General features: G+C 40.1%; 6 protein-coding genes and 2 long non-coding RNA genes across 12 annotated transcripts in view; 5 read left to right on the plus strand and 3 right to left on the minus strand.

Moving 5' to 3' along the window:
• Nucleotides 1–15,020: 15,020 nt before the first annotated feature.
• On the minus strand, nucleotides 15,021–131,278 carry LAMA3 (laminin subunit alpha 3; the record flags this gene model as incomplete). Its single annotated transcript, XM_082043886.1, has 78 exons — nucleotides 15,021–15,861; nucleotides 16,059–16,178; nucleotides 16,525–16,618; nucleotides 18,382–18,509; nucleotides 18,658–18,817; nucleotides 19,616–19,756; nucleotides 20,059–20,248; nucleotides 20,659–20,819; nucleotides 21,130–21,274; nucleotides 22,879–23,010; nucleotides 23,873–24,003; nucleotides 24,773–24,913; nucleotides 26,090–26,210; nucleotides 26,563–26,687; nucleotides 27,655–27,774; nucleotides 28,027–28,177; nucleotides 28,681–28,814; nucleotides 29,298–29,460; nucleotides 29,559–29,710; nucleotides 30,872–31,054; nucleotides 32,127–32,269; nucleotides 33,757–33,936; nucleotides 34,016–34,132; nucleotides 34,523–34,622; nucleotides 35,199–35,340; nucleotides 36,717–36,871; nucleotides 37,045–37,161; nucleotides 38,557–38,753; nucleotides 39,906–40,073; nucleotides 40,628–40,739; nucleotides 40,840–40,950; nucleotides 41,479–41,630; nucleotides 42,022–42,072; nucleotides 45,140–45,246; nucleotides 46,634–46,714; nucleotides 48,587–48,696; nucleotides 52,389–52,502; nucleotides 56,292–56,522; nucleotides 57,470–57,553; nucleotides 58,624–58,725; nucleotides 61,612–61,776; nucleotides 63,160–63,300; nucleotides 64,077–64,221; nucleotides 66,737–66,941; nucleotides 68,210–68,421; nucleotides 68,947–69,062; nucleotides 69,444–69,583; nucleotides 69,671–69,797; nucleotides 70,355–70,520; nucleotides 72,648–72,745; nucleotides 74,963–75,071; nucleotides 77,287–77,447; nucleotides 78,861–79,014; nucleotides 79,137–79,237; nucleotides 80,575–80,717; nucleotides 82,302–82,440; nucleotides 85,301–85,457; nucleotides 85,894–85,993; nucleotides 87,697–87,802; nucleotides 88,190–88,242; nucleotides 89,431–89,530; nucleotides 90,436–90,482; nucleotides 91,003–91,140; nucleotides 92,379–92,513; nucleotides 95,063–95,197; nucleotides 95,957–96,094; nucleotides 96,225–96,266; nucleotides 97,566–97,628; nucleotides 99,389–99,520; nucleotides 100,534–100,624; nucleotides 102,802–102,920; nucleotides 106,773–106,888; nucleotides 108,331–108,428; nucleotides 111,394–111,564; nucleotides 113,106–113,224; nucleotides 113,850–113,967; nucleotides 124,888–125,040; nucleotides 131,021–131,278. 78 exons carry the CDS (start codon nucleotides 131,276–131,278, stop codon nucleotides 15,716–15,718), a joined length of 10,323 nt encoding a protein of 3,440 aa, XP_081900012.1. The 3' UTR covers nucleotides 15,021–15,715.
• Nucleotides 19,350–27,423, plus strand: LOC309435541. Of its 2 annotated transcripts, XR_014183180.1 has the most exons (5): nucleotides 19,350–19,439; nucleotides 20,121–20,260; nucleotides 23,452–23,689; nucleotides 24,324–24,576; nucleotides 27,196–27,423. It is a non-coding gene; the product is annotated as an uncharacterized lncRNA (long non-coding RNA). The 2 variants fall into 2 exon arrangements; XR_014183181.1 differs by lacking the exons at nucleotides 19,350–19,439; nucleotides 20,121–20,260 and adding an exon at nucleotides 21,153–21,291.
• A 12,372-nt stretch (nucleotides 131,279–143,650) lies between the features above and the next one.
• ANKRD29 (ankyrin repeat domain 29) lies at nucleotides 143,651–172,400 on the plus strand (the record flags this gene model as incomplete). Of its 2 annotated transcripts, XM_082045274.1 has the most annotated exons (10): nucleotides 143,651–143,671; nucleotides 148,949–149,059; nucleotides 151,052–151,150; nucleotides 153,373–153,471; nucleotides 160,351–160,449; nucleotides 163,396–163,494; nucleotides 168,933–169,031; nucleotides 169,499–169,594; nucleotides 170,662–170,760; nucleotides 172,310–172,400. In XM_082045274.1, the coding sequence occupies 10 exons, from the start codon at nucleotides 143,651–143,653 to the stop codon at nucleotides 172,391–172,393; spliced, it is 906 nt and encodes a 301-aa protein (XP_081901400.1). The 2 variants fall into 2 exon arrangements, with proteins under 2 accessions (XP_081901400.1, XP_081901401.1); XM_082045275.1 differs by lacking the exon at nucleotides 170,662–170,760 and having other exon boundaries at nucleotides 172,310–172,393.
• Nucleotides 172,401–184,128: 11,728 nt separating this feature from the next.
• On the plus strand, nucleotides 184,129–212,084 carry NPC1 (NPC intracellular cholesterol transporter 1). The gene is made up of 25 exons (XM_082044490.1): nucleotides 184,129–184,366; nucleotides 191,498–191,620; nucleotides 192,863–192,969; nucleotides 193,553–193,728; nucleotides 194,841–195,008; nucleotides 195,645–195,894; nucleotides 197,728–197,804; nucleotides 198,460–198,830; nucleotides 199,226–199,452; nucleotides 200,018–200,118; nucleotides 201,078–201,180; nucleotides 202,122–202,311; nucleotides 202,724–202,906; nucleotides 203,584–203,698; nucleotides 204,122–204,249; nucleotides 204,335–204,475; nucleotides 205,049–205,138; nucleotides 205,250–205,440; nucleotides 206,206–206,321; nucleotides 206,887–207,016; nucleotides 207,411–207,611; nucleotides 208,486–208,717; nucleotides 209,783–209,896; nucleotides 210,685–210,847; nucleotides 211,454–212,084. Exons 1-25 carry the CDS (start codon nucleotides 184,289–184,291, stop codon nucleotides 211,534–211,536), a joined length of 3,858 nt encoding a protein of 1,285 aa, XP_081900616.1. The 5' UTR covers nucleotides 184,129–184,288; the 3' UTR covers nucleotides 211,537–212,084.
• RMC1 (regulator of MON1-CCZ1) lies at nucleotides 212,039–228,176 on the minus strand. The gene is made up of 20 exons (XM_082044491.1): nucleotides 227,865–228,176; nucleotides 225,102–225,178; nucleotides 223,576–223,660; nucleotides 223,137–223,193; nucleotides 222,011–222,097; nucleotides 220,641–220,781; nucleotides 219,134–219,237; nucleotides 218,592–218,681; nucleotides 218,375–218,480; nucleotides 217,402–217,513; nucleotides 216,264–216,308; nucleotides 215,787–215,840; nucleotides 215,183–215,311; nucleotides 214,746–214,852; nucleotides 213,942–214,061; nucleotides 213,714–213,791; nucleotides 213,442–213,546; nucleotides 213,287–213,355; nucleotides 212,923–213,148; nucleotides 212,039–212,177 (listed from the first exon to the last, which is right to left on the minus strand). Exons 1-20 carry the CDS (start codon nucleotides 228,036–228,038, stop codon nucleotides 212,098–212,100), a joined length of 2,046 nt encoding a protein of 681 aa, XP_081900617.1. The 5' UTR covers nucleotides 228,039–228,176; the 3' UTR covers nucleotides 212,039–212,097.
• A 130-nt stretch (nucleotides 228,177–228,306) lies between these two features.
• On the plus strand, nucleotides 228,307–231,449 carry LOC309435772. The gene is made up of 3 exons (XR_014183233.1): nucleotides 228,307–228,700; nucleotides 229,665–229,680; nucleotides 231,352–231,449. It is a non-coding gene; the product is annotated as an uncharacterized lncRNA (long non-coding RNA).
• Nucleotides 230,557–242,371, minus strand: RIOK3 (RIO kinase 3). Its single transcript, XM_082044492.1, is given in 14 exon segments — nucleotides 230,557–232,159; nucleotides 233,630–233,737; nucleotides 234,110–234,199; nucleotides 234,286–234,366; nucleotides 235,343–235,502; nucleotides 235,990–236,175; nucleotides 237,233–237,360; nucleotides 238,247–238,390; nucleotides 239,095–239,204; nucleotides 239,743–239,847; nucleotides 239,974–240,119; nucleotides 240,950–241,071; nucleotides 242,101–242,169; nucleotides 242,172–242,371. Coding segments are annotated over 14 exon segments (1,677 nt in total). The 5' UTR covers nucleotides 242,298–242,371; the 3' UTR covers nucleotides 230,557–232,057.
• A 3,293-nt stretch (nucleotides 242,372–245,664) lies between these two features.
• The window catches only part of TMEM241 (transmembrane protein 241), a 57,448-nt gene continuing 14,754 nt past the window's right edge, over nucleotides 245,665–288,358 (plus strand). For 2 of the 3 annotated variants that reach the window (XM_082044493.1, XM_082044494.1), the window contains exons 1-13: nucleotides 245,665–245,814; nucleotides 247,897–247,943; nucleotides 250,458–250,535; nucleotides 255,068–255,149; nucleotides 258,264–258,341; nucleotides 259,733–259,758; nucleotides 261,148–261,199; nucleotides 262,206–262,254; nucleotides 264,272–264,317; nucleotides 265,309–265,344; nucleotides 272,929–272,963; nucleotides 274,181–274,250; nucleotides 276,650–276,743. In XM_082044493.1, the coding sequence (XP_081900619.1) occupies nucleotides 245,743–245,814; nucleotides 247,897–247,943; nucleotides 250,458–250,535; nucleotides 255,068–255,149; nucleotides 258,264–258,341; nucleotides 259,733–259,758; nucleotides 261,148–261,199; nucleotides 262,206–262,254; nucleotides 264,272–264,317; nucleotides 265,309–265,344; nucleotides 272,929–272,963; nucleotides 274,181–274,250; nucleotides 276,650–276,743 (765 nt within the window). In that variant the 5' untranslated portion in view covers nucleotides 245,665–245,742. The remainder of the gene's footprint in view (nucleotides 245,815–247,896; nucleotides 247,944–250,457; nucleotides 250,536–255,067; nucleotides 255,150–258,263; nucleotides 258,342–259,732; nucleotides 259,759–261,147; nucleotides 261,200–262,205; nucleotides 262,255–264,271; nucleotides 264,318–265,308; nucleotides 265,345–272,928; nucleotides 272,964–274,180; nucleotides 274,251–276,649; nucleotides 276,744–288,358) is intronic. The other variant, XM_082044495.1, reaches the window with a different exon arrangement.

The following is a 288,358-nucleotide window of genomic DNA, read 5'->3' on the forward strand; positions in this document are numbered from 1 at the left end:
ATTCACCAGTTTTAGCACAGTCCTTTCTGGGGAGTCAGAATAAATTCATCTTTATCTAAATGTCATTAAAATCTTTTCAGTATGGAGAATCTGCAAAATAATTTTCCCTCTTCTTGCTCCAGTGACCAGTGAAAACAATTGTTTGCATCTTTGTTACAGAAGCAGGGGGAGCAAACAGGTGAGCTTGAGAGTTTTGTGTATGCAGAGTGAAGTAGGATGTCTTAGCCAAATTGGAAAACATAAACATTATTTGTCCCATACAATACCCCTGTTTCTACATTATGGAATCTTGATTGGGGCCTTATTGGTCTTTCACTTAATCTTTCACTTTTTAGAACAAATAAGAGCTTACTCACTTTGACCTTTCACAAGCAGGCCATAAATTTTAATACCATAATAATTTTTGCTGATCTGCTTTGGAGTTTTCCTGCATTTTTCAATGGTGCATGAAGTAATTTGACAGACCAGATGCATTTGTGAAGGATTTTTCTCTATATATTCTTTTATACGCATGTACATGTATCTCACTATAGGTATAGCATTCACCAACGAATTATTTGCCCAGTTACTGAAGATATGCCTTTGTACTTTCAAGCCTATGATAAAAAATGAGTAGTCAGCAAGGCCATAGATAACCTTTGGCAAACATATCAGCCTTAATGAGCATTCTTTGTGTTAGTGCTCCCCCTCAATCCTTGTAATGTAAAATAATCAAAAATCCTTGTAAAACATATTTTGAAATGTTTGGACTGTAATAAACATAATATCTTTCTAAAGCTTATTTTCCTTTCACTAGTTTAGCAGTAAATATTTTCTCACAGGTGTCAAGCAGCTTGATGCATAATGCGATTTGAAATGAGATTATTTAAAGATTACTTGTCAGCAACATTTGTACTTTTGTAATTCCATTTGGGACTTCTGGCATTATAATGTGTTTTATATTTAGTATCTTAACATTTTTCACTAGCTTATTCCTCAGTTCTTCACTACAGAAATAGAATGGCCTCTATTGGGCTAGAGAGGTTTTATTTTGGCCATGTTAGACATCATGTTTGTTTTTCAGATTTGAAATCTGTGCCTCTTGCCCCTCTTCTTTTTCCTAGCTGAGAGCAGGGAATATTTTGCTAAAAATTCTAGGGGCCAAAAACTCAGTAGACTGCACTGAGAACATTTTTTTTGTGACACAAGTTTATGTAGACAGAGTGTCCCGGTAATCATCTAGAGGAGACTGAGCAAGGCTGCATGACCCAGCATTATACTCATCTCTTTGAAAGATATTCATAACTGCAATGACCAGTAGTTGAGGTAAACAGAAAGGAAGGCATGAAGGAAAGAGCTGGTGGGCTTATGGTTGGGTACTGAAGGCAGCCAAGAGCTCAGCTTGAGAGGCAGAGGGAGGTTATGAGGCAGCCTTGGCCGAGCTGTGAATCTCCTTCCCCTGGTATTAGTAAAACTGCCAACGCTAGATTCTCGTGCAGATGTCCTTTTTTTTCTCTTTTCACATTTTCTTGTTGCCATAGGCTTGGAGACGGGAGTACCACTTCAAGGCCTAAGCAAGCATCGCCAACTGATAGTCGTATGTCACTCAAATATGAGGCAGCCTTGCCTTAGCTGTGTCTTTCAGCCAGCCACTTAAATTCTCCATGCATTGGTTCTCATACCTAGGGATGCGAGTGTAATGCATTAATGTTGATGGCTATGCTGTGTTAAGGCATTCGGTAGTCTACAACTGCCGCAAACTAAAGCATCATGACTTTCTGTAACTGGAATAGACCACAAAGGATATGTTCATTTGAGCAGCTCTGTCAGCAGTGGATATGCCTACAAAGATGGTGAGCTGCTTCCCTTGCATATGTGCTGTTTTAGCTACTGATATCTTTGTCCCTCATGATTTCAGTCCCTTATGTTTTGGGAGTTTAATCATATCTTCTGGAACATAGTGCTCTGTTCTTTACAAAACTCTTCTCCGAGGCTTGCACACATAGATGGGGCAACTGGCTTTTAAAAGAAGCGGTATGGCTTGCGGCATATATCATAAGACAGAAAAAAGCCTAAAAAAACATATTGAGAGACAGATGCTACCCCAGATATCAAAGTTTTTATTTCTGGATACTAGCTTTTAATCTGTGAAATCTGTACTTTGGTCTGAACACTTTTGCTGCTCACTCAAGAAAATAACTAGAGGTACCATTTAAAGAACCATTTAATTTTCGAGAAAAGTGATAATGTCTATTTGTATAAACCTAAAGTAAAGGATAATCTTCTATTAAGGGTGTGTTCAGGCAGTATGTATATTTATTTACACTCAGGTTACAGCATTATCTAGAGGCAACAGCTAAACAGAGCTGTGTGCTTAAATAATCCTCACTCTTTTCTTCTTTGCCTTAATTTGGTTTTCTACAATCATAGACATTAGCTTATGTGAAGGGACTGACAGTTTATATGAATGATTTTTCACGTTTTGATGTATAAAACTATAAAGCAGACATTCAAAATACACATTCGTAATTTGGTGATATTATTTTCTGTATCTGACATTTAAATTAAAAGAGAATTTAAGAGAGTGGAAGATGATGCTTGACCAGCTAGATTTTGAATTGACAGTTCCAGAATGAAATTAAGCAAATCCAGGAATGTACGTGTTATCTCCTGGTACTTAATGAAATAAGCAGCATCTTATTGACTGAGATTGCTGTTCTCTAAAATAAGAAGTGACTTCTCTTTTGCTTACCATTAGGTTTCCCCATTCTTCCACTTCTGGAAATTTAGGCACTTTCTTTGGAATATGTACTCTGTTTGAATTGGTTTATAAAATGTTCCTATTTGGGCACCTGTTAATCAAGATATGTGAACTGGGAAACACTCTTAAGAATTAAAGATTCCTCCAAATAGTGACTACCAGAATCAGTTCCCACTATGGGAAGTAGCAGCGTTTGCTCTGCAAGTGAAACGCTGCTTTGTAGATAAAGGGAGATGGCAAAGTCAGGATTCTCTGTGCATATAATGGTAACCACAGGAGTGACTTACAAATCTTAATATGCAACAAGATTTTTACTAAAGTAATAACAGAATAACAATTTTAATAACCCTCCTCTTTTTTTTTAAAGTGTATTTCGATTCTGAAAGCACTCCTGCCCATAAACAGCACAGTGCATTTTAAAACCACGTATTGGGTGACTTATTCTTTACTGACTCACTATTTATTGTTCTACCAAGAGCATTTTGTGAGGCTGAGAGCTACGTACCAGGCAAGCATCTTAAATTGAGTTGTGTAATTTTAGCCCTTATGAGTTATGCACAGCAATAACCAGGATAATACAGTGAGAAAAGCTATGCTTTTACTGCAGGCCATTTTTCAGAGTTTCTCTTCCAGACATAGCACAAAGAGAAATCATCTTTTATTTTCTCAGTGCACTTTCCCATTTTTCATTCCATTAACATTTTTCTCAAATGCTTTTTTCTACTGCAGTTCATGCAGCAAGCGTTCCTCTCTTTTTCCTTCCATTCCTTTCATTTTAATAGCTCTTGCACTTACCTATTTTTAGAGGGGTTGTAAGTACACAAGCACACATAAATACACATTCTATCTCACATCTCTTTATTTGGTATGCCTTTCACTTGGGATGCAGCCTACGTTCTCTTCTTAGGTTCTCAAGCTTTAGATCATACAAAGCACAGAAAAAATAGTTCACACATGTTAGTTTCCTTGGTGTAAGGTAGAAACTAAGAAGAGATATATGAGCCCACCAATATGTCCAGGTCATCACAAAAGCAGTGAGTTCAATAAAGATGTCTTCCAGTGGTAGCACCAAGACTGAAAGAAGGTGAAGAAATGCTGGCAAATCCAGTGTCATAGAGCCAAGCACTGTCTTAACATCATGATGAGTCACAGCATCATAATAATGTAGATGCCAGGAGCTAACCATGCTACTTTTGGGTAACTCAATACTGAAAAGGATGAGTGACAAAATCATTTATAGTGACAAAATTTCACTGTTTGGAAGCAGGAGATAATTCCTTCTGGCTTGTTCCTTTTTTTCACTGAGGCCTGCTGACAGCACTTGCACAATACTATTTCTATAGCTAGGTTGTAAGGCAGTCTAATTATTCCTTAAGACTAAAGTGTAATCAAGCCCTGCATCCATCTTCAGGGAATTCATTCAGTGGGTTTCCTGCTAGGAGCTGGGTTGGCTGCCGCCAAGTCCTCTTATTGTATATGTTTAAGATGGTGTGTGGGTGCGTTTTTGTTTGGGGATAACTAATCCCCCTCTGTTGACTATAGGAGAGCCTAGAGTAGATAGCCAGTTTTTGTACATCTGAAATTGTGAGATGAGTAAGCATACAACTCTGCAACTGCTGTGAGTCTTACTGAGCTGGGTAGGTGTTATACAGCAAGTACCAACGCTACTGGCCAGTTTCATATGCACACATCTGCCTAGCCATTCTGTTTGCTTGAAATCAAGTAGGTCCACATATTTTTGAACTCTTTGTGGATACCAAATGAAAAATAATGAGTGCACCTACTCCAACAGTAAAAGTCTTAACATTTTTGTCTGGATTTGGTGGTGGAATGTGCTTCTATAAGCACAGCTATGCCTGAAATGCAGATGCATGTGACAGTGTTCCAGTGCTTGTTGGTGCCAGCCAGACTTGTTTCATGCGCTGATGTTACAGGACATTCACAAAAAACCTGCATTAGTATCCCACACTGAAATGCGGGAGACTTCATTTTACCTATATGAAGAGCAAACTTTTATTTCCAAACAGATCTCTGGGCCATAATAAGTTTCTGAAAGCTGCAGCTATATTTTCAAATGACTACTCCTTTTAATAAGGAGTCAAATGGAAAAGACGAGAGACAATGGGTACAAGTTACTCCTGGGGGAGATTCCAATTGGACACAAGAGGGAAATTTTCCACAGTGAGAACAATCAGCCATTGGAATAATCTCCCCAGGGAAGTGGTGGATTCCCCAGTGTTGGACACTTTTAAGCTTCAGCTGGACAGGGTGCTGGGCCATCTTGTCTAGATTGTGCTTTTGCCAAGAAAAGTTGGATCAAATGATCCTTGTGGTCCCTTCCAACCTGGTACTCTATCATTGTATGACACTTAGTGCAAATGCTTTCTCCAATTTGTGTTAATTTGTTGTAGCCAGGAATGCCTACATACTATTGATACACACAAGCAAATCCAATGGAAATGTTGCAAATTATGGCCAAGAACATTACTACTCTGAGTGTACCCGCTAGATGATCTCCTGAGGTCCCTTCCAACCCTAACCATTCTGTGATTCAAACACGCACAGGAATTACACAGCTATAAGACTCTTACCTCAGCAAAAGCTTTGATCAAGCAGCTCAGTTACACAATGAGCAAATGCAAAGTACTACATGGAATAATCACTGTTGTCCAGATTGTGAAGCCATTCCATTGAGTCTAATCCCTGCTCGAGGCATGACGGTTCCTTTGGTCACGCTCTAGCCATTTTTTCTCCAACTTGCAGCTGCCCTTGCTGAATAATAGAATCATAGAATTGTTTGGGTTGGAAGGGACCTTCAAAGATCATCTAGTCCAACCCCTGCAATGAACAGGGACATCTTCAACTAGATCAGGTTGCTCAGAGTCCCCTGCAGCCTGGCCTTGAATGTTTCCAGGGATGGGGCATCTACCACCTCTCTGGGCAACCTGTGCCAGTGTTTCACCACCCTCATTGTATAAAAATTCTTCCACATGTTTAGTCTGAACCTCCATTCTTCTAGTTTAAAACTATTGCCCCTTGTCCTGTCATAACAGGCCTTGCTAAAATGTCTGTTCCTTTTAAGTACTGAAAGGCCACAATAAGATCTCCCTGGAGCCTTCTCTTCTCCAGGCTGAACAACCCCAGCTCTCTCAGCCTGTCCTCACAGGAGAGGTGTTCCAGCCCTCTGATCATTTTTGTGGCCTCCTCTGGCCCCTCTCCAATAAGTCCATGTCTTTCCTGTACTGAGGGCTCCAGAACTGGATGCAGGACTTCAGGTGGGGTCTCACCAGAGCAGAGTAGAGGAGCAGAATCGCCTCCCTTGACCTGCTGGCCACACTTCTTCTGATGCAGCCCAAGATAGGATTGACCTTCTGGGCTGCAAGTGCACATTGCTGGCTCATGTCCAATCTTTTATCCACCAGTATCCCCAAGTCCTTCTCTGCAGGGCTGCTCTCAATCCCTTCATCCCCCAGCCTGTATTGGTACCCAGGGTTGCCCTGATCCAGGTGCAGGGCCTTGTACTTGGCCTTGTTCAACCTCATAAGGTTCACATGGTCCCACTTCTCAAGCTTGTTCAGGTCTCACTGGATGGCATCCCATCCCTCAGGTGTGTCAGCTGCACCACTCAGCTTGATGTCGTCTGCAAACTTGCTGAGAGTGCACTCAATCCCATTGTCTATGTCATTGATGAGGATCTTAAGCAGTACTGGCCCCAGAATGGGCCCCTGAGGGACACCACTGGTTACCGATGTCCATGCAGACATTGTGCCATTGACTGCTGCTCTCTGGATGTGACCATCCAGCCAGTTACTCATCTACTGAACAGTCCACCCATCAAATCCATACCTCTCCAATGTTGTGGGAGACCATGTCAAAGGCTTTATAGAAGTCCAGACAGACAACATCCATAGTCCTTCCTTTGTCCATTGATGTCGTTACTCCATCATAGAAGGCCACTATGTTGGTCAGGCAGGACTTGCCCTTGGTGAAGCCACGCTGGCTGTCTCAAATCACGTCCCTAGCCTGCCCTATTACTACGCTCTGTTTTAGCATCCAGACAAATTAAAAGATACGATGCCAGAGGTTGAAATTTAGGAGCATGCAATGCAGTCTTTGGTTCTGACCAAACTAGAAATTTGTTGTGCTTTGTAAATGATTCTAAACCATGTCTTTTGGTTGTGGCTCTGAGTAAATTTCTGTGTTACTTGTCTAGTAAATTTCTGTTTTACCTGACTCTGTTATAGGAGAAAGAAGGACACCTATCCTAGGCAAAAAAATGCTACCTATGGCTTCACTGCCAGGGGACTCTCTACAACTGAAAAGACAGGTGTAGGATATATGTATTTATTTGACATGATAAGATTTTATAACATGCCCTTCATAGGCCTCGGGTGGAAACTGTAGGGCAAACATAAATTTCTTTATAGCTGCAGGGAGTAGATAAGCCAGTATTTGCCTTGGGCAATTGCAAAGAGGCAAGGGTCAGCCATAGAAAATACCAGCAGTCAGGAACGATTCTCAGAGCTCAGTTTCCTTAGATGTGAGAGGAGGAACCAGGAATGAAACCTCCTTATAGCCCCAGCTAAGCTGGGATGCAGCAGTGTTTGGATTTGGGTCACTTGCATCACGTCTTATGCAGAAAGCAGTTACTACTAGAAATAGATATATCAGAGGCAGTTCATCCTAGTCAATGTTATATTGAAGGGTTCAAGCTCAGCTGCACAACTGTCTTCACAAACAAAGAGGAGGCCAGCGCTCTGCACATCTCAGAGATGCAGGCATTAGGGGTCCCTCTGAGGGGAACAGAAGACTGGGCAGGCAGGGGTGTGGAAAGCTGTCTTATGAGTAATTGCTGTTTGCAGCTGCAGATAGACACGTCCTTAATTATCTGCTATATGCATGCAAATTTGGTTTGCTTTCACTAGAGTCCAGATGTTCCCTTCCATTATACTATAGTAAGTACAAAGAACAAAAGAAAAAGGGTTAGAGAGTAAAATAAAAGGGGTCAGGAGTGGCAGCTTTGTGCTGTTTTCCTTCCTGTTGGATGCAAAGCCTGGCCTACCGGTTTTCTGAACTCCCCAATGCAGAGATCTGTGAGGAGCCCTGTACTGCTGAGGCCCCAGAGGAAGTCAGGACAATGGAGGAGTTTGCCTCGGTTGATGAAGACTGGGTTAGGGAGCAATTAGGCAATCTGGACATCCATAAATCCATGGGTCCGGATGTGATGCAGCTGCGGGTGCTGAGGGAACTGGCTGAGGTCATTGCTGGACCGCTCTCCATCATCTTTGCCAAGTCTTGGGAAATGGGAGAGGTGCCTGGGGACTGAAGGAAAGCAAATGTTACTTCAGTCTTCAAAAAGGGCAAGAAGGAGGACCCGGTCAGCCTCACCTCCATCCCTGGGAAACTGATGGAATGACTTATCCTTGGTGCCATTTCAAGGCATAACAAGAATAAGAGGGTCATTAGGGGCATTCAACATGGCTTCACCAAGGGGAAGTCATGTTTGACCAACCTCCTCGCCTTTTATGAGAACATAATGAGGTGAATAGATGATGGCAGAGCAGTGGATGTGGTCTACCTTGACTTCAGTAAAGCATTTGACGCAGTCTCCCACAGCATCATTACAGCTAGACTGAGGGACTGCGGTCTGGACGATCGAGTAGTGAGGTGGACTGTGAACTGTCTGAAGGAAAGAAGCCAGAGAGTCCTGGTCAATGGGGCAGAGTCTAGTTGGAGGCCTGTCTCTAGTGGAGTGCCTCAGGGGTCAGTACTGGGGCCAGTATTATTCAATATATTCATCAATGGTTTGGATGAGGGAATAGAGTGTACTATCAGCAAGTTTGCTGATGACACCAAATTGGGAGGAGTGGCTGACACGCCAGAAGGCTGTGCTGCCATCCAGAGACCTGGACAGGCTGGAGAGTTGGGCAGGGAAAAATTTAATGAAATATAACAAGGGCAAGTGTAGAGTCTTGCATCTGGGCAGGAACAACCCCAGGTTCCAGTATAAAATGGGGAATGACCTATTAGAGAGCAGCATAGGGGAAAGGGACCTGGGGGTCCTGGTGGACAGCAGGATGACCATGAGCCAGCACTGTGCCCTTGTGGCCAGGAAGGCCAATGGCATCCTGGGGTGTATTACAAGGGGGGTATTTAGTAGGTCGAGAGAGGTTCTCCTCCCCCTCTACTCTGCCCTGGTGAGACCACATCTGGAATATTGTGTCCAGTTCTGGGCCCCTCAGTTCAAGAAGGACAGGGAACTGCTGGAGAGAGTCCAGTGCAGGGCAACAAAGAGCGTCCAGTGGAGCATCTCCCTTATGAGGAAAGGCTGAGGGAGCTGGGGCTCTTTAGCTTGGAGAAGAGGAGACTGAGGGGTCACCTCAATAATGTTTACAGATATATAAAGGGTGAGTGTCATGAGGATGGAGCCAGGCTCTTCTCGGCGACAACCAACAGTAGTCTTTCTTTCTATCTGTCCTCTAGGCTTACATCTGTTCCTTAGGTAACTTATTATACTGATTTAAAAATACAGTATTTTTTCACAGAACATTAACTGAAACATTCTTTAACTCTTTGTAGCAAAGTGCTTTTCATAAGATCGATACATTGTGTTCCCAACATCTAAAAACAAGAGGCTACATAAACAAGACTAGATCCTTTTCTCCTGTCAGCCCAAATCTGGGAACAATACAGCTATGTTGATTTGTACTGATCATGCACCTGGCCTTTGTTCCATGGCATTCAGTGTCTTTTTGGAAGATTTAACCTATTCATTCCTTTTTAATTAAATAACAATGATGATCATTAGTGGTTTTGTGGTGTCTGTTTTGAATTAAATTTGTTCTGAGTATATACGTCATGTTGATTCGTTTTATCTTTTGTGATAAATGCAATATATTAAATGATCACATGCCCTCTTAAGTGGCTCAGCAGAGGGAACATTTCCTTCCTTTAACATGGCAACATCAAGTTATAAAAATCTGACTGAATACACCTTATCAGTTCAAAATTTGGTCCTACTCTTGTGTATGCAGGGATAATGAAATTCCCAGAAGGGTTTTCTTTTCTTTAAGCCTGGTAAAGGCCTAGTGGGCTGACTGCAGGTGCTTCTGATTTTGAGCAGCATGGGAAGGGCTGAGCCCAGGCGGGCTTTTTGGGCATCAAGGCCAAGGGATCACAGTTGGCAGTTTGAAACCAGCCCTCTGCGCTGACGCTCCCCAGCCAGAACGGTTTATCAATACAGTCTACTCACTTCCACCCCTATGGCTGATGCAAATACCCTTTATGTTTGTGGAAAGTTTCTGTTTATGTATCTTTGCATAAAAAAAGAGTCATATTAGGTTTCCTGGTGACTGTGTCTCACACTGTATTACATCGCAGATTTTATCTGCTATAACAATTCTCTATAAACCTTGGCAATATCTTAGAATACATTTTTTATACTCTGTACGTAAGATTTTCTGCATGTTTTAATGAGGTGTGTGAGCCAAAGTCCTCTGAAGTGATTAGACCTTTCAACTCAGCCACTGAACTTTGGGTCATGTCTGTGTTTCCTTGAAGAGTTGCCAAGAGCACCTTTAGCTTCTTTACTACTTAGGTTACTGTCCCCAGGGGTGTGTCATTACCTTTGACTCAGCTGAGTACAGTGAAGGGAGAGTTAGAACTTCATTACTGATTTGGCACACCTTGTTCTTAGGTAAATTTGATTAGCTGAAATCCTTGCCTTAGCCAAAGGAACTGGTATCCAGGTGCATTTCTGACTCTGTAGCATCCAGACAGTAATTCTGATCAGAAACTAATCAGAAGTATCTAGAATTAAGATTTAAGGCAGTTGCTGTTACCTAACAATATAAATCCTCTATTAAGTAGTATCTCATGCTGATAGATCCTGGCTCATTATGTTATTAACACACTTAATTAAAACTGTGTCTGCAAGAGCTGGACACAGAGCCATTTATTTCTGCATCCTTTAAAATGATTTTCTTCATTATGACTTCAGGCTTCAAAAAACAGATCTGAACCATTCTTTCTGGATTGAAATTCTGACAGCATTCTTTCATATTAACTTAAAAATTACTGACATTCCTATGAATGTAATTATTCATTCTTACCAGTGCACAGTCCTCCTGTGACAGGAATCTTAGGCATAGGCTCCTGCACAATAGAGAAATCTGCTGCTGTTCCCAGTTTAAATATAACTGAACAGAGACAAAAGATCTTGATGCCAACTATTTGTCTTTTATTGTGTGTAAAAGTGCAGCAGTGCTCAATCTCTATCAACGAGCAGGTGACATCTTAACAAAGAAACCGCATCTCATGGAACACGTCACATATGCTTCACATTTGGAACGACCTGTAGGATACTTTGCACCTCAGCCAATTACTGTGTAAGACAGCAGTATGTTTAAAAAAATCTTACATATTTTGAATGCTGTGAGCTGCAAACCAGGAGACACAGTATGATATGAACAACAGGTCATAGTTTGGTTTCGTTGCTATAGAGGAGCTCCAAAATTAACAGAGAGAACATAAAGACTCAGGCTATTTTGCTTGCAATTCTTTATGCTCAGAGGATGCTTCATTGCAGCTCTGGCAATGACCAGCCTCTTGCAGTTTTGAGATGTCTGGGCCAGCAGCACAAAGGAGGTTTATGCTTATGCCTTGCAGTCTTAATGCCTTCAGTGAAGCTGTAACATTCTGTTATGGCACTATCCCCTTGAACGTAAAGTAGTTGCTTTTGCCAGGAACATCCATTTAATGTATTTTTAGAAAATACAGACAGATTTACAGGAGACTGGACCTTTGTGCCCTAAATTTCCTTACATCATTAGAGAAAGATGCAGAAGATTTTGAGTTTGGGGTTTTGTTTGCTTGTGTGTGTGTGTGTCTTTTTTTGGTTTTGTTTTGTTATTTTTTTAAATGAGGAAACCACAAATTCAATGGTAAGAGGCAAAAAGCATGGCAAGAGTGCATTACAAAGCCATAATGCATTCATAGCATTTTCAGTAAGACCGCATTTTCCAGGCTATTTTATGAGGGGCAGAAAAGAAGCAGAGGGGAGAAAAAAACCCCTAATTCAGAGGACTCCAAAAGGGGCAAAGCTACTAGCAGGAGGGAGAGCTAAAAATGAAATGGCTCACAGGTGACTCCAAAGAAATGGTTACAAAACTGGAGAAAGTTAACTCACCCAATTCATTTCGCTGCTGACAGAGTGAAAGGTCAGTGGCTCCGTATTTTACATGAAAGCTCCACAGTAACAAAAGCACAGACCTTTGAGCTCAGATATGGGAAGACTGTTAAAAAGTTTTACTTGGAAGCTTCTGTTACTGGAAGCATAAGTTACAGTATCATTTATAAGCAGTGAAAATTAAAAAAGTTTTCTTTGAATATATATGCTTTTGTCTACAGTGAATGTGTATTTCCTTCTAGAGTGCCCTTTGATCCATTTCGTTTTATTTGCCTGCAGTTCTCACTGTCAGGCTTCCAAACTGTCAGGTCCCATTAATCTGGCTGTGGTTTGTAGTTATGATAAATGGGAACTCACAGACCTTAGCGTAGTCCACCTCAGATAACATGATCCTATTAAATCTAATCCAAATTAACTAGAGAAAAACCCTTTGCCCTTGTAACTTATATGGACAAGAGAGAGATTTGGCGCTGGCAATAACAACGTGGTTTATTCTAGAGAGAAATTCTCTTCTTATGCAATTGATTTGTGATTCAGGGGAGCCATTACAGCAATCTAAATACACTGTTAAAGAGTGTGGGTTTTAAGCCATGTACTCTCAGTGTATTGAACACCGTATTTGATCCATTTTCATTAAACTTTTCAAAACTTTCCTCAGAAGCTGGAATTTCAAGAGGTACAAACCATATAGCAAAATCTTGCCAGCAGACATTAACATGTGCATTTGTTTGGTTATCCTTTTTAATTTTAAGGTGAATGCAAGCTACAGTACCTTTGTACCCTTGAACATGCAAGGAGTAATAATGCAAGCTTAGAAAGGATGACTGGAGTTGAGAGTTTTTACCATTGAAAATATTAGTATTACTTAAAGGCTTGAATAGCAAATAGTAAAGATGACTAGAGAATTAAAAATTACAGAGAAAGCCTCTCCCGGAGAGCTATTTACTTTTGTTCTAACATGGAAATTGGTAGATACGGGGGAATCACCTGAAATGCTGTAGCCAAAGGATGTAAATAATCTATGGAAGTTACTGTCAAATGGCAACACTTGGATGATGAAAGCCTTGGAAATACTACTTATAACAGGAAAAAAAAAAATGACATGGTGTTTATCCAAGGCTCACATTGCTATTTATTCTCATAACATTTCATCTTACTACAAGATTGGGTCACTTCTGGTCTGCTATAAAACATATTGGGGGAACACCTGCTACCTGAAAAGAAGGAATCTTTACAACTAAAATTATGTCTGTAATTCATGACTTGAAAGGCTTGAAAATTCAGGCTCTTCTTTTCCAGAAGATGTTTCCCACATGAAAAAAAATCAGAATATTCTAAGCACAAAACAGATAATGCATGAAATACAGTTCAGTGTCCATGTGGATTTCTTCAATAATAAGAGTTCTTTATCAGACTAATCTAAATAGAACAACTTTCCTCATGTAAAGATTATCCACTGGTTCTTCAGGATGGAAAAGCGGTTTACTGTTTTTCAGCCTGATATAGATTTATCTATGTTAAAGTACAAAGCCTGAAACTCTAGTTGGCTTTTATCGATTGTGCCAGCAATGCGTGACAGCCTGACTCTGTGGAAACAATACAACTGAAGAATGGGTGGGAGGGGAAAACAACCACCAAGAACCTTAAAAACAAAGAGACTTTTCTATTTCTTTCTTTTTTTTTCTTATATTTATTTTTTTAAAGGAATTAGGATTTTATTTGAATTAATACTTACTAATCATTATAACTTATATTTACTCAAGTCTTCATACATTTTTCATTTCTTCTTGTCAGCATTAAAACTACTTCTGATAAAATAAAATCAGATGGAAGGGAATTGGCTCCAGGTTGTGATGCAAAAAACCTTTGCCGTGTTTGCTTTTACTGAGGAAGGGGGAAGGAAGAAGGAAAAGGCTTTTCTTTGTGGCCAGGGAAAGTCTGCTTCAGAGCACAATTGAGTGGGCATTAGATATGAAATGTTACTAGAGAATTACTTGATAAAGTTTAACTGTTCTTCCTTTCTCCTTATGGAAATTTTCAGTGCCAGCTAAGGCTGGTAAATCAATCGAGTATTTCCACAGTTTGGGTGGAAATCTACTACGCAAGCAGGTTTTACATGCAGAAAGGATTCAGTTGTTGCTGTCCAAACAGATGATTTCCAAAGGCCACCATCTCCAGGCTGGTGGCTGTTTCTGTCCCACATGACAGGCGGTTGTACAGGAGAAGCTGTTTCTGCAGAGCATCTCCAGAGGGAGGGCTCCACCATTCCCATCCTCTGCTCCTGCAGAGGCCTCAACCTCAGCACGCTTTCACCTCATCCCATTCCCTCCATAACCAGCTCTACACCTAAGAAACCTCTACACAGACATAGATTTACCTCTAACAGAATTGCCATAAAAGAAAAAGCAACACAAGATTTGGTGTGAAGGACTTCCTGATGCTTTTGCCACCCTACAAAGCTGCAGAAATTTGATAAGGGATTAAGGACCAAAGGCATTTGAGCTATTGGTCTGGTGTCTTCTGCTATTAATCCAGTTGACACCTCCATGTGAGGACACTGAGGACATGCTGCTGCACCTTCAGCAGGAAGACAGTAGAAGGCAGGAGGAAAATGCTGAGTTAGGTGAGAAGGAGGGTTTGTTTGCATCACTGCCTAAAAACAGCCTTAGAAAATGTTTTAATTTTGCAAAACAGGGTTGGCATCAGGGAAGTGAAAAAAAAAAACCAATAACTATAAAATGCTGCTTCTGAATAATAATGGAAGAAGAAACCATATCAAGTCTATTCAGTCCAGCCCTGTATTCGGAAGAATAAAGCAAACTGTGCCCTCCACCATGGGTCACAATCATGTACAAAGTGAACATTTAAATGTCAAAGAAAAGAGTTTTGCTGGTTTAGTCCTGTAATTCATGCCACATAACTGTAACAGGTGCAACTGCAGTTCCTAATATAACTTGACTTCATTTAATCAGAAAAAAAAAAAAAGCCTATGGAGGAGACTTTCTGGCTCTGAAGATTATATGGAAAATTACACTTTGAGGTTTTTATATAACCACATTCTAATAAGCAGAGATTATGGACTCCTGCTCATTCAGGCAGATCAGCTTATTAAAACTACATAAATATTTGTATAAGGCAAGCAGGATTAACCAGCCTGTAAAAAGCACATAAAAGAAACATCATGTTCAAATAACCAAACAAGAAAATGGATGGTTTACAGAACATACTGCATTTATTTGGCCTCAGAATTCCTAGCATTGTAACAAACTCCCAAAATTTCACTCCTTAAAGTGCTTCAAACTCCATTTATATTATTATTACTTTTAACATTAATGTACATTTCTGTATAAACATCAATCCAAAGAGATCTCTATTTTTATAGAATTCTTTATATTAGTGGATCAAATTTGCTCTCAAGATCACCAGCATTAAGGCAGATTTCCAGAATTAAGACCCTGGAGTTACTCAAGTCTATGCTGTTGTTGATGAGAGCAGAACTTGGCCCAGTCAGGTATATACTTTTCTATTTTCTGCATATATTTCAAAAGGCACAACGGATTACCTTGGAAATCAATAACATTTAAAAGGGAGTTTATCAAAACAAATACTTTCAATTCGCTTTGGCACAGTCCACATCCAGAGGATGCATTTGCTCACCAGCTGTTCTGAATAACAAGCATGATGACAGTGACGTGGTGATCAGCAAAAGGGGAACCCATATTGTGTGACTTCAGCCAGTACTTCAGCAGCCCCAGCCTGATGTGTGTACAGGTACCATAACAGCAAAGTTACTTTGCTGGGCACCCATGCAAACTCACACCACCATGAACCTCTGAAATTCTCCTGGTGGAGACATGTTTGTCATTGATGTTAATATTCCGAAGACAGCCAAAAAATGGGTCTTTAACTGGAAGCCACGCTGTGTCCAAATTTGCTAAAACAAAACAAAACAACACAAACAAGATAGAAAGATCAAATTAATATAATGAGAGTGATTTTAAAGAACATTAAGTACTGCAAGGCTTTAAAAAGAGGGGGAATGACATTGAAATACATGCATGAACGGGATTTTGGTTTTGAAAGTAAAAAAGCTACATAGATACATGAAAAAATAAGCAGCAATAATATTACCTGGAATTTTGCCAAAGTAGAGTGGCTGATGTATACGTCTAGGAGGAAGGGGTGGAAGTCCGGTCGTATAGTTATGCTGTGGACCCACCTCTAGCTGCAGCATGTTCTCCTTCTGAGAGACTGCAAAGAAGCAGGTAAATGAATAGTCTTTCTCAACCCTGTTAAAGAATCAACTAGGTATGGCATTACTTTTAAATAGCATCTGTCTTGAAATTTAACTCAAAGAAATATTAGATTTTATTTGAATTCAAAGTCAGATTGACACATCTCATCTAAGTACTCTGGTTCTAAATACAGCCCCAAGCCCCCCTCTTACGTAAAGGCTTGAATTAACACAAGACACTTTGTTCTAAAGAGTATTCTCAGAATAAACAGAAGTGAAATTATTAATAAAAACCTAGAGCTGCAGCATTCTGTGCTCACCATCCTTTGGAAGTTTCAGAAGAACTGTTAAGATACAACATACCTGCGATAGTATGCCACTGTCCGTTAGACAGAGGTCGCTTAGGTGTGACTGATGTCTGGAATTCTCCAGCACCGCTATTTCCAGCAGCAATGACCTGTACCAAAGTTATCTTTTAAGTTACTGTGGCAAAGAAAAGCGCAACAGAAAAAATACAGTACTTTAAGTAATTTACTGAACTTGTGATGGCTGCATTTCACCTAATAGTTTCACAAGTTGCAGTCACTGTATACATATTATCCTCTCGAAGAGGAAAGTAAATTTCCTCAGTAGAATCCCAGGAGAGGATATTTGACAAATTTTACAACCCTAAGTACATAGGTTTGTCTCTCCCTCTCCATCTTACCAAATTGTGTTAATTCTTTCGACATAAGCTCTCTGAGACAAAGTCTTTCCTACTAGGCCTTCTTTTCCTTTCTCAAAGCAGTCTTCTACATGCTCGGCATCTCCTGAGAGAATCTCTGCAGCACACTTCTCTGGCCTTTCACACAACTTTGGACTACTCATAATTCACTCATGTACCTTGCAACCTGGCTATTTATGGTGACATTTTGAACAAGCACCTGCTTGTGCTTTCTCACATCTTGCTTCTCATTCCTTGCAAGTGCATCGTTTTATTTTCAACGCTTTCCTTTCAAACTTTTTTTCTGGTGTGATAGTTACAACAAACTTGGTAAAGGTCAGGTAACTGATATGCTGAGGCCACCTCCTATCAGGCTGATGGATGGTGTCCCATTGACCTTTCATTCCTTCCTGTTGCATCCTGTCCATGCTGACAGCCAGCGTGAATCTAAGTTACTGCTGAAAAAGTGGTCAGTCTTGCCCTTAAGGAGTCCTCAGCTGTTGATGCCCCTGCTAGTTGTGCTAATTGTGCTAGCTGTATCTTGAACCAGATCAGTGATCTGGGGGAAACTAGCTGATGACAAAAAGATAAATAATAAAAAGAAGTTCCCTAATCTATGAAGAGAAGAGCAAAGCTGAGCTTTCTGAAGTTAGGTAGACTCATGCTGGTTTAAACTGTGCCATGAGACAGCAGGTTGTGTGGAGCACTGACATCTTTCTAGTTGATGTCCCTCCAGCAGCAACCACAATAGTTTTGTAGTCCAAGACTCACATTCTGAAGCTGTGACATTATGAAAAAGCAACACTGACAATAGTCACCACCATGACACAACTAGAGGAGAATATGCTAACATGAAGAAAGACCGCTTGTGTTGTATAATCGACATGGTTATAGAGCTGCATCAGTACAGCTGTATAATGACTGAAGAAGGAGTAGGAATATGCTTCAGAGTTCTATAGAATCATAGAAGCATTTTGATTGGAAGAGACCCTCAGGATCATCGAGTCCAACCATAACCTAACTCTAGCACTAAACCATGTCTCTAAGAACCTCGTCTAAATGCCTTTTAAACACCTCCAGGGGTGGTGACTCCACCACTTCCCTGGGCAGCCTGTTCCAATGCCTGACAACGCTTTATAGGCAGAATTTTTTCCTAATATCCAATCTAAACCTCCCTTGGGGTAACTTGAGGCCACTTCTCATCCTATCACTTGCTGTAGCCCCGCCGTGGATTTTTGCAAAGGCCCAGAAGCCTGAGAAAACTAAGACTGTGCTCTATTGCTGACCACTCTGAAGAAAGCACATGCAAGTTAGTGTGCACACAATGGAAGCTGCTAACGTAGGCAGAGAGACAGGTTAAATACACGATTTTCCATGTGATGGTTTTAAATAACTCTGAGGAAATTGTTCAATGTTGTACCTATAGACAAATGTAATATGTAAGTCCAGAGTTCAAGGTCAGAATTCCCCTGCTAAATGAGGGCAATGCAGCTGAAATGGAAACAGTGTGTTCTTACCTTTCCTCTTTTCATGTAAATAGTCAAGTAGTTGTCTTGCTTGCTTCCAGCATGGAGAAGTATACCTCTTGAGCTCCTTGGTCGAATAGTAAATACAATCCTAAAATCCAAGCCCAGCAGCAAATTACCTGTGGAGAACAAAACAGTGGGTAGAGGAGTAATCACAGGAGGAGATAATTGGAAAACCACATAAAAAATAAATGAAAAAATCCTTACGCATGCACACACACACATTTAAGACATAATTCCATATACTATAATCTCTACACATCTTACCAATGGTGATATATCCTCCTTCATTAAAGAAATAAATCCCCCTCTCTGCAGGAACATCCAGACATGGAAGTACACCATTTTTTTGCTGAGGTGCATTCAAGACTTGTCCATTCATCTTAAAATTCCTCAGGCAACCCTTGAAACTGTTCATTGGTATATTCTGGAAGCACATTTCAAAACATTAATACTAAAGCACGATGGCATTTTTTTAGTAAGAATACCCATTAGTTTTTATGTATTGTTGGACTGCAGAAAAACAAGTGGCACTCAAGGCACCTAAAACCCATCTCTGATGCAGTGAAAATGTATTTCAAAGTTTAGAAAAAGAACTTAAAATATGAAAGTAACAGTTGATTTTGAGTTAATATAACTCCTGCTTGCAAAGTGATACTTCCCAATGATGTGTCAAAAAGACAACACGAGTTGTGAAATGCCAAGTACACCCTTCTTAAGAGGCTGTTTATTTAAATCTGATTTTATAAAAGGCCCAGCATCATTAATTGTCCAGTTTTTAAATTAATTGGAACCAACATATTTCCAATTAAAATCCAGTTCTACATTCATAATTCTTTAATGAGAAGGATTCATTTGCTTCTCTACAGATTATTGCTTATGCCACTGAGGCAAATATTCTGTGGGAAGAGGATGTGCCTGGAATTACAAATGTGACTTTGTTATTTTCTATTTTTTAAAGAACAGAAATGAAAACTGTACACAGCTGTCATCAGTGTCTCAGCAACACACATGGAAAATATTGATCCAGCTGAGATGTCTATTAACAGGTGAAGGGAAAAGGTCTGTAATGAACAATGGGAAACAGCAGTCACAGATGGTTCTCAGTCAGTGCTTGGAAATACCCCCCAAATCTTTTCAACATGGAAATCCTACGTATTAACACTTTCACATGTAATTAGTGCAGCATGAGGACTGTGTGTGGGTGGATGTGTCTATTATTTACCTGTCTTTTCAGTGACGGCAGCCCTCCCACGTAGACTGGCGACTTAATGCTGATGGCAGAATTTGTTGCTAATCTCCCATGCTGGGCCCTTAGACCATCAACAACAAGGCGGACGTTCTTCCCATCTGTGCCAAAGACCACCTTTGCAGGGCGCAAACATAACAGAATGAGAAACCCCCAAAGCCAGTGAAAACCTCTGGAGATACTTTTCTTTAACTTAAACACCATGTTGTTGAAATATTTAAACTCAAAAGAACATGCTGGGACCAGCAGTTTCTGTAACCTGTCTCGTAAGACAGACCTGCCCACCACATGAAATTTGGGGCATAGCAATTAACTTCAGATTACCAAAATAAAATTTCTAATAGCTTAAAAATTCGATAGGCTTTGCCTGCTGAATGCTAGTTGTGGTTTCACCACAGTTCCTGTGCCATACTACTTACAGTGTGCCATTGCCCATCGTTATATTTAGTACTGGTTTTGATTTTGATTTGTTTTCCTCCAGAACCAAGTGAAAAGACAAAACGTCCTTTTGAAATGTGGAGAGCCATGTAAGAGTCTTCAGACCTTTCCTCCATGAAAACTATTAATCCTCTTGATGATCGAGTCCGCACATCTGCAGAAAAATGTAACCTGTAGGGGAAAGTAAGCATTTGAAATATGGGTCTGTTTTATTAGTTGTTGTAGTCTTTATGTTCTCCAGAAAAATGCCACTGAAACTCCATTTGTGAAAATGCAGAATAGCTTTTGGGTGGAATCACAGTGGTTTGCATTGCCTGTATTTCTGAATGTGAATGAAAGTTGACATACTCAGGCTTAGGATTTGGCATCAATATGCACTGTAATTTCTACCACATCCAAGTCAGTCTACTCAGTCTGGGTAAATGTTAGCAAAGAAAAAAAAATGCCCAAACCTTTAGACCCACTCTTCTGTTATGCCCCAAGATATAAGCAAGAAGAAAATCCTGGCTCTTGGCACGCAAAGATTCAAGCAGCTTTGACAACTCAAGTATTACAAGGAGAACAGAGAACATTTGTGTTACCTATCTGTAGATGCTGGTGGAGAAAACATGTAGGATAAGAAACTGTTGGGGGTGTTTCCAAGGAGATAAGCTTCACTGCTGACATTTAACTGAGTTGGTAAATCGTGGTTTTGCTGTTTTGGCAAATGAGCGGCTTTCAGATAATCAAGGTAGTTTTCATTCTTTACCTGTAAGACAGAATTGAAACATTTACTGTGCATGAACATGAAAAAAAAACCCAAAACATTTCAATCTACACATTTAGGTGTTCCCACCTGAGACGATCAACAGCCTTCTCTAAATGACAGAAAAGCTGTTGTCTTTCTGGACAGGTATGGGTTTAGAATGGAACTTCAACACAAAAAGAACCTGCTTTGGGTGTGAGAAGGAAGGAAAATAACAACATTTGAATCTCAGTTCTACAAACTATGGCGGTGCAGGCAAAGCTTTAGCATCAATATGGAGAGAAGATGACAGTAAAAATAAGCATACCTTGAGCATCTTAAACATGAGAGGATTCTTAAATTCCTTCAGCAACATCGGTTTGAGGTTCTCGTATTTGTGGCAAGCTCCAAGGGATACGCCAGTCTTTGCAGTATAATTAATGAGATTTTGAACCTCAGGGAGCTGACCTGTCCTGGAGTGATTAAAGCAGTAAGTGCTGTGACATGACATTCCTTTTCTTAAACCTAAACAACAACATAGTGTAAAACTGTGTTCTGTACAAAATAGATTTCCCAGTGACCTGATGTTAAACTACCAATTCTTATTTTTCGATGAGAAATGTAGGTTTAGTGCTGTAAAAAGTATTCCTATTTGTCCTGCTTCTGCCCATTTCTTTTTGGCTGTGGAAATAACTGATGTTTTGTTCTCATTTTTTCTAAACAAAGTATTTTTTGCTAAAAATTATCTGTTGAAAAACCCCCACAAACAAATATTGCCATTGAAAAAGGGGGAAAAAATGACAGCAGCCTTTATAGAATAAGATTGCTGGATCGGACTACAAAACTTTGTTGGTTGATTGTGCATAACCAGTGGCAGATCAAGAAAAAATGGCAACATCAGATTCTGCTAACTCTGTAATTCACTCTCTCCTTAAATAAGATGTTATGAGATTTGTCAAGGGGCAAAGCTTTGGTATTACAGGCAAATTATCAGAAAGACTGTCAAAACCAATTTCTTGTGTGTATAAAGAATAATATTAAGTAATACTGTCATTTTGTAAATTGTACCCAGCATCTCTAATCAGTACATTACAGAACACTTTGCAACTAGAAAAAGCAGTGAATCTCCTTGCCCATGTTTTTCTTATGAGGAGAGTGGTAGAGTTGAGAGCAGAACCTGAACTTCTTCTGTTCCAGTCCAGTTCTCCATTCACTCGATCAGACTAGCTACTATATTAATTCTCCATCTACTTTGGTACTAAAAGCGATTTTCAAATTTGTCTTCCAATTGGGAGGTTAATATACAAATTATTTCATTGTCTTGCAGTGCTTTAAATGAAGATATAATTCGAGCAAACTGATCAACTGAAATGTGTCCTTGCCCATGGCAGGGGGTTGGACTAGATGATCTTTAAAGGTCCCTTCCAACTCAAACCATTCTGCGATTCTATGATAAATCAAAATATACTATTTTTTTTTTTTTGTAAATTCTACACATGTATAAATGTTCACCAAAGCTTAGCTAAAAGAAAGCCTCACCAGGAAATTACTTGTGACTCAAGAAATGCTTTAAAGAATATATTTATGCCTAATTTATCTCCCAAATTTCACCTGTAAGGTGTCTCTAATAACTGGATAAACATGTGAAAAAAGACAACATAAATCAGGCATCCGATTTCTGTACATACGCTCTCATTTGTTCGTGTATCTGGTTTGGTTCTGTCAGTAAGCTTTGCTCCCTGTGCAGCTATAATGATATAATCCAGCATATCTTTTTGGATGCCTTGTTGGGAAACTTCCAATTTGCTATGTTGAGTTCATTCTTTGATTTAAAGACTACTAAACAAGTATGATTCAGACTAAAATTCCATTACATCTGAACAGCAGATTTAATTACAACTTGATACCATGTATAATCTGCCTGAATAAAAGAATATTTGGGAGCAGCGAAGTTATGCACTCATGAAGGCTTCCCACATGTAGAAGAAAAGCAATTTAGCAAAAAGTTATTTTAGTGTGATTAAAGGAGGACAACAGAACAAAATGCATGAAACAGAACTCTTTCTAGGCCAAATACCTTTTTATAAAGATGTTTGAGATGCAACCTTCAAAATTATCTCCACCAAATTTTATAGGTTCAACTAATGCCCGTGCTCTTGGAGAGTCAACTGATTTTAATGCAGATTCATCATCAACCAGCAGATGTACTCTGAAACAGAGTGAATAAAAATAAACATGTAATCTAAAAAATTGTTATGAGCTTAAATGAAACATATATATAAAAAGAACCATTTGACAGATGTGTTTGCTTGTTACATTGTAATTATGCTAGAGCTTAATGAGCTACTGGGATTTTTTTCAGTACGTGCTCACTGACTGCTATGAAACTGCTCTGCTTTTTGGTAGTAGATGTTGAGCAAGAGTTGAAGCTGGTACTTCAGTCCTACAGTGAGATCCTGCTCCAACTGAAATTGACGATAAAGCTCACAACTATGGGACAGGATTTCATCCTTTGTGTCAAAATGGTGCAGTTGACATGTTAGCAACTGCTAGTAGAGATAATATTAAGTTATAATTACCTGCAGTTATAGCCAGTCATTCAGAACTTGCCCCTTTAACTAACACTTATGTCGCTTTATGTGTTCCACAGAAATCAGTTTGATTTAGGAGCTTTTCAGTAAACTGTCTCGTCTGGTATGTACATAACAGATCATTACGGAAAAAACAGCCACAATATTAGCTTCTTTCCTGGGCCTTTCACCACCGATGTTACAGTGCCATGTGTAAATGTTATGGGAAGAGTTCCAGAGCTCCAGCCTGACAAACAGCCAAAACTCACACAGTCTTATAAAAGACGCGCACAGTGATGTACAGCTGAAACATCACAGGTACTGACATGCACATTCATAGATCAAAAATCTCCTTTTGCTTCATTATTTCATTATCCTGTAAATTTTAGCCATTTTTACACAGCCATTTCTAGCTGTCTACCCAAAGAACAAGTCACACAAAATTTTAATCTTCTTTTTCCAACCACAACATTAAAGAACCAGATGAAGAACTGGACTCACCTGTTGTCTGTTTTTATTACTGTCACATAATGCAGTGACCCATCTTCGTAGTTCTTTTTCAGTTCAATTTCCATCTCTCCCATCTTTGCTGTTACAATGCCAGGTCTCAGAAAGATGGTAAGAATATTAGGCTGTAAAAGAATCCCACAAAATGATCAGTTGAATGCAAGCACCTTTAGTTCTCCTTGATACTGCCACTAATAACAGTTCTCAGTGATCTCTCATGGGAAAGAAATTTTCTTACACTTAAACTACATTTCTTAGCCACCTAGTACCAGATATTACGTCCAGTTCTGCACAATTAGCATAGTTCCTGTTTTAAAATACCTCCGCACTCTGAATACCAAGCAGTTCTTTAAAATACTAATTTAAAGTATTTTTACAAAAAGCAAAGGATTCCACTCTCCACCTCTCAAATGCCTGATGTGCATTCCCTTCTTAACTCTTTCAGCCAGCAAGAATGGGGTTCTGCTTGAACCTTCCTGCTTTCTGAGGGAACGTAGCCAAAATCCTGCATATTTGATCATATATGTATGGGCAGAATGCCAGTTTTTCCTCAGAAAATTTCCAGCCAACTGTTTTGGGCAACAGTTATCTTACTGGGATGGTGGTGTTACGGTGCATGATCTACTCTGCAGAAGGCTTAAGTTCAAATCTCAGTTACTCATTGAACTACTTGTTGGTTGCGTGAAGAAATTGCCAGGGTGAGTTTCTCTGGCCTATAACATGAAAGATGCCCTGATCAAAAGATTATTATAATAGCCATTTCTTGCCTTAAAATACAGGAATCTACATGAGACTTATGACAGAAATTGACGCCAAACTGACACGGTCACAAACAGACATGATTGAGCCAGAAATAAAACCAATCACAAATTTTAAGTTGAACCCGTTTCATACCCAAAGATTGTAATTTAAGAGTGTTCCGGTTGATGCTGTGGTCTGAAAGCCAAAGCCAACTTGGAAATCTCTGGGAAATGGGAAACCTGCTGCATTCAGGCTCAGCGTTCCCTTCTTGGAGAAAGCCGCAGATCTGATGAGCTGAAAGGGAGATAATAATGCTTTCAGTAATTTTGCTTTTAATCAGAAGAAGTGGCAACATGGGACAACAAACTGCCCTACTCAACGTAATTGCAACCGACTCCAGTCAAATCCAACCACAAGGCAAACTGCAAGTACAATTATTTCAGTACAGAACAGACCGAATGAATTTGTTTCACCAGCATTAACTATGATCTGAGAGATTCTAAAGGGAGGTGAGACTTGCTGAGTATAACAAGCTGTTTGTCTCTAGCTACTCTTTGCATTGACACGATGGCTTTGAAAGCTTTCACATTTGGGGACAAAAAAGTGAGCAGCTGGAGGAATAGCTTGCAAGTACAGACCTGTGCAGATGAGCTACATAACTGAAGCTGTGTGAGTCACAGGACAGAATATATCTGGGCCTCTTTGAACAAAACACAATTTAATACATGAGAAGTTACACAGATACAGAGAGTGAAGTCAGATCCTCTGCATAGGGAAGTGGCCTGTGAAGAAATTGCTCTGTAGAAGGTTTAGATGCCACAAAAGGAAAGCAATTGAGCGCAAACTTTCATAGTAAAAAGGGCAAACGGGGTCATACACTATGTAAGTAGCAGTAAGTAGAAGCAGAAGTGCAATTTTCCTCTCTCCATGCAGCATTGGTTAAGCCAACACTGAAACATCCCATTGTCCCATTTTAAAAATAACATGGCAAAACTCAAGGGTGCACAGGTAATAATTATAAAACAATCAGATGAGTGGAGCAATAGCCTTACAATGAGAGACTGCGGTGGAAGCAGAGTCAGCTTAGCTCTTTCAAGAAAAAAGGTTTAGAAGTCATTTAATTAGCACCTTGGTGGGAAGAAAGATCCTGACTGGTATTAAGTAACAAAGTATTCTGGCCTAATCAATAACAACTGAAAGCCAACAAGTTTACATGGTAAATATGAATTCTTAACTATACACAGTACTATTTTAATTAAGAGGGTGGACTATGTGCTGGAGCAAGCTATCACATTAGGGGTGGAGTCTCCATTCTTCCATATCTTTATACCAAGCCCAGGTTCCTTTATTACCATTACACATTAACCAAATATAATTTTTGACCTAAGTAAAACATAATGGTCCAGGATTTATAGACGAGCCACACTCTGTGAACTCTAGCAGAAGTTTTTAAGGAACTTTTTTAGTTACCTTCCAATCATCTGAACATTTCTTGCTGACACCAACAGTCTCGTCAAAAATAACAGATGCAGTGTTAGGGTTTTTCACATTCTTCATGCAGCCCCGGAACGGAGGTGTGGATATATCAAAGCTGATTTCAGGGAGTGGAAGAAAAAAGAGCTCAGTAGCCTGATATTTCAAAGCACACACCAGTACAGCAGCCTGTAAATGCTGACAATATAAGAAACAGAAAAACAGAACACGAGCAATCTTTCTTGCACACACATACTTCATGCTGATCAAACCCAGCCTTCAGGATACACTCCAACAAAGAACCCACCATTAATCAAAAATCACAAGTCATGGTCATGTATTATACACTGGATATTTTCACATCACATAAGATACCTGATACAGAATATGAAAGAAATTTCCTAAGAAAATAGTTTAGATGGGGTTTCCAGAAAAAGCCTGTGTGTTACAGTCATTTTATAGTTACTCACCGTTCCCGTAGAGAAGATGGAATTCCACCTAGATAGTACTTAGTGAAAGGGAAGACATTTATGTTGGCTTTAATATCAGGACTGACGTGAACAGTATTCCTACTTCGGGCTAGCACCAAATGAATCTGAAATAGGTGAATAACAAGGATTACTTCACTTAGGAGAAACAAAAATAATGTGGCAGATTAAAAGTACTTCCACAGAGCAGGGCACATTTTGTTTACCGCCTCTTGTTTACTAGTGACTTAAATCCAGAAAAACTGCAGAGGTTCAAAGGTACTTCACAAAATTTGGGCATTTTGCCAAAGAAAATGCCTAAGGGAAATGCTTTACCAGCCAAATGCAAGGTGAGGTTTTATTTTCCTCAGGAAGACTGCCCCCAAAATACACCTCACCTAAGAGTCAGATATTCCCTTCTGTTTGCACTTAAAGATTCAGGGCTGCTGCCTGATCCAAAGCCTGGGTCAGTCAGCTGGGTGGAGGTAACTTGACCCAGTACACAACATAAAGATTCCTTCCAGAAGACCCTGCAACCTATCCTACTTAGCTGGAGATGTAGTAACGGTAAAAGAGAATTAATCAACATTGTCCATCAAATAGTTTAACACCGTCTTTACAATTTCACTCTTGTAGTTCTACAAAAGAGCCAGATTGAAACTAAGTAGACAAGCAACAACAAAAAGTCTGCAAAAGAGGAATCTCTGTAAAGATCAGCCTCGCCTGAAGACAAACTCCTAGGTGGTGAAAACACTAATCCAAGTATCAAATTAATGTTAATAATCACGATGTACACAGCTCTCTTTAAATAAAGTAATAACTCTGACAAAGTGTGGTTTGTTTTTTTTTTGTTTGTTTTCTTTTTTTTTTTTTTTTTCCTTTGGTGGTTTTTCTGTTAAAACTGAATTTACTCGCAGGAAAGCATGACAGTAGAAAGATCCATTTTCACATGCCCAAACTAATCCCCAGCAGCTTGATCTCCTCCCCACAAAAGGAAAACTTCACAACTAAACTTTACAAGAGTATGTTTAGTTTCAGCTATTATTAATATGTAATTTACAAATAATGATCACTTTATTATTCAAAATCACATACTTGTTTAAATGTTCCATCATTTACAGTTGCATTGGTTTCTATTTCTTTTGGAGGATCAGAGCCAACTTTGTATCTAAAAACTGTATGACCATCTTTAATGAGCACACTGATGAACTGATCCTGCAATTAAAAAAAAAAATTAAAAATAAATAAAAGCCCACCAATACAAGCTTCCAAAATTTCATATGTATTTCACTGTCATGTGAATAATTTGAATGAAGCTATCTAGTTGCTTCCATAAAGCTTTTGGGGGATAAGATAACACAAAACAGGCTAAACCAGTTACTATTAAATCTAACATGTTCTTGAGTAAGCAAAGTTTAAGAAAATGTTCTTGGACCACAAAACAGAGAGAAACATTTCACAAATTACCTCATTTGCTGCAAAAAACACAATGCCTTCATCTGCTGTAGTCTCAATTGTCTGCTCATAGCGTACTCGGCTGTGGATATTTGGTTCTTTCAGTGTGACGCTGGCATAACCGGTGCCTTCAAAATAGCTTTGATCAGTCTCTTCTTTATACCTGTAATAATTAATTGTCACAGATCTGAATATATGAGAGCAAAAACTGTTACCACATGGACTTACTGTCATAATTTTAAAAAAGCTTAAGTTAAAGCATTGGGTACAGGGCCACTGATAGAGCCATATTCTGATCTAACCCAAGCAAAGAGAAAATCTTCCACTGGCTTCTATTGGAATTGCATATGGTCTTAAGAGAGGAAATCATTAGTGACTGACTTTTTTGCAGTTAATGTAGTATTTACTTTATAAAGGAGCTGAATACAGCAGCCTATGAATTGTGTCTGGGCATTACAACATTTAAAGTGTTGGCCAATGGACTGAGATAGCCATAGATGTGAATAGTGCCAACACTGAAGATTTTCTCTAAGAAATGTAGAAATGACTAAAAGGTAGAAAAAAAATCAGCAATTCATCCACAGTGGTTATGGTTCTGGATGTGAAAAGACACAAATTCATCATGATAAAATCACAGAAAGCGAAACACGTCTGTTTACATCATACCTTCTGCAGGGTTGCACTTCAGTGGTATTGAGATTAAATGTCCTCTTGAAGTTGTAAAGGCTGATAATGTGCTCATTTAGGTTGTCTAATTCAATGCAGCCTTCATAATGAGGATAGTCTAGCTTACGTGGAGGCTGCAAGATAGTGTCATCAAAAACATCCGTCAACATCAGCTGACAAATTTTACATCTATGTGTAAGTACTAAGACTTACTGCAAATATTAATAAGACACAGAATATGACATCCTTAATATAATAAGATTATTATATCTTTATATATAGTAGTCAAACCATCTGATACCGCCCTAGGAGTACTGCAGCACAATTTAAAACCAAGTCATATGGATGGATTGGGAATAGTACTTGGCAGGGCTGGACAGATTTCTTGCTGTCCTCAGCAGATGAACTACTATCACGCTCCCTTCTTTGTGTTTTAGCATGCTCAAGCCAGGCAGCTTCTATAGGAAGCAGCATCACCTTGCATCCCGTCCATTCCTACTGACACGGATAAACTTTTACACAGCCTTTGAAAGACTGCTAGTGGCAATCTGTACTTATAAGAACAAAAGAATGATTAACACAGAAATCTATTTTAAAGACTAAGCAACTCCTTGTACCCTAAAATCTGGTGGGTATCCTCCAACATAAAAGACAACAGTGCTGGGATCAAGATTTAGAAGAATGTCATTGCTTCCGCTGCTGGCAGTCAAAGGCCTTTCATATTCTGGGGAAGTTGATGTTGCTTCTTTGATGTAATTCAGCTTTGCATACTGGTAAATCCTAAAACCAGAACAGACAGGCAAAATATCACATCACACTAACAAAAGTTGTTCTCAACAGGTTTTGGAAAAGACTGTTGTGCACTGTGGATCTTGTACCTTTCAAACTTAACTTGATCCATAACGGCTTCCTCAGTTTCGCTTTGAGTCACAAGTGGCTGCACATCTATTTCTACATCACCATCTCCCAGGTTATAGACACAAGTGAGGTGACCATCTTTCACAGCCATACCAATATAGTCTTTGGAAGCCTAAAAATAGCAAAGCAAATAATCATTCATAAATTATTAATGCTAATGAAGGTAAAATACAGCAGCACTTCCTCAGAGACATGAGTGTACTGTGCATAAGTCATAAGAAATCCACCCACCTAATGAAGAGAATTGTTATTAAGTTTATCAGTTTTGGGAAGAAACAATTGTAATCTTATATATGTTGCACTGATTCAGTGAATATAGTTACAAATTAATTGAAGAGTCATGTGTGTCTCTTTATTTTTATAACAATAACAGCTAAAATAGTTGTAACATTTGTAACACCTCCCATTTAACGCCATGAAAACGTGGCACTTTTACTAAAAATTAGACTCAGCATCTGTGAAATAAAAAAGATGTTTGGAATAACACTGAGTCAAGGACAATGGTTCCTACTGAGGTAACTGGAAGCAGTCATTTTCCCAAACAATTCAAATTTTATTTCTCCAACATACCATATTTCACAGGAAATGATTAAAATGCTGTCAACAGATATCCTGGCCAGATATTCAGGGGATAAAAAGGTGAAATCCAGCGTAGAGCAACTACTTTCAAACAGCTCTTTGTGTATGCACAAGACTCACTACAGATACATCTGCTGTTAGATAACAAGACTTAAAAGTATATAGTTAGTAACCAAATGCAGGAATTTTTTAGATGTTTGATGGTGTTTGAGCGAGCCTGTATACACAGCAGGTCTGTAATGTTCTGTCTATTCAGAAGACAAAAACATTAAGAGCTGAGAGACTGGATTTTAAAACTGAAGTGATCACCTCTTTTCAACCAACAGAGAAACTCACAGCGACTTATATTGTGAAAGGGGTCAAAGCTCTGCGGCAGGAGTTGAGCCGTGTTTGTGCCAATTGCTGTAGAACCTGGCACTTCTGACAAGACTGTATGATGGTATCCATGACTGATAAGTAAATTCCAAAGGAGTAAACCAGCAAAGGACAAAGCAGCCAGTCACCCAACAAGTTACTTTGTTGGTGGTGAAATGAACTATTCTTCACAAAACACTTCTTCCACCACATAATGACAGTTATATAGAAATGGGCCAACAGTAGCTGTAAACTTCAGTCAGAATAAATGATCTCCCTTCCATTTCTCAAAACATGTTGCCTGTTCTAAAAATCAGATTAAATATCAAAATATACCTACATCTTTATTACCCAGGTACAGTACAAATTTATCTGATGTCCTCTGGAGGGTGTCTAATCTTGTCTGGAGGGGAGGTCTTTGGAGAAAGAAAGAGAGGGAAGTATAGCCTTTCAGATCTTCAAGGTTGCTTGGAGGTCGAACCTCTACACCAGAGCTGCCATTGAACCTCATAGGAATAGCAACCTGTTAAGAAAAACAAAATTCAGTATGTTACAATTATCTATTGCTACTACTTCTACTTATTTCACTGTTGTGTTTAATTGCAAATTAACGTATTGCATATTCTAGTCATGTTACAGCCTTCAATTACTACAGATTTGGACTCTGATCCCAGCAAGCAATATTATTAGGAAACAGACTGGATAATACAGTATTCTGTATTATCAATACTTATCACTAACACAGCACTTTTTTACTCCAGACATCAATTAATCAACTCTTAACCATGCCTCTGTCAAGTAATTGTTACCTTGAATACAGGGACAGGGAAGGACATGCCCTGCAGCTCTAAAGAGCAAGCCTATGAATTATTTAGATGTCTACATACATACCTTGATACCTTGATGCTTCCCTTAGCTGGACTTGACTGTGTGTTGGAAATTATAATGCACCTCTGATATTAATGAAGACACATCCTACTACAGTTATTTACATCATGGTCACAAATTCCTCTTATTCATAGTAACTAGAGGTTATTTGAGGATGAGCTCAGCGATGCGTATCAGGGACCTGAGACCATGTTATCCCTTTAGCAACTATAGCAATTGCTTAAATGGAGAAGGATCATCCAAACAAGAAGATGCCAGTAGCTGACTCCTAGTGTGGTGGGGCAGCTGGAGGCATGAGAGCACAGGACTACACAACTTTTTTGGCGATGCCAGCATTCAACTGCCCATGCATGGGTGCAGAGCCTCTAAGCTGCAGGGCTGACTACCCCTGCTGCCAAAGCCACCACAACGTACCTTGGAAGACAAGAGGCTATTGGACAAATAAGGATTGCGGAGAGGCCCTGGAAAAAAAAGCCTGCAGGAGAAAGATGGAGCAGGATGCTACTGTGTCCACTCATTTTTATGTACAAATTATTATGCTTCCCATCATCACAGTTTAAGTGTTGTGTGGTGCTGTTGATTTAAATTTGTGTCTGGTCTTTCACATAAATTTTAACAAAATGATTCAGAAAGAGAAAGAGGAACAAAAGTACTGCTGTGTGTTGAAACCACTGAGGCCAAGCATGGTTGCAATGTTCAGGACAGACCTTATTTGCAGCATCTCTTGCCTGCTGAATCAGCTCTCTTATGCGATTTAAGTTCTCTGAGATATTGCTTATTGGCATCAGCTGTTGGTTGATACTCTCAATCTTGCTGAACAGATCTGGAAGTTTGTTTGTCAATTTTTTTACTGCAATGAAATTAAAAAGAAAAACCAACATTGATAATGAAAAGAGGAAGAAAACAGATGCAAAAATATGATATCACTACATGATTATCAGAAAAGCCGTTAGCAGGGTGATGACAGAACTGTTTTCATCACTCCTACAATATTAGGAAGCCCTCATTGAAACTAGCAGCTTATACTGAGGTTATTGCACTCCTGAAATTTGTGGCCAAAGGTATTTGCAGAAGATATTATGATAATTTCAACTTTCATTAGATCAGGAAATGATTTTTCATCCCCTGGGATTGAAAAAAAAAAAAAAGCCTGGAAGCATTAGCAGACTGAAACTGTATGATGCAGAAGCCAAATAAAAAGAAATCCAGACCTATTATTTTTCTAAATATGACTTCTAAACTGGTTTTGTGACTGCAGGGATGTCTTATGACTCTACAATAACATGCAGGGCTAGGTCTTGAATTTATGTTATTTAAAATGTTTTCTCTCTCTTGACTATATCTGAGAAAGTTGCTGAAAAGAGGAAAAAAGATGTTGTTTGTTATTGTCCCTTATTTTATATTTCACCTGGTCTGCATGCAATCCTTTTCAATTAATTTCAGCTAACAGATGCCTTAACCTAAGCTAATTCTCTAGGTCCCTTCTCTAGTCAGTGCAGCAGAAAAATCACAGAATCACAGGGTGGCTGGGGTTGGAAGGGACCTCTGGAGGTCATCTTGTCCAACCCCAGTGCTCAAGCAGGGACAACTAGAATCAGTTGCCCAGAACTGTGTCCAGATGGCTTTTGAGTTATCTCCAAGGATAGAGACTCCACAGCTTCTCTGGGCAACCTGTGCCTGTGCTTGATCACCCTCACATTTTTCTTAAGTTCAGAGGGAATCTCCTGTGTTTCAGTCTTTCCTGCAAGGTCATGTTGCTGGCTCGTGTTCAATTTGGTGCCTACCAGTACCCTCAGGTCCTTTTCTGCAAAGCTGCTTTCCAGCTGGGTCGCCCCCAGCAAATACTGTTGCATGGGGTTTTTTTCTCCCCAGCTACAGGACTTCTTGAAATTAATGAAGTTCCTGTCAGTTCATTTCTGGAGCCTCTTGCTCCCTCTGGATGGCAGCATGACCTTCTGATGTATCAGCCACTCCTCCCAGTTTTGTGTCATCAGCAGACTTGCTGAGGGTACACTCTGCCCCATCACCCAAATCCTGAATGAAGATGTCAAACAAGATCAGACAGAGTATTGACCCCTGGGGCACCCTGCTAGTCACTGGCCTCCAAGTCTTCAGAGACCAGTCATGGTATCGGCTTTTAATACATACCACAAGATGGCCTGGATCACCTTCTGCTGTAGCTGTCCCTTTTCACTCACAGTATAGGAAGTTCAGAACACTAGCTTAGGTGCCTAACTTTTTGGTGGCTAAGATTTCTGCTGCAAAACTGACCACATTCACCTAACAGCGAGTTGGCTGGTCTCAGATAGCACCTGCAACAGCAAATACAACATCTACCTGAATTGTTTGCCTCCATCAATGCTTTACTGAAGCCAGCACTCTGTGTGTTTCCATAGGTGCTCTTCATTTTCTCCACATCTTCTTGAATTGGCAGCAGCTCATCCAATACATTAGTTGTGACATCCTCGGCACTTTTTACCATGTTCTTTGCACTGGTGATGATGCTGTCAATATCATCTGAAACACATAAAAATGCACGTGCAGATTCTCATAGTAACAGATTAAAAAGGCAAACTGGAAGTGATCAGTAACAGACCTCTGTTTATCCCATTGAGATTATTTTGAAGAGTGACAAGATCAATTTGCAGTGCATTCTTCTTTCCATCAGTGACATCAATTCTTTGCTTTATGTCTTCAAGGGTTGGACCAAGAGCTGCAAAACAGTGAATGCCCTGTATGAATTTTAAAAAGAAATACCAGCTCTCTGTTGGACAGGTGGTGCGGAAACACCAGCCTGCACTCTTACACAGCTTCTATTGCCACTGAGCATTGAATGAGCATTTGCACTGCAAAACAAGCACAAGGCTAAGGATTTGCTGGTCAGCAGTACTGCAAAGGTGTATAGCATAGCAGAGGTATGAAATGCACTTTCTCATCTTTTTGCCATTCGAAATAACCATAACAAGATAACCCATTGTAATGGAACTAGCTTCTTCTGGTTAAATGTGTGCTGCAGAGCTCTGCTGAGCTGTGAAAATTCATGGTTCAATGAAAGCTTGTCATGCTGTGCCTACATTTCTACTATCATTTTCATTTTCAGTACCTTGCAAAGTCTTTTCAGTCTCTTGTGCTTGATTCAAGAGTGTACTGCTGTCAGTTTTTAACTTTGTAGCTTTTCTCGATAGATCTTCTCTCTTCACAGTCTGGTAACAGAAGCATGGTAATGTAAGACTGCTGTAATAACTACTAAAATTTTAAAAGTAAAAGAGCCCATTCCAGTTTAAAAAACCAACTATACAAGGGCAGAGATTTAATGTGAAAACCAGAACCTTAAATAACAATTATCAAGATTAATTTAAGCATAATACACCCTTAGTCTTTAGGAAACCTCTGACAGATTTTGGAGCATTCAGAAGAAATTACTAGCACATGGCTGTTAGATATTACTCCTCTGCTGAAGAACTTGTGGGTGTTACTCCTGCAAAGTAAAAGACAATACCTGTAATCGCATTCAGAGATTACCAGTTTTGCCTTATACACATCTCTTTATTTTGCACAGAAAGGAACAGTTAGTATTCATGTGGACAGCCTCATCAGAAAGGCAGTAACTAGTCTGCTTAGTGCTGAACTCATGAGCCCACAGAAGATCAGTTCATATAATTGCTTCAGCCAAGTAAGGCACACCAAGACACACGAGTTTTTTTGGTGACTCTCCGGTAGTTAACAAAAAATCTAGTTGTAACGAGTTTACCATCATTTGGCCACTTATGGGTACTTACCGATAGAGCTGAGTCAGCTGCATTCCCAGCTCTGCTGGCTGCTTCCTCTGCTGCTTTGATGGCATTAATAATATTGTCATAGGCAGTAGAAGCTTCCACAGCACAGCCTACCAGCTCATCCTTCCTGGCGCTGTTCTTTATTCTGTGGGAAACAGGGTGGAAAATGCAACCTTCTGCAAAAACTGTGGCCTATGGGAAGTATCCTGAATCCAGTATTTTCAGTATTTTCCAATCAATGACAATACATAAAATGTTTTCCAGTTAGATCTGTAATTTCTTTCTGCAAAAATATCAAACTTAGAGGCAGACCAATATGAAAAGACTCTTCAGATTATGGGATAAGTTCAGGTGCTCTGAAAAGCACAACTGTGGGCCTCCAAAGCAGCCTTTAAATGATACAGGTTGTGAGAATTCACCAAGGCACAAGGTCAATAAGGCATCTCCATCAGAGTCTCCCAAATACACTGCAGTTCAGAGAACTGCAGCTTCCAGATAATCTCTGGCTGCTCCAGCATCCTACAGCAGCAGATGGGGCACAAGATGGAGCAACTACACCACCCTTGGGCTTTTCCCCAAGAACCAGTGCAGTAGCTCTGGAATGAGAAACAAAAGACAAAATCTCTTATATCCACTTTCCATGAGCTGTGCAACTGTCCAACATTAGCTGCCTTGTATTTGTGAGAACATTGTCCTTTTAATTGAAATGATCATGCTGAAAACTAATAAAAAGTTAATGTTTTTTAAAAATTATTTAAACTAAGAATTTTCCACCTGAATTAGGCATCTGGGAATTTAACTTTTTGAGAGTTTCTAGTTGGTATAATGACAAAATGCAAACAATTTGCACAGGAAAAAAAAAAAAAAAAAGGCATTTCACTTTTTACATTTTGTTCAGATGTACAATAGAAAGCCTCCAAACTTCACTCATAATTCCAAGGTAAAGTACAAGTAATGGAGAGATAAACACTTGATCCACATCAAGTTTCTCATATTTTTGCCTTTCTAGAAGATTCCTTGATGTGTGAGAAAACTATAGGAAATCTTTTCCTCACTAATGCTAAACAGGCAGGTCTGAAGACTCTGCCAAGACAACATTGCTTCCAATTATTTGCCCCAATTCATTGACATCATAAAGGTATTCCTCAGTGCGAGTACAGGAAATAACACTACAAAAAAGATATTCTAAATATGTTCCTATTCTGTACACACGGATTTTCTCTTGCTAGTAAGAAGTTAATGATGTGTTAATGCAGCACAATAAAGCCATATTATGGGAGTCCCTACTTCTGGGAAAAAAAAAAAAAAAAAAAAAAAAATCAGGAAAAATGAAGAAAGACCTGGTTTGTGGGGAAAAAAAGAAAACAAAACATCTGCACATCAGAAAGAAGCAGAAAAAGACAAACCAAATTTCTTTTCAAGTTTGCAAATGGTCATTAAAGCAAGTGAAGTTGCAGACAGAACATTGCAACTATGGAAGTTATGTTCAAAAAATTCTCATTTACAGGAATAGCAACATACTCTTCCAGTTGTTTTGCCAAGTCTTGCAAAGATTTGGCATGTTCCTCAGCCCTCACCACCAGCGGTTCTTTGCTTGCTGATAAGGAGCTATTTGCCAGCTTTTCATTCATATCCTTCCTTGCTCCATCCAGCTGAGCAGCCAAGCTTTCATATTCCTGTGGGTTTATAAAGATAAAATTTTATTTGTATTCACACGTTTGATTTTGTCCTCATCTCCTTCAGTGTTACATAGACAAGCCTCATGTCCTAACCACTGAGTTATGCTGCCTATTACAGTGACAGCGAAGTATTGGGGGTTTTAACCTTAACTTAAGAAGGTTAACTGTACCTCTTTGCTCTTCTGCAATAATCCAAGTACACTGTTAGCTTGCGTCAGGGAAGTTCGGGCAGAGCTCAGAATATCCAAGATACTTCTCTGTTGCACATTTGTCTCCTCAATCCTTTTCTGAGGAAAAGTGAAAGGTTGAGTAACACATGATTGGGTTAAAAATGAAAGAGAGGGAAAACTGTATCTGCCTAAACTAGTTTGCAGTAGGATTTACTAAAGGTACCATTGCTGTGCTAATCAGACACCTATAGTGTTCAGGGTCTAATGCTATCCTGCTGGTTAGAGGAATGAGAAAACTCAGGAGTCAGTTGGGCAGCAGGCTATGGTAGTTCAGTTTTTAGTCCTCAAAGTAAAAGTAGTATGGGTCAGCTGAGATGAGCTGTCAGGACAGGCTACCTAAGTGTCTGGCTTCTCAAACCTGGAAACTTCAAACCTGGAAGCTAAAGCAGCCCCCAAGTGACTACCCTGATATTTTCTGTTCTCTCAAAGACAGAAATAAAGTGATTTCACTATCCCTTCACCTGGGGATCTTACCAGAAAGGGGGTGTGAAACCTCCTCACCTTATTCTCTTGAAAGCTCTGAGGGGAAAGAAGCTCCTTGGTCTAAAGCAGCCCTGTGAAAACCCACAGTGTAGCTCTAGGGTAATGGCACACCACAAACACAGCCAGGCAAGTGGTGTTGCAGGGAAGGACACATTAGCTCACTTCAGCTGGGTTGCTATCACAGTAATGTGTCAAATCTCTCTGTACCAGGGAAGTGTATCAGGAGATTTATGACTTCTACAGATGCATCCATCTTTTAACGCAATTGTGCATACTTAGGTGGCACATGTACAGTCCATGCACATAGAAGTACAATTGAATATTGAAAGAGACAGTTGAATGCAGAAATTCTTTTGTTCAAGCAGTGTTAGCAAACTGGATGGACATAAGTGTGCAAAACCAGTGATACATTTCAGCAAAATCACAATTACTTCAAAAGAATGGGTCCTGCAACACACTCATTTCTTGTACAATTTACCGGCTCTAAAAATCAAGCACTGCTCAGGAATGACAGCTGTTTCTTGTCACCTTTCTGATGAGACCTCAGAAGCAGTTCTATAGAATATTAATCCCAAATAATTCAAAAGTACTGCACACGTTATTTCTCCCATCTTCATGCCTGTTAAAGCCAAATACTTTAAGGAACTTACTACAAAAAGTACAAAAGCATCAGGATTTTGATATAGAATAGGAAACAAAAAGGCAGCTGAAGAGAAGGGCCAGGCAGAGGCTCCTTCCGTGCTCTCATCAGAGCTATGTCTTGGTCATGCTGTCCTGGTCACATAAACAGGTCACAAGTGGGAGCCGACTACATTTATACCTGTCCACACATACATCAAATGACGGAAAAAGGCCCTGGAGAAAGTCTAAAGAATTAGTGCTACTTGGCTTTGCAAGGCCAAAAGCAGCAATCAAAACCACTTTTTATCTCCTGAGGTTTAACTTTCTTCTCCTGAACCCCAACATTACCTTGATGTCTTCCAACAGAACTCCATTATCTCTGTTTAAGTTTTCAGCCTGCTTGATTTGTCCCGTCGCCTCATTCAGAGCTTCACGAAGGTCAGTGATTTTGGATTCATATTCATTCAATGAATCCCTCACAATTTTAATAAGCCCATGATTTTCTTGGTGGTACCTTTGTAGTTCATTCTTAATACGTGCCAGTACTGCAGTATGAGGACCAGAAAGAAAAGTTTTGTTCACAGAAGAAGGGAACCAGAACAAACTTCCTTCAAAAGGGCTTGACATTTAGGATTAGAAAGCTGGGGTTGTGTGAAATACTGAGCATCCTTTGCAGCACTCATTTCAGTGTCACTATAGCAGAGATGCTATTCAGCATCTCACTGGATCAGACCTGCACAAGTTTGCTGCTGCGAACACAGGGCACAGATAAACATTTATTTGGCTACTCCTAAATTAAGTAAGGATGAAGATGATCTGCAAATAATTAATTGTTTTCTTTTTTTTTTTTTTTTATATGGAACTAACACAATTTCGTCAACAATTTCATCTACAAAGCAGATGTCTACATCTGTACTAGTCAAAGCTTCCTCTGTAATCAATGGAGAGATATAAACACATTTAATCTCTAAGAAGGCAGAAAAACAGAAGAGGTGAAATGAATCACACTCTTCAGAGTGCCCGTTTCACTGCCTGCAAGAAGAGTTACAGAAGTATTACTCAGAGGTAGGTATCAAAGTCTAAAGTTGGGGAAATTACTTTTATTCCTGAGGTCATTCACATTTCTCAACTATGCCCCTCATTAGGATATAAGCATGTGACTCTGCTGTCCTTGCAGTATCTAATGTCTGGAATCAGGTTTCTGAATGTCCCAATAAAAGACATGCAGAGAAACATAAAAGGGAGTATAATTAGTGCAACTAGGTCTTCTGAACTTCCTTAATCTTGTATGATCTGGTCCTTGGGACTACTCCAGCAGCTTCTTAAAATCTGTTGTTAAATTACATGTATAATGCCTCTAAAATTGCTGCATCTGCCATAGTCTATATAATACACAGAAGTGCTGCATAGGTATATATTATTATAGGCTATGTCTTTATTTTACTGAGATACATCCAGTTAAAAAAGGACCTACTGGGTTGCTTCCACAGCTCAACTCGGTGTCTTCCTTAACAAACTAAAAACGCTTTTAAAATCCCTCCGGAGCTACAACTTTCTTGTTGACTAATGACTGCTACAGATCCCAGGGACACATTGCAAAATGCCCCTCCCTGCACTCCCTCCCAAACAATCAATAATGCTTCAGACTTAAGATTGATTTTTCTAGAGATCAAGAAGCTGAGAGAACAAGCCCTTACACAGCTGAGCTTCTGTTCGCTCCTTCTCCGCCTCTGCTTGAAGTTGGCCAAAGTTGCGGTTTCGCATCTCCCTCACCATGCGTTCAGCTTCGGCCAGTTCTTTAGCAGCATCTCCCAAGGGCAAGTTGTTACCTTCTGCATTTGTACCAGCTATTTGTTCCAAAAGCACTGAAAAAAAGTGTTGTTAAAATCAAAGAGAGGATGCATTTAAGCCTATGCAAAAGACACAAATAAGTCTCTTTTCTGAAAAAGGCATGCCTATTCCTGAATTCCTTAATGAAGCAGATCTATTTTGCATTAACTGTATTAAGTTGAAAAGTGTCCCATGTCACACAACCAGAGCTAATAAGATGGCATCAGGCTTGAAATATGTCCCAAATGACCAAGTTCACAGCAACAATTTTAAGCTTCTAACTTAAAAGAGCCTATGCTAGAAGCCCAGACTGAGGTCAGATTAAAGTCAGCATAGTCAGTTTGTTGCTCTAAATGTCCCTGTGGGAAAGCTTCTCTGTCCCTATTCACTACATAGGGAAGGTAGGCCTCTAAATTACCATTATATATTAGATTTCTAATAGGAAGAGTGAATTTCACAGCTACGTCTAGATTCTGATTTATGAAGTTGCTTTCTAAGAAAACCTCTCATGTTTAGTTAAGAATATTGTAAATAAACTGAAAAGATTCCATAGAACAAAACATGCTATGGAGTTAGAAATTATTTTTACCTTGAATATTGTTAACAACTATTTGTATTCGTGAAACCAAATCCTTTCCTTTCTGATGAGTTTGGCCAAAATTATTAAATAACATCTCAGCTGCTTTGTAGTTTATTTCAGCCTAGCAAAGGAAAAAAGTGATTAGATTAAAAATATCTGGATACAGCATGCTAAAATAAGAGTCAATAGATGTGTATTTTGAAATTGATTTGGCAAGTCACCTTTTCCTGGAGAGCATTTATATCACGGTTTAGTTTAATGAATTCTGTCTCCAACTCATCTGCCTTTGAACCCTGATTATGAACAACAGAACGGTAATTGTTCAATAAGACCTGAAAAGAAGAAAAACTTCAATAAGTCACCCATAACCAGGAGACAAAAAGCAAAAGTTGACTGGATTATATCTTTACCCAAGCTAAATAAAAGCAGCATTACTGACATGAAGGCTGACCAATTGCTGCCCAAAACCTGGGCTTTTTTATCTAAGTGTAGAGAAACTGCTATTCCAACTGAAGAAAATTTTTTAGGATGAACTTTGGCAATTGGAATGTTGGGGCTTTTCAGTAATGCAGGGACATGAAGTGCTGGAAACAGACAGAGCTATAGGGAAACCTCAGAGATATATCTTTCAAGGTGAGCAGTCCTCAGAAAAATCAGAGATACTGATTTTCTTTCAGAGCATGACATGGAAACAACAGCTTTCTTTTAACAGGTGAAGCCCAGTGCTGCCAGCATCTGGTATTTAAAATCAAAAGTTGATGTGTGTTTCCTTGCAAGCTGACGAAAAGATGGCATAAGTTCCTAGGTTCAGCTCTTATCTGCTTAATCTGAAATCCAGTTTTCTGTTTATGTGCGTCTACCTTTAAGTCCTTGATGCGTGTTTCCAGATGTCTCATCTGCTCCAGTGTGTGGGTACTCGCATGGACATTTTGCAGCTGAGACTTGATCAGCAGAAGTTCATCACCTATTGTCCTCAAATCCTTCAGTAGCGTGATTACACAACTATCACAAGCTGTAGGGAGCATGAGCAAAGGAAAACAATACATATTATTGACATTTGGTGCAGAGAACATTTCACTGGGTACGTTAATAAATTAGATGTAATGGACACACACTTCAATGCCTGTCACTTGGTGCCACCTGAAGAACTAAGGCAACAACAAAGCCCACAGTAGTAAGGAGAAGTGACCCAACCCAGAAATAAGGGGGAGGCCCCATCTACATCTGGCTAGTTGACCCCTTTTATCATTTTTTCCAAGTGTTTGATTAAATGTTTGCTTTTAAAGGATTCATTACAGGACATCTCCAGTCCTCCTTAAACTCTGCCACCCTTAAAAAAATCATCAGTATACGTCTGAAGCCAGTAGACAGCAATCTAAGTGCAGTTCCATTTTATTACTTACGGTCACAATCTTCATTTGGATCCACATCTTTTGGTTCATTATTGAAACACTCTGAAATCACAAGACTGTCATCAGTAACCAAAGTTTTCTTATGGAAACACTACTATTGCATTTTTGCCCTCACTTTTTATGGTTGGCAGCCATTAAAGCATGGTGCTGCCCTTTCCCAAATCCATACCCACTCTGAACAAGCCCAGATGCCCAGAAGGCTTGGGCATGCCAAAACATTCAGCTCCCACTTATGCCTTGCTGAGTTCAACATCTTTTTCGTCCCTCAAACGAAACTGACTGTAGCTAGTTGGGTAGCAGCAGGAGGTTCTCTCACATCAAGTGTGCTGAATGTATTGCCAGAATTTGCCTAGAATAACACCACCAGGATTGTAGCCAAGGCTGTATTGTTAAAGCACTTTAACCAGGACATAGGTTGAAACCCCTTTATCTTCTTGAGCATCCATGTTCAAACCAAAAAATTCTGATTCCCCAAAGAATGTCTTACCCACAAGGAACTGAGAAATGTTTATAGACTTCCTTCATACCTGTCTCATCTTGCAAGACTGAGGGATTAATCAAGCTTGAGAGAAATCCAGAGTGTACACATGGAAGGAGGCACTGTACATAACCCAAGGCACAGCGGGTGGGCCACAGATACAGGTGGTACGCAACAGACATTGCCCTCAGACTTTCTAACAAGCTGGCACAAGTGACTGCCTGTTCAGTGTCTGTTTTGGCTCGTTTGTCTTACAAGCCCCATTACGAGAAGCTTAATGCTCTCCAGGTGCACATGAGATTGTAACATCCTGGGATTCTAACTTCTAGGAGGCAGGAAAGGAACTGGCTCCTAGAAATGAAATGCCGTCATATAGAATAGGAATCTCCCCATCTTGATGCCCAAGTTCCTTTTACAGGCTTGGTCCTACTGCCAAACTCTCATCTCCTTTTGAAAATGAAAAGGACTGTGGCATGTCTTTTCCTCTGAAGGAAAAGGATGCACTCAGGGTAGAGGCTGCTGCTATCAAAAGCCAACAAGAGTTTCCAACTGTGAGAGGTTACAGTGATGAAATTGGACCTGAACTTTAACAGCAGCATGAAACAGCCTGGAACAAACTGCCTCGATGTGCTGTTTCCTTTGGCACTTGCACATTAAATCATCAGGAAGCAAAATGGGATTGGTAGTGAGTGCTGCTGCCAAAAGGAGGCAAGTGACAAAGAACATATTTGTGAGACAATGAAGGAAATTATGCCGAAATTAACTACTTGTGCAGTTGTGCTGTTGTGGAATTCAGCTAACACCAGACACATTTCAGCTGTCGCTGTGAAGTACCAATTAAATAAAACTATTATTACAGCCTGTGCACAAACAACATCAGCCAAGAAATGGTGAAATGAGAAAGTCTGGCCAAGTGCCGAACATCATGCAGAGGAAACCTGCTAGAACATGCTGTGCTGATGATCACAGAGGATTTTATTCTTGATGTGGAGAAAGAGATGGCTGCTCAGAATATATAGTTGGAGACAAACTGAAAACTGGCTTGTTGAATTTTGCCCTACAGATTAGTTTGTCCTAGTAAACACTTGCTTCAAAAAGAAAGGCATGACAAAACATCAAACACTGCTTGGAACTGTTCCACACAAGGTATAAATATAATAAAGATGTATTACTTCACTGATGAAATATGAAATGAAAAAGTAATAGCTATTGAAAAATTGCACCAGGTGTCAACAGCAGTTCACATCACTTGCTGGTTTTCTAATTTCTGTGACCAAGCTGATCCTTGTGATCATTTGAATGCAAGTACAAACAGCAGTGCAGAAGGAAGAGTATGGAAAAGGAAGAGTATGGAAATATTAGGAGTTTTTAGCTTGACACTTCACTAGCATGTGAGGAAGAAAAGCTGCATACAGGGAAAGTAAAGTGTAATTTTATTGAGGAATGAAAATATGGGAGAATCAAGGTCCTTTTCAAGAGTAGTGGCCTATGTGTTTCTGAATATAAATTAGTATCTCAGGGACTGAGGTGAATCAAGGTAAAGACAGTCTGAGGAGTGTAGGATCAGGCCTTTTACTTAAGAATTATAATAAATAAACCAAATACATGCTAGTGGTATAAAATTCTTCTAAGGGCTTACTAGTAGTGGAGTACACATGTGACTGATACTGAGAGAGTCACAGATGTCTCAGATTGCACGATGGGGTATAGCAGGACTTATAGAACAGCCTCCTGAATCAGGTCCTAACTTCCACCATAGACACAGTTAGCTTGGGTACCTAAGATGGCAGTGCCTGATACAGACTCTGAAGATGTGAAGGGTCTGGAGCACAAGTCTGATGAGGAGCAGCTGAGGGAGCTGGGGCTGTTTAGCCTGGAGAAAAGGAGGCTGAGGGGAGACCTTATCGCTGTCTACAACTACCTGAAAGAAGGTTGTAGCATGGAGGGGGTTGGTCTCTTCTCCCAAGTAGCAAGTGATAGGACAAGAGGAAATGACCTTAAGTTGTGCCAGGAAAGGTTCAGATTGGATATTAGGAAAAAATTCTTCCCATAAAGGGTTGTCAGGCATTGGAACAGGCTGCCCAGGGCAGTGGTAGAGTCACCATCCCTGGAGGTGTTTAAAAGGCATTTAGATGAGGTTCTTAGGGACATGGTTTAGTGCTAGAGTTAGGTTATGGTTGGACTCAATGATCCTGAGGGTCTATTCCAGCCAAAATGATTCTGTGATTCTATGATAAGGTGTCCCAAATACATTTTAAAAAGGCACACTGAGACTGCTCAGTTTCATAAGTATATAACACAGACTGGCAAGATATGACTTAACCATGGCAGAAGAGGAACCATAATGCATCTGAAAACATGCCCATGAAATAGAAAAACAAAATAAAATTGTTAGTATTTATGAAAGGAAATACATGATAAAATGGCATACAAGGATGAATTCAATGACTCAGGACAGCCCTTGTTTTACTGTGGTGTTATGTTTTAAGAAAACTTACATTTTTGTTAAAAATTATCTACATTTCTTATAAGCCCAGATTTTTCCTTCAGTTCAACTTATCTAAATTCCTTCCTTCTCTGCTTCCTAGAGAGAAAACAACGCTCCCTTCCGTGCTCTAGACTCCTACGTACCTCCAGTCAGGTGGTCACAGCTAGCCAGCTGTCCATTATTATTACAATTACATTTCTGACAGTAGCCTCCATATTTTTGTGGATTTCCAAAATATCCTGGAGCACAGCTAGATAAAGAGATATAAATAACTTTTATTAAATATTTGATGCTAATTTCCCTTGACAAAAAACACCAGTTATTCTCCTGAACAAACTTTCAAGAACTTTTGATTCCATGTCTTGACTTAGACAAAAAGGGTTTCTTTTTGATTTACAGTATCCTCTGCATTATACTAAAAATATCTTTCCAAGTACTGCAGATTTTTTTTTTTTTCTAAAAATAAAAGAACTCCCACAACGCTCATGTAGGAATAATTCACTTAATCTAAAAAAATACAATGCACACAGATACATACATACATAGAGAATTTGACAAGGCCTAACCCAGCAAACCACACCATCCCACCAGAAAACGCATATTAAGGAGAATCATAGTGCAAGCACATGTGAGACATGTCAAACAGCAATGGCACTGAATGACACTGTCAGCTTTCTGCTGGGTGACACCTCCTCTTGCCATCTGCCAGCAAAGCAGTCTGTGGAAGTGATTTCTAAACATTTTATAGGCTAAATATATTGCCCCAGCTGGCTGGCTAATGTTCCTAGAAGTCACTCTGTCGTAAGATCTGTAGGGGAGGTAATGTGTGATGGTCATGGTGAGCATCATGGGCCATGGTGAGCAGCTGAGGCATAGGTAGATTGGGAAGGGAAAATCTGGCTATGATCTGCAGCTTAGATGCCAAAGGTAACAGTCTTGAAGCACAAGACAATGTGCTACTGGAGCTACTGTCTTCAGGTGAGACATCACAACTTATTGGCCTCAAGTTTCCAAACCAGGTAACACCACTCCATTGTGCTTGAATTTCCACTGGATTTGAAACTCAGTGAAATTGCTTCCTCTGCTTGCCCAAAACTGCCATGCTGTTCCTCTTGTGCTTTGCCAAACTGCTGCAATGTTCCAGCAAATGAGGTGGCTTCAGTGCTGTGTTTGTATGCTCCAGAATGATTTGGGATGAAGGGCATTGTGTTAAACGTTATGTGGCAGCTTTTGGATAACTAAGAACACTGAAGCACCATCAGGCACATTGGAGGAAATGGGAAAAGGTTTTTAACTCAAAAAGGAATGAAGGAAGTGGAGTCATTATTACCAGAACAAGTGCAGGATGAGGCAGGGCACAAGGCACTTAGGCAAAGAGGCTCACTCTTTTCTTTTTTGATTAAACTGTGTAGTCACTAAATAGCCTGTGGAGATTTGTTTACATTTCTTCAGGGAGTGTTTAGTTTTCATCTAGAATTACACTATAGCACCACTCTAGCAGCTATTCCTATAAATAAATAGTCCTTAAGCATGTGCATAGTACGCATATGTGTATGTCCATATATTACCCAACACAGACACAACCTCCTTTTATGGTGTCTCTCAAAAACCTTGATCTTGAGAAATAAGTCACTTACCGTTCACAACGAACTCCAGTATAGCCTTCTTTGCAGAGACACTGAATTTCTTCACCATTTGCCACACAGCCAGTTGCAAATCTTTGAGAAGCAGCAAAAATATTATTGTAAGCAAAGAGGTTTTACACTCTAGAGGCTAAATTAAGTTAAATTACTTTAAATTAAAAAAGGTTTTATACCACCAAATTACTTCTCAGCTAATTTAATTGCCTCTACCTAAATTGCTGTGGCTAATTATTTGAAGCTTCATATTTTTTGTATAAATTCTTCCCATAGACTAAAAAATAGTCATTTCCTGACCCTCTGGACTAAGAATAATAGTTCACTACCCAAGGAATGCCTAAAATAAACCTTAACAGTGATGCCGTAAAATAAAACAAGTCTGGGTAGCTATTTTATCTTACTAGGCAAGAATCAACAGCTTGTTTTCTTCCTGTTTAGATAGTTTTTTTTTTATTTTTTTATGGGTGGAAACATTAGAGGATATTTTTATGTAGCTAATATTGTGGGGATTTTTGGTTTGTTTTTAACCAAGGCAGAAGAGAGTTTTAGAATGCTTGTTATTTCCATTTCTTAGTCTATGAACATTTGCATAAAACAAGTCTGTGTATCAAAGACAGATTTCTGCACTACGAATCACATATAATTTGACTAGGTGGAAAATTGTCAACTCCAATAATGCCAGGTGGGATGCATTTCTTATGTCAGGAATGGTATTTACCACCCTAATGTGCAGCTATGAAACTGCACAGGTTTATGGTCTCCCTAGGTATTTCATCACTCTTAAAGCAAAAGATGACTGCAAATATGTTTGGTCAGCCTCAGGCAAACACCTGCAGAAGAGGCCAATGCTGTCAAAAACAGATCTATCAGAGTTCTCTGATAAATGAAAAACGTGCCTATTGTCTGATAGTGTAAATCTCTTACTTAAGGCTACTCAGTGTTTGCTAATGCACCTGGCAAATGCGATGTGGTGCCTTTAGTAATTTATAGGTTAGGGATTTAAAAAATCTGTATATGGTTTTATATAACATGTTTCGCCTTTCAGAACTGCCCTATGATGACAATGTGGCTAAACATACAGTGCATTTGAAATGCAATTTACTGCCCAATTTTAAAAGCCTGGCAACCTACCTTATTACATCCAATGAAATGGACTTTTTTCTAGCTCAGTAGGTTTGCTCTTCAAACAGAGCATCCACCTGAAGACTAACCATACTCTTTCAGAAATCTAGATAGGTGCTTAACAACTTCAGTGTTTTTATATTATTTTTGCATCCTATTAAATTTTCTGAATTCACATAAAAGGCTTGTTTAATTGACTCACATCTTGCATTTCACTAAACAAGAGAGATTCTGGCTATGCCCAGTAAGGGAAAAGACTTTCACCCCATATTTCTCTCTATGAAGGAGTAACTGGTGGTTTTGTACATAAGCTGCCTGGGGGTCCCCCAGGTGATGAGCAACATGTCTTTGTGGTTCAGGAACTGAGTGAGAATTGAAATACTCAGCTTAATAAAAAAGGCGATGCCATGAGGCAGAGCACCAAGTTACTGCTGGCCTAACATGCCTCAAATGGATCTTCCACTTAAATTTGAGAAAAAACTTCTTCTCAGTAAGGGTGACAGAACACTGGAACAGGCTGCCCAGGGAGGTTGTGGAGTCTCCTTCTCTGGAGACATTCAAAACCCGCCTGGACATGTTCCTGTGCGACCTCACCTAGGCGTTCCTGCTCCAGCAGGGGGATTGGACTAGATGATCTTTTGAGGTCCCTTCCAATCCCAAACATACTGTGATACTGTGATCTGATACCCCACTATGCTGGGTGATATGAAAATACGGAAAAAGATTATCCTGCAGTAGTAGCTGGGTTGTGGGTTGGTTTGTTGTTTTGTTTTGTTCTTCTTCTTCCTGTCCTTTTTACTCTTAACTACTCATGACCTTTTACTGTACCTGTTTGTATAAGGGCAAGGACACACTCGACAGGAACCTTGAGTGGCATCTCCAAAATAACCATCTTTACAGCGCTCACATTTGTCCCCAGCAGTATTATACTGACAGTTCTTTAAAAGGAAACAAGCAAGACAGTTAACAGCTTTTTACCACTCAACATGGCTTTTTAAAAAATTATAGCCAATCTACTCCGAGGATGTGTCTTTTCCTTCCACATAACTAAGCATTTCTTGCCAAACTGCCTTCATGACCAGAACAGATTGATTCCAATGATTCTCTAAACTGTAGAAAGCACAATTTGCTCACTATTGTAGAAAAGTAACAGATAAATAAGCAGCATTAAATATATATTTTAAGGAATCAAATTAGATACGTAGTTTGTTAAGCACCAGTCCATTAATGCACTCTCTATGTCATGATATTTCAATTAAAAATTACTATGTTTAAATGGAACTTCTAATTAGTGTTAAGATTCAAAATTTAAAGGCAGATGTCATTGAGAAGCATGCAATTAATTGAGCTCTTTAAAAAATCCCGTGAAATTAATAAAAAAAGTCTTTATCTTAGTAGCTTCAGATCAGAATTGAATTTCATGTACTTTCTCCAGTGTATATGTAATTTTAATTATCTGGGGTAACTGGAATAAATAATGAAAAGCAAAGGCTGGGAAAACAATTGAATCTGATATAATTGAGGCACTTTTTCAATGATAAAATTGTTGGGAATTATATCTTACTTTAGAAACAGTCCTATTCCTGGTGCTGTGCAATTGTCACAAACATTTATGCATTACAGGAAGAGGATGAACAAGTCGCTTTTGCATTACTCAAAGCAACACTAATTTAAAATAAAAGTCGTTCAAATATATTTTTGATCAGCCATAAAAACTCCATGTGACTAACACTCAAGAGACATTCATACTCCCATGTTCTACAGCTGTTTCCTTCAGTGTGCAACATAGTGATCCAGTGTCCCACAGAGTTGGGGGTATACTAATAAAGTGAAAGGTGGAAAGAGAAAGTGGGAAGTTGTCTGTAAACAATCACTGAGCAGATTGCACTCCCATTTCATGGACTTTAGTGGCTTAAGGCTATGGCTGAAGGCCCTACTACCACAGTTTGCAGCAGAGGAGCATTTTTCCCTGCAAATGAGATAGTTGTGTCTCACACATCTCCTCTCACACTCCATTCTCCAGATTTCTTCACACCCAGATTCCCTCAACCACATCAACAGCCCTTCCCTCAGCCGCTGCAGGTAGTAACCCCTAATTTGGTTTTGTTTTGGTTAAAGAATTAAATTTGTGGCTCACTTGTGAAAGGTTCTGGGAAAGAACAGGAAAAGCTCCAGTTCATGTGTGGGCCATTTAGCTAGGGAAAGCTAAAGAAATATGAAGACACTATGTGTGTAAAAAGAACCATTTTAAATGCAGCCTCTACAAAAGCTGGTGCATGTATTCCTGAAAAATCTTCATGGAAAATTCAGAAGGTTTCTGAAAAATTAATGTAAATTTTTATAATCCTGAAAAATAAATTAAACTGCAAAAAGACTAAAAGAGAGGTCTTTAAAAATAACTGCTTTGGTGTCATCTTGGAGGAACCTTTCCCAAAGTTTATCTCCTGACTTTTATTTTACTCGCTTCTCTATAGAAATTGTGGAAATTCCATATATTGCCAAAGAAAGTTTAAGATATGTCACATATAAGCCACTCTTAATGTGGCATGTTATTCCTCTTGCTACGTGGTGCCTAAGGACTGAAGAACATAACCCTGTGCTCCCAAGGCATGGTGGAATGAAGCCAGAGCAGCAACTCCCTCATGGGTCTTCCTTCAAGCTTCACAGGGCCAGAGACACCCCTGGAGTCACAGCATCTCCAGACCTCCAAGAACTGACAGCTTTGAAAGGAAAACTCTCAAGTGGCTCCATATGCACCTGGACAGCACAAGGAAGCCAGAACAGAGCATGTCAGGGCCACAACAGAAATACCTATGTACACGGGGATTACGTGACATGAAACAACTTGTCATGGGATGAGCAAGTCTTAGCGTCATGCTGCTGCTGAGAGAAACTGCCTTTCAGAAGGAAAGGCAGGGACCATGAGGACACAAAGCCTGACTTGTGGCAGAGGGCAAGCTTTCCTCTGCAGAGGAGAAGCAGTTCTTCTGTCTTCTTCATCTCCTCCTGTACCTTGTTCTCCTCCACTTTCAGCAGCGCAGCACTGCTCCCCTGTCCTTCCATCAGCACCCAGTGGGACAGGTGTTGCCTGGGCTGGCAAGGATTGCACTGCTGCCACGGAGAAAAGTGTCAGCCTGGGTTCAGCCTCAGAAAGCCTTCTCTGGAGGCTGTCACTGGAGAGACACTGACATGTGAAGGTACTGGGGTCCAGTGTTCCAGGTGAGGAGCAGGAAGAAGGAGGCCGCGTGAGCAAGATTTGCACCTCGGATATGAAACTTAACAGCTCCACATTGGGAAGCCTCCTTGTCCTCTCTGCACCAATACAGGTCTTTGTTCCATGGCTCCTCTACACAAACTTTCTTCTTGGCTCATGATGGAAATACAGGCCCTCTGGGCTTTCATTTTTCACCGCATTATCCTGGATGACTTCACTTGCCCTAAATTTTGTCCCAGGGCCAAGTGTTGATTTAGCTCTATCTATCTGAAAGTTAATCTATCTGAAAGTGAGAAGGAGAGGCTAAGGAGAATCCTAAATCACATACTTCATGAAGTAAAAGAAAAAATTGCGTTTGTTTTTGGTTTTGGTTTTTTTCCCTTTATAATTTTAATCTGAAGTAAAACGTCCTCAACTTTATAGCTCTGCAGCAGCACTTTCCTGTCATGGCCTGCCCTGCCTCTCCAAAGCAGCAGCCTGTAAGTCATCCCCCCAGAACGTGCAGAATTGGTTTATAAGTTTCCATTAAAGCAAGAGGGTTGGTGGAGACAAAGTCAGGGGAATGACATAACGCACAGGAATGCACCGCAGGCAGAACGGATGCAGCACGAACAAGGAAGAAATAACAGAGAAGACAGACCATGAAAGATGTTGGCATGGTTCTTGTTTACACAGTAAGTGAAAAATTAGTGAAGTTTTTTTAAGTGGGAACTTTTCAGAACAAACTGTTCAAAGAGGCCTAATGGATATAAGTCAGAGAAGCACAGTCGGCCAAATGTCACACTTGCGTTGTTATAAGGGCTGATCCACTCCCGGGAGGTGGCTTGGGGTTTAATATGGTATGCCAGGGAGCAAATCTGCCTCACTATACCTTCTGTAACAGCTGAAATTTCCTAATTAATCTACCATTTATCCCCTTTATCTCATCTTATTTACTCCAATATTTTTAAATTAATCTAGCTGTAAATTAAGATTAGTGGAGATTTACTGATGCTGATTGAAGAAGAGATACTGCAAAGGCTATGCTATGTGTTGGCAAACCCTAGTATATATGTATAAAACTAAGTACTGCATATGCCATGGTAAGACCTATATTCATTGTAAATAACTGCAAACACATATGTACTGTTTTCATGCCTTTTTTTGTACCATGAGCTAACAAAAATTATAGGGGAAAGAAGAAGACAAAAACAAGGACACAAATTATTCTAATTATCCACAGTTACATTAAATTTACATGTAAGTGTATGAAACTTATGTTTATTAACAGTAAAAGATACAGAGAATGAGGCATGTAAGGATCAGTTTAAGTTGCTAGGAGTTTAACAATACTGTATAGTCTATGCTGCAATAAGATAAATGTGGGTTTTTTTTCACTTAAAAAAAAATATTTCTTGAATGTTAGTATTTACTTACAATACATTTTCCAGTACCATCTTGACACCTATTTGAATTTCCATTGCAGCTGCAGGGGACACAGCGTCCAGTGAATAATCCTTTATTCTCACGATAAAATCCAAGGGCACATTCCTAGACAATAAGCAGGGAGAAGAAAAATAGTGAGTGTTGGCGGAAATAAAGTTTTACAGGTTATGGGAAGGGTATTTTGAAATTGTTTGCCATTTTGAAGCGGTAGTGAAGGTATACATTTCCTTGCAAGCTCTTCTAAGCCCTTACTGTTGAAGCCTGTATTGTTGTTTAAATCATAAGTATTTTAACGCAGTGAATAGCAATGAATGGAGCTGAAAAAGTTTCATCTGAACCCTGGGCTCTATACGTTGTGGTAGTGGGGATTTCATCATTTTGACTCTAACCTCTGTGCAAAATACATTTCCTGTGGCTATGTACAAAGGTGTGGAATATGATTTTTAAACCACAGAAAAAGATTTGGATATAGATTCACACTACAGTGTTCTCAAAGAAGAACACATGGAAATCTCACATATTAGCTAGTGGTTAAGTAAAACCTTGATATTAATTTAATTACACTGTGTTCTTTGGAAATACTTCTAATGAGATCTCTTTTACATGAATTCATCATGACTTCCACAACAACTCTACCTGGAGCTATACAAAGCTATGGTTAGACAGAGGTAGGTGATCTTACGAAACACACAGAGCGGTCTAATTCTAAGTACAAGCTTGTCCAAGAGATCTGGGAAGCATGAGAAGAATGTTCAGCTCTTGAGAGCACAGGAGCAGGAGCACAGCCTGTCATATCAAAGTCAGGTTTAAATAGAGAGCTGAACCAGAGGAATGTTATGAATGAAGCAAGAGACATGAAGTTGTCAGCGTAAACCAGGAAGGTAGTAACTAATATGTTAAAACCATGTTCTTCTTTGGCTTGGGCAGGGAAAGTGCAGGGGTAGGGAAAGTACAAGCAATTCTTGCTGGGCAGGCAGACTTTCCATGTACAGACCAATTAAAAAAATTCATGCCCACCTTCCCTGCTCAATACCCTCCTCCTGGCACACCAACCACACCAAAAATGGCTGGACATAAATCTGTCCTTTCTACTCCTAGTTCCTTTTGACTAGTAACTATGCTGGTGTGGTGCAAGGAAGATCAGCAGCTGTATGAAAGGGGGGAGAAGGCTGTGCTCCCCACGAAACCAACACTTTCCAGGTTCCTGCCTCCAGCAACGTACTTCTGCACTGCACCTATAACTCACCTCTACCTCACCGTTAGGGGTGGCCCCAATGACATTCAGAAAAAAAGTGACAGATGAGCTTTAAAGCCATAAATCTTTTCTCATAGTAATTGCACCACCAAGACCGATGAGACTAATATGAAGAGCAAAAGGTTTGCAGGACGGTGTCTCGAAACATGTTCCAGCGATGTGAGGTGTAAGTATTTATGCAGGGACAGGATTAATGAATGAATTTATCCAAAAAAAAAAAAAAAAAAAAAAAATCACCTCTCCCAAAGCAGATCCCAAAAGGAATATTGAGTTATTGCTGTTTAAACAACAGTTGCTAGCAGCACCTTTGCCTTCTTTACATGTGGGATAAATTAAATTAAAAAAAAAAAAAACAGAAAACTAGTATCATCAAGAGTTTTTAATACTGAATTCAGTGTGAGCAAGGACTGAATTTCGATTAGGCACTTGGAACCCTTTAGATACATTTTTCAAATGGTGAATAAGTTCCCTGAACAACAGGGAGCCAATATCCACAGCTTCTGAAGGAAACAGGGCCTGAAATACATTAAACAGCATGACTAAGTAAAATATAGGCTCTACTGCATGCAAATTTTATTTGCTGAAAGTCTCTTTTGGAGAGCAAAATGAGTCACTTATTTTAAAAATACATCCAAATGCATTTGGAAAAAGTCTGTGCAGCTTTTTGTTTTTCTATTTATGCTGTCTTTAAAACAACACATTTGGAGTACGTGGGCACTTTGTTTTTGAAGCAGCGTTCGTGATACTGACAAATTATTCCAGATGAAGATAAAGCTCTAGGCACTTTAAAATGCTTTGGAGTTCAGGCTGACTGTTTTCAAGTAAACAGCAATTTAAAAGCAACTTCTAGCACACACTTTTGTTAGCAAATTACTTTGAGATATAAGATTAGCCTGCTTATTACTTTTATATTAAGTAATGTATAAGTTGTTATCAAATTACTTCATTTAAAAACAAAGAAAAAAAGGACATACAAGAGGAAGGGAAAATGAACAAATTACCTGTCTCAGGTAAAAATCCCTTTGAACTTGTTGCTGCTGACTCCCCTCCTGCAGGTGAGGATACCATAGCCTCTGTTGCATATCTTGTGCTAAACAACGCCCCAGGGCTACTAACGTGACAGCCAGCCATCCTACATTCCTTGGCCTCCACGCTTGGGCCATCGCTTTCCTTTAGCTCCGCTGCAAACATACGCTGCTCTCCTGTTGGCGCTCGCTCGTTCTCTTATACTCACCCTTCTTCTCCAGCTTCTGACTCAGATTAATGAGGCGCTGCGCTGCGATGGGCCCCACCTTTAAACTTTATCCATGAGTCAAGTTGTACAGCACACATTACCGTTCCTGAGGTTAACAAGTAACCCCGCAGTTCCTGTAGCTCAATATATACCTAAGTCGGGGTGTGGCAGGCATCACCTCCACCCCACCTAAGGCAGTCAGACAGAGCCTGGTGATTAGAGCAGTAAATCACTGCCTGAGTAATGCTGCATAAACATACGGGGCTTATGAACTACCCAGGTGAGTGTCTTGATCACTTCCTTTCGTTATGTATTTCTACCAGGTTATACAAAAAAAACCCCAACAATTTAGTTTATTGAGGCAGTCTGTTGAAAGCAATGGAATGGCAGGAGGAATTTCAGTCAATGCTCATCAATTTGTTTGTGGCACAGAACATCAAATGTATGAAAAAACCCCACATTTCTAGAAATACTTCCAAAATGGTATCTGACAGAGGATGAAGAGCTGCCCTAAGCAGCGCATACACACATGAGGCATAAGCCAGCCATAAAAGTTGTTTTGGTCAGTCTCTCTGCAGCTGCTCCAGTCTAGAAATTAGTCTTTCATTCTCATTTCAAAAATGTTTGCAAGGTTAGTACAGCAATTGCTGCTTTATAGTAAGCCTCAACCATTTTCTGAGAGAATAATTCCTCATATTTTGTGCACTTTGTACACTGCTTATCTCTCCTGTATTTTATTCTGCTGCTTTGGGTGATTACACGTGGGAACAGTCAAGCTCTAAACTAAGCAAAGTGACAACCAAAAGAATTACAGCTATAGGACCAGCATCAGGGACGAGATATACAACTGTAGCTAGGATTTCACCATTCTTCAGGTAATAGTGTTACTTTATAATGTTTACATTATCTTTCATAAAAATATCTCCAAATATTTTTTTTGCAAATATGTTAACTTCAGCTTTCAAACATTTTCCTATAAACTAAGAAAGTATCCAGAATTGTCTATGTCCAGGTTACTTCCCTTAGACCCTGCTAAAATAAGGAACACCAGGAATCTTCACTGTGTAGAGTCTCACAGACTGTGATCAAGTCAATTTGACCTTCTCTGCATTAAAGTAAGTACCAACCAAGATTATTCAGCCCGTCACAGGGCGTCACAGGAGAATCCCTCGTTATAGTGCCGTACACATACAAAATGACATTCACAGCTCCACAAAAGCAATCACGAGTTGAATAACCCTACAGTGCTTCTTAGACAGTGAAAGTATTTGAGCCATTGAAAGTGGCTTACAAGAAGCATGTTTAATTACTTTAATAACCAGCCCGTTCTTCTAACTAAACCAGTGTGAACAGCTGTAGGCAAGACAGAAGATAATGGTACAGGATGGAGACAAATGCTTCCTACCTGACATGAGTCACCAGCATACTCCGGAGGGCAGGAACATCTCTCTACGCTGTAGGCAACACTGCCGCTTCCCATGCTGGTGGCTTCTTCCAGCCCAACCTCACCAAGGGTTAATCGCTGAGTCTCCGTGAAGTAAAGGCCTCTGATGTGTAAACCATCTAGTCGAGACAGGATTATCATCAGTTCTTCTCTGGATACAAGGTTATTGCTGCTGGCATGCCTGAAGTTTCCCTGCACATTAAGGGCACAAAATGAGCACAACCCAGCTGCTTCTTTTTTAAGAGGATCTGCAAAGAAGACAGGATGACAGGAAAAAGGGAGAAAAAAGAAGCGTGGAACAGACTCCTATAGTGCCAAGTGGTGTGGGGTGAAACAGAGGTCAGGAAAATAAATATAATGAATGTGAACACAGCAATAATTATCATTAAAAGGGGTGTAACCTATACCTTGCAAGCTATGTACAGCTTTGAGGTATCAAAAAGTGAAGAAGCATATAGGTTCTTCTTCAGTCATCCAAATTTCTTTGAGGTATCACCCACCAAACCACAAAACAGTGCAGGAAAATGCTTTTATTTTTAAGAGTAAGTGAAGTCCTACAAATCTAACCTTTGAGGTCTGCCTTCACATGCTTTCTTGCTACTAATAGACACAGCATTACTGAAAATGAAATCTGGCATGAAGAAACATTTTAATTTTTGCCTACACATGAGACGGAAATAACCTGGTTTGAATTTCTGAGCACAGATTTAAGGTAGGAATGATCCCTGCTCAATTCAGCTACCTAAATGCTGGACACCCATTCAAGACTAGGTACCTAGATACCAAGAAAAACAGATAACAGTTAATTCCATCCCTATTAAGTACATGTCTGGGGCTGCAATGAATCATCTTCCATTGATGACTGATTCCAGTATTACTCCACTGGCCCTGGAGGGAGTGCTACGGGCTAGATTGGACAAGATGCCTGACTTAAAGGTGCTAAAATTAAGTGGCATGAACAAGAACCCAGGTTCAATGTGGCACTAAAGAGAGAAAATAAAGTTTTTATTTAAGATCTGCAGCATTAAATTTTATATTCATTAACATTATCAGGTATTTGGCATTTCTGCACATAGTACCTGCATGTTTTATGTGTCACTGGGAAGAAAAGCGAAGGTTATTCTATTTTTGTTTCTTACCTCAACCAGCTGCACATGGCCATAATATTGACGGTCAGGCAGTGGGTTGTTGGGATCCATGTAAACAACTTTCATTTGCTGGCCCTGTGTGAGAATGAGGATATAACACTGATGTTTCACTACTCTTTACAGTAAAGTGTTCAGATGCAATAAAAATTGGTAAAGCACATTAATGCTGTTATTTGGGGATGAAAACTTAAGTAATACTAGGAAAACTGTATATCATTTCATCAGTGAAGTTGTGTAGCAAACACTGTGTTTGAGTCAGCAGAGTTTTCTCTGCTTTTGCCTAGTAATAACCTTGCTTTCCAATAAAAAGAGAATTAAATTACTGCTTACCAGTTTTCAGAGGAACTAGTTATTACTTTTGAGTAAAAACACTTCTGTATTTTCAGTCTCCTTTGCTGCCACACTGTCTCAGAAAAGGAGCTGCTTCCTGATATCATCTTTAGAGCTTATCTTGGAAATTTGTGGCTGGCAAGAGGAGGGGAATAAGACTAATAAGGGACTGAGGAACAGGGACTCTGACTTGACATCCTGGTGCACTTTGGATACTACTGTAGTACTTTATCGGACAGGTTTCCCAGTGAGAATCCTAGAATATTGAGTTAGTATTTCTGATGGTCTGAAGAAACAAAGTCACTCCCTTAGGAATTTCAACAAACAGTAAAAGATTTCCTTTTTGGCCTTAAAGTGGTTAAATTAAAAAAACTGTTAACCTAAAACAAATTTTTACTTCAGTCCTTTGAAGTCTTCTAATTATACTTCATTTTATGCTGAAGAAAATTCTCACAAAAAGCAAGATTAATTACATAAGGAATCCAACACACTTTGCAGAGCCGAGGCCATACTTGTTGACAACTGTGCAAGGCATTAATTATTTTTTTTCCACAGATGCATTCTACAGAAAAAAAAAAATCTGTTTTATCTTTTCATTTGCTCTCAAGTTAGTTATGCTTAATAATATGTTTCTTCGGCAAGAGAGATAGATGTGTTGATGGCTTTGAATAAAATGTAGTAAAAGCACGTTAACAGAAATGCAGCAAGTAATAAAAGTTAAGCACACTATAGGAGCAAAATCTGCCACAGTTGTCATTTAACAGAAAAAAATTCTGGTATTGCTATTGCTTAAAATAAAACGTTTCAAAACTTACTGTTAGTTGTATATCAGGTCTCTTATCCAGAAGAACCATGCCCTCACTAGGTAAGCCAAAAGATTTCACTTGGTAACTTAGGAAGCCACCATATGAAGAAAGCTGTAACAAAATGCACAAAACCAGAGGTATTTTACTGTGCTATTGCTTGATATTAATATAACTTTGTATTCAAGTTTACCCCATTTTCCAGTACTGCAGATAATATATTTACTCTTTGTTCTTTAGTCCAAAAATAAAAATCTGTGTTCCTTGGAAGAAAATTCTTTAAATTTTGTTTACTTAGTGTATATGGCATCACTTTTTGAGCAGTACCTGTCCTCTGGAAGGTTACCTGCATTGGGTTTTTTTTTTTCCTACCTGGGATTGCACCATCTGTGGTCATGGAGAAATCACATGTTCACGTGAACATTGGTCTTCCCCAGACTCTACAGAACAGATTTGGCTCATCAAGGAGCTGATATCAGACTGACAGTGAAAGTGGTAATGCACCCCGTGAACAGCCATGGATAAAAAGCAAAAGTCAGACTAAGCTGGGTTTTACAGACCAGCATTTTTCAACCTTACTACAAGCGTGAATCTAATCAGGAAACTTTTGCTCCACCTCATGGAGGACAGGAGTTCTACTGATATTAGCACTATTGTAAACAGAACATTGCTGTAGGTTCAGCTGAAACTACACTTCTTTTGGCTCCACCACGGGTGGCCTCAGACCCAAACAAATACATATGCTGCTGCCCGAAACAAAGACCTAGGTGAGTATGTCTGAACCATCTGACCAACAGCTTCCCGGGCTTGTGTCTGAGTAATTCAGTTCAAAACATATTGAGAGGAAAAGAATCTCCAGGCACTGCCCGGACAGGGTTTGCTCCAAGAAGAGCCTAGGAAGAAAGTTTGTGGGTACTAAGTGAAATCAGGTGTTTTGCCAAATAGATACTATTTTGTTTTGCGCCTTTTGCTCTTATGGCTTATGCTTGGTTTTGATGTGGGAGGAAGAACAGCTTTGCCAGGTTTTGGTGCTCTGCAGGTAAGCACCAGCCTTCACTCTACCCCTTCCCATATACTTTGATGAATTACAAACATAACACAGACATCTTGGTACTAAATTTGTTCCTTGGATCACAGGACAATAATTAATGATATTATCTTTAGCCAACTCCGTTTTCAAAAGCATCATTTGGAACATTGGCCATATTTTGCCAACATAATCAAAACAACCTCATATAAATATGTTTTTTCAAAAATATAAGAGAATTCAAGTTAGAGCTAATTTCCTGTTTAACACACATTTTAGGACTGCACCATATGACCGGCTGTTATGTTACTGCTTGCTTAATTGTTTTTTTATAATGGAAAAATATTGATGTTGTAAACTACCCTCTGTATTCTATATGCACAGTGTTTATTTTCTAACCTTAAGAGCGGTCTATTAAATAGAATGTTAAAATACACAAGAGCAGAAAATAAGGATTATGTGATCTGAATTTCTCAATGACTGTTAGTTTCTGCACTGCTGTAGGTTTTATATTTTATTCCCTTTTAACTTTGCAAAGAAAAAATAGAGAGAGGACAGGAAATATACTCTGCTAAATATTAATGTTTCAGGGTAACTAGTTAAAAGGTTTAAGATAAGAGGAAACAGTATTTATATCCTCATCATACTGAAAATGTCTGGGGTGATCTTGTTCACATTTTCCAAAACCAGATATCACTGAAAGTAGACCAAAAGCTGACATTTTCAGAATGCAATAACGTGAAAGACTGGTACATTTATGAGCTTGTAAAGCTAGAATCAAGGTAGCATTTTGGGGGATACTTTCACTACTAGAGTACAGCCAGTGTCAAAATACACACTTACACACAGTGTACGGTAAAAGCTGGGCCAAAAGTAGAACTATTTTATTTACTGTGTTGTCATGGTAAATAAAAGCAAGTCATGGCATGCCTAGTTAGATACTGTGACATTCAACACAGAACTCTCAGCACTGTTCTTAATAGCTGTGCTTAAAAAGGGTAATTGCCTGCCTTATATGTTGTGGGAACAACAAATGTCCTTTTTGGCTTAACATTGTAGCAAATAAAGGGTGCTTTATCAAGAAATTTATTTGAAAAATGAGTTGCAGACATTGAAAGTAGAACCTCTATAACATTGACAAAAAGCACCCTCACTAAATGTGCTGTTTAACTGAAATTTACCTCTGAGCATAGGAGAGCAGGGCGAAAAATACTGCTCTAGTCCTTAAAATGGGGACTACGAAGAACTTCAAAATTGTGCTATTTTTAATGCCCTAGTGTCTATCCATTTTTTTTCACTTGTGCAATGGTAGGATTACATCTGAAAAGCCTGTGTGTCCTACAACTGGTCAGCAGCTACCAACACAGGCAGAAGACCTGGGGCTCTGGGCCTGAAAGCCACCACTAGCAAAGTCCCCCTGGTCCCTGTGATCCTCAGGCTGAAGCGCTGAGAGATGTTAGTGGTGGGCAAGGGACTGCTCCCATGCATGAGTAGAAAGAGCAGCAAGCACTTCAAAGAATACAAAGGTTAGAAAACCAAGTGTTCCCAAGCAACATATTGAAAACAAAAGTTTGGGTTTTTTTTTGCATGCCACTGAGCATGTAATCACCTTTTATTCTTTTGGAAATGTGCCCAGGAGGCACTCTAGGGAGTCTTAGGGATATTTGGGCACATTGGCAAGATCTATGTGTTCTGGGTTTCAGAAAAGCAGCTGAAGGTATCAGCTCCCTGAACCATAGCTCCTGACCATGGCATGCACCAAGATGATTAATTCTGTATTATTGGTTTATAATTTTAATACTGTATTCAGAAGTCAAATGTTGTGATTCCTAGCATGACAACTAAGAGAGAGAAGAATGTCATGAGGGAAGAGGGAGAAAAGTATCTAAGAAAACCAACAAGACTCTTTATCAAATACGCTAGCAAAAAAATTAATACATGTTATTAAAACAGATGACTTAGGTGTCTTTTACCTTCTCTCCCAGGTAAGATGTTGGTGCCTTCCAGTACAAACTGTGCACTGAAGCAGGCAATTCTTGAACATCAGCCACTACACTATTACTGACCGGATTGAAAGTGACTGGAATGTCAATATTTTCATCCACTGCCTCCAAGCGCCAGTTCCTCATGTCCACAAACTGATGAAAATACATAAAGGAAATAAAAGCTTGCCTCACCCTTTATTAAACTTTATCAGCATCAAGTAATGAAGAGAAATTATATAGCCTCTACAATTCCCTTAGCATGAAATTCAATGACTTCAGAGCCAGCCTCAAGTCTCTGCACAGTGGATATTGCAAGGACCTCAAAAGAGAGTGTAAGTGGGATGGATGTGCCAAATTTACTTGGGATGCAGGCATTTGGCTTGTCACCTGCAACCTCAACTCCATCTTCAGTCACATGAAGTCATAATCCTTCTGAAGATGAGTAACAATTGTGTACACAAACCCAAGGATATAATCTGAAGGTCCATTCCAAAATCAAACCAAGGACATAACCTAAAAGTCAGAGTGAGGACCTGTTGTGGTAGGTTAACTGCAGGGGAGGGGACATGGCAAGTTATTTTTGAGAGGCGGGCAATGTAGCCTAACATTCTGGCTCTTTAATGCACATTTTGTGTTCATGGGTGTCGTTTCATGAAAGACCATACATCCTGTTATTTATCATTATGCTGGGAGTAAGAAAGCATAATGTGTATGTTCCAGAACAGTTCTGTGGTGGGTTGACCTTGGCTGGCCAGAGCAATAAAACAAAAAGGTAGACATGTTTCCAAAAACAGTCTTTGTGAGGACAATTAATCACTAGAGGAAATTTTCATAAAGCAAATGGAAGTTTGCTACTGACTTCAAAAGGGCCAGTTTTTCATCCTTTGCTTGGTAAACAGTGAAGTGGCACAATCCGGATTGCATCTAGTCTACATCCAAGCCTAAACTAAACTACTCATCCATTATTCCAGGGCTCTGCTTCTCTCTTTTCTTTCTCTTGTATTTTTTCAGGCAGTTGTTGCTTTTTTTTTTTTTTTCCAGTCTTCAGCCATCTTACCATTTATTTACGCTACTAAAATGTCTTCCTTTTTTGATGTCATGTCTTTTTAGTAGGGAGGGAAGAGATACAATTTTTACAATCTCTGTAAAATCTGTCACAAATCTCTTAGGTTTCAAAATGCAGCTGTGATATAGACATGTAAAATGACATGTGCTTATCAAAGCATGTTGAAGGACACCACTGACTTTAATGACGAACAAGTGTCTGAAGACACAGCAATAGATGGCCAGCTCCACTTCAGTCCAGCTAGTGATTTGTAAACAAACACGTGAAAACGGCCATTTCTGCTGAAAGGCACTTTCCCACTACAACTGCATTTTAACAAGGCTGCACTACATCTGCACTATTGCTTTCAGAATATTCTTCCTCCCCAGAAACTTGTAAAATATATTTTCAATTTTGGAAGAAATATGACATGTCCTTAATGGAATAAATGCAGGTTCATGAGAGCAAAGAAAAAAAACTATTGAATACACCTTGGTTCTACGAAGATTTGTGCTGCGACAGTCGCTGGTTACCCCAAAACAAAAGCAAGAAGTGCATCCCTTGGGATTAGAAGGGTCCAGATAAAAGGATCCTGGTCGGCAAATATCACATTTGGCACCTTCAACGTTCTCCTGTTAAAGCATAATTGAAAGAAATCTCAGAGTTTGCCTTTTAGTTTTGGTGAGGCCCCCAAAACTTCCTGCACATAAAACAAATCTTCTGAAAGAATAATTATTTAAAGGTATGGAAACATGAATTAAAATGTGTGATTGTCTGGATATACTATATTCCACATGCAAGTGAAACTGGCTTCTTGGAGACTTAGTTATGAGCTGTCTATCCAGTTTATAAAGTGAATCACTGAGTAATAAATATTAGTCAGAGACAGCTGGTAACTTCCCTGCCAAAACCCTCCTGCTGGCTTTTCCAACCCTACAATATAAAAGGTCACTTGTGAAAGTTCACATTTATCACATTTAATTATGCAGAACAGAACAAAAGCAGATTTCCTGGATATAATGGTGTGGTGAAATGTCAACTGACATAATATGGCTAAAAAAAGCATGGGACCTGGTTAACATCCAAGAGTCAAGATACAGATGCATAAAGTGGATGTGTGCAGGGTACAGACTGCTTCAGTGAATCAATGGACATCCACTCTGCAGCACTGCAACACCCTGCAAAGCCTAAGAGCGCCTGTAAAATTGACGGATATTGAACTAATTAAAAATGGTGTTTAACTGATACCATGATAATCTGTGCACATAGTGCAAGGTGTGATGGTTTTGTATTTAATTCTTACTGAAAACTACATGATAAACTCACTTTGTTTACCCCATTAAATACAAAATAGTCACTGATGCGTAAACGATGCTTGTGAATGCAGAAGTAATTTGATTTATCTGACCTTGCAGAGACAAATTCCTGTCTGGGGATCGCAAACATCTGGTTCTGTTCCATCTCTGTTGCAGTTACATGGCACACAGTTTGGGAAACCATAAGTACCAGGAGAGCACTGATCACACCGCCGTCCTTTTATTCCTGGTTTGCATCTTTATCAACAAAAACACACAGAGGAGGGAGTTAGGAGGGGAGGCAGGAATGCAGCAAGGAAGGGAAGATGAAAGCAAAAGGCAGGTGGATCTTTGAAGTGCTTGCATGGCTACGACACAACTTCATCACTTTTTCAGCAGCACGTTAGTATTGTTCTCTGATTCCAATGGTGAGACTTTTTATATGGTTGTGGAACTGATTAGGAATGGATTTGATTTCAAAGCTTATAAATGCTCACAATGGAATTAGACTTCTACAGCTATTCAGTGCTTGCAGGGCAGAACTACTCTCTCTGTACACCAAGGTGTGAAATATGGGTGTTGTACACAGGGAAGCGGAGCTGGAAGATGATTTATAGCTGGAGGATGTGACTGGGCATTTCTCAAGGAGTTCACCTGCTAACATAGAGGTGGAGAATCCCTGGCATATGAATAATTATGGGGACTTCAACCTACCACAAGGCTTTGGTTAGTTTATAACTGTTCACAAAGGATAAAAATCCACTTTGCTCGCAGTGGAGGCTGGTTGTCTCGGGTTTACTTAGAGGAAGTACAGAAGATACCAAAAAACAACACCAAACTATGAACAAGGGTAAGAGACAACATTGTTCAGTAGCAGCAGCTACTTCATCCTACCTTTACAACAAACTTGCACAGTCTGGTAAAACTAGTGAAAATGTAGGTCTGATGATCCCTCTTCCTCCTGTCTGAGCTGGCAAACTGTCTGTACCAGCCCAAAGAAGGTTTCAGGAGAGTAAGAATCCGTTGAAAAATAATGTCTGCCACCACCACCATCCACGTCTTTACATTGCAGTTGTGGTGAGATAGTTTTAAAAAGTCCAGCAAGTCAGTGGAGTGTCCTTTGGCTCTCAGCACCAAATTTAGATGTGCACTAACACTACAAATTTAATTGAAAGAAACAAAGTATGCAGACAAGGTAGACTGCACCTTATGGCATTATATGAAAGCAATTACTCAATTCACCAAACAACAGGCAAAGCTTTTCAGATTCTCTCTGAATGCATTACCACCACATACAGATAAGTGGAGCTGGATGGGGACTTTTAACTTCATGTAATCCACAGATGGAAAAGTATTAATCAGAACGTAGTAGTTAGCTATACACTTCAGCAATCAGCCCAAAAGGTAAATGTCAAATTTTGCTTCAGATCTTTTTGCCATAAACTGTCATTTCTTTGATATTTCTAATTAGGCTGCACATGAAAAATATCACCATTATAATCAGGCAATATAGCTTTTCACTGAAATGGAAAAATGTGACTATTTCTGTAAAAAAATATCCTCCATTTTAGTCAAGTTGAAATGTGCTAAGGCCTTTCTTTGAAGTATTAAATTTTATTTGACTGAAGTAAATTTTTGCATAGCATTCTTTTCATTTTTATTTTGAACAGTACAGGAAAAATGAAAGCAGAGACTAATCAGACTGAGAGTGCATTAGGAGATACAGAATATGCTACACTTTCTAAATAGGAAGAGAGATTCCTGTTTTGCCCTAGGGGTAAGAAAATTATTGACTTTGTACCAAAAGGACAGACTTAAGAAAAAATTTAAATTCAGGAAATAAAAAGAGCATTCTATGAAAATTAGTGTCCTCTATCATATTACAGGATTTACAGGATTCATGGCAGAGCAGGAAGGATGATATTTCTCTTTGTTAGAACCCTACAAAAACATAGCCAAATCAATCAAACTAAACTAACCAAGGCCTTACACAACCTATTGGCAAGTACAGGTATTTGTGCTTGCTATTTAAGGACTTGATTTTCCCAAGGAAATAATAGAAATGTTCAACTATACTAATAATGACAGCATCTGAATACGGGAACATTCCCTATGGTAGCTGTATGCTATACTTATTTTAGAGGATGTAAATACGAGACTAAAACTAAACAAACAAAAAAATTTCATCTCAGCATGCTAACCTACAGAAGAATAAGGATATATCATATAGGAGGCATAATTATAAGGGGAGTTATCACCTACAGCTCCAACAGAACCATATTTTCCATACACACAGCACCTATCATGAAAATATTTCAAAATTCGTTGAAAACATTCAAGCATTATGGTACTTAAAAACATAATTGGACTTAAACCTAGGCAGACTGTGGAAGGTCAAATGTGAAGTTTTAAGAATTGGGGAGATAAGGTACACCATTACAAATGATGCACATGTCCAGAAGTCAGCAGCTCTGATGTGAGGTCTGCTGCTGGACACAGATTTGGTGACTTACCAGAACTGACATGGTACGTCACTGGTGAACAGAATGCAGGCCCAGGAATCTCAAATCCCACTATTGTTTACCTGCACAAACCAAGTTTTCACTAAACATTGCAAGTATCCCTGAAACAGCTGAGTTCTCACTATCTCCACGCACTGCTTAAATCCCTATTCATCATTATTGGAGTTTCCCTCATCCCCTCCAAATAACTGAAAAGAACGGTGAAGCAAAACACTCATACATTGTTTATAATGCACATAACCCAAACTTACTTGCACTGCCCATTGTTTTTTTCACATTCTGGGCTTGCCACATTAACGACTCCTCTTTTTGAACAGTTGCAGCTCTCGCAGCCAGCAAGAGGGTGATAGCCGAAGTAATGTTTCTCACACACTTCACATTTTGGTTTCACAGTTTGCGGAGGGCAAATGCATTTACCAGTCACGTCGTCACAAAGACGCTGCCCACAGTTGCATACTAGGTCAAAGAAAAAGTTGTACAATCAATCACATCTCAACCAACAATCACAGAAACATAGAATCATAAAATAGTTTGTGTTGGAAGGGACCTTTAAAGCTCATCTAGTCCAATCCCCTGCAATAAGCAGGGACATCTTCAACTAGATCAGGTTGCTCAGAGCCCCATCCAGCCTGGCCTTGAATGTCTCCAGGGATGGGGCATCTACCACCTCTCTGGGCAACCTGTGCCAGGATTTAACCACCCTCATTGTAAAGAATTTTTTCCTCATGCCTGGCCTGAATCTCCCCTCCCTTACTTTAAAACATCACCTCTTGTCCTGTCATAGCAGGTCTCACTGAAAAGTCTGTCCCCATCTTTCTTACAGGCTCCTTTTAGTAATGAAAGGCCGCAATAAGGTCTTCCCAGAGCCTTCTCTTCTCCAGGCTGAACAACCCCAACTCTCACAGCCTTTCCCCAGAGCAGAGGTGTTCCAGCCCCCAGATCATTTTTGTGGCCTCCTCTGGACTTGCATTTGAAGCAAATGCATACAACCCTTATGTATAAAGCACATGATTCTTTTCTCTCACTAGTTTTAAGCTCAGGGTCACAGAAACCAACATGTGACTCTAATGGTGGTTTCAAAGAGTAGCTTTAGTCCCCAGCTCTTTTCCACAGATTGGTTGCTTAACTTCACCACAAGCACTATTATAATTTCCCCAAACTGCCAAGGATTCAATGACAAATACTTTTGGTGTGAAGAGCACAATTTTTACAAATTAACAGTAATAAACCTAGAGTATAATATCTAGTAAAGCTGCTGAAGACTCTTGGTGTAATCTATAAATCTGGTGATGTTTTTTAGAATAACATCAGAAAAAGAGGAATTAAAGATTCTATGTCTCTGATTATCTACAGAAAATCTTGAAGGTATAAACCCAGATACAACAGTAATAACTTAGACAGGATTTAGCGGTCAGTGCAGAAAAATCCATTTGACTGAAAGAGTGACAATATGAATTTTAACCAGTAAAACTGTACCTGCTACACCTGATTGGACAACATATGTGAAGGCGCAGTTCATCATGAACTAGATGTGCTTAAAGGGAATGGGGTTACTTCTGCATTAAACTGAAAGCTATGCTAAGTGACATATAAGGTGGCTCAACCAGCCTCTCATATGATCAAACCCTATGGAGAAAGGTGAGGCTGCAGTACCTATGCAGTGAAATTGCAGAATTAAATAAAAGGTCGGGTCAGGCGCTGAATAAGTCCGAGTATGTACTTACACTTGCAGAACGGGAATCCATAGTAGCCAGTTTGGCATCGGCTGCACTGACGACCGATGACATTAGGCCTGCAAATACACTGTCCTCCCAGAGGGCTGCAGGTAGGGCTCGTGGCACCTGCACTGTGACAATTACATGGCAGAGCTCCGTTGTTGTAGAAAGCCACCAGTGACCTCGCAGAGTCCTTACAGAAGGCAGACGATCCTTCTGGGCTATTTAAATTGAAATATAAATCATATAAGTACTGGCACTTGGGAATTGTTCTGAGCGTGCTTTGCAGTGGTTCAGTAAATTAGGGCCCTGGATTTGTTCTTTGACATAAGGATAGCATCACTATACATGCAAGGATATACTTTAACTAAATTAGGGGTGAATGGCTTTGAACATGCAGGTAGGAGATTTTTTTTTTCAAAGAAAGTGCATATATTAGTCATATCAGTTCAGGCATGCCAAGCAAAATACTACATACCAAAGATGGAAATACCAAAGACAGAAAGATGACATAGATTTTCTTCTTTTGTACTGTGAGCAATAAAGCTCTACCTTTATATTTCATTTACAATAGAAAGTCATGGAAAAATGACTCATGGAAATTTAATGGGCCAGCGTAAGCCATGAAAAGCATTTTAATGTAGCACAATGATGCGGATTTTATATATATGTCTTAAATACAGAGTGAAAATAATATTATTTCCCAGCTTGCTGTCAAATGCTGTTTTTTAGAAAGCGATGCTTACTCAATATAAAAACTGTTTCCTCCACATTGGTTGATAAAATCAAATGACTTGTCCACTGTCTTTTTGTCAAGAATTTTGTAACTGTAGGTGTCTGCTGGAACAACTAAGACATTTTCCTTAAAACAACAAAAAAGCTAAATTGTACATTTCAGAGAAAAGCAAAAGACATAGGCTAAGGCATTTATATATTTAAAAGTTGCTTCATTATGCATTTTGGATTTTCTCAAAACCCGTGACATCTTAAGTTAAAAAAAAAAAGGAAAATATACTAATCTTGCCCCCAGAGCTGTGATGCTACAAGCAATGTACAATAAAAGCAGTGTATGATACCTTAAAAATTTAAAATAAAACAGAAGCAGTGCCCAAAATTCTAAAAATTTGGAACACAACATTAAAAACCAACTTCTTTCTTTTTGGTTTTCATCTTTGCATCTACCTCTAAATGAATGGTGAAACTGAGAATAATATTTCCAAGTACATTTATGTACTAAACATACCAGAACCAGCGTTCGTCCATCTGGTATCATCACTGTAACAGAGACCTCAGGTTCAGAAATGTCAAGCTCAATTCGGTTTTCTGCAATCACCTGATCCCGACAGCCAGAGGTGTGTGGGCAGAATGAAGCATTGAAGGAACCTAGAAGAAAAAACATGGTGCCAAAAAATGTTCCATGTACAAAAATGCTGAGAAAGGAAATGGGTTAGATCAAATTCAAATGCTTACCTGACCACAGACGTCCCCCACCCACATGCACTTGCACGGGGAATACTGGGTGTGTTGGCTGATAAAAATGTACCACAAATACGTATCTGCCTAAGTGGGGCACTCTGCCACACAAGGTAATCTGGTTCTGCAGAAACAAGAACAGCTCTGATGATAACATATTTGTTTCACCTACCTGCAACGAATTTAGCAATATCTCTAAAGAATCATCGAATCATAGAATAGTTTGGGTTGGAAGGGAGCTTCAAAGGTCATCTAGTCCAACCCCTGCAATGAGCAGGGACATCTTCAACTAGATCAGGTTACTCAGAACCCCGTCCAGCCTGGCCTGGAATGTCTCCAGAGATGGGGCATCTACCACCTCTCTGGGCAGCCTGTTCTAGTATTATTGTAAAATATGGCAAAATATGTAGAATATGTCATTACCACTGCATGCTCCTATCTGTGTGCGTGCCAAGCATATCTAATGCTCTTTTGTAGTCCGTGAGACTACTCTGGAGTTCAGAAACAAGCTGGCAATTTTGTTTCTCTTTTTGTATATTTTCTTGGTGGCTTACTCAGTCTGCAACATTTTGATTGTACCACATCATTAAGTTTCAATACTCTTGAAGTATCTCTTCTATTTAACTTCACTAAGAACATGCTTTATAACTTAGGAAACAATATTTTCAAAATACAAGATACCTGTAATGGTGTCAAGGTAACTCCATTAACTGAGTCAGGAGATGAAGTGACACTTGGTGGATCATACAGTATGTTTCTCTGTACTTCAGGAATTTTCCCATCATTGAATGGATCCAAAACCAAAGCTGCTGGGGGAGTTTCGTACACTGAGGGAATGCACGTTGCACTAAAACCAGAATGATGTAATTACTCTTGGGGCCAGGAGAACTTTTTAAGCATTGTAAAAGGAAGAGCTCACAAAAGTAAATATATTAGACGGCAGTACGTTTAATAATGCAATAGTAACCCCTGTTACTCTTTGGATTCTATGTAAATGATCAGGAAGTAAGTGAAAACAAGAGGTATAGATTTAATTCCCAAATGAGAAAATGTACATTAACTGATTTTACTCCCCTGAACAGTGTCAATGGAAAGAGTTTGCTAGGGAAGAGAAGCCTAAAAGAACCAAGAGTGTATTGAATTCTCAGTTCTACAAATATTTATGTAGGTGTATCCTTTAAACATGCAAGTTTTCCCACTGAGGTCAACTGGGCTACTTAAGTACTTAGAAGTTAAGTATACACTCAAATATTTGTAGATATGGAGCCAAAATAAACAACAGTGCTCCTTGAAAGCATCCTTATTCATTCACTGCTGTGTTTAACTATTCCTTCCTTGGTATATTTAATTCTGAAGGACTTGATGGAGAGAAGTATTTTCCAAGAATGCAGGAAAAAATGGTTTTGGGGGTTTCCTGCTAGTATTTGTTCACTTCTCGTAAGTATACAACAGACAATGATTAATCTTCGCTCAAGACAGGCCCAAAACTGCAATGGCAAGTGTGTTTCAGGGCCAGGACTGAGACAGATTTGCCAGGCCTTTGTGGGAAATCACATGCGGTATCCACTTACAATACTGTTAAACTGAGCCAAGACTCTGCATTTTGCAACTTGGTGAACACTAAACACTTTCAGAAAAGCAAAAATGCTGCCAGATAATGGTCTCAATGACAGAACAGAGACATACAATAAAAAAACAAAACCACAAAACCAAAGTAAAAAGTACAAATTTCTACATTAGCTTTATTTTAAATCTTGTTTTTCACCCAGCCTCTTTCACCCATTTTACTCAGAATGTAAACATGCAGGAATGCAAAATACCTTTTGTACGAGGACAAGTATCTTCAGTTTTAAAAAGCTACTCTCAGTTGTTGCACTCTGAGCAGGATGATTAAAGCTGCAATTCAATGCTATGCATGCTTGGAAGCCAAGTATAGTCACATGTTTTTATCCAATTTACTATCCAGATTTTTCTGCTCACTATTTCAATTCAACCATTGTATTAGAAGCTACGGTCTGGAAAACTGTTAAACCTAGTCACCAACACTTTCTGCCTCTGAAGTCCTGCAAATGACATTTACTTTGAGGCCCCTCCCATTGCCAGATCAGTAGGAAGAAAGCCTTAGGAGTAGCATCACGAGGGACATCCTGGGGAGTGCAGCAGGAATTGAAATGTGGGACTCCCTGGTTTGAAAACTGCAGCCCAAAGAATAAAACATAAGGAGAAAAGAGCTTCAATAGGACACAATGAGTGATCTGCAGAACCCCAAACTGACCACGTGGGAAGTGAAAGTTCAGGTTTGGATCTTCACAGCAAGAGAAGAGCCGTCAACCTGGGTCAACCAAGTGGCATACGAGTGCTCTAATTACTGGTCCCATACAAGTATAACGGAGAGCAGGATCATGTGGCATTGCTGTGTGGGGTGAATGCTGGGGGCAGACCTACCATACAGGCCCCATGATGAGATGGACGAGGGAATGGCTTGTTTGTGAAGTGAAGGTTTACATCTTGAGTAATTTGCTACTTCCAAGTTAAACTGGTAGATTTGTGCAGGAAAGGGCAGTCCCATCCCCTACCTAACAGCAAATTAAAGCCATTTTGGAACAGCTGAAGCAGTAACATGCAGAATGAAACTCCAGATGGAGCAGTAAGGATTTCAGGCCACAGAACTCGTAATGTTCCTCCAGCTTGGACACCTGTCACACCAGAGAGCATGTGAGAGATGTGTGTTTTCTAATGCATTAGCACTCTGTGGTTCAGACAGGCCTGGAATACGCTAGTATTAACAAAATCCTGGCTATCTAGGTTAACACTAACACTTTAGCTTTTTTAACAAATACCACTTTGCAAAAGCAGTCTACAAATCACCTGTAAACCACTGAGCAAAGCTTCATTCAAAAGAATAAAAATGCCATTTAGTCTGCCTTTCAAGGTCTTTTTCAGAAAATACAAGGAATAAAAACAAGCAAGTTACCTTCCACCATAGGTACTCTTGTAAGCAGCTATGCACTGTACTTTAGGATCCACATATTCTGGAGAAAATTCTTTGGCTGAAATAATACAAACCTTGTGCTGAAAAATAGCACAAGGCACAATTAACAATTAGTATCATAAATAACGGGGAGGGGGATGAGGGGGAAGGATGGAGCCTAATTTTACGATAGGGAAACCTGAGCCCAAAGCATTGTTCTGTCATGGACTTCCCACAAGATTTTTGCATCCTATTCACTGCCTGCACCTCAATACCTCAGTGCTGACTAGCATTTTTCTGTCCTTCTCAGGAGAAGGCTGGCTGTTGGGAAGTTAAATAAATCAAAACATAAGGGCACGTGTGGCAACGGGAATGACAGAAGACCAGCGTTGGGTGGTTAGAAGCTAGACAAGGAGCAAACAAAGGGAAAAAGACTTCATCTGTGGTGTTAGACCCTGGGTGAATTCCTAGACCTTCTGAAAAGCAGGCACAAACACTTGCACAAAGTCTGTAGGAGTGAATTTCAGTGACAGCAGGATTTCTCCCAATAGATTCAGAACTCATTTTAAAAGCCGCCAATGAGACTTTTTTGTTGTTTTGTTTTGTTTTAAGTAGAAGCAGACATGAGCACATGAAGCTGTGGTAGTCCTGAGGTAGCCATGGTGGTAAGGACGTAAGGGAAAGCTTGTGGGTAGGCACAACAGTTTGCACTAATAAAACACATCACTTGCACTTACAAAACACAGAAGTGTAGATTAGAATACTTGTGCATGAACTACTTGAAAAGGAGACAGAAGTACCTGATAGGCAGTAAGATGACTAGCACTATGTATTAACATAATTAAAAATTGCACAGGGAGAATTCTTTAATGCACAAAGTGCTTCAGTTTAGAAGCAGGCCCTAAGGGAGCTCAGCTTGTGTTTTAGCAGTAGCAAGCAGGGACTAGAAACCCTTCACAAGCTAGGAGGCAGAATGTTAAAAGTCCCTTTCCTGAACAGCAAATGTTGTGCCTGTCCAGCATGTAATGACCCCCAGGGCTCCAGCCCATGGCAGCAGAGCAAGGGTAGACTCTGAAGCTCTGAACTGCACTTTATGAGCAGCTAAAGTTAGTGCGAAACACAATCTGGGTTTAGGCAACTCCTATGCATCAGCATGAGGTGAAGCCTATCAATTTGCAAGAGCCCTTCTTGAAAGCCGATCTCAGGAACACCATCTCCTCTTTATTTAGACCTGATTTCTGAATCCCAGCATTGGCGGTGGTTCCCCTTTGCCTCTCTGAGCTAAATGACAGGGGGTCACACGAGGGTCTTTAACTCCAAAACTGCTGCCATTGACTCCATAGTTAGTGCTCATAGACCAGGGGCTCTTCTTTTTTTCCCCTTTCTTCCTATCATTTGCTAAGTGCAGACTTTACATTTAACACAGGAAAATATTTCCTGTATTTCAGGAGAATATTGAAATTTCTCTTGCAACAAGTTCTCCAGTGAATGAAAACTAGAATTTAGAAATAAAGAGAATCTTAGCACACGAGACTCTACATGTGGAGATAGAGACCAATAATATCCAGATCTTTTCAATATGGGTTTTGTTAGCACAGCAATTGCTGCAGGGAGCTAACAGACAATTTAAACGGCATTTGTTCACACCCAACACTCCCTCAAGAAATGATGAAAACATGTATCAGTTGTTAAACCTAACAGTTCCATGAAACTACTATGTGTTTATAGCTGGGTTTCAACTTCAGATTTTAAGCAACTGTGTAATTCGCCTTTTCTCTCTAAAATAGAAAACGGAAATGAAAGACAATTCAGTGTCCAAAACAATGTATTCGTGGTGTGGCCAAAAGAGGGCAGTGAAGGCTTTTCACTCGAGGCATTTAAAAGATAGTACTAATGAATGCATTTATTACCTGAAATGAATGCATCTATTACCTGAGATTTTTTAAGAGACTGAGGAAACTCCAATGTGGGTTTTGAGGATTTACAAAAAGTGAAAGGCAGATTAAAAAAATATGATGAAATATAAAAGCTACTAGAACATTTTTCATTTAAAATTCACATGTATGTGGGAGAGAGGAACTGAAATAAAGCACGAGAGAGGTGGGAAAACTCTTATCAGAAAGGCAAATTTCTGTTTATCTTTGATCAAGTTTGACTCAATATTCTCTGAGTATATATAAAGAAACATCTTCAAGCATCTAATACACATCCTTTCACACACTACTACTAAGCGTGTGAACATAAGGAGAAAAGTATCTCTCCTTACTCAGGGAACAAGGGAAAGAGAAGGGAAAAGGGAAAAGAAAACAAAAACTCACCAGAAGAAAATTAATTGATGATGCTTTAAGATGTATCTTTGTATCTGCTAGCAGGTCATAGGCTGCAATTCGGTTTCTACCATCAACTACAACACTGCGACAAAGGAAACTGAGAAAGAAAGCAGGGTTAAAAATGAGCCTGCTGGCATTGCTGTGTTGGTTATCCTATCACCTAGCTCAGCTGCCCAGCTTTTGGTCAGCCTCATCCCTGATACCTGGCCGTCCCACTGGATCACAGGTAACCTTTGGCCACTGGTGAACATACTGTATCCTCACTAGGAAGACAAAGGATGGACCACGTACAAAATACTGCTTGTCCTTTGTGGGTTGACTTACCCTGAAACCAAACCTCCAGACTTCATCTCAAATCACCATTTAAGCTACTGCTTTAAGTAGGATGTGGACAGATGCACATACATGCTATCTGCAGAGGTTTCCAAGCTGTGTAACATGGCGTGCAACTAATATTCTGCTCTTGATCTGTGTTCCTCAAGGTGCCAGTGCGTACCAGCTGCTGCTTTCCAGTTCTGCCACACACCACTGATGGAGTGGGTCAGCAGCTCTCTCCCACACAATGGCAGCTGGGCATGTCTCAATTTTAGGAAGCTATGTGTACACTGAGGTGCTCCTCAATACAAGTGAAAAAATGTAGGTCCGCCTCTTAGCGACTGCTTCTGAAGGGCTGCGCATCTTCCGTAAAGACAAATACGTACTAAGAGGAAGAGTCCTGCTAAAGGCTTCAAAATGCATTGTTCAAGGAGCATGATCCCTGCAGCTTGGCAAAAGTAGAATCAGTTCCTTTTTGCTACAGAGAAGTCATATAAGGCTTTAATTTCTTTTCTTTCTTCTGCACTTTCTTCTGCTCGCGTAGGCCAGCCAGCATGGCCTGGGTGAGAAGGTGTAACCACCATACGACTGCTTATTTCTCCACTAGGAACCAGGGAATATGAAAGTTTCACTCTTGGTTAGAGCACAGTTCAGAAATAAGGTCAGCTCAAGACTAAGGACATTTATGGCCGGAGAAATGTAGGTCCCTTACTCGTGATTCTCTGGAAGCTTGCAATGTTTTATTCTCTTACAGTGCTTCATTGGGAGTTACAAAGCTCATAGAGGTGTAAGATGGCCTGGCATAATATATTCCTAATACTACACGTTACTCTCATCTGCATGCACCTCACTATGTCCTTTCTTGATTTATTTTGTAACAGAAGAGGCTTGCAGCTTCCTGCTTAGGAAAGATGACACAGCAATCTACTTGCAATGTGACGATTAGCTTCATGCAGAATGGTTGCAGAATTTACTGCATTGCTACATTAAAATAGCAAGGGCTTTCTTTGTCTTTTCATGACCAAGTTCTTAGTGTATCACATGAACAAACAAGAATGTTCAAAATCAGCCCATATATTGTGTTTAGAAAAAATAAGCAATAAAATGGAAGCTTTATAGCAAGTGGTTTGGGGCTCGAAGTATTACGTAACAGGATAAAAAAAGAGCTTTCCCCTTCAACAACCTGACAAGGTCACTGCTGCGTATAGCTCTGTTCTGTATCACAAACATGCTGATGAAAATGATTTTTCTTACTGGCCAATTTCATCCCAAATACCCCTAAGCCTCCAATCTGCCAAACACTTGACTCACAGGAAAAAGGGATGCACGTCAGCAGTCCCCTGGCACTGGGCAGGCTCTCCCAGGGGCTTAAACATCTGCAGGATCACAATCCTAATTTGAGTCAAGTGTTAAAGGCAATCTTGCTCAGGACAGACAAAATCTCCTGTGCAGAAACATCATCAGTAACCTCAGTAGTCAACAAGGATAAAGAAGCATTCAGCTGAAGACCTTGCCTACAGCCTAACAGCGAGAGGACAGCTACACTCAGAATTTCAGAGACGTTTAAACTTCTGCTTCAGCAGATCCTGTTAGAAACAGTGGGAATACTCTTGTAAAACTGTCAGCTACATTTTTTATAGCTAAAGCCCTTGAACATGCTTTTAACTAAATAAAAACAGTGCAGGCATCTGCAGTGAACAGTGATGCTCTTTCACTGGACCCTTAGATTGGTAGTTTATAAGGACTTACGAATGTACCTAAGAAAAGTAACCCTTCGTATAGGAAAACAGCTCACTGAAACAGTCACAATATTTAATGAGCTGATTGCACAGAGAGAATAAAAAATCTGTACAATACCCACAGAGTCACATACTCGATTTTAAATAGCCTTTAAATTTGAACAATCTACATGGTAAAATGGATTCCAATATCTAAAAAGTATAATTATATTCTGAATGCTTATTTAATCTTTTAGTGATTACATCAGAAATTCTTACCTGTATTTACAACTGTATATTCTCACTCTGCCTTCAGTGACAGGTCCAGGGCTATGCATTATTACCTCAGCGGTGTATAACTGATCCTCTTCATTGGCGTATTCAAAAACAAGAACATAGCGTCCAACTTGAGGAACATTTATTGTCATCTGTAAATCGACCTAGGTCAAGATCATTGATAAAAGTAAAAGATTCTTTAGATTTTTCACTCCCTTTGTTGTAGGAAGCTCCCTTTTCCTGCCTTGCAAGATGACTGCTCAGTATCAGTTCAGGGCCAGTCCTGCACTGTCTCAGCAAAAGACATTCAGCAGAATGGAAGCAATGCTTATGTGTATCACTTTGGCCACTAACAAGAGTCAACCAAGTTCACAAAAGAGCTGACATTAAAACAGTTCTAGGAAGGCTGTAAAATAAGCCTGCAAAACGAGTATATTATTTCTCTTCTCCCCAGTAGAAAGTACCAATGATGAAACTTAAATGATACTGAAAAATTTTCACCCTCATCTCTAAGCTATCTTTAATAACAAATGAAAATTGACCTTATTTTTCCACTGAGAAAAACATTTCCAGGAACACAATTCCTACTAGAGCAGTGCTGTATATTGATTCCCTACAAAGAACAAAAGCATTTTCTCGAGCAAGCAGCTAATGCCACTTTCTGAAGCATCAACCTTTTCTTTCAGTTTACCCGCACAAATTGTTTAAAACAATATTTGAATCAAAATACTTCAAAGTATTAATAATTGCATGGAAAGTACTATGGTTACAGGGGGGTTTGCCACAGTTGGCTGTATAATTATATTCAAATTTGAACTGTTTTTTCCTCAATATTGCCTTAGGCTATGAACACTTAAACATGTAAATAATTCTGTCAACAGCCCTCTTGACTTCACTGCAGTTATTCGTACCAGTGAAGTTTTGCACATGCATCAGTGATGAAGCACCAGGGTCTGTGCCGTGTAAGTATTCTTTTTGCACTGAGTATTTTTAAAAGCAATATCAGAGGACAGTAATAGAGGACATAATCATTTTACATGCCATTATCATTTACTTGACAAAACACCTTATTTTTACCAAACACACTTTTGGTGTATTTTTTCATTTCATAAAACATGTTTCTCTTTAAATGGACCTACAGCAGTGGCATAATTGTTTCTGCTTGTTTTTTAGTAAAGCAAGTATTTTTACATAAGTATAGCTATTTAAGAAACAAAAAAAATAATTCAGAGTGACACTGTGTGCAGCATTTCCGCTGACAAACCATTATGCCATTTCTCCTGCAATTAAACAGTATGCTGAACAAACCAGTATCCCTAAAGCAGAGGGATTTTTATTTAATAAGATACTTTCATCAGAGGGAAATGTCCACTCTGGACACCAGTTATAAATCTGCCTACACTGATTCATCTACACAGTCCTGTATTAAATGTGGAACTTGGCACAGAGTCTGTTTTAGGGATGCGTTACAGATCTGCAAATCCTGGGTTTGAGCAGTAAATCTGCAACCGTTTTAGTCTAGTAGGTTTATAACCAACAGTGGAGATAGGACTGCAATTAATAGGTAGGAATCTGACCTCTGTTCCGCTGATATGGGACATCACTGGTTGATCAGGAGATGGCTGTTGCACAGGTATTCTTCTGTATTCTCCCCCATGTCTGAAATATGTTGCCTCTGAACCAAGGACACAAGAAAATTTGTCCAGTGGCAAATGCTGATAGAGCAAGCAGCTGACAAAAAAAAAAAAAAATCAAAACAAAACACAACACAAGATTATTATTGTTTCCAAGTGCAGCAGGATTATAATAAAATAATCTAAGACAATGGCTAATTCTGCAGCGTATATACTAACTGCTCTGTTGAAGCATGTCCCGAATAGGTGCAAGGGTCTGTAACTTGTATCTGCAAGATGGACGCTTCGTAGTAATCACTAGGTAACAGCACCATATAATCCTAAGAACAAAGAATACAACAAATGCAAGACCATGCAGAGCATTACAAAAGGAACATTTCTAGACTTTCACAATGTAGCAATGAATAAAACCAGTCACATAAATAATTTTTACAGAGGATATCTGCAAGACGTGGATTTTGTTGTTGTATGGGCCAATAACAGCAGGATGTGTCCCCCTAACTCTACTTATACCTTCATAGAGATGGGATGAAGGCAGCTGCTCTGTGAGCAGGAAAACTCCAAAGCCACATTCCCATCATGTGTTTCAAAAGATGGTGCTCACACCAGAGCTTCCCCACAGCTTGGTTACACACAGCCAGCTGGGTGCAGTTTTCACCCATGGGTGCAATCCCCACACATCTCAACTCTGTGTGACTCCACCAGGGAGACTCAGGTGTCCCAGGTGACCTTATAAAAATATTCCATGTAATCTATTAAGCTGTGCTCCAAAAGCTGGTGTATTTTTGCTCTGTCTTGCCTACTTAAATTAACGTATTAGAGCTTATTTATAAAAACTGTTATTGTGAGAACACACTGGGTTAAGATAATCAATAAAATCATTTTCAAAGGTATTAGTAAAAAATCCCAGGCACAATAAGTACTGTCACAGCAAGAAATATGTTTGCAAGCTCTTTTGTAACATTTCATGTGGATTCCATAAATTTAACAGAGCCCTAGGCTTAAATACTAAAAGACACTGGCTACTTATTAACTCTATACAGCATACATATGAATTTGAGTATGCTGTCTGTGCCATCATACACATTCAAGGTTTTTCATAAATGATCACCTCAAAAAAATTGTCTTTTTATAGCAATTTCTCAGAGTTGCTGTCAGAAAACTTCTCACATTTTCAGTGAGTAAAACGAGAATAATGATGGGAGGATAAAAACATCTAGAAAATGACCTGCTAATCATGCAGCCAATCTTATAATACTTTTCTGAAGAACCTTTGTCAAGAAACTGAAGCCTTGGTCATTTGTGGCTAAGACAAGCTTTGGATACGATATCTGATATGTAAGAATTACCAATTTCTGTGAGCATTTATGTTCAAAAAATTGTGCTGTATGTTAATACTACTTTATGCTTTGAAGGTACAGATTCTGGACAGACTGAAAGTCTATAAGAACAAGAAAAATTAGAGCAGGGTAAAGTCAGAGTACCAAAAAAAAAAAAATAGAAGCAGAACTGTACATTTTTATAATGATATTCTGCTGCTGTACTCTTTGCTAGTGCTGAATTTTAATTGCTTGCAGACTACTTCGCAGCAAATATCTCCAGAGCAATACCATCATGATAACCTTCAAGCACTTATTTTCCTCAATTGTTTTCTTACCAAGAGCACTTCCTCTGCCATTATACTGACAGTCCATGTGCCTGGAACCAGTGAGAAAGGTTCTGTGGAGCTTTTTCCTGGGATTGTAACAAAAGCTGGCTCCTTGCTGGGTGGGAAGACAATCTCTTTGCTCTGAGCAGCCCCTGCCAGCAAAAAAGTCAAGTAAAAAAATAAGAGACTGTGTAAAATGTCTCTACTTGCTCAGTGAGCCGGACTAATGGTTTCATCCATTAAACTGTCTAACGGGAGCTGATCAATGCTTCTCTTGTCAATATGTAATAACAGTGCATTTGACCATGCACAATAGGCTACAGAGCTACACAGCGGTTGTTGTCTTCTTCTTATTATTAATAGTTTCAAGCAAATTGGTTCAGAAAAGCAGAGCTTATCCTCTGTAATGGCCAGTTTTGCAGTATTCTGAAATGTTCACTTCTTCACTTTCCCCTTCCATTATTTTCCATTCAACCTGTCTATGCACTGACTCATGACACAAGGCCTGTTCTCACGTGACTTTTAGCCAAATATTTCAGATACTGGAGGTTCTCAGTACCATCTAAAATGTTTAGTTACAGATAGTAACTGAAGGTAACTTCTGGGCAGAGATGATGTACTACAGAAATACAGCTGCAGGATGCTTTATCGAAGAGAAGTAATGAGGATCAATTGTTATGAACATTAAAGGTTTCCTCTTTGAAGCCCCTGGACGCAGACAAAAGCGGGTTCCCTGCCTCCCAGGCAATATAAGCCAGACCTGACCACAAACTGCTGCCACTCTGCTGAGTTGTATCTGCTAAGTCTTTGGTTTCATCTCTTCTGAATTACTGAAAGGATCTATGACTAAACTCCATCAGTTCCCACCAGTATGCAGAGGTTCGGCATAATGAGAGATAATTCTGAGTATAGGCTTGGGATGCCCCTACCAGTAAAAGGATATGGACTTATCTTTTATCAGGGCCCAAAAGACATTGTTTGCTCTTGAGGTCTGTAGTCAGAGCTAACTTGGTGGATCAGATTAATGATTAAATATTATTCATGTAATGAAGGCAGAAGCCACCTTTAAACTGAAACATTAAAGGCAACTAAACCAAGATAAGTGATGCTATCCCTTATTTCAATGCTTCATAAAATACACAGTTCAGAGCTGCCAAGTCCAGAACTGAAAGTACTGTTTGGCAAACATTTGAAAAAACAGATCCTGATTACTGCTGTAAGCAGGTGGTTCATGCAAACACAGCCACATCAGTTACACAGCAAAATATATTAGGAAAAGCACAAAAGCACTGACACTGTTAAAAGAGATGCATTTTAAGTGGCATCATTGCAAATTTGAATCAGGTGCACTTGGAAAAGGCATTTCTGATGTAACATTCATCTGATCTGTTGTGCTGTTGAGTTGCACCTACCTGTTTCAGGCCGAGATTGACAAGCAGATATGCGGCCAGATAATGTTTCACCTCCAGGGTTAATATACCTCAGGATAATGCGAAATAAGTAGAGGTTTGATTTTTCCACATTCAAAGTTATCCTCACTTCGTTCTGAAAAATTGAAGTTAATAAACAAAAACAGCCGTAAAGTGCTGAATAGAGGAACACTTAGAAGCCATGCAAGCACCATACTAAAGTCCTACAAGAAAAATGCACATGCAGACAAGTATATACTGGAATAGCAATGCTGGTGTATGACAGAGGAAGACAGGCAAGCCTAGTGAGAAAATTAATTCACTTACAAGTATAATTAGTGCCAAAATGTTTTCCCTCAGCAACTGAGATCTTCCCTTTAGAGCTTTTTGAACCCAGGCTGACATAGCGGAGGACTAGGTGGAAGAGCTTAGGGGAAGCCACAGTGACAGGCACAACCACCTCTGGCTGGGAAAAATAAAAAGAAAGGGGAAAAAGGAGGAAAGGAAAGTATATTATTTGTTACTAGCACCCAGAGAAAGAAAAAACCATTTGACAAAGACAAACTCCATTACAGAAAAGAAAGGCTCAGGCAACTTACAAAAGAATATAGAACAAAATTGCTGTGAAATAAAATAACTTGCTGGATAACATCTTATTCAGAAAGACACAGAATGACTGAACTAACATGTATGTTGATATCACATCTTGAACCATGAACAGTATTTCACTGTTATTCTCCCCTCCTGTGCCATAAATAAGACACATGGTATCAAGGGCTGCCCATATTCCCGGCTTCCTGAAGAACGGGACAGAACCGTTGATCCATATCTGAGGTCACACATAACGTTCCACAGCATGCAGACATCTCAGACCGTCACTGAAACTTCTGCTCCTCTACCAAATCTCACAATTTAATCTTAGAGATGTGATGCCGTGGCTCTCATTGCCCTCAGCTGAGCTGACACCTCTGGAGCCACACAGTTCTCATCAGCCCTGGACAGACAGCAAGCCTGTCAGGGGCTGTATTCGCACAGCCCCCAAAATTTAGTTTGCAGAGCAACAGAATCTGCAGATACATGTTCAAAGGTTGGTGGTGGATTGGGAAAAACTAGGATTGGTGCAACCTCAATGGTTTGGCTTCCTTCTTTCCATCCTAAATCTCTCCTCACAATCCATCTCCCAGTTTACCCATCACAATCCACTCACTGTCCCTTTCCAAGATGCTTGTGGTATGGTGAGATCCCCACCATTGTGGTCCATTGTGCTTTCCCCAAAGCACACAGGATTTATCAGGTCCACACATTTGAGAATAGAGCACAAAGTCTCATTTTCTCTTCCTTCTAAAAGCTATCATAAATTCAAGGTTGACAGCTCCCATATGGTATTCTGAACGTATATGCCTCAATTCTGTCATCATCAATCTGGAGATCTCCACTTTCTCAATAGAAATGCAAAGCAGAAAGCAAAAATAGACATACAACAGATGGTAGGGCTGACAGATCTACAGAGACTAGATAGCCAAAATACAGGTGATTGCAGAAGCATGGTGGACCAGAAGAGAAAACACAGACAAGGAGGAGAAGGTTTTATGAGTGTTGTTTTAAATGGAGAAGGATGACTATTGAAGGATACTACATGGATAAAACAGGCACTGAGTTAACACTTGAAAAATAGATACAAACAAAAAATAAAAGGCAAAAGAAATAAAGAAACATGCTTCAGGAGATTCAAAACGGTTTCTAAGCTTTAATCTAGAAGACACGTTGAAGAGAAAAAAAGATATGAGGAATAAGAGAGGAAGAGATGGTGGTCCCCGGCTTCAAGTAAAGGCAGGGAGTGGGGAGAAGTTATTCTTTGAGCTCTGTCACAAACTTGGGCAACTTTGGCCAGCACTTTAAAATGTGAGCTCAGCTGTCAGCTCTTCAATCTATAATGAGAAACCCAGCATGACAGGACACAGGTCACCAGCTCCACTGAGGTCACACACAGCTTATTCATTTCACTTCAAAAATTTTGAATTGTATTGAAATAGTTTCTTTTCACAAAAAGTTGCCTTTTGTGTGGTAGATATGGTAACATTATTTGTCTTCTACAAAATAAATGTGAGGAGGATTATTTCAGGGTCCTGAAGGACACAGAAACACTATATCAAATTTAGGAAAGTTTCCTGAAATTAAGAACGTGAGACTATCTCACTTATGCAAGGACCTAGCCAAGCAGGGCCTGGAGCTGGCAATTACTTACATGAGTGAAAAAACTTCATCCAGGTAAGAAAACAATGCACAATTTTAGCAAGATTAGAGACTGAGCCCTTTCACTACCTCTTTACAAAATGCCACTGGATATGAAATACAAAAAGCATCTGAGTTAGAAAGCAGAAGAAATCACAGCTTCTGGAGAGGTGCCTTCATTGGTAAACATAGAGTAATTCTGAATATCCAAGAAATGTGAACTCTGGGATTTTTAAAAGAGAGAGAGAAAAAAAAAAAAAAAAAGAACAAAGATGAAGGAATGAAAAATGAAGAACTGAAGGGAAATCACTATACTTGTGCAATGGTTATGTGCTTATATCTCAGTCTATAGTAATTCGTTAGTCCTTGGACAACTTACAGAGGTTGAACACAACGATACCAGAGTACTACTTTAATGAAGAATGAGCAAATCCCATTTATTGTTTAAATCTACCGTTGGTTAGTTTATTTGTAGACTCTCATGAGACTAAAATAAATGATGCCAATATGCTTCTGTTCACAGCTTCTTTTACTGAATAATACATTTTCCTGTTTGCTGTAATGTGAAGGTATAATTCCTAATAAAAGTTGGTACTTTTCTCTTCTTTGTCCAATGTAAGTTGCAAGTGTAAGACAACTTCAGTGGTAGCACTGTGATGGTACCTGAAGATCTTATGGACACACACTACCATGGAATTGTGTAATTCAAGTAACTTAGCCAAGCATCAATCTTCTGCTGATTCCACTGTCCTTGTCATGACAAGAATTTCTGCAGTTAGCACTCTAGACTTTAAAGCTATGAGTTCTTTTCTTTACATCTATTGCAAAATGCATGTTCCTCACAAAAAACCCTCCAAGAACATTTCTGAAGAACATATATTTGCACAAGCAATGACCAACTTGCAGTAATACCAACGCTCACCAATCCAAACAGTGATACAGTACCAAAGGGCTAGGATTAGTGATATCTTGTCTTGTTGTGTTTTTTTTTTCTGATCTTTCCATGACCTTGCACACACACAGCAGTACTATAGAGATATACATACCACATCCTATGTTTTCACCCCAAAGCCTTGAGTGAAATACCAGCTTACTTGTATAGAGGACATCCGGGCATATCCTCTCCAACTGAAGCCAGGAAATTCCCGAGGATCATAGCCAAACCGAATTTCCCTTCCTTTGGCAGAAGTACCATCTTCAATCTCAAACTTCATGTGGTGCAGATCAGGGAAAAAATAGTTTTTTTCAGGCCTTTCAAGGAGAAAGACACCAACAAAGAATTACCAGGCACTGTATGATCTACACCTAAGAGCATAAAGCAGTGGGAGGGAGGTGACCTACTGATGACTGAGGAGTCCTGGTAGCAGCTAATAAATTCAAGACAGCTGATATGATGTAGTGAGAACTCCCTTTCCAGAAGCTTTTACAGCTTACATATGTTTTCCTATATGACTCTTGATTGATACATAGATACTTATGCAATACCAATGCAAAACAGGTACTGGTTATTTAAAGAAACACATCTTAAAAAATCTTATTAAAATAACAGAAGAAAGCTGCCCAACAAAATTAATATCAATAACTAATACAATTTACCAGCTCTTTTATCAACAAACCCAGAATCTCACGTGAAAGGGACCTGCGGGCAGTTTCAAGAGAACTATGCTGAAGCCTGATCTAGACTCACTCGTGGCAGGCTGTCCCCACCACGTGCGGTCTGCACTGGCAACCACCCTGGGGGTCGGCGCACATCGGGCTGAGGGATCCTCCGATGTCACACCGGCAGCCTGACAAAGAGCAGAAGCCAAATATCCCATCAGAAAAGAAGTGATGAAAGTTATCAGAAAACACACTTCGCTTCTATTAGTTAAACACAATTATCGACTCATTTCCTCCATCCAGAGCCCTTCAGACTCCCTCCAGACCCTTTCAAACACATGTTATCACGTGTGCATAAGCTGCAATTATTTCTGGCTTCCCATGTTTGTGGTTGTTTCCTTTATTTCTCCTTGGAATGTGACAAAAGACACTTAAAAAAAAAAATCACAAGTAACAAGCCATGCCACATTACTGGACTACAGTTTTGCTGAACAGCCATTCAATTGTTTTGCTAAGAAGTCAGAATTTCTACAGCAATATCAAGATAAATAAGATAAACAAGATAAACAAAACCACAAAACCCAACTTACAAAAAAATGTAAGATATTAATTTTTTGGAGCCTGGCACCCCAATGTTTATCTTACAAACATTGCACACATCAAGAATATATATGTTTATATAATAGCATATGCATAATTTTAACCGATACTGGGCATCAATATTAAATTACTTTCTACAGGAGACAGGACTTGTGACACAAACTAAAGGACACATCTAGAAATGAACTAATGAACAGGTACGTCTAGGCTAAAAATTTCAAGATGAATTGAAAGGTCAAAAGTTCCTAAACATGTATTTACACAGTAATGTAAAAACCCTGTTTTCTAAGACATGTTAAGCACCTGTAGTCTCACTGAAATCAATGACAATTACAGTATTTGACACCTTTGCGAAACCAGATCCCTTTCAATAGCTCCTTGGTTTGCACATTAGGCATAAAAGCTGTGCTTAATACAGTAGCCATTATTTTTAACTTTGCATATATTAAATGGTTGTTAGAAGTACTCCAGTGTTTTGAAAATAAATCTCTTGCATTGACCCAGGACAGGTGTAAAGTACACTGAGGTCAGTGAAAGTGCTTTCAATAATTTTAACAAACCTAAACCTACACTGGGGGGACAAGGAGGGAATGGAGGTGTTGAAGTAGCCCTGCACCACTCAAAACACATGACAGGGCAAGAATTCTTCAGAAGGATCACTCCTCCACATTACAGCTACATCTGGCTCTGCTTCAAAATACATTGAGCACTGGGCTAAAGCAATACATTAATATGCCTGCAAAGACAACAACAAAAAAATCAAGCTTGTATTTATTGTAGCAATTTAAGCTTTTATTGTGGCAGCAAACCTTAGAAAACTGCTAAGTGGAACAGAGAGCTACCACTCTTAGAGATAACACTTGCAGGAAAATCAACCATCCCTGGCCTCAGAATTTGAGAGAAGGAGTGAGGAGGAAGGATTCTGAGTTAACTTATTTGATAGGATAACAGCTTTAGTAGTGCCTCATTCAATCTCACTGTGGGTTTTGACAGAGAAGCCTCAGACATGTGGTGGTAAATGAGGGATGGGTGAAGGTGAGGAGAAGGACCATGAAAGAGGCACAAAATGACTGGGAACCACAGTGGGAACATCTGCCTTGTTGCTGCTCCCTTTGGAGACCAAAGGAGGATTTACGCAGGTTACAGGCAATTACAAGCCATAGTGCAAAATGCTGTGCACATGAGTGATTCGACAAATACATCCACATTTTAATAATACACCCTAGAGAATTCTAAAGACTTTTCTGCTAAGTGAAAATGTGCTACTAGAGGTGTCCTTTATTCATTTTACCTTGGCAGCCAAAATAATTCTTGTTTTCAAGAGCATAATAACCAGCTTCACAAGTGTCACAGGAATCTCCACAAACATTAGATTTGCAGTAACAATGCCCATTTTCCTACAAAGAAAGCAATTTCATCAAAAATGTTTCAGCATCTTTTTCAGTACTTTTGTCTTTCAGTGCCTTGAATTCCTCTGATTCTCTAGAGAAAAAACATTCTATTTTTCAACAAAAAATACTATCTGGACATAACTTCTGTCATTTATGATCTTCAATGAACAGACTAAAAAATACATAAATTCAAGATGATGAAAAATTTTTAGAACTTTTATACATCCCTAGGTTATATAAAACTTCTGTATAAATCTGCTTCTTTGCTGTATAAAACTACCCACTTTATGTCCAAAAGCGATAATGAGTACTAACATTTCTACCTTACCAAATGTTACAATGATTTTTCTTTACAAAAATCAATTTAATTAATATCTTTCAATTTCACTTTACCTGCTGACATTCTCCAACTCCACTTAGTGTTCCACTCACATCACACTGGCACGCTGCACAGATGAAAAAAGGACAATCTGCATTTTGTCTTTCCAAGATACTTTGCAGGAAACAAACAAACAAACACACCACCCTGAATCTGCAATTCTGAGTCATAGTGCCACAAGGTGGATTTTACTCTGGAAGGTTCAGAACAGCAGATGGGTACTGACACAAGGTGAGAAGAAAAAGCAAAGTAAGAAGAATGAGGATTTCTGTGTATGTGCAATTCACTGGTGTGTTTTAAAATGTTCTAATTTGTGTTTAACAAAAACAGTCATGAGTATGGATTTTCTTAGAAACATTCAGACAATTGATGCAAAACAGTGCCTGACTGGCACCTTCTGTTCTGCAGTGCTACTCTGGGACCAGTCCAACTCTCCATATGAAATATAAATGAAGCAAATATTGCGGGAATGAGCTATGCTGACATACAGGTTTGGTGAAACCCAGTATTGACACTGTGACTGAAGGCAGAGAAGATTAATTACATGAAAGGTGCAGTAATTAATCTTTTAAAAGGTGTTTAGAGTATACAGTATTTAGAGATTTATAGTCAAAGACATCATAATATCAGTATCAGCTCTAAGGCTACTCATCCTAAGTGGCTGCCCTGGTGAACCTGTTAGAAATTAAATAGTTGGGGAGAAAAAAATCTTTAAAGATTTTTTATCTTTATTCTTTTTAATCTTTATCATCTGCTGAAAAAGACACACTGTTAGCAAACACTGAAAATTTAAAACAGAACAGTATGATATAGATATAAACTGTAACAGATTTGTCACGCCCTGAGGCCATGAGAAGGCTTTTTACTCCTCTGCAAATTAGGAGATTATAATAAATGAAAAAGCACCTTTTCCTCAAAATAATGAGCCAAATTCTGGTGTCAGTGTTAAGGGCAGAAATCCCATCTCCCTCCAGTAAACCTGCCATAGGGCCATATGAAGTATACACATCATTGTAACTCAGAGCACACCTTGGTCCAGGACTAGCAAACACTCATGAAGCTACAGTCGAATTTCTAAAAGTAACTGTTGGTATCATGGGTAATTTGGTGTTTCAGTTAAGTAGCATGAAAAACATGTTATTAACAAGCATTGTGAAAGTCATTGAGCACCAAAGATGGTCACAATGAAAAAAGATGAGTTTCAAAATAATTTAGCACGTTCCACAAGCCAAAGGAATATGTCATGAAGCTGTACCTGTACATCCCTCAGGGTTTTCTTTGGCCAGGTTCCAGTACAATGGTTTGCATTTACTGCAGGTAGGACCTTCAACGTGCTTAAGACATTGACAATAGCCCTAATGACAGAAAGGAGTTAATATGGGTTCATCAGTCTCATCAAAAACGTACTGCTCTTTAGTACTAAGAAAAACCTAATATTAACAGCTCGGGTAGTTTACTGACTTTTACAGATGCATGGAAGCTGAGGCTGACTGAGATCTCTTAGATTTTTGTGTCTCATACTATCAGCCCAGGATTGTTCCACCCCTGCATATTTTTTCCATATCTAGTTTATTCTAAATATCCAAACCACTGTACTTTCTGATTCTTTTATAGCCTTATTAGAACTGCTCTAAACTACTAACTGTTTTGCAAAAAGTTTAAAAAGCAAATTTCCTTAAAAATTAATTTTCATATTTACTTCTTCCTGTGTTGGTGGAAGACACGCATAACTGTGTGCATGAGCCTACATAGATACTTCTTCCATTGGTCAGACTTATTCTCTAGGTCTTCTTTGCTACACATTTAGCAAAGACTCTAATTTCTCGTAACATCCTGCTGCTGATAACCATCACTGTATTAATAATCATGGTATAGCAACAGTCACAAAGAGGTAGTATTTTTTTCTGTAATAATTTGATGCTGAAATGGTCTGTTGCAACTCAGAACCTCTGAGACATGCACAGGCTTATATGCATATTTGCATGTACAGATTAGTGTTCTAGCATACCAAGACGACTAAGCAGTTTGAATATTCTATATATAATCAATAAAAAAACCCACCCTCAACAGCTAATTGCACTGGTATGATCAAAGAACAAAACACAAAAGTTTATTTCCACCCTTACTCTGCTAATAAGCTCATGCAATTATCCCACAGTCTAAGAGCAGGCTTCAGGACTTGAGCAATGAAGTGAATGTGTCCAGCAAAGGCACACGAATTATTAACACATACTGTTAGCTGCAATAGTAGAATACTTACGGAATGAGAACCAATGCTACCTGAAGGGTCACATTCACTGTTGGCACCTTTATGAAATTAAAAAACAAACACATCGAAAGACATTTTGAAAAGAGAGCTGTGGAATGTAGTAGTGCAGAAGTACAATGCAGCAGGTGTGAGTTTGAAAGGGCTTTTTAGTATGGTTACCTTGGGGGACACAAATACTTTAAATGTCAAGACCAGCAGAAGCCTTTAATAATGATTTTTCAAATGTGTATTTAGCCTCAGTTTAGACTGTTTGGTTTGATATGGAAAGTAGTCACTTGGAAAAATACAGCACTAACCTACAGAACTGAGAGACGTTTTCTCAGAGTTCCTGGGCCATCATCATTTTAAAAAGGTTTTAATCTTACAGTTCACTTCATGAAATAACATACAGAATGACAAATAAGCTCATCTAGTATGTGCTCATGGTGTGTCCCTCCTTCCCCATGCCTCAGGGCATTCCTATAAAGCTTTGCAAGCAGCAGACAGCCCTGGAGAATCCTGCAATAAAAACAGGGGTGATCATATCCAGAATGAAGGATTTTCCCCCAGAAGCATTACCTTGGCAATAGGGGAAGCTGTTAGCTGCAGAAAGGCACCTGTCACACTGTCGTCCCGTGACACCCGTTCGACACCAGCACTGCCCCGATACAGATTCACACATGTCGTGCTGGGAACCGTCGGGAGAGCACTGACAAGCTATACAATGACAAACACAGGCAGTGGTGGGAGGGTTGGTTCACCCTGTAGGTATCAAGCAATAACTTTCCAAAACTTTAATGCTGTAGAGATATTGAATACTATTTGTCTAGAGCATTCTTCTGTTTTCTTTCCCATAAATAGCTCACAAGGTCCCCCTATAACTCACAGGGTCCTCATCCCTATTTGGAACCTGTAAGTCTGAGGTGACCTGTACCATCTTCACATTGTTTTCCTCTGTTCTAGACAGAAACAGGTAGGATTATCTGGAACCATAATGAATCCCCTTCCTCAACTTCTTTGTCCCATCCTAAGACCAGATTTGGTTTTGGCTTTCTGCTTACTTGATCTTCCTATGGTTACAGAAAACACAGGGCAAATTCTGTGATTTGACCTACACTTAAAAATATGGTAGTGAATTATAGAATATAAAATCATATGCCTATCACACCTTTAGATCTGAGGGCAGAGGAGGCCAGAAGCAAGCTTTGAGATACACCATGCAACCAGTCTTGTTTCAGATTCCTATGTAAGGTCTCAGTTGCGCAATGATTTACACACACAGTGTAAATAAGAAAATGCCAGAAAAAAAACCACCAATGCTGCTACAGCCAAGGGGACTTGTCTTGGTTCAACTAGAGTCTAAGGGTGAAATGGTTAATGACAATTATTTTAGTAAAGTAGTAGGCAGTCTCCTAAAGAGGGAGTACAAACCTGTCAGATTTTTTTTTTTGTTTTGGTGATTAGCAATAGCAGAATTCTGAGGATACATTCCTTCTTTAGCACTAATAACCATTTGATTTCTAGAAAAGAGCAGTCCTGCTCACGATGATCAAGTCACTTGCCGATTTTAATGACAGATCCTGGGCCTGATCAACTGATCCACGTGGGCAGGAAAAAATGTTGATATGATGGAAGATATGTAAAGTCAAGCCCTTCTAGACTAGGATTTATGGTGCAGTGTTGGCACATGTCAAGAGCACACACTAATGCACTTACTTAAAAGTTTACATGACGGTGTACCAAATATCAGAAGCCCAAACAACTGGAACACAGCCCACGTTCTCTAAGCTGACGGAGCCAGAACTCAGTAAATGCGCATTGCCAAGCCTGAGCTTTAGATTTCATGTTTTAGAAGAGAGATACAACTGCACCAAGGCCAAACACTAGAAACTATTGTCTTCTGTATTGCAGAAACAAGAAGGGAAACCCCAGTAAAAGGAAAGGCTTTTACTCACGCAAGCAGCTGGGATAGCTGTAATAACTGGGAGCGCACTGGTCACAGCTCAGTCCAGCGTAGTTGCTATGGCACAGACACTGACCTCTAGGACCACATGTTTTCTCCACTGAGCCAATAGCATCACAGTTACATTCTGCATAGAGAAAAAGAAATAATAAACACCCTGACAGATATATGTCTAAACCAGCAGTTATTTAAACCAGAATTTGCCAAAAAAAAAGTTACCTTTGAAAGTAAAGAATTGTGAAGAAACTAGATGAACCATAATCTTACCACCAAAAATAAATATAATTAAATAGATGCTTATACTGTAATTACCTCCTCAATCACTGATAATCAGGTTCTTACTGTAATTCTGTAATGTACAGTTTAAAGATTTAGTTTGATGCCTTGCAAAACATGTATAATGGCCAGACATCCATCTTTCAGTGGAAAGAACGTCACATGAGAGAAGTACTTAACATCTTTAAAAAATAACCTCTGAGAAACAGCATCCACAAAGCTAGGCTAGGCCTAATGGCTAACAAGAAGCTATTAGTAACGATGCACAAGCACACGTTCATGATGCACAAGGGAAAAACTGCTGACATCTTAATCCTACAAGCTGGCAAGCAGCACATTGCCGGAATCTACATGTAACATCCAAGGCACCTTGTCAGACCGTAACAAAAGCTACTGTCAGACTTCTCTTGAAGTTACCACTGCTTTAGGCTAACAGCTCTATCATAGACAAGATGTGCTATCTTATTGAAATGATGCTGGATGTTACACAGGGTCACACTTTATAGGTACATGAATAGGAGCCCATCTGGGAATCCCAGATGCGCCAGGTACAAGCTGAAGTATTGCAGATAATCACTTGCATTTTATGACTGATAGAAATGGCTGACTGACAGAAATATAAAACAAACACTGTCTTTCTGTTCCCTGTTCACATTCCTGGTTCCCCCTTTTGGTTCCTCTTTCTGCTGCAGCCAGGGACATCTGACGTGGCTGTTGTTACTTCAAAGAAGCCTGGAAAGAACACAGGGCTTGCTAGGAAGTTCATAATAGAGACATATAAATACCGAAGCTTCCAAAAACATCACCCACACTAGCTAGAGTCGACCCTCAGCCAAACATTATATTGCATTCTCTCCTCATTTTAATAACACTAATTCATTTAAAGGCTTTATTTTGATACCACTCTTATTGAATAAAGCTTCTATTGAGTTCAACAAGACAAGACCAGAGAGATCAGTTCTAGCTGCAGCAGCCAAGAAGTTAATAGATCTACCTCCCTTCTGAAGATGACAATTTCAAATAGGAGTAGCAGGCTGAGCTGCTCACTTTCCACCACAGTTTGCAGCATGCTGCACTAGTTTGAATTTAAACCCATGGCAGCTTATTTTAACAGAACAAGCTGTGAACTACAGCAGTTTTGAGTAATCCCACTGACTGTGTTTTCGACTATTTTTGTCTGTCTTTCACATTTTGTTTTTGCAAGCTTTTTTAAGCTTTTGTGTCTCTTTTCAGCTTTTGGTGTTAAAAGTTCAAATGTATTCAATACAAGTTTGATTTGCTTTAAGATTGCTACCTGATTCAATTCTAAGAATAAAAAAGAAGTTTAGACCACTGAACAGTGTGTCCAAATGCAAAATCCTGGTTTTATGTTTTTCATTTAAAAATGTTAATCTACTCCAGACCATAAAATGCGGTTGTGTAGTGTTTCTTTATTCTACCCATTGTGTTTGGTAACACAATATAATTGTCTTTGTAAGGGCACAAAGGATTCTGCTGTCTATTCATTGGATGTAAACAAGCACGTAAGCCCAAAAGGAAGAGGACTACTATAGCCAGCAACCAAAAATAATGAGAGAGAAGAAAGTAAATCATAATGTTCTATGTAAATATTGCTATGCTGTACAGGAAGTACATACACCAGGACTCAGCAATACTCTATATTCTTTCTCACTGTAAAATTCACTAAGGATTAAGGGCCTCTGTCTCACTCACTGCAAAGGCAGACAAAAGCTAGGGGCCAGACAGGACTTGATGGATTGCTCATACACACAGAAAACCGCCATGATCAATTTTCCTCTCTTGTAAAAGGCCAGCTGGTCCTTGGTGACAGGTACCCTGGTGAAACCCTACGGAGACTAGTCACATGTCATGATTATGTGAACGGAGGTTGGATCTGTGCCTGTCATATGATCTTAAAATTAGTGAGAAATCACTGTTAAGGGTAAAATGAGAGTATCTCATTTTCAGATTTACAGTACACACATTTTACAAGATACCAAATGAAGACCCTCTGCTAAAGCAGATCAGTGCTTCACTATGCCAGTTCCTTAGTAGTCAAGAGTGCTCTGTTGCTGTAGTCTCCATGTGAAAACAGCTTTCAAATCCTTTGGTTATTAGTAAGGCATCTGTACTGACTGAGGCTATAGCAAACTGTCTAACCATGCAAAAAAAGCCTATGAGAGAGCAGACACTATAATCTTCCACACTAAGGAAAGATGCCAGGAAGTAGTGCTTGGAGAATGAGAATGTATGAGAATTTCACTGTAGAGAACAAGAGTCCCTGGCCCATTTACTGCTATGAACATTGCTTCAGTCATGGCAAAAACAGTACTTGAAAAGCACTTCACCCTGCCTGTTCGAGGGCCTGTTTGATGCTGCACATGCAATCAGCAGCCTTACCTTGGCAGGCAGGGAAAGAGTGGTGGCCAGGCTGACAGCTGTCACACTGAAGTCCAGCTACCCCAGAGCGACAGAGACACCTCCCGAGAAAGTCGCAGACTTCGGGCTGGGTACCCGCCAGATTACATTCACACACTGCAAATGAGAAAAGACATTTCAGACACAGCCTCTGCACAGGCTGTCTTCTTTTATTTTTCTTTAAATGAAAATTAAAAAAAAAAAAAAAAATCAGCATCACGGGAAATATTAAGGAAAGAGCAAAAGAATCTGGCTGAAAGTAACTACTTGGTTCAATATCAGTGTTGCAGCAGTACATGTAGCTTGTCCCCCTTCAGAGTCTGATTTATCGATGCCAAATGGTATGACAATTATTGAAAATAGTTACATCTTTTTTTAAGACTAAAATGAAACAATGTATGGTTTTGATTTACAATCTCAAGTGGCAGGGGTTAATAAAACGCCTAAAAAGACAGTACAGAGATAGTTAATAAAGTTTAAAAATAGTCAGTTTTCTAGTATTGATTAGAAAGGGTTGCTTGGTGTATCAAAGTGAGGTTGCAAAGCCAAATTAAACACAGTTTAAAAAAAAAGAAATTAAAAACAACCAAGGATAAGTAAAATAAATGCTCCCAAACATATTCTAAATTTCATCAATGTTACTAAATCCAACCCCAAACTGAAGTCTGACAGCTGCATCTGACATTAGACAACAATCAAGGAAATACGGGCGTTTTTAGATAGAAATGTCCCCTCATCACATTCTTCTTCTTTGATTTCAGTGAATTTTGGGGGAGTCCCCTATGAACACACTCCTTGGCAAAAGAACTTCGTCCCTCAGTATAAAACTCAGGTCTGCATTTTGGATATGTTGCAAAAAGGGAACATTTGTCTTACCCTGGCAGAAGGGGTAATGAAAATATCCAGCTGCACAGGTGTCACAGGAAAGTCCCCAAAATCCAATTCTACATCTGCACTGTCCAGTATTTCCATCGCAGTCACCGCCCAGCACTCCTGCGCCGTGGCACTGGCATGCTGAAGAGCACATTTGTAAAGAAAATATTTGCGGCATTACGATCTTAAAGTTCCTATTTCACTTGGAAGCCGAAGGCTGGCATTTACACCGAGCACAGGCTCCAAGCATCAAATAAACTATGTCACTTACGTAGACACTGGGGGCCAAAATATCCTGGTTTGCAGCCACCTTCTAGTTACAACAGGAAAGGGAAAGAAAGAAAGGAACAAAGTTAACGCATAAAATCGTGCAGCTTCTCTTATGTTTGCAAGAAAAGCAGATCAGTGCTTAGCAATTATTTCTCTTGAACTGACAAAACTATTTGTATGACCCTTACATACAAGTCTCATTTAAAAAATAATAATATGTAATCATGCTTAGTCTGCCAGCACAAGTTTACAACTTCTACACAGAAGCCTCTGCTTAGAGGCAGCTGCCTTTCTTATGCCTTCAGACTCAGATGCTACTTGTTGGAAATGTAAATAGCTCAAGATCTGTTTTCTCCTGTTTATATTTATCCATTTTTCTTCAGAGCTTTCTTTCTTCTTCCTTTTAAAAAATATGTGAGAGAACAGGATATGGCTACCAGGGCAATTATTGTGGATGCCATATGAAGGAGATAAGTGGTGCAGGAGACTGAGGATTTGCGGGCTGTGATGGCAACTGCAGACACTTTCAAGAAAACAATTGGGACTTGTAAATACATACACGGATTTGTACTATGTGCTATATCTAAGCATCTACTACATTCACAGAAGAAAACACTTTTTCATTTGTCAGCATAAACTTCACTTCTTTTAAAATTAGTAGAAATGAAGAGGAAGTATGTTCATTTTAGGATATAAAAAAGGTTTTGAGGTTTTTTTAAGGTTATTAATCCTCATATGAATTACAAGTATGTATATGATTAAGTGCTAGCTGTGATGATGTCTCCATTCTGCAGTATAATAATATATACTAAAAAATAGAAGCCCACTGAGATAATCATATAGATTTCAGGCAGCTTTGCAGGGGGCTAAATGAGAAATATGTAGCTCTCTTAGAAATCAAAGTTCTTCACTGCCAAGGGCAATGTACAATTTGCCAGGTGCAAGAGGACTGTCCAGAAGCAGAAGCCAGGTAATCTTTAAGGAGGAGATTTACACTGCAAAGCAGCTGACAAGTTGTACATGTCAGAACGTATGATGGATCTGTTTGTAAGAGCACCAAACAAGATGGTCAGTCTCTTCCACAGATGTTTGCTGGAGGCTGGTCAAACTTACTTTGATCCATAACTCTTTGTGAAGCTAGCCTACTAAACTGTTCAGTACAAACATGACAATACGATGAACTGGCAAGAACAAATGCTCTCTGAAAGATAAATACCAACAGTGGTAAAATTACTACATAAATCTCCATGAAAGAGCAGGCACCACCGAAACAGTGAAAAATAGTGACACAGGTCAAAACAATGAAATGGGGGAAAAAAATAACAAAACACCAAGAACTTGCCAATTATGTCACCAGCCATAGCATCGCTTGGATTTGGAGAAGTAAAAGGATATACAGGAATACCTTTAAAAGAAAAGAAACAATGAAGTGCATTTGAAACAGACACAGTTATTTCACTAAAAATCATCACAAACCATGAAGTCATCTCCTGTCAGTAGACAGTCACATGACCATAGGAATAACTTCAGCTTAGTTTCCTTTCAGTTAGGAACAGGATAAGAAACATTTTACTTTTGCTCTCCAATTCAGGTGCAAACTTTCCTCCTCAAAAGAGCGGTATGAAAGGCCAGACACCATTTGCAAATGCTACCAGTTTGCTTCACTCCTCTTTATCCTTTTGTACAGAAAGCTTTCTCATGCCAGATGGTGTTATGAGAGCTACCTAGGGAGCTCCGTATTTATTTCACACTCCTTGCTTCCAGCTGAAGGTCCATCTCCTGCTATGTGTTGCTATCACTCCTTACCTGAACTGTAAGGACAGTTTTTATTTGAGAAGCCTCCAGATTAGGAATGGGAAAGACACCCCAACACACTTTCCTCCATTAAGGTGGGATCCAAAGTTTAGGCGCTACCAACACTAGTGGATTTTAGACCAAGGTCTACCTGAGGTGAACTTACTTAAAAATGTTGCATTACAAACAAGAGGATAAATGAGATGTGATAATCTAGAGTGAACTGTACAGAGAAGATTTATTCTATCACAGCCATTTAATTCAAACAACATTCCATTTTTTATACTCTTTTTTTTCCCTTTGTTTTGTATTGATTTCCCTCTTCTTCCATTTTTATCATGATATCTCTGCTTTAGTCAGACCTCAAATCTTGTCCCAGAACAACACCTGTTTTATCAGCTGTCAGAAACATGCTTCTCCTGAGGGCATAAAGCATTCTCACTGATACATTTTTAGAATCTGATCATGGAAACACAAGCTTTTACGCAGTAAACACGATCCTGATGTTACTTTTTCCTCAGCTCTTTTATATATAACTTGTTTATGAGGAAAGCATTTTATTTGCTGAATTCCCAATACATACTTTTAATCTCTTTATTTTAAAGTAAAAATCTGATTTTCAATTAATCAATAGCATTAGTTAGCATTCTGTTACCATTTTCAATCAGCAGAACAACTCAGTGCCACATCTTTTTTCCTAATATGTTTATTTTCTCTGGATTTACAAACACTTCTTAACCACTTCTGCAACGACTTCTTAAAAAACCTGAAACAAACTGGAAACCTTCCTTTCACAACATATCTGCACCTATTCACAGTCCAGCAAAAATAAAATAGCATGGCTGAGAGCTCTATGCTCTGCCAGGAGAATGTTTCCAAAATTACACAGGCTTTGTTTTAGAATTATTTTTTTATTATTTTAGAAGCTGTTGACAACCCACAAGCTTTGTTTATCGGGGATGCAAGTTCCAAATCCTAGGAGGTTACAGGGAGAACACATAACTCTTTTATCCCATCTTTCTCACTACAGTCATGTTCCACTTCTTTATACCTAAACACCCCAAGACATGTTGAAACAATTTGTCCAGAGCTTTAGGACTGGAGTTCATGACTTAATGAATGACAGGCTGTAGCCTCAACGAAGGTGTTTTAAAGGAACTCAGAACTGTGAGAATGCAGCACAATCTATTTGATGTTCAAGAAACTACCATTTTGTAAAATAAACCAGAGTCTCATCAGTATTATGACAATTGATTTATCAGAATGTGTAAACATGTGAAGCTGAAATGCCAGAGGTTTTAACCAAGTCAAGCTAATTCTTTAATGCACAGTTAAAATACTGAAAAAGTGGTATGTTTTGCGTATACTTACGGATACAAAATGGATAATCATAGAATCCATCAGCACAGCGTTCACAGTTTTCTCCCTGGAAATTCTGCTTACAGAAGCAGCGGCCAGACCCTTCCTCACAGCCCTCTGCATGCTCCGAGTTACAGCTGCAGGCTAAGTAAGTATCAGCAATTAGGTGTTATTTTGAAAAGAATGAATTAATTTACTGTTCACAGCAGTGCTTCATTTGCAGTTGTGAATGCCTCATTATTTAAGAATGAAAATTTGCATACAGTAACGTATTTTCCAAGTACTTTATGTCATCAGTTAATATTTGTGATATCCCTTAGAAGCAAGACCTATATTATTTTCTCAGAGTGTTTAACTTTTTTTGATTCAGAAAGTTGCATGTAATTACTCCACAGCACTACAGAAACTCTATTTTCTGTGGCTTCTGCTTATCTCTCAGCATGCCCTAGAATGAGCACCATGCTCCAACTATCTTCCCTTACACACCACATGCAACATTAAGGCAGCACACCACAGCTCTGTTGACTTCCCATTCATATCAATATCCGACATGACAAACCACAGCTTCCTCCTATCTGTCACAAGGCTCCTACAGCCTGTTTGTAATTCAACCCTTATCTTCTACCTGTACTCAGTTCTTCTTTTTTAAATGTTGTATTAGTAATTATCCTATTGTATTACTTATTACTCATTGAATATAGTAGTGATCCTCCTGACCTTTTGAGCTATAGAATAAAATTTTCAAGTGACCAAGAGCCAAAGGATATCTCATATCTACATCAGAGATCTAAGAGAAGCAAGGCCATGAGACTAGGAGATAAGAGTGGCTTCCTAGAGGTCATGCTACCTCACCATGGGGTGTGTAGCAGCACCCCAGGCTTTCCTGATCCTATCTCCTCAGCAGCCTTTTCTGCCTTCCTCCTATGCTCTGGCTGCTGGCCTGAAGGTTTAGGTTCATGATACATAAGTTGAGAAGGGTCTAAAAGGGTCTAAAGCAACAAATAAAGTCCTTTGCAGTTTCTCTCCAACATCTTTTGGCCACTCTTTCTTTTTTCCTCCTCAAAAGATGCATCCCATGCCCAGGGTATAGCAAAAAAAGAATAAACCCGTGCCCTAAGACCCTACCATAAGAAGATACTTAATAAAGAAGGACTCACGTATACAACCATCAGGAGCTCTCACTGAAACACCATAAGGACGATAGTAACCTTTCGCACACTTCTCACAGTTAATACCAGCTGTGTTATGCTGTGCAAAATAAAACAAAAGGAAAATATGAGATGAAAATGGGAACTTGGAAGAATTAAGATACAATAACATCCTTTACACTGTTTCTGTATACAACTAAGGAAGGATCAGCACTGGAAAAAAATGGAATATGACTGCAAAAAAAGACAGCATTCGTCATTTGCTGTTCTTTAACCATCTGTTCTCTACAGATTTCTTTATCATTGTATTCTCACATAAAGAAGTTGAATTTTGTCTTTAAAGCATGATAAAAAAGAGCTATTTTAACAACAACAACAAAAAAGAATCTAGGAAAATATCCTGGTTTCACTCTTACATGATATTTATCTCTTTTTACACTCCTTTCTTAACATAATGTGTACATTGTTTAGGCAACTACATCATTAACTTTTCCTCACACAATGTATTACTTTTTTCAATACTCTATGGCTAAGCTGGGCAACATCAAAATTAACCAGCACCTGATCAGTCAGATCGGCACAAAACAGATTTTCATTTGAAAAGTGTGCACCTCTGTAAACAGGTCTTTTCAGCATACAGAAAAATTACCATAAATAACTTGAACTACAGCAAAAATAAATAAATTCCCTGTGAACACATTTGTGAATGTATTTCAACTCATGCAGCAAAGCTCTCCCCTGTGGTGGGGGTGCAGGAGCATGCAGCAGCACCAGTTGAGTTAACTCATGGTCACAAGGCATCTTGGCAAGCTCATAGTCTCATAAGCAGGGAACTGAAAGTGGAGAGGAAGTTTCTCCCTGGAGCAGCTGCCCCCAGCTCCCAATCACTGTTCAGTTCTTCCTTAGGGAGTGTTGAAATTCAGGGCTGTGAGGGGGAACCTGGTATTTAATATGGGAGGCTGGTGGGGCAGTTCATGAGCAGGTCAACCAGGATATTAACGGGGCTGCTGCTCACGGTTGGAGCTCTTGGTTTCAGCAGCAGTTTTAGGTTCTGCTTCCAGTCCTTCCAGGGCTCTCCTCTAGTGTCTCAATCTGTGCTACTACTGGGAAAGGCTGAGGATAAATCTGGGACAGTGACGCTCACATCACACAGAGCACATCACAGAGACACGGTGGTTGTACGGGACCTCAGAGGGTCAGGTGGTTCAGTCCCGCTCAGAACAGAGGTAAATCCAATATTAGACCAAGTTAATCAGAGCCTTGTGTGACCTTTCCTGATAGCAATTAGCCAGGGTAGAACAAAATTTACTCAGGAAGAGAGACATTCTTTCTCTTTCCAAGAATGTATTGTTTATTAACAACAGATACAGCATAAAGTCTCTGACTCCAAGTTTACAGCTGTTGATTCAACCCACCTGAGTCTCTAAGACAGTTAAGGGGCAGGAGAATGTGGCATGTAAGGAGAAACTGAGGGAATGGCTTTGGTTCACTTGGAGAAGAGAGGTTCAAGGCAGGGTAGGGATGCCTAGTGGCAGTTTTCTGCTGCCTAAGGACAGGGTTACACATAAGATAGAGTCACCTCTTCTCAGATATGCACAGCAGAAGGATAAAAGCCAACTGTCACAAGTTGCAGTTGGTGAAATTCCTACTGAACAGTAATAAAAATCGCTTTACCACAAGAGTGATTAAGTGCTGTAATAAATTACCTAGAGACCGTGTAAGCTTCATCCTCAGAAATTTTCAGACTCAAGTGGACATTTCTTGATGCAAGCTGATGCAATTTTGTATCTAGTTTTGGTTTGAGTGGAGCACTAGTCTAGATGACTTCCAGAGGTCCCTTCTACAATTGTGTGCTCTTTCAATACCTACAAGCTTCTTTCTTGGCATAGCCTATGCCTTCCTTTACTCCTGTTGATGAACAAGAGTCCTCTGTGTTTTACTGCAGTAAGGAATGAGCTGGCCTGATCTGGAATTTAAGAGATTTTTTTTTTTTTGGTAGTTGTTTTAATTGTTGCATTGTGTGGCTTTATTTGAATCACACAGGACTGAGCACAAACACAACTTGTATGTGTCTTTTATATATTAACAAGTGATGTTGTGCGATATAAATTATTTTCAGACACCTTTTTCCCTGCTTTGAGTACAAGTAACAACACCAGAAACACAGAGCCATCTAGACTGGTCAGCCTCTGAACTATTGGTGTGGACACAGTCCCACTTCCGTAGCCCTTCTTCAAATGTCCTTTATTTAAACTGACCAAAATGACCTTTTTTTACCTGGCAGTTAATGCAGACTCCTCCACCTTCATAATGCCCAAGGTTGTTTAGGCTTTCTCGACGCTGATCAACATCAGCATCATAGTAGCAATCGGTGGCATGTCCATGGCAATTGCAAGCTGAAAAAAGTAATATTCCAAGTCAGTTTTCATTATAATGTTGGAATTCAATAATGAAGCAGAGGAGAAAAAGAAGCTCAGATTTTTTTTTTATACTTACCCTCAGGTATCTTGGAATATGCTCAAATGCACATATTTACCTATCAACAACAGGATTTTCACAGCAGAAACATGGTAAGATGGTTTAGATATGAAGAAAGCATGTGCTGCGAGGCTTATCAGAGGAGGCAACAGTTGTGCCATCTCAAAACTATATATTTATGCATAAATGCAGAACTAGGAAGCTCCAGAAGAATGGTCTCAGCAGTTTTCAAAAGTTATCAAAAGCATGTTCAAATGTTTATTCTGCTTTTCCATGTCTAAAAATACATCTGAGCTAAAGCTGTGTACACTAAATCTTTCTTTAAAATAAACAATAAACAATAATAACAATAAGATAAACACAAATAAAAATACCTACACCAAGGAACTGTCATACATATAGTACAAATATACCAACAAACTTATCCATGCATTTACCTAGCTGCTGTTTTCTGAAATGGATATTTTTAAGTAGGAGTTCATTCTACTTCCTGAAAATTCTGGATTCAAAAAGAAGTATGGTTTGAAGAAGTATGATCTGAAGAACAATATTACCACCACCACCAATAATAATATATATATTTTTATATATTATTGTTATTATATATAATATATATTATTATTAATTCTATATATTTTTATATATTATTGTTAATATAATATTATTATATATTATATATGTTATATATTATTATTGTCTAGAAAATTATATAATTACATGACTAAAAAATTTAATTCCCCAGTTTATGGTTGTTTACAGTCTTAGCTGTGATAAATTTTACTTTGGGTAGTTTATGGTTAGCTCCTTTATTTTTCCCTTTTGTTAGGTCAAATAAAGGCAGCAGCTGAACTCACAGTGGCTCTGAATCTGCCTCTACATACATGTTCTGCTATACTTTTAACTCCTTCTGACAGGTGTTGGTATTGCAGTGGTCAGAAAAGATTGACAGATACCTGCGAGGTTTTGCTTGCAGGGACATCAGCCTCTCATATGGCTCAGTCTAGGAAGTTCACCTACTGAAAACATTTGAGATACATCCACTAATGTATCCCCTTGTGGCCTTGTACACACACCAGCTGTTTTCACCAATCTCCTTACATTGACGTGGGAGACCTAAATCCTGAAAAACCTTTGCTGTTTTACCTTTTTGCAAAAAGGCCTGGCAATATAAATCCCAGAGCAAGCCCAATGCTTGTGCTTTGTTTGCAGAAGAGAATTAACCTGAAAAATAGCTCTACACTTTCAATAGTTCCTGCAAATAAAGTTTGTTTGTTTGTTTGTTTTTTGTTATTTTTTTCTTTTCTTTCTTTTTTTTTTTTTTCCTGATTACATATTCTTTCCTCACTGGAGAGGAACAGGATTTTTTCTGAAAGAATGCAGGAAGCAAAAAAGGCTTCTCCAAGCATCTGGGTGAGCTTTTAATTACAGATTTAATTCCAGCACTCCAGGGCAACCTTCCCAGGAAATTCCCAAAGTTTTGACTTCATAAAACTATGACTTCATTTTTAGGGAAATCCCTCCCTTCATCCGGACTAGGACATAAGGTAACTCTGGAAGGCAATGGGTTCCTGCAAGTGCCTCAAAACAGAAGCTAAGGGCCCTGGCCCTGCTCTCTTTGCAATGAGGGAAGCATATGGGAAGCAATCCTTAAAAACTCTATTCCAAGTACCCGGCACAACTGGGAGCACAACTCAGGGACAACTGATTCTATGTGCCTTGCTATATGATCATACAGAAAGAGAAGGTAAACTGGATCACTCTCTGTATCTCTTCTACATCTTTGTCCCAACAGCTTTGTACAAGGTTTGCCATCAGGTTCACTTGTGGTCTGCTGACAGGAACCAGACAGGACAAGACTGGGTTCTCTGGCCAGGCTGTGATAGCCTGTGAAGATCTTCGGTGGTTTTTATTCATATAATTCTTCAAGAAAATAAAACATTGCAAAAATGAGATGCTGGTTCAAGATACTAAGTCAGAAAAGGAAAGAAGATTTTTCTTTATTAAAAAAACAAGGTAAATAAAAGCTCATTGCCTCTAGGGCCAAACCGTCTGTGAGGTACAGCTCACAAGTAGGTCTTCTAATAGCAACAGGAAATTACTTGCTCTGATTATAGTAATAGTATTTTCTCTCACAGGAGAATAGAAACCCCCTCACCCTCACAAAGCACCTTCTCACCACTTTGGGCCATTTGCTGATCCATACAGTACAGAAACTCACAGGAAGAGTTTGGGCTTATCCCTGCAAGCTCCCACCAACCTCTTTCAACCAGTTTCTCTCAGGGGACCTCAGACTTCTGGGTAGCTTAACGAAGTTGCTTTAATTCCTTCATTACTGGCTGCCAGAAAAAGAGGTCTGCATCTGGCAAATGCTCTCAACAAATCACCTCAAAGCGCTAGGAGCAATCCATACTAAAAAGGATATTTTTTCAGAGGCAGGTAGAAGCAAAGTGGTTTTGGCTCAGAATCTTGTAGATGATCTTCTATAAACTCATTCTTTAAAAAACATGACAATGTTTATGTTCTTTGTCTATCTCTTTCCTGGCAGAAAATGTTTTCCTCTCAAAGAGGGGAATTAAAATGAGGTTTCAAATAATGTTCAAAAATTGTGTCCCAACATGCCTCTCTCTTATCAAATATTTCAATCATTTTCCTCCCTCCCAACGCTCAGTCTTTGTAGTGCAGTTTTGATTAAACGAGCCATCTCTATATTCCTCAACCTAATCATATAGGTACATCACTTTGGCTTTCAAATAAGGTTCCCCTGTTAACGGTTTGTACCCAGTGGCTACACTACTCTCAGCAATGGCAGACAAGGAAAATAAATTAGGCTAGACACAAAAGAAAATACAGGCTGCCAACACCTTTGTTCAGAATAAGATGTGCACGTAGATCATAGAATCATACAACACCAGGTTGGAATGGACCTCAAGGATCATCTGGTCCAACCTTTCTTGGCAAAAGCACAGTCTAGACAAGATGGCCCAGCACCCTGTTTAGCTGAATCGATGGCAACACCGTCTGTACCACACTCACTGTTTTCTGGCCAGGAGGATGCAAAACACCCATGTCTAACAGTACCCACCACTCCACCAAAAGAGAGTCCGTACCATCATTCTCTTTAGCAAAAGAATGGAACACAGGGGAGGTGGGAGAAAGGTCAGTAGGCTTCTCCAGCTTGACTACTCAGTCTGTGGACCTCAAGCTCTCCAAACTGCCAACTACAAGCACAGGAAGGGGTGCAAGAGTGGAATTGCCAGCAGTCCCCAGCAAGAATGCCTGTGTGCCCACATGGGGTGAGTGTGGGCAACCGTCAGCAGGGGAACACAGGGCAGGTCAAGCACCTGCAAGCAGTGTGAGCCTTAAGCAATCTCTCTCCAATCTGAACAAGAGGCTGGGTGATGGGGAGGCAAATTGTGAACTTGTACAAGATGCCCATAGTCTCTGCTGCGCTAGTGAGGATCCACAATCTGTCAGCAGACAGCTAGGACTGGGGAGAAATGTTGATTCAATGTACTACAAGAAGGCTCCCACTATTCTCAGGTAATATGCTCACACAAATTACTATTTTCATTGTTTAATAAGAGAGAATATAAATAATATTCACTGCATCATCTCTTCCTTATTGCTGTATGGAAATAATTTTCTCAGTAAAGAAAAAAGGTGTTAAAACATGCAGCGTGCTGTGTATGCTCCATGAATACGTGTGCTATGGCTAATTCTGCCCCACTTGTCAATGTCCCTTTAAATCTAGCATCTTTTAGGCTACTTACGTTCACATATGTTTGTGCTCCCGGCTGTTGCAGGTTGCCACTGTTTCTGATTATATCCTGGACAGCAGCGATCACAGGTTTCCCCACAAGTGTTATGCTGACATTCACATTGAAATCTACAGAAATGAAAGCCTCTTATTCTACTGAAGCTGGATTTGAACTTTATTTTTTCTTAATTTTTTTGCAGTTCAAGACTTAAACGTAGTGTGAAAAGGACAGGACATAAGCTCACATGTAAAGAGGTTGAACAGTAATACTAGAACGTTTTTGAACTTTCCTAAAATTCTTCATAATTGATTACTTTAATCATGTGATTATGAGTTTATTAACACAGATTAGTTCTAGAGAACAATTATAATTGGATTCAATGGACTGGATTATTAAAATTTGGTTTAGGCTACTAAATCATTATGATATAAAACAGTGTAGAATGTATCCTATTTTAGCTTCATTCCAAGGTTCAAGCTTGTTGAACCACAGCAAAAATATTTATCACCTTTACAGGCATGCCTTCAGAATTTCTTTCATTATGCCTTGTTTACAATAATTTTATTAGTGTTTTTAATACACCAAGATCATAACTTAATCTAATTATTTTAAAAATAGTGCACACTATTCATCAAGAAAATGTGGTTCATATTTATTTTTATTTAGCTGAATAGCCTACTTAAAGGGCAGGCTTTCATTAAGGGCTAAATCTTACTATTGTGCATAGTAACTGAATCTCAGGAGTAACAAAGACCTTGAGACTGGAGAGGCCTTTTCCAACATTTCTTCTTATCTGTGTAGTCTAATAACTTGCAATAAACTTTTCAAGTATAACCATCCTGTTTCCATAGACTTCATACCTTCTATACTTACTTTTCTCTAGCATAGATATCTGGAAAGGATACACCCACTTGCCCACTTACTCTTCATTAAAACACAATTAAAAATATTGCATTGTCCTGATAAAAGTTTGTTTCAATGCCACAGTGGAGAGCAACAGCTGGTTTAAACTAGGCCTTTAAAATATGTTTTAGATATAACCTGATTATTCATGGTCACTTCCCTACAGCAGATGAGCTGAGAAGCCTGATCTAACACCTTGTGAAATCAATACAGAGATCATAAACTTCACAGGGAAAGAGAATAGTTCATTTAATTTCTGCTTTTATTTTTTATAGTAATGATTGAATGCCATTGGATCTTGACTGAGCTCAGTTACAATGCGCAATATCTCCAGGAAGTTCACTAACCTTGTTCTTGAGTTGGCTAATTCCTGCTCTTGGAAGGTGATACCAGCCCATGTTTTCCATAAAGAACTAAGAGTTTCTAAAAAATTGTTTAATATGCCAAACTCTTATTTCAATTAAAAAGAAAAATATAAGACCTTTTTGTTATATTTCATGTGTAATACATTTATACGTTTTCTTGTCAAATATCAGCCGATTCAAGGTTTTAAATATAAAGAAAAATCCCTATAAGCTCGTATAATTTTATCATAAAAAGGTAATTTGAAAACATTCATGTGGGTTTTTTTCTCATATTAAATAAATGTTATGCTCAGTTTACTTACTGGTATCGGTTTTCAGTACTCTTTGTGTTACATGCTTCAGCATGGCCATGGCAAACACATCGACCACCAATACTGATGTCCTTTATACTGTAGTAATACTACGGAACAAGCACAAAAAGTACATATTGATCTTTCCTTACTTGCATTATGTCAGAAATATCAACATCAGATTATTAAATCTTGCTTATCAGAATTTTAAAGGCATGCCTTTACAAAAGGCCAAAGTCAGGCAGCCAGTGGTCAAACCTCTGTTGATGTCTACATCCCAGTACGAGTACCAGCAAATCAAAGTCAATACTAACGGGGTGCCTGATAGCAACAGTTTAATGCAGTTCACATCAAATGCATATTGCTATAGCTCTTCATTTCGCAGCCACCAGTACCCAGGCCCAAAGCTTGTTCAAAGCCAGCTTGAGGACGGAGATGTAAAGTACTGTCAAAGTATCAATTTGTGAGACCTTGGTCTGGTCAACACACCAGATGTGCTGGTATGGGCAGTGCAGTTTCCTCATTCAGTCAGATGTGATCACTCAACACTAGAAACAGACCAAAATCACCAGCTCATTCAGAATCACTCATGACTCAAACTGGATTTGAAATTTTGACCTGAAGTTGAAACACTTTGTATCTCATCATCATGCCTTGCAGGCATCTAGGCAACAGAAGATAAAAATTTAATTGGTTCGACTCAGTGAAAATATCATTACTGCATACATAATAATAGTAACTTCTGCATACATTTTTGTAGCTCAGAAGTTGTTTCCTTGTCTCCTTAGAGCATCAGGCAGAACGCAGAGCTGTTGTAAATTTTGATCTCTATGTACCCCCAGAAAAATTAAAGGGACAGATTAAATGGCACTGGATGATGAACAGAAAAAGGGTCAGAACATTATGCAGTCTCCTGTGCTCACCCTAGTAACAATACAGCCCCTCTAGGTGGTATATACAGCCTTTCTCATTGGGGATCCTTCCCCTCTATTCAGCACTGGTGAGGCCACACCTGAAGCACCGTGTCCAGTTCTGGGCTCCCCAGTACAAGGCAGGCACAAGCATACTGAAGAGAGTCCAAAGAAGGGCCAGGAAGATGATGAAGGAACTGGAGCACCTGTACAATGGGAAAAGGCTGAAAGAGCTGGGACTGCTCAGCCTGGAGAAGACTCAGGGGAAACTTACCAATATTTATAAATACCTGAAGGGAAGGAGCAAAGAGGACAGAGCCAGGCTCTCGTCAGTGGTGCCCAGTGACAGGACCAGAGGCAATGGGTACAAACTGACACACAGGAAGCTTCCTCTGAACATTAAGAAACATTTTTTCACTGTGAGGGTGACTGGTACAGGTTGCCCAGAGAGGTTGTGGAGTATCCTTGGCGATACTCAAGAGCTGTCTGGACAAGTTGCTGGCCAACTGGCTCCAGGTGACTCTGCTTGAGCAGGGAGGTTGGACCAGATGACTTCCAGAGGTTCTTTCAACCTCAACCATTCTGCAATTCATTTCAGTTGCATATACATTCTCTACTTTTACACAGGTGAAGTTGGCTGGGCACAGATGAGATTCTTCCCCAAGGCACAGAGATTTTCCAGCTAGTTCTCTTTGCTCTAGGCAGGTGAAGAACAGTGGATGGGATATACAGACTAGGAAATATTTTTTGCCTTCTGAGCTGTCTCTATTCAAACACACACTAATTTCTAACTGTGCATGGTGTTTTCATACTGTAAGTAAAATCTAGGCTTTCAGTATTTTCAGCACAGCTGAAAACGTATTTGACCTTTTTTTTGTATGAGCTTTCACAACCCAGTCTATAGTTTCATACAGCCTTGCAGAGCTATGCTTTACTACTAACAGTGATTGTACTGTCACTGGTCACTAATAAGTCAAATCAGCAATAAGACAAAACGATTAATAGGACAAATGGCTGCAGTATAGACACACAATATGCTCTATATCATTTGGTGTGCCATGAACTCAAACCATTAACAGGGGAAGCCAGGTAGTTACTTGAAAAAGAGAACAGAATTGGTCTGATTTTCATCTGTTTCTATAGTAAGTTTAACACAAAGCTTTTCCTTAAGAATATTAACTCTTTCCAAGACTTGGAAAGTCTCTAAAATGAAAAGTTGGACTCTCTTTTAACAATTTAATAAAACACTCAACTTTTCATTCATCTATCCTACATACCATGGCTATGATAACATCAGAAGTTCTTCACACTAAAGCTGTGCTACTTGTTGAATGCAACAATTACAGCATTTACATCTGCCTGTGAGCAACATCTGAAAATTTACTTAAGACAATAAAGTTACTTAATCGGTGTGCTATCAAGCAACTGGAATAGTTTCATATTTTTTGATGCAGAAACTCTCACACACATTTGTGCAGTGCCTCACCCCAGGGTTTCCTCCAATTGTTACCGAATCTTCATTTTAAATGAAAAGGTTAAAAATAACAATACAATATGAAGTATGCAGTCTCTCTAAGTATACAAATTTCCGTACGGTGTTCCATTGAGAGAGATCATTTTTCTTACTTTTCCCCACTGAGTGGGAGTGGGATTTGGCTTTCAAGCTCTTGGATAGTCCAAAATCCACTGAAAACAATTAGGCATCTCAAATTATTCATGGCAAGATAGTAACTTTCAAGTATGCCCTTTGATTCCTGCTCCTTCAGAACTCAGGTACTGTTTCCTGCAAATCTTTCTTTGAACAAATAGGGGAGAAAGTAGTGTCAAACAAAGCTGAAGAGATTTAGTTCCTCAGCCCTGCATAAGATAGTTTAGAAGATGTACACTTTGGCTCCTTATAGCGCCTATGATGCACTCAACTTCCTTCCATATTCAACCACAGGGAAAGAAGACAGTCCATAACAAAACCATTAATCATTACTTCCCCTCCATAAATCTGTGCTGAACAGGTTACCTTCTTGCTTCAAACAAACCTGGAGAAAATATGAGGATTTAAAGGTGGGTCACTGTAAAATTTTATGGTGAAAAAACATGCAGATAATTTTTTGGTCTCCAAAAGGTTGAACACAATTGTTGAGCATATCTGGGTGAAAACAGTACTTACTCTACGGGTTACAGTGGGGTCTCGTTGAGCTTTCGATATCAGGTGTCCAAGAAGTGTATTAGTTCTGAGAAAATGAAGGCGGATGTTTGTTGCTTTTGTGAATTCTCGAAGACTAGGGGAGTAAGTGAAGTTTTTTGCTCCTGGGCGGCCATTTACCAAAGATACCACAATCTAACAAAGAAGTAAGCACATTTTTGTTAAAATATATCAACTGCAAGTGTCAGTGGCAGCACAGAGAAAAATTAATAAAAGAATCAAAAAACTTATTATTGTTTCTGAGCATATTTGCAGTAATAACTACACACTTCATACTGAAGCCAGGATATTGGGAAAAATAATGTTAGTCTTGGACCCTCCTGAATTCTCATTACCCATATGGCACATAGGAAAAAAAAAAGTATCTCTATCTGTTTTGAAAACAGTAGATATAACACACAAAAAGTGCAATAGGAATAGTTGCAAATAGTTACATTAACAGCTGATAGTGTCAATGGGAGTTTTGCCTGAGTAAAAACATCAGGTTTTGGCTGTTTCCCAAAGCACATTTATTTTTGGGTTAAGGCACAAACATTCCTGGAAAATATTATTGTTACCAGGTCCAGTGCCTGGGAGCGTATTAATGGTCTTTTGGAAGAAAGTACACAGTGTTGCTTTAGAAAATCCCCTCACATGAAAGTAGGTTTATCTGACTTCCAAAACAAGGGCTCTGGTAGTTTTTTATGTTTTAAAGAAACAGATGCCAGCAGCCTAGCAATAATAAATCTCTATTAAATTAACAATCCAGTATGCATATACAGGACTGAGTGAGAGACTTTCATTTATTTAGAACAGACCAGATAACAGATTTCTATTTTCAAATGTCTCCTATACTCTGAAGTACATAACAAGGGAATGGTGATGGCTCTGGTTGCAGGACAATTCCTTCAGGAAAAGTCATACAACACGTAGTAGGGGATGGCAACAGCAGTGTTCTTCTAGGGAAATTTTTTACCACATTTTACTGGAAAATTTTACAGATATGTTAATGAACAAATTCTACTTCAATATGAAACCACAACCACAGAGCCATATGCTCAAAATTCTGGCTAATTCTTGAGGAGGTCAGATCTCAACTCTCACCACTTCAGGTGTGAAAGGAGAAAGTCAGCAGGAGCCATTAGCACAGCCAGGAGTTTAACACTTATTCAAGTAACACTAGCCATGGTTCTATCTAGCAGGTAGCAACAGCTAAAATCAGAGCAATGTCTTCCAAACACATGTATTGTATTATAAACGTGTAGCATTTTATATATTCTTTTCTTAAATAGTTACTTATTTTTGAATGGTAAATATCTGCTTCCACCGCCTTTACACCCATGAGCAATTCTGATGCAGTAAGTTCTGCTCTGTATGTTGGAAGTGTTCAGAAAATGAGGCCAACACCTTCAAATGCATATGGCTTGTGAGGTACCTAAAGCATTAGCAAAATCAACACAGGTGGCTCTGAGCAGCCCCTACCCCCACAGGGGATGGTGAAAATTAGGAGGAGCCAACTCACCCTCCAGAAATCTCACCAGCTACTTAAGTGGTTGGTTATGGACTTATTAATGTAGCTTCAAGCAGACATAGCTGAAAAATTACTTCCAGTTCTAGGTTTTTATTGAAACACCAAACTTCTGAAACAATTACTGCTTCCTTCCAACACTACACACCACTTTCCTAACAGCACTTACCTCTCCATTTTCAAGAGGCAGAATGCGAGAGTACTCTGTGGTGCACAGGACATCGCTGTCCCTCCTCACTGGAAGATTAGCTTCCTTTCCGAAGCGCTCCAAGCAATCTGCTTTGGAGTCTAGTCAAGTGAGAACAAAATTATCTTTATGTGTGAAAATAAACATTATTGTTCTAATTTAAATTAACTATGAAGTATCCCCTTTGCTTTTTGGTAAATTCTCCCCTGTAAATGAATAATAACCAGTGATTGTGTCACTCAACACAGAAAAATGGAAATTCCTAAAAACAAATTATTTCTTGTCCTCAGCAATTCAGTGTTGCCTGACAAAACATGGCACAATATTTCTCATATTGTCACAAAAAAAGCTACATATGTCCTCCAAGATTCTGCATTTGTATTTGCCTTTGATTTTTGTGAGGAAGTCCAGGGTCCCATGGGATGAAGGACACTGTAGTTCTGACATATTCAAAACAAAGACAAACCAAACAAAACTAAAATTCCCAACAGACTGAGAAATATTCATATGCTGAGTTACACTTTCAAAATATCATACTCATTTTAGTTACACTCTCATGGCTAATTTATTGCAGATAACTAAGACGAGAGATATGTATTTGACTTTCACTGTCATCACTGCAGTTGAAATCTTTAGAGAGACCCACAAACCGATTTTCCTGCTATTGGGCGAATGATTAACAAAACCTATCCACAAAAGAGCAGTGACACAAGGATTGATACTCACAAGCAAAATATTGCCAGGGGGTGTAAGTTTTTCCAAAGTCCACTGATCTTTCTAAGATCCAGAGATCTGGACGAGGAGAATTTGCAAACTTGATAAGGATGTAGGCAACATGGAAGAGCTGGTGACAGAATATATATAGAACATATCAGGAGTTTTCTGAAATTTAAAAAATTACTGCAATACAAAAACCAATGCAAATAAACACCTTTTCTTTAGTGTACAGTGATAAGGTTATCCTCTGCAATTTCATTCCTGTCAAGATAATAGGCCAGATTCTCACCTGGCTACCCCACCTAGCAATGTGCTCCAATACATTAAGAAAGCTGCAAAAGGATGTGTTAAATGCCATCTCTTACATTTTAGAACAGCTCTGTTTTGCACATGACTGATTGCTTGCGTGTGTTAAGGGTATAGCTCCTAACATTGAAAAGTTAGCATCTTGACACATCATTGAACTGAGATACTTTTTCAGCATCCTGGTACATCTGTGTTGCATTCCAACCATGTAATTGTGCTTGTAGCCAAGAAAAATCACAATGGTATAAGAGAAAATGCACACACTCTTTACACTGGGACTCCTTTGACTGCATTTTATGGTAATTTAAGCCACTTATTTCCTCACTTTAGGAATATTTCTAGATAATTTTGCCACTTGTCAGACTTTCCAAGTAACAGAAGCAAGCCACCCCAGAGTTTTGTGGGTATCAAATATGGAAGAGATTCTTATAACTGGTATCTCATTCATTGTCTGAAACAGCTCAGAGCTGTTGATTCTAAGGGTCATTTAGAATTTAAACAACCACAATATGGATATGAGTTGTAAATAACAGCTATCTGATACTGAGGTGCAGTCAACATTCAAGTGAAACTACTGGAATTTCCCACTCAGCCTCAATTCAGAACCATCTGCTTCCAAGAGATTCTTCCTTTGGTGAGGGAGGCAGGGAGTTACAGTCAACAGTCTGTCAAGTAACTGCTGCCAGAGCCCTCACATCAAATACACCCATGCAGTTTATCTTTTCTCAAACATCACAAATGTCACAACCCTGAAGCTAGTACACAGGTTGTTAGATTCCAAACCACAAGTGCATACAAGCTCCCAACCACAAACCAGGAACGGCATCTGTTGCCATGCCTGGCCCGTTCAGCTGCCAACTAGGACCAATTCAATAGCTGTCACACCAGCTGGAGCCACCAAGAGCCAGATGCAAATGGTGAACACCACAGTGGAGCAGATATTTGGAAATATTTTGGAAATATGTGTCCCTAATGAGCACTGCACATGCCAAGCCCATGGCTTCATGCATGTTGCAGTCATACGGCTACATGCAGCCTCAGTCTTCACACATCTACTTCAGACATCAACTTCTGAAGATGAAAAGTATCCACAGAAGAAAGTAAAACCCTCTCATGGAGAAATGGGAAGAATTCAGAGAATTCATGGAGCATGTACTCACGATAATACCTCGCATCCAAGAGGAAGAAAACTGAAACTTTGTCATTGTGCATTCATTTAATGCAGTATGTACAACTACCCAGGGCAATCATCACCTGTTCTGTACATACCAAGGCACCACTGCAGCTGGTGTCATACCTTGAAACCTATTTCAGAAACTGCTGACTTCCTGAATGTTGCTTACTTAGGTCAATGGAGAAATAACTGGGGAAAAAATAACCTTTCCTGTTAGTGTCAGAATTTACCCTCACAAGCATCAACTTCATCTCCTGTCATACTAAACTGGGTACCTAAATAGCCAGACAGTATCTACATATACAAAATTACTTACTAGACAACAGTATCAAGCAAAGTAAGCGACAGCAATTCTGTTGACAGAACCATGACAGAACCCAGAACTAGGCACAATAACTGCAAGGGTGGAGTAATGCCCTTAAATTACCAACAGAAATAGGTGATTGTCAGAAATAGGTTAATAGTTAGGGAACTGTGGCAAGTTTTGCTCTTGCTGAGTTTCTGATACTCATTGCCTAAGTAATTTCTGCTACTTGACTGGTAAGTTTCAGAGCAGGGATATCAGCCAAATACATGTGATCCAGTACGGCCATTCAGTGCAAAGACTGGTATCTACCCAGGAAAGCAGGAGAGTTCTGAAATTCCTGAAAAAAACAGTGCTTCATGTTCTTGCTTTTGGTCAGCTGATTCTCTCAAGGGCCATTGTCCTGTTCAAAGCAAGTTTGCACTGGCAGGCAACTGCCTACCCATTAGCAGTCTTGCTTCCCCTATGTTTTAAGGTCTTTGTGACCCCCATCCTTACATGCATGTTAGCAAGTGTGAATAGCACTCTGTGTGTTGATTCATACAAATTTCATCAAGACAAATGGTTTAGAAAGCTCAAGAGGAAATAAAAGAAGCATACAGAAAGGGCCTGCCTTCTCCAGGGCCCCATTGATTGTAGTCACATTGTAGAATCATTACAACAATGACATTCTACCTACTCTCCAAAGAAGCAGATGGCCTCTGCTTCAGCTTGTCATACAGTTATTATGTTATTTCACGCAGATGCTATTTTAAAGTGGCCAAAATGAAAGTACACAACAGTAAAACAGCTGAATCAGCATGTGCCATCCACCACACACCTGTAGGCCACTTCTGCTATGCAGCTGTGGAATTTGCTTAAGCCTAAGACTACTCAACATGTGTGAAGCTGAAGTACAGTCTAACATGTGCTATATTAGGAACCCCACAACATGTTTCTCTATCAAGCCTGTCAGTGCAGGAACTGTCTCACATTACCACACTTTGCATACTTCCATGCAAACCACAAAATGAAATAAAAACTGTATAGAAACTTTGACCTACTCTTGCATATGAAAACCTTCAATTTGCATGCAGCTCTAACATCTCATAGCTTAAAATACTGTTCAGGTTTGTACAGTCACATTCAGAAAGGGGAAAGGGATAGGTCTTGATAAAAAATGAATTAGTATCAGTTCAGGACAACATACCACTAAACCTTAGTCACCAACCCCACTGTATGTCCTGCTTCTGACTTCACACAAGTGCCAATGATTTGGCTCTTGCGGAATGATCACTCTGACTGAATATTGTCTAAGTAGAAGAAAGGCCTCTCTCCAGATTTGATGAGGCAACAATGGAAGAAAAATAATCCTTGGCTTGCAAAATAAATTCCAGGTAAAGATAGAGGAATAATCTTGCTGACATAAGACCCATAAAAGCAAGCATTAAACCCAACTTCAATCACATATTCTAAGATGGCATTTCACTAATTTAAATCTTGATGTTATTGTACTGACAGAAATAAGATCCACCCTGAAAAAAGGCATAATAAACTCAAAACAGCTTTTTTTTTTTTTGGTTATTCAGTTTAGTGGAAAAAGGAAGTGAGTTTCTTCATTTAAAAAAAAAGTTTATTTGGTTGCTTTTAAGTCAAATTTCTTTCATTAAAAAAATAACCATTTTTCAAAAGGAGTGTTAAAAATGTAAGTAAGCATTAAAAATAACTGCTGGTTTTGTGTAGTTACATGACAATTAAAAAAATCACCAAAAAATCTGAAATACATCTTAATCAAAATTCTGACAGATTTCTTATATGAATAAAGAATTAATTTTAAAATAAGAAACTGTATTTTGTTTCCAGTAATGGAAACAATCCACTCTGGAAACACATGCTTGGAAGAGGATGTATTCCTGTAAACATCCCAACACCATATCCTGCTGTAATCTAGCAGCACGGGTCAAACCTAATGGATTGTCAACAGCTGGAATTTAACCAGTTCCATATTGATGTGACCTTTTCCTGTTCACTTAAGCTTGTTCAGATTTGAAATGTTCTTGCAGGCAGTGGCCTTGACGGTTTAGAAAAACCTGGATAAAGTTTTTAAAAATCAGCCAGTAGAACGTTCATCTGAGAATGGAAATTATAATTCAGCATTAGGAATTACCAATATTACATTGTAAAGCCCTTACAGGTGAATTTAAGACTGTCGTTAAAAAAGCTCATTTAAATTGAATTAGAATCACACTGTACCATTATTGTTGATGATATAATATTCATGAACACCATGCATACTACTTATTTTAACCCACCAGACAGAAAACTTTTTACGACCCATTGCATTCTCATGAGAATTCAAAAAATTACAATAATAGCCATTAAAAACTTTTTCTGCATTTTCTCCTTAAAATTCTGAGCAGCTCTTTAAATAGAGGAATTTCCAAGATTTGTTTGCATCCTGAAATATATATGCAAATGGAAGAAAGACATGCATATTAAAAAGTATACTGTATTTTCCTCCATTCCTACCACTACCAGCTCAATACAGAATAGTAAAATATTGGAATTACTTGTTAGTTAAATGCAGGACATAAACTAGCAGAAAAGAAAAACACATTATGTTCTGAGCAATCATTATGCTGTGTGCCACACATGTAGCAAAAGATTGTTCTCCCTTTTTGGCTCATAAAGAATAAAAATTCCTGTAGTGTGGTAACACCAAGAACACAACTAGAGCCAGGTAGATCATCTATCTGAGTCATCCTATATATCTTAAGATGTGTTCAAAGAGATACCAACAACAATCTTCATGTAATCTGAATTGCAGAACTACAGAAAACAGCTGTTTCCAACACAATAGTATTTCCTCAGACTGTTAACAGATATAGCTACAGCACCAAAACTTCCTTCAACATGTTTTTCTAGGCTTCAGACATTTCAGACTGTTTTTTCTAGGCTTCTGACATTATTTTGAATACTGCCACTATCACTGAGGCTGTAATTGCACATTATGCAGAAAACAGTGAGGCCCCTGCACTGAAGGATCTCTGTGAAAGATTCCCTGCATTCCCCGAAATCTTTCTCTACTTGCTGTATAAGTTAGTAAAAAAAGGGAGAAAGAGGCAGAAATCTGATGACCATTCAGTATCTAAGCTGAACTTCTCAGACATGGACCAATGCAGGAGTGGGGTCCAGGGAAACATGAATTGTGCTTAGCACCTGCTCCAGAATGCATTAAAATGAGCAATTCGCTTAACTTGAGAGGAAAATTGTATAGGTATACCTCCAAATATATTCCACATACATATGTACTAAGCTATAGATTAGTGTACATATATTCAAATATTAATGGATTAATATGTGCAAGTATGTGTCTGTTTAAAGATTTGTACGTAAGCTTTTAACCGTATACCTCTGTGTGTGTATGTGTGTGTCTATATGTAAGTGATTTAATTCTCTCTCTTTTAAGTGTGATGGGATCCTTGACATAACCAAATCTGTAACAAAGTCAGTTTTAATTATAGCAAATCCCATTCATTTGTTTTAAATCATTTTGTTAGTCAGGTGCTGATCAAGCATTATTGGAAATCATATCTTAGACTGGTGATCTACCTTAATAAATCCTAAATTTTTGCTAAACCAAAACAGAGCTAACGTTCCATTGTACAACATTTGTAAATCAACGCCTGTGAATATGCCTCATTGACACGTCTGGAGATGTTAAGTCTTATCTGTATCACAGTCAACAGGCAGAACCAGAAGGGAGAAGCTCTCCACACTTCACAGTCACTGTTCTGGAAAGAAGGAACATTTCCAGAAATGAAAGGGTAGTCATATGTCCAGGTTCAATTGGTCCTTGGTCTTTTTGCCAAGGCTGCAGGCAAATACATCAATGATTGTCAGTTACTATCCTGAAATGTCTCATGCAGCCACTTTTCCATTGGGATCTAGATAAAGACCAACTCAATGTTCATAATTATTTCTTACATATGGCTTATTTCTCCACAGAACACTGAAGCTATTCATAAGGGAAAGGATTTGTACGATTCAGACCCCAGCTGTCCAGGAGATAAACGTCCCCTTATGAGCACTGCAACCCAAAGTAGAAAGAACACAGTAGTACTGTCAGCTCTGGAAGGCAACACAGGGAAGTGCAGAGAGTTGAAAGCTATCAGCAGAGGTCCTGCTTTTACTATATTTAGTTGAAAGTGAGGTATTTAGAACAACATATCACAAAATGAAAGTAATGCGTAGGAATGAACATGGAAAGGGAGCTGGGAGAAGCATAAGTACAGGCATGGAGGAAAGTGAGATCAATAAGTGGGAACAAAGACCTTCCTAAAGGATGCTGAAGAAGAAGCAGAAGAAGACAGTGTCAGGAAAGTGAAGGACAGCAATGCTTGCAAGATTTTTTTTTTTAATGTTTTGAGAATAATACCAAATCAAAACCACATTTTCAAGCCAATGACATAGATCTATTCATGCAAACATAACAAAAAAAATGCTGAGCCATTCAAAGGTCTTTAATTAAAGTTTTAGGAAAATACAACACATTGAATACATCTTATAGGACAACATATGAACAAGAAAGGCTGTATTTAGGGTATTTCCCTGATTAAGGCTGGCAGGTCAGCTCAGTATGAGTTGCTTGTAGTGTGACCAAGAAATAAATGGGGCATGCCTTACCTGATACAACTTTTAGAAACTTCTATCAGACAGCTGTTACTTGATTAGCTGAAGTTGTGTTAATCTAGAGTTCACAGAGATTCACCTTACTGCGGTATGAGCCAAAATCAACTAACTTCAAAGCACAGCGTTTTGTGGCATCATCCCAAATCAGCTTCCTGTACAAACTGAAATACTCAGAACCAGAGTTCTCTAATATGAAATAACGCAAGATTCTCTGTGCTGTTGGCATCCTATTTTTGGGTAATGCAGGGACAACATTGTACCTTCCCCAGCCCTAAAAGCCCCTTTTCTCCCCAGTGTGAACCAAAGCAGCAGAGTAGGGGTCAGTGTCACTGCACAGGCGGAGCTGTGCAGGGGTTCCAGAGGCTTTGCCTCACTGCTGGGGCAGTTCTGTAGGACTGCAGAAGCTTCATGCACTGGTTCTCATGTCCTAATTTGTTGGACTTCTCACTGTTATCATAGAGGTTACACAATTCCACACTGGAGCTGGGTCTAATTTCAGGATCAGCGGTAATATAAAGTCTTCAGTAGTCAAGCACGATGAATGCAATGACTGTTTTTGGAAGCTTGTGATAAATCTCCCACCACCTTGACAGTTCCTCCCTACAGGAGAAGGGCCTACAGGCCATTTAATATTTTCCAGAATCCCAGTTAAATTAACTGTAGCTTCAGACACATTTTAATGAAATAATTTCAATCTCATGTAAGTTAAGAACAATTGTTTTTAATAACAACAATTAGCCAAAGCTGATTAATATTCGCAACAAACGTTATTTACAAAGCTATGGACATAAAGGATTGCTATCCAACATAAAAATTAAACCCATAAGAAATACCTACCATATCAAAGCAACTCAGAAGATTTGCCAAAGTGCAAGGCTTTTTTACAATGTGTTTACAGGCTTTAATTAGTAGATAACATAAAAGCATAAAGTCCTAAACAGGCCATCTCTGTTATCTTAGATTTGTGGTTGAGTTAACCTCTCTCCCTAATAAAAGTGCTAATTTGGACGTTACGTTCCACTGTGTGCCTCTAATTTACAACAGTGCCTAATAATATTGCTACATAAAAACTATTCAACATATTAGTGCATAAGACTTCACTGAGCCCGAGTCTTTCAGCACTATATTATTGCCACAAAAACGCAGTGAAAAATGACACACGACTAAAAGCAACAATAAAATTTGTGGACTACACTTTTTGAAGTGTAACAGTTAGACATTTCTTTTTCATCATACACTATCATGCTATCCTAAACCTTCATCTTCTTCTGAAGACAGAGTTCAGAAAAATACCTTGGGGGTATTGCTATAAAACGTGCTGAGCATTAAGCAAATCAAAGATGAGGGCACACCTGCTAAAATTAGGCAATCCAAAGAGTCAGAGAAAGGGCAATGAACTTCAGTCAGACATTCTGGAATCAGAAGTATAAAATATGTTGAAAACTATGTTGGGAAAATCAGGACCAATTAAAGGAATAAATGAGACTTCATTTGATCCAAATATTTTAAACAAGTCAGGAATAGCCACAGTATAAGCACATATGTTAACGCGATGGAGAGAGTGCCTCAGGAATCAACATTAAAATTATTATTCAGAAGGACTGTGATTAATTAGAATTGTAACCATAGTACACAAAGTCAGAAAGGGAACTAAAGCAGGGGTTTTGCTTTAAGAGTTTTACTTTTTCTCTCATTAAAAAGTACAGCGAAATGAACATTTTTCTGGCAGAAAGATTTAACATCCTGATGGGATTTTGACATTCAAAATCACTCCTAGCCCTTGTGAAACAGAAGCAGCAGCAGGTGGATGTTCTGTTTCAACTCCATGGTACTGAGTGCTCAAACTTCCATCATGGTGCAACCACTCAATTAAATATTGTCTTTAGACCATGTTGAAAGGCTCTGTTGGGACTCTACTCTCAGTCTTACAGATATAATGGCAGAAGCGCAGTAAACTATAAGCTTTTGATGTTGCACTAAGTTTTGCTTCCTCTAATTGTGAATGTTTGATGACCAACTTACAACTCAGTCGTTGCTTCCCTGCACGGGTATGTACCTTACTCTTTGTCATGTTTTGCACATGCAAAAACATTTCCATATTTTGTTTGTAAAGAAAGGTGCCTTGCGTCAAAATAAAGAACAGGACAACCACTCAGTGAGTGAAACTACATCTCTGCTATCTTTTCAATATTACAGCCTGTGGTTCTGCAAGATATATAGACACACATCTGACTTTAAGAACATTTGTTTTTCCTTAAAAGCCAAAACCTTAATTGCAGCTTACTTGAGGGGAGATTGCAGTCTGAAAATTTCTGTCTCTGCCAACTACTGAGAAAGTTTGCATGACTAACACACACTAAGCTCTTAATTTTTAGGACCCTGAAATAAGGTAAGGTGAATTGGGGTTTACCTGTTTGTTTAAGTAGACTTATTGTGTCACAGTATTTAATTTTCTTCTTCACTATTAGTATTATGCATTACTGCATGAATTTGAGGTGTGAGACTATTAGGCAAAATGTCAAAACTGAATCTCAAGTTGAAACAAATCCTGAGATTAAGGTTTAACTGACTGAGTGCAGATACGAGATAATGTCCATGAAAAACAAACAAACAAACAATCACATGAATCCTTCTAAACCCTCATCCATTTGCTAACTAAAATGATCCCTTCCTGATCACAAGACCTGCAGTCATTTTGACCTTTGTCTTGGGTTTCCCTCATTTCCAAGTAAGCTCAGATTTGCCTTTCCAAGTGGTAACAGAGTAAAGAGAAACACAGCCTCCCGCTGAGAAATCCTTTAGTAACTACAAGAATTTTAGCACATAGCGGTTGTTCTCCAAGGAGTTCCATAAGAATGAGGAACTCAGTTCATATCCTTCCTCTGAAGGAAAGAGGTTTCTCAGGAGTTCACTCAACATAAAAAAGATAAAGTGTCTGTCAGTAGATCCCCCAAAGAAGCTAACAAGTACACAGTGGAAATAGAAGTTTTGGATGGAGCAACGTGCTACCCAAATGAATGATGATGATGCAAAAGTGTTGGTCACAAATATGTTGGACTACACCATAAGACAAATTATAGCCTGCAACCTAATCCTGAGTCTTGCAGTGACCACGATGGATACAAGTAGCTCAGAAGCTAAGGTCTGCTTTACTGGGAGCTGATTGCCTTCCCACAGCACCCTCCTCTGCATTCAGTGTCTCTGCTCCGCATGCCCAGCCTGAAAGACACACTTCCCTACAGTTTGCTAGGAAAGAATGACTGAGCAACTCATTTCACAGGAGCGCAAAGCACCAGGTGCTGCAACACTCCTCAACTGTACAGTGGAACAGAAAGAGCAATACAACTCAAGAGGTGGTATCCTCAGCCAATGTGAGCACTGTGGCCTAAAAATTCATCAGCTTCCACATAGCTCTCCCTTCTTTCGTGGTACGGTGGAGAAAAGCAAACAAGAAAACAGGCATGTCATTTATTTAATTAATAGAAGAGGAAATTCAAAAATCACAGCAGTTTAGTTTACTGATATTCTCTATCTTAAGTTGTCTGGCCTTTCTGCACTGCTGCTATACTGGATCCAAAAACACTGAAGGAAGATATCCTCAAAACGAGAACCATTCCAGTCATGTGAGGGACAGGAGCATTAAAATCTCATGTAACAGAAGACATAAAATAATTTGCACCTGAATCCCCAACAAAAGGGCAGCTGAGTCTCAGAGAAACATTTTTCCTTAGTTATTCATCCCCTTGCTGTCAACAAAATCAAACACTTATTCGAAAAATCCTGTCCTATATAATCAGTCAATGAATAGTTACTACTGTCCAAAATATATATGCATATGTATACATATATTTTGCAGCCCCCAACATATATTTATAGTTATATATTTTCAGCTGGCATGAACTTGCTGAGTGTAACTAAATTCACTGGAACAGTGCCCAGTTATGGCAGCTGAGAATCTGTCTCTGTGACTTAAAATACAGATACAGAGACTTTACTGTTGGCTACTTGATTATCGCCTGCAGAGGAAATACGGGTGTTCATGTTACTGTCACAGTACTAATTCATATTACACTGGTTTTGCTGTCCTTTCCCTTTTAGATCATGTCATCAATATTTTCCTGTCTATCTTGAAGATCTGGCTGGGTGATAGAGAAACCAGAAGGACCCCTAAGGCAAAAGCAGACTCCAAACAGTATTCTCAAAATGTGTGCATAGTAAAGAAACCACGAAATCTCTCTCTCTCTCTGTGCCCATGGAAAAGAAGAATATGAAATGGAAGATAGAGCCCTAGTTTCAACAGAGCAGTCCCCTCTGTAACCTCAGGTTAACAAGTTACAGTGTTTGTGCAAGAAAGCACGCAGTCATTAAATCTGTGTGATGCCAGTGGCAAGAACCCAAATCATCAAAATTCCCAAAGGAAAATAATCACTTTAATAAAGTTAACTTGGTGAAGAAATATAGAACACAAACCATACCAAAAAGCTGTGTTGTTTTAGGTTAAAAACCATCAGTTCAAACATCCCTCCCAATTGCAAAGTTTCTATATAAATTAAAAAAATGGTCAAACCTCACCCAATAGCTCATGCACTCACCTGCCCCAGATCTAAAGTGACATTGACTTCGTTGTACTTCAAGCCCATAGAAAGAGGAGGACTTTGCCACCAGCGCTCCGTGCCATCAATTGCGTTGGTTATTGGGTGAGCTTTACCAGGATCAGCAGCATTGCAATAATCACAAAACTGTCCCTGAAACACAATACATTAAAAAGATGGTCTTAGCTGAAATCTTATGCATGGCAGAAACATGTTGCTGTTTAGGATCTAAACACGAGCGTTGACTCAAAACGTGGCTAAATTTTGTTTCTCTCTTTATGTAGTGTAACTTTTAATGTATAAATTATTTCTCTAGCAATTAAAATACACACTTACACCCTGAAACACGATAAATTTTATGTTAAAAACTAATATTTCAGAAATCTCTTTAAGGAAACTAGAATAACTCTTTATTAATGAATGTATTGATACTTTGGTGAAATTACCTATATTACGTCTGCAGGAAGTTAATGAAATAAATATTCTTAAAACTGGATTAACACCAACACACAAATCATCCCAAGCTCTCCTAAAAGACCACGGAATACCCACATGTGTACATAGCCTGGTATTAATAAAACCATAAAACATATTCTATATGTTACTTGCCTATAAGTTTGGTGTTACAATTTTATAATACTGATTTCATTTGTTTCATGCCATTATAATACATTCTGAATCAGAGACTTCTGAACAATATATACTCATGGAAAATGCAATGGATCCTACAGACTCTTTCCTTTTTTTTTTTCCTTTTAAAGAACCCCATTGTATCTTCATTTGCAGATGTTGCCACCCAATTTCCAGGCCACAACTCCATTCTCCTGAGATGCTCTGAGAACGTCTCTTTGACAGTCTCTAAAGCTCTTTGTACTCTTCTGTACAATAATGATGAATAAACTTCAGGAAACTTCATTGTCTTTTAATTTGGCACCTTGGCTTGCCCCATGAGCATTATTTTTATCTTCAAGAAACTGCATTTTACTGTCTACTATGATTTGTGTTGAAACATTGTAATTAGTTACTAAGGGATCTTTTAGCATCCCATTCACTTCTTACCCCAGTCACTGGGTGGAGATAATAATTGAAAATGCTAAATTGTGTCAGACACATATCTTTGTAGAACCCCAAGAGAAAAATTACATTTTCATTAAATGGCAGTACCCTCTTAATGGTTACTTCAGTGAGACCCTTGCTTAATTCATTCTGCCTGTGAGGTCCTGACACAGTGTTGGACCCACGTTTTCTATAAAGTAATACTTGCAGCACTCTCTTTATCAGCTAAGCATATTTTCATCGAAAATATGTAACAAATCTTTTGTTGTTTCCACAACCGATGTTGCCTGGCATTAACTACTTTCCTACCTTTTAAGTATTAACAGAATCCCATAAAACTGCGATTATTTTGTTTGTCACTGCTGCCAGACTAACCAGTGTAAAATAACTGGAGCAATCATACTTGACCACTTTTACTGGAGGAATAACACTAGGGCTCTCACATTCTTGTTGAGTACAGTCGTGCAAGCTTGGTGAATTTAAGATGCTTGTCTCTAGCAGAATTTGTTTAACATCTGCCATAGTTACTAATGGATTAGACACTACTTCACTGTTCTCATGTGATACAAATACACCATTTTGTGTCATTCAAATACAAAACATAGGTGTTTTCTGAATATTTCTGCATCAGTAGTAATAATTTCAGCATCTGCATCTAGCAATGCTTCCATCCTCATCCTGCTCTTCCAGAAAGCCCAGAATATGATGTTGTTTCCAGAAGACATGGCTGCTATTGCCTATTCTGATTTAGCACTGCAGGTGTCAACCCAGCTGAGGGTTAACTCTTGAGAATTCAAAGAGCTGTTCAGAGACTTACTAAACCCTCATGTACCTAGGTTGGCTACCTATGTCTGGGGTATTGTTATAATATGATTCTCCTCCAGCTCTGTTGGAGAAGATGCTTTGACTGATTTTCCTCCCAACTACAATACGGCAAAACTCTGCTGGATTCAGATGCAGTTTGCTGCAGCAGACACCACACCAGCCCATGCGAGCTACAGGCAACATTGCCAGTTTCTGCAGTGATGACAAAGAACATCGTGTCACTATCTGCAAAATCAATACACTGATAAATCAATCTATGCACCAACAATTGCAATTACCATCACATCAGAGCATCTTTCCTGATAAATGCAAACTTGGTGTTCTGATATATATATGTTACAATAGTACAAGCTTCCCTAAATAGTTTTATAATGTGCATGAAACATGTTCTTCAGATCTAAATTCACATTCACAATTATCAGGCTGGAAATAAACAGGAAATGCTGCTACAGCAGTTTCAGCTCTGATCTGGAAACAGCCTCAAAAAACAGGCTGAATGAGCAGAAAACAATGGGGAGTATTAAATGCAAGTGTAACACTTACACCTATGTGATTTCACTATACCAGAGCACTTGATCTGAACTCAAGATACACCCTTTTTCTTTTTGGGCACATAATTCAAAGGCTTTCATTGCAACAGCTGGAGTTTCAGTTATTTAAAGTACATTCCAGCAACACTGCCAACAAGGCAGCAAAACAAAAAATGAAAGAAAGTAAATTATTGGGCAGAGCAGCCCTCCCTGCTCCCCACTGGCAGCATCTCAGGCACGTCGAGCTCAGCCTGGCTGCTCCAGGACACATCTCTATTTCAGGAGAATGGACCTCAAAACTTTGTTTTTGGCTGCATTTCATCAGGCAGGCAGGTGTGCATTTGCTGGTGACCTTATTACCCTCCTTGCCCCTGGTTCTCCCAAGTGAAGGAGAAAACTGGAACCACATGAAGGAGTTTGCTGTAATACACTGGCGCGGATCAGAGACACTTGGGGACAAAAATGTGTCACCTGTCAGTTAATAGGAAGTGTCAACAATGAAGCATTTTTTCACTATTTAATACCTAGCAGCTCTGTGCCCACTGGCAGGGCAGGACAGGTATGCAGTTAAACTTTAATTCACACCTGCACACCACTGTGCATAGATTGGCAGACAAAACCAGGCATGCCATTTATCTATCAGTTGCTGAAATATTTTACACTGCAGTGCATTTCCTCACTCAACACTGTTCTTATTAAGTCATTGTCCCTCTTGCCAATGCGCTAAATAAGGGAAACACAATGCTTTCCACAGCCTATGTCCAGCACCACCTTCAGAGCCTCAGTTGAGCTGCCCATGAAGGGACTGTCCACCCCACCAATCACCTCATGAAAGAGCTTTAAACAACCTCCAAACACTTTCCTGGATTTGCCAGGTACTACAACCTTCACTAAAAGACACGCCACCAAATCACAAGCTGAATGAGAGAGGTCAATGGCAGAGCAGTGGAAATTAAGCTCAGGCTGCTCTTCCTCTCCTTGCCCTATTTTCAGTGCTCAGGATAGCACTGGCAACAGAGCTGTCTGCTCCCTTCATTAGACTGAGGATCACCCTCCACACCTTCTTTCCAGTTTCTCTATTCATGGAGAACAGCTGCAATCCAGCCTTGTAGAGACACCAAAAGTGAGTGACTCAAGTGTACGGCATTATTTAACTTGAGCTGGCCTGACACAGTGACTATTACACCTATCACTTTATATAAAAGCCTCGTGAGCTTCCCACAGACTCTTAAGAAACAACACGTGAATACTTATGCTGATTTTAAATCCTTCCATGTAAGCTCAGCTTCTGTAAGAGTTTAATACACTTCTCTCCAATTTTTCATGAAAGAAGAGATTCTCTTATTTGCAGTGTCTTTGAACTTGTGAGGTGGAGTGGCTTGATAATACATACATTGTGCTGTTATCGCATTTTCCATGGCTGGATTTCCCTGGTCTTTTGAAAGACTTTCCAACCATTCTTGAACCACAACAACTACTGGTAAACCACAGAAGTATTCATGTTATGTATCTCAATGGGGCTTTGTTGAAACTGGAGAGAGACGCTGCTGTACCCACACTTACACAAATGCTGTAAGAGGCACAACATGCTTCCTTGTGCCTTGAGCTATCAATAGTCCTTCTGGGAACATGAACCATAACTGCCCTCTAACCTAGGACCTGTAAGGCAAATATTTAACAAGAGGAACTCCCTCCCTTTCCAGCCTCTTCCTACATACAGCAAACCTTCATTTCAAGTTGGATGTTAGTATACCAAGGGAATAATTACCAAAAACATCAGTGGTAATGTGCATCACACAGCAGGCTTCGTTCTGCTTGCTTGACATGTTTATCTGATGTTTTCTTTGGCTGGCTTTTTTTATACTGTGATTTCTGATAGTCCAAGACATGTTAGTATGAGATTCCACTGCAGCAGTGGGCTATAGTGTGTTACTGAGAGATTATTTGGCTTACTGTTCACCTGGTGGCACAGTTGTTTCAGGTAACTTTAAGCATGGGTGTTGAATTCAATATGGAAAAATGGATGCCTAAACTTCAGAGGTGTGTTAGAAACACAGGACCAAGCAGTTTCCTGATCATCATAAGCTCTTTTTGTAACCTTAGTTTAAACATGTAATACTTGTGATCCAGTTTTCCTATTAGCTAAACTGTGTTATACTCAGCCTGTGAGCATCTCCAAAGTGCTTTGAGCTTTTTATGATGGATGACACTACACAGATGTGAGGTAAACCGAGATTTTGTGGTGAGGCAGGGAGGCATGGCAGAGAGGAGTTCAGGGCAGGGCACACTGCTGGCTGTGCCTGCCTGATGAACTGCGAGGGGAGGCTGCATGATGGTGCATGCTCCCTTCTGGCACATGACAAAAACTATGTATGCTGCAACTTCTCAGTCCTCTCTCCCTCTCTTGAGCATCTGTCCCCATTAAAAAATGAGAATAAAAACTGTCTTATCTATTGCAACCTCTTCTGAAGCCAGATATAAGGAGTTATTTTACTATTAAAACATACAAACACCTCATAAGACTTTGAAACACTAACCTTTCTTCCAAGATGCTAAAAATTTAATTGCATTCTTTCTGTATTGCCTGGAGTCAGATAGCGGACCTTAAAGCTTTTGAAATCCCTTTCAAATTGCAGTTTCGTTCTGTCTATCTTCTCCTCCCACCAAGAGAGAATACAAATAAAATAGCTTTGGAAGGTCTGAAGCTTTAGGAAAGTCCCCCTTTAACAAAGTTTTGATCAAACCGATACTGAACATCCATCGCAGTACATCACCGAGTTTGGTGCATATGTTACTCCTTCCCTACTCTCTAACAGACAAGTTAATACAAGTTCCTACTAACGGAAACATGTATTTCCATTAACTCTTTTCTAGAAGTTTTGTCATTTATTGTTGTCTTTCTTGTGATTGGCACAAAATATCTCTAATAATCTTATGCTACGCCAGGGGAGACTGTCATCATCCTCACTGCCCTGTGTGCTCATACCCTTCATGAGACTTCCAAGGAATCTCTGGCTTTCTCCCACAAGCAATGCAAGGTATAGACAATGAGCCTCACATGTAGTGCCTGTAAAGTACCACAAAACCCCCCGACTAACCCCGCACCTCTCTTCACACCATCCGCTGGGAAGAGGCCAGATCTCCAGTGAAGAGGCCACTAGTGCAGTACGTCCCCATCCATTCCCAAGTCTCACTGCTTTCCCCTCAGCAGCATCCAGCTGCTCACCGCGAACCATGGGCCAAACGCTGAGGCCACAAAATCCCGCTCGGCTATCCTCTAAGCCACCTCCGGACGCCCGGCGGGGCGAGCGGCTCTCGCATTCCCGGGAGCAGCCGCAGCACCGTGGGCACCGGGGCTAGGGGGGGTCTCCGCGGGGTCGGGGGTCTCCAGAGGATGCCGGGACACCTGCGGGCAGAGGCGCGGGCAGAAGCGCCGCTGCCCTCCTCCACCCTCCCCAGTGCTTCCCTGCGTGGGGTGCCACTGGCCCACGCTCCCCTCCCCTGCCCGGGACACACTCTCAGCCAGGAGAAAGCCCTAGAGAAAACGAGACCACGCACGCCAGGATAATGCCAGCGCCTCCAGAGAGGAAGGGACTACCCAAAAGGGACACCCCCCACACACACACTCCGCTCCGCAGCGCGGGGAGGCGGTGCAGGATGGGGAGCGGAGTGCGAGGGGAAGCGGGTCCCGGCACCGTGACCCCACACAGCAGCCCGGTTACCTGGATGGCGCGGCCCAGGGGGGCGGCGGCCGGCCCCCCCACCAGCTTGCAGTACAGCTCCGGCCGCCCGCCGCCGCCCGCCGCCTCCCCGCAGGTGGCTGTTGCCCAGATGCTGGCTGCCGCGGCCAGGTTGAAGTAGGGGGGGTGGAGGCTGAGCCCCATCCCGCGGGAGACGGGGGGCTCCGGCTGCGCGGAGCAGAGGCTGAGAAGCGGCAGGAGGAGCGCCCAAAGGAGCGGGGAGCCCGGCGCCGCAGCCATCCTGCGCCGGGCTCTGCCCTCGCCGCCCCCAGGGCGGCTCTATAGCTGCGGTGGGCGGGCGGGCAGGGTGAGGAGGAGGCAGGGGGGCTGCCCGCGCTCTGCCCGCGCCTCTCCGCCTGCCGTGCGCCGACCGGGGCGGGGCGGGACGGGACGGGACGCGGCCCCGGTGCGGGTCGCTGGGCGGAGCGAATCGAGTCCCCCAGGGCGTGCGGGACGGAGCGGGGGAAGGGAAGGGTCTCCGGAGCAGCTGGGCTGAGGCAGGTGTGTGCCCTCACGCCCGGTGCCGTGGGCTTGCTGAGAGGTGACACCTCCCCACTCACCAACTCACGGCTTAGCTGAAGCTTTCTGATCCTCCCCCTTCAGAGGTCTGCGACTCGGTCATTTTAACGGACTGTGAAGGAATCTCAGAGCACCCATCCTCGTAAGCGATAACCTGTCATGTCACATACAGACAGTAAAATTAAGGTTTTCCAGCGTCCTCTTCGCACAGGGCTGCCTCCACACAAGACAGACCCTGCTTCTATCTGCGGGTCTTCGGGAAGACACCCTGCGCCAGTGTGCTGCAGAAATCCCAACTCCTCTTGCCATTTTCAGTGCTCTGAGGCTGCTGGAAACCGCGCAGCCCAGGCCACCCTGCTACAATGCACAGCCAGCCCTCTGGGGTCCTTGTGCAAAGGGTGCTCCTGCTCATCCCAGGCAGACAATGAACCTTCTGTCTTTTTGAAGGTATTTGGCACAGGCTTTGGATAATACAGAAGCTGGAGGGGAGGTTGGGGAGGGAGAGGAGGCTTAAGAACCAGGTCTTCTGTATCAGGAGTTGCACTGCTTAATGGCATTGCTATCCTAAGTTTCATATCTATTCACATTTCCAAGCCTGCATGCTCTCACACATCCAGTGCTCAGTTCTCTTAATAAAATTTGCAGGATTCCGATGCAAAGATATGGTTAGATACACATTCCTCTAATGTTTTAATAATGATTTATGTGAGTAGCAAAGTATTTCATAACTTCATGAGGACTTTGCTACATGCCACACAGCACTAGCAAGGGAGATCCCTGGTATACTCTTTCAGGAAGCACTAGTGACAAGCTACTGATTGTGTCTGCTAGAAAGCATCACCACCCTTGGTTTTGTGCCACTAGGGCTTTAGCACACCACGGAGACATATCTGTAGGAGACAATTTTTGTGTTCTTTGTAGAAAAGTTGGCTTTTGTAAATGTAGCATGCTGCCAATGTATCAGATTTGGCTATTCTATCTATAAATGTTTCTAATTTCTAGCACAACTTTAAAATATTCTCCTTTTCCAACCATGACATTGTGGAAAGGAAGTTATCTTATTGCACATGTCCATCATGTCATTTCCTGCAATAGTTTATACTTCATAAAATCTATGAGAGGCTCGAACACATGCAAGTAACACCATCTTCAAATGTTCCATTAAACAAAATGCCCCATTATCAGGTAAGATATCCTGTACTGGTCTTTGCAACCTATTTCTTAAAAACTTGTTAAATCCTAAGACACTTGGAGTATGTAAGTTTTTACAAATGGAGATCTGGAAGTATCTGGTGTAAGTGTCCTTTAAGTCTACAACAAGAAAACTATTACAAAGATGTGTTGTCTATTAACTTGCTGGGTACTCTTGTCATCTTTATTGTTCTAAGAATTAAATCAAGCTGAATAAAAGCTGACCAGAGTATGTTCCTGGTAGAAAAGAAATATTCAGGTAGTTTAAGGAAAAGCCATTACAAAGTACAATATTAACAGGAACTGATAAAGATTACAATTATAAAGCTAACAAAATCATCACAATCTCTTCCTGAATAGTCAGATTATCCTCAGACTGGGCATCCAGTTAACAATATCTGAAAGAGGTTGCTTCTGTATATATCCAACAAACCATGATACATTTTCTCCTTTTCAACCAGAAATAAACTTATTGTTTTGCACAACATTTGGGAAAATGAGTTTACTCCAGTTATCCTGTACACTCCTACAGATTGGATTCCAGTTCTGGAATTGCAGATTTTTATGACAAGGCGTATTTTGGTATGGAAGATTCAAACTGAAATAACTGTAAAAGAAATAACCTTTAGTTAATTTGGACACAGTTTGTGCACAGAGCCCTGTCTGTATATGTGTGGGGGTCATAAGCAGCATTTCTGTGTTTTGAGTTCTGAATTCTTCTGTATCTTTGTCCCTGGTCTCCAAAATAAACACTTGGGAAGGCTTTTCTGAGAAGTGTAAGACTAGAATAAGGATAAACAGAACACAAACCAGGTGATTCAAATATTAATACATTTGATGAAGCTTTAAAAAAATCACAGAAGTGAAGTGGCTTATTTGAGCAAGAACCTAATCCTTTAGTAAAATAATGGCATGTTCTTGGATCTGGTTTCCTGGAGTTAAAAAACCCAATGTAACTTTGCAAACATTCAGACAATTAACCAATCAGATGGAAAAGGAGAGGAAGCAATCCTGTTCCCTTCCTCATAAAGTCATCTGCTTTTTGCTCAATTTATAGCTATATTTTAAAATATTTTGTTGGACTTCTGGGTGATTTTTCTGTCCTTTAGCTAAACCCTTATGCCAATCAAGCCTTTCTTTTATTCATTGTGCCTTCTAGAAATGAAGACTAAATTGTCACCTTTTAGATTTTCTTACCCATAGTAGCATATAAGATATATCATGCATTGTTCTCACACTCATGCGATATATATGTTCTCAGACCCACATCACCTTCCACTGTACAGTTATATATAACAATGTACAAGCAATGCCCAGGAAAAATGGCCACTATATGAATTCATTTGAGTGTGTCTTTATATTACAAGAGCTTCACTGCCCATCAAGTTTAGATTTTCCATGGACTCAGCCATTTTCATTATCTGCATGAGTATCAGTCAGTAAAGTAGCATACATGAAATTAAAAGCCCTGTAAACCCAAAGCACTTGAATACAGGTTCACTGGCTTCTCTCTGGCTGAGCAGATGGAAAATAGGTAAACAGTTAACTTCAGACTGAGTCATAAAATCAACATATACAGAGGATAAAGCAGGTAAAGGAAAAGGAAATGATAGATGAAGAAAATATTCAGTCACAATCTGTACGCGCTGCCTGAAAGCAATAAAACTTCAGGAGGGCAAAATTCGAAGACTGGGAGGGGAAGGATAAAAATTTTAAAGCATAATGTACCTGTGCAGATGCTAACATACAGGTGTTTAATTTCAGCTATTTGAAGGCTGAAGGGCACTGACACTGAAGTGGAGTTGGTATGATGGTGCTTAGACTGGACTGGAAATTGGTCTTAGATGGTAGCTGTAGTCCTTTCATTGACTTTCCTGACATATTGTTTAATCTGTGTGGCTAAAAGCATTAATTGGCTAGGAACAAATGGAAAAGATGGAACAAAAGAGCAAATTCATTGAAATACTCAAATGGCAATCTGTGGAAGTCATTGTGTACTATGTGCTCAAGTGCAATCCTAACTTTTCTCCTAGGTCACAAGTCCTAGGAGACAAGGTCACAAGTCAAGGCATCGGTTTGAAGGTCCACATGAAGGAAGTTAATAACACCTGTGTTGTCCTAGCAGCTGGGTGTCCTTATACCAGCTTACACCAGCAAATTTGATATGAAGTTTGATATTGTAGGAGGCCTCAGCAAAAGGATCGTGGAGTGAAAAGAAAGGTTCAAGGTAACTTCTCCTTAGAAGGATGAATGCATACAGTTATGAACATGTTGGGTAGATTATTTCTATTATTAGATAAACTTTTCCTTTTTCAGGTCCAGTTTTGTAAATTCTCAGTTCTGTTTTTAACAGGTTTATGGGATACATAAATATTTGGTACAGTTTTCCTGAGAAGTCTGCAGGATTTGTTTCTAAAGTAATTTGTACTATTTCTCTTATTAACACTGTTTATTTCTAAGAGTATCTCCCAAAATATAAAGTAACTTAAAGAACATTCTTTATACACTAGCTTTAGTAAAATAGGCCTGTATTTTTTGTAAACATTATAGAATCAAGAAACAGCCCATGGAGTTGGTTATGCTGCAGTTAAGCAAGGGAAGTGTAAATGATAGGCCAGATGGAAAATCTTTTGGTTTATAGACTGCTTTATCATAATTATTGCTGATGATTTAAACACATTTTCTTGACCAAGAAAAATTTAAATTTTCTAACAGTGCGTGATTGTAAGACAATTTATTTGCAGGACATTTATTATTTCTGTCTTTTTTCAGAAATGAAGGAAGTAAATTAATTGTGATCTTATACTATGAAAAGCTAACCTTTACTTAAATTGTTTTGAAGTTTTGGTATTTCACAAATTTCACCAATATAGTCACAATGCAAACTTCAAGACTTTTCAATCTAGTAGAAGTAGCAATTTTAGGTATTGCAAAAGATACACAATATTTTAGAAAAGTAATAATATGCTGGAAAGATCCTATCATTTCAGCAATAACTGGAAGAGTACTCGATAGAGTCTTGCTATTGTTTTCGTTATTTAAACTCAGGCATATCTTAAATGACTGCTGTGCTTCTTTTATAATGAAATAAATGCATAAAGATAAACTGTTTAAAGATATACAGACTTGCAGTAACCCTGGAAAAGACAGACGAACCATTAATTTCTTCCACTCATCAGAGCATCATTCTCTGCACAGGCACCCATCACAGTCTCAATATGAACATTTAAAGCTTCAGCCCAAAGCTCTGTCACCTATGTGAAAGGAATAATTGACAGCATTTATTAATCACATGGGCCAGTCATTGGGAGGAACCTATTTCTGGATTCGTAAAATCTGTTCCCAGTACTTAAGTGGAAGCAGGTTGAGGACAGTGATGAAGGCAGAGTGGTCAGTTGTCCCAGGAAAAGCTCTCACGGGAAGCTCTGTCTTTGACTGGATCTCATGGAAGCTGGTCAAAATGGGTTACTGTGTCCCATAGAGGTTTGTGTTACACAGCTCAAACTCCAATTATTAAGCAAAGCAGACCTCTGCTGCATCTCACAGAGCAAGGCAGAAATAGCACATATTTTTTCCAAGGGCAGTGCTGTTTAAGGGATAGGAACTTGTAACTGTTACACTTTTCCATGAAGTACTGGGAATGAAATGCATGTCTTATGCTGGGTGCATGAGAGACCTTGTATTGCCTACTTATGGAGACAGACTTAACAATGGATGTTTGCAAAAGGGCCATAAAGTGAATTTGTGGTTTCTTTACAGTACACAACTTTCTGAAATGTATACAGCAGATTATTTGTTTCCCTGGCACAAAGAAGGACTGTAGTTAAGAAGCCTGAGCCATACTCAGTGGAGACAACAAGCAGAGAAGAGCACGGTGCAGCTAGAGGTTGGCATTGGGACTGAAGGAGAGGTAAAGTTCCAATATGTCACATGGAATACGTGCTGATGATATTTGTGTTTCAGACAAAGGCAGTATCGAGACCCAAACCCTCTAAGAGCTTGCTATTGGATCTTGGAAAAAAATGTTCAGTTTCCCTTACCTAGGCATTACTATCAATATAACAGAGATACAAGTATGACCTAAAAAAAAAGTATAATTACATTAAAAGTTCAGTATACAAGTGCAGTTGAAGACTATAGAGTTTCTGGTAACTGTAAATTTGACAATCACTCAATCTATTAGATTAATTTTGCCATATTCCATTTTCAAATTAAATTAGGTTCTACAACAAGCAAATCAATAAAACCAGGTAAGTGTCTCCCAAAGCCTGAAAGCCTCATAAAAGAGGGTGCAAAATTATTGGGAAGGCATTACAGCACGAATTAACCAGATGCAATCCTATTAATTAATTGGAGTTGTCATTGTATGGTAGGACTTTCTGATTTCAGTGCTTTGAGTATCAGATCTTCCTGAAGTTATGTTATTGAAATATTTGTCCATAGAGTGCCAGCAAGAATAATGTTTTGGCTTGAAATGAACAGCATATTTTTCATTCATAAATATTAATATTTATTATCTAATATAATATATGTTGTATATATTTTAATCATGATGAAGTTAGGGGATTACATACCACTTCAGCAGCAAGGCTGTGAGGCCCCTAGTGTGTGTGTGTGCCTATGCATTTTCACAGTGACATATTGATGGATGTGTACTGGCACTTCCATGATTTAAAACTCCTCATACATACAAGTGAATGCTGAAAGTAAAATGACAGTTCACCGAACTAATTTAGAAGTGCCTCTCAAATTTGTCACTATTCCTCTTTTTAAGAGTAATTGTCTAAAAATATATTGAAAGACATTTGAAATAACAATAATATATTGCACTCAAATTAATATTCACCTCATAATGTCCTAGCATTTTGAAAAGAAATGTTAACTAATTACACAAAAAACGATCCATCTGAGACATGCCACTGGTTTTATCTGCGGTTGTTCAAGTGTTTCTCATAAGATGAGCATCTCATTTAAAGAAACAAGCTCAGATATTCAACCCTAAGTGCCTTTGAGCAAGCAAAAAGGCATTAAAATTTGCAACCAAGAAAGAGCTGAGGATTCCCTTTGGGCAGAATAATACTCCCAGGTGATGTAGCATGCTGGATTAGGAATGATTAATATGCCTGGGCAGATGATGGGCATGCCCAGGCACTCCAGGCTGTACCACTTCTTGTTGCACAGGTACAAGCTGACAACACAAGCTGTGCCCAGTAGATACAGCATGCTTGGAAAGTAACACATTTTTTGTACATGATCTGTACCATGACTTTACCTATGCATAATGCATCCTGAAAAGGTCAGGTTCATGTGGAGGGTTGTTGGAGCATGTGTACATGAAGTCTACAGCAAATCAGAGTGAGCAGGCAGATTTCCAGATGTTTTGTAGCCTGCAGGACACGTATAAGACCTGGACAAATAATGAGTCTTCCCAGATTCTCACTGGATGAGAAAACACATACAGGGTGAGTGGAAGGAGCAGTGGCACAAGGCTTTCAGGCAGGAGGGTGGGTCTATGTGTTTATGCCAGCTTATTATTAGTTTTATTTTCTACACTAAAGACTGCATTGCGGTGAGGAGATACTTAAGCAATCTACTTTGGACAACACAGGCTGTCTACATTTGCAAGCAGTGCAGACTAACAGGAGCGGATCTCTATAGCAAACAGTTGGTGACAAGGACCTGAAGGACCATTGTACCCATTTCATGTTTTTGTTGTTTGTTTGTTTGCTTGGGTTTGGGGTGGGTTTTTTTGTTGTTGGCTTGGTTTGGTTTGTCGTTTGGTTTGTTGTTTGGTTTTGTTTTTTTCAATTCAGATTGGCTGTCGTTCAGACCTAGGACATGAATACCCATATGCAGCTGCAGTCCACTAAGTCTGCTCCTGGAGAAATTAGAGTTTAATTTAAAAATATATCCAGTTTGCATAGTACAAGATCACAATGAGAGCAGCACAATAATGGGAGACGATGGGGAGATTCATTTCACAAGCATGCTCCTGATCCAGGCTGAAACACTAATGCAGACATCCCTAGAGAGATCAGCGTGAACTGATTTAGCTAGCCAAGCAGTTGGGCTTGTTGATTCACCCAGATGTCCATGCTGGCACAGCAGAACTGCTGGTGGTGTCCAAGCTGGCCAGCTCAGTTTGCTGTACAGCACATTACAGGCTTTAGCCAAGATCAAGAGTGATTTTAGAAGCATGGAGGGTCCAAAAATCAGGGAAAGAGAAAGAAGTTTTAGAGATACCGTCTTGTTGTGTGCTGATACTGAATCTCACTGGTGAAAACTGATGTGTAAAAACTGTAGTCTGATGCTTGGAAAAGTGTAGTTTGTCCTGGGTGTCTGCGTCTTGAGTTACACGGCAAGAAAAGGTAAGGAAGCCAAAGCGACAGTCCATTTTTGAAGATTTTGCCACAAAAGGCTTGCCAAGCCCAAACAAGGGGTCACAGGCAAAAACACACAGCAGTCCTCCAAAAAGCAATGATGAAGAATTTTTAAATGATACAGAGAGAATTAGAGTAGTAAAGAGGATTTATACCTTAATAAAATGGAAATTAAATTTGCTCTTAACAGTAACTGGGGACATTACTATCGTCTGAGTAAAATTAGGCTTCAAAATTTTTAACTGAAACTGCGGAAGAGTGCTCTAGTTTGCATTTCAAATTGCCTTTTGCTTTTAATCTTTCAATAAAGTAATTTATTTCTGGAAAAGCATTCAAACCTATTTACATTTTTTGAATATTTAAATAACTAAATGCTCATAGAAGCAAATGTCCCAGGACAGAAGGCAATGCAGATACAGCTGAAATCAATAACATTATTTTAAGGTCTCCAGCTTCTGTAAAACTTCAGGGGAAAAAAAAAGTTACAGGCAGAGGATCAAAGTCAGAGGCTCCCATCAATGGTCTTTATACAGGTGATATTGGTAGCAGAGGCATCAACAGTAGGGACACACAGCCATATGGGAAATGAGAAAAGTTAGTGCAGAAACATGTTTGTCAATGTAATATCTCCTGAGTTACACAAATGCAGAGTGTGACACACCCCACAGTAAAGAGTTCTGGAGTCTAGAAAGTGGCAGTCAAATTTAGCCATCAGTTTTAGAGATGGGGGCAGAATCCCATGTCAGAGCTCACTGAAGTTACAAAACATATACTAACCACCATACTCTGCTGAAACATGTTTTTCAGTTTACATACACAGCAAGCAAACTTATATTGCTCTTCACTGACATTTCTAAAGGTGTATTTGCTTGTTGATTGTTATTTTTTAAAGTAAATAGAAATGAATGTATGCATTTGCATAAAAACTTGTAGAAGTTTGGATCAAGATCTCCAAATGAATATTTTGGCTAAGCCAAAATTTCTGCCACTTCTTTTAGTTCTCCATATATAGCTGTGCCTGAACTGTTCTGTCATAGGTGAGGTTTGTCTGTGACTTAGACAGAACAGTTGGATCAGCTTTTAAAGGCAATGGTTTCATTTGTTCCATCAATTCATTTTAGGTAGCCTTCAGATTTTTACAAAAGAACACGACTCAGGATATTTTAAATAATCACTGTGATGAAATTAAGTGTTAGGCATGCAGCCTGCTGCCCTGCATATTAATTCTACCAAACAGATAACAAATCCCAATCAGTTCAAATATCTTGAAATCCTAAAAATCCTGCCAAGTATCAAAAATAGGAGAGATGCGGGTAGCGTAACCATGTAGCCCTAAAATACAATATTTCCACCGCTAGTGGCAGGCACTCAGTTTGCAAGGCCTCAAGACTGAGGCTTGTCAGGCTTGCTCTGTTGACCTCCACTAAACTTCATTTTACATGGTTTAGCTCTAACAGCAGTTTTTCTAATTGACCAAGTGTCTACGAGTGATTTATTTTACTTTCATTTACTTATGTGTAGTACTACTACGGCTTTACGACTCTTACATAACAATGTTGCATAGGGAAATGCAGACCTGCAGTGACTGAGAAGTGGTGACACAGGGTGCAAGGTACCTGAGAGTGGGCATGGTATGATAAGAGGTGAGACACAAACTTGGCACTGGTGACCCCACAGCTATAAATTAGTCACCAATAGTCAGGTACAGAGATGCAGACCTGGAGCTGGACAAAACTGGATTTAGGGAACAAAAGGAACTAAAAAAAGGTGTCTAACAAACATAAAAGCCACCATGTGTAGTAAGTTTGGTTAAAATGTGGAGCTGCAGAGCAGCAAAGAAATAACAAGATGTAAAGCTTGTTAGCAAATGTAAAAAATGACCTCATGCAGGTCCTGAAGGAAGGAAAAAGAAGCCATCCACATGAACATGATCTTCCCTTCAGCAAGCAAATTCAGATGCTGACAGATCACCATAACATCCCAAACCATCACCACCAAAATGAAACCACCAACTTTAGGACCCAACAGAGCAGGGGAAAAGTGAGGATAATATCAGGAAAAAGAGTAAAAACTAGGAAGTGTTTTTGAGTTTTTAACTGTAGTATTATTGATGATGATTTTTTTTTTTTCTGCATAGACTTATTTTTTTCCTTTCTCTGCAGTAATTACGTCTCCTCTAGTAATGATTCTTGGATTATACTGCTAAGATTCAGTTATACTAACTATAAATTATTGGTTTTATATGCATGAGTGTGTTTCCTCTTTGCCCATAAACAAGATTTTGAGTGCAACAGCAAACAGAGAGATATACCAAATGCTTTGTGGGATAAACTTTCAAAGGGTCACCAAAAAAGGATGTTCCTTATATATGTATTTCCCTATTCAACAGTTCTGACAAATTATTGCACCTGAATATGAAAACAGCAAAATCACTGAAGGCCATGTGCAATTGAAAATAGGTGCAGTCTCAGTTTTTGTGGGCAAATTAAGAAAGACACTTCAGAATTTGTCCCTTGACATCTAAAATAAATACAGACCTCCCCAAAACCTCTGCTGTGTTAGTCTCCTTTTTTGTCATTCATCCACAGAATTATTTGTTTTTACTTTGTCAGAAAATCTAACATTTTGGCTGATGAATGTGAAAAGAATGGTATGTTATTCACAATAGTTTGAATAAATACTAATACAGGGATTTTCCAGGGGTGAGGCAGGGAGTGTGTACAGATTAGTAATTTTTTCCTCTATCCGTGGGCAAGCACCACTGGATCTGATCAAGGATGACTCTTAACTATGTAATCTGTGAGAATTTATTATTTATTTTGAAGTTTAAGAAAAAATCAGACTGATCATCCATGTTTGTATGATCTCAGTAACTAAGGTGGGGTTCACACCAGACCATACATTCTGAGATAAGTTTAAGCTTTTAGCAGCTTTCATCTGCTTGCCCACAGTTCGGTTTACTGTATGCACATATGAATATTGCCCCAGGAAAAAAAAAATCTGCAGAAGATCCTCTACTTGCAGATTTGTAGAATAAACTATTTGAATCTCAGTGCCAGTATTTTCTCTCAATGCACATGCATAATTTTCCCATGAATGGGATTTATGTGTGCACATCAAAAGAAGAAAATCCCTAAGGGCTCAGTTTAAATCAACAATAGCAAAGAAATTCAGGAATCTCCCACCAGAGCATGCCCCGTTTTGCCTACTTTATATCAGGCAGACTTTGAATGAAATCTGTGGCGGCCAGGCAAAACAGGACATGCATTGCCTTTATGGTTGTTGATTTTCAAGGCTTAAAATTAAGCCCTTAAGAACTTACTGTCTTCCTAATGAGTGCACATCACCCATGGGAGATAGTGTTGGTGATAGCTGGAGACAGGCAAGGTGAGGGAAAGCTCACCCCCACACGCCTGTGTGGTGCTGTGTGGGTACACTCACAACCATCTCTCCTGGTAGTTTTTTTCCTAGATATGAAGGGAAAAGGCTGTGAAATAAAAAAGAGGTGCCATGGAGATGCCATCAGGTCTGTGAGGAGAGCCGGGGCTGGAGTGGGAGTGGTTTCAGACCATTTTGGTGCCATTTCTGAGCGGCAGAGGCTCAACCTGTAGGTCTGAACCAGTGGCTGAGCAGTGCGGGTTCCCACCATGGTGTCTTGTTTCTTGGGAGGATGCTGCTGGTATGGGTGGCTGCCTTGGCCACTGATTAAAAATAGTAATAAAAATAATAACAACAATAAAAATAAGAATAATAACAACAACTCTAACACCCCCTGTAAGCAGCTGTTGAAGGAGGAATGTTGTTTTTACAACTGATCTGGCACTTGACCCCAGTGCGGGGGAAGGACTGAGAGACATCACACTATGAATCCTTAATATAAAACAAAGTCTCTTCGAACCGAACCTGGAATGCATATTGATTCCTGTATTTAAAAAGTTAAGCTAGGAGGAAGGGTAGACAGAGAGCCAGGAATACGTATTTTAAATAAATGGACAAGAGGAAAGGGGTTGTTAGAATTAGATGAATGAAATATGTAAACTGAGGCAGGCATTGTGTAAGACTACAGATGTAAACCCTGAGGTACCCAACCAATGGGGAACAGGGGAGGGAATTTGCAGCCGTGATTTTGCGGGGAATATAGAGCAGGGGCTTTTTGTCCTATTCCAAGTGCCTACCTTTAGGTAGAACACCAGTTTTTGCAAAATTGTTAATAAAATATGCTTTGCTGAGAGATCCTGCCTGAGCCTATTATATATTAGCAAGATGATCGTTTCCTACACCCCCTCCAGGGGAAGAAAACAAAAAAAAAAAAGCCCACAAAACAACAACAACGCACAAACAAACACAAACCACCCACACCTTTAAAGGGGCAAGGGGAATAATAGCCAGAAGCTCATGAGCACACGGTCGTGCAGGAGGGAGGCGCCGGCCCTGCGCCCCGCCCCGGCCCCGCGCAGCCCCGGGGCGCGGAGGCGTGCGGAACAGCGCGGAACCGAAGGGCGCGCAGGGGCGCGGAGCTGAGATGTGCAGGATGTCGTTCAAGGTGAGCCGGGAGCCGCGGAGAGGGGCGGGGGGGGAAACGAGTTTGGTCTCCTGCTTTGTGCTTGCTGTGCCGGCAGCCCCTGAAGTGCTCTGTCATATTATTGGATTTAGGGATTTCTGTATTTAAATACATATATACTGAGGAAAAACGGGGGTGTTTGAGGGCAAAAGGAAGAAAAACAGGAGCGTCTTTCCCGGGCTATGGGGTGCCCCGGGAGTGGTGCTATAGCAGCTGATGGACCAAAAGGATGGATGATCGATGTTACATAAACTGGGAGCATTCCTGAATCCTTACACCGTCTTTAGGGTGGCCGGGCTCAGTGCTGTGGGTTTTGGTGCAGTCGGGAGGCCCCTCTTCACTTTTCTGATGGTCTCTGCTAGTGCTGGTTGTGTAATAGTGAGGAGGCAGCGTTTATCCATGCTCTTCATTTCAGACTGTGGTGGCCACTGAAACCAGGCTGGTTCCTTCCTTGTCTGTGATTTCTGTCACTTTTTGTGCTTCATCCATCCAAAACTGTGCAAGAATAGTCATTTTCAAAAGATCACCTACATCAAGTTGTTTTGTTTTGTTTTTTTAATCTGAGGACTGCATTAATAAAATAAATTGGCAAAGACAGGAGCAAGCAGCAATTTACTGATGCTAATGGACAATATTTATGCTAGATACACATCTTCTCTGTTGTGCACTTTCTAGATGCTGTGCTTGCCATTCTCTTATTGATCACCAGCTCTGTGCCAGTCCTTTGCCATGTTGCTTGTGTTGCATTGTTTTGTTTGATGGATTATTCCCTGTACGCACACCTCACTTCTGTGAATTTGTCTCCCCTTCGGAGTGCTGCTGCTGTGGTGGTACCATGTTGGTTTGATGGTGGTGCAGCAGGTGGTTTCCACCTGCAGGTAAAGCCACTGATGTGACAGGGACCAGGTGGAATCTCTGTGTTCCTTTCCTTTTTGGTCCTTCATTGGCCTTGTACCTCCTTTCTTTTTTTTTATTCCTGTTCCTCCCTTCTGTCTCCATGAGTTTTTCCCACTGTCATTTCTCACAAGCATCCACCCTAATGGATTCTAGCCCCATGTTCCTGGTGGTGCCAGCCTCTTCTTGCATCCTTCTTCTTTTTTTGGCCTCTTGTTTTTTTTTATCTTGTTCTTTAGGTCTATTTTTCTGTGCTGTTCCTATCAGCTCATTTTCTGTGCCCTATATCTCACTTTCTCTTCCCTCAGGTACTGCTGGTTGAGGTAGCTCACTACCTGCTCCTTCTCCCTCTGGAGAAATGCAGCCCCCACCTCCCTCTGCTTTGACTCTCTTCTCTCTGTCTTTTTGCTTGGCATTTTCTCTTTTCCCTCAGAAGACTGTGTACTTATCTTGGATTCATATAATCTCTGCCACTGTCTATTCATGTTTTCTATCTTATTATCCTACTTGCCCGTGAGGAAGAATTCATCTTTCTCACTGTCTATAAACATGAATATCCTCTCTTCTCCTACCAGCTTTTGCGTGTCTAAGCTTACATTTACATCTTGAACTACCTTTCTTTTTTATCAAGATCCTTTGTGTAGTATGTATACCTATCTAATAAAGTTCTCTCACTATCCTCCAAAGTCCCACTAACATTTTCCATCATATTAAGCTTGATCACGATTTCTAGTTCTTCTTCTTAAAACTTTTTACTCAGTTCCTCCTTTCCATTAGGACTGGTTTGGAAATTGAGAAAGAAAAGTGAACTTTCTTCTATTTCGGCAGTACAAGGAACCAGCTGCCAGGCCAGTGTTCTTTTTCTTCTCTCTTTTCTTTCTCTTTGCCTATTGCCTCTTTTCTTTAATCTTCAAGATCTCTGTTCAAGAACTACGCTCTTCCTCCTCAGCTGTTACCCCACTGTGACCTGCCCCTTCTCTGCAAACAGCAAAGCAAACGTGGGGCAGGGAGCAGGAGCTGCTAATCATAGCATTTAAATTATAGTTTCCCCCCCAATATTCCTAAAATGACACATACAGATACATTATCACATTTTATTTTTTCTGTATTCCTGCACAGAAATGGTCTTGTCAGATTTATAAGATATATTTTCCTCTAGACAAGTTTTTAATAAGTATTTTTCTTGATGTCAATACAGCATGAATATAATGCCAACTTTTCATCTTTGGGCTCTTGTAAGAGCATACAAACAATTAAAATGAATAGCACTGCCAGAGTTTGAAATAATGCTTCAGAGCTCTTAATGAAATGGAGTAAATTACATCCTGAAATTTGCTGATGCTGCAGCAAATGTCATAATGAAACGTGTCATTTTCACCAAAGCTATTAGCTAGTCACTTTTGAACATTTACTGCATTCTCTTCCCTGACTGTCTGTGCTGAGGGTCAGTTGTTTATTTTAAGGAGTTTTTAGGATCAGACTAGCTTTGTAATAAGAATGATTTGAAAATCGTATCCAGTTAATCTCTTAAAATTCAATATTACTTCTCCCTAAGAAGTATCTGATGAGACAGGATTGAATTCATAACTGAACAACAGCAGTCAAGCCTTATGTCATATCCTGTGGTTTAAAACCCATTTATTGCTCAAAAAATATTGAATTAATCAGATTATTAATCCCAAAGTAGTATCTTGTACTTCACCTACCAGTAATGTCAGTATTGCTGGTTCCACCTGAAAATGAAGAACACAATGTTATAAATCCTTGTTTTGAAAGCAGAAGAGAAATTGCCACATGGTACTCCTTGAGGCTGTCCTTGTAGGGTGCCCAGACCATCTGAATTATTTTGCACATTCCATTCATTTTAGCAGGTAGATAGCTCAGATTTGTGTTAGTTTTCTTACTCTAATCACTACATGGTTGATGCTCTGAGTGTGCTGTATACTCTACTTTTATACAAGGAATCCCTAGTAACGTGGAGGCGTGAGGGGAAGTACAAGTACCGAGAGCAGTCATTCCAAATTGGGTCAAAAGCACCTCTGGGAAAAACCTGACTTTGCGTCCTTGATGCACTGGAGAATTCTTCCATTCCTTGGGTCTGATCCAAAATATGAGGACAACTTTGCTGCAGAGCTACTGTAGGAATTACAGGGGGCAAAAAGGCTAAAGACTTTGGGCTTCTACTTCCAGACTAGGTTAACACTGGCAACTTAGTTCTCTCCTTATGTAAACTGATGAAAGCAAGTAAAGAGTTCCTGAATATGGTTTCAGGTTCCTGTCTACCCAATCGATAAAGGAGTTGTTGTATGGTAGGCATAATAAGATGCATTCACATTGTTACTGTGCCCTCATAATGAAAACCAGGCTGCATGAAATAAACCTTGCTCTGTATGGATATCTTGCCATATCCCAAAGCTTCCTAAAACTTTAAGGGATAGACTGAGACAATAAAAGGTAAGGTATTCAATTTCTCATTCTGTAAGGTCTAAATATCATTCTTTTGGAATAGCTTTCCACTGAATAGCATAATAATAAAGACAATAAGACAATATTCCTAACTACCAGCTCTATAAATAAATCTCTGCCTAATAAATCAGAACAAAAAGGGCAACATGGGCCTCTGTGTGTTTAGGTTATTTGTTTGCTTTTAAATAAAATTTTAGTGGTTGTAAGGAAAAAGGTAGGAAAACACTGCTGTGTTGCCAGCAAGAAGGGTATAAACTACTACCTCTACTCTGATCAAGAGTTATCTACAGATTCACCAGGGAAAATGAATTAGCTATAACAGAAAGATCAGAATTTAGCCTATCGTGCTTGCTAAATTTTTCAGGTTCCTGTCCTTGTGTGTGCTCATACAAGAAATATCACTATCAGTTTATAGGAAGTGTCTTATAATTCACTGAATGGTTGAAACTTCTCTTGTTTCAAACAGCTGCCAGTTTTTTAACCCGTGCGTATTAAACAAACAACCAATGGAAAGTGTTCAGTGAGACAGATCTGGGAGAGATTCACACAAGATTGGTCTTGCATCTGCTGGTTTCTGTGAGATTAATTCCCTGTCTGACAGTGAAGGAAGCAATTTAAACTCTGCTCTATGTGTTAATTTTAAGTATTACCATAAAACCTTTCAGTCCTGATTCTCTACCACACTACACGTGCACATTGACATTTAGACATGGGGAAATCTGTATGACATTTTCTGAAGCAGAATGGTTGACTGTTAAATGTATTCTGCACTCTCTCTGTATTATCCTGAAGGCAGGATTCTCTGCAGAGCAAGGCTCCCAGGTATTTTTGACACTGTTTTGGTCTAAGATGTCTATCAGTGAAAAGATGCTTTACTGAACTGTTGGTGGTTTGGGATCTTATTAAAAATCAGCAGCATGAGCCTTCTCTAGGCTACATACCATTGCCATCACAGCATTTTTTCTCCTCTGCACTTCACCCATTGCAGCACTTACGGGTCAGGGCAGCATTTTGGCAACTGCCTGCATGGATCAGACAGGGCGGTCAGGAGCAAAGTCTATGGTTTGGTTCTTTTCTACTGTCCTACTCCTATGCTGGGCCAGTGATAATTTGCTCCTATTCAGGAGAAGTCACACTGCGACATTTTTTCTAGGACTAAGAAAACCTCAAAAGATTACTAGATTACTATTTAAGAGTAGCCTGTGTTATCTAGATTTCAGAGTTTCCCAATTTTGCCTTATATATTGCCTTGCATATATAGTAAAAGAATCCATAAGTCTTTGAACAGCAAGATTTTAGCCTTTTTTTTTTTTTTTCTTTTTTTTATTCCTACCATCACCCAGGAGATATGCCCACAATTACAAGATGTTAATTCCAGGGAAGAGGCAGACCAAACAGTATGTGAGATGAATAAGCAGTACTTTTCCTGTATTAGGACTTTATATGCAGAAAAGAAGGAGATGGCAGAGACTTAACTTGAAAGCCAGGAGGATGTCCTGCAGCAGGACACGTCAACAGGATGATTCAGCCTCTCTAACTGTGCTCAGCCCCACCACAGAAGCAGATAATACAGGTACCAGTTAGCACATTGTTTCCTGTGATGTTCCCCTGTGGATCTGGACTAGCGTCATCATCTCTCATTACAGAGCAAGCTGAGAGACACAGGCTGCCATGGACACAGGGGACACCTGAAACAACATGAGGTAGCACAGGGAGACCAGTCTCTTTAATTGCACAAAGAAATTAAATTAGCTTCTCTTCCATGCCCTGGTTTTGAAAGAATAGCACACTAAACTGAAACTTGCCTGGCTTGAATGCAGAATTTGCATGTGTGTTTGTCCAATGGCATCTTCTAAAGTGTTCTATTTCTGCCTTTTTTATTTTCTTTTTTTTCACCAGAAAGAAACACCACTCGCCAATGCTGCATTTTGGGCTGCAAGAAAAGGAAACCTGGCTCTTCTCCAGCTGCTGCTGAACAGTGGGCGAGTAGATGTGGACTGCAAAGACAGCGTATGCGCACAATGCACCTACACCCACAGCCCTGATTTTACATCATTTTCTATAGCCTGCTGCACCAAGGGTGTGGCAGGGATCTAACATGAGACTTTTGAGAGTCTTATGGTACTTAGGGATGATTTAAAATCTTCTTTTGTCAGGAAGCAAGCTCGATAGTCAAGATAAAATAGTGTGATGATTTACATCGGTGGCAAGAGGTCAGGAATCTGCCAGAACTCAAAAATGCGCTTACACAGTTATTTGTGGTGCTGACATTAGAAACACAGATTTTAGCACCTCAGGCTTCTCTTTTCAAGAAAAAGTCATTGTAGTAATAGATCACATTGAAGAACCGACTGGAACAGGCCCAGGTAGCAATGATTCTGTCAGCTAGCAGAGCTCCTCATAATTATTAAAAAAAAAAAACAAAAACAAAAACAACCAACCAAAAAAACCTGGACCACAGTTTCCATGTAGACAATGTAATGTAGAAGTTTCCATCTGACGTGCAGCCATTTCCGTCCTGTGTGGTATGCAATGCCCTACACCCAGTGGTGCTGTCAGAACTGCTGGCCTCCTAACTTCTTTCTCCTGCCCCCAGTACCTCCTGGACTTGGCACCAGCATGAAGGCACAGTGAGACTGCCAAGCAAAGAGGAGCCTGGGATTTCATGGGAATTTCCTTACTGTAGTTGGCATGGATTGAAGTTAGTTTGAGGTTATAAATGGGTTGAAAACACACATAATGGATATGCCTTGCTATTCTGCCTCCAACATATGGAGAGATACTTGATTATACTAAGCCATGGCAAAGAGTAAGGGAAAAGTGAGGTTGAGAAGTTCCTAGATTGCTTTTGTTTAGTGTTGGAACTGACTTACTGGGAGTCGTGCCTGTTTTGAACTGTATTAGTACCACTTCCGACCTGAAACATGGGTTTCCCAAAGCTTCTCTCACTTTGAATACCTTCAAAATGCAAGAGATTTTCTAAGCCCATTGACTTTAACCTATTTTTTTCATTTTCATTCCATTTTTGCCCTGTAGGCAAGTATTTGACCTGCAGTTGTTCTGGAACTGATCTGTGACTGTCATTCTGACAGGAAGGGAAGGATGTTCAGATGGGGCATGAAGTAAATGGAATAGAGATTGATGTGAAGAAATAAGGTCCACTACTGCTCATTTTTTCTCAAAATATTTTTTCGATGCACTATAAAATATCCTGACATTAATTATATCAGACATAGACATTCTCTAGAGTAAAATATTTTCATGCAATTAAGGCTGCATGCTTCTTTTTGATAATATCACACATTTCTTCTTTAAATTGAACTGGTGTGTGTGAATGTTTTAGAAGGAAGAATTTCATCCTTATGCATGTGGTTTCCATGCATTGTCCATGCACCACATACATATCACCTAAACCTTACTAGATTCACTAGAGCAGTGAGCTTATGGTCTACTGAGGGAACTCAAATGTGAAGTTCTGGTATGGAAAGTTCTCTCCTATAGTGTGAAGAATCCCAGAGTGAGTTTGCTCTCATCATTTGGATAATGAATTAGTATTCAAATCACCTGGACCTTACTCTTGACTATGACTCAGAATAAAGTGACTCAGCTGAGTCACTCAGTCACTGTGTCTAAGGTTATTCTTCTGGAAATGATGCAAATATCTTTGGGATTGTCTGATAAAAATGCTGTGTATAAACAAAAAAAATATTGTTATTCTTGTTGCACTTATTTTGGGACAATAAGATGAAGTCATTGCGTACGTATTTGTTGAATGGTCAGGCCTCAGCACTGCAGGCAAATCTGTAATGTTTTTGCTTTAACACCTGCTAACTGCTTATTTGCAAAGTGTTCTTGACAGTAGGTTTTAAATGATAGCAAGTTTTTCAATGATCATAAGCTTCCGTCAGCTTTTCAGAATATGTGCTGTCTCTTCCAGACAGCCTCATTCATTGCTGGAGGTGTCTGTTGAATGTACTGACTTATTTTTTTCCTTACTCCCAGCTTGGCACAACAGCTCTGATGGTAGCGTCTTACTATGGTCACGTAGACTGTGTACGGGAATTGGTGTTGCAAGGAGCAGATATCAATCTGCAGAGAGAGGTAGGAGAAGTTGTGCATTCAAACAGGGACTGATTAAGTGACCATTGATTTATTACAAATACTAAAAAAAGTGTTGCATGTTGTTTTTTGCCAATTGTTTATTTGTCATTTGCTATGCAGTGCATGTATGAACAGAGTCTGCTCTCCTGAGAGCACCAAGGAATCAGATGTCTGGAGTTTATAATAGAAAATGAGGTGACAGAGGTACATTTGTAAAGAATTTATCGAACATTTCCAGCACATCTGGTTGGTGAGGGCAGTTCCATCTGAGATGTAGCCCCCCAGAGTTGCACGTTTTATATATCTGCAGCTTTACTTATTGGCACAGTAATTTGTAGCTCTCTGGATGGTATAAACGATAAGGAGAAGTCCTTTACCTTTTGATTTGCAGAGTCTGGTCTTAAAAATGGAGCGGATATCATTGCCAGCATGAGGATTATTTTGACTTGGTATGCATTGGAGCTTCTGTCTCCTAGTCTGAGCCAAGTCACCTCTAACAATCACAGAGCTTCAGCACTCTAACCCTTCCCTGCATCTCTGCTTTGTGTTCAAGGCATCTCTCACACCATGACATGCTTGCTTGTGGAGGGGACAACATCAGTGGCTAGTTTTGGGAAAGTGCCTTCCCCCCATACTTCGCGCAAATGATTGTAAGGAGTACCTGCAGCCACTCTGGTCTGTGTACTGGCTACACAGAGAGCAGGATTGCTCTGGGACAAGCCAGTTGTACTGGTCCAGGGAGAAGGGCAGTGTAAGGATGGCGTGCAGTAACACTGGATGGCAGCATGCAGCACAGGGCAAGAGAGTGTTCATCACTTTAACAACACAAGCAAATGTTTCTTACTTTCCTTGGTTACCTGGAACTAGAGCATTAATCTCATGTTGACATCTGCAAGTTACTTAGTCAGTGAATGCTATGTTTGATGATATAAATGTCTTTGCACTTACTGGCCTAAACTTGCTCTAACCATGACTGTCAATGTCTTTCAGTGGGGTCCTGTTCCAGAAAAACATGTATTTAAACATGTCCCTTCCCTTAGGTAAACACTGCTTGAAAAGCAGCAAAAAAAGGAAAAGTTGAGAACAGTTTTATGGAGCTGGTCTTGTGTATTGCTCAGAACATACTGATTCAGCAAGCCAATAAAAAGAGAAACATTTAAATCCTCCAGGATCACTCTGGTGCAGAGAGAATGCAAAACAGATGAGTTTAAGCCCCAAAGACCAATAACACTGTTCTGAAATGAAATCTGCATACTCAAACCAGTGCTCATGTACTCTGAAGTTGTTATGAAGCTTGGGGAAGTGGGAGTCCCCTAAATATGTCTGGGAGAGGGGCCTCTGAAATGGTCTCAAGGGACCATGTGCTATTTTAAAGACTTTGGGCACTGGAGTGAATTTCTCCTTCCCCCCCTCTCCTTCCCCCCCTCTCCTTCCCCCCCTCTCCTTCCCCCCCTCTCCTTCCCCCCCTCTCCTTCCCCCCCTCTCCTTCCCCCCCTCTCCTTCCCCCCCTCTCCTTCCCCCTGTCCAGCCATTAAAATCTCACATTTTCATTTCTGGGTGCTTGTTTACTCACATGTCAATGACAGTACCTTATACAACTAGTATAAAATATGGGGTTTCCACTCTTTAGTGAGGTTAAGGGAAAGCAGAATTTGCAGGGCTGGTTACAGTTTCTTGAAGGCTGCTTGGCTGGATGGGGAGCTGCTGCTCCAGGAGACCAGGATGACTTATGCCAACAGCAGTCACATTTTGTCAGCGGAGAGTGCAGCAAGGTGGAGCTCTGCTGTACTAAATAACTACCTCCCAGGTCTTTTTACACCCTGACCCAAATCCTATTTGTCTCAGGTTGTAGCAGCAGGTGGAATAGGGGTTGTTTTTAAATTGGCTCTTCCTCTGTTGGGCAAGACTTTTCTCACTCTGGGATTGTTTCTCTGTCTGGTGACTGCATAGAAGTGAGTTAATCCTGAGAGGTCTATATTAGAAACTCTGTGCAGAAGCCCTTTGTGAAACTTGCGTTTTACTCAAATGTATGATGCTGGATGGATTTCTCAGTGCAATGGGAAGAAAAGTGACCTAAGATACCTAGTGTCCTCTGGAGTTCTCAAAATCATCATGTCTTTTCAGCTGATATTCAACTGATTGTACTTTTTAATTTGAAATGTGTGTACTTCAGTCAAGTGTGTTACATGTTTGGGGGTTTTTAATCCATTTTTTCCTTACAGTCAGGTGCAACTTCTCTGTTCTTTGCTGCACAGCAAGGCCACAATGATGTAGTGAAGTTTCTCTTCGAATTTGGAGCCTCCACTGAATTTAAGAATAAAGTAAGATGATGGGTATATTTTTGCATGCTGATACATTCTGACAATCAGGGCTGGTTTTTCCTATTTAAACACAACATGGCAGCAGGAAGATGATAAAATTAGTTTCTCACTTCAACATTTTCTGAGTAATATGAGTAATGCAACGTATTGTGAAAGTATTAACTACTAGCTTTTACTACCTAGACTTAATGGCATAAGTTCATCAAATATCAGTCTGTTGATACTGATATCAGTCTTTCCTCTCTAGCTATCCTCCAATACAAGAAGCAAGGGTCTTTTTGTATGTGTTAGGTAGTACCGTGTTTTAGGCTTATATGTACTTCACTTGTATAGACTGAAATTTTGTCTACATTGAGATGTCTCTGCATTCCACCCTTCGGAGACGTAAGAGTATAATGGCTTCAGTCTCCCCTAAATTCCCATTTACCTGTCTTTGACAAGAAGATTAAATGTACCTCGGGGCTTCTGTTCCTTTGTTCAGGCAGGTCCTTTTTCAAAATCTTCTTAGAAGAGTCAAAAGCAGACAGCAGAGCCTGGGTTTGGTTCATCACCCCTCACGGGGTGAACAGCATTAAGAAGAGCAGTTCATCACTGACAGCAGTACATAAACTCAGTTTTTTTGCCCAAGGCCGTACTAGCACTTCTGCTTTCAGCAAATAGAACCAAAAGCACCAGATTTTCATTAAATATTCTTACCTTTGGCATGCTGGCCACATTTTGGAGCATTCCCATAATTTGGGGAAGACACTTGCCAGTCACTGACTCTGGGCTCCATAGCGATGTGTTTGAAGAAGAAGGAATAATTCCTTACCCCACAACAACCACATTTTCAAGGCGTTCTAGTCTGTGATTTGAATTACTTGCTCAACCCATACCTGCTTTCCTGAGTTCCTGGAAATATAGGCTTTAAATACTAAGGGAACTGATGGAGCATCAGAGACTCAGCTCCTTATGTTCCAGGAACTAAAAATCCTGAGGTTTTGTGGCTGGAGTTCACACATGCCCACACAGTAGGATTCTGGTACACCAGAAAGCCATGCTAGTGGTAAGCAACTCTCTGACCACAGCAGCAATCAAAAAATGTAAAATCAAAAATGAAATTATGGCTGTTTAATACAACATGGAGTGCAGGTGTGGAACTTGGCAATGTAGGAGGTTGCAGTGCTAAATGCAATGGCTGCATTTTGAAGTGCTGGATAATGTCATGTGGGACAGAGCTGCTGGGAGAAGCTGCACATTGAAATAAGGATTGCTTCTCAGTTTTTTATTTCAGGGAATAGGTGAGAGATGGCAAGATTCAGAAGGATCTTACACTGGGCAAGCAAACTTACTTACACTGTCCTCTGAGTCACCTGGCCTATAAAAAGGCCATAAATCCATGATGAAGGACCAATGGTGTCCCAGGCATAGGAGAAGCCTGGATTACTCACTGCAGCTCAGCATGAAACTGGGCAGTGTTTTTGCAGAGGGAGGGAAAGCAGTGAATGCAGGAAACTTGGTAAGGAGGGAAGACAGAGGCTGACTACCTTATTTTGTCTAGAGAGAGAGTTACATTTTCATCAAACCTTTCCACAGCCTGTGAACTAGGAGTTTGTGACAAGGCTGAGACTTGACCCAGAAGATGAACAGCAGGCTTGAAATTGTCTGATCCTACATGACAATATATGGTCTCTTATGAAGATGCAAAATATATTTATGTGAGTCACTAGGGCAGATGAAAGGGAGTAAATATCTAAATGACAAGAAAATATTCCTGCATTTAGCTGCTCCTAATAGCTTCCATCCTTGGACAAATGCAAGATTGAGTTCTACTGTTCGCCACCTTGAAACTTTATTCCCAGCTCCCATATTCCTGCCTGCCTCTTCTGAATTCAGACCTGACTGGGCTAATGTGCCAGTCCCAAGTATCTTTTACGCTGCAGATTGTTCTTCTCCAGGTCACAGTTTTCTGTCACTTCCAGTCGAGCTGGCCACAAGACAGCATCAGTTCCCACGGAACATAACATGACAAACTGGTGTGCAATGTGTATGTGAGGCTATTTTCCAGCAGCATCAAATGTGCTTGCTCAAGGACTCCCTGTTTCTCATTACCTCTTGAAGAGGTGTATCAGTCACTTCAGCATTCATAGTATGACACAAGCTATAGTGCCTGAAAAGGCTCTTAAAAACTGAACAAAGGACAGTTGAGGTAAAATTAATCCAACACTGGTTTAAAAAGCCAAGGCTAGTTATCATGTCCATGCATGCTTTGCTGAAAGGACATGCTCTCTCTGAATAGTAGTATGAGGACTTTGCTAGATTCATCATTAATTTTGGAAACTGCCATGTTCGTTCTTTCATTCATTCCTTACCTGGGGACTGCAGCTCTTCTTCTGAAATTAGGATTTACACACAGGAATCCAAACGCTTACAGCTTCCAGACTGGGCTTTGGTTAAACCACCATATTTTTAGACTGAGGCTGGCTGGGAAATCAGCTTGTACTTTGTGCCACAGTGTGTACCTGAGCAGATGGCACCACTAAGAACGTACTGCATTAGTATTCATCTTCCATTGGCCTTCTAATGTGCTTTTGTATCAGTTCAGGTTTTTTATATAATAATATGGTTTTCATAACTTGGAATTATTCCATCAAACCATTGCTTTGTTAACAGGTGACTAAGATAACAGGCTTCTCTATCCTCCCTAAACCCCAGAAACAACATAGTTGACAACACGTGCCTTTTCAGGTCAGAGATAAAGCATTTTCTGATTAAGGCACTCAGCTGGGAGCAGAGGTGGGAAAGATATAGCTGTTTTTAAAGGACACTGAAAATTTAATCAATTTACAAACAACTTTTTTTTATAAATTAAGGCATGGAATTGAAATAAGAAAATAAACTGAATGTATCCCAAGAAACAGAGACTTTAAAGCAAGGAGATGCAAAGGCAACACTTTCTTTTTCATGTATCTCTCTGTAAATTGTAATTACTACATTTGTTACTCATATATGAGAGTGGTGGAGAACTATCTTAATATAGGCATTCAGTTCTTATTACCCCCTGTATCATTAGAGTTGATATCCACTACAGCAGGCAAAGCAAACATTCTAAAACAGTGTAATAAAGTAATTAGCAATAATTGCTGATGTTGTAAAGAGAATAAGTATTGAAGGTTATTTTATATATATTATAACATACATATTATTCTATAATATTTTTCTGCATTGTCACAGTCTGACATCCCTAGAAGTATGCATCATAAGTTGAAACGTTGTTTTTTGTTACTCTTAGGCTTAAACATGTAGGTTCTTAAAAGGGTTTGCACAGTGGCATGTTTTCTGAGCAATGCTGCTGGTCAAATGATATGTCAGAGGCTGTTTTACTGCAGGTAGTGACTGCAGAAGATCAGTTCCCCTCCCTTGTAGCATATTTCAGAGATGATAAAACACCATGTAATTCTAAGCTACATTCAGACAATGAAGGAAGAGGTAGGCAAATAGACTGAGAAGTCTACACCAGGTAGTGTGTATTGGATGCTGCTGTTCCAAACGCTTACATGGGAGATTGGCAGCTGCTGTATGTGCCGTCAGTGGGGAGGATACACTGTGGGGATAAGAAAAAAAGGTTTCAGAGGAAGAATTGCAGACGTAGCTGAGAGAACTGGCTTCTATGTGTTCTTGGTGTGTGGGAAGGGTTTGCAGTGAAGGATTAATAGAAGCTATTATAATATAGCGTCAGGAGAACAGGATATGAGCAAGAAATAAACCCAAGGGATATGCCCTCTGTCAGCCCCACTGTTGGCATCCCACCCACTGGGGAAGGGCCATTGTACTCAAATAATAGAATGTCCTGAGTTGGAAGGGACCCACAAGGATCATAGAGTCCAGCTCCTGTCCCCTGCACAGGACGAGCCCAAAATTCATACCATGTCTGTGCTTGTTCACGTGTCCCTGCCCTCACTTGTTGCCCTGCTCAGAATTTCCAAGAGCTTCAGCATTTTACTCATCTCAGCTGAAGCCAAAAAGAGGGAATGACATGACTGAAAGGGATTTTTAAATTCTGACATTTACTTTTTTTTGTTCCCCCATAACTCATCTGCCTTCCCAATAGCATGTAAAACATTGTCGTCTGCAGCTAGACTGGAGGAAAGGCTCTTGTGCTGGCAAAAAGTGAAGAAAGTCTAAGAGAAAGCAAAATGAAAGCTCAATAAGCGTGAGTGGGGCTGAGTTTTCCCCTCCTAAGAAACCATGGACCTTCACGCTGTTTGACAATTTCTCCATTTAACTGAGTGCTGTCTTACCGCATAGTCTTGTCAGTGGAAAAGGTGTCTTGTCCCAAGTTCCCTTTCTTACAGCAAGGCCTATCTCTTTATCAGAGCATTCAAATGAACCTCAGTCTCTTCTTTTGAATGCATTCAACTTCACAGGAGACATGCAGTAGAGCAGGTCTTAGAGCCCAGTTGTCTTACCGATCAGGAACCAAATCTTTGATCCAAGGAGTTGTCAGCCAGTTCTTTCTGACCCAGTAAATACTTGATTGAGGGTAGGCAGCTGGAACTGGGAACTACCCAGTTTTTTTTTTCTGTTCCCTGGACTCTGATCAGGGTGATCTAGGAAACTTGGTCACTCTAGTCTGGAAGAACTAAATGTTTTATTTTGGAAATGTGTCCTTCAAAAAAAAAAGTATCAATTAAAACTGTTCATTGGATTCAACCGAACACTTGGTCAGGATCCCCAATTTGAGACATATATCCTGTAAGAAGTGTCTCCCTTCTTAAACCTCAAGCTGTGACATCTCCCAAGGTGGGATCATGCAGCTGTACTCAGAGTGCTGGGCACCAGCTCTGCTATGCTAACTGTGCTTGGCTTTGCAGGCCTGTCTTTTACTTGGGATTTGCCATTTGATTCCCTCCAGAAATTATATTAATAAGCAAACAATCTTCTTAAAAATAACAGGGGTTTGTGGAGAACACAAGAATTTTAGAAAACAAAAACCAGACCATAAAGGAATAAGCAAACTATTCCCATATGCAGATAACTGAGCATGCCTATTTACCCTTCACATAGGAATCCTCAATATTATTAAGTTTCCTATAGCTGATCCTTCCCTGCCTCTCTGCAGAGGACCTCCAATCTGCATAGCACAGTTTCTCTTCTTAAGGCGCTAACCTTTCTCTCTCAATTTCCTTCAGGGAAAGAGCCTTTAAAAATGTCTCTGTTTTTTGTTTGTAGCCTTTTCATCTGGCAACTCACTACTCAGCAAAAGGGGCTTTCAGCTGGAGACAGGAAATACGTTTAATGAAGTTATTAGCTTTTGCCATTGTCTTTTAAGTGTGTATAAGGTGGTTTTTAATCCAGAAACCATTGTGGTTGCTTTTGTGTTTTGTTACAGCAGTTCCTATTAAATTAGGGTAGTTTAAATTGACAGGAAACTCCAATGACTCATTGTAGCTATAAAGTAACTTAACTCTACTGACCGGATTACACACTATATTTACTCAATCCAGAATTAATATGGAATTCATAGATTGTCACATAACAGCTTCACATCTGTGACTTTGCTGACACTCAGGTCTTGTTTGCTTTTCAGTGTTGCAGGGAGGAAGCGTGAATATGAGGTTTTCAGAGTAGCTATAGACAGTCCCTGTGGGTTAGTTCAGTCATGTCAGAGCTTGAGTTTTCATGAGGTTATTATAGGCATGAGATAGCACCACAGATTAATAAATTTGATTGACACTTCCCATTATAAAACACTGGTTTGGGCTTTCAGACTGTAACTTCCCTGGTGGATATCTGTCTGTGTGGAAAATTTCAGACAAAATTTGGAGCTGTTTCAGAGGACAAGGCTGAGGGAAAACACAGTCTCTTGCCCACATTAAAAACAGCTTTAGAAATAATTTATCTGAAATGCTTTAGATAGCTTATCTTACGAAGGATGGGAATGAGACTGGGAGAAGGCAGGGAAGGAGAGAGAAGACCTCGGGTGTGGATGACTTGTGGTGTGCATCATCCTTGCATGATGGCACGGTGCCATCTCAGGCAGAAGATGAGAACTTCCTCTCTGTATCAGTGTCAGAAATAATGGCAATTTTTGAGTGAGGCATGGTGCATTGAACAAGATGGCAAGACTCATATTTGCTGTCTTAGTTGTTTCAGCTGGCTTGGAGTCAATTGCCAGCAACATTGAGGTGTTCTCCTTCTAAGCCAGCTCCCAAGGGAGCAGATCTGCAACCAGGACTTGATGCATGTGCCTAGATCTTCCTTTAGTGGTGATGTGCAGCAACTTTAACTGCCTGGGATTGCTTCTACCTGCAGGGATCACTTCTTCAGCTGAAGTAATGGGGCCTTCAATGGTGGTCATGGGTCTGGTCTGATGCACACTTCCACAGTTAGCTAGCATGCTTCCTACTCTTCTCAGGCCAACAATCAAGAGGTGAGAGGCAGGACGTGATAGGGCATGAGGTTCTGCCCAAAGAAGGGTAGATGATCCGTAGGCTTTTGAGCAGGGGAAAGGCGTGCTGTCCTTCAGTAGGTGGAAGAGCTTGCTAGGGGTGGGGGATTTGGCTGTAAAGGGAAGAAACATGGAGGAGCTTGGAGCTGTGAAGGGAACAAAGCTTCTAGTGGGAAGGCAGAAGCTAAGGAACATAAAGTCAAATTTTCTTGCTTCCTATCCCTCACTAAAAATACTCAGGAGAAAACTTTTCATAGTGACAGGGCCAAGTTTAAAGACTTATGTGGCAAGACTTGGTATTAAAATTATGAAAGATTCAGTAGCCAGTCACCACGGGACTGCTATGAGCCAAATTCTGAAAATGCTTAAAATTTGCTTTTTTTTATGGTGATGTTCAGTCCAGCACCTGCCCTCTCACCTGGCTGTGCCCATTCTTTGCTTTTTCACAGGATGGAGGTACTGCTCTTCTAGCTGCTTGTCAATATGGGCATGCAAAAGTAGTGGAAACTCTGTTGAAGCATGGCGCCAACATTCATGATCAACTTTATGTGAGTTATTTGATACAAATAATATTGACAACACTTGTGGTGGAACAAATGTGCTGTTGGTTGGACAACAGTGGCTACTCTGGCTCAAGCACAGAGAAGCATTTGCCAAATGTTGTGGCTTTATAGTACTCTACTTTTTTAAGATGTGAATTTTGTTAACCGTCTGCTTTTCGTAATTCTGGGAGAAGTAGCACAAAATCAGAAACTGTGATTTAGCTGCCTCTTGGTTCATTATCTGTGTGAAGGATATGTACCCAATCTGGATCAGGTTTGTGCTGTTAGACTTGAAGAAAAGACCATGTTGTGTTCTACCATGATTTGCATTGCAAACAGAAGAGTTACTAGTTATAAAGTTCTAGAGAATTACTTCATCAGTTTTCTACCAGAAAGAGTAGTAAAAGTTAAAATCTTTAAATATCTTTAAAATATTTTTAAAATATTGGTTAAAATGATGTTATCTGATATTTGTGCATCTCTAGCTTGTCAGTGCTTTGGGCAAAGAATGGTTAAAATGGCTGAACTGATGTTGTTTACCAGACTTCCATAAAGCCAGATTGAGCAAATGAAGCCCTGGATTTAATTTACTCCAAAAGAAACACAAATAAGTTGAGCTTTTCAGCCTTCAACAGAAATGAGTGGCAGATTTTTCCTCCACCTCCAATCGTTCCTTCCTACCCCAGGGCACTCAGGGCTGATAAAGAGGATATATGGGTTTTTTCCACCATTCCCATGGGGTTTGGCTCTGCAGGATGCCATCACACTCTTAGGTCCTACGAGCGTACATGGGAGCCAAGGAGTGGTGAACACAGAAGCCACCAGCATGCTAGGGGCTGGTTTCACAGGGGGTCCTCTCTTTTGTGCTGCCCTCACCCTGCATTTATAAAGAAGGGTGTCCCACCCTCACTGCTGCACAAATAGTGATTGCCTTTCTAATCTCAGGGCAGTGATTCATACCTCTGCATGGTAATCCCAGGGTTTACCACTCCATTTAAAAATAGCCACGCTGCCACACCTGCAGACAATTACCTAGAAGTGAAGGCAGTAAAATAGCTTCCTTATTGTATCTCCTGGAAATCAGAAATATTTGCAATTGGATTTTGAGATGTATTTTTATTGCTCACAGACATTGAACAAACCTAGTCAGAAACAGCTGTTTAATAAGTATACAATCTTTTGAAAACAGGCGTTCACCTGGCTGCTTTTGTGAGACATCACCGAGCTGCTTTTTGCAAAGCAGTATCTGGCTGGCAGTTGCACTGGCAAGGGAACAAATGAGCAGGATTTTGAGCATGCATTTGGGTAGTCATCCCAAAACCATCAAGATAGATGTTTTAGTCTTAAATTGACTCATGTGAGGGGTAGAAGAGAAGAATACAGGATATCCTAACTAAACTGTGTTTCTTGCAGAAATATCTTCAAAACAGCTTTCTCATTACAGCATCAATTCAAATCAAGTTCAAAAAAATGAATAATTATTTTTTTAAATGTTAGGGAGCCCAAGGTTCTCCATCTTGATTGATGCTACAATGAAGAGCTTCTTTATTATTACACAGCCTTGTTTACTTTCTAAATGGAAGTGTTCTCACTACCCCTGTCTCTGGAGGAAGCCTGCAAAGGTCCTTATACCATCACACTATTTCATGTATTCGTATAGCAGCCAAAGAAAGCAGCCCCTCAGAGGGCCCAGGGGTATGCATTTGTAGTGCTAACAAACACCTCTCATGTTTACCAGGACATTTGTCTTGAAACCAAGGTCAAACATTTTAAATTGGGTCCCTGGGGCACTATATTCAGCTCATGCTTCTCTAGGCCTGTGCTGAGTTTTGCAGGAAGAAGAGTAGCAAAGCAGTATCTCCAGGCAGACAACAGCATTCGGTCCCAACATAGCGATATGTCAACAACATTAGGCTTCCACTAACATGCTCTGTATTTTGTAATAAGCATTATGCATAAATTGGTTGGAAGATGTGTACTTATACACCTGAGGTGGGGTGAAGGGGTTCATTCAAGTCTCTATTTAAACTAAAAGAGCCTTCCCTCCTAGGAAAACTTGCCCCAGCATGCTCTGTGCTGAGCACTGTGGATATAGGATGGGTAAACACCTGTCCCACTCTCAGCGCAGGGTTCCACTTCCAGTTGGTTGGACAGATTCAAATGCTATTTGAAATTTGTTCATCCAAAAAAAAAATTAATGAAATATGATTTTTAAATATTTTACCTAAGGAAAAAGCTTATGTGAAGTCAAATGCTGAGAACACCTGCACATGAAAGACATGTTGAGAAAAAAAAATCCTATTGTTGTTCATTTCTTTCTCAAGCCTTTTGCAGGAAAATGCTGGTTTCTGATAGGACTATGAGATACTCTGTCTCGCGTGTTCTACTTTTACGTGATTATATTACAGGTGAAGTCTCTTCTACAGGATGTGCCAGAGTGACACAGTAGTTGCTGGGGTGGCACAATAGTGTTGCACAGTACTTACTCCTTCAGCCTAAAGGGCTGAAGTCTGGTCTCTGAAGTCTGCTGGAGTCTCTGGTTCTGCAAAACATGTTTCCACCATGTATTTTTATGTAACAGAACAATTCGGCATGAACATGTAAGGGCTAAATTAACCAAAATAAAGATATTTTTCTCTATAGGAATGGATTTCTTGTTATGTAGATCAATGCCTGGATGAACTAGACTCTTAGTATTCCAGACCCAGGATTTAATGCTCGGTTTGGTATATGATGGGAGACAGTACTTGCTCATGCTGAATTAAAATGTTGCCATAGTTTGTTATGAACTGGAGTTTGGATTTTGGTAATTATTTCTGGACCTTGGCTATATATGTGCTGTTACACTGCATGATGGCTTAAAAAGGGGAACTTGATTCAGTTTGGTTTGGTTCTGTACGGAAAAAATGACATAACTGCAAAACAGTGTAAGCTAGATGTATTTGTTCTTAGGATGGAGCGTCTGCAATTTTCCTGGCAGCACAAGGAGGCTATCTGGATGTCATCCGACTGCTGCTTTCATCAGGAGCAAAGGTTAACCAGCCACGGCAGGTAAGCTTAACAACACTTCAGGGAAGAGACGGGGTCTAATTACTAAATTTTACAGTTATGAAAAATTAACACTGGATGAGAGAGATTTCCTAGGTGTTAAACTAACTGAGGGATATGTAAGCACGCATCACGTATGTATATAAAAGCTCTCATGGTTTCCTAAAAAGGATTTCTTAACTGGTTAGCAGTTTCTTGACTCTAAAATCAGGGGTTAAATAGCACACTTAGATGCTGCTTTGAGTAGCTAGATGTGTGAGCTGCAAAGCTACCTTTGCTCTCAGCACTTAGAAACATCTGGTTAGAGACAAAGCTTCCCAGGAATCTTTGCCTGCTTTGGGAGAGCCTCCCCTGTGGTCTGCTGAAACCCTGCAGGCAAGGTACCTGTCTTGCCTCTTCACTGCACATTTTAAATTGATGGGACAAGGTCTTGTCCTTGCAATCAGTCAGGGATGTCTGCCAGGTGGCTGTGATCACTGACTGCAGCAAGTGAAAAATCAGCAAGCAAGAGCAAATGAATGTGAATTATAACAGTGGACAATGTGGCATGTGACAAGCTTTGCCAGGTATTTTCAGTGTTTCCTTTCATCTACACCAAAAAGCCTGACAAATCATAGCCTGGCAGCAGTGATTGATCTATATGACTGTCGAGAGTTTAGATTGCGGGGTGACCCTAAAACCCTGGCAGATGTATTGTTAAGCTCCTCTCCCCCCCACTTCCCCCTTTTTCCCCTCGCTCTCCCCCCTTCCCACTCAGGACAGGTGATCGGGAGGGAAAGAAGGACAGAGAGAAGAGAGTTGGAAAAAATTAAAGATGTTTTACTAATGTTACTCATAAGAATAGAGAAAATAATACAAAATATACAAAACCAATCTTGAAAGTCTCAGCAACTGCAGAGCTGGCAACCAAAGTCCTGGACTGGACTCTGCAGCCAACCGGAGCTGGATTCAGTCTCTCACTAGGCCTCAGTTCGCAGGGACGACTAGCAAGATCCTCTCCTAATGTCAGCCATAAGCAGAAGGGAAAAGGGAAAAGGAAAAAAGGGAAAGGACGAGATCCTCGTGATCTCCCACTTTTATATGAAGTATTCACGTGAATGGAATGTTATACACAGCTGGTCAGTTTCTTGGTCACTTGTTTCTCTGTGCTTATCAATAAGTTTGCATTCCATTGCTATGTTTACCAAAACATGTGTCTGGTCCTCCAGGAAAATGCAGCTAATATGAAGCTTTAGCTGACAGGCAAAATCACTAAAAGAGAAACTTGTTTTTAACAAAACCAGGACAATGACTTATGCTGCATCTATAGGTCTGCAGAGAATTGAATTAGCATTTTATGTGCCCAAAGTAAAGTAGTTTTCCTGCTGCCTCTTCTCCTACCTCTCCAGCACCAAAGTTGTGCTGGCAGCGACTCCCTGGACTATGCTTGAGCTGCTCCCATGCTGCCTCCACACTGTCTCCCAACATCAAAATTAAGAAATGCTATTAAAAGCTGTTAATTAACACAGTCTAAAAGATAAATGTAGAAGGATAGACCAAGGTATGCATTAATGCCTTTTGAACGGGTCAAAATAAGGTTGGGGTGCCTTAGATTTAGCTTCACTATGTTGCCATAAAAAATGTATTCTCCTAACCACAAATGTAATACCCCATCTAATTCTTCCTGAAAACATTTTTTTTAGCTCTCTAATCCAATCTCTACAACACAATGTTTCATGAGGCATTTTTAAATCTTAGTTGAGTCGAAGACTTTACTCTGTGTGACTGTTCCTCCTGGCTCTGTTTCATATCTGGCAGTATGGGCTTACTTTGCTTTAGGGTACCTCTGATCCCTGCTAAGATTATGCCTGGATAAGTCCGTGGCATTTGTATTTGGGCCCACTGTAACCTGAAACATTTCCTTAACAAATGGAACATTTTTACTGTTTAATTAGTAAAGTAATGGTTGGGTGGACTTCAGACTCTTTCTTGCTAACAAACAGATTTGTACTTTGTTCAAAGGTGGCATGTTGGTCATGAGGAATGCAGCTGTAGATGCGGCAGTTTCGATGCCAGATGAATCGTACTGTCAGTCACAAACCACACTGCTCTCACTGCTGTGGGCAACTTTTCTAAGCAATGTAACATCAAATATAGGGCTGCAGAGTGCCAGGTGTGAGTTCCTGCTTCTCCTTCCTCATGGTATCCAAGTTTTCCTCTCTGTTTTGTGAATTTGGGGTCTTAGTTCATGTGCCTGAGCATGTGCTTCTGTCTTGTGTGTCTCCCGCTGCTGCTGCAGTGGGTACCAGTTCCCCTGTGGTCTTGTGCCCCATCTCCCGGTCCCACTGGGATGCTCCTGTCACCGCAGAGCACCTCAGATGGTGCTGGCTGCCCATGTGCAGGCCCCTCAGCTCAGCTCTCACAAGACTGAATAGCAGAGCTTCCTGGAAAGTTTCTTCCCTGGCAATGTCATTTCTCTTGGTTTTTAGCCGCCTTCTGTTCTTTCTGACATTGTGGAGCCAGGCAGGAATTCTTTTGTCATCTTTTCGTCTAGACAGAGTCTGAAGCCTGGTGCAGGAGACGTTTCTTTGCTTCTCCAACTCAAAAACAAAGCAAGAAGGTTATTTGCCAGAGTTTTACACTCTGTTTTGGCAGCCTGTGTCCCAGCAGGCTTTAGTCTAACTGGCTAAGCAGATTCAAAATACTCTGAAAATTTTTTTTTCTTAACACACGCTATGCAGTCACACATATCTGTAAGCCAGTAAACGTCTATAGAGTATAGACTTCAGACAAGCAAGCAATTTCTTATTAGCAAGAATTCAGCTAGTGTAGTGGTGCGTGTGGACTCATGGGCAGAACAGTGAAGGAGATGACATTGAGTAGCCTGAAACTAGGGGCTCCCTGTCCCTGAATGTCCTTACTGGGAATTCAAGGGGTATCTCACTTCCCAACCTAATCTGGCCCTTTACAACACTCCAAGCCACCAGCAAATATTGAGATTCAAAGCTCCAAAGTGAAGTTTTAGTTAATGAGTGAGAGAAACAACATCAGAAATTTTGGTCAGAGTATGTTTGGAACTGCTGGACAAAATAAGATATAAATCATATTTATTAAACTGCAATCAATATGGAAATAAGCACAGCTTAAAAACATATTTAACATTGTTCTAGGGATGTAGTGGTCTACAGCGTGTTGAGTGGCCAGGAGGACAAGAATAGTAAAGTAGTTTCTGAATTGCTTCTTTTCCTATTCTCACTTTCTTCTTGACTCATCTAATACCTGTTTACACCAGAATTCTCATATGGCCTCTTAGTACAATGTAATGTCTCTTTTGAACCGAACACCAACAAAAAATCTCACCTACACCATATAAATTTTATACTTGTTGGCATAAACCTGCCAGTTAGGTGCTGTTTGCATGAGAGAAGCTGACAATAGTCAATGTGAGCCTACTATCAATTTCATCACCTTTCTTCTCTTCAGACTAAGCCCTCCAAGACAGTCACTCTTTCTCACAATGTCTTTTTGCCTCTAGCCTATAAATGATATACTGAAGATGATGTCTAACAGTAATACCACTAAGGAAAGCTAATGGTAATAGTGACGTTAGCCAACACGTGTATTTTCTTCTTTTCCTTTCCATTTATACCTGAAAATAAGAGTTGTTCTCATAAACTTCACTGTGAATAAAAGAAAGCCGCTATGTTCCCCATGCTGTGCTTGTGCATGCACTTGTTGTGTAAATAGAAGCGTGGATTTACACAGCATTGGATTTTCATGCAGATTAAATTGTGTAAGCAGCTCTTGGATAGTTTCCAAGTTTTATAGGCTTTTTCAGCATCCCTATTGCTATTTTCTAGAGCCCTCTGGTGGGAGAAGAATAGAAAAAATATGAAGTGTCAACTTAGTGGTAGGGAAAACACTATAAACTGGAAAGGAACGGTTTTTGCCATGAGGCTAACATCACATACACTGTATACAAGAGAGCCTTTGTTATTTCTGAATCACAGAGAACACTCACTGTATTAACAGGATATATACTAGAATGAGGTCAGCCACTTATTCAATGAGTTAATTTATAGAGAAATTATAGAAGAGTGGGAAAAGATCCTGTTCCTCACCATTTGAGAAGACTGAAGAGTTCAGGATGTGTATTCGTTCTTTCTCAGAATCAGAAAAAGGGAAGCCCAGAATGTTATATCAAAGGAAGAAATAACTTTTCTGTTTCTTCCGCAGGATTAAGTCACTAGCCCACAGAACGCAGAGAACTGTTTCAACAATGTTTTTTTTGGATTGCATGAGCAAGTCATATGAATCTTCAGTTGGCACTGAGGAGAGAGATTGCTTCTTTGATCAGGGTGGAAATACTTAAAGCAAAAAGTTGTTTTCTTCTGAAACTTCTCATTAAGGCTCTTTTGAAAGCCCCAGTATATTTTGTCTTCCTTTTTTTCTGACAAGTCTTCAGGCTGCTGGGGGTGGTGAGGGGAACTGGCAAGTGCTGAAGGCAGAAGTCGGCACCCCGCTACGTGAGGCCTCACTTTTATGTTAAAGTCCCTACAAGCAAAGCCCTTTGTTAAAGGCCCACAAGACTCAATTTGGCACCACATAACCGCTGGAGTCCTCCTGTAGTCTGGAGAATCAGGCCATTTAAAAGCAAAAAGAGGAAGAGACACAAATGTAAATTCTAATTGCAGTGGGAAATACTTCTAGTGCTTCAGTTCCCCTTTGCTTTGGAATGGAAAGCCGTCACAAAGTTTAGCTTATTCAGAATGTGCATTTTATTATCTGGGGTTTTCTGCTCAGATAATGATTGCATAGGACAATTTTTCCAAACCAGATGGATTGACTCTGAATTCCTTAATAATTGCCTTGTTTTCTAGAGGAATTCTTGAAGATAAAATTTGTGGATTACCATCACTGTAACACAGGACGTTTTTACTGGATTTCCCCAGGGTGGATAATGTAACTAACCATTGAAAGTTGGTCATTATCTTGCATTTTTCCTTAGCTTCTGCAAACAACTTCCACTCCATATATACAGAGACCCGCTTGCAGAATTTGCTCATGCGTGCTGAGATTTGCCTGTATCTTCTGTCACATCCAGCTACCTGGAGTTCAGACTCTGCAGGATAACATTAGCCTTTACATTTCAAATTTCCTGATGTATTTTAGGCACAACTGGGAAGCCAAGGAGGGCTTTAAGTGTTCATATAGTAATGCCCATTTCAGGTTGACTAATCAAGAGAAATCAACTAAGGGTGGTTCTACTCCACAGCTGGAGCGGTTCTGACTTGATACACCGAGCTCCATGGCAGCAACACTGTGTATGTCTGTCTGTGATGTGGGATTTAATCGAGGAATTGAAATATGTCCATTCCAGTAGGCAGACTTGGGCAGTAAAATACCAGGGAGCATAGGATCTCAATGTGGTAGTCTCATTAGCAGTCTCATTTTGTTTGCAGGATGGTACGGCTCCCCTGTGGATTGCATCACAGATGGGTCACAGCGAAGTGGTGCGAGTAATGCTGCTCCGGGGAGCTGAGCGAGACGCTGCACGGGATGTGAGTAGCACCTCGTCCTGTGCTCTGTCTGCAGCTTAACACTTCCTAGCTTATTTTTTTTATGCTGCAAATCTGCCTGAATGGATGCCCAGTGTCCCCAGAGTCTGCCCGGTTTTCTGGGCCATAAAGTCCCACCATAGGCTCCCTTTTTCCCTTTGTGTCTGGGACATCTTCCTGGAAGGACCTCCTGGAACAAGGGAATGGAAATGTCCATATAAATGAGAGACAAAAGTGCTATATTGTGTCACTGCTTCATTTCACTCTGAAGTTTTCACCTGCCAGAGTAACAATCCTCCAGATGCCCTCAAAGCCGCAGCGTAAGTTGTGGAAGTGTCTCCTCAAAGACGATGAACAGAGGACACTTTCCTCTCAGAGGCGTGGGGGAGAGCTGGCGTTTCCTTCCAGCCAAGAGGAATACAGGTAAAGCATTGGTAAAACCTGAACTGACCTTCCTCTCTCTTTTAAAGGATGGTACAACTGCTTTACTGAAGGCTGCCATTAAAGGGTACAACAATGTGATAGAGGAGTTGCTGAAATTCTCTCCCACGCTTGGCCTGCTGAAGGTTAGTAGTGAAACACACAGGTTTTAGGCAGAAACTCCAGAAGGCAAAGGGTCTGATGAAAGATCTGGCATTTATGGCTGTACCAGTGGAAGATAATAAGGAGCTTGAGCCCAAAAAAGTCAATAGAAAAATGAAATTATCTTATTTAGTCTTTAATGCCACACACAAACTAATCTTTTCAAACAAAATTGTGAGTTTGATTGTGGAAGGGGAAAGCACATTGTGTCATAAAAAAAATTCTCCTGCTTTTTGTCATCTGATTTTATTTCTACTGTAAATGGACTGCTGTCAATGGTTCAGCTTCTAGAATTCTACCCTGTCCAATATTGCATTTAGCCAGAAAAATAGTATTCTAAGAGATCTGTTCTGAGCAGGGTCTCTATGTGATTTTGTTTTCCTCTTAATTCAAAAAATGACTTGAAAAGTAACAGATATTTGGAGGGTGCTTTTTACAGGCTGATCTAATTTTATGTGCCTATAAATCACATACTTTGATAGCTTCTGTGCATGCAACTAATTGTCATTTTTATGTACTTGAAAATCCAGGCGGCATTAACTTACTTGATAATTGCAAGTATGAAATAGCTTCCACGCCTATTTGAACTGTCAGTTTGCAGCCACAAACAAAAAGTCAGCCATAAAATATCACCATTCAGCTGTCTGACATTGAGACCATTAATCATCAGAGAAAGAAGATAAAATGCACAGATGGTTTCCATTACTGCTTGTGCTTCTGTTTCACTTGCTAATGGCTGATTTTGCCAGGCAGAAGCAAGTGCTGTGTTCATTTCACCTCTAATCTATGGACAAGGGTAATTTTTAAAAGGAAATATTGCTGTGGTGAAGTGAACTTGACTCTTATTTTTATTAAAGCATTTAAAATCACCTCCTTCACAGCCCACTCACCTGCTAGCGCCCTGTCTAAATCAGACCCTATACCTTTGGTGACCTAACCTCTTCCATGTTACTTCTTTCTGGTTTGTAGGTTTGTTTGCAAACATTTGTGTTTCAGTGCCTTTTGATTTCTTCCCATGCATGCTACAAATGTCTCCCATGGTATTTTCTAGAATGGGACCTCTGCTCTCCACGCAGCCGTCCTGAGCGGCAACGCGAGGACAGTGGCACTGCTCCTTGAAGCTGGAGCTGACCCGTGCCTGAGGAACAAGGTACATCCTGGAACACCGTCCCTGGTGTGGAGCACCTGGGGAGAGACGAGCAATGGAGCCCTGTGTGCCGTGGTGGCGGTGGCAGCCCATGTTTCTGTGTTGGTCTGTGGTTGCCTCTTGATCCTCTCCTGAAGCACCATCGCTTGGCCCATGTGTTTCTGTATACAGCCATCTATAAGGGTGCGAGGCAGTGCCACTGGTGATGCTGGTTCTTGCCAAATTACATCAATCTGAGAATAACTAAACCACTCACTCACTCAAGAGTCACAGATTAAATTGTCCACTAGTCATGGGTTAGCTAGGTTGTATTTTAGGGAAACAATAATCTGTTACTGTTTTGATAAATCATAATTTGTACTAATAACTCCATACAGATGGGTAAGTAGGCAAAATGTGTTATCTGGGTGCCTTTGATATGAAAACATGACTAGAATTCAGCATATTGCTGCTACAAAAAAATATCCCAAATTACATGCATCTTTCCAATATCTTACTGTAAATACGTTAGTTTCTTGAACTAGATTCACATTATTTTTATAACAGAAACTTTTGTGCGAAAACTTGTCCTGGTTTTATTCTGTAAATTGTTTAACGTTACACATTTGATAATTTCCATGAAAATGTCTTCATCTGAATTGTGTTTATGAACTATTTGCCACTAGTATTTGACATCTGTCTGGGTTTGTTAAGCTGTGAATGAGTGGTTTGGTATTTACTTCTTGTTTATGACTGGGTGGATGAAAGTCTGTAACACAAGTAATGCAGCAGGAACCTTCTAAATGTTTCAGTCCTTTAATACAAGACCTGCGCCTGTTATTTATGTATCGTTCCACCTGATGGCAGCAGAGTTTACGCCACTCACACAGTAATTCACACTTACAGGCATTTTGTTTTGATATTAACCCAAAAAATGTGCAAGATTCTTCTGCTACTAATGGTGATTTACAGCAGGAGGGCGTGCAACATAAGAAAGTCTGTGGCTGTAACCTCTTCTACTGAGGTTGTTTTTTTTTTTTTTTATAATAACGTGCACAAGAGTACATTTGCAGGACAAAATTACTGATTTTCAGAAGTAGGTTCATTATAAATGCTTCATGTTATCAAAATTGTGTACAATAAATGCAGAAGACCAAACTCTGATGTTCTATTGCCAGTCCTACGGAATAGCACTGACATAGCAATTAAAGTTTGGATTTTCATGGACTTTGGCACTTAAAGACCTGCCTCATCTCCCCTAAAAATCAGCTGCTATGTTCTCTCTTACTTCTGGGGCAGAAGCATAGGCAGCCCAAGGGATACACCGTTTAGCCTGGACTGTCAGCACAGAATAAGCTGACCACTCAAATCCCATGCTGGGATTATTTTGAAGACTTAAGTTAGACTTGCACACTGAAAGGTGATTTCTTAAGGTATCCCAACAGTGGCATAGAAAACAACGGAATGAACACATCATTATTATGCCTAGTGCCATCTTCTTTAGAGCATAAGGCTTTTAAACCATGTTTTGGAAATATCCATTTCTGCTAACCTCAATGTTTTCTTGTTCCAGGCAAATGAACTGCCAGCAGAACTAACAAAAAATGAACGCATCCTCCGACTTCTCCGCATGAAGGAAAAGCAAAGGAAAAGCTAATGCAGTCTGTAGCAAACTAGTTTGACAGAGATGTGCCCTGACCACAGTAGCATGACAGTAAACCCTGACAGTTGCCCGAGAAGGGCTTGTTGGAACAGTTTGCAGAACTGATCAGCCTCTCCAGCACATGCTCCCCGAACACACAAGGCCCTTGTCATGGGGTTACCACGCGCTGGGGCCTCCGCCTGGCATTGCTGAGCACAGAAAGACTGCAGTGGGAGCAGGGTTTGGCCTGGGAGCTGCGTTTGCACCACCTGTACTCCAGGATCCCACCAGTCCCGGCACTCACGTTTGCTCCTCCACGACTGCAGCGTACGCATCCTCGCACACGCAAGCGCCCCCACCGTTTCAGACACATGTTCCTGTACTGGCATGGCTAGACACCCGTAACGGGTACCTCAGGGTGCTCTCGTGGGTCAGGAGGACTCAGCCCTTGTGCCAAAAGGATGTCCAGATCTCCCAGCTGTTTGGATGCAGTCGGTCCTGGAGGAGCCCCATGGTGCTGCTGCCCTCCCTTTGCTGGCAGAGCTGGTTCAGAACATTCCTCTCTACCTCCAAGTGCTGCGTGGGGCTAGAGGTGAAATCTCACCTGCGACATCTCAAAGGGAAACATCTCCTGCCAGCCCAGGGCTTTGGTATCATTTTGGCTACTACTTGAAGCTTCACAGAAGTGCTCCAGAGCATTACAAACTATGCCAAAAGCTATAAACCAAACAATAAGCAAGGAGATGTCCTCCTCAGTCATAGTATCCTGATCTGTCAATCTGTCCAGCAACAGAAACACAGCAGAGCAGTTGGCAGCATCTTGTGATGTATTCGCAGTGCTTTGGGGGTCCATCTCCAAGCCTACAGTCTACATATGTGCATTTTGCTGGGTAGGGGAGGACCAGTTACTGAGCAAACCAACCAGGGCATATCATTCACTGGTGCAAGTACACAGAAACTTAGCTGTTGGGTACAACAGCACCGATGTGAGATAAGTGGTATATGTATGTTCTGCACACGCATATATGTGACACAATGGTTTATAACCCACAGCTACTATGCAATGCACTTGTTCCTCAGGACTGTGACAGGAGTTAAGGGAAAAGTGCACGGTGTACAGATGTTTCAACAGCTGGTGAGAGGGTTACATGTAGCTGCACTTGAACAGGGCCACTAATTAATGCGGGCATGGAAAGTGAAGGCCTAACAGTAATTTTGGCCTTTGTTGTGGTTGACACACTTAGACACGTTACTAGTGCCTGTGTGGGGAAGGCAGTGCTAATTGTAGATGGTTTGTGAAGAGCTATGTTTTAACCATATTGCTGTAAGACACCCCATTAAATCTCAGTTATTTTTGCTGTATAAACAGTATATACTAAGTCCTATTAGCCACAAAAAACATTAGAGATTATTTTGTAGTGAGTTGAGGTATAGCGTTAGTTCAGTGCATAAATCCAGGCACTTTACCTGCCTTCAAACCTTAGCAAATTACTGAAAAATTGTGTTAAAAGTTGAGAACAGGGAAGATTGTAGAGAAGCAAAATGTTCCCCGCTTAAACAATGTCTGCCTAGGACTCAACTGAATTGTTGCACTTTTGCTTCAGTTAGTTAAAAAAAAAGAAAAAAAGAAAAAAAAAAAAGCTTTCAGTGAGCTAGCACAAATGAATGTAGTTTACTTAGTGCAAATCAGCCATATATATTACCAAATCATAATGCTATTCTTTTTATGAGTAACTTAGGTAAGAAGTTCTGGTGAAGAGAACAGAAGTGGGCAAACCTTTGCTTGGGAGCTGGAATTGCTATTCAGTTCCTATTCAGCATTAGAAAAGAAAACTTTAAATTTTCCAACAAAATAAGAAGACACCAGAAAAAATCTATTTGTTTAGGTAATTCATGCTGCTGTATTTTAAAATTAAAATAATGTTGTGCCTAACAGAAACTTGCAGACAAACTGGTACAGTACCAAAGAATTATGCAAGATGCTTAGAGGATGGTTGTATCCAGGGTTCAGTTATGCAAAAGACTAAAAAATACTGAGCATGCAGAAATCTCAAGAGCCTTATTGGGACTTTAAGTTGCACAGCATTATGTGACACTGGACTCTAACTTGTTTAAAAAGCAATGGTAGAGAGGATAGGTTTATTTGGAGCCCCCAGTGGGCTGAAGATGAACATACTATTTCGGAGAATGCCAGCGGGACTCTAGGCAGTCTGGCCTCAATATTGATCTTTATTCCTCAAGTTTCTTCAAATCAACAGCTGGAAACAACCACACTCTTAAGATTAAAAGCCCTTTCACAGTAGTAAAGGAGAAGGATAATCATTAGAAGGTCTTCAGCAGTCATGCTGGGTGAGTAATAAATACTCTTAATATCAAATAGGCTGTAACGATCAATCAATCTTCCTAAAAAATGTGGAAGCCTCTACTGTTGGGTAGGGTGTCCTATTTTTCCTTGATGGTATAGCACAGGAGAAACGACAGGGCAAGCCAACAGCCATTCCATGACAGCTGAAATAAGTAAGCTAAGATAACAACATGCAGGTTGCCAGTATCTGCAGGTGGCCTCTCTGCCAGGCATATTTTCTTGTGAGAGGTCTGACCCCAAAGGGAGCAACTACTCAGCAAAGAGCTTCTTCTTGAACTATACCTGTCCACGGGAAGATGGTTGTTTGCTCCTCAGCATTTAGAGTAGGAATTCCCAAGTTGTGTGTCCAGCTGTCTCCATGACTGACCACCACAGCTGGGGCTCTCACACAACAAGCAAAGAATACCTGGGATGCTGCATCCCATACAGTGCATCTACTGTCCTTCTTCTGAGAGGATGCAGTTACCAGCTCCTTGGTTTTTTGAGCAGTGTTGAGCTATAACTGGCTTTTCTTATTTCGAAACAAAATTTGAAACGTGAAGCTAGAACAGGTTGAAGGGAAAGGCTTTGTAGCTCCCTCCTCACTCTCATGAGTGTTCACTGACATGGCATGCAGTCTGTGTGGGTCTCCACGGTGGAGAACAGGCAGTGAAGTCTTTCTCTGTCCTGTTCAAGCTGAAGTTGAATCTACCTTCAGCAAAGACACTATTCAGCCAACATGGGATTTTTAGCCATGGAAACATTCCTGTTGGGAGCATCTGTTTCATGTGGGAGCCTTTGGAGAGAGGGCTGGTTTTAGTTTTGGGTTCCCTGTAACCAAAAGGTGCTTATTCTGCCTGTAGATGGGTTTGAAATTTGCAATACCATTCCTCACCATGCACTTAGTTCTTAGTATTTATTGAGCTGCTGTTCTCTTTAAAGTGCTCAGTAAATACTGCTGTGGTTTGTTTGTTGTTCTGAAACGGAAACCTGCTTTCCCTTAGTAGCTGAAGTGATTCACTAATATTGACAGTAGCTCTTTGCATAGTTGTTGTGCCTTTTGTGCAATGCTTTCCAAGTGCTCTGCAGACACTACTATCTTTGTATGTTCCAAAATGCATTGCTGGGGGAGGCAGGAAAATAGACGATTTCATTCACCCACCAGTGAAACGCAGCAGCTGTTCATCAGTTCATGTCAATAGACAAGAGTAAATTTAGACTAGAAATTCAAGGGCACCAATTCCATTTCACAGTTGGCAGGGTGAAGGTGGGTACTGTGTAATGATGTGAAATAATCTGGGACAGAATAACAGGCCAAGTTGGTTTTTGGGTGAGGTTTTGGGGTTTCTTTTACCCCCAAAGTGACACACACACACACATATATATATATATCCCTTACACCCCCAAAAAATGAGCTCTACTAGCACACTGCTTTTCAGCTTGCCTCTCTGCACATTCAGATCCAGGGGTCCAGCCTGCTGGCCTCTCTACCTGGGATTTATGCAGGTGCTGTAATATGATGGCTTCCCATCAGCTGCAAGTGAGTATAAAGCATGTGAGACCGAGAACAGGCTACACAAGTGAGTCAGTGAGAAGTAGAGCATCTCTTTTTTTTTTTTTTAATTTCACTAGTATCAAGCCATTGGAGAATGGGGATGAGCACAAGGAAAGGCCCATGTGGTATAGAGAGAAGTGGCATCTGATCAGTAACAAGGTATTGGTGGAGTCTCAGGGGTCTCAAATTCATGGAGCTCATCATTTAAGAGGATCACTGCAGTGCCGTGTTGAGGGACATGTATTTAGTAATGATAAAAAAGGCAATGTTGTACCTCCTAACTTGCACATGCTGTTGTTCTTCCCTTAGAGTGAAAACATCTCACTAGTCATCCACCCACCTTTGTTTAGTTTAGAAAAGCTGAGAGGGTTAGAGCAGCATATCAAACAGCTGCAGGTCATGTTTAATGCACTTTAACAACAATGGTGATTTGCCTCAGAGTCAGAGCCTAATTGCAAGAATAATTCATGCATATTCAGAATAATTCAGAATAATTCAGAATAATTCAGAATAATTTAGCTGGTCATGGTGACTATTGGGAAATCCATAAGTAAACCAAATCTTATATTGTCTCAAATTTCAGAACTATTGTACAGAAAATGAGGTAGCACAAACCTCATCCCATTTGTACTTCACTTAATATGAACACTGAGCAGATATAAAAAACTGCCTTTGTCTGGAAGCCTTGAGTCAGTGGTGTTAAAACATTAATGTTTGCTGTGAGTCCAACCAAAGATTATACATGTGGCTCTTTTTTCCAGCAATGGAGTATTATACTGCACAAGTGGGTCTAAATGGAGTTGTGCCTTCTCAGAGCGGTTCTGCATTTGGTCCTTGGAAATGTCACAATAGTTTCATACTTTTCTGAATTCCACTTTCTTTTGACCTGCCCTTTTATGCATTTGATAAAAGCTATATAAATTTACCCAATTCCATGTAAGACTAATATTCTGCAACAGGAATGTTGCTTTGCTGAAACACGGTTTTCCATACCATTGTTTCAATAAAAATTAATATACTACTTGGATTCTCTTGTCTGCATACTTCAATATTTCTTTCCTCCCTATTCCACTCTTTCTCTTTGTAGAATACCAGAATTAATTTCCTGTTTACATAAAGACCACTTTATTCTACTCTACCTGATCGATTAGACTTTTACTATTTTCCAGGTCTTTACAGATGAGATAGCATTCACAAAACAAATAAAGCCAATGCCTTGGCTTGAGAAACAGGAAAATTTGATTTAGCAAGACATAACAAGGTTTCTTTCAAAGATCCAGACACGAGTGACAGACTCCCCTTCCTATTAACATCCCTTAGGTCACATCTGATGGGAAGATGATAAAAAGCAACTTAGGAACCAAAGGAATAAGACTACACTTCTATTCAGTTAGCCAAACATGTCTCGGTGGTTCTGTTATTTTTCCTAGATGTAAAACTGGTCCTTACACTGATCTGACCTACTACAGTTTTGGTTTTGTTTTTTTTTAAAAAAGGCTACAACCTGCTGATATGCTTCTTATGGTACACGGTAGATTATGAACACTATGAAAGGGGGAAAGAGTCTGCTTTGAAAACCATATTTTTGACCTTGTGCTTGACATCCCTGGCTTTTTTCCTCATTCCTACAATTTTCTGTTGTGGTGAGCTACATTTTAAATCATCATCAAAAATTCCTACAGCCACAACTCAGTAAAGCATCTCCATCAGTCAGAAAATACCAGGAGAAAGTGCTGTGACTTGTTGATGGCCTAAATTACTACAAGGATGATTTCTGGTAGCAGAAAGCTCCTTAATTTTGCACATTAAAGCATAGCCAAACAGTGTCAAGTGGTTGAAATGAATGAAGATAATTATCTATTGGGGGAAAAAAAAGAGCTGATATCCAAAAAAACCCCCACCAAAACAAAACAACCAAACAAACCAACAAAAAAACAAACCCAAAACACAAAATCCCACAACCAAACCAAAGTACTTGTCATTCTGAAAGATGCGTTTCACTCGAAACATTTCGTGTTTGATTCAGGAATTACTGCATGAAATTATGTGATATGCAGGAAGTAATACTATGTGATCATAATAGTCTCATTGACCTTAAAATATATGAATCAATACATTTTTTACTTTGTCTCCTCAGTGATTTAAAGAGATGCTAACTCTCATGAGATCAATGAGATGGCCATATGCCTAGCAACCATGGCTGTAGTTGCACGGCAAAATGCAACGTGAGACACATACCTAAATTGTCTCTAAATAATCCGTTTTGCTCTCCCAATGTTGACATGGCATTTTAATGGGATGAATACTTTAATGTCCTGCTTTTAATGTTGAGTCAGTTGTTCAAAGCTGGCACAAGGGCTGTGTAGTGCTGCACCTTGCCAGGGAGCAGGGATCAGGAGAGCAACCTTGGCCACACTGGTGGGGGACACAGTAAAGTCAGGAAGGAACAAGGAATGCCACTTTTTGCTATGGCAGATGTTTCACTGGCTTGAACACACAGATGGAGCATGGCACAACACGGACCTGAAATGGACTACTGTGATTTTATAGAAACATATGCAGCATATGGGTTGAGGCTCCTCCAGTCTCCCTGGAAAATGATATCAGAACCTTGCGGTCTGCTTGTCCAGACTGCATCGCATGAAGAGGTAGAAGAAACATACCACTTTCTGAAGACTCCAACAGCAGGCTCTGCAGGTGCTCCCCTGGCCATGCTACTACTCACTGTTATAAGCCTTAGCAAAACTCTTCCAAGTCCGTATTCTCCATTTCAGCAGCAAATCCTGAGTTACCAAGTGACAGTGTGGTGTTCACAGGGACTCAGTAAATTACATTAATGCAAACCAGGAGCCATATACATCCATTAATAGGTCAAATCTCTAATTTGTTAGCATATCAGTGCTTACACACAGTATCTGTCATGAGTACACATCGTACCTCTTTGCTCACAGCAGTAAGTGTGGCATGTCTGCAGAATCTGCTGCAATAATTAAGCAGCATTTCTACAGCATTTTCTTTCAACAGCTCACTGGTTGACACCTAGTTTTCGAGCTCTTGGGCCACATGTTGCCATGCAATTGGCACCTCTTTACAGAAGACAAAATTGCACTGCGAAGGTGGGAACCTGCCCAGATCATCCAGCAAAAATTGTAGCAAAACTGGAAAAAACTTTGAGTCATTTGACTTCAAGTCCCAAGCTTTTGCTACTAGGCAATAAATGACTTTACCTGATTGTAATAAAAATGAACGCATTTCAATTGCTTCAATGATAAATGCAGAAAGAATGTGATCTTAAGGAGTGACTTTCTAAGATTAGGTAGGGACACACTAGCACAGGTTGGTAGAGCAGCCATCAAAAGGACATCAATGCAGAAACAAAGATGAAGAGATTAAAAGACACGATTCAGCATCACCTGACATACTACATGTATATTTAAGTGAGTATATTTAAATGAGTATCAACCCCCTCAGTCTGATTTGATCCCACATGGGAATTCTAAAACGCAGAGTATCTGACCAAAGTAACAGGTACATTGAGGTGGTTATAATTAAAAGGTGATTAGGCCTCCACAGGTGAGAAGGGCTGACAAATGAGAGCTGATTAAAAGAATATTATTTGCTCTACAAGACCAAATAAGAAACACCATCTTTGTTTAGTACAACTCTTATTCCGGTTTAGCTGGAAAAGCCATCTCGGAACAAGCTATTGTGGTTTGGACTGGCTCGACAAAAAAGTGGAAGAGTGAGAAACTGGGTGAAACTTCTCACCCACCTGTTGCAGCTTGTCTTCACACAGCTTGCAAGATGTCCAAGGAGAATATTGCGCTTTCCCATGTGCTTGTGCAGGGTATTGCTTAACGTAGCTCCCACTTCTTGAAAATGCCTCTGGGTGTTAGCGCAATAGAAGTAATAAAGGCTTGTAATAAACGTCGGAGAATAAACAGCAATGGACATTTTAATTGATTTTGCTGCGAAGCAATCACGTATTGTGTTTCCATTTGTATGCGTGAGTAATTCTTCAGACAGATTGCCATCTAGAAATCGCAAGGTTATTACCACTAGGTGCTTGAGTTTCTACTGGAAGTGGCAACATGGTTTTCACTTCTATATTGAGTAAAGCAATGGATACACAGTAAGGTCTACACCTATGAAGGCAACACTCAGGGCTTTCCAACAAAGACGTAGAAGAGAAAAAAGCAGGCAGCTGTTTTACACGAGCTTCCCAGCACACACCTTTACACCATTCAGGGTATCCAGTGAAGGAAAGAATGAAAAATTATAGACTTGTTTGACGCGATGGAGGCACCAAGTGACACACTACACAATAAATTAATATTGGACTCTTCTTCTGGGCAGCAAAATTTAGTTTTGTTTATGCTGCTGACAAGCAGAACAAGTATTCCCCGTTAGCCTTCCAAGAGGACAGTCCCTAATAACTATGCAAAATCCTGGGTTTAAAAAGGAACCTTATGAGACAAAACTTGACAAATGTCCTTCAACGAGAGCAGCTGGGAGTGGGGATGGTCTCCCTTGAGCCTTGTGTACCACAGACAAGGCAATGTTGGCAGCATTGATTCAGGTTAACCCTTCAGGGCTACTTTTTCCGTGCCTAGAAGGAAAGAGATAACTTTCAGGTGAGACAATCAACGGTGTTAACTTTATCATCGATAACACTCATGCAACTACACGTAAATGCCCGGGAGCTCTGCATCCTCACCCCCTGAATATGGCTCACAGCTGTGATGAAGGCTGAAGGCTGCAGTGGGACTGACGGAATCTGGACCCAGCTCTGGTTTGCTGGCTGCCAGCATACAGAGGCGACATCAAAACAGACTATGATATGTTTGGGCTTCTGTACCTGACATTACGCAAGATTTCAGAAGTCTCCATGAGCAAAGACAGGCTTAGTCTGATTAGTATTTGTTCATCAGTCTTCAACATCTAGAGCACTTCACTTTAGCTTCTGAGTGGAAAAAGGCAGCACTTCCTAACGGACTGCACTGGAATAACAGTGTGAATTTAGACAGCCATCTAAATAAAGATATGCATCAGAGATTTAGAGAAATATTTAGAGAAATATTGAAATACTACCTTTTCTTTCCGTTTGCACTCTGGGTGACAGATGTGATATTACAGACTTAGTTTATGGTGGAAGTTGTCACTGCAATAGATTCCCTATATCTTGTTTTGCAACCTTAGAAATTGGTTCTCTCTCACCTATGATTCTTAAATGACTCGGTGTAATTCATTCAGCAAGGAAATGCCCTTTCTGTTTAGTCAGTTTTGCTATCCTTCACCTTTTTCATCAGCGCTGAAACAATGTTCTTGCATTTTTTTTAACTTGTAGCTATGCAAGCTATGCCCACTGCGTCCTCTGCTTACATCCAGTGCCCAGAAAAATGTGTCTACTTAGTTCCTCGCTTTTAGGATCACACTGCATAGTGTTGAATTTTTTTTATTTATGGCATCAAAATTAAAACCCGATATAACTGTAGCTACTCTAGTTTTATTTAGCACTTGCCAGATGCCAAGTCCCACACCTGGGATGGTGTAACTCCCTGGAAAAGTACAAGCTGGGTGGACGGAACCAATTTTGCAGAAAGGAACAGGGTGTTTGGGCTGGGCAAGATGCTGAACACGAGTCAGCGGGCTGTATCAGCAAAGGGTAGCCAGTAGGTCAAGTGTTGGGGTTATTCTTCTCTCTTTGAAACTTGTAAGAGCACATCTGGAGTGCTGTGTCCAGTTTCTAGCTCCCCAGAATTAAAAAAAAAAAGACGCTGACACACTGGAGCAAGTCCAGGATACTAACACCATGATAGCTGGGGCTGCTGGAGCACATGAGCTGTCTTTGCTCAGCTCTAAGCAGACAGCTGGCTGTGAGGACATCTTCCTGTGCTCCACAGCCACCAAAGGGGAGGATGCAGACAAGGGGGAACCAGGCTCTTCTCAGGCAGGCATAGTGACAGTGCAAGAGGCAACATGCTCAAGCTGGAACATAGGAAAATCTCTTTAGATATGGGAAACAAACAAACAAATGAACGAACAACAACAAAAAACCCAAACAACAGCCCCAAAGTGTGGTTGAAGAGCGGAACAGTTTGTCCAAGGAGTCTGTGAAATCTCTGCCTCTGGACAACTGGATAAGTCCCTGAGCCACCTGACCTAACTGGATTCTGCTTTCAGTAGAAAGTTGGAGTACATGACCCTCTAGAGGTCCCAGGAAAGCATATACCCCGTGAAGCTATGACACCAAGACTAATCTGCATTTTTGTCAGCAGATGGCAATATCCACAAAATTACATATTTTATTCCAGCAGCACAATGTGTGCTGCTGAGCAGTGAAGGCAATAAACCTGTGGAGAAATCACAGAAAGGCTGCATGGGAATGCATCGCACCCTGCTTTCAGTGAGCCTCCTCCCAGACAGATCCCAAACCGACCTCAAACAAACAGATCCCAGAGGGGCGGAGTGCAATCAGCACTCCAAAAACTGCTGACTGCGGTATCAGTTATGCCCCTGGCTGACAGCCGGTCACGTGGAGCACACGCAGCTCTGACAGCCAGATTCACCCCCAGCCAGATTCAACCCCAGCCAAATAAGCCCCGGGAAAGTGTTTTGCTTGGGAGTTATATTTATTGAAGCTGCAGGGTAATAGTACACGGGATTGTGAGGCTAATGCTTGGAAATAATGAACCAGTGCTGGAGCTTTTGACAAAGCCAGGATTTTTAAAGTGACTTGGATATTTGTAAACCACATGATTATAGAATCATAGAATAGTTTGGGTTGGGAGGGACCTTCAAAAGTCATCTAGTCCAACTCCCTGCAATGGGCAGGGACATTTTCAACCAGAACAGGATGCTCAGAGCCTCATCCAGCCTGGCCTGGAATGTCTTCAGGGAGTGGAGCATCTCCCTTATGAGGAAAGGCTGAGGAAGCTGGGGCTCTTTAGCTTGAAAAGGAGGAGACTGAGGGGTCACCTCATGAATGTTTATAGATATGTAAAGGGTGAGTGTCACGAGGATGGAGCCAGGCTCTTCTCGGTGACAAACAATGATAGGACAAGGGGCAGTGGGTGCAAACTGAAACATAGGTGGTTCCAACTTAAACTTCAGAAGAAACTTCTTCACAGTGAGGGTGACAGAGCACTGGAACAGGCTGCCCAGGGGGGTTGTGGGGTCTCCTCTGGAGACATTCAAAACCCACCTGGACGCCTTCCTGTGTAACCTCATCCAGGTGTTCCTGCTCCAGCAGGGGGATTGGACTGGATGATCTTTCAAGGTCCCTTCCAATCCCTGACATTCTGTGATTCTATGGGGCATCTACCACCTCTCTGGGCAACCTGTGCCAGTGTTTCACCACCCTCAGTGTAAAAAATTTCTCCCTCATGTCTGGCCCGAATCTCCCGTTCTTTAGTTTAAAAACATCACCCCTTGTCCTATTACTAAGCGTCCGACCCCATCTTTCCTATCGGCCCATTTTAAGTACAGAAAGGCCGCAACAAGGTCTCCCCGGAGCCTTCTCCAAGCTGAAGTAACACTTCTGCGCCTTCACGAAGCCACTGACCGGCTGCTGCCGCAGCGAAGGCGGGACTTTCCGTTCCGGAGCGGCGCAGCTCCGCGCTGACACCGGCCGAGCCCCCCGCCGCACCGCGGCGGAGCGGAGCAGCCCTGCCCCGCCCCGCCCCGCTCCGCTCCGCCCCGCCCCCGCCCCTCGTCCCGCCCGTGGCGTGAGGCGCGGCCCCGCCCGCCGCCGGAGGGGCGGGGCCCGAGGGTGGGGCGGCGGCAGCCGTTGGCGGTGGCGCGCGGGAGCGGCCCCCTGCCCGCTTCTCGAAGGGGCCGGCGGCGGGGCCTGGAGCACCGCCCGGGCTGGCGAGAGCGGCCCTTCCGGACCTGCGCGGGCGCGGCTGCCTGACGGCCCGCCTTTCTCCTCCTACTCCCGCCGCCTCCCGGTGTTGCGGCGAGAGTCCTGCCAGTCCCCCGCGCCCCTGCCCGCGCTCCTGCCCGCGCTGCCATGGTGAGCCTGCAGAGCAGCCCCGGGCGGGGTGGCCTTGGCCTCCTCGTCCTCCTCCTGCTTCTGTCGCCCGCGCGGGTAAGTCCCTCCCGGGGAGAGCGCGGCGGGGCAGCCGTGCCTGCGGCGCGGGGTCGGGCCTCCTGATACCGTCGGGGGCAGAGGGGCGGCGGTGCCCTCCCTGGGGAGCGGGATCCCCTGGGTGTTGCTTCAGGGCGGGGGGAGCCGCGGGGGCTTCCCGTTAGCGGGGGTCTCCCCAGGGGGAAGCTGGCTGGGGGAGCCGGCTGAGCCATCAGCCGCCAGCTGCGGTGAGGCCGCTGGGATCGGGGCGAAGCGAAGCGGGGGGCTCCCTTCCTTGTCCCCGGTGGGGCTCTCTCTCCCCTTTCCCTCCCTCCTGGACTCGGTGCGAGAGTGAGGCGGGAGTGCGGGGCAGCCCGGTGACACAGCAGGCCGGCCCGGCAGCACCTGTTGGCGGGAGAGCGGGCGGTGCGCTCGGGCTTCGCACACTTCAGCTCTGCCCGGTCCGAGCCCCCTGGGGCTGCACCCAGCGCCCGGCTGCCGCCGCACCGTGTGAGCCCCGGTTATGCAATGCCCTCCGCATGTGAGTGGCCGTGCGGTCACATGTCTGTACGGAGGCTTGTCCTCGGTGTCCGGTTCGGTTTGTACGGAGTGTGTCTTATGCTAGGTGACAGCTTCGGGGAAGTAGTAGTCTGGTATGTGTTAGTGTGGTAGTATTAAGACTGCATGTTTCCATAAAATTTAGGACTGGAATAAGTTGGACTTATTAATACTTTAGGAAAAACACTGGAGAACATTCACTCCTCTCTTCTCAGTCATGTTTTGTTTATGCAGTACTCCAAGATAGGAGTGAGATACCCCACATTCCTCTGGAGAAACAAGGAGTGTCTTGTAAGCCTTAGTGCAGTGTTGTTTTTTTTTTTCTCACTAACCAACTTGGAAACATACTTTCTAGGTCAAGTTTTATGCTTAACACTTTATAAACTCACAAGTTTGGCATCCTCTGTGTGTGCTGAGGTTCTCCTGTTGTTATATCCTCTTCAAATAACCTTTAAAGAGCTTAAACATAAAACTAGGAATTCATTCTTCTGTTACCACTGGAGAAGCTGATTGTTTAGTAGTGACTAATGATCTCCAGGTGGGTAGGTAATGGACTCGCACCTTACTGACACTACTTTATTTAATGTCTTTGAAGGGAGATACCATCTTGTGGAAATTAGTAATTTTCCTGGGCTGGTAAGGGAATGACAAGATGCTTTCGTTTAGGTGGCAGATGGGTACTGAGCTAGGGAAGCTTGGAACAACAAGACTTAGGGGATCCTTGGAGAGGATGTGGCTTTGTGGTCCCTAAAAAGTAAACATTGCAAAATGACTTTAACCAGGCAGATTTCAGTTTTGTAATGTAAGAAGGTAATTTTTTTTTTTTTCTTCCATTAACTGTTATTTACAGCCTAACAATCCACAAAGTGCACCTTGGTATATTTCAAACATAAGCTCGTCTTTCAGGTAGACTGAGCTTATATAGTGTTAGACTCTTGCAGAAGGGGAGCATTGTGCAAATGAACCTGTTCTCTCCTTCAAGTATACTGGAAGTGTCATGTTTTCATGCTTTTGGTTGTGGTGTCTATAAACCAAAGTGTCATATGTCATGTTTCTTCTTTTTAAAGAAGTCAGTGGACTAGAATGGCATTTCAGTTTGCAGTCCTTCCATTAGGTACACTTTCACAATGAACTTGAAGTCTTCAGCCTGTGTAGGATGTATCTTTCACTCTGAGCAGTGCATGGTTCAAGACTTGTGCCAGCTAACCTGATACTAGTTGGTAGTTAACTATCCATCTAAGAACTACAATGAAAGTCTTGGCTCCCTTAGTCTCTTTTCTGAATGTGGATTTACAGGAGGATGATGTCTTGAAACTTTTATTGTTTTCTTATGAACATCTTAATGTACTAGATGGTATCTTGTGTGCTTAATGGCAGCTGTTTCAGTTGATATTCATATAATTATGCTAAAACACCAGCTGTTAAATTAGTGGCTAGGCAAGGTTGGACACAGGTTTCCTATCAGCAACTGGGATCCCAACCTGTGGGGTTTGAGTTTCTGAAATCCTGTGGAATGATGTTAATGGAAGGTGCTGTTCTGCCTCAAACTTACCAAGTGGCCCACAGTGCAGTGTTACGTGACCCTGGGCACGAGGTTCCAAAATGCCTGTGTGGAGCAGCTTGTTTGGCAGGGATGGCAATGCAGCTTCACAACAAGACAGTAATCACTTAAATTACTCCCTGGAAAATCAGGAGTGACTTGTTTGTAGTCTTTCTGGATGGAAAGTGAGGAAGCCTTCTTAGAAGGGGAGAGATCACTGAAGGGAATGACTGGTAGAACTGAGTCATGCTTTGCTGGGTGGTAGACAGTACTTTGTTGTGCAGTATTATTACTATACCCCTGGAGGGCATTAGAGTGTGTTGTGGGGCAGATGTCCTTAGTTGCAGACCACTGCTAGTTAGGGGACCTCTACTTTCTGGTCATGCATGCAGTAAGTGTGTATTTTCCTAATCATTGTCAGTTAACACCAGGTTGCTCCGACAGATACCAAACTATTACCCTTATTGCAACTTTCTCTTTCTACTTGACCCCAAATTTCTTCTGACATGTGAAGTATGCTTGGATAACTCCAGAGCTGGGGCTTGTTTTGCCTGACCAGCCGTAGCTGACAATTTTTCTGTGTGAAAGTGAGCAGTCCTTTACCTATGGGTAAAGGCAACGTGAAAAGCTTGACAGATGAAGGTTGTCTCTGAATTGGCTCTGTCTGAATGAGTTACTGAAAGAGACAAAGTCAGAGTTAAACCTGTAAAGTTTCCTTAGTCCATGGACCTCCTGCCTCTTATGGGGAGGGCCGTGAGGTAATGTGCAACTTCTGGGGCAGATCTGCAAACTTGACCTGACCACCTGTTTCCAGAAACCAGTCTTGCCATTTATTAAGGGTAATGTGGTGTTGTGTTTCCCTAGAACTCAACTTCTCAACCTAGTGGGCAATATCAGCTACTAAGTGTGATGTGGGCTAGATATTGAGGGAGTGAGCGGGGAAGAGTATGCTGTTTCCTGGGATTGATCTTCTTGCCCTGCAAGTCCTGGGATCTTTCTTCTTGCCTTGCAAGATCCCAGGTGTACCATCCTAGAAGAAGGAAGGGGAAACAGCTGTATCTGATACTGTTGCCTTTTCCATACATTAGTAATCTCACTTTGGAGAGCCAAACAATGTTCGCTTGTCATCTGGTATTTGCAAGACAACAAGTAGTTGCTGTTTCAGTATACAAAATCATCATTGTTCTTTGTCTGCTTAACAGCTACATATTCATTGTTGGTTATGGCCAATGTTGCTGGAAGCATTGAAGATTATTGATTTGTTTCAACATGCAGTTGAGGCAATTTGGAATGAAGTAAATGTGTTTATGATCTGTTGAAACACTAGTTTTATTACAAACCAATGATAATGCCTGGAACCAGAAAACTGTAACAGAACCTTTGTAGAATATTAATGGTCATTAAATGCCCATGCTTGTTCATGTGCAAGTTCTTTATTAGGGCTCCTGGAGCTCTGACCTGGGGTGAAATTTTTCGAAGAGAATACATCTTCTAGAAGTAGAAATACACTTTCTGAACTCTGAGGATGTACTGAAGACTAGTGTTAGCATATTGCCAGATGGCAGGAGGTTATGTTGCTATTGCTTCCTAAACTAACTAGGAAAGTCTCACTTTAAATATAGAACACTTAGTAATGTGATCTGTTTTAAAATAAAACAACAACAAACAACCCACCACACATGCACAAAAACACCATACAAAAAACCCACAACCCCCCCAAACCCCGATCTTATGTTAGTCCTATGGAGTATCTCGCATTGTTTAGAAGACAGTTTGCCTCAACACAGCATTTCTCTGTTAATTTTGGGGTTGGGAGGGTTTTCACCCATTTAAGAAAGGTGATTGTTCACCTAAATCCTAAGTGACTTGGACATCTGACTTTGCAAGCAGTACCTTTAACTATGACTTGTTTACAGCCACCCTTACTCATCCCTGTGTCTTCCCACCAGAACATTCCAGTGTAGGAATGTTCTTCTGAAAGAACAGCAAGAGCAAAGTACTTGTCTTATTCTGTAACTTAACCTGGCTTTTACTAGAGGGTTTTTGTGGGGAAGAACTTCCAGCTGTATCTTATCAGTGGTAATGGCATAGTTACTTAGTTACTTATAGTAACCCTGAATACTGTCTGAACCATGAGAGACCAGGCCTCTCCCGTATTTTGTGACTGACTCAGTGATGAGTCTGCTATTGACTTGTTGATGTTGGAGAGCTCTGGTGGTGACTTTAGGCTGCTGACTTTGATTATGTGGGTTTTTTTAGGCTTATTGACTTGGTTCAACCACTGTAAATCAAGGATCACCAAAGTTTACTGGTTCAGGGAACAAATTCAGACTTTTATTAGTGAGATCCTCCTAGGTCATGGCATAAATATCTAATCTTGGGTTGTCTCTGAAATTGAATTCTTGGTGTTAATACTGAAATAGAGTATGCAAACTTGCAGCTCTTCAGTCATTGAAAGTAACCAGTCTTTTCAGCTTTTTCAAACAGGCTGAAAGTTTGAGTGATAAATATGTTGGTTTTTCCATTGTAAGTTTTATCAAAGTGGAACTTAAGTATTATGGTTTTAAATTCTGTATTCCAATTACAAGTGTAAACACTAGGCCAGAATACCCTTTATTTTTCTTTCTTGTGTGTTTAGCTGAATACTTTTTGGTGCATGACCAAGTGTCATGTGCAAGTGAGTTGCTTTATGTTCCGTCCTGAAAATGATGGCAAAAAGCCTTGTAGGTAAATTTGTAGACATAATACAGCTTGTATTTTATTTTGTATTTGTGTAGTTATAACCAAGGAACCTTGAAATACAGATAACATTTTAAAAACAATAGAATTATCAGTCAGCCTGGTGTGGGAGCTGAAATTTACCTCCAAGTTTTTCTGTGTAAGAAGTGCCCTGAGAAGTTTGAGGGTTTTTTGTAACTGGTGACTGCATTACCAGTTTTACCACACTTTCCACTCTGGAAGAAGTTAAATCTTTCTGAAAAGAGTAGGTTGATAATGTTGTGGGTTTTAAAAATCAAGAAGTGTTAGATAACAAGACTTAATGAAACAGAGAAAGTGTTGTGGTATTTTTTCTTTCTATGAACACTTTCTAAAAAAGTATGATTATGAACCATTCTAGACTAAACATTTAACCCAGGCTGATATTGATGAAATATCTAATCCTGTACTCACAGGCAGTACTAAGCAGCTCACATTTCATTGCCCTTTTGCAAGAATAGCAGTGAATCTGTGCTTCCTCTTGAATAGATGATTAATTCACTACTGACACTGATGCATACAAACACTAAACCATCTTCTTTCCCTGCTTCTAGATTGTTTGCTCTTAAAACTTGGGTGCATAGGTGTGAGGAAACAGGTGAAGATAGTGACTTCTAAATTGACATCAAAGAAGTGTTGACTTCTTAGATTAATTTGATGCATGAACAGATTTAAAATGTAGTTTCCGTAAATAATCTCCAAGTTATGGGAATTTAACTTTCTGGCTTATGCTGGTGTTAAACATTCAGTGTTTACAAGTGCAATTTTAAAGGGGTTCTTTCCAGCTTCGGTGTAGGAATATGGTGATGCTGAGCAGTTGATTACATGTTTAGAAGAAATGCTAGAGTAGACAAATGAAATAGTGATCTGTATGAGTGGTACTTAAATTGACTTTTGGACTTAGCTTATAGTGAGGGACTTTGAATCGGGCCATGTTGCATAGTTTGAGTTAAAGGGAAAACAATTCTACCAGGGTCAGGTAAATTTGTGATGATTATTGTCCCTGATTTAAAAAAAATACAATTATTTCTTTACTCTTTGAAGAACTGTCAGTGTTGCTTAGCACAAAAATTGATGTTTTGGAGTCATTGTAATTCTGGGTAGCTCTTGGGTGTTATGAATGCAGCCTTTCAGGGGCCTCTCTGGTCAGTAAACAATATTATTCATGGTCAAGCACAAAGCACAGCAGTCTGTCCTTGCAGCGTAAGCATATGGTGTTTCTGCAAATGCTAGGTCAAGGTTGTTCAGGAGATAAAAATAGGTCAGTTGTCTCTCAAACTGTAGCTTGCAAACTTCTGACCAAGAGCTGGCAGAAGTGCAGTAAATGTTTGTGCAGCCTGCTTTCTGCTTGCAGCCCGGGTGCACAGGTATTGGAGCTGACCTAATGCTTTTTCTGTAAATAACTTGTTATTGCATTAAATGTTTTAATTTTCAGAATATTTTGCTTTAGCATGTCAAATGTCTCCTGATAGTACCACTGAACAAAAAAAAAAAACAGGTTTGCAAGTTACCACTGTCCCCTTTTCAGTTTCCTTTATTTTATGCACGTAGTGAAGAGCCAATTTCTGAATTTTTCACTAGTCCTTCCAATTGAAACATCTTTAAAATGAGCCTTGAAGCTTTTTTTTTTTTTTTTTACTTTGCACTGTAAGCCTATTTAAATGTTACATGCTTAGGCTTAAAAGGGGTGATGGAAAGCATCCTTTGAGATTGTGGCAATACATGGCATTCTTTGGTGAGTGCAGAGCTGTAAAGTTCTGCTATGGAATCTGCTTTATCCTGCTACTTCCTCAATCTGTTGCTATAAGTGACTGAGTTTGCAAGAAAGATTAAAAGGTGGTAGGAGGAACTGAAATACTGCATATAAGCAATACACTTCTCTCCATGTACACTGAATCATGTGCTCTAAAGTGACAAGTTTAACCCACTAATCATGTGCATTATTTTGTGTTAACAAATTATTTGCTACGTCACCTTATATTTGGAGATGCTTTTTAAGCATTTTTTTTTTCTTAAGTAACTCACACTTAGTCTTAACTATAGACAACGTACTTCCTGTTTCTAGACTGGGTAAGGAAGGATGGGGAGCTGAGCTGCAGATCAGTGGTGATGTGCACCCTGTCAAAAACAGGCACTGTTCCTAATGGCTGCTTTATGTACGACATGGTGATGTTTAGCAGGAAGTTGTCTAATCTGGATTGTAAAGGACTTTTGGAATGGTAGCACCCAAACTCTACAGCAGCCGAGACATTTGGCAGCTATTTCTAGCAGTTAACCAGATATCTCATGTTGATTAGGTACTTTCACAGTTCTGTGTCTGGTATGGAGAATGTGGAGTTGCTTCTGGAGACAAGAGATACAACTGTGCATATGATGGACCACCAATAGCACTACCAGAAGATGGCTATGACTTAATGCAGGTGAGCTTCTTTTGGAGGTCTGCTGCTAAAAAATAATTCTCCTACACTGTAGAGTTCTGTATTGGATTCTGTTGGACCTGCACGATGACATTGGCTTTCTCATCCTAATTTGTTGAGAAAGTAAACAGGTTATCTCTGATTTCTCAGGTATAGATTGTAGCCCTGATTGTGTGAAGGTGATATGCCTCAGAAGTATGAGAAGTCTCTAAGACATGTAATTGCAGGCTTTTACAAACATAACCTTAAATATAGGATTGGTTTGCTTTTCTGCATATTTTCGTCACTGGTCTGAGCAGTCTTTAGTCAGACTGATGTTTTTAGGACTCTTCAAAACTGTAATACATTCTGCGGTTATGCCTTTCTGATCTCTAAAGGACAAGACTAGACTGTTTTCCATCAAATTATCGTTGCTGATCTCTTCCTTACATGGGACATTTGACACTCAATCGAAGGGAGCAAACTTGGACATTTAGTCTCTTTAGCTGTGGCTAATGTGAGACTGTATTTCCTTATCTGGGCTTTAGCTGTCAAATTGAACAAAACAAAAGTCAAAATAGAGTTTGTGGATTTGATGTACAATATAGAATGATACTGCCAGGCTTGCCTTCTTGGCAGATGGTAGTGCAAATCTTTAAAGTGTGAAATAGCTACGGAGTTAAACAATGGTTTGACTGGTGGCAGGAGTGACTTAAATATGTAGGTGAGCTAACTACTGTGTTGTACTGTTTCTGAAGATTTAATATACAGTTCTTGTATGTTACTACTATTTATACTTGTATTAAATGCATTTGTCTCTTCAATAAACTGAACATGGAATAGCTTTTCCAGGTAACCACTGTTTTTGTGGTTAGTGGCTTGCCTTCTGAGACTTTAGAATCTGATGCTATCCAGAAGGTATAGTAGAGGATAAGCTGCAAGAATACTTTCAACTTGGATAAACATGTGTTGTCCTCTTACTAATAGACTCTCAAATACCATTATCCTTCTATATATAGACCCTGGTGACTACAGATCATATGAAGGGGCTTTTTCAGAGGAAGTGATGCCTTGAATAAAAGAAGTGATTCTTCTCCCTAAAGAATCTGATTGATTAGATTGATATTTGTTTCTATGCATCTCCTACAGCAACAGCTACTGTCTTCTGAAATATGCTGAAGCAGAACCCCTAACTCTAATGAGTTCTGAAGCCTTAAACATGCTTTTCCTTCCTTCCCTCTGACCTTGATACTGTTTTTATTTAAGGAACTCTGTCCAGGCTTATTCTTTGGCAATGTTAGCACTTGCTGTGATGTTCGTCAGCTTCAGACTTTGAAAAACAACTTGCAGCTGCCTCTGCAGTTTCTTTCCAGGTATGCTAATGAATGGCAAAGCAACTAGAGATTTGTAACATAATGAACACATTAAGACTCTTCTGTTCATGTAGACTGTAGAAAAGGTGGCAATTCCATTTAAAGGCTTATTGGAGCAAGCTTTGGGAAAGGCTCCTTCATATCAGGAAGCTTAAATTTCATGAAACAGCTACTTGCAGTCTGCATTGAGGTAGATGATAGAATAAATGTTACCTTAGTTTGTCTCAAGCTACTGTATTTGTAATGAAGGCTTCAGAAGAGGGTGACAAAGTATTGTTCAGTCTTCTACCAGAAGTCTCCCTGCTAGCAGTAGTTAAGTTTGCCTTCAAATTCTGCTTTTATCTGCTATTTGAGGTAGGCAGTTTTGTTAGTGAATGTTGTTCATGCTACTGGTGAGGAGTGGTGTTTTTTTTTTTTTTAAGCACCAGCTAATGTTGCATTGTTAATTAAAAGCTTGCAGAATTTAAATACTTTGTTCTGATGCTCTGAGCAGAATGTTTACACTTGATATGTAGGTCAAATCAGATATGCCCTGCACTTTTACCTCTTAATCTGTTTGCTTTTCTTTAACTTTCCTACCCAGATGTCCATCGTGTTTTTACAACTTGATAAACCTCTTCTGTGAACTGACTTGCAGTCCAAATCAGTCTGACTTTTTGAATGTTACAAGCACCATACCTTATTATGATCCAATTTTAAAAGAGAACAAAAGTAGCATTACAGAGCTGCAGTACTTTATTGGAGAACAATTTGCAAATGGTGAGTAAACAGTGTGTTAATCTACCTAGGCTTTTTCAAGGTAATAAGACCAATGCCTTCTCAGAAGGAACTGTGAGGAGGAAATACCTCCTTGTCTTTTGAAGTTCGTGGCATCAAATAGATACCAGTAGGTTCTCCATGAAACTGCTAGAACACTAACTTCTGCCTGGGTAGGAGACATTACACTGACACTGTTAATAAATATGTTTGAAGACTCAACTGAGACTGAACATCTGTACAAATCAAAGGATCATTTGGTTGGAAGAGACCCTCAAGATCAAGTCCAACCATTAACCTAACTGGCACTAAACTATGTCCCTAAGAACCTTGTCTAAATGCCTTTTAAACACCTCCAGGGATGGTGACTCCACCACTTTCCTCGGCAGCCTCTTCCATTGCTTGACAAAATGGTTAATAGCTGATAACCCTGATGAATTTAACTTCAGAAAAAGCAATGTTGTTGCCAAATACTAAATGTCCAAAGCCAAGCTGACATTGAAACTGTCTGGCAAGTATGAGAGTAACATTTGTACACTGTGTACTGCAGTGGTTCTCTAAGAGGCATTCACTCCTCTTGAAATGGACTGTTCTAATCCTTTGCCAAATCCAGATTATTTTTTTTTTTCAAAGAACGAAGAAGTTTGGGTTGTATTTTGGTTTTATAGCAAGCTTGAAGAATCAGTTCAGTCATTATAGCAAGCTTGAAGAATCAGTTCAGTCATTATATACTTTGTGCAATAACCTTTAATCAAATTATGAGACACTTGAAAGTCATATAAGGCCTACAGATCAAAAGTACCTTAAATAGTTGTCATAATTTTCCCTGAAATTAACTTTATATTAAGTGCTGTTCCTTCTCAAACACTAAAGTATGTTCTAGTGTAATGCAGATTCATGTGGTGTACTCAGAGATAGCCATAACAAGGAGTTGCAACCTTGAATACTGTAAACACAACTGGAAGCATTATTTCACTATCTTAAGATATTTCATCTTGAAAGCTATAAGCATGTTCTTTGAACTTGTTGAGTCTAATTATTGGAAATAGTTGGAATGCTCACTCAAATAATAACATTGGTTTAATGACTCTTCTGTCTTAATGCACTCTTTCTAGCCATGTATAATGCCTGCAAAGATGTGGAGGCTCCGTCAAGTAATGTTAAAGCACTGGGGCTACTGTGTGGGAAGGATGCCAAGGACTGCAATGCCACCAACTGGATTGAGTACATGTTTAGTAAGGACAATGGGCAAACTCCTTTCAGCATTATTCCTATCTTTTCAGGTAAGAAACTGAGTATTCCTTGCCTTTGAAGCTGCTGTCAAAGGCTATGTGCTGCAGCTAGTATACTGGTTTGTTAAACAGCAGCCCAATGACGAATGTCTGCAGTCAGAGGCTTTCAAAGCAATGCAAGATAAACTGATTATCTCTTTTGATTTCTACTGGGAAGTCATACTTTGCACTTGCTTTGTATGCAGCTTCCTGTTGTGTAGATATCTAAAACTCATTAAGGGATGGGCTGAGCTTAGGCAACCGGATCGCTTGTATTCCTTGGGGAACTAGTGCAGTACCCTTATCCTTTAGGATTTCTTTGCAAGGAAACTAACACATTGCACAATCTGGACAGATTATGGGGGTGACAAATCATTGCTGGAATGATAGAAGTATGTGCTTACTGCTTTTACAAACTGAGGTGTTCTAAAACGTGACCAGTCATTTAGTTAGTAGCCAACTGTGAACAGTTGGTACCTGCTGTGGAAAAGGCAGTGGCTTTGTCAGCTGTAAGACCAAGGAAAGCTACTCTATAGAGGATAGGGCCTCTTGTATAAAGGGTTAACTCACTTAACTGGGAAGCTTGTGTTGAAGGTCTGAATTTTTACCTGGTAGTAAACTGGTTCTGCAACTTGTGACTTGTCATAGATGTTCCTGTCCATGGAATGATTCCTATGAACAATGCTACCAAAGGTTGTAATGAGTCTGTGGATGATTCGACAGGACCATGCAGCTGTCAGGACTGTTCAATTGTTTGTGGTCCAAAACCTCAACCCCCTCCATTGCCTGCTCCATGGCTTTTGTTTGGTTTGGATGCTGTGTATGTCATCATGTGGATCTCCTACATGGGATTTCTGCTTGTCTTTTTTGCACTGGTTTTTGGAATCTGGTGTTACAGGTAAAGTATTCAAACTGCTCAGCTCTGAAAGTCACTTGCCTTTTTTTTTCTGAAAGCTTCGTTTGCCCAGGACAGAATGCTTATGTCTTCTTTCACGCAAGCAAAAGTCATGTTCTGTGACAGATGCTTATACTTACGGGGAGTGTTCTAGTACCTAAAAATATGTGGTAGAAAGTGAGTGCAGAAGTTGGTTTAGTTGATGTGCAACTCTTGTAGCATCTGTAGCTACAGGATCAAATATGCCAATCTACAACTTTCATAAGCAAGAACTTGAGAGTATGTAAAAGTCTGGGGAAATGCACATATCTACTTCGTCAGATTTACATTAAACCTTTATGATAAAGAGTAAAGTCTCAGTTTGACTGTGTCCTTGTGTGGTATGCGTTAAGATACCAGAGCACCACCTTTCAAGAGCAGTGAAATGCCTTTGTGCTCAAATGTCAAACTTCTCTGAGAGCTTAAGACTAGGTCAGTCCACTAATAAACTAATAGCTTGGAGAACACATGTGACTAAGTAAAAATGTGGTCCTGTTTTCTTCCTCAGATAACTTGTTCTGTAAGTTGTAGTTGAAATGAACTGAAACTCCAGTGATGGAAAGGCCTGTTTACCACATGCAGTGTTTCATTAAAGCCACTATTACTTCTGGCTGTTGTTACATGTGCAACAAAGTGTTTAATGCACCATACTTTGTCAGTAGATGTGGCTGACGTGGGAAGAATCATTAAAAGTTTGACTTCAAGATAATGGGATTGTAAGAACTCAATTTGGGATCAGTGGGAGAGAGAAAGATCTATTATGGGCAGCCACATGCAATCATAACATTGTTTTGTTACAAGCATTAGTCTGCAGGAAAACTATCACTACCCTATTGCAAATTAAGTCATTAATACTTTTTCTTAGTCTCCTGTTCTGAAAAAACTAAACAAAAGCTGATCTTCCAGTGATCATAGCGTTGTGTGAAGTAAGGGCCAGCAAGCCAGCTTCTCTGTACTATGTGATACTCACTAGTGAAGTGTACACATAAATGTAAATGCTTTGGTGTGGGTGTGCTAACAATCCAGAGCAGTGGCATCCTGTTAATATTTTGTAATAGCATTTTCTGGAGGCTTCCATTATCTAACATCCTTAACTATGGTAGTACTTTTCAGTGCAGCTTTAATATTTTTCAGTTATGACCAGGAATCTGAAATTGCTGTATAATGAGAATTGCATCTATGTGGAGAAGGGTAGTGGATACAACAAGCTTATGATGTGCTCAGCAGCCTTATCTTACTGGGCAATATGTAGTAACTACAGGAAATGGTAAGGGTGTCTGAGATGTCTGGTTCGTAGCCCAAACCATCCTGCCATAACTGAAGGTCTCATTATTACAGCTTACCATGAGGAGGCTATTGAACTTATCTCCTGCTCTGGGTATCAGGAATGGGTATAAGCAATACAGGTCTAGCATAAGTGTTCTGGGGTATAACTTGCCTGTCTTCAGGACAGGAAGAAAGTACCTTACTTTGATATTTCCTCACTTCCCCGTTTCTTCAGGCTAAGTAGGTGTAACTTGAGCAGTTTGACAAATGAGGTCAAATATTTATAATGTAGAAAACTTTTCCATGTGTTATTGCTAAGTTATGATCAATCTAAAGAGATTCCCTGTGCTCTTAATGCTACTGATCTTCTAAATAGACATAAAGAATGTGTACTTGATCCAAGTTTGAGAAGCTTATTAAGATAGGAGGAGTCAAATATCAATTTTATTACTGACATTGGACTCTATTACTGTAGAAAATCCAAAAGATACCTTTTGAGGAAGCAGGGTAACATAGCTTTTTGTCTTGCAGGAGGCGGCACTTTGTCTCAGAATACACACCAATTGACAGCAATGTAGCCTTTTCTGTGAATTCCCATCGTGACAATGGTATGTCTTGGATAAGGGTAATAGATTTATTAGAAACTCGTCTTAAGTGCTTCTCCTTTCTGTGGATGGGCTCTGGAATTTTAGCGTTTTTAGGCCATATAATTCATTCTTAGAGGGCTTTATTTCAGTCTTTTGGCCAATACCTCTCTTTTAGAGTGGTACTTAACTCTTTTGTTGGATGCTGGAAGCCCTGGTTGCAGTCTATGGGTCTGGCTACTATAATAGGAATTTCTGGAGTGCTTTGTAGCTGGCAGTGAAAGGGACAGCATGATGTTAAAATCATTTTGATCATGTTGTGACCTATCCACCTATCAAAGCATGCCATGAAAGAACTGTAGTTTAATTTGTGTAGCAGCTGTGGTAGCTCACTTTAATGCATATGTATCTGTTAGCTGCTTCTTGCCTTTATTTGCTGTACTTACTGCTGTAAGAGACAATTTTGTATTAGAAGGGGCAGTGTCAGGTACAGGCTGGTTTCTGCCCTCTTGACCTCACTCAAGGATTGGTTGCTGGTTCTGACTGTCAATGTAGACATAGCTTCTGGTGCTTACTACAAGCAGAACTGAAATAAAATTTCATCTTTCCTAGTGGACATCAAGAAAGTGCTGCTTAATGGACTTCACAAATATTTACTGTTTACTTCTTGCTCTTACAGGGAAAATTACCTGTGGTGAAAGGCTTGGTGAAAGGTTTGAGAATGGCCTAAGGATGACATTCACATCATGGGGGGCTTTCTGTGTCAGAAATCCACGTCCTGTTATCCTCTTCTCTGTGGTCTTCATTGCAATGTGCTGCTCAGGCTTTGTGTATATTAAAGCAACCACAAACCCTGTAGATCTCTGGTCAGCCCCAAACAGCCAAGCTCGCAAGGAGAAGGAGTACTTTGACACACACTTCGGGCCTTTCTTTCGTACTGAACAACTTATTATTCAAGCACCCAACAGCCATCCAGACACCTATTCACCTTACCCATCAGGAGCAGACGTGCCTTTTGGGCCTCCACTTACCAAAGAGATTCTCCACCAGGTAATTGGGACTTCCCACGAGCAAAGACCTAAACATACCTAACAGATGTAACCATATGGAGTTGGTTTTCTGTCTATGGTGCCATGTGTCCATCAAAACAATCACTAGATATTCATATTAAAAATCCAAGTATCACTATAAAAGCTTTTTGCTGAAAACCTTGTCTTCTGACCTCTTCTATTAGAGGTAGACCTGCAAGCTAAGTTCCAGTAAGTACTCTTGCTGTGAACACAGAAATAATGGGATTTAGTCATGTGCTTCTGTTGGTGTGTACCACTGCCTTTGGAAACTTAGAGGAACGCAGCATGCACTGAAGTCTTGTCTTGCTAGGGAAATGCTTTCTTGTGCTGTTCTTAAAACTATGGCGTGTGTGTTTGTTTTTTTTTTTTTCCAAGGTACTGGATTTGCAGGATGCTATTGTCAACATAGCTGCTTCTTTTGACAATGAGACTGTAATGCTGAAAGACATTTGCTTGGCTCCTCTTGCTCCCTACAACAACAACTGCACTATACTGAGTGTACTCAACTACTTTCAGAACAGTCATTCTGTACTAGATCACTCTGTTGGGGATGAGTTCTTTGTCTATGCTGACTACCACACTCACTTTCTATACTGTGTTCGGTAAGCAGGATGATTATGTGCTTTTTTTGAACTGTAGGCTAACTAGGTATTTGTCTTGCTGGCAAACAAAACTAGCTCATTCTTGCTGCTCCCTTGAACCTTTTCTCACCTCTTTTTAAACTCACAATACTATGTGGAACAGCAGGTTAGTATAGATTGCTTCTGTTTCTTTGTCTTAGTACTTTAATAGGAGTTGTGTTTTAATCAGGTTTCAGGTTACACTTGGTTTGGTGCAGACAGTGGCTCTCTTTTACCTTAAACGTGTTTCAAGTACTTCTGAGAAGCAGAATTCTGATATAGAAGACAGTTTCTAAGCTTTCACTTCTGTTCACAGTTCAGTAGGCAGAAGCCACTCCTTTTCCTAGAAACTGTAAGGAAGACACCCTTAAAACTGTATTTAAATTCAAAGCAAACATAGCACAAGGCCAATGTATTACAAGGAGTCTTATCTCATTTCTCTCTTGAAATTCAGTTTTAACATAACAGCTTTTTAGTTTTCTGTTCTATGGTGCTGTGCCTTAGTTGTTGAGCAGAAGCCAACAGTTGTTGCTGCTGATCTCTCTAGGGCTCCAGCATCACTGAATGACACAAGCTTGCTTCACGATCCCTGCTTGGGAACATTTGGTGGACCTGTATTTCCATGGCTGGTGTTGGGAGGATATGATGGTAAGTGGCAGAACGGTGTTGCAGTTCGTCTTGAAAGTCTTCTATGCTGGCTTTGTTACTAAAGGTGCATTCTTGTTCAACAGACACTTAAATGCACGCCAGAGAAACTGGTGTTTTGTTCAGCTTTAAGTAAGAATATTTTAAATTTTCAGTGGATCAGTGATGAGATTGGAGGCAGACTAGGCATTTCTAGAGTAGTCTTTACTAGAACATACTTATCTTGTTGACAAGCAAGTGTTCAGTCTACTTTGGGCCTACTAAAGGATCTTTAGTTTTTAGAGACTAGATAAAGATATGAAGTATCTCAAGTTGACATGCTGGGACATGTGTATTTTGCTTTTGAGTAAAATGAAGTTTTGTTACTGATCTGACTAGGTTAAGATGTTCACAAAGGAAACCATTTCATAATTATTCTGAAACCAGAATTTTCTTAAAGCAATTTGTCCAATTAAACCTAACTTGATAGGTATATCAAACACAAAAGTATTATATCAAACACAAATGTATTAAAACAGCCTTTGAAGGCAAGCACTTGATTAAACTGTAGATTTTTGTACTTCCTTTGAAAAAAACCAAGTATGCAGGAGGCATCAGGTTTAAGAAGCCATATCCTTTTATCTCACAAGATGGAAAGTCATAAGCACTGGTTATATAGTAGCCCCTTGTCTAACAATGCAATGACTTAATGTTGGGGTGCCATGAACATGGTAAACAATCAATGATTACTTTTGAATGCAGTCTGTAATGCTTGTTAACTTCCATTCTCACTGCAGTAATTTCTATTCTTATTTCATGAGTGGTTTTGAGGACTTGATGTTGTTAAATAGATTGCATTTAACGGAGCTGTGGGGGTGGAATTGCTTTGGACAATGCTAATGTTAAACTTGATTGTAGCCACCTGTATTGGAATGTAGGCTGCATTTTGTAATGCCTGACAATTTTTCTTTCCTATTCTATAGAGGAGAACTATAATAATGCTACAGCTCTTGTTATTACTTTTCCTGTCAACAACTACTACAATGACTCAAGAAAACTAATGAAAGCTTTAGCATGGGAAAAAGAGTAAGTAGGCTTCCTGTATTCTGAAACGCATAAATTACTTAAAGCAACTTTTAAATGTAGATACGTAAAAAACACCTGTACTGCATTGACAGTTTCTCCATGTAACTACAGGGGTGTTTTGAGAAGCAGCAAAAACCCATCAAGGACAGAATGTGCTGGTCATAAGACTTTCACTTTATCTGGCTTATACTTTGAGGAGATAAGTTCTAGTCTTGTTAGTGACAAACTAGTCCAGTAGTACTTGCTGATAAGTAACTTTAGAAAGGATTTGATATATTTCACTACAGGTAGACTCTGCAGTTTACTGGACCGTTATCACTAGTGGAAAGGTCCAGCATTATCCTGTAATTCTTAAACTGTAATTTTTACAAAAGTCTTCCAGGTGAGGTTATAAAGCTTTCATTTCCTTCATCATCTTGAAGACCTGATGTTGGCTTACACCGGCCAACTGTTCTGGCTGATGGTCCAGATAAAAACTACTGCACTAGAAAGTCTGAGACTTATTAGAAGTATAACTAGAGTCTGCCTGTGTCACAAGCACCTCTCTTCCATTAGGGAACTGAAATAAAGGATAATAAATTGCTGAAGTACTGTAAGCAAGCTGCAGTCATTTCACATGTCTAGCTTTGAGGAAAACTGCATTTTTGCTTTGAAATGGTTTATGCTTATGCAAGATATCTGGTTGTCCTCAAATTCTGGAGAGAACATGGAAGATATTTCAGCATAGTGTATTTCTAGGGCTTGGAGTAGAGTTCTAGGGATGTGTAGCAAGCAGCCCTCTTTAAAAATGAGCAATGTCCCTCAAAGTAGCTTCTGGCCACAGTGGACTCTTGTACCACACAGATTATTTAAATTTGCCTTCAGCTGACTTCCAAATATTTTCAATACAAAATATTTTATCCTTTAAAGTGTGACGGATCTTTTTCTTTTTTTCCTTTTAGGTTTATTAACTTTTTGAAGAACTATGATAATCCAAACTTGACCATATCATTTTCTGCAGAACGGAGTATTGAAGATGAAATTGATCGTGAAAGCAACAGTGATATTAGCACTGTGGTGATAAGCTATATTGTAATGTTTGTGTACATCTCCATAGCTTTGGGACATATCCAGAGCTGTAGAAGGATACTGGTATGTGTATACTTCTCATAGCTATAAACACTGAAGCTACAACTTGCTGATTAGTTTTTCTTAGCTTTAAGTGACTGAAATATTTTTGCAGACTGCTCATATTCAGTCTTTTAATAAAATCAAAGCATTGAGTACTCCTTGGGCAGGAACTATGGGGAGCGTTATCCTTGTCGTACTTGACAATTTGCGTGCTTCATAGCTTCAACTAAGTCTGTTTTCACTTGAGGCATCCAGTTAACTTAAGCTTTAAGGCTTGTAGCTTCAATTTATTTTTAAAATATCCATATCTTCAAAAGAATTAGAAAAGTGTTCTACTAACTACACTAAATATGTAAGAACATGGTTTTTACCTTTGCTATAATCTGTCCTGTTTGATGCTGGTTTGGTTGACAGTCATGAACTTTTTTTTTAGGTGGATTCAAAGATCTCCCTGGGCATTGCAGGCATCCTGATTGTACTGAGCTCGGTGGCATGTTCTATAGGCATTTTCAGCTACTTTGGAGTCCCACTGACACTGATTGTGATAGAAGTAATTCCCTTCTTGGTCTTGGCTATTGGGGTGGACAACATTTTCATTATAGTCCAGACACTTCAGGTATGTGTATGTTCATATAGACTATTCTCAATATGCCTGTCTTGGAAGGCTGTTAACTTGGAGCAGAAAGTCTTCTGCGTTCCAGTCCAGTCAGAGCAGCTCTGGACCCTCACAGAATATCTACTGGTCTTGGAAAGAGAGAGACAAGATTATATGTACATTCTCACTTACTGCTGGTTGATATTAATCTCATTTAATGTAATTTCTGGTCCACATTCTAATGATGTACAAATGAATATTATTTTTAACATCCTTCTCTGGTAGTTCTAGAACTCAACTACTATTTTGATAGCTTGTAACTTCACTGTATTGTGAGCAGTAATCTTTGACTAAACTACATGCTCCAGACCAGGGACTTCTGACACAAAGTCTTAGTGCAATCAGCTTTCTAATTTGACAGGCCCAATAACCCACTAAAACTGACAATGCCTCTGGCAAGTGTGTGGTTTTGTCTGAAGTACTGAACTTTACTACTGTATCAGGTGAAGTTTGAAGCAAGGCAACAGTGATATTCATGCTGCTTTTGTATTAGAGAACCTCTCTTTGTTGATCTCAGGTTAATGAACTTAAAATGATGAAAGATAGTTTGGGTGTTTGAAAGTGTGTGGATTTTATTTCCTATGAAAGCACTTTCTAAATTGTGTGATTCCTAATTATAATAAATTGCCTTAAAATAGAGAGATGAACGCCTTCAGGGTGAAACTCTGGATAAACAGATTGGCAGAGTCTTGGGAGATGTGGCACCCAGTATGTTTCTCTCATCTTTTTCGGAGACTGTGGCATTCTTTCTTGGTAAGACTTCTTTAATATTTGAAGATAAGGGTTTGTATGTTGCAGGAAAAAATGCAACTTTTTAATGAACTTTTTTATTTAGAGTGTAATTTACCATTTGTTCAATTTGCATTGAGTGGCTCAATGTTGAAGCAAGAGCATGCATGACAGCACTCCTTACCTACGCTCTTATGCAGCTTGTACTAAGACTAGTGACTTTAGAACTCAGAAATGTCTCAAAGCTGCTCACCTCTCTGCACAGTTTAAATGCTGTCAAACAGGTCAAAACCAGCAGCTGTAGCCAGGCTCATATCAGCTGTTTTTACTCTGAAGAGAATGGCTTTGTCCTGCTAATGTTTAAATTGGATATCTGTCTAGAAAATGCTCATGCATTTCTGAGAGCAGGGAACTTGCTTGTTTAACAAACTGAGTCGCTTCCTTCAGGGACACTGTCTACGATGCCAGCGGTTCGCACATTCTCCCTTTTTGCTGGAATGGCTGTGCTCATAGACTTTATTCTTCAAGTCACTTGCTTTGTAAGTCTCCTGGGCTTGGATATCAAGCGTCAAGAGGTGAGTATAAATGCACCTGTAACTGCAGTGTAATACAGATGGCATCTTCTGCAGAACTGTACTAAATCTGGCACTTAATTTTCAGAGTAATAGACTGGATATTCTGTGTTGCATCAAAAGCGATGAAGAAATGAGTGGAGTCCAGCGTTCTGAGAGCATCTTATTTCTGTTCTTCAAAAATCTTTATTCTCCATATCTGCTGAAGGACTGGATGAGACCAATAGTAGTATGTACACTCTGCTTACAGTAAGCAGTCATCTAAACTTGAGCAAAAGTGTAGTGAGCCTGAAGGTTATATACTGCAGAAGAATCTTCAGCACAATGAAACAAATTAAGCTTCTGGGATTTTTTGCTTTCAGCCTTAGTATTGGAATAAACTTTTGTAGCTGCAAGAATATTTCTAGTAAACAAGAGGCTTGACCTTGGATTGTCCAAGGCCCAGATTTAAGAGTTGCATTACTGACAGTCAGATCACTTTAGGCATATGCCAAAAATCACCACATGTTGGCTCCTACACTGCATTAATCTAGTGTTGTTGCTGGATCTGTGATTCAGTTTGAGGTTACTCTGCTTATTTACAGAAGGTGTTTGGCATATCTTTCACTCCTGCCTTTAAAGTATAAATTTTCCTTTATGGCTCTGAAGGGAACTCTGAGTCCCTAGGTTTTCCTGCAACTAATTTACTAATTTGGGGTACCATATGTAAGCTAGAGTTCTTTGCATGGTTGTTATTAACTTAATAAATTGTTGCTGCTTGTTTCCATGCAGTTTTCACTTTTGTGACCTTGCTTTTTTGCAGATAGCAGTGTTTGTGGGTGTTCTGTCATTCAGTACAGCAGTTATACACAATGTAGAGATTGGACTGGATCAGTTTCTCTCAATGCCAGATGTAAGTCTTAATATCATGTTGCTCTTCAGCAATTTGTGGCTAAAGAGATTTGATATCTTATTGTGCTACTTCAACATTATGTCATAGTAACTAAAAACTTTTCCCTTTAAGGACTCCTATGTAACGGATTACTTGAGCCAGCTCAACAAGTACCTGCATGCAGGTCCTCCTGTCTACTTTGTCCTAGAAGAAGGGCATAACTACACCTCTTTGGAAGGACAGAACATGGTGTGTGGTGGAATGGGATGTAATAATGATTCACTTGTCCAGCAAGTCTTCAATGCTGCAGAAATTGGTAGCTAGTAAGTCTTTCATGCTTTTCTCTGCATAGTCATGTGGAAGAGATGTAGCTGGCCAGTGTGTCCTTTAATTTAGTTCAGGCTCAGCTGTTGATTGTACAGCTGTCACTTTGCTTTATACTGTGATTGGGGAAGGGAAGAAGCTGTGGCAGTCTCCTAGAATGAGGATAAAACCATATGGACTGGTGGGTTATATTGATGTACTTGAGTATGGAAAAGGGGCTTGATCGTTCAAGGAACCTGGGAAATGGTAGGAAGAAAAACTTGCAAAGACCTTTCAGTATGGTTAAGCTCTTCTGGAAAATGACTTGCATGCTCAGCTTCTAAGCTTGGTGGATAAACTAGTCTAGCAAGGCTAAGCAGGAATTGTATCTGGAGTTCAGTAGCTAACAACTGAAGGAAGTATCTTCCCCATTCCTTTGAGTGCAGTTCAGTGTTTTTATTTCAGCCTAAGTGAAGGAGATACCTTGCTTATTAACTGAGGCAACAATATGTGGAACAGATGGGGCACAGAGTGGACAGGGGATGGAAAACTGAGCTTGGCAGTGGAACTCGAATGCAGGGGAGAAGCTCCTGCTGTTTTCTGGCTGTGGTATTACAAGCAAGACTGGGTTTTGGTTGGTGTACTGGAGCAGGGGGACTATGGAGAGAGCTAACTAGCTTTGACCAGAATGAGTGGCCATGGAGTAAGTCAGAACTGGAGAGATCAAGGGATGTGTTCTGGAACAAAACACAAAATTACTGATGATGGTTGTGTTGTTTTATTAGCACAAGGATAGGCTATGCCCCATCATCCTGGATTGATGACTACTTTGACTGGGTGAAGCCACAGTCGTCCTGTTGCAGAGTCTACAATACCACTGGACAGTTTTGCAATGCATCAGGTATTGACATCCATCTTGTTGCTAGGGGATTATCTTGGTTTATGAGTTGCGTAGACAAAACAATTTCTCATGGTATGAGTCAGGCGAACAGCTTTCCTTAGAGTGAGCTGGCACCTCTTGAGTTGCCCTCTGACTTATTTGAATTGCTGTTTGATTGAACTTAAACATTCTACTGGAATGTTGCAGGTTAAAGACGGTCAACCTAGACAGCCAGTCTAATGACTATTACAAAAATAACATATTATAAAAATGTTGATCCTTCTGCTGGTTTCATTAGAGCACACAAAATTAGTGCTTTTTTTTGTTCAGATCCTTCAGTTTGGTATAGTTCTTATCTGGTCTAATGTAGATAGTACACAAGTAACTGTGTTCTCTGGTTGCCCTTGCCTTAGTAGTAATAAATAAAAGGACTACAAATTTTATATGAATTTCAGAGCTTATCAGTTTTTTCATCAGTGAAAATGCTTTTTATGAAATTAAATCCTGTAGTGTTGCAAGTCAGAAGTTACTAGTGTTACAACAAAGAATACTTGCTCCTCTAACTGACCTTCCTGTATTTTTTCAGTCACTGATCCATCCTGTACTCGTTGTCGACCACTGACTCAAGAAGGCAAGCAGAGACCACAGGGCAAAGACTTCATGACATTTTTGCCAATGTTCCTATCAGACAACCCTAATCCGAAATGTGGCAAAGGGTAAGAGCCATATTCTGTACATCTTGTTTAGACCAGCGTGTCGAAGATGCTTGCTCTGGAAGCATGACTTGTTTATGTCTGTAATGCTGGAAATCTAATGTCCTTCTAAAAGTCATACAAACACTGACATGTCACCTGTTCTATAGTATTTTCTGAAACAAAACTTGGAAAACAAATGCATCATCAACCAAATGGAACAGCAGCTTTCCTCTGTACAAAGAGAAACAACTTTAATAGTCAGTCTGTTCCAGTATATCTTGTGAAGTCTTGAAATGTGTTGTGCTCTCAAGCTTTTAGCAGTTTTGGAAACTGTTAGAAACAAGATGGAGTTATAAAAGCTAATAAATTTGAATGGTGCTGATATTGACATAAAAATGTTATTATGTTCATATAGAGGTCATGCTGCATATAACTCTGCTGTCGACTTTATAAACAACAAATCTGATGTTGGAGCTACTTATTTTATGACTTACCATACTGTACTGAAAACATCATCTGATTTTATTGATGCCATGAAGAAAGCTCGGGCCATAGCAGATAACATTACTGAAACCATGGGCATCAAAGAGAAGAACTACAGAGTGTTTCCTTACAGGTATGCTTAGATGTTTCTTGCCTTAGTGACAAATATTCAGCTTGTGGAACTGAGAAAAGGTACTGCTTAATAAGATCTAGAGACTTGAGTCTTGAGTTTTGTCTAACACGACATAATATAGCGACTCTAGAATTTCTAGTAAAACCACAAAAGCACAACTTATATCCACAGAACTAAATTCTCTTTATTGTGGATGTTAGCTAGCTAAAACCAAGAAACCTGTCCTTCAGTACGAAGGTGGCTCTGGCTTCAGCTTGGGCACTTCCTAGCTTTCATAGTAGGGTTTAATAGTTGTTACTTAAGCAGGTATGTTGACCTGGGTTGTTGCAAGCTATAATGTGAATGTATTGACTTCAAATTTAAGTTATTTAAACCTAAAGTGAAGGCAGCAGTGATGGGTAGTACCTGTCTAATGGTTGCATTATTAACATACTGAAGACTCTATAAGAGTACCACAATGCAATTGAGTTGGAATTTATATCTGTACAGCTGAAATACTGATCTCTTAGCTTCAAAGAATTCTATTCATTCTTATGGTCTCACTGCAAAACAAATCTGTTCAGACCCTCTGCAGTAGTTCCTGCAGGTACCACAAGTGATCTGAGGAACTACATTCTGGCAACTACTGTAGCTGCATGTACAGAAGTGTGGGAGCTACCTTGGCTTCCAGATACAGCAGCTCTTCATTAACTCTTCAAATAAAGATTGTATAACAGCCAGTGTCCTGTAGGAGCTGTTCCACTGATGGTAGGAAGCCAGTTCCTGTTGCTGACTTCTGTAAGGAGGGAACTACTTTATCCTTGGCACAGAAGCTAATCTGATTTTGGCATATAACAAGGAAGATAGCTAAATGCAACTTCTCTTCTTTCCACAGTGTGTTTTATGTTTTCTATGAGCAATACTTGACAATTGTGCATGATGCCATCTTTAACCTCTGCATCTCCTTGGGATCGATATTTCTGGTGACAATGGTGCTGCTTGGTTTTGAAGTATGGGCTGCTGTCATAGTTTCAATAACTATTGCTATGATAATTGTCAACATGTTTGGAGTGATGTGGCTCTGGGGCATCAGCTTGAATGCAGTTTCATTAGTGAATCTTGTCATGGTAAGTTAACAAGGCATCCCTCTGTTTCTGTTTCCAAGTCTTGAGCAGTTCTGTGTGTCTTATATTTATATTCCTGATGCTGAGTAGTATTTTCTACTAAACTTTGACAGGCATTTGAACAGTAGTGGAACTATCTTAATACATCTAGATGATGGGTAGAAAACAGGTTTATTCTGATGACTAGTCCTAGTACTGATAAGATGCTGCGTAGCTGACAGTTCAGTTGCTGTATCTAGTGGTGGTCTCTTCTGTTCTGCAGCAACAGTTGTATTGCTGCTATATAGGCCAGGTGCTGTTGCACATCAGAGATTGTTGATGCCTAAGGTAAGGATACATAGGTTAGCGTTAAGGCTTCTGCTGTGTTCACATTCTGCGGAGTAGATCTGTGTGCTAGCACCAGCCTGGTTCTTGCATAAATGGGTGAAACCACTTGGGCAGAGAGTGCCTTGGTAAAATGCTCCAGAACTTGGTAACTAATTGCTGAGTGCTGGAGCTCTGGTTTACCTTTCTCTGGAGATATTTCTGACAGATCTGACACACTTATGAGATAGTAAACTATTGCCCCATGTTACAACCAGACATATGTTCATGTAAGTCACCTGCTAGGTAAGTCTAGATAAGATGAGATTTGCCAACTGTTAATTTAGTGTTGTAAATGGCTATTTAAATAGCTGAACTCTTATGGTATCAAATCAGCATGTATATTCAGTGTTATCCTAAAGCAATGTTATTGCAGCTAATATCATCTGTAAACTGATCTTAGTGCTCAGTGTTCACTGCAGGCACTGTATTGAAGCCAGCTTTTTTCAACACCAACAAACTTTTGTTCTCCAAAATGATTTCATGCTCTGATTCCTATTTAATCAGATTAGTTGTCCATTAGTAATAACTGGTGGTAAAATGCCATACAGCACCTGCTACCACCTCTAATAACCAAGTAGTACTGTAACTTTCAATGACATTCTAACCCTGCTAAAACCTTTCTCGCCTGTCTAGAGGTCTGAGACCTTACCATCAAAGTGCTCATTTAAATGGTATTTTCACGTATGTTTCTTTTCATTCTAGAGTTGTGGTATTGCTGTGGAATTCTGCAGTCATGTGACAAGAGCGTTCACTGTTAGTACTAAGGGCAGTAGAGTAGAGCGTGCAGAAGAAGCTTTGTCTCACATGGGCAGTTCGGCAAGTATCCACTGTATTGGGGGGAGGGTGGAAACGAGTAGCTAAGTTACAACTTTAGACTATGCTGATATCCTGAAGTTGTAAGGATGGCTTTGCATTTTCTTTTCAGAATACTTAAAATTCTTGAAGGTCAACCTAGGCTCCTACCAGTAATAGAGATGTTCAAGACTCAATTTTTAGTCTGATAATACTACTACCTAATTCTAGAGAACAGAGCTAAAAGCCTTAGCTGAACTAGTGGTCTGGATTAATTTTGAATTGTCCTGTTGAAGTGCTTCTCTCTTGCACATACTCAGAGGTGACTAAAAGATTCTTCTGAAAAAGGGATGCAATTGGAACTTTGGGAATGCAAGCAGGGTGCAGTGTTTAGGTGGTACTGTCATGTCACTTAGACTAAGATAAGTGACCTGGATGGGGTTGGAATAGACTGTACTGGTGGTGCATGTACCGTACCCAGGTAAGGCACTTCACTGCAATATGAGTTACTTCAGTAGTAGTTTTTATCTTTATCTGCCTGAAGTAAACATGAGGTGGCTGTACAGATTAGAGTGACTTTTTAATCATACTGAGCCTGTCCTGTGGTGTCAGGTTCTAGTGGGGACAAGAAGTTGAACTCTTCTCCCAAGTAGTCCTTGGATTTGGTTCAAAGGACTAACAGTCAAGGAAGTATGCTGCACATAGGAGCCTCAAATTATGTAAGAATTTTAGCAAATGTTAAATACTTAAAGCAAATGGATTACATAAAGCCCTACTTATAACTTTAAAATACTTTTTTTTTTAATTGACAGGTTTTCAGTGGTATCACACTGACCAAATTTGGAGGAATTGTAGTACTGGCTTTTTCCAAATCTGAGATCTTCAAGATATTCTACTTCAGGATGTATCTAGCTATGGTTCTGCTGGGAGCAACACATGGACTAATATTTCTTCCAGTTCTGCTTAGTTACATAGGTAAGATGTGACAATCTGCTCTAAAACACTTCAAATGGCAATAGCTAGCAACCTGAGGACACTTTCTTTCCATTAAATGGAAAAGATTACAGAGGTAAAAAGCAGCACTTGAACGTGCCTTTGTTCAAGTAGTGGGTCTGTTGGAAAGCAAGGATTGACTGGTGGCAGGGGAAGCTCACTGAACTGAAGCAACTGCAGCTGGCCTTGTGTGATTGCACTGTGCTGCTCTGCAAGGAAGCAGCATGATCATGTCTCTTAACCTGGGGACAGGATGCTGGGTGGAAGCAACAAACCTGCTGTAGGACAATGTTCCTGCATTTGCAGGAGTGATCTCACTTTTTAGTAAGGATGGTCCAAACACTGTCCTCTTGAATTTGGGAATTCATGCCTATGGTGTAGTTCTTAAAAGCAGACTTTAAGCCTTACTCAAGGAGGTTAAGACTGGGGATTTACCTGCTGCTGCTGACAGCTATTAACAGCTGAGCAGAAGCACATTTCTGAAGTAGCATTAACATAAAGCTGGACCTAGCCTTGTGCATGCTTCTTGATGACTGACTGATCTGCTGTAATGTTGAGACTTTGGCATAACTGTTTTCTCTCACTCAGGCCCATCAGTAAATAAAGCTAAAACTCGTGCTACACAAGAGAGGACCAGAGGTACAGAACGGGAGCGACTCCTCTTCTTCTAGTTTTTAACAGTGTTCAGTGGAGTCAATGAACTCTGGCTTAGGCCCAGTTCTCTTAAGAACCAAAGTGCAGCAACGTTTTATGACATCACACTGTAACCATCACTGACTTGACTCCTGCACAGATTCAACTAGAAGATACCAGCTGCAGCTTTGGATGTAGCTTTAAACTCAGGAAATGCTAGGTGTGGCTCACATAACAGTATTACTAAAACTTAGGTGTGTTAACAAGATTACTGAAACACTTCTGTTTTCAAGAGGTTGCATTTTTTTCTTCTAGAAACCTAAACCAGCTGTAATGCAAGTTGAATAGCTTTTTTTTGTCAATGAAACTGAGGTGATGTGTAGGAGAATGGACTGCTAAACCACTGACACTGATTTTAAATGCAAGTCAATGCAATTTTTGTCTCTATTTTTAGGGGGAAGCCAACACAAGTTGTAATATTTTTAGTACTCTTTGCCAAAATGTCTTGTATATACTTTATTATAAAATAGCAATTTTGTAGTTCAAAAATGTACTTAAATGCAATAAATTAAGTTTATACATTTCAGTGGAAGTGTCTTTCAGAATGTTGTGGGCTTCATAAGAGCTTCTTCTCCAAAAACTTGTTTGAAGAAAGTGACATGTTCTTCACAGTGCTCACCTAAAGGGGAGGGTGCAAAATAAGTTATGTTAACTTTAAAACTCAAACTGAGAAGCAACACTGTAGTTTTGCTAACCTCAGTTTAAAGTACTAATTACTTAATGCTTTTGAGTAAAGGAGTTGAACAATTTTAAAGCAAGGGAATACTGAAGTGTCTCTAGTCCTTTGACAAGTGTTCTTGTAATGGAACAGATGTCTAATATAGTTCCTGTATCTAACCAGTGGATTTATATCCATGAGTTCTTTACTGTCAAGATGTGAGATGCTGGAGTGGCATTCTGTGCCTATAGGCTATCTGGTGATTAAGAATATGCTGTTGGTACAAGCAGTTTAATAATTTTTTTTTTTTTTTTTAGAATGAAAGGAACTGTAGTGTAAAACAGGCCTTGAATTTTTGTAATCTGTGGAAAGACAGCTGAACTAAAAGGTTTCTTGATCCAGTTCCTGGCTTTAGGAGACAGCACTAATTAGAGATAATGGCTTTGCTAAACTAAGCAGTGCAAGCAACTGTAAGCCAAACAGGTTAGCTTATTCTGCAAGTGTTTCTTTGGTTTAGTCTCTTTACTCCTGGGTGCAGTATACAAAGGAGTAAGACAAATTTGGAACTATGCCTGAAACTAAGCCTAAAATACAGACTAAAATGCACCAAGGGTTTTATCTTGTTTCACTTCTGCTCCAGCTGAGTCTGTATTACAAGTCTTAATTCTGCTTGCACTATGCGTATCTTGGTCTGCTTGTTGCTTACCTGGTGTGAAACTAGGGTTTCCTCGTAACCGTTGATTTCTTTGTTCAAAGAATCTGAATATCGTATAGAAGAGCATGTCATCTTCTGCCTGTTTTGCTGCATCAAGAAATTTGCGGGCTGAAATGCTGTCGTGTCCTCCAATGCCCCTGATGAATCTCAAGGCAGCCAAAACTTGGTGTTTGGACAACAGAACTTCCACTATTTCATCATTTGCTGTAGAAAGTCTCTGTGAAGTCAATCACAGCTGTAAGACTTCTAACAAATTATTAAGATGCCAGTTAGTCACTTCAAGCTTGGTCAGGTAAGCTGTTTGGCAAGTCTAACCCACATGTGACACGGAGTTACTATAGTCTGAAATGCTTACTTTTAGCATGTCCAGAGAGAGCTGATGTGCAGGAGGGTAAATGCTTTCCAGGGACAGTAACAGACAAGCCTAGGGCAAAAGTAAGAAATAACCTTGAACTTCTGAAGACTTCCCACCTCCATCACTAGCTTATTGAAGCACCTTGTCTTACATACCAAAGGCTTGGAGTCACTGAGCACATGATACTGCAGAAACTGATGGAGCATGTAGAACAAGTTGTGTTGAACAAGGGTTTTGATGACCAGCTCATACAAGTAGTGCTGTGAATGCAGGAAGAAGACCATCAAAGGTAGGTCTCAACACCAGTCTTTACAGTCTAGAAGGTAGTGTTGTATAGGACTTAAACACGTGACTGAGACTGTTTTGAAACTCTGTGTAATTTCATGGAGGTGATGTACTTGGTATTTCATGTATGCAAGTCCTTTACCTGAACTGCAATCTGGAACTGGTTAAGAGAGCGAATGTACTCCATCAAGACTGCTATAGTGAACTTATGAGGTGCTTCCTGGACAAGAAACAAGTGTTAGGTGGAACTTGCACAGCTTCCCCTGTTAATGACAACCCCATAAGAATAGGCATCAAAATACCCTAATCCTGATAATAAACCCTTCCCCAGGCTATTTCAAGCAGTCAAGTTTGCTAGCACTTAACTTACCTTCTTCTCTGTAAATACAGATAAAACATGTGTGTACATGTCAGACTGGTCAATGACTGCTTGCGTGCGGACTGGACGTTTCAGGAGTGGATTACTTCTACTCAGGCCTGCTTCTACCACCTAGAAGAAGAAAGACTTTTTAAAAGAAAACTAGTGGTGTAGTACAGTTTTAGTCTGACTGTTTTTTCCCTGGGGAACATAATTATAAACATGTTTTGTTACTGAGCAAATTCACATCTGTGGTCAGGTAATACTAGATGCATTCTATTCAGTGTGGGCTTTCACATTAAAACTGCTTTTACAAGTTATATAAAATGAAGCTCCTATTATAAGTCTTAAAGCCAGGAGATGAATCAATCTTACTATGCTGACACAGGCATGCTGCTTTAGAAGGATTTTTAGCATGTGGTTGCACTATGTGAGTTTTAGCAGAATTAAGGGCTTCATCTATTGTGCAGTGGTACAGTGTGCCATGAAATCAGTGGTTTGGAAATTTTGATAGTTATGGGTTCCAATTTGCTCTTTAAGCTTCTACCTTCTTCCTGCTTTCAAGCACTGCAATATGTTACTTGTCATGCTAGAGATGAGCTATGCAGCATCTGCCACAGCAGAGCACTGAGTGGGGGTCCTGGTGCACCTTGTATAGTGGACCTTCTGCTGGGAGCCTGAGGCAGACAGGACCTTGGGTTAGGCCTGAATTCTCTAAGCAGGGAAGAGCAGATATTTTGCTTTCACTGTGATGCAACCTGAAATGCAAATAGCATTGGCCTATCTTTGTAAGCTGCTGTATCTAACATGGTTTACCATTGTATAGCTTTGCTCAGCTTCCAAGTACTTCTTATATTCATGATTCAGTTTGTCAAAAACAGTTGCAATCACAGACAGTGATCCCCTTTCTGGCTCACTAAGCACTGAAAAGATAAAAAGAAAAAATAACTATGAGGAAAAATAACCAGGAGCTTAATGTTGCCTTTTTCAAAAGGTGATCTTTACGTTTTATTCTAAATAAACACTTTCAGTCAGGTCAGATTTACTTAACTAAAGGAGGGGGAGAAGGGATTTAATTCTTTCATGTGGTTACATAATTCCTTTAAGAATGGTGACTGAGGGTAGTCTAGGTAAATGACATCTTACAGGACCAAGGTGGTTTCAGAGGTGATCTCAAATCTAAGAACAGCCCAGCTAACTTATGAAAAAGCAGTGTTGTACTTTCAAGATACAGATAAAACATGTAAACTTACTTTGAGAACATACAGATAGGATAACCATTTTGCATTCTTTCCTTTGGAGAAGGAAATCCATTAGTTTTCCTTTATCTAGCAAGAGGTTAACTACAGGTTCAAGTTTCACTTGAAGACTCCAGAGGTAACCTTGATTTGAAGGAATAAAACAGAAGTGATTTTCCTTACACAGTATAGCCTAGGCATCCAACTTTTCCATTTTACATCTCTATTATGATTTATTTGCCTTCATCTATGTTTTAGAGCAGCATTACCCCAGAAAAGTCATAGTAAAAATATGGTCATACTCAGTTATCACTACTGAGAGTAGTCATCTTACTAGGTACATCTGCTTAGTCATTGATTTTTAAGCTGCTTTGTGCACTGTGGGTAGAAACTAGCCCCCTTTTGACACTAAGTATTGTTAGGGAATAGACTTGCCTTAGCTTAGTGAATTATTTGGTATATTGCCTCTTAGAGAACTTGTTTAGAAATGGCTTATATAGAGTTTACTCAGCATAAGTAAACTTGCTCGGCAGAACTTCTGCAACCTGTGAACCTTTGAACTTTCTGCTTCATTAAGTAAAAAAGGCTGCATAACGGAATCAAGCAGCTTGCCACTTACCTTCACTTGCACTGATGATTATATCAGGTTGAAAGACAATCCAAGAAGAAGAATCTAAATGTTAAAGTTCTAACATCCATAGTTAACATTGATTCTAAACTGTTACTATAATCTCATTACTGTACTGAAGCAAATCCCATTAGTGTCACTTAAATTTACCGTCACCTTTTCTTGTAAAAGGTCTTAAACCATATTCTTGGAAATATAACTTCAATTCCATGGTGTACCTATTCAGTCCTTTCCTATGTGCATCTCAAATGACCAAGAAATGTGGTATTGCATTATACTAGATTTCCAACTTGATGAAAGCATTACAGTCTTTTGGGAAGCATGCTCTTTTGTCTCAAAGTAAATATGCATAATCAGCTAAAGCTGGACTTAATGGGTCAAGGTAAGAAATGCCAGCTGCTTCTATGCTTGGTACATAGAATGAGGCTTTAGCAAGAGTCTTACGCTTTGGAAGTATTGAAAGGATACAGAGTTTACATGGAACAGGAGATGGACTTGTCACAGAGGCTGGACCTGCAGAAAAATTAACATCATGTGAAGAACAGTACTAGTCTTGCAGCTCTCCTACATGAACAAAATACAAACTACAATCTTACACTGAAAAGGCAAGTATAGATTGTAATGTCTAACAGTCATGTTAAAGCACACAGGCAGAAAAGAGATATCCATTTGTGGAGACAGATAATCTACAGAGAAAATCTGACACTGGGAAGACAAACAAATTCTTCAACACCTGACTCTTGTTTTTCAGCTAAGCTAAACCATGCATGCAGAAGTGTTCCATTTCTAGTACTATAATTCTGCATAGATTCAATTTGCTGTATTTATATGTAATCACATTAGTTTTAAAAAAAGAGCAAGAGTGGTTTGTACTTTCTTTGTTTTATACAAACCTCCACCTGCAGATTTATTAGATATACTTGCTATTAGTGACTTCACAATTCAGATGTTAGAGAGGTTTTAATGGTACAATTGTTCCTATAGAAGCATCTTTATCTTCTGTAAATAGAACCACACAGCTTTGCCATATGTTACTGGAACTACGCTCAGACTATTTCTAGCTACTTCCAGCTTGAGGGTAATTATCTGCTACACTTCTAGGACACAAAAACAGAAAGATAATCCATGAAGAATCTAAGTGGTAAAGTCCTAATATTGATCTGGGAGTTGCTTCTAAACTTGATTCTAGCTTAGAATATCTTTCAGCCTCTTTGTTATTTAGGAATGGCTATGTAGCCATGATTTAAGCCAGAAAAGCATGGAGTGCTTTTGAGTACACACACACGCTTTTATAGCTGGGGAAAAAAATAACAAAACAAAACATAACACCACACATACCACAAACCAACCAAACAACTTTGAAGTGTAAAAGCAAAGTACTAGGGGAAGTATGCATATTAAACAGCAACTCTTACTTTTCTGTAGTAGGTGCAAGTTTGGAACAAAAATTTACACTCAATACCTTATTACCTTCTTTCTCACCCTCTCCTAAGTCTGTCTAATAGAAATGTTAGTAACCAGCACCCTAAAAATTGAAGCACTCTTGTATGCCAATTGTTACATTTAGATGATAACAGTGTTAGAATATATTATATAGTAGTTTTACCTGCTACAGGTATTTGATAGGGTTGTATTGATCGAGGTGGAAGTACAAACTGATGGATTGTAGTAGATCCATCAAATTCTCCTTTTAGCTTGATATCAAATATAACTGAAGTCTGCAATTGAGAAGAGGAAATTAGGATTCACAAATGTGAATTACCACACATTTACATGTATTCAGACTCCTTTTCACTCTACTATTCCCAGTATGGACAACATTCTTATCCTTGCACAATAGAAATTAGTTTCACTTCCAATGCTAATGAAACATGACTTCAATTATTCAATTATTACCCTATTTGATCTGATTTTGTTTTCTGTATTTACACAGTCATGTTTATAGCCTGACCAAAATGCTGGAGAATAAGTGCTCTGGATTGAATGTTCAAGTGTAGAATTAACATGAATTATAGCTGAAACATGAACTAACCACCCAAATGAGATAATGTGCTCTGGTTCTTGAAGCTGTCCAAGAGAAAATACAAGAAGCCAAAGCCTTTCCACAAGTTAAGAACAAAATACCATTTGAGCCTTACCACTAATGAGGCTTTGCTACTGAGACTACAAGCTAGCAAGTTTTACCTGTGCTACTACATGCATAAGATCACTTGTATTTGTAGAAGTTCTTGCAGAACGGGGCCTTCAATAATTTGGTATCCAATTTAATTCTACCTCTTCATATAATGTCTTAAAAGTCTACACAGTGCAGCATCAGAGTATCATAGGAAAGTAACAAGGAAAAACAAGTGTATGAAAAAACAGGCAGTGGCAAAAACCCTGCTAAAATGTTAGCCCAACAAGCTAAAAGGATAAGTCTGTATCTCTTACACCTTCATGGGTTTATTCCTGCAAATACTCTGGCTTTTGGAAAAACTAAGCACATGCAAAAATACTTTCTAAAGCTAACAGCCATCATTATTAAAATCTGCCCATAACTTTTAGAAGTTAGAATACAACATAATATAAATAAACCACACCTCAGTGTCCTGATGATGGACTACCACCAAGTTATCCACAACATTCAGTGCAAACTTTCCAGTTCTGTTCAGCTTTAAAATATGTGTCTTCCTACAAGACCCCTCTCTATGGAAACAGAGATGAGAAGAACAGGTCAATAAGCCTGTTTAAACTAGAAAAGCAGAGGTCTCTTACACACATGTGAATTGCCACTAATCTTCTTCACTTTGCTCTTACCTTGGTAAGTGATAGAGGACCACTTCTGCTCCTGTACTGTTGGAAGTCCTTGAGTGATGCCTCAAATAGAGAACATAAAGCTGCCCATATCTAATGAGGCAACAGGATTAAAGCATTAGTTTCAAATAAGAGCTCTACCCGTCTGTTAGAGCCATACATTCAATCCTAAAAGAACAGATGTGGAATTACCTAAGTGATCAATTAATTAAAAGTGAAAGACTAAAACAGCACTTGATAAATCACAATGCCTACTCATGCAAGTTAGGCATCTAAGAACTTTACCAACGCTTCAGTTCAAAAATGAAGCATTCTTGAAATTTCTGTACAATTTCACGTGAGACTTCTCAGTTAACTTCCCCTCCCCACCTTGCCCCAAAAGAGTTGTTGAGATGTTTTGTTCAAGGCAGTAACTGAAACACTTTAAAGCAGTAGTACTGCTAACACAAGAAACAAGCACAACCATGGTAATGTTCTTGTCTTTTCTCAGTATCCCCAAAACTGTCACACTGCTCCATGAAAGGCTTGATTGATTAGATACATACATTGTAGCCACAGCAATGTCTCTTTCAGAAAGGCTGAGCTTGGAGGATTTGGGTGCTGCCGGTAACTCAATTTCAAATTTTGATAGTTTTGACATTGTTCCACTCTGTTAAACAGAAAAAAAATGCAAAGAAATTCATTGTTAAGACTTGAAAGGTCTCAAGTAACCTTTAACCAAAGGCTGCATCAATAGCACCCCCATGAGGTGAAGGATGGTGATAGCTGAAAAGAAAAAATGGGTTTGACACTTTAATCCTACAGTGATCCTAAACACATCCTTCCAGTATTCTAATTTCAGCAGCTTTATCATCTTGATTTTATAACATCAGCTTCAGCTAGAAAAACATTTCCATTTTAATTAAGTCAAGATGAATTTGGATGCAGATCCCATTTACAGTTGGACTCAAACAGCAGTTCTCTTAACCTTCTTTATCAAAACATATGCTCCAACTTTTAAATAAGTGCTTACTGGGAAGGGGAAAATATCAGTACCTCCTGTCAGTCACAGTCTCCTTTCGTTCCTGCTAACTCCAGAATCTGCATTACACTCAGCATATTCCTGCTCCCACCCAAGGTTTCCTCTCTCCTCTTCTTCTTTTCCTAAAGAATTTATACTTAAGCAAGTTTTCAGAGTTTCCAAAACTACTTCTGCAATTCACTTCCCATTCTCATTAACTCATTCTTGAGTGTGAAGTGTAAACACTACAGAAGTCTGCCCTTTGCTGGAGTTCTGTTGTCAAAGATTATTTTAGTACAGTACCCTTTTCATTAAATCTTTAAAGATTACTTTCTGAACACAAAATAAAAATATTTAGCTTCAAGCTACAAATTGACGCAAAATGTTAAGGAGCGGGAAGCATAACCTAGGTCCTTAAAAATAAAGCTGTGAGAGTCTAGTAAGTCCCACCTCACCACCTAAGAGAACATCATTTCCCAGTAACCTTAAGTGTTATCCACAGGGAAGAACATTATGAGAAATAAATACTATAAAAAAGCCTTCTCATGTTTGGGACAACAGCTGTTTAAGCTCTACATTTTTTCTTTCTTTCAAATTCATTCACTCACATTTGGAAGGTGGTTGTTATAACCACAAGTGAAAGGCCCTTAATTTTTCTTTATTGCCACACTACAGAGTGCAAATGCCCATAGTGAAATTAAATAATATATACTTATTTAAGGTAAAAAAAAAAAAAAAGGTCTCTTGAAAGATATTTAAGCTGTCAAATAATGTGTCACTAATTTTTTTCTCCTTTCTCAACATCAACTGTCCAACTGGACACACCTCTTTCCAAAGAAGACATAAGAAAGAGCAAATTACTTAATTTTAAGCCATCACCTAGGAACTGTGTTATATATTTTTGCTTTGTGCTTTGCTTATTGTTGTATAAGGATGTGAACACATGCACCTCTTGGAAGAAATCCAGGAAAAGCAATAGAATATTTGAACAAAGAAGCAGCCTAAAAAACCAGAAGCACACAAAATGACAAGTGTGGGACACATCTCTTTACCTTGAAATAGAAAGGCTGCAGGACGTTACCAAGAACAGTGGTTGACAGAAGAATAACAGAGCTCTCTGGACAATACATGTACCAGTTGACATTAATACTCTGATTCTTCAGAAGTTTTAAACTTCGTTTCTCTGGTAATACCTGGAAACAAGGGATATTAGCATTATAGTGCCATCAGGATTCCACAGCATCAACGGTTCTACACAGTAGCTAGGACTGTTAAGTGAGAAACAGTTAAGCATCAGCGTGTTTGCAGCGCAAGAATTAAAAATCAGAAACCTGACAATTACAGTTTAGGCCCTAATTTACTGTAGCTAAGGAAATGTGCAGCGAATTCTCCTCAAATGCTAATGAGCAGAAAGGTGCTGTGCCTTGCCCCTCATCCAGGCCTGGGTATAAGTTCTGTCCATAACTAAGAAAACAACTAGCTTTACACAACTAGTCAAGTTTTTATAAAAGTTATTACAAGATCTTTGCTGCCTTCACTCCCCAGGTTCCTTAATCTTTTAAGAACTAAGATAGCACATAAATTGATTATCTTCATTTAAATTTATTATCTTCATTTTGAGGGCTTAAATAATTATCTTCAAAAATATACTTATTTGATTTGATCCTTTTACCTGCAGGGTTGACATTCATGATCCTTTTGGGTGCCACATGTATTTTTCCCCTCAATCAGCAGGAAATAATGTTGCTTTTTCAGTTACTTTCTTTAGTAATAGTTACTAGTAAGAGTAATTACGTGAAACATCATGTCTTAGCTCCAGGACCAGAACTATTGGGAAGCGCACAACTTTGGAGGAAGTTCATAATATCCCTCATCATGAATGTCAGAAAGGGATATTTATTCACGAAATTTCTTAAAAGCATATGCTAAAATAATTAGACAAACACAGAAGAACTCAGACAATGAGACTAACAGAGGAGCAAGCTGCCAATTTGCAGAAGGATGTCACTAGTTCTTTGCTGCATTTTAAGCATGCACATATCCTCCCCAATTCCAAATTGTTCTGCATTAAGTGATATTTCACATTAGATTTAGATACTCATTTCCATACAAGCCAAAAGCATTTACTAATCTAAAGTTATCAAGGCTTAATTCAGTACTCCTTTCTACAGGGTCTTTGTTAGCTGTGATAAATAACCTGTTAACGATGAATTCCCTCTGCCCCAAAAATGTATTTCTCTCAAAGAAAAATCATTGTAATCTACAAACAAAACAGCAGAATTTTTCTTTTTTTTTTTTTTTTTTTTTTTTTTAGCAGTGCACTTTCTCAATTAGAGAGTTAGAAGAAAGGAATTCAAAAATACTGTCACAAATTTACATTTTCAAATCTCTAAATATGTTCTACAGGAGTAATTTGTATTACCTGGTACAATTCAATTCCTTGATCTGTGATGAAGACAATTTCTGTAGAGCTTGTCCAGCAGAATCCTAAAATATTGGCATTCTTTGTCTTTTAACAAACAAGCAAACAAACAAACACTCTTTTACTTGGAAAAAATGAACTACTCAGATAAGCTAATATTACTAAATGAAGAATGTGGGATCAAGGGCAATTCAGTTATCCAAACACTGGAGCTAACGCTTTTGGCCACCCAGCATACATCAGCTACTTTTGTTAAGACTCACAAAACTATGTATTAACACAACTACTGTAGGATTTTGGGCAGCATGTAAGATTTACAAGTTAATTACACAGTCAGATTTTATTTATACAGCCAAGTTCTTCTGGTCGAAATCATGCTGCCAATTCAACCCATTCCTTACTGAAAAGATGGTTCCTTCTGTGGACAGAAATCAAGAACTAAGTGGACATATTTACAGTGACTTCACTCAGAACACTACCATTAATGCTTTGCTAGAATGGTTTACTCAAACACACAATCCTGAATAACAAAGCAGAGAGTGCTTCAGCTTTCAAGTCTACAGGAATAAAAAGATCTGTGCAAATCAGATTTTTAACAATTTACTTTATCATTCTATTACCCCCAAGCGTAATTTATCTTAGTTGGAAAGTGCCAAACAACAACAATGGTACTTGTTTCTCATTAAAAAAATCGTCAAAAAAACAGAAGGGTTGTTTAAAAATACCAAACATAGTCTGCAAACTAGTAATATCTTACTATCACTGATCAGCGAAATTAGGGTAAAACCTCCACGTTAACATTTGTATCATTACTGTCCACTGGTTTTGTATCATTAGTACTCAGTCTCTCCTCTCCTTCCACAACCTTGAATTTTGTTGCCTCCACAGCACTTCCAGTCCTTTCTAGGAAAGAATTAAAGTGACTGGACCAGGAAGTTTTTAATGGTATTGTTAATACCTGTTTGTTTACCTCAATTCAGATAGATAGTAGTAATTACATATCTCATTTCCTTCATGTTAGTGTTTCACAAGGTATCTCAATGAGTTCTCTTGTAGAGTAGAGGCCACCAGCGTAACTAACATGAGAGTTTCACTTAAGCATACAAGCTCTGGACATTTAACTTACCTTACATTCCTGTGTATACTCTAGCTGAGGGCTATCTGGAATAAAATTCAAAAAATCCTGCAAAAATGCCCATGGAGTATGTTAGCAATTACGAAGTGCAAACAAGATACATAAATAGACACAAGAGAATAGATATTAGTTTATCAAATTGTTTTGGTTGAAATATATAGAAGAAAAACTTAATATATTCCACTTTACCCCTGCCAGGGAATTCTTTATAGGAGTTGGCTTCCCCCCACTTTTTCTTAAATGATGATACTAGCAAGACAACAATGCTGCCTGTTTAGCCTCTCAGCGCGATAGTGGAATTTTCACTACAGCTGTTATTAGCCATCAGTCCTCTTGAACATTTGTCTCAGGCTTTTACTCTGGTACTGTCAATATTTATAGATTTCCAGCTCCAGTTCCCTGTCTTATCTGCAGGGTGTAGGTTTCTTACCACACTCTTCAAAGTTCTCTGTACAGCCAGTATCTTGTTCCCCAAGGAAAACTTGATGCACTTCACTTCTCCTTTGTCTTCCATCCTATACAGAAAGAAAAAGAAGTTATGGAAGTATCATCTAAAATAGTTTCCTCCAGAACTCTGTAATACACCCTCAAAAAGACAATGACAGAGGTGAAAGCATAATGCAAATGCTTTTGAATATAACACTAGTGTTGCTGGACAATTACAGGATTCAAAATTCAGACTGGAAAATAAAGGCAGTTCATTCTTCAGAAGTCCTGCACACATCTGTTACAGAAACATAGCTAAGGCTGCACAAATTAGCACCTGAAGTTACTACAAATGCTCAGCTCTGTTGGCCTGTGATGTGGAATCAGAAGACTGGGACTATTCAAACCTGTGTTCTCAGTTCTGTCTCAGTGAGCCTGAAGCTCTGTGACACTCACCAACATCCTGCAATCAGCTCCTTTACTTCCAGAACTACTGCTAATTGACACAAGCCCACTCACCTCTCCATTAGAAGACATACTTTAGAAGAATTTCTGATGTCAAAGGAGGAGCAAGGCTATTTTCACACCATTTGAAAGAATGAAAAATGTATTCTTACCAAACAAGCATCAGTACAATTGGCATGAATAAAGTAGAACTACTTCCAGTATGCATTATTAAGTCCAGACAAAGAGAGAAATAGATAGGCAGAAAAATTATGAAACCTACTGAAGTTCACTGAGTGTTCTCTCAGGATTTGTGACAAGGGTAGTCCAATAAAAAAGTCAAATAAAAATAGCAACTTTCAGGATAGACCCTATGTAATACCTGACAGATCACAGTAAACACACTTTAACTGCAAATTACTTTATCCATATGTGGACTGAAGCCACCTTCGAGCAAAAGAATATTTCCTTATATATGGACAGCAGAGTACAAAGAGCCATTGCTCTTTACAGAGACACATATAAAATAGTTTTCTAAAGACAAAGTTTCATTGGAAGTACTGTTGTCCGATTCTGCAAAAAAAACCCCCCACATTTCAACAAAAAAAATGGAAGATATAAAAGACAATTCAGATTAAACAAGAAATCATGCAAGAAATGTAGGAAACACTGTGCTTGAATCATAGACATAAAATTCAGAAATTACAGTTCTCTATACATTTAAGTTTACTTCATTTTGTTTAACTTGCTAAATAGCATCCTTGAAAAAGTTATTGCTGTTGTAGGAATCACCAGTTTGAATCTCCATACTCTACTACATACATAGCATGTTTTAATAAAGCATTGCTGTTAATTAAAAAAAAAAAAAAAGCCATGGCCTAATGACTTTCCCCCCGGAAGACTATAAATTCATGAGGGCAAAGCATGCCATCTTAATTACAAGATTCTGTCTAAGAAAAAAATCAAAATATGATCACAACTACTTGTAAGTTTTATGCATGAACTGTAGTATATCAGTATTAAGTACCACATAATTTTAAGACTGCAGAATTCCATCCCAAGACAACAAAGATGACAGTGCCTTACCTGAAGGAAATGGGATTTTTATCCTCCAGACCTTTAACAACAACTCCTGTAGCTCCTCCAGATCGAACAGCAAAAACCTATTTAAAAAAAAAAAAAAGTGTTTTGAACACATTTGTAGCTTATTAAAAATCATAACCCCTTCAAATGTTTTCTTTTCTAAAAACCACGCCTTTAATTTTTTTACTAGACACCATTTTTGTTCTTGTACAGATATGCCAGTTCATAATGAGATTCAGTAAGTAACCAATTCCTTTCTCTGGAGCTCCAAGTTTAATTGGACTTTGGAGTTGATAGGTTTCCAATGGTACTGCAACAGTCCTGTAGGCATATTCTGAACTAGTGGGCAAGTTAAAAAAGTAAAACTCTGTATAAGCTTTCCTTTTTTTTTTTTTTTTTAATAGATTCTTATTTTCCTAAGTCAGGTACTGGCACAAGTATCTGAGACACCAGGGCATTGTTTAAAACAAAATCAGCTCATGGACTGGGAAGCAGCGTAAGTCAGTGATCCAGAAGCCTTATCTTGTCAGAACATGTTCTTAGGTAGGAATAGTTTAATAATAATCTGCAGTTTTATCTGTACCTGAGAAGTTTCAGCCAACTTGCACTAACAACTTAAAGAATTCCTTTAGCACAACTGCACACACATATGTATAAAACCTGCGAGAGCTATATGGCTTGTTGAGCTGGAATAAGGTAACATTAAAAAAAAGTTATGCTCTTACAAACTTTAACTGGCTTAGAAAAAGAAAGTCAGGCAGATGCCTTATTTGTACTCGTTGTACATGCAGAAGCACTAGACACACAGATCTGCTCTCAGAATAACAGATATATTGTTTTATTACATTAGGTATGCTACTGGTGCAGCATGCTCGTGCAGAAATACAGGTGTCAAGACTATAAAATGCAAACAAGTGCACAGCCTTACTAGAATGACAAATACTTAGTTTAACTACTTCTAATATTGATGTAGATAGAAAATGAAGGCAAAACTGTCTTAATCTTTGCAAGGTGAGAAGACAGCAAGGACAGATCTCTCAGAAGGATGTTCATCTGGGAAACTGTCATTGAAATACTGGTTAAAAATGGTTTAGAGACACACCAGAAATGGAACAATTTTAGAGTAGCAAAAAACCACAAAGAATTAAATTTCAACTTTAGTTGAAAATAAGTTTATTTCAAGTGAACTCTTAATGACTAGTTTCTGTGTAGTTATGTCACATCCACACTATGATATAGTGTCTCCTGACAGGTATGTTTAAGTAATCTTGTTTCAACTTGCCCTCAAAACCTAAGTAAAGGATTATTGTTTATAAAGAGAAAGGACACCACTAATTCTGAACAGAGTGCAATAGCAAGAAACACATCCAAGAAATACTTGCCCATCTCCAAATACACCCCGATCATGTCCACACTTCACATGGCAAATCATGACATTTATATGGGTAATAAAGCTTGAATTTTTCAATTCTGTGAATGCTGAGATCACAGAAAGATTACAGAAATCAGACAGCAGAACGTATCCACATCTATATAAGCCTCATGAGAGACTGTGGATCTTTGAGTTATACTGAGTTGGATACTCAGAAGCCCACAGACATATTTAAGGTGAAACACACTTAAAAGAACTAAAGCCAAAAACCAAAAAGCAAAGTATAGACTCAGGTCTGAGCCACAAGTAAAGCTTCAAGTATTAATTTTTATGAATATACTGAACTTTAAGAATTTAAAAAGGAAAAAATCAGAGAAATGAGTGACACACTGAAGTGACATAGTCTGTCAGTAATGTTGGGACATTTGGAACAGAAAGAAAGAGTGCTGACTCTGAAGAATTACAAAAAGACGGCAGTGAAAACAAAGGCTAGTGAAATTCAACCTAATAAATCTATGTTGATGCATTTGAGAAAAAAAAGTTACCACCATCTCTAGCAAGATGACGGGTTCTGAGCCAGCAACCAGCAGCGCGACCTCGCACCGCAGCCAGTTCCACAGAAGGGGAACAACCAGCCTCACCTCAGCAACCGAGGAAAGGGGAGGAAACCAGCCGCCGGCATGAGAGCCTCCAGGCCCCTCTGCTCGGAGAGTGAGCCGAGCAGAAGCGGGAAAGGGCTGAGGCAACAGGCCCGAAGCCGCCACTCCAGCCCGGAGAGGGTGCCCAGGAGCCGCCGGCCGCTCCCTCATCCCGGCCGGCTGGGGGCTCGGCACCGGCACAGGGCAGCGCTCTGCCCTCACCCGGCCCCGGGGGAGAGGGCAGGGAGGAGGGCGGGGGGTCGAGATGCAGACGCGGCGGCTGAGGGAGCTGGGTCTCTTTAGCTTGGAGGAGAATGAGGGGTGACCTCATGAATGTTTATAAATATGTAAAGGGTGAGTGTCACGAGGATGGAGCCAGGCTCTTCTCGGTGACAACCAGTGATAGGACAAGGGGCAATGGGTATAAACTGGAATACAGGAGGTCAAGAAAGAAATTTCTTCTCAGTGAGGGTGACAGAGCACTGGAACAAGATGCCCAGGGAGGTTGTGGAGTCTCCTTCTCTGGAGACATTCAAACCCGCCTGGACGCCTTCCTGTGTAACCTCATCCAGGTGTTCCTACTCCAGCAGGGGGATTGGACTGGATGATCTTCTGAGGTCCCTTCCAATCCCTGACATTCTGTGATTCTGTGACAACCCCGTGGGTCGACGAGCACCCGCCGGCCGGCCTGTCAGGACGGGTAGCGCGGGCTCCCGCCGCCCCCGCGGGAGCGCCCGCTGCCGCCGCCGCGCCCACCTGCTTGTTGGCCTCGTCGAAGAAGACGCAGTTGACGGCGTTGGCCTTCTCGAAGTGCACGGGCCGCGAGCACAGCGCCAGGTAGCAGCCGCTCTCCGCGGGCCTCGCCCGCCCGTCTCCTCCTTCTGCTCCTCCCGCCGCTTCTTCCTCCCCCGCCGGCGGCTCGCGGCTCATGGCGGCGGCTCGAGTCACCCGCCGCTACACGGTCCCCACCGAACCCCCCTCACCGCCCGGCCGGCCGGCCGCTTCCTGTTTACACTCCCCCCGCGCGTGACGTGGGGCCGGCCCTGCCTTAAAGGCGCAGGACGCGGCGGCACCGGCCGCAGGGAGCGCGCGGGGAGAGAGCGGCGGCCGGCAATCGGCGGCTCCGGGCTGACAGAGCCCCGCCCCGCCCTCGGGCGCGCGGAAGGCGGGGCATTCCGGGGCCCCGCCCACGCCGCCCGCGTCTTAGGGGCTCCGGTTCGCTTGCGTGGGAAGCGCTACTTCCGCGTCCTGAGGCGGCCCCGTGGGTCGGGCTGCGGTATCGGGCTCGTTGTGGGCCGGTGTCCAGAGCCAGGTCTCGCCCGGAGGGAGAAGGAAGCTCCCAACCAGGCTGGGACGGCAGCGCGGGGCCTGCGCAGCCACCCGGCCCCTGCCCGCAGGACGGCGCTGCTTCCAGCCGCAGCCTGGAGCCGGGGCCGGGGGTTCGATACTGCCCTGCGGCGCAATGCCACACTGAAATCCCTCCCTGTACCTGGGAAGGGCCTCAGGGACAGCCGGTGGCTTTGGTAGGAAGGAAAATACTTACAGTGGACATGCCATACAGGAGGTAAATATGCTTAGCCCAACCTTTTATAGTGTTTTCTCAATTAAAAGAAACAAAACAATAACATGCAAAAAACTTTAAGTGGGGGAGAAAGCAACTGTTTCACTGCTCTGCCTTAACTTGCTCTTTGCTGCATCAGGACTGAAAGGCAGCTGCTACTGATTATTGATACTGGTTTTGTGCATGAAGCTGCTTTTTAGTGGCTGTGGTTATAAAATAGTTCGGAAAGGGAAATTAAACTCATACTCTGCAAATAGTCCTTATTTCAGTAACAATATTAATAAAGCATTATTGAAGTTAAAGTCTGGGTTGCTTCTCAGCATTTAGGCTTATTTGTGTTTTAGTTTAAGCAATGAACTAGCAAAGTTATGGGTTTTTTTTGTTGACGATGCACTGGCTAATGCCTGAGTTCACTAGTTGCAAAACCTACAGTATAATTTGGAAACTGTGTGAGAACATGATCAACTGCATATTTGCTTATTTGCTATCAGGTTCAGAAAGGGAAATAGAAGAAATAAAAATATGAGAGGGGGAAGCGATACCAAAGATACCAAATTACAAGTCTTCAGATTAGACCAGAGTGACACATATTAGTACAGGAGAAAGACAAATTTAATTACCAGATACTAACACGGTATCACACAAACATCTGCTTGCTGACTTGTGACTCAGTCCAACTGCAATAATTTCACATCAGACTAGAGAAACTCAAGTCACAACTAGGAATTGCAACAAGCTATTTGTTCTGCAGAACAGAACCCCCATGTGTGACCGAACAATTCTACGTTAGCTAGAAAGAGCAAGTATTTCCAGAGTGATTAAAGTACCTTAAAGTTTGTAAATTTTTACAAAATAAAAAGTTAATTGCATGTTAGCCAAAAGTTTAATTAATCCAAGGTCAAAATTTAAGAAATTCTACTGATGTTATGTTTAACCTTCTATGACTTCCCCACAGAACAGCAAGTACTTTCTGTAACTGCAAAAGGAATATTAAGATAGTAGAAAACCAAGGTATGGGGGGGGGGGGGGGGGCAGGAATCAGCAAAATATATGAAGACACAACTTGAAACTATCGTGATAATTTTAGAATTGGCCATTAGAATAACCATAATGTCAGAAAAGTTAATGGCTTAGTTAACAACGAAAAATCTGTATTTACTTTAAATCATTCTATTTGGTTAATAATGGACTTTGAAATAAAAGGTTCTAGGATTAAGAACACACTAACATTAGCAACTTTTTCCTTGTTTTCAACTACTTGATGAAGTTCCTAGATGTTTAAAATCTCAAAACCAAATTCCCTAACCAGTTTTACTGCTGGAAGTGGAAAAATGTTTAGGCAATATAATCAGGCCCAGTAGCTTCATATCACAGACATTGGTTGTTGGGGGTTTTTGCGTGTTTGTTTTTTAAATCTGTGCTAGGCATATTTTAGAAATAAATTACAAATAACAGTAACAACTTAAGCTTCCATTCAAGCACAATGACAACAGCAGGCTCCTCTGTTTCAGATGATGGCTCAAAACCCACGCCCACTTCCCTTCTTTCTCCTCTCTCTTCCCCTCACTTAATGCAAATATCCTTAACAATCAACATCTTTCCTAGACAAGTGCATTGTGAGGCATTAGCAACTGCTTTGAGATTTTTCCTGTAAAAAATGGTAAAGTATCAAAACTTGTAAAAAGCCTGGAATAGGACTATGCTTTTCTTTTTAAAAGCCTTCTCCTCTGAACACTTTGAGGAAGATAGAGTTGTATTTGCTTTCACTCTTCCTGAAGGGGTTAGATAACTGTAGCACCTCCTCCCTCTCAGTACCTAAGTCTGTGCTTTCCCCAATATCATTATTTTGGACAACTGTTTCACCAAGCAATTAGGAATACACTTAAGTATCCAAAAGATGTCAGTTCCTTTATTTCAAAAGCAAGATGTAAATGCAAGACAATTGTTCCATTTAGAAAAGGGAAGAGGATCCAAATACTGGAATAAAACTGGCAAAAACATCGAGTTTGTTTACTGTTTACATAGTACCCACCAAAATAGTAATTTTTCTATTGTTACAGTGAACTAGGGTAGTCCTACCTTAACACTGCCTTAGTGCACTACTGAGAATCGATGAAGGCCTGTACAAAGCAAAGAACCACACAAGAATCCCACCAGCTCTTAAGCTTTTACTTCACCACCAGTTTTCCAATTAAAAAAAAAAAAAAAAAAAAAAAATCACTTTCACAGCACACTGTGAGAATGTCACATGTAGCAACACTATATTCTGCTTGATAAAGAGCAGCATCAGAAACAGCAATCAGTTAAAAATAAGTTGGTCAGAATTTCTGAATTCCAAACCATCCCACTACATCAGTGCATCTTTTAATGTGTTGTTTTGGAGAGAAACACTGCTGGATTTTTACAACTTCCTAAAATAAAAAGACTAACATTAAGAATAAAAGCATGAGGAAAAAACCAAAGATTTGAGTATTCTTTTTGCTCTTGTAAGCAAAAGCTTAATTTAAAAGTAACGATGATCAATAATTAGTTTTCATGGTCTATGATTATCTTCAGAGTACAAATGTTTCATGCTTTACCCAGAATTTCAGTTATTATAATTTTTTGTTTGTTCGCACCTAGTTCTTGGAACCACTTGTTTATTAAGCATGAAGCTAACTGAACTTACTCTTTGTTATGCAGCTTGGATGCAGCTCTCGGGAATTCCTGGCATGTCACCAAGAAGTCCTCTGCTGGTTGGATTCAAATCTGTTTCTCATGTAATATCCAACTGTATTTACAGAGATAGTTAGAGCCACATTCCATGTGCTTCAAATTAAAAGGTCCAGACTCTTTCACATTTAAAGACATTGGTTTGTTAACAGTTTCATATGACTGCAGCACATAGTTTGGCTTTTCATTTTGCTCTTGGTGGAGAAGGATGAAAGGTTCACTGACATTGTGTCTATACACAATTTTTAATTATTTTTTCAAGAAGCTGCGGGGGGGGGCAAGGAGACTTTCCTAGTATGGTTTCCCACTAAATACTTCAGATGATCTAGATAGTATTTTGGTTTTTTAAACTAAAACATATAAGCTCTGAATCATGCAAAATATGACTGCCTCAGCTACATTAATCTAATGTAACTGGGCAACTGGTGAAGTTGTCAGACCATCCGAAGAGGTAGTGACAGTCCATTCTCACAGTGCCAGCCTGACATGTGGGCTAAGTTAAAAAAAAAAGAAAACAAAACACTGAGGCATCACCGTATGCTCGCTGTGTTTTCCATTTTGGTGTTCCCAGCCAACCACTCTCTCTTGACATTGGCAGTTGACATTTACCACTGCACCAACATAGTTAGAAGCAGTAAATTTGTGTTTCATTTTGTTAGCAGCTATACACTCAGTGCTATTCATTATATATAGGTGGGTCTCCATCGCCTGAAAACACTGACAGTTTCTTTCCATGATTCTGCACGTGATCTTCATTCATCTTCTCCAAAGCTTCAATCTAGAGAGCCAAAAATAAATCCATGCTGAAATCATAAAACAACACTGGCACCAGAATGTTTCTACATGGTGTAAAGAGGTAGCTACAGATGACTGATAGGTATATACAATCTTGATATTTTAGTGATTCAGTCACATGTATGGGGCAATATACTTTGGAAGTACAGCTTGAAACATCTCAGCAAATTAGTAAAATTAGAAGCACTCATTTATAGTTTCATGCTACATAACAGAAATACACGACTTGCAGGCAGGACTGGATGATTCTTAAGACTACAGCTGTATTCCCCAAAAGTACAGAGATATCTCTTTCTCCAACTCTGAACACCTCTACTGTAACTCAGCCAATCCATCAGCATTGGAGAAATTCCAAGTAATACTAAAAAAACAAACCAAATGCAACCATTTTTACTGGTGAAAGTTGAAGACAGTTATACTTCAACGTTTTGTGCAATCAAAATAACACAGTACAGTAGCTTATTTTGATCTTCAGATTGTTACGTTTAGATTACTTCCTCTGATACTCCAGGGAGATAATTTTAGTTACTAGCAACTAAAGTCAAAGCCTGAAGTTTAAGGATGGGCTGCTCAAATTCACTTCAATGTGAACAGCAGTGCAAGTCTTTCCCATAAAAATTGTAAGCACAAAGGATGATATAAAACAGTACCCCTCCACTCCCCACCTCAACGCTCATAACACAGTCAGTGAGGGAATTGTTTTTTGCTTGATTAACTGATACATAAGGATCATGGGACAGTGACATTGTGCTCCCTTTTATCTCTTCCTCACTTTGAGGACCTACCCCAAGAGGTAACTAGTTTCAAGCTCCCACAAGCTACATGCTGGACAAGCATAAACCTACACTGTCATTAGGAATTAAGTAGCTAGAGTTGCCAAGTTGCCCCTACTTTAATTAGTAAATATGGATTATATATATCTGATATCAGGATGTACACCTTGAGAAGTTACAGCCAAAATTTGAAAATTAAAAGTCAAAGGTGACCAAAGATTCCTAGTCCATATTTACCCTAGCATGATTTTAGGCTTGAGAATTGAAAATGTGAGCTACAACTTTCAGTTCAAGTACCTTAAAATCTAAAACATGAAAAATAAGCAGTAGCACAATTTTTAACCTAGCTTTCCTTTCCCCGCACAACCTTTAACATATGTAAGGAAAGACAACAAAGGTAGCTTTTAAACTAAAACAGATCACTAAATTTTCCTTAAGAAAGAAGCAATTACATGCAACATGAAGCCCTTTATACTTGGGAGCAGGAAAGGTGGGGGAGAGGTCTGTCAATCCGACTTTCTGAAAATGTTTTTACTAGGTTGAAATAATCAAGTTTTGAAAGAGAATGATTGCTGAAGCACACACACACACACTAATTGTACAAGCTACACATGCACAGTTAAGGTATTACAACAACTACTATAGCTAACCAAATTAAAATGTTAGACACAAAGATATACCTCTGCTTGGAAGTCTACTTCATTGTCAGCTGTAATGTTTAAACCTGAGACAGCATTGAAGAGTTCACGCTCATTAAGTGCTTCTGCCACACCTGCCTTCTGGAAGAACTAGTCAATATAAAAAGTACACATTAAACACTACTACACAACCCAAAATATTCTGTTTCCTTCCCCAAATTACAATTACAATATTTAGTTAAAATGAATTTTTTTGCTTTTGTTGACCTACAGATAAAAATAACTGAAAGAAGATTTAAGTTTCCGTGGTACTATTTCATTCTTCCACTGTTTTTTTTTTTGCTTTTGGAGAACACCATCAGTAGAGACAATATGCAAGAGTAATCATATGCATATATACACGTGGTGGTGATTGTTTTGTTACGGAGTTGATTGGTTGGTTGGTTGATTTTTAGTTAGCTCTGAATTTTATTTTTGAGAACACTCAGTATAACAGAAGACTGTCAGATGAAGAGGTCTTACCTGTGCAACATTCCTACAGTCTCTGAACAAAAACTCAAGTCCATGAGGATGGGTTGGCTCCACAGACTGACTGACATCAATAAGCCAGACCTGTAGTCACAGAGACAACGATTCACTTTGTTTTAATGTTTCACATTAGAGGAAGCCTTTCCTTTCCACATTAAGAACATGCTCACCTTCCCATCATGCCAAAGCATGTTGTATTCACTCAAATCTGCATGGACCAGGTTGCACTCCTTATACAACTGCTGCATCATCTGCAAGGAACCAGATGAATGAATCAATGAAGTCTGCTATACTCCAAATAAATATTATTTGCATGACTATAACAAAACAAAGCCTTTCCCCAATCACCCACCCAATTTACACCATTTTTTTCCAAGTCTTCAATAACGTTTAATACAGGGAATTAAATTTTTGGTAAACTGTCAGCAAACTACACTTTTATCACTGAGCTTAGCTTTGGCAAGTCAGAAGGATCAGTCACGCAAACTCATTTCAGCTCTGCCAACCAGTCCAAGTGTAGGAGACGGATAAACACGTTCTCTAAATATACCTGTCATTCTCATCCCTGTCACATAGGACAGAAGTTGCACAGTTTTAGGTACTGAACCCTAACTAGTATGCAAGTTCACTTAAAACACAGTTGTGTTGCTCCACTGGTCTCAAGATTTGAGGCACAGACAATTCATATTATCAAGCTGCTGGGTTGGTTGGTTTTAATGTCTATAACGTCATAGTCAGTAGACAATGGGTACACGTTTGAACCAATTACGGCAGATAACAGGGCATTAAGGTATCCACCATGCAATATTCTAATTCAATCTCTGATTTCTAAGTAGGCTAAAGAGAGGGGGCTGGGGAGGGGGTCATGCTTAAACATTGTAAATTAATTATTCAGGAAGCCCAGAAGACTTCAGAGAACTTTCTAAAGCACATACTCTTCTATAAAAGGGCAACTGCTTGCTCATAACTCCTCTGCTGCTAATTTGCTGTTTGTCATCAAGTTCCAGAATGTTTTCCACTCAGATTAAGATTTGATTTTTTTTGTGCATAATTTCTTATTTATTCTAAGTCACACATTAAACAGCAGGAAAAGAAGCCTTTGGACTCCATTATCTTGAAAGTGACGCAAGCATCCTGACAAGTAAATAAATGCTGATTTGTCCTTTAAGGTATTCCCCTAAAAGAAAACACAACCCAGAACTGGAGGAGAAATCAGCATTGTCTTACATTAAGAACCTGATAGTAAGCCTTTTTCATATCTTCACTATGAAGCGTTACATCCTTTAGTTTAGGAGCTGGGACTTGATCCTGGCCAATGAAAGACATAACCAAGACGTGTTTCTTAAGGATAACCACTTGAGGACAAGGAATTCCTGCATTTTGCATTCTGTGGATCAAAAAACAGATACTGATTAAGAAAAACAAAACAAAATCCCCCAAACCCTACAGTTCTAGTTCCTCTTGCTCATTTCCAGTCTTACAGAGCTGTGTGTGAGAAACTTGATCCTGAGTCAAAAAGTTTTTGAAATAGACCAAATTGAAAACTGAATATATATATTTCACAGTATTTCACATTGGAAAATTCATCTTAAAGTCAGAAGTGAGTCTAAAAATGCTCACTAAAAACTGAACACTTTTACAGCTAGAGCCTGTTAACTTCATGGGCTTGTAAATTCTGCTTCCACATCAGTAAAGATGCATACAATTCACTAACCTGTACAAAGCCAGAGGCTTATTCAATCTCTGCCAGGTTGTATATTATTTAGCTTAAAAATAAAATCTAAACTTCTACCCAGAAGTAGTGTATCTTCATTAAATGAAGAACAGGAAACCAACAGGCATTTGGTAAGAACAGCAGGTATTTTTGTCTTTACCTTGTTAAGTTATGCATTTCTTTCTCAGCCCACATACGAATAATCTTTCGTGGATTCAATTTACTGAAGCGGTCCTTAAATCTGTAGTCATCCTTAATGTATTTGTCACGGTTCTTGAATTCATTAAGAGTTGTTTTAAACACTTTGATGGCACATTCTGGAGGTATAACTTTATCTTCAGTTGCGCTTATTGTGGAAACAGTCAAATGCATAACAAAGTTAACTATTCACATATTTACAAGCAAATGCATGGGCTTGGTTTTTTTATTTCTTTTAAAATATTGCAAGATATAGTGATTTTTTTCTATAAGAGAAGATCTGATTTTCTATCAAATTTGGAAGCCGATTCAAGTTAAATTTATACAAGGTCAATGATTAAGCTTATATATGAGTGACTGGATTTTGGCCTTTTGATTATATGTTGCTTCTCACATAGGTTCCATCTCCCAGTTTGTTAATGTTTTACTTAAATATCATAGCTAATAACAGTTAGTACTTGGTTTAAGAAACTACAACTGAAAAAAGGGCTTGCATTAGAATAATGGTAGTTTCATGTTTTGTTAAGCACCACAAAAATACTGCCCATTGAACAATACTAAGCAAAAGAACACTCTTGAACATCATTCAAGCAAAGATTAAAAACAAACCAACAAACAAACAAAACAACTTACGGAGGTCCCTCTCAACATCTCTAAATAGATTATCTGGATTTGGATTTTATTAGTTCTTTCTTAACTTGCTTTAAACTAGTGGTGTTTCAATGCACTACAATCACTACTAACGTACTACAATCCTTCTAGCGTGGGAGTGTTTAAAACTAGACTCTTGCAAGACTTGCAAAGTGAACAGCATTGCTACACTATTCTCAGGGTAACCCAAAATTAACAAACAGCACCTCCACTGAGCTGCACAGATGGAGCCAATAATACAGTGATCTGTATGGAAAGACAATTTTCAGGTAGCCTAAGATAATCATGACAGATCTGCAGCATAAGACAGATCAGTGGAAAGAGCTCCTCAAAATCTCAAGTCTTCTTTTTTTTGTAAAAGGAATACACATTTTTCCACAGAAAGCTATAGTGGATTTGTCCCTGTTCATTAAATGGTCTCCAAGGAGGAAAGTGGGGAATTTTTAACTTGACGGTTGGCATCATCTAGTTTAAATATTTTTGTGGTTTCTGCTTTTTAAACTATCTCTGGTATAATACTTAACGCTACTGTCAGTAAGAAACAATATACTTACTTTCCCCCATATGCATGAAAAACAACAGATTCTTTTCCTGTGCTGACACAGCCTGTGATGGTTTCCAGCATCCCAGAATTGACCATTTTGTACATAAGTAAACGTGTTTTAGGATCCACTGCTTTCTCCTACAAGCAAGAAATGAACACTCAATTCATTAAAATAATTCTTTGCTTTACAGTGAATTTAGAGTATTTATATACTGTAAGTGTTTACCTAGGTGGAAAGACTAATGTATGAAGATCATTATCTCAATTGATAAAGAAAAAACAAAAAAACCCCAAACAAACGAAGCAAAGCCAAACTACTCCAGCACTACCATCTTAAGATTTCATACTCTCACATACCTTATCAGCTACATAGCTGACACAATATTTTACCAGTTCTGCATGAAGTACAGACTGTGACTCAAGAGCACTTTCTATAGTGTTTTCAAGAAGTCTTTGCAAATCTTGAATAAAAATATCCCAAATATTACATCCCTTTTTTATCAGTAACAGTAAAATAAAAAATGAAACACCCAAATTTGAAGAAGTCCACAGCAGGAATTACCAGAGGCCCTGCTCTAAACTCACCCACAAAGCGTATCAACTGACTTCCTAAACTATTAAGTCAGAGGTTTACTTGGTCACATAATCTTCCTGAAACTTGCTACAAAGACAGATATTTGCAGTCACATGATTCAGCTGCAGAGTATTAGTCCTCTGGATTGTTTCTAATAAATAATTTCTGGGTCGTTTATTCATTGTAGCTGATTAGGAGAAGTTTAGAAAGACAAAGGGAAAAAAATTGAAGCTGCTTGCTCTTATTTTTATATAGCACTCACAATAACGCAGCTCAAATAAAGACAGCCTTTTTCTCGTAGGAGTTGGCTGATACCATCTCCTTCAGCAACATAAACATAATATCATTTAACTGTTTTACTAAAAATCAAATGTTTCAAGGAATTACCAAACAGTGTTCAGCTGTTACACAAGATAAAAAGTATATAGAGAGACTCTATTAAAAACATACAGCAGTGGAGTGCTCCTTCTTTTCATGAAGCCTTGCACTTCGACGTTCCTCAGAGTACGCATGCTGCTTTAAGGCATTGAAGACTTGATTTGACAGCTTTAAGTCCATTCCAATTCCATCCCCAACTTGGAATTCAGGTGCAAACTACAAGTAGAAATAACAGAAATTTAAGCATCGTTACTAGCAGACACCAAAAGTTGGCACAAACAGAAATTTCTCTTTCTGATTTGTAAAAACCTAGTGTAGAGTAGGACCTATGTGAAACCCACTTTGTGTAATGTTACTATTACGTTAAAAAACATATTGCTCTGAGAACTCTAAGTTCTGCCCAAATTGATCTGAGATTACCTAATATCCTGTAAAATAGCACTTGCAGCATTTCCTTATTTGCAGAAGTTGTACCCGTTACATTAAAGTAAGCAGAAGGTATGTACTATGGATAAACAGACTGAAAAGCAGAAAGTCAAACAATCGACTGAAAATAAGTTACTTGACTCATCAGGCAAAATTAATTAAAAAAAATAGGCTACATGACAGTTATGTTTTTAAAAAATAGCCTTGTTTTTTCATTCGCCTGTGTACCAAACTTGCTGATAGTTTTGTTTTGCCAAAACAGCTCTGTGCAAATTCTTGAATCGCAGCCATTAACGAACTATTATTAAACAAAAAACCTGCACAACTCAAACAGCCAATTTGAGTAACTAATCCAGACACTGCATTGCTTTCATCCAACTGAAAAAAATAAAAATAAAATCTGCACTGTATACTGTAGCACAGATGGACAAACATTATTTCTTTGGTTAAGTTACAGCATTCCAGTTTTACACACAAAACAAGTTTTCACTTACATTTTCCATGCGAGCAGTGTTCTTTCTTCCACATACCACTTCATCATGCTTAGTAGTGATGTCTTTTCCTTTTCCTATGAAGCCCTTTCTTGGTGTAGTAGTAGGTTTATCTGCCAACAGTGAGAAAAATAATTCAACTTCACATCTAAACAAACCTAAGTAATGCTCATAAAGGTTCCACAATGCCCACAAACAAATGTAACATAATTTCACTTATTAAACAATATAAAATACTTCAATTGTATGATCTTAATGCAGTCTTCTTTTATCCTAAACATGACAACTTCTTTTGCTCTGTTATGACTTAATTCTTTGTCTTCTCTGACGTGTCAGACACGCTTTTGACAATTTGAAAACAGAAATATTCAATGTAATGTGCAGATGCTCCTAGCCAAATGTAGATGACAGACAGGCATATCCCACAATACTTTCAATGTACAGTAGTTATTTTACCAGATTAAGCCACTGAGGCAAATACACTGACAGACAGAAGCCTGAAGTTACCCGCCCAACATCCTTCGTAACACCTCCCAATTATGTGACCTGATTTTACATACAACCGGTAGGTCTCCTTACATTCAAGAAAAACTAATGTCATTCTTAGGTCTATCATCTGAAGAAACTGTATTGTTTAAAACTGCCACATACCTGCTCTGTAAGGATCATGACGGGTATCCTGCCAATCAACCTCATCCTCTGAGCTGTCACTGTCATAGGGATGTACCTTCCGATAATTTTCAAAGGATATGGAGACTTGAGAAACAAAATAAACAAGCATGTCTGATTACCAGGGATTTGCTACTTCCTCACAACTCTGTCAACTTAAGCAGAGTGCCAAGGATATCTCCAAAGCAAAAATATCTCTTCTGATGAGGGTACCTTTGCTATCTCCATTGATCTTCTTCTCTTCACGCCGAAGCTGTGCATCATATTCCCTGTCAAATTCCATCTGCAGCATCTGAGCTAGCATTAGGTCACTAGAAGTGTCAATATTTTCTCCTGTAATAAATGGTCCTTCAGCAACACTATGTAAAATGAAACCAGAAATTTAAAAAATTAAACACTTTATACCATTTCACTCTATACAAAAGACATCATGCAGAGCGGCATAGAAACTAATGGATCTCAACTGTCTGACCCCCCTCCAAGCCAACACCAAATATTAATAGAGCATGACTTTACTTCTCTTTGCCAGTCCTTTGCAATGCAAATATTACTTAAACTTTTACTTGTTTACTATTCTGTAAGAGGCATTAGGCTCTATTTTTAAGATACTCTTCACAAAAGAGAAAGAGTATCTTAAAAGTAGGTATATCTATGTTTATATCTTTTTATAACCAAATAAAAACATTTTTTTTAAAGAAATAACAATAAAATCAAAAACAGTGTTGCTTTGCTGTGCTTCATAGAAAAGACGACAAGCAAAATTTGTATGAGTTTTGAACTAGTAAGCTCTTGGCCTATGTTTAGAGCTTCCAAGTGTTAGGAGGATATGGGTGACACACCTGACAGTTCTCAAAACAACACTGTACACTGCTAACAAGAATCTCTAAAAGGGAAGAAAAAACACATTTGTGACGTTTCTCAAAAGATCGCTTACAGACTTGCTTAAAGCACCCAAAACAACATACAGAAAATATCAAGAAAGAAGACTGTCTTCTCTGTCATCCTTACTAAGGAAGAGTTTTAACTGGCAAAGCCATCTTCACTGAAAAAGAGCTGAAGAAGAAGTCAGGAGAAAACAGGCAAAGCATTTACTACATGGCTACGCATTAAGTACACTGTAAGGAAATACACAACAGATAAAAGATGGCTTCAAATCTATGAAGATCACTAATCCAGGATTTAAACTTACGCAACCACTTCAGGAAAAGCAGCATTTTCTTCTTCTAGCTGTAGCTCTTTTGCCAGCTGTTCGCTCATCACGTCAGCAAGGGAACATGACATTGATGTTGCGTTATGGGCTCCCCATGGACACTGTAAATAAATGTTTCATTCAAGTCAGCAAGAAATGCAGTAACAACACAATAATCAGGATAATTGGCTCTAAAATAAGCTCATGTAATCTTATAAGAGCTTGTCTTCTACAGATATTTAGGGAAAGATGATGAACTAAAGTACAGAAAATACCTCAAGGAGTAGTTTCATAAACTCAATAAGAGAACTGTGATTGAAAGGATGTTGATGGTTACTTACTACTGGGGAAAAAGAGAGTCACTTTATCAGTGCCAGTACCCTCTGAAGAGAGGGGCAAAGCCTTCCCAGTAAGCTCGCTTACAAGTATATGCAGAATCTGTGTAATACTTCTCAGAACAACACAACACTAATGGCTTAGGCACGGCTTTCTCCCCCGTTTTTAGAGCCCTGAAAGGACAGCCGTCATAAACACCCCTTCAAAAACACAGGACACACACACACACACACACACACTTTGTGTGGAAAGGTGGGGGTTGGGGAATGATGAATCCAACCCAGTTGTGACTCACTGCCTACTGCCTTGATAACCACACTGACTTGGGTCCAATTCCCTGCTCACCCACTGAGCCTGGAGACAAGTGGCTCGTTTATCGGTGTGTGACAGCAGCTCTCTCCACCAAGATAACTGCGAGCAGCAGCGAACCCCACCGTCCCGGCCAGCGCAGCTCACTGCCCACTTCGGCAGCGCAGCCAAGTGCTCGGTTTGCCAAATCACTGTGACCCCTCGCTGTGCTGACACCGCTTCACCGCGGCTTCTGGAACCCCCAGCCTGCCGGGAGCGGGAGTAGAACAGCCGCCTAGCAGCGCTACCTCCGGGCCTGCCCCCTGGCCCGAGCGGAACTGGGCCAGAGGCGGCGCCCGAGCCCCGGCAGCCCCGTCCTCCCCCACCCCCGAGGAGCCAGGCCAGCGCCGGCCGCGCCTCCACGGCCTCGGAGGGTCGAAGTGCCGGGGGGAGCCGGGCACAGCCCCGCCAGCCGCCGCCAAGGCCTGGCAGCGCCCAGCCGGCCGCTGCGCCCGGGCCCCTCTCACCTTGCTCTGCCAGGCGGGGCCCGGCCCGGCGTCGGGAGCGGCGGCGACTTCTACCGAATCCATCTGTGCATACAAGGGCGGGCGGGCAGCACAGCGACAGCGGGGACTTCTCTCAGGACAGCGACGCTCGGAATGCGAAACCTTCCGGGTTCTCCCCTCTTCTCTCTTTTACCGTCACCTGCCGTCAGGCTCCCCATTGGCCGCCAGCTCGGGGCTTCGCCCGCCTTTCCGGTGATGTCACCGGGGCGGCCGTGGGGTCCCCGGTGGAGCCCGAAGCCCCCCGGGGCCGCCCGGGGGCTGAGGCGGTGGGCTGGGGGGGCCGGCAGCTGGGGGCAGCGCTGGGTGCCCGGGCGGGGGCAGCCGGGCCGCCGCGGAGCTGTGCTGACCGAAAAACAACCGGGATGACATCACTAACTAACCCCTTTTGGCGAGTTTTACACGGACTGTGTGTCCACTTGTTCGCAAGCTCTCCGGGAAGGCTTTGCTCCTCTCTCCACAGGGTACTGGCAAACCGACCCTTTCTTTCCACCCGTTAGTAGGTGACCGTCAACATCCTTTCAATCAGAGTTTGCCTTACTGAGTTTATTAAACTACTTCTTGAGGTATTTTCGGTACTTCATTTCATCATCCTTCCCCAAGTATCTGTAGACGACAAGCTCTTAAAGGTTACATGAGCTTATTTTAGAGCGTTATTCTAATTATCCTGATTATTGTGTTGCCACTGCATCTCTTGCTGACTAGAATAAAATGTTTATTCAGAGGCAATGTTTGCTTTTATCTAAGGAAGTAAGGAAGGGAAGGGGAAAAAAAATATAAGTGAACAAATTAATTTGATCCTCATCCCATGACTCACTACAAATACAAAATTAAATACTTCATATGTTATCTGGCACCTGTTACACCTCAATTGTTTATGTAATGTTTACCTGGAAATAAAATGCTCTGTTTCCAGGACAGGGCTGACTGGATGGTGTTTTGCTACAATACAGTCGCTGTCTGACATCCGCTTGAGCAAGTTTCCCACCAGGAAGGAAGTGATGCCCAGAAACCTCCTCGGACCCAGCTCACCACCAGTTGCCAGCACTATCTGCAAATGTCCAACACTGTGCCATTGCTGCCACTGACGATAACCAGAAAAGCAGCTGAACCAAGCCAGCAGGCTCCCAGAGCAGGAGGAGTGGTAAGGGGTCATACAGCCCCTGCAGCATCCCCCAGCCTGTGCAGAGTACAGATGCTGTTACACATCATGCCTGTTACACATCAAGCAAAGCCCATGCTGCCAGGGCAGGCCCAGCAAAAGCCACTCTCGTCAGCTCTTGGGCATGCAAGAATCAGCGTTGTTGGCCAAAGTTCATCTAATTTGTCCTTAACAACCTACAATGATGTAAGACGTTACAGTCTCCCAAGACAATCTGTTCCAGCATTCGTTACTGCAGCAAGTCCACAGCTGAAGGTTTGGGAGAGGGTTTAGTGCACAACCCGCAGGCACAACACAGGCGTGTGCCACGGAAGTATTGGGATGGCTTTGTCTGGTGATGCAGTACCAGTGTGGTTCTTATCCTCTCTGCCCTTAGCCCTGGAGGAAAGAGATTATTTTTATTCCCTTTGCAGCCACTTTTTGGGGCATGAAGATTGCTTCTGTGCCCTCTTCTAGCTTCTTTGGCTAAATTTATCAGTTTTATAAATGCACGGAATGTTAAAGTAATGTCCTGTTGCCCTGAGAAAATCATTACTGTAGCACGGCTGTAGAAGCACTGATTATGAAAATGGGTTTTGGTAGTTTTTGATTCAAAAAGGCATTAGCAAAGACTTAATATTCCTATGTCATTTTATTTATTTTTAAATTTTCAGAAATATGTCTTGTGTATGAGTCTCTTAAATATTACCTGGTTAAGCTTTGGTCCCATGACCTCTTACACAAGGATCTAGTTTTCCACTGAATTATATTATGAATAAATGTTCTATAAAATGACATATAAACAAAATAATTTGCCATACATTCACATCTCCTAATAAAAATAGTTTAAAATCTAGATAGAGCAGAAACCTCCCTTCATATCACTCAAAATAATGCCAAAGCTGTATAGCAATTACTCAATATGTAATTCAAGTTAGTCATGATCGTGATAAACAACATTGGCAGAAATTTATATCTTCATACTTAATCCCTCACCGTCAGTGGCTTACAAGAATTCAAACCTGCCTCTGAATTTTGCTGTAGGAAGACATATCATCTTTGCCCGAGTCTCTGACTTATAGTAAGAAATACTGTAAGAAACACAGAGCAATATCACTGTAGTATTTTGCATGACAATGATACTCCACTAAAAATTCAAAAGTATTCTTATAACATGCTTACATTAGTTTTTGTAGATACCTGCAAACTTCTCTTATTATTTTTTTAAGCTTTACAGGCTGAATTTTGGCACAATGTAAGGTGTACCTTTGTTGCAAAATACACATTTGACATGCTTACATAAACATATGCTCTGCAAAGCGTAAATGCTGTATCACACACTCTGCCTTCTCTATTGCATCCATTTTTGTGGCATGTCAGTGATCTCTGTAGGCCCGGAGGGACTAAACCTTTCAGCACTGGAAATCTAAAAACAGGGTGCACGGAGAGAGCCCTGTATTTGCATTACCTCAGCAAAGTCGAGGTGGGGCCTGCAGAGATAGGGCCTTGCCAATACCAGATCTGGGAAGAATGAGGTTTACCTAGGTCATAATAAAAGAACGCCCAGTGATCGTGACAAGGTAGGGCATGTCTTTCACTGCTTCTCTACCTCCCTGGGCTATTTACAGCTTACACATCACCGATGAATCACAGAATCATAGAATAATTTGAGTTGGAAGGGACCTTCAAAGGGCACCTAGTCCAACCCCCTGCCATGAGCAGGGACATCTTCTACTAGATCAGGTTGCTCAGAGCCCCATCCAGCCTGGCCTGGAATGTCTCCAGGGTTGGGGCATCTACCACCTCTCTGGGCAACCTGTGCCAGTGTTTCACCACCCTCATTGTAAAAAATGTCTTCCTTATACCTAGCCTACATCTCTCCTCCTTTAGTTTAAAACCTTGTCCTATGGCAACAGGCTAAAAAGTCTGTCCCCATCTTTCTTATAGGCCCCTTTTAAGTACTGAAAGGCGGCAATAACGTCTCCCCAGAACCTTCTCCAGGCTGAACAATCCCAACTCTCTCAGCTTGTCCTCACAACAGAGATGTTCCAGCCCTCTGATCATTTTTGTGACCTCCTCTGGCCCCTCTCCAACAGGTCCATGTCTTTCCTGAGGACTCCAGCAGAGCTGGACACAGAACTCCAGGTGGGGTCTCACCAGAGCAGAGCAGAGGGGCAGAATCACCTCCCTCAACCTGCTGGCCACGCTGCTTTTGATGCCGCCCAGGCTTTCTGGGCTGTGAGCGCACATTGCCGGCTCACATCCAGCTCCGTACTCACCGATAACCCCCACCCCTCTCCCCGGGTCTGCCGGCACCGCTGCCAGGCGGCGGTACCAGCGGCCCTTTAAGGAGGCGGCGCCAGCCGGTGCCCATTGGGGCGGCCGCGGTGCTACGTGTCGCCGCCATGGCCGCCGCCCGCCGGGCCCGCGCAGCGCGGCGCTGGCGGCGGGGCGGGCGCTGACAGATGTATTTGAAGCGGCCGGCGGGCGGGCTCGCCTTCTGCCTCTTCTACCTGGCCTCCTGCTTTACCAACAAGGTGAGGGCGGGCGCGGCGGAGGGAGATGCCGGGGGTGATGGGGAGTTGGTCCGCTGTAGCGAGAGCGGGGCGTGAGCAGGGACCCGGGAGGAGAAGGAGGAGAAAGAGGAGGGATGGTGTCCCTGCTCGTCCTGCCCTGCTCAGGGGGAGACGGCGGGTCAGGGCTACCCCACCAGTGAAAAAAACAAAACACACCAAAACCCAACGAAACAAAAAAAAAAACCAACCAACCCCACTAAAACCAAACCTCTTGCGTTTCAGCCCAAAGCCCGAGGGCTCCCCATCCCCGTGTGCGCTCGTAACTGGGAATATGTGTTAACTGGAACAAAAATACCAAGTATCCGAGGAAAAATGTGAAATATTCACAGTGTTACAGCAGTAGTAATGCAAATACCAGGTTCCGTGGACCATTTGACAGTTTAATTAATGGACGAGTTAAGGACAAGAAGGCTATTTCCCACTGTGCAGCTCAGTTGCCTGTTGGTATTGCTGAAATGTCTAAGCAAAAGGAGAAGTGGGCTGAAGATGGCCACATTGTGAATAAAGCTGTAGAGTTTAAACATAATTTTAAGTTGTTGTTGTTGTGTTTGTGTTTTGGTTTTTTTTTTCCACTCTGAGAGGGGGAGGTAGAGTAACCACTCCTTGCTATCTTATTTATCAGAGAGTGTGTCTGTGTTTCTGGTGCAGATTTCTAAAATAAATTATCTTTTTGAAGCAATTTGCGTATGGATATCCTGAGGGAGACTTAGGAAAAAAGCATGATTTTGGAGGTGAAAATAAAGTCTCAGCACTGGCCACTGGTTTCTGTTCCAAGGTGTACTTGCCATTAAGGATGCCCAGAAGCAGACTGAAGTCCAGGTTTGAAACAAAGTTTGTAGGGAGAGCTAATGCATGTGATTTGACAGACAGCTGGGAAGAGGGATTAGTTAAACAGAGAGGGGTGAGAAGAGCTGCCAGATTGCATCATACATTGGAAAAGGCACTTGGCTTCACTCTACTTGAGTGGAGGTTGGAAGTACCTTGACATAGGGCCTCCATTTTCAAACCTGAATGGAGGTTTTAGTGTAGTAAAAATAACCAGAATATAGATCTCTCAGTTGTTGCAGGTGGTATGTAAATGCGAACAGGGGTATGGGCATGTGCAGGTATATCCTCCTTATTTAAAACCCATGTGGCAGTTGTGATAAACGTATGTGTAACATGAGCTTTTGTGAATCAACATGCTCTGCATATTGATACCAGATTCTTAGTGGCACCCCTCACACCTAAAAACTGGACCTTGCAAAGTGCTCAGCACAGTTTCCTCTCTGTTGAAAGCTTTCGGCTTTTGCCATTGACAGCTTCTGCTGGCTTCTGGAAGGAATGGCAGGTACCTTTCCTTTCCTCTGAGAAAGCTTCAGTCATTCTTCTTCTTTGCAGAAATAGTTGTTAGATCCTGATATACATATTGAAAGGTGTATGTATTTCTGCCTTTTATTTGCATATGTACATATATGGTGGGACAGGACACTAGCATGCATAGTTGCAGACCCTGACAAAGCATAATAAAGCAACAACACAGAGGCTTTGCTTTCCCCCCCCCCCCCCATTTATTGCATCTCCAAAGGGCTTTATGGACTGCTTAATGTTTTACACAAAATGCTGTGTGTACAGAATGTTAGGTCTGTAAGATGAATTAATCATTATATTAAGATTACAGGTCTTGATTCTGCCAAAGGTTGCCTCTGCTGTATGATATGATTTTAATTTACAACTGCTAGTGTCTTTTTGTTCTGTTTCATCCTTTTCCCATTCAGTGCAATGCATGGAGTGTGCTCAGAAAGTGAATGAGCAATGCAGAAGGTAGCCTTCTCTCCATCGTTCAGTGTGTCCAGTCATGTGTGTCTGATAACTTCCACAGTGACCGGGGCAGCATCCAGCAGTTCTGGCTTGGAAAGAGAAATCACAATTTTTTGTAGTTGTCTTTTTAATTTTTCTTTATTTTGGTAGAAAATTTTTGTGTTTTGTTGCTCTCATGATTGTTTGTTAATGTTAAAATGCTGTGGGTGTTTGATGTCCATTAATTTGGTATTTGTTTTCCAGTATGTCCTGTCTGTCCTGAATTTTACCTACCCTACCCTTTTTCAAGGGTAAGTACCGTTTTAAGAATACAGTTGCTTGAAAAATTGCTTTAATCAGTAAGTGTCTTACTGTTCCATGCTGAAACTAACTTTAGTACCTCTTGTCATTACTGGCTTTTACAGTCTAGGGAACATACTTTATGAAGCCTTAGTAAATCATTCATTAATGTGTCTTTGTTAATTTTTAAACGTCATAATGGTGATGTAATTAAAATAAATAGCCTCCATAATTTCTCATTTTTCTGAAAGTCTTATGATTCAGCATAGAAAAGTAGTATAATACAGCCTGTCTTATTTGGAAATGGCACTCATGGATAACGTGCAGTTGCAATGTATTCTTTCACTGTGCTAATGAAAAACAACCTTAAACCCATCTCAGGCTCATACAATTACTATGTTCCTTATTTTCATGCTTAGCCTTTGTTGTAGCTCTGCATCACAAGTCACTGTCATATCTTAATGATCATAATGAGAAATTTAGTGTTTTGTCAAGTATCCAAATATACCTTCAGTGCTGTTAATATTTTGAGAGACATTTAGTGAAAATCTGGCCTCTTAGAGTCAAGACTTCACCCATTTGTTCTTTTGAGATAATAGAAAATCCACAGACATTGGATATATTTAATTCCTTTACTACTGCTCAGCATGGTTTATATTTTTGCCTGACTTGCAGCCACAGGACTCTGATGATTTTAAGAATAACTGCCTTGGGAATCTCCATTTTCTTTAAGTGAACACAGCTCTATTAAGTATATGATGAATACTTTCTTAAGTATGGGGAAAGGGTTTTGAGTAATGTATGTAAAATACAAATGCGGTAAATCAAGAGTAAAAAAGCATATTTCAGTGGCAAGCAACTGCCTTATGGCATCTGTGTTACCACAGCTACTTCCTTTTTCTACTATTTGGAAATGCATCTCAGCATCTTAATCTTTTTCTGTAAGTTCTGGATTTTAAAAGGTGACATTTCCCTGAAAATTATTAAGTGGCTCAGATGCACTTTCATTTAGAGCTATGACAGATGAGCAAAGGAAGAAAAGTGTGTTAGACTCAGTTCACACTGTTCATTGTCATTGGTTTTGTTCTCTGTGTAATTTAAGACTATATTTCATAGAGCTAAGCATCTGGAACTGTTACTAACTTCAACTTCTGTCCTTAAAACCTGAGACAAGAGGAAATCCTTTACAATAAAGATTATGGGAATTAATCACTGGCTTGGAATAGGGCATCAAACATCAGGGATACCTGGCTTTTGAGCTCTTGTATGCTCTTAATCTAAAAAAAGGTGAAGTGATAATAGCATTGACTATTCATCATATCCATGTGGACAATGAGCTCACCCTTTTCTGACACTGCCCAACTGTATGTAATGCTGCATAGAGTGAATATTTGTTTATTTGTCTATGTGTGAGAGAGATTTTAAAAACTTTCTTAAATGCATTGCAGTGAATGGGAATAATAAATAAAACTACTTCTCTAGTTGTTACAGATGTTAATGTGATTTAACACTGTAGTACAGTATCTCTGTCTGAACTGTGCTAGATATTCAAGGATTTTCCCTTAAGGATCATGAAACACCTCTCTGAAAACCACTATCTTAAGGAAGAAGGAAGCTAATAACTTATTTTAAAGCTTAAAAACTGTGTGCATCACTACTAGTTTTAAGTTATCTGCAAGCATTTCTAAGGCCTTACATACTATGTCCATAATAGACTAAGGAATGCCTTTATGGTAGTATAAGTCAGTTAAGTCAGTGCAGAATGTGTGTAATTGTTACATACCTTGTCAATGAGAAAACCACAGAATTGTGGTTTATGTGCAAGGTTATCTGGCTGTAAAGATGTTTTCTTTAGAGGCTTTGAGTCAGAGGTTTATGCAGCATAATGGTGTTATTGTTGATGACACTTGATGCTTCCTACGCAAGTTGTAGCGGGGGGCAAGAAAGTGTTCTGAGTTTGAGGAAGTTTATAATCTAAACCCAGCACAAATAACCATGGGAAGTCACAGAGCTAACATTTGAAACTACTAGGGCTACACACGTCATCCTTGGGGCTTATTATTTCAGCTGAAACGATTCTTTGAATCCTGAAATATTGTTTATTTGTTCTAACAGTAACAGTTTATGTATAAAAATATATTAATCTCTTGTCACAAACTTTATCTCACTTGCATCTTCAGATCATCATGACTGTAGCATCACTATTATTATTGTAAACCTTATGTGGGAAGGGATGATAACATTTGGATTCAGTAACATGACTAAAGTAATTGTGGTAAATGGTAATTTACAAAGCATTTGAAACAAGAGGTGGGAGAACCAGACTATTAAAGAATTTGGAGGAAATTAAGGCCCACAAAAATGAAAGATTCAAAGAGGAATAATGGCATGCCTGGAAACCTAGAGAAATGGTAGATAACTAGAGTCATGAGCGTACTGTGAGAAATTCTGTGGATTCTAAGGTCATGCTCCACGTGGTTAAAAAGGATAAAGAATTAAGAGGTGCTGTTTTGTTTCTATTTCAGGTGGCAGACATTAGTGGGTGGACTTCTGCTTCATGTCTCATGGAAGCTGGGCTGGGTGGAGATAAACTTGTGTTCAAGGTACCGTGGGGTTTTCAGTAGCTGCTAAATGCTTATTTTCTGTAGCTGCATTATGACATAGTTAGGTTGGTTGTGGAAGTTAGGAACTTGCTAAAATATAAGTCAGGGTGCATGTATGTGGTCTGTTTCACAGGTATAGGAGAGATCTTGTGGTTTGGTCTAATGAATGTTCAGTGACACATATTTTAACTGATTACTAATATTAAGTGGATTCAGTTTAACTTTGGTAAGACAATCGAAAAAGCATAGCCATTCATGAAAACTAAAAGGATAACTTATTCAGCCATCTGTCCACATCTCTTCCCTGGAGTATTTTATAGTATTATAAGAGAAACCTTAGTAATGTTAGTTAAGAGCATTGACACACCCTTCTCCAAAACCCCAGTGCAGTGAAGTCCACAAATGTCATCTTTCTCTAAGAAACGTATCCTATAAATGGGAATCACTCACCCTTGCCTAACTCCAGCATTTATAGCCACACAGCAAGAGCAGCCATTGCAGTGCAGGATTGGCATAATAATAAAACTCCAAATTAAAAGGTGCTTTGTAGACAAAGGTCACCTGCTTGAACTGAGTGTGACGGCAACTCAGAAGAGTCATCCAGCACACTGCACTCTGCTCAGGTGGATCCATTCTGTGGTATGAAATGTGGCATATCTTTTTTATTTTGCAAAATATTATAATTTAGAAGACATATGCCCACAGCAATTGTTGAATCTTTGTCTCTGGAGATATTCAAAACTTTACTGGACAATGACCAGTGTAATGTGACTTGACTCAGAAGCTGGAGAGGATTGGACTGGGCAACTGCCAGAGTGCCCTTCTAATGTAACTTTTCTCAGTGATTCTGTATAAGTAAATGACAACTGATGAATTTTCTGTTTGGGTTTCAAACAGTTGTCTTGCAAAACTGAATCTCCTCATTTGGAATGAAGTTCTGTTTGTATGTCAGAAGAAGCAGGCTTAGTTCTGTTTTCATGTCCGTGCAAGTGACTACATCACCACTGAAACTTTAGTCAAGTTGTAAATGGAAACAGAATTTAACTTCCTATCTTTTATCAACAGCATTGATAAAATGAGGATATTGATGTAAAAGCTGTCATTGATATTGGTAGAGGCAGGATTTGGGTCCAAACCTTGCTTTAGTGACAGTTATTGATACATATACATTATTATAAAACATATATTGTTTATGCAGGCTTTGTCTTCACAGTACAGTCTAAAGGACAAAGGAATACAACCATCAATAATGTCCTTTTTACTTCAGCTTTTCATCACTAGATTATTACTTTTGCTTTAAATCATGAAATTAAAGAAGTTGAATATTTTTTTCCAGCTTGGAAAAGATATTTTTATTTTTTCAAAACTCTGAAGACATTAAAGAAAATACTGGATAAGAACCATTTTCTGCTGTCAAAGGGGATGTTTTTATCTAAGAAAGGTTTAGGTGAAAAATTAGTTCATGTTTTGATTTCAAGCCACTAGATGTCAGCACACTATAGGAAAAGTGATTAAGATAAATCATCAGAAACCTCATCATTCGTTCAGCTAATCCGGAATGCCTTTTCTAGAATAGACTGAATTAAATTACCAGAATGAATTGACATGTTTTGGCTATAATTCAGCCAGCTACTGGAGCATAAGTTTAAATCTGTCTGTCTTTAGAAGAAGAATTAAGCACGTGCTGTAATGCTTTGCTGAACTGGAGTTGGAGCGTGTATCTCCTGTAATAAAACCAAACCAAAGCAAACAAAAAACAAACAAACCAAAGGACAAAAAAATGCCCCCAAGACAACCAAAAAACTCCCCAACAGATAAACAGAATATCTCAAAGCTTCTGTGTACCACTTCTACTCAAGCTGCTTCCCTCCTTCCATTTCCAAAGGTGATTTTTCTTTTTCTTTTTTTTCTTTTTTTTTTTTTCTTGGTGCATGTTTGGGATATGTAAGAATACCGTGTCTAGTCCCTGGTCTTGTCATGCTTCAAATAATAAACTGCCACCCATTTGTTTGTTTGTTTCCACAAAAATCTCAGTATTTCTGTCAAGTGGACTGATCTCATAGTCTTTCTGAGCTAGTTCAGGCTATCCCAAAGTGTCTCAGCAGAATGATTTTATTACATAGAGACCTTCACCTTTTTTTCTGAGGTCATGAATGCTAACTTCAAGATAAAGACCAAACAAAAACATTTTACCTAGAGTAATTTCTCTTAGTTTTTGTGGATATCCTGCTTTTCATTTGCTTCCCCCCAGTACTCCCAGTTGTGAGGGACTTTGTCACCATCATTGTTGCTTCTAAGGGGTGAATGGTGACTGTCTGTCTGCAAAACTTGTATCCAAAGCAAGGGCTTGTATCCAAAGGCTTGTATCCAAAGCAAAGGAGGGCAGAGCAATATGTGCAGCATCTGCACAAAGCTTCTAGTGCTGAGATCTGCTGCCCAGCTTCTCCCTGTCCTGGTATGCACCATAAGTCCTGTGTGTTCTGGTTGATATTTGTCATAGCACATGAGTTTTCCCAACAACTAAGCAGCAGCTTAGAGCAGGGGTGTCAAACTCATTGTCACCGGGGGCCACATCAGCCCATGTAGGAGTAGTTACAATTATTCAGTCCTAAAATTACATTTGGCCCTTTGAAGGCAACCATGAGGCTGATGTGGCTCACAGTGACAATGGGTTTTATACCCCAGACTTAGAGCCTTGCTTAAACCAAAGCTCCAAAGTGTGGTTTAGGGGAAGCTACCCATTGACTGAAGTGGGCTTTGAATGTACCCTTAACCACCACAAACTCATCAGTTCTTTTATGTTGCTGAGCTTTCCTGTTTTGCCTGTATATCACTGTATTGCCAACATAAGAAGCTACTAATTGGTTTACATACAAGACAGATTGTTGGTGCTGACACATTACATCAAACATCCATGCATTCTTTTGCAGTCCTGAAATTTCCACTTGGCAGCATAAACTTCTACCCTTACATCACAGGAAAGGCATTTGAAGTCCTTTTCCATTGCACTTTGCAGTGTTGCATTTGAGATGAAGATATATTTGGGATTCCTAGAATTTAATGGTGGGGAACATGAAAGAGTGACACTTTTATGTTCTAAATGAAAATTCGGTTTTCATTGTATGTTCCTTTCATCTTCCCAGCCCTCCTTTCTTTTCTCCCCTCCCCCCTTTCTTCCATTTGTTTCAGTTCCAATAGGATGGGGCTATTTTTGTTGGTAAGGAGGTATGACAGTTTTAGATCCCCATCTTGATGAAGCTGCAGCTGAAGTCAATAACCTTAAAAGAAACAGTGTTTGTATAAAAAATGATGGTGGCTACCCCAAAAAACAGAGCAAATATTTCTGCCAGTGAAAGGATCTAAAGATTACTCTATTTTCCTTACCCTGGGTTTTTTATCAAGTCTCTTAGAAAATTATATATATAAAACAAAGAGAAAATGTGCAGTTTTGGTCTGTATTTACATGAATATTTTGGCATGTTTTATCTTCATTCAGACTGTTCTGATTTCATTGTTTAGTGGTCTGTTTTTCTTGCGTTCCATGAAGTGTGGTACCTATAATTACGTTTTAACTCTTACATGTTAGCTGCAAGTGTAATCCAAATTAAGGAACTACAAGCAATTTGGTTTCATTTTGAGAACCAGCATTATTCACTCACATTTTCTTGACTTTAGTTCGAAGCTTAGGAAGAGTGAATGGGGGTAGCAGTGTCTTCGGTCCTGGGAAGCCTTTGGAGCAGGACTTTAGATCACTGCTACTCCTGTCCTCCCTTGCTCAAAATCTTACATTATTCTCTCTGAAATTTGCTACCTACCCAATCTATTTTTCCCCTTAAATACCAAGATCAAAAAAAAGGAAAAGTGCAAATTCTCAAGCTCCTTCTCAGAACTGAAACCTGACCCTCCTGCAATAACCATGGCTGAAAAAAATATCAGCTCAATCTGCGATGACTTCATTCCTCCATTAGTTGTCAAACTGCCTCTAGGAGTTTGGCTTAGTCAGAGGAGTATCATTAGGAAATCTCAAGAGACAGGCTCCCACAGAGACAATCTGATCTTTAGGAAGAATTTCTTTGTAAATCTGGCTGAGAAATGAATGTGTGGGTGGGTAAGTGTATTTGTACATAGTGAAAATGTGTGCTGTCTGTGCAAGTACGCCATTTTATGCCTTCATTTGTCAGTTTTTCTTCCTTTTACAGTGCATCAAGGAAATTAGCTGAAATTTCTCTTCCTTAAAATCAATAGGAGTAATTTCCATGACACAAACACTTCTGGAGTGATAGAAGCCAGGGAATAAGTAAAAGAAAGGAAATATATCTGCAGATAGTCACTTCATCTAACCTCAGATAGGAACTAATATCTGTCTCAGACTGCATGAGAGGAATACTGAACAATTGGACAATGAATTTAATATGCACACCCTTGAAATACATGTACATATATACATATTATTATATTCCTTTGAAGCCACTGTTGCTGGCTGTATGTAAACAGAATGTGGTGAAGTAATGGGATTTTAATTGTTTTCACAGGTCTGAAATCCTGTCTTGGCTTCCTGCTTCAGTACTGTTTGTTGGCATTATTTATGCTGGCTCTAGGGCACTGTCTAGATTGGTAAGAAAAGCACAAGTAGAAGTTGGTTCTTTATTACCTGTACTTTATGAGCAAAAAACATTTGCTTCATACAAGGTGTTTAATGCTGTTCCTGGGTTGAGAGGAAGGAAGGGAGGAGGGGTTTAAATAATACATAACCCATTAATGGTGCTAGAGCAGTGGTCCAATCCTGCACAGTGTGGAGCAGTATCCAAAAGCATCTCTGTGACAGTCCAAAGCACTCAGCATTTCTCCAGAGCCCTTCATGTTTTGAGAACAGATTCTCAGTGGTCTGAATTGTGCAAGTAGGGGAGAAGCTGTAAGAAGTTACTAGCTGTAGTTTTGTAAAAGGGGAATGGGCCTGTGAGAAATCCTTCCAGGAAAAGGATGAAGATCATTTCAGTGAGAGGCTTCTGATGCTTTCCAGGATTTGAAAAAAAAATAAATTGAAGGTTGGAAAGAGGATATTGAATCTACTTTCACTGAAGTTGAATGCTTTTTACTTAAATGATATAGTCTTTGTTTAAAATAAAAAATAAAGGTGATGTGAATTTTTAAAAACCAGCAATGCTTTACTGCTCTTATGCAGTCTGCAAGGCCAGATTCTGCACTAGTTCCCTTCTGCATTCTGTCAATGCATCTTAATGTAACTCTGGGGCCAGCTCCTAAGCCCCAGGAAGGGAATTTTTGACAAGATTTTGCTTGTAGTGATCCCTTGCACATCCCAGTGGAGAGGTAGGGCAGAAAAAGACAGGTCTCTGTCCCGACAAACAAGGCTGGGGGCCTCATCTTGGACCTGAGTGGGGTTTGGGAAGCACAGGCATGTGCTCAGAAGCCCAGTGCCTCCAGATCAGCTCTGTCTGGGGGTGATTGGATTTATTTCCTCTTAGCTCCTTGTTAAATCAAGTTCCATTGGGCTTCCTTGGTGTAAACTGAACAAAGATCCCTAAGGAGAGCCCTGTCTTTGTGGCAGCATCTTTTCTGTCTGCTCACCTGGGAGGTGGAGGAGGTATGAATTGCATCCTCTCTGCTATTTCTTCTTACTTCCTATTCATCCCTAAGTCACCCCGTTTCCCTCCTGTCCCTGCTCTGATCATTCAAGAGTGAGATGCACTGGAGTGGCAGAGCGGCTGTGGATGGTTTTGATTTGTATCCCAGACCTCTCTTAAGGTGCATCTCCCATTTCTGAATGGCTTTTTGTTGTACATGAGTGGGGATTTAGAGGCCTAGTTCTGTGGCCATTTTAGGAGGATAGACAAAAGGACAAGTAGCCTCAGGCCATAGTTATGAGCAATGCCTCGTACTGGGGCTAAATTCAATCCTACATAGAAGCTTTACTTATAATAACTTTGCATACAACAATTTTATGACACAGTGAGAAGGAAAATAGACTTTCCCAAACGTCTACCTGAACTGGCTCACCTCAGCAGTGTATTTGAATTGAGTGGGTTTATTCTTAAAGCAGAAAATTATGTACGCTTTTTTTTTGATCAAATCCAAGGAGACCCACTTTCAAACACTCCTGTATACTGGCAGGGTGATAATCTTAATTTCTCTTTGTGCCTCTCCTTAGAGGTGCTGGCAGCCTCCCCTGCCCAGGAGGTCAGGGCTGGAGCTGGAGAAGCGCTGCTTCGCTCCGGACTGTGATACATTAACAAAAGTATGCAGAGCTGCGAGGGGAGGTTTGTACCGAGTCTGTTCTCCCTGTCTGCCCAACCAGTAAACCTTGCTTTTTGTAAGCATTAAGCCCACTCAGAAATTTAAGAAATACTCACATCAAAGACAATAGACATATGGAGAAGTTTAACTGGGCTAGGCAAACTGGAGCCATTCTTGGCTCCAAAACACACTTGGAAGAGCCAAAAGCAGGAGGAAGGAAAGAAAAACCCAACAAATTGCATTCTCAAAAGGAAGAATGTAAATTCTGCTGTCAACTTGTGTTTTTTTCTTGTATGTCCTATTACTGTGTCAGGCTCAGAATGCTGTTAGATACTTCTGTTTTTTTGTTCTCAGTTGTCCAGCAATGGGATTGAGAATTGTTTTTCAGAACCTTTGAAGCTGGGACTGACAACGTCATGCCAGTTGTGTTTGTGTGATTTTTTTCATTCCTTGGTAATTTAGAGGTGTTAAAAGTTATCTTGGTGTAACTGTTAAGTTTATGGATACACCCAAGTAGTCATTATGACTTAAAATATTTAATTAGCGATGCTTATCCAGCTTTATGGGAATGAAAAGGAAAATGAGAAAAAATCCAGATTTCTGAAAACAAAATCAAATTTAAGAGGTATTTGCTGCTTATATCACCTGATACTTAAAAGGCATGGACATCACTGAGAAGTTAACTCATTCTCTACTTCTGTGATTTAAATACTATACACAAGTGGGGAAATACTGCTTCTTAAAACTGCCTTAGTCTTTAGATTATCTTAATTGGAGTAGAGAATTGCTTCTATTTCAGCTGAGAGACCATAGATCTGCTTTAGAGGAAGTATTATGAACCACTAATTCTGGTTGGTTTTGCCTGGGGCGATGGGTGTTTGATTCACAATTGCTATCATTGGGGTTTGTTTCCTAATGATTTCATGTTGGGATGGTGTCCAGATACCTCACTGGGTATGATTTCAGCATCGCTCGTGTATGAACTACTATATTTCTATGCTAATTTCTGGCAGCTCTTCCTCGCAGTAACTGAAAGAAATCACTTGAAATCATCTTGCCCATAATTTTGTTGCTAGGAGTCACACTGTATTCTTAGTACCAGTAGACAGAGATAGGAAAAATAATGAGAACTGTTTACCGTGGAGGCTGCAGATATTTGAAGAGAGGCAAAACTAGAGGCAGAAACCTGGTGCAAATCTCACCGAGGTAGCTGTGTACAAGCAAACCAACTGAGTGTTTGAAAGCAGGAGGAGCAGCAAGCATGGTCTGCATCTAAAGATGCCTGTGCCATGTAATAGTGATTGGAATGAGTCTAAGTCCCTTTTAGGAGATGTAGCATGGGTTTACAGTTTACAACCAAACCAAAACAAAGCAACCACAAACATATGCAACAGCTGTACTTAAGAGGAGTGCTCCTTCCTATGTGTGTGACTGTTCTGGGTTGATTTGGTTGTTTCTGTTCTCTCCCAACGGCAGCCGATCCCAGTGTTCCTCACCGTGCACAACGCAGCAGAAGTTATAACCTGTGGGTTCCAGAAGTTTGTGCAGAAAGAGGTAATTGATCTGTTAATTGATACATTCAAGGCACCTCCTGTGATATAACTGCCCTGTAGCAAGATACCTAATTTCTTTTAATATGGGCATGAATGCCACGTGCTTTTCTAGTCTCGCTGTGATATCTAGTCATTAATGAAACCCAGAGAGAGCTTTGCTGTTGGCAAGTGTCTATATTGATGTTTTCTGCTTTAGTTGATGAAACACTGCAAGTGCCTATCGACAGTTTCATCTCCTTTTTTAAGACTGGCTTGGTCCTGCTTGGTTTTTCCTTTTGAAAGTTAATAGCCCCTTTTTCTCGTGCCCCGTGTAAGGATCTCATTGTTTGTGATGGGAGGGAGGAGGACTGGGTCCTTAGATCTAATCAGTGTGATATATTTACTGTGTTGTGTGATTATAGATAGATCACATCTCCACAGGAAATGCAGCAATACCAGAGCATTTTTGGATTTATTTTGAATGCTTGAGAATTTGTCCCAACACCTATTAAAGTCAGAAGAATATTTCCTGTGCCCTCTAGTAAGAGCTGGGTTTGTTTCTCACGAACTGCATTGGGGATTCTTCTTTTTAGGCTATAAAATGCTTTTCTAATTGACCAGAGAGCTGTTGTATGAGGTAACACTGGGAAATCGTTCATCACAGAAGTAACTTCTACAGTGGCCTCTGGCTCACTGTGGAAGAGATCTTCCATTCACTACATCTGTTGTGTATATAGAAGACAAATAAATGGCATGGGTTGGCTCCTCCTGACAAACTGAAGAGGTCACTAAGGTTATGCCTGAGGGACATAGCAGTGTGTACCATGGCATGCCCATGTGGCATTGTCCTCTGATTAGTGTCTCTGTCAAAGTATTTCATATCTTCCTTCTAGCTCTCATGCTTATTACTCTTCTCTTTAAAAACAAAAGCACTATGGACAGGGGTAATGCAAAAACAGGTCTTGCTGGAAAGCTTCTGGGGAACAATTTTGGACCAAAGGACTGGGAAACTCTAATGAGTTTAAACCAAGGCTGATTTGGCTGGGGTAGTACCCAATTAATTAAGAATACTCAATATTTGAGTACATACAATACACAGTTTTGGTATAGTGCAAGTTAAGTTTGAGGACTGGGTATAAAGTTCACATCTGGTTTTAGTTTTACCTGCTGGTAAATAATCTGAATATATGAATCAAGTTGAAGCAGGCTAATCTGTAATCCTGTGTTTTTTTTCAGATTACGTTTGCTAAGCAGTGCTCAAATGTAATGGGCTGTTGAATGTTGCTTGCTGGATTTTTAATGTGTTTGGTGCAGTCAGATCAGCTGTCATAGCTTTCCTCTTTTTGGAAGGAGAAAGCACTATTTCACGATTTTCAAATGTTAATTTTTTTAATCATAATTTCTTTTTTACAGCAAACCTCTCATCTGAAAGTCTGTAGGTAAGCTTTTAAAACTGCTCAGATTCAGATTCAGACTTGTTTTGACTCCAGCTTCTGTATTTGCTTCAGATAATGGCACACCAAAACAATGAAGAATGTAAGGCACATTCTCGTGGGTGGTGAGCCCAAATTGCAACATAGGAGTAATTAAGTATTTTCAAAATGTATTTGCTTTTTTTTTTTTTTTAACAATTGCTTAAATAGATACATATTTGTCTCCTTGTAAAAACAAAAAAGCCAGAAGGCCAGTGTTCCTGAATAACAAAGCAGTGCTTGTAAGAATGTTTTTGGAAAGGAGATGGAAACCAGGTTTGAAGTTCCAGTGGGTAGTCTTAAACACTAAGAGAAAGGTAATTAGTGTGATAGAAAATAGCTAAAAAATGCCTTTCCTAAGAAATAAAAGGTTAGTGATACCTAATTCTGCTAGAATAGTTCATATTAAGCTACACAACCTACCAAACCTCCTTGGCCCCAGTTGTTTAGGCTCCGAAAAGGAGATAGAAAGGGACAAACAGAAGTCAGCCAGTCATGTATTAGAAGTTCGTTTCTACCCCCCATCCCCTGGAAGAATGCATATTTGCTGTCTTCTACATTCTGTAATCTTTTAGCTCCAGATAATGTTGGGTTATTATTTAGTGTACTTAGAGGCACCATCTTCCTAATTTCTTCCTGTTGTTTCCATTATTTGACTTACTGCGGCCTTGTTTTCACCACTGGATTATCGTCAGGGATACCAGTTTTTTATCATCTTCATTCTATCTTTTCTTATGCCCCTAGAGAGCAAGAAAATAAGTTACAAAAGCAAATGTGTGTTATTATTAACAATGACAGTCCACAGAAATTCCACATCAGTGTGTTCAGTGTAGCCTGTCGAAATACTGACTCAGCCACTCAGTAGCTAGGGGAGGACTTGTGCTGTCCTTAAGCCATTGCTAGTGTGATACCACCCACTCCCACTTTGCTCTGTGTTCTGGAGTTACAACATAACTTTAAATAGTCACCTCTGCTGGAATTGTTGCAATAGGCATTCACCTTGATGAAAGAACATTTGTATAGCTGTTCACAGCCACAAGTCAGTTAATTTTGCCTTTGTGAAGCAGCCTAGGGAAGCCAGATGGCAAGTGAAGAGTAGTATTCCACACCAAAAAAAAAATTGGTTTTATCACTGCTGGGATGTTTTGTGCTGCTTTTCATACAACTTCGCTGTGTATGAGTTATGAAGAATGCACAATGTAAAACTTAATTTTGGTGGCAGAAATTACTGTTAAAATATAGAATAAAAATTAAACAAATGAAACGTCAGTGTAAAATTGAGTGGAATTGCCTATACTTTGCTGAGAGAACAAATCCAGGTTACGAGCTTTTGGTCTTTTTTTCTCTTCTCCGCAGTGTGCTGTTCCTCCTGGCAGCAGCAGTGTGCCTTCCTTGGTGTGACACACAGGTGAGCTCTGCTTTGTAAAGCTGCTCTACTTAGACCTTGATGTTTGACATCTTATTAGAACACGGGGGATGCAGCTTTGACTTGTAAGCTAGGGTGGGATTCCTGCAAAGGAATTGTAAATGTTGCCTGTTACCGTGCTGTAGTCTTGCTGGTTTTAACGTCTTTGCATCATGGTAAAACCTCTGAGTGGTGCAGACATACAGCTCATCGGTGAAGGTGGTCGCTGGGGAAACCACGGTTTAACTTCTTACAAGGCTTATAGCAGATCACTTAGATTTGAATTAACTGCAAGTGCTTTCGGTATGTTCCTAAATTAGCTTTGTAATCTACATGCTTCCTGTAGCTACTGCAGAAAGAAAGAAGGTACCTCTAGAGAGTGCTTAGCCGAGCAAAGATCTGTTCCTTGGAGGTGCTTTTCTCTTTTGGAATCTGTGGTTTAGATACTGTAGTTAATATCTGAAGTCAGATGGGATGAATCTGGAAACTTGTCTGGTTGCATCTGATCAAATGTCGCCACCAGAAGTTTCCCTTCCATGTGTATTTTTCCCTATTGATTGTGAAGAAAGCTTGTTTAAACCACTTGTTTGGATACTCTGCAGTTAGTGAGAGCCTTGGGGAGAGAGTGCTTAGGGGCTAAGAGGGGACAGGAGGCAAGACAAAAACCTTAGTAATGTTCCTCTGATCCTCTTGCCCCTGCCTGACTGCTAAAACAAGACTAAACAGACTGGGATCTATATTCTCAGATTGTTTAAAATGGTGTACATATCTGAAAGAAATAGAGCTATCCTTGCCAGGACTAACCGAGAACCTGGGTAATGGACATATGCAGATCTCTCAGTGGGACTGGAAAGACTTTACTCTTCCTCATCTTCTTTAGTTGCCTTCTCTTTCTTTGTAGCACAGCTCCCACTTGCTGTGCTTGCTCTGTGAAGGTAACTGCAGGGAAATGACGATATGTATGTTTACATGAATGTGCATTTATTTATGTAGGTGTTCTTTATTGCAGTTTGATGCAAACGGTTATTTATGGGCCCTAATTCACTTGATCTGTGTTGGTAAGTAATTTTCTTTTGGAAAAACAATTAGAAGGAGTAAATGTGTTGGTGAAGCAAATCAGCTTTACTATGAAGTTATTGATATTGAAGGTTCTTGATGTAAGAAACACTTGGAAAGAATGAAGCAGCTCAGTAAAGATAAGAAAGTGCATTCCTTTTATACTTTTTATGTTGAAAACAATAACAGAATAAACTAGATATTGCAGTTAGTTAACAGTGGATGAGAAAACGCACATACAGTATTAATCAACATAAAGCTTTTCTGAGAGTTTTTGATGGTTGTCTACTAAGAGATGCTTCTTTCTGAGGAGAGGAGAAACACGGAAAAAAAACAAAAACAAGCAGTAACTTGTAGTTGGAGCTTTATTGCACACACCGATTTTATTTAAAAACTGACAAAAATATTCTAAAATATCATGGAATATGCTCCCAGAGGAAGGATGTTGAAATGCTGGGGTTTTTTTACGCAATCATATGCATTTTTAAAAAATTTTAACAATGAGTTGCATGACCTGTCGGGTTTTCTGTTGTCCTTTTCAGACTAAACATTGATTTAGTTAACACATAATTCTTCTGTGAAAAGCTAGAAACAATGAGACCCAGAAAATCTGCAGAAAACAAGAATAGTAATTTTTTACTAGGAGGCTGGTGTCTTTTGGAGCAGCATTAGTCTGGATAATAAGGGACTTGTATTTGGTTCTTAGCTATCCTATAGACTTAATGAGTGATTCATTCTTACGTTAAGTCTTGTCTGCAAATTAGGGATGATTCCTTCTTTATTTTGTATATTCATACTGTAAAATTTTCAGAGCAGAGGTTATATGTTTATGCTTATTTGTGTCTAGGGACGTCTAGAGATCCCAGTGGAAAATATTGTTAGCATACAAATAAGATTTTTTTTTTTCCCTTTAGGAAATATTATATGGTAAACATTTGCTCATTTAGATAAAACAAAAAGCTAAGCATTTTTCACTTCAAATACTTGTTTGTTGTAACAAGCTATGATATTGCTTTGTCAAAGCCAAGAGGTCTCATTTGCAAAGCACTGCTAAGGCACGGAGGTGGAAAGCTGCCTAGAGAGTCTTCAGGAGGCCTCTTCTGTGTGCTTGAAACATGTAGGAAGTGCCAACATAATGTTTATGCTCAAAATGTAGCTTTCCATTTCACTTGTTTTTGAGAGAAAGTTGTTGATATGACTGTTTGGTGTTGTTTTTTTTTTTTTTTTCTTTGTAATTAGATTTCTTATCAACTAACACAGAATTAAGATGCTACAAGGAAGGGCAAACAGATGAACTGACTTAGCACACAGTTAATAAAGACAGAGCATTAGTGACAGAACATGTGTTCTGCCCTTCAGCTTGTCTAACAGAGGCAGAATTGAGGACATTATGACATAGTGTTCTACTGGATTTGCTTTTTATGTTCTGGTTTAATTTGTGAATCAAAAAAACCCAACAAAGCCTTGAAGAAGGGGTATGATAAAATAGAGCCTGAAGCTGTATTGTTCCTTGAGTGCTTAAAGCTTTTCCAAGAATAGAAATGGGAGCTGACCAAGAGGTGGGTAGGTCAAGAATGGAAAGAACCTGAAGAGCCTAGAGCCGAGAGAACCCTAAACAGGAAAGACAGCTCAGAGCCAACAACTGTAGGGGTCTGCAGAGATGAACACATCATAGAAGTTACCCAAAAAATGGGGTGGGCTGCAGAACCCATTCTGTGACACTTTCCTGTATGTATTTACACACACTCCTTTGTAGTTGCCATGGGCTAGGAGTTGTCTCTTCTTCAGAAGGACTAGCAGAAACACATAGCGTGGCAGCGCTCCAAGACAATAACACTTGGAAAACCATTAGTTTGAAGCAATAGGTTCATTTTACTCATGGGTTGGGCATCCTTTGTGCCACGTTGCTACACTGTAATTCAGAGGGGTTCCACATCTGCAGGTACCACAGCCACACAAGCTGTTGTTTGTCAGAATGATTGCATGTTATGGCAATTACACGTGTTGTTTCAATTACAGGGGCTTACAAAGTATTTCACAAGTTATGGAAACCTGGGTCTTTAAGGTAACGTGTTTTAATATTCTTTTAAGAAGAAAGAGATTGCTATCAAAGAGGGTTAGAGACACATCTGTGTAGCACCCAGGTAAACTGTAGGGATCTTTGCATTATCAGCATGAGCTGGGCCGCTCTTGGTTAATCATTAATGACTTACCTTGCACGAGGAGCCTTATTTATTGTTGATAACAATAGCATGTGGTTATTGATAGTTGTACCTCTAACTCAAACACTGAATTAGTTTTAAGCAGTGTATTATCCAAGAGTGATGACTCAGTCCTGGAAAAAGAACCCCTAATTACCAGCACAGGTATGAAGAGGAGATGTTAGTTTGTGTTAGCCTTGCAGGCTGCATGGTTTGAATCTGTCAGTATCTCCCTTTGGGACAACACCTCAAAAGCGTTGAGCCGCTGGTGACTTGCCACAGGACTCGAAGGCTGAGCACCTTAAAAACCTTGAGACCTTGCACTAATCCCATGTGGTGTTAGAACTTAAGCCAGACAATAGTTGTTCTGAAAGCAGGTGACATTACATGTTCACAGTGTCTATAACCTGCAGTTGTCTGTATGAATGGAGATCGATATGTTGCCATTGCGTATTATGTATGTGTACATAGTATTTACGTGCATAGGATATGGTTAAGCTCATTTCTTTCAAAACCATTTTCCATCTCGGTTTAAAGGGTCTAAATTTTAGTCAGTCTCACTTTATCTTCACTTCAAATGGAACTCCCACTGACAGAGTAACAACAAAAATAATGTGCAAAAGATGTGTAAATTAATATGCCAATTAATATATTGATAATATTTTGGTTATAATGTATATAATTATAATATTATGTTAGTTTAGCCTAAATATACTATTGTGTCAGATATTATTTAATATTAATATAATATTACAGTGTTATAATACTTATAATATACCGATCTCTTATACTAAATGAACTGCAGTACTAAAAGAACACCTTTTTTTTTCTTTCCTTCCTTCCTTCCTCTCCCAGTGATCTGGACCAACAGTACATCAACTATGTATTCAGGTAAAATGAATAAGCCTTTGATACACCATACCTGGTTTTATATGGTATATGTTTTCATTTTCAACCATGGCTTGTTTAGGAAACTCATAACTACCACTACTTAAATGTATTTATTTGGCCAGACATTCACTGAAAGAACAGTGCTAAGCTGAATGGCTTAGCAGCTCAATTTTTTTTGGCTCTGGTTATATGAGAACATGCCAATATACACCTGGGGAGGTAACGAGGTGTTAATTATGAATTTTTTAATCATCATGTGCACAAGCGATCTATCATTTCCAGAAATAATATTTACAGAGTAACTCCCTGGCAATGCCCCTTTTCAGAAAATAAAACTTAGGTACTAAGTTGCCAGAAGGGGAGGCTGTGATTACAAAAGCACAATGTGCAAAGAACATGGGCCGTAACTGATTGTTCAGAGTGCTGTCAGCGGTGGGATTGAGTAATTCAGACTTTCATTTGGTTTCCTGATTTGGAGATAGAAAAGTGTCTTGTTATTTTGTAGCTAGTGAAAGAGCCTGAGTCACTGACCAGACTCCTCTGTGGGGCTTTTTTGTTTGGTTCGTGTTTTTTTTAAAAGGTCAGTCCTTTACTGAAAGAGCCATATAAGCCAGAACTTTTGGTGTGCGTGGCTTGTGCTAGATTTTTGTAAAGCTTTATTCAAGGTAAGGTATATAGAGACTTTACTAGATTTTTCCCCCATCCATAATCATGTCTTGTATATATTGATCTCTTTTCTTGGAGTGGTAGCTGAAGTTGTGTGGGAGCACTGTGAAGTATGGATACTAAGTTTTAAGAAAAGATGGTCAAAAGGAATGAAATCCATAAATTAGCTCAGGAAGGAGCAGAATGGAGAGCAGAAGTTAGGAATAAGCATGACAAAATGAAGTTGTGCTTGTCCATTTGATTAGATGGATGCATGCTCTTGTCTGACCACATTAAGATCCTTGATAGGAACGTGTCAGGGACACCAGTGTAAGACAGTTACTTCACTTCAATTCCCGTTTATCTTGTGAACATCATCAGCATTGCAATACTGTGTATCTCTTTCTATCTTAGTTCAATCAAATCTCCTATTTCAATAAAGAAGTAACACACACTGTTAGGGCATAGAAAACTTCTGTAACACAGGTCTCTGATTTGGGGTTTGTATGATTCCAGTGTCTATTCCCCAGGGTCCCATGCATTAATAATATCTGAATATCAGTGTGCTTGAAGTAGCAAGTCAGTTGTTGTTTTCCATCTACTATGAGGTGCAAAGCAAGTCAGTTGTACTCAAAGAAGATTTCTGTGTTTATTGAAAGTGTTCTGAAGAATTAGTCATGGAACTTGCAAATATGCTGCGATGTGTAGCAATAACCCATGAAGTCTTGAATGAGCTGTACCTATTTGTCTGTATTGAAGGGAGAATTGTGAAACAAGCACTAAAATAAATTGATTTTTCATTTGGTACCTGCCTGACTATGTCTGTCAGTTGTCATTTTAGTTAAAAACTGCATTTGGGCCTGAACCTTTAAAATCGGATTTTGGCTGAAGGTCTTAATTTTGCAGCTTTGATTGAAAAGTCAGGGCTGGGTTCCCTGCCGTGTTAGTTGATGGTATCCTTTGAAATCTATGAAGCTGTGTCCAGCAGAGAGCAGGAGTTCCACATTACAGGGAGAGCATGATTATTGACTGAGAGGCTTTTGAAAGGGAGAAACTTCTCGCTAAAGAACTGTGAGGTGCAATAGTATGTATTTGAAAACTGTTCTTGGTTTTGTGTGTGGTGGTGTTTTTTTGGTGTTTTGTTTTTAAACCAACAACAACAATAGAATAAAAGCAAAAAGGTGTTACCAAAACTTGGGAAGATTTTTGTCTTTAAGGGTCTCAAAAGTCAGTGTAGCCTATGAGCTGATGGTGCAAAGCAGTTGTGCAAAGGTGGCTTAGAAGTTGTAGAAGACTGGATGCTTATTTGTTTGGCTTGGGTCTGTGGATATCTATATGTCTGTATCTATGTATGTGTGTATATTTTTCTATGTGTTAGAGAAGCTTGTGGTCCATATAATTTGGACCTCATCTTGTCTAGGGAAAACAAACAGTCCCATGGGCAATGGGATAAGTGACATCTGATTTCTTTTAGAGTTTTGTTTTGTCATAATAGTGGATGATGTTTGAAAGGGCGGGAAATTTGGCAGAAGCTCTCTTCTTGTTTGCAACCTCCATGATGTGCCTGTGCCAGGAAGGTCCTCCAGTGTTCAATGGGGCCGAAATCTCTGCTGCAGAAGGCACTGGCAGGCTTTGTCTCTTTGTGAGACCTCTTGGAGATGATTGCCACTTCCTAGACTTGGATGAAGCTGGTCAGCGTGTTTGAGAGCTATGTAGAGCTATATTTGTATGTGTACACACAGCTTTATTGCACAAGCTTCATTTCTGTAGAAAACAGTCAAAATGTATTTAAATCACACTGAGTAGAAGGCATTTTACTCAGAACATTCTCTGAATGAGGGCTAACTGCTCACGGGCAATTCTGGGTCAGAATTACTATGAATGTGTGTTTATCTCTGTCAGAGGGTACCCAGCTCTAATTTTTGTGATTTAGCAGGCGCTAAGATATATGCTGCTTCCTCTGTTCAGGGCTTCTGGAGGACTGTTTCAGCCATGACAGGATCCCAGTTCTGCTTCCAGAACAGGACAGTCTAATGTGTACTGGTGGTCTTATCTCTGAGTATGGTTCTGTGATTTATGGAGGAACTTGCTAGGGTGGTATCAGTGCAACTTGCTCCTCTTAGCACTATTATTAATAGGCCTTTATATAGATCCTTATTTCTAACCTAGATCAGACAACTGGCTGTGTGGGGAAAAGAAAGCAGCTGTGCAGGCACAGCCAGATGGTGGTTAGAATCATAAATCATAGAATCGTTTAGGTTGGAAAAGACCCTTAATATCATTTAGTCCTACCATAAACCTAACCATACCAAGTCCACCACTGAACCGTGTCCCTAAGCACATGTCTACACATCTTTTAAACACCTCCAGGGATGGTGACTCAACCACTTCCCTGGCAGCCTATTCCAAGGCCTGACAACCCTTTATGTGAGGAAGTTTTTCCTAATATTTAGGGAAATATAGGAAAATACATAGTTTTTTTACAATAGAGGTTGTTCAAAATGCCTCTTTGGTGCGGAAGCACAGTTATACTCTCAGTGTAGAGACTGCCTAGAGAGAGCAGATTAAAGGTTCTGCCCCAAGCTACTGGGTGTCAGAATGTAAGAATATGTTAGATTAAATAAAAATACATTTAGATTAAAAATAAACATTAACTGCATTTGCTCTGTTGGCCATTTCCAGAGGTGCAACTGAAATTAGCAGTGTCTCCTAACAGATGCTATCTCTACATGCCACGCACTGTTCCTTGGTTTAAAATCTGGAACAAATTGGGAGGGGAGAACATCTTAAGCAAATGTACATTAGCGGGAACTTTCCAGAACCAAACAGATCTGAAGAAATACTTGCTGATGTTGAAAGTGTGGTGTTCTTCTCACTTCGTCACTTACAGCGTGATTATTCAATGGCTTTTATAAAGGGAGTCAGAGCAGGAGCAAGTGTAGGAGGGACAGCAGAGCTGTGCCATGCAGGGATGGGCGGGGTGATGGTGCCCAACCCCATCCTGTTCATCCATCCCCCTTGTGTTTAAGGAGGTGGGGCAGGGAGGATGGGGAAGAAAAGGAGGGAAATGTACTTCCAAGAATCTCCCTCTAATCCTTCAGTCTTGTTCCCACTGCAGCATTGTATTTCCCTGTGCTCTGATCTGGATTGGTGTTCTACTTCCTAGTGGTTTTACCAGTAATCTTGCATTTTCTTTCATTCCTTTCCAGCCCCTCACTTTTTATTAAGGAGGGAGCCAGATTTCTCCCCTGTAGCAAGCTGGCAAGGGGTAGTGTGTCTGCCTGGCATGTTGAGGGATACATAACATATCTTAGAAGTGGGTCGCAGCTCATCTTGGGCTTTCTCCTGTGCTGAGGCAGGTAGAGATATTTTACTTCTTGCAGAGAACCTGGAAGAAACGTCCCAGTATCTGTCACTGTCTGAAATTTGTTCATAAACGCATACTAGATAACCTAGCAGTGACTGGTGAGGAGAAAACAAAGACAGTGGGAGAGTTTCAAATGGTGAATAAACGGCACTGACAAAGCTGTGAGGTAAAGGCTCTACTCTATGCAGCTAAACTACATCTGGCTTCTGGAAGAGCTGCTAATCTGTCACTTTTGTGAATTAAATAAGCTGCAGTAAATTTTCTGCAATAGGGAAGGGCAGCTTTGCAGGCATAAATTGCTGTTCTTGCTGACAAAACCGCTTTTTAGCCAGAAAGAAAACCACGAGTGACCCAGCCCCCAGTATTGCGTACAGGGAAAAAGAGAGGAGCAGAGAAATCTGGCGCAGGGATTTTGCTTTTGCTGCAGCTTGAGGTCCAAGCTGTCCTGCTGGAAACCTCTGAATCCCTAATCTGGTTTTACAACATCATCATGTCTTTTCTACTGATGTTCTGTTCAGAGCAGAGTTACAGTACAGCTTTAATGCCATCTAGCCCATTTGCCTTAACCTGCTATTTCACAAAGAAGGTTTTGTTTGCCTCCTATATTTTCTTTGGATTGAGGCCTGGGATGTCTGCTGGGGTTATCAATTCCTCTTCGTTGCAGAATCAAGTTTCTCTCTGAGCGTATCCCAGTCTCATTTTTTTTTTGTCTAAAAATTAATAATGCAAGAAAGAAAAAGTGGAGAAACATGGCTTAGTCATAATTCTCATCACTGTTGATACAGTTTCACTTGGCTCGCCAGTCTCCTGTTTTCTCTGATATTCAGTCAAAAGCAATAGGCCTTTGCTACTTTTTTCTCTTTACCAGGAAACTGAGGAATTGGGTCTGTTTATTGTTAATTTCTCTTGGCATCCCATGCAGGAAGAATGTGCATATGCGGGGAGGAGGGGCAAGGGGGAATTCCTACTGTAAGTGATCTGCTTTGCCTTGTTTAATGTCTTTGTGACAACCACATCTTTCAAAAACATACATAAATATTGACAATGTGACCATACTGTACCAGCTGATGCCTTTTAAAGACATCATATAAAACATTAAGCCTAAAATACTCGCCTGTCTCTCTGACTCATGAACTGTATCATAGAATCATGTAGTCTGGGTTGAAAGGGACCTTCAAGGGTCATCTAGTCCACCCCCCTGCAATGAGCAGGGACATCTTCAACTAGATCAGGTTGCTCAGAGCCCCGTCCAGCCTGGCCTGGAATGTTTCCATGGATGAGGCATCTACCACCTCTCTGGGCAACCTGTGCCAGTGTTTCACCACCCTCATTGTAAAAAAATTTTTCTGCATGTCTGGCCTGAATCTCCCCTCTTAGTTTAAAACCATTACCCCTTGTCCTATCACAACAGTCCCTGCTAAAAAGTCTGTCCCCATCTTTTTTATAGGCCCCTTTTAACTACTGAAAAGCTTCAATAAGGTCTCCATGGAGCCTCCTCCAGACTGAGAAGTTGCCTCCTTTGGCTCGTTGTCTTCCACACCTGATTTTGGTGACAAGCTTTCCCAAAAGGCTTCCTCGGCCATAGGATTTCCATGTGTTGCATTTCCTTTTGCTACTGGCACCTCTGCAAATGACACTGGGATTCACCAAAGCATGCCGAGGGCAGGCCACTGTGCACAATAGCTCCATCATGTAGAGAACTGGGACCAGCTGAGAGTGAGCAGGCTTGGGAACAGTAGCTGTTTTAACACTAGAAAAGGGAGTTTGCTTGCTATGAGCACCACATTGATGATACTGTACTGCTGCAGGTAACTCATTTACAGCAATTCAGCTTCCTAGCCATAGCCTTGTGTGTTGGGAACCACTTCCAGCTCTTTGCCTGCCTTCACTTTTCCTTGTGCAGGCTTCCCTTCCTCCACGGGCTGGGCTGGCACTTCACTGCCATTACTGGGCCTAGTGAACTGTAAGAATCACAGGCAATTAGCCAGGAAAAATTGCCTAGCTTTAGCATTCATAACTTGAATTAATGTCTTTTTACCTTTGTAAGTAAGTACACTGTTTGCTGCTTAGCATGTAGCAACCTCTTCAGGTACTCTTTTCTCCTTCTCCCTCTTGTCCTTTGTGTTTGCCATGGATGTATGTTGTTGCTAATGGGAGGAAGCTATAGCCTGATTTGAAGACTTGCATGTTTCTCCCATCTTACAGTGCCCCAGAATATGTTCCTGTAGCCTTCTAACTTTGGAAACAACAAGGAATAAAAGACTTTGGGCGGAGGGGGGGGGCAGAAACCAACACAGACATTTACCAGAAGAACTGGTAGCACTGAAAAAGGCTCTGTACAGCTTATACCACAAACTCAGAAGGTGAAGTTTTTGTAGGACCTCAAAAATCTTAAGTGATACTCCAGGCAAAGAACTGATCCCAGCTCATTTTCTTGTTCACTTGTACCTTTCTGAAAAGTGTGCAGCATTTGGGCTGGTACTTGGTTTTATTTTAATGCATTTTAAAAAATTTCTTTAATTGCAGTGTTTGTCTTTTCTGTGACGTTTGGGGCAAAATGTGCAGTACATGGACAATCATAAACATAAGAGTCTTATATGTAATATATGCACATCCCTATAAAGTGGATGTTGGTATGCACACAGCTGATATTAATCCTCTGACAGAGAGACACTCAGGTCTAGACACAAGTACAGTTCTCTATAGATTCTGGCTCAGTGGTCTCACCAGCTGGCTGAAGAGCAAGTGGGTCTGTTAAAAAGAACTTGGGGATAACAGTGGATGCTGAGGTCTATATGAGGCAGTAGCACGTGCTCATGGCAAATTAAGGCAAACCATGCATTGGGCTACATGAGGAGGAGCGTGGCCATTAGATTGGGAGAAGTTATTGTAAGCATTGCTGAGGCTGCAGCTGGAATAGTTTATTCAGTTTGGGGGCTCCCAGTTCAAGAAAGATGCTGAGAAATTCGAGATCTAGTAGAAGGCCACTGACATTGTTAGGGACTTAGAGCACATGGCTACTGCAAGGAATGTTTGAAGGAGCTCCTCTTGTGGAGACTGGTGAAGTGGAGGCCAAGTTGCAGCCTGACAACTGCCTACACTTCTTGAAAAGGAGCTGCAAAGATGACAGAACCAAACTCTTCTAAAGAGTGGCAGGTGGTATGACATGGAGCAACCACAGATTGCAGCTTTGGTGGTTTAGAGATGGGACATCAGGAAAAACTTCTTCACTAGGAGCATAGGGTGGCTCTGGGCCAACTTACCCAGAGAGGTGTGGAATCTCCAAGCTGGGAGATATTTGAGACCTGGGTTTTTGAAACAGAACCACAGAGGACATGATCATATATTCGTGATAGTCCTGCTTTAAGTGAGAACTTGTGTTAGGTGACCCCAGAGATGCCTTTCCACACAACTTTTTTTTTTTTTTTAATTGATAATTATGCCTCAGTCGTTCTACTTAACTGGAAAAAGTTTCACCACGAAAAAAACAAGCACAAAGCTGTTAATTTATAATGTTCAGGCTATGTCATATATTCTGTAGTATGCAATTAATCTTTTTTTTATTTTTTCAGTGTGGTGCTGTTGGCATCTGCATCACATCCAGCAGGTAAAGTGGATTAAGTTGTTCCTTTTTTATGTTTCCATATTGCCTTTCCTTTCCATGCATGTTTTCAGAAGCCAAACTCTGTAGGACTTTAGCCCTGGAATTCAACAAGAATACAAGCAATAATAGGATATCCTGTAGGAAGAGGAGGGTATATAACACTGTGTAAATTGCATGATGTTTACTAATACCTTTCTTAGCTGCCCTTTGCAAAGAAGCAGCACGAGACAGACAACAAAGAACAGCCTTTGAGGTGGTGCATGGTAAAGAACAAAGATTGCGTAGGTGAATATGTCCTCTTCAGAGCAGTGTCTCAGCAGTCCATTGCTCTCAGTGCTATGCAGAGATTTCATTTTGTTGCTTTCATAGGACGTATCCCATCACAGGATTTGAAGTAGCAACAGGTCAAAGGCTAAAATGGAGAAATTCAATATTTGATGGTGGCTAATATTCCTATCACACTAGTGCTTAAATAGTTGGAAGGATAAAGGTCATCTGTTGCTTTCACTAGACATTTGCTCAGATAGAAAACCAAAGGAAGAAGCATTTAAATAAACATAAATCCCCCCTTTTAGCTGGTGGTACATATTGTGTATATAGCATTCCCCTACCAGGATAGACAACATGTTAATCAAAATAGTCCTGCATTTCAAAAAGTAGAACATGGAGCTTCCTCTGAATCTGTAGAGCCTGAAGGCTCCTGAGAATTGTTGTTACCAAGAACAACCAGGGCTCAGGTTCCTGGAAATGCAAGTACTCGAGAGCTCTGCTTGGATCTGGGAGAACTTTTCTAAACCTCTCAACTTGCTTGGTGTGACAGAGTTCACGTGCCAGAGGGGGAAGCAGCCAGCATATGTCTGTGTTTCCTGTTGCTTCAGTAGGAACTGTCACGAGCTCTGTAATATAAGTGCATATGATGCATGTCTATCCACTGGCATCTGTTGCTTAAGCAGGATCTTTGTACACTAGCAAAGAATACTCTTATGTATCCCTTTGCCCTTTTTCAAGCAAAGGCAGGAGCTGGCTAGAAGCAAGGTCAGAGAGAAATCATTAAACACACTAGAAATGTGGAAACCATCATAAATGAAAAGTCAACCAGCTGTAAACGCTCAAAGGAATGTTAAGCTAGTGATGTTCATTTAATTGCTGTTCCCTTGCTTGTAAGACTGGGTATTTTTTTTTCTGCCGTGTTCCACTGGATGTGTTGCTTTGTCCCTCAGGTGATCTCTTCAGTGCCTTGGACTTCCCATTCCTGTACTTCTACAGGTTTCATAGCAGCTGCTGCGCCAGGTAACCTCTCTATAACAGGCCAGATTGTTTTCAAAATAAGAGATCCCGTTGACTTCTAACCTTGACTCTCTGTTAAAAATTCTGGACCATGCAAAACCTTAGTTATACTAGTTTCTGCTGGCTTAAGCCAGTAAAACTGCAGATAATACGTATCTGTGTGTATGTGTGGATATACATTTGAAGGCCAGAGATTCAAATGTGCTGGAAGTATATGTGTTTAATTGGGTGAGTGCATTCTGACCAGGAGAATTCCCACTCACCAGTAAAATATTTTTTACCTAATGTAGCAAAGCATTGCTAAATAGCATCTCTCAAAAGCCTCTCAAGTCAGATTAGCCCTTGTAAAACTTGCTGTTTGCAGTGATTACAAAGTATTAGTCTTCAACAGTACATGGGTGTACATGGATTTATTTGCCTGTACATCTTGTTATTTGGCAGAATGCTTTTTTGGGGTAAAAGGGAAAAGCTTTAACAAGCATTCCTTTATTTTGAGTAGCAAAAGTTCACTGCCCAATAGTGTAATTCTCAAAGGACAATGTAAGTATGTTTTCTGTAGATCTTAATTATCTCAAAAAAAATTTATTCCTGTCTTTCCCCTCCAGTCTCTTGCCAAATGGAAGTATTTTCCTCTTAGAGGGGAAAAAATATTTTCATGCTAACTGTTGGCAAAAATATTTCCTGATCGTTAGGGATTTTCTTAATTGTATCCAGATTTTCCATTAAAAGAGGATATTAAAAATTATTGTTAAATAATTTCTCTATGTACATAGTTTTTTGGTATGAAAGTGGCTTTTTTTCAAGGGTAGACAATCCATGCTACAAATAACTTGCAATTAGGTATCAGTGAATAAGTTGTTCCATGGTAGGTAGGTGAAATCTGTTTCTTCTTGAAGGCAAGGTCTAACTGCAGGAGCTAGTGGATATCTGTCTAGCCCAGATACTCTTTCACTCTGGAATTTTACCACTGTTGTAGCCTCCCTGTTCCATTTCAATTGCCCCAGCTTTAGTACATGTATAGTGGATAGCACTGTGCACTACCACAAGTGGAAAGGAATAGTTAGATGGAGAAACAAGCATCTTGGTTGCTCTCCTCTGTCTTGTAATCTAGTGGCTTTGTAGACTTAAAGGATTAGGATGGAAAACCTATACAATGTAAAGTAAGGGTAACTGATGCAGCTAAATTTACTATCTCTGCAGAATGTCTGAAGCATTAGTAATAAGGTGCGAAGTGCCCAATTTACTGAATGAAATATTAATAAATCAAAGTTAATTGTGACATCAGTATTTCAGGTGTTATAATTAGCCATTTCACTTTTTGTCTCTGAATTACACTAAATGGCTTCAAATCACTCTGACTAAAAGCCCTTCTCAACAGGGCAGAAGATGTGGAACAAACCTAAGCCAACTCTCAAATGTTTGGGCAATGCTGCTTCACTGAACTCACTGATTTCTCAGAGCGGAATGTGCTACTCATGTGTTCAGCACTTCATCCTCTGCACCAGGGAGCTGAATTTGGGCCTCATCTTTTATCAGTAAAGCAGCATCTGCTTTTTTGGCTCCAGGCACAGCAGATGGTCCTTTGAGGTCTCGTGTTATGGCTCAGTGTATGAGACTCTTGTACATCCTGCTCCTGGGCAGTTACCTTACCCTACTGTGGTGTATCAAAAACACCGGTACTGACATGTGGCTCAGATGCAACTTTTTTTTTTTTGTTTGAAACAACATCCAGAGCCAAAGCTTATAACCGCTGTGAGGTGTGGAACAGAGTGTCCTTAAGAGTAGTCTTGGCTACAGAAGCACTGAGGACTACTGTTCTATATGACTTGAGAATCAAAATCCACTTAATTGTCAGCAGAGAGCTTTGTAGTATGCTATTCCCAGCATTACTGAGTCATCTGTCTATTTGTTACACAGTAGAAATGTATTTGCCTTCCTGATTGGAATTTAGGCTTCATGAAGTTAAACGGCTTGAAAGCTACAGGCAGATACTTTCCAGTGGTTATTTTTTCAATTCGAGGCTCTGTGGAGGTTGAAGTGAGTTAGTTGCCAGACATGTGTGGTTCCTGTTGAAATTAGCAGTACCTTTGTTTAGAGCCATTTCAGTGCCTGAAGTTAGTATTTCACCTCATGTTTCCAATAGTCTCTACTTTTCTGATTATGCAAGTGTATTAGAGGCTAGCCATAAGAGTGTCAGACTTTACTCAGACTCTAGAACAAAACCTGATATAGACTAGACATAATGTAAGCTCTTTGTCCACCAGCTTTCCTTCTCCAAGTGGGTTTAACACCATTTGAAGGGTGACTGTTCAGTTCTTCATTAGGAAAACCAAGATGCCTGTAAGCTGTTGCTTAGTTGAAATTAAGAGACTTTATTAACAAGTTTTCCCCATCCCTTGCAGTGGACTGTTGGGATTCTTTCTGATGTTGCACACAGTGAAGCTAAAAAGCAGCACAACCTCAGGGCAGTATGCAGCATGGAGTTTCCTTGCAAAGGTAAGAGAAAGGATGTCACAGAAACACAGTGGATCTGTGTTTTTCCCAGGAGAACTGAGGAATTTCTGCATCTCTCTAGTTTCCTTTGTGATTCCTGTGTGATGCTCCTAGGGCCTGTCAGTGCAACCTGCATGTAGAGTTGAGGTGACAAATATCAGGTGCATAGCAGGCCAGGATCATCAGCTGAGGTGAAATGCTGTATATAGACTGAGTTAAATGGAGCTGGGCTGATTATTGCAGCTAAGTATTTGGCCTACTGAATGCCAGTAATACGAACCTATACTTTCCAAAGGTGTTTTGGAGAAGAATACTCCTTCTGAGAGTGTGTGCACCACACACAGCTGTTGTTTCCAGTATGTCTTCCCAGAGGCAAGAGTTAAAACTAGTTCTCTGAAGTTCAGTACCAGAACTCCCACAGCTATCATTGCAGGGGAGAGTGGTGGATGTCATTTGGCTTGACACTAACAAGGCTCTTGACAGTATCTCCCGCACTCTTCTTATATCCAATTTAGACTGTTACAGTCTGGATGGGCGGACAATTAAATGGGTAAATAAATGGTTGGATGATCAGGCTCAGAAGACAGAGGTTAATGATTCCTACTCTAACTGGAGGCTTGTGACAACTGGAGTAGCACAGGGGCCTGTCGTGGGACACCTCCTGTTTAACATCTTTGTTGAAGAATCAGAGGTTATAAGAGTGCACTCACATTTGCAAAGGACACCAAACTGGGAGGATCAGTCTATAACACTGGAGGACAAGGTTGCCTTCCAGAGGGACCTGGCCAGCTGCCGAGAAAGTCAGGAGGCTGGTGCACTTTCCTTGTGAGGAGCGGAGAGAGACAGCTTTGGGAGCACCTAAGAGACAGCAGGCACCCAGTAGCTATGGAGAAATTATCAAGACAGATCCAGGTTCTTTACGATGGTGCATGGTGAGGGGGGATGAAGGATAAGTGTGAGTTGAAAGAAGAGAGCTTCAGATTTGGTATATGGAACAACTTTTTCACCAAAAGAACGAGTCAAGCAGGGACACAGGTTGTCCAGGGAGGCTGTGCAGTCTCCAGCTTTGAACATTTTCAAGACTCAACAACCCAGTCTGACCTCCTGTGGTCCATTCCTACTGGAATTATCTTATGATCTGTGGATCTAGGGTTTGGCTGTACTTGATTTAAGTTATTAACAGCTCATTTGTTAAATTATCTAGTGGTAACTGCAGTCAGAAGATCTTGTCAGACTCCTTTTCCTTGGTTAGATTTTACTTAGTTTCATCACTCTCAGCTAAGTCATCTGGAAACCACAACCTTCCCATGTGGTTTGTGATCACAGCTTTCCTACTACAGTGAATGAAGCTCTTACCTTACAAAAAAAAAAAAAAGACTTGCGTAATATGCTTGTTTAGAAACTGTAGTCAAATGGGTCTTTGGTTTTTCTGGGGAAAACAAGAAGGGAATGATATGCCTCATTTTGTGCTTTGCAAGCTGTTCCACAATGTACAAGTCACGTAGAGTTTCTCACCAGTTTGAATTTCTTCCAAATATTCTGACTGTGCAGATTTTAGTACCTTAGCTTTCTTCTTGCTCCTTGGTAGCAAGTCAATGGATCTAAAGCTTGCTCTTGCATGTCTTCTCTTCTCCTCCTTACTCTTCTCCTCCTTACTCTTCTCCTCCTTACTCTTCTCCTCCTTACTCTTCTCCTCCTTACTCTTCTCCTCCTTACTCTTCTCCTCCTTACTCTTCTCCTCCTTACTCTTCTCCTCCTTACTCTTCTCCTCCTTACTCTTCTCCTCCTTACTCTTCTCCTCCTTACTCTTCTCCTCCTTACTCTTCTCCTCCTTACTCTTCTCCTCCTTACTCTTCTCCTCCTTACTCTTCTCCTCCTTACTCTTCTCCTCCTTACTCTTCTCCTCCTTACTCTTCTCCTCCTTACTCTTCTCCTCCTTCTCTTCCTTTTTTAACATTCTGGGTTGGAGATGGGAATAGCTGGCTCTGCTGGTAGGTATTTTGAATAAGGAGAAATGGTTCTACATTTGGTATTTCTGACCTATCAAAAAAAAAATTGCAGGCAAAGATGTGTTGTGAAATATATTTTAAGTAGATTTGGATCCTTCCCAGTTGAAGTGGATCAGAGCCACAAAGTCTGGACAGGATCAAAGCTGTTCCGAAGTTCAAGAGTTTCTAGATTTGTGGGGTTTTGGCCAATTCTAGACTTAAATTAGACAAGTTTATTCTGGCCACTGCTGTCAATGAAATTACATGCCTTTATACCAAGTAAAGGTTTGTCCCCATGTCACTATGATAATTTAATCTGTTCTTCAGCCTTAAACATCTCTGTTTGCTAATATGCAATGGTTTAATTATCTTGTTTAGGAAGGTTTTTATAACAGGGCAAATTAGTCCTTTTCCTGTCGTAGCTTCTAACCCAGTGCTCAACTTTTATGTCTTGAATAAGTAATATGGACATGAGATCTGTCTGTGGCACTAGTCATTTTATCAAAACTAGCAGTGTCTCTAGTGTTTTTCACTAGTGTTTTAAAGCTTGCTATAAGAGTGATTTCAGGGCTCTGTCATACCCATCTGAGGCAGTATGAGGAACATGGAGGAACTGCTGCTCCAAGTGATTTTGGAGTAGAAGTTAGTGAATGCTTGAAAAATTCAGCAATACTATATGTTGGTTTTAGAACAGGGATCAAAAGAGACTGCAGAAACAGACACAGAAAGGCAGAAGGCAAGAGCTGAACTGGAGCTTGTCTACAAGGGTAAGGGCTGATCTACCAGCTCCTACAAAATGCTCACAGGGTATCTTTTAACTATAAGGAACCATAAATTTACATATGGGGTAGTTAGGAAGAGTCCTGTCTGTCTGATCACTGATGCTGCTTCCTTCAGGTCTTTGAAAGTGTTAAAACTACACACTGATCCAGCCCAACATTGTCTGGGTATGAGAGCTGTCTCAGTCACATCTTAAGTCATCATAGATGCAGAAAAGCAGTATTTAACTCATACTGTAAAAATCTGTTTAAATCCAAGTGTGTGACTCTTTTTAAAAAAAAAGGAAAAAAAAAAAAAGGAAAACAAGAAGGAAGTTAATGTGGATAAAGAATAAAGATAGAAAATAATTGAATTTGGACTTGCAGAATGAGATCCAGTGGAAAAAAATTCTGGTCATAACACTGGCTTTGTGTTCCCACATGAGCATTTTTCTTGGATTGAGTAGTGCCCTAGATCATCCTCTTAATCTCTCAGACTGACTGAAGTTTTCACCAGCAGTTGGAAAGGAGCAGCACATGAGGCCAGAATATGTTTGTCTTGCAAATGAGCCAAGAAAGGAGAAGGCTCCAATCCTCAGACCGCAGTGGAGGTCTCTCGGGAGGCACAGAGAATCAGAAAATCTGTTTTCTATTTGGATGCTTTGTACCTATGTGACTGAGCTGAGGCCGAAATCGTTGCCACCACCTCACTTCTTGTTAAGTGCCAATAGACCAATAAACTAACCATGAGATCTGATGGGGCCTGCTTTGCAGATTCGAGGCGACATTCTTAGTGAAGCCCACATATTTGGCCTCTCTGCCCTCTAATTTTTCATTCACTTAAAAACTGGAGCTGGGTCATAACTTGTTTTTTATGGTACTTACTTTGACTGTGGCAAGTTAGTCATTGTATAAGGTTTTTAAATTCTTCCCCATAATGATTTCTGACAGCTTTCGTGTCAAAGCGTTGCCTTGTGCAGAGACAGATGAAGCACACGTTTCGTCTGTGTATATAGCCCTGTGTTGTATTTATAGTGACAAATGCTCTCTGCACGTTTGCTGTGAAAGCAAATAGTGTGTGTTAGTCACATCTGTATAGATTTTTGAGAAATGCCAAAAAATCACTAAAGCGATCTGTAAAACAAACAAACAAAAAGCTTTTAAGAAGCCCAAGATATATGGAATGCTTTGTCGTAGCCTTGCACAGATTTAATCCCCAGAAGAGCAAGGACTTGAAACTGTACTGAGTTTTCTTGTTTTAATTTGAAAGTTGTTCTAGTGTCATGGGTCACATACTGGAAAGAGAAACTGGACGTGCTCGTATATACAGACAGAAGCATCTGGTGAGAATGCTAATGAGCTGTAACAGTGCTGTCAGTGAGTTTGTTTAGATTAAGGCTGCCAATCTATATCTGGTGTTGAAACCTGTTTGTGTTTCTGAAAGCTAAGCAGCAGAAACAATTTAAATCATGAATAGAAGAGGAAAATGGTATTTCAGAATATTTCTTCAAGATACTGGTTACTTATGAAATCATACTCCTGTATCATGTTTAGTGTTATCCCAATAAACTTGTAGTAGGGAATTCAGCTTGTTTCCAGTAGGAACTTATTGAGACAGCTTGTTATAAAGAGGAAGAATATACGGGAAAATCAGTGGAACATGGATTTTTGGATTCTGTCTTCCTCTCAGCTCTGAAAAACTGAAGTTGGATAACTGAAATGAAGTTGCATTGGATTTTACACTGATTTTCTTATGCTCTGTCCTAATGGAAAAGGATTCTGGATAAAAAGTCTGTTTAAAATTTATATATATATATAATAACCAGAAGAAGAGAGTATTTGGTTGTTTTGTACTTGCCCACTTGGTTATATTGTAGACTGAAGTAGTGTCATCTTTGCATGCTGTTGTGCTCAGGCAAAAGTGATAGGGAGACTCTTGGTTGAAAATCACATTGCTTTCTTGGCTTAGACCTCCTAAAGCTTTATGCAGAAATGTCATAAACTCCCACTGGAGTTCCATAAACACAGTGTGTTTGTACTCAGCAAAGATCCTACCCCCTGTGTACAAGGCTGTCTTAGGATCTGTGCTCACCCAATCTGGAAAAACTCTGCAAACCTTGAAAAACTACAAGCCAAGGTCCTGGGAGAGGGGGACAATTGTGTTAGAGACCTGACCAGACTCTGCTGGTAGGCGCTCTCTGTGGCACCAGTGTAGTTTGAACTTTGTCTCTAATCTGAGAGATAGAATTTCCCATCTGAAGCTTTCAAGTGTGCCAAGAGGGGTTCTTAAAAGCAGAAGTGAGCTTCTTCCATCTACGCACCTTGGGTACTCACATGCATGTGGATATGCACACACATATGCATAAAGATAATTAAAAATGGTAGAAATCCTTATGGATTTGTGGTTGTCCTCACTGTGTGAAATACACACATTTATTCTTGACACATATATCTGATTCTTGTGGGTCACCATGGGGACTGTGCAAATACCTTGGAAAAGAAAATGTTTTCCTCAGCTGAACTTGACAAGCAGATAAGGCAAACAGTGTGCTCCTAACTGTGCCTTAAGGGTTTAGGAAAAAAACTAGTTGCTGAAACCTTAGAAGTGTAGGGTTTTGGGTAGTTTCCATGGAGACAGCTTGATAGCTATGTTGTAGCATCCAACACTAATTACACCATATAATTGTTGGGAAGAAGACCAGTCTCCATAACAACTCCTTTGTGTGCTACATGACCACTAAGCTAAGTGTCATGGGCTCCCTGGGGGCACTAATGGAATTTAAGGAAACTGTCTCTCGTAAGAATAGTGGAGGCTCATTGAAGATTTTGAATCTCCAGGTAGTGGAAAATTTAAATATGTATATTAAGAGGTGTTGTGTAGGCGGGCTGCAGTTGTGTATCCATTGAAAATGGCAGCTACACAGCTTTTGAGCGTGACGTGGTCACACAAATAAGTTATGTGTTGCAAGTTCGGGGTAGTATTACAGCACAATTTTCATCTGTGTTCGATCTAATAAATCCGGTCTCAGAAGACATTAATTGATAGATTGAGCCCTAAGGGATGCTCTGAATTAGTTTGTTTCCTTTTATCCATCATGATATCCATTTGAAGTGCATCATGTACATTTGGTGTTGTCATTCTCTTGAACATAAAGCTCACTGCAGAACCATTAATTTAGAGTATGTCTTTGGAAGGTACTTTTTCACCCCTACTCTTGACAAACTGTCTCTACATACTTGACAGCAGAAAATGACAGTTTAAAAGTAGATTTGGTCAACTCTTAACAGACTTTTGAATTGCAGAGGATGCAGGATCATTGGTTCCTCTGCATAATAGATTCCGAGTCGCCTGTGTGTTTATTTGGTCTCCTGGAGTTACTTACATATGGAGAGCTGAGGCTGGGAGATAAATCAGAAGCGTGACAAAAAGAAGACAAAAGAATTAGGACTCTTTTGCAAATTGTTTCCATTGCTAATGTGCTGATGCAAATGCCAAAATCATATGGGAGAACTGTGCACTATATATAATAACATACTAATGCAGGTTTCAAAGCTAGCTAAGGCTAGGCTTCTGAAAATGAGCAAAAACAGGCACATTCTTCTCCCTTGCTCTTTCCCTGTTCTTTTCAGGATCTGTCTCGCTAGCTGCCTTTTTGATTCTTAAAAACTTTCATGGGTGAAATGTCTCCAGGCTGCCTCACAAATCTTGAGCTTTCTTCAGAAACTCCTCATGTTAGCGAGCTGCTGCTGTCTGAAACGGGTCTCCCAGTCTTTCTCTTGCTCTCCCTCCCCAACTCAGAACCAATCTTTGCAAAATCTCAAGTGCATCCATTTTTCAATCCCCCTCTATACAACTGTTCAAGGATTAGATTTTGCCTTTCAGCAAGAGTCAGCCAACAGCCACAGGGCTCTGGAAAAGGCAGACTGAACGGCTTATGTCCTGTCCCTGGAATATATGGTGCTCAGGGAAATCACATAGGCTTTAGACAGTCTCAGGAGATGACCCTGAGCTGTCCTTGTCCTATCCATGGGTAGCATGGAGAAAAAGAGGGCAGAATCCAGCTTTCTCTTCATGTGTGTTGCTCTGGATGGTTGTCCTAATGAGGTGGAAGGGAAGGGGTCTTGTTGTAGAGTCTTCCCCACCCTTTCTGAGGGAGTGGGAGGCCAAAGACTATAGTCAACTAGAGTCACTTCTGTCACTGTTGTCCCATGCAAGAGGCATAAAGGGCCCTCTGGTGCCCCCAGGGCTAAGTGTGTAACCATGTGACATTGCTCATAAAAGGCATTGCTCAAAACAGATTAGCTGTGTTAATGTGTTGTTAAAAAAAACCCCATTTTTTCAAGTATCACAGTTTTTAAGGTTCTGATGGAATATTTTGACCTTTTGAATGGTTAGAAAGCCCTGGAAATACTTTTGTTTTTGAATAAAAACAGAAAACGTTAAAGAGCACCAATTCTTCCTTGCAGTCCTTAGCAGAATAATACTGCTACTAATAGCATGTTGATTTCTTTCCATTACATCATCACTAAAACAGCATAAACACACCAGAGAATGGCAATGCAGAGCCTATGTCTCTGTTATAATTGTTGGGTTGTACAGAAGGGGGTCAGCAGGGAGATTTAGTTATCTGGTCTGGGAACTGTTTGTTTATGAATTAGGTTTTCCCAAAGGAGTCGTGAGATGGGAAATACAATAGGAAATGGACTTTGTACATGCACAGAAATACCAAGATTGTAAGTGTCATGCGGGAGAGAGGTTGATGGAAACTTGCTATTTTTGCTAAGAGCTTTTTAAAAATACTTGATCACACATCCTGAAGTTTCCTATGCTATTTTTGATACTAGTGATATCCTCCACAGAGTTCCAAGTTAGTCATGACAGAAATATGTTTTACATCCCTTAATGTTGACAAGGATCATAAGCACTTCATGTATTTCTATGGATTTTAACAATGGAAAAATGCATTATATTGCTTTTCACTAAAACATTCCCCTTAAGCCAGACATCCTCTTTGGTTCTGACAATATCCTCAAACCCTTCCAGCAACATTTTGCTTTCTGTGAATGAGTAAAGCAGCGTGCATAGGATCTGGCCTCTTATAGCAGCGATACTGGAGGCAAGAAGAGCTTTGAAGAGGCACTCAAAAAATGCACAGGTCTTGAAGTGACAATGGCCTCAATCTGCAGTGTTCAGCCTGAGACCTTCGGGCAATCCAGCATGGAAAGAGCAGTTGCTGAGAATGTGTTCAGCATCCTACCCAGCACCCCCTCTACAGCAAGGTACTCCAGATATAATCAGTCTTGGCAAAATGGGCCAGTCCCCACCTGGGTCATTTGAGCCAGCTCTGGAGGTGGCTTCAGAGCAGACAGCTGGGTGGGTGGTCACCTACCTGATATCTGTGTGGAAAATAAAGTTTGTTCAGTTTCGGGCCCCTCATCATAAGAAGGACATTGAGGTACTAGAGAGAGTGCAGAGGAGGGTGATGAAGCTGGTGAGCAGCCTGGAGCACAAGTCTGATGAGGAGCAGCTGAGGGAACTGGGGCTGTTTAGCCTGGAGAAAAGGAGGCTGAGGGGAGAACTTGTCACTCTGTACAACTACCTGAAAGGAGTTTGTAGGATGGAGGATGTTGGTCTCTTCTCCCAAGTAGCAAGTGATAGGACAAGAGGAAATGGCCTCAAGTTGTACCGGAGAAGGTTTAGATTGGATATTAAGAAGAAAAATTCTACACAGAAAGGGTTGTCAGGCATTGGAACAGGCTGCTCAGGGAAGTGGTGGAGTCACCATCCCTGGAGATGTTTAAAAGGCGTTTAGACGAGGTTCTTAGGGACATGGTTTAGTGCTAGAGTTAGGTTATGGTTGGACTCAATGATCCTGAGGGTTTCTTTCAACTGAAATGATTCTATGATTCCCAGGTTGCTCAGGATATATTTTCTGCTGTCTGTCCTCTGGTGTGCTTTGTGAAGGTATTATCTGGTATAGGGCAATGCCTAAGCATTTGGCTTTGGCCTGAGTGTCCAGCTGACTTTTGAAAAGACGTTCAGTTTTTGTGATACATGGAAACACATTGATGTAGCCTGTAACACATCTGCCTTTGGCCCCATTTTTTTGCCTCTGTCTCTACACTGTTGAAATTCTCTTTCAGAAGTTGTGATCCCTTGAGCTGTGTTCTCTTGAACTTTAAAAGATAATAAACTGACAGGGGTTGAAAGTATCAGCCTGGTTAATTTGGACTTTGGTAAGAATTATGAAATGGTGGTCATAAAGTGGCTAAATGCTGAAGAATTATCACAGCCACTAAGTGGTCTATTCTTAAAAATATTGTCTTCCACCACTGTGCAAATAGATTCTGCCTCTAAGGAAACTCAAGTCAATTTTCCTTTTCTTCATGGACCCCAGCTGCCAGGAACTTTACACTCTGCCTGCTGGAACCAGCTTTTCTTTTTTCTCCTGGATGCCAGCTGAGCCACCACTGAGACACTGCTGTGGAAGGTCATGGTCCAACTGTGAGGACTTTGGAATTGCCTCCTCTCCTGCCTTTAGGCAGAGGTCCTGATACTGCAGGGCAGTTATAGTAACAGTTCCTGCCAGATCTGGCTGCTGGCCCACCTGCTGGCATCTAACACTTGGGAGGAAGACAGACATAGGCAGATGCTGAGCTCAGTCCTTCCCAAAGAGCCAATTCCTTTTGTGCCAGATATATGTAGCAAACTGTCAGCTTGCCTGTTAAATTTGCCGCTTAAGTGTGACAATGAAAAGCATCGTCCTCTTATCTGGGTTATCAGTTTTCTCTGTCTCTTCGTGGTAATCTCAATTTCACGATCTCATCAGGGTTAGATGAGGTGAAGAGTGACTTGGGATGCCAAAAGCTCTTGCTGAGCTTAACATAAGACGAAGTGTATTTTACAGCAGCAGAGCGTTAGAACAGCTGGCTGCTCCCCAACTCTGAGAAGCAATACTTTTCAAATCAGAAAAAATAATTCTTTAACACAGTATACCATATTACTGACCAGTAAAATTCAGGGCATCCAACAGAAGATAATGCTGAGACAATTGACTGAGTAAAAGTAAAGAGAGGTGTATATTTTTTACAGGTTCAGATCTGTTTGAAAGGTTTCAGTGACTGAGTCACTAGTAATTTCAGCAGAAGCAGACATTATATAGAAATCTTTCTAGGACAGAAATGGAAAGATTAATATACTGCGTGCCACGGTGTGCAAGTTTAGTATCAACTAAGGTCAAGATGCAAATCCTTCCTTTTCTCTGATGTGCAACATTGACTGCAGACTTGCTGCATTAGGGGAGGATCATAAATTCTCCTGAATTCTCTGCCATCAGCCAGTACTTGATTAAACAAACCCTTGGTCCACTCCAGTTGGTGTCTGTGATCCTAATAGGTAAAACACTTCACTGCTGTTGTTGTTGCTGTTGCAATGCCTACTCCATTACACAAATATTTAATAATGCATAAAGTAAGAACAGGATGGTAAATCACATTGCCCTGTCAGCTTCTGAGCTCAGAGGTATCAGGGAAGAGATTAAATGGCAGGAGCAGTTTAAGGCCTTTGCAGTAATGGGGCAGCATGTAAGGAAAAGAGACTTCTCGACAGGCTGAAACAGCAGAAGAAAAGTACAGTGAAGCGTTATAATGTATGTAGCATTTACAGGAAACAGGAGATGATGGGGCTTAAGTTTGGTATAACCAGGAAATGCTAACATATTTCAGCTTTTGGTCAAATATACATGTGTCAACAGTCAATCTTGTAACAGCAAGAATGGACAAAGCACTTTTTGGCAAAGCCAAATAAAGTTATTTCACCAAAAGAAGCCTTCTCGTATTTCTCATTAAATGACTTTTGTTGTCCTTGCTTGACAAAGCTTCAGCTGCATGGATCATGCCCCTCATTCACAGAACTGACCCGAACAGATGCTGTTAGTCTGGTGCCTGCACACCCACCTGTTGGAATCATGATTGATAGTGTTTCCACATCAGCAGAGCTTACTTCGGGGAGAACAGCCGTGAACTGCACAGGGTTTCCCCTTCAGCTCCTTGTTACAGAACCAGAGCACTGAGAGTAGTGACAGCATCTGGATTACATTTTCAGTGGTCACATTTAAAAACAATATTTCCATATGAACAGAGGCACTGTTAAAACTGAGTTCTTTACTATAACCACTCTACACTTTACAGGCTGAAGATTGGTGGCACTTCCCCAGCTGTCTCATTAGTCACAGGAAGGGGAAATGTATGTTTTGACCATTATTTCCAGTAGTGGAGGGCTAATGCTGCTTGCTTTGGCTTTCTCTTTAAGATGATAGCAAGTCTGATGTTTGTGTTTGAGTGAAGGTATGGTGGTGTGGCTACTTGATGTGCAAAAAGAAATAGCTACCATAATTTTCAAGCCAATCTAGTATTTTACAAAGGGCAAAGAGTTTTGTTTTTATTTAGAAGTCTCAGGATATGTTTCACTTTTTGTAGGAAAGGAAAATGAGTTATCATGTGCTTGTAATTGTTCAGTCTTATCAGTGGTGTATGTTTATATATTTCTATGCTATATATAATAAGTGTTTACATATGAATGCATTTATAGGTATGTGTTTATGCATTAATAGATGTAGGCCTTTCTGAAAAGAAAAAGTCTTGTCTGATCATTATAAATATGAGCATGATATCCTGTTTCTCATAAGAGAATTGCTTTTGCAAATTCTGTTAATTACACTCAGTAACCCACATACCCTTCTTTACTTTCTGTACTTAACTACTAGAAAATGTCTCTGCAACATAAAATAATTGCTGTATCTTTCTCTGTGGTGGCCCTTGTGAGATTTAAAAAAAAAGACACAGTGCAGAAATGAAGAAATTAAGGTATTGC

The sequence above is a fragment of the Streptopelia decaocto genome (genome assembly GCF_964273445.1).
Source record: "Streptopelia decaocto genome assembly, chromosome: 2".
Taxonomy (NCBI): Eukaryota; Metazoa; Chordata; class Aves; order Columbiformes; family Columbidae; genus Streptopelia; species Streptopelia decaocto.

Bases quoted from the DNA above. Each gene is read 5' to 3' on its own strand.
- NPC1 (XM_082044490.1), top strand. From the start codon at position 184,289: ATGGTGAGCCTGCAGAGCAGCCCCGGGCGGGGTGGCCTTGGCCTCCTC. The intron at 195,009-195,644 runs GTAAGAAACTGA...GACTTGTCATAG, and splicing joins CATTATTCCTATCTTTTCAG to ATGTTCCTGTCCATGGAATG. The intron at 203,699-204,121 runs GTAAGACTTCTT...CGCTTCCTTCAG, and splicing joins GACTGTGGCATTCTTTCTTG to GGACACTGTCTACGATGCCA.
- RMC1 (XM_082044491.1), bottom strand. From the start codon at position 228,038: ATGAGCCGCGAGCCGCCGGCGGGGGAGGAAGAAGCGGCGGGAGGAGCA. The intron at 220,782-222,010 runs GTAATACAAATT...CCTTGTTTCCAG, and splicing joins AAGGAATTGAATTGTACCAG to GTATTACCAGAGAAACGAAG. The intron at 216,309-217,401 runs GTAAAACTACTA...ATTTTTCTGCAG, and splicing joins CTATCAAATACCTGTAGCAG to GTCCAGCCTCTGTGACAAGT.